Genomic DNA, 288,358 nt, shown 5'->3' on the forward strand with positions numbered 1-288,358 from the left:
CTTTCAGCTGCTTGTTGGGTCATCCAGAATGCTGTCATGCTTGGTCCCTTTTTGTGAGTGCTCCTTAGCCTCAGTAATAGTGTCAGGCCTTGGGACCTCCCCTTATGCTGAATCCCACTTTGAACCTGTTTCTGGACCTTCTATTCCTTGCCCTGAAGATCAGCAGAAAGAATGGAAAAAGGCAACCTTGGGAGATAAGAGGTTGGCGGGAACCCTCCAGAATGCACCAGAGACATGGGAAGTGATAGACTCACAGAACTAAAAGGGAGGGACCTGAAACGAAATACCTGACAGTAGGGAGCGGGAACTCATAGAGCCTAACTCCAGCAGAAAGACAGGACTTCAAATGAGGGAGATGGGGCATCCCACAGTCATAACTCCGACCCATAATTGTTCCTGTCTGAAAGTATTACAGGGATGGAGACGGAGAGGAGCCTGAGGAATAGAAGGTCCAGCAATATATCATTTTAAAGCCATATATAAATATATTTTTCATAATAAAGAAAAATTCACTTGTTAAGCAATAAAAAGTTACATTCTTTTGTCAGATTGTCACCTTCAAATAGTCCAAGAATAAAACATTTTAGCCACATGTGTCCATGGTTCTCAGTAGCTAGAATGGGCTCCTCCACAGTTATTCTGAACATTTAGCCATTTTGCTATCTATAAATTATGTTATTTCAGACTAAAATCGGATCTTAATCTGCTCTGTAATAAATTGAAGAAAAGTGACTGACACCTTCCTTTTTAAAAACAAAAACAAGGAGCTGGGGATGGAGCCAGGTGGCAGAGTCTGCCTGTGCATGTAGCCCTGGGTTTGACTCCTGACACCGCAGAAAGCCAGGCATAGTACCACAGGCCTAGGACTGACACCAGGCCAGGATCCATGATACCTTGTCTTAAAAAAATGAATGAGTGAAACAAAGAAAGTTCAAGGGAGGGAGGGAGAAAGAGAGAGAATCAGAGAATGCCCTGCAGCTTGAGACTTCATTGAGGGATTCGACCAACATTAAATTGAATCTTTTATGGCCAGAATCTTGGTTTTCATATTAAATTTAGTAGAAAATCTAGTGCAAAATAAGGGGTAATTTACATGTATGTCACTTTTATAAATAGATAATGTGCTCTTTCCAAGTTATCCACTTGACTCACTAGAAATCATCTCTTCATTAAAAGAATAGTCTATGGAAGATCTCAGGAGGCCATAAAGATTCCATGTTCTATGAATGTTTTGTTGTTTGTCTTAGTTAGGGTTTCTATTGTTGTGAAGAGACACCATGATCACCTTGACTCTTATAAAAGAATACATCCCAGGAGCTCACTTCCTCCAACATGTCAACACTTAACAATGCTACGCCCAATGGTCTTCTGGGAAACATTTTCATCTAAACCATCACATTGTTATAGTCTTACAAAATGGCAAAAAATACTTTAATCTAAAATTTATATGATTTCTTTCTAGTATATGAGCAATTGGCAGAGGGAAGCTGGGAAGAAAATCATTCATTATTCTTCTAGATGAGGATTATTTTGGTAAATGATAATCTGAGATGTTCTCTCTCCGTCCTCCCAAATAAGCCTCTGCTCTGTTTTGTAGGTGGGCCCAGGCTTTGTTGGTTTATGTCAAAAGTAGTCACTCATCTCTGTTTTATCAACCACTTATCTTCTAGTGCTACTGTGTAGCAATCCTTGATAGTTATTTTAAAAAAATACAAAAATGCACTCAATGCCATTGAAGACCTTAAATTCTTTCTGCAGATGCAGAGAACAAGCAGAAATAATACTTCTAGTGATACTTCAAGAGATAGTGAAAATCAATGCTCTCAAACTGATCTTAGATTGCCCTCATACTCTTGATATTGTGAGGGACCTGTTTTTCTTATGTGGGCTTTATCTACTGGGATGTAAGACCTGAAGCAGTACATTTCAAGACACAAGCACACATTCCATCAGCCCTGTCAGCACGTGCCATGAGATCTCTGGAACAAGGGCAATGGAACTGTCAATGAAGTCTTTAAACTGTTATGAAAATTATTTTGACTTCATAAGCTCATTAACGGATCATTGAGATGCTCATGGGTCCCCAGACCCACATTCTGAGAACTTTCAATGAAAGAACAGAAATGAACTCCTCATCAATACAGTTCTAAAAGAGCTTTGGAAGACGAGGGCGTGAGTTTCCCATATAGCGAAAGAAATCATGGGGAGCAGAGCCAGAAGTCAGAGGCATACATGCTGTTTAGAGCGATGCTTAGCAGGGTTAGTGATCTGCCATTCTCTCTCTTGTTCACACAGCTATGGAACACACTTTGTCTCCATGGCTTATATTTGATATAATAGCTCCTTGGAATGTATCCAAGAGAAGTGAAATTTCATGTCTATACAAAAACCTGTACAGAAATGTTCATGTCAGCTTTCTTTGTTATTTATCAAAAGTAGAAACCACCAAACTGTCCTCTAAGGTGTTCAATAGCCATGGGATATTACATAGAAATAACGAAGAAAGGAAAGTATCAATACATAGAAATTGCTTGGACCTGCAAATTAAAACAACACTATTCAACTTTAGAAAGTTAATGCTACATGATTCCATTTATGCAATACTCCCAAACCAAGATTATGAACAAAAGAGATTAGTGGTTGTGAGTATTCAAGGATCTTGGTGAAGGAAGGAATAGGGAGAGAAGTGTGATTATGGAGGAACAGCCAGAGGGGTACTGCTCTAGTTTGCTGTCCATTGCTGTGATAAGCACCATGACCAAAAGCATCTCGATGAAGGAAGGGTTTGTTTAGCTTACAGTTCCAGATGGAGTCCATCACTGAGGGAAGCTGGACAGGAACTAAGCTGGAGACCACAGAGGAACGTTGTTTACCACTGACCTGACCTGGTACTCTGGCATCTGCTCAGCTTTCTTTCACAGATAGCCCAAGAGCCTGCCTAGGGGTGGGTCCACAGGTAGTAGACTGCACCCTCCTATATCAATTAGGAATCAAGAAAATGCCCGACAGAAGTGCCCATGGGCCAGTCTGATCGAGGTACTTCTTCAACTGAGGCTCCCTCCACCGATATCGACACAAAGCTAATCAGAACAAATATCTTCTTTATGGGATCCTTCCTGTATCTCTAGTGTGTGGTGGTCCATGAACTAATTCATGCTAAGATGAAATTGGAGTACCAACACAACGTACTTGTGTTGGCTTCCTGATTTTTGTATTGTACTATGGCTACCTAAGGTGTCACATTCAGGTAAAGCTGGTTACATGTACATTTACCATGAGTCTGGAATTATTTTAATATTTAAAATTACATAATTATGGGTACATACACATTCCTTTGTTCTGTCCACTGAGAGTTCATAGAAGCAATGACATTTTATTAGAAACAAGCACACCTGGCAACCAAATCTTTTGTTCTTTTCTTGTTAAGGATGTCTCTCTCTCTCTCTCTCTCTCTCTCTCTCTCTCTCTCTCTCTCTGTGTGTGTGTGTGTGTGTGTGTGTGTGTGTGTGTCTTTTATGTATGTATGTGCACTGAGAAGGCCAGAAAAGGTATCAGACACCCTGGACCTGGAAACACAGTTGTAAGCCTCCTGCAGGTGCTAAGAAGTGAACCTGGGTCCTCTGCAAAAGCATCCAGTGCTCAGGGAAATATAGCTCAATGGTAGTATACTTGCTTAGCACACCAAGTTTCCTTAGCAGTGGAAAATAATAGGAGTCAGTAAAGAACCATGGCTCCATGGGATCATGGCTAAATCAGGGAGATAAACAAGAGGTCTTTGAAACTTCCTGTAGCACCACAGAGCAACGAGATGCTACACAAAAAAACAAAACAGCCCACAATGATGGGAGTCAGGTTAGGGGTGGGCGAGGAGGCGACTGAAACTGTCAGTGGCCGAAGCTGCAAGAATACGAGCAGCAAAGTAAGGTAGTATAGAATTATCCCAGGGAACAAAATATAAATCCCAGAGTCCATACCAGCATCAGCCACTGAAGGAAGAAACAAGTGGAAGAGAAGAAAATAATTCCTTTTGCAGAATTCCAAGTCTGTCCTGGAGGAAACAAAGTCCAATGTTTCCGCCCAAAGTCTGCCTTGGGATAACCAGGATTCCTTGGTCCAGAAAGGTACAGATCTGGTTGAGATGACAGACAGAACAAACCACACACACACAGAGGTGGTTTGAATCTGAATGTATTTTTCTGTTAGGTGGCACAAATCTTTAAGCACAAAGTGCTGACATTTACATAGCAAAAGATGTATTGGGGTGAGGGGGGGGAAGCAGGCCCAAGGAACAATTAGCATAACCATTAGGTACAAGGAAGCTTAAGATTAACCAGGTAAAGCATTTTTCCCTTGAAACAAATTTACGAGCATGAACACAGACAACAACAAATATTTTGATATAAACTTTTGAAGATAATTAAAGGACATTTTTGTTCAACTTCTTGAGTCTAAATAGAGTCTTCATGAGTAATAAGTATGAACTATATCTTGAATCACACCCGGATAAGCTAAGAAAGGTTGTTTTCCTCAAGATCTCCCTGCGTGAGGCCTGCAACACAAAAGGCCAATTCTTCACCCTTGCTATTCAGGTGGGCCTGAGATAGCCTGTCTATAAGCAAGATCAAGAGTTAAAGGCTGAACGGGATTAACTTGTGGGGGAAGGTAGTAGCTATGGGACTAGGTATCAACTCAAATGTAATTTCTTTCTACCTTGCCCAATACTCATCTGTATGGTAGGGACCTCATAAGATTTTTTCAGATGTAAATATCCTTAGTCTGGCCTGTTGTTTGGGAATCCACCTGCCCTAAAAGGAAATGACTGAAAAGCAGAAAAGAACCTGTGACTAGAGTTTCTGAAATGCCTTTTCTACCGCAATAACATAAGTAATTGGAGCAAAGCAAAGCAGAATTTTTTTGCTATAAGATGGATTCTTACATCTCTATATTTGCTTGGTTAAGCCATGTCTTAGCTATAAGAAATAGGAGAGTTTAAGAAATTGCCAAGTGAGATTTATCAGCTTCTAAATATACGGGGAGGTCCGTTATTCCCAGGAGACATTTTTTCTTTCGCCTCTGTCTGTAAAATATCATTTTTACAGACTTCACTGGGCTACTGCAGCAGTTCAGCTCTCTTTCCTATGGCTAGCTCTGCTCTCTGACTTTTGCCAGCAAGCATGGCTTCTTGATGTACTGACTTCCTTTCAAAGAGGCTACAGGAGTGAGGAGAGTCTGAGAACAGCAGGGAAGCCAAGGAGGGCATTTAAGATCTGCGCTTCTCTGCCCAAGATTCACAATGCAAATCTAAGCGTGAGATACACAGTGCCAATTGGGAGATAATCAACAGATGACTAACAGTATCCCTTGAAACTGTCAAGACATCAAGCAAAGGAGCCTTCACAGTCGAGAAGAGATGGGAAGTGTAGGAACTAAGGAAACATGGAGTCCTGGAAGAGAAAAGACAATAGGTTAAAACTAAATTAATACAATACTAGTAATACATGAAGTGATACAATTAATACAATAATAGTAATACATGAAGTGATACATAAAGTCATAACCTTTGTATCAGTATAATACAAGCTTTCAGTAAGGAAAACTGAGGAGCAGGACCTAGACTCTGTACAATGCTTGCCAATTCTTATGAAGCTTAAACACTGCTCTAAAATGAAAGTGCTGTTTTAAAGGAGTTGTGTCTAGGTTCTCTACTGTTGGTTGGTTGGAAACACCTCAGTACATATGGACTTTTTAATGAGCCTCAGAGAGGATTCACCCCTACTCAATGGAGACTGATTTATCTGGGCTGATTCTCTTTCTTAGGTGTTTAACTACAGGAAAAAAAAAGCATAAATGTCAGTTGTCTAGTGAGGACAGACCATCAACCAGGAAGTTATAAGTCAGCTGGAGCCATTCATAAGCAGATGCTGATAGGCAGGGCAGACATCAGTTCTGGCAGTGAAGTGCAGACACGGGCTGATTACTGGACAAGCCTGGAGCTAGCAGCATCCCCGGGGCCATGCTAACCCTCTGAGCCCTGGCATTGCATGGGACCCAGCTTAATAACTGCTGAGATCCTCTTCTCCGTTCTTTTACCTATGTCCCTCCTGTCACCCCCTCCTGCTCCCTCTCTCCTTTTCCTCCCTTCCCTTCTCCTTCCTCTTTCCCTCTCCCCTCTCTTCCCTCCTGCCCTCCCCACTCCTCCCTTTTCCTCAGTCTTTCTTTTTCCTTGTCCATCTCCCTTCCTCTGGTTTCTCTCCTACATCCTCTTTAACCTTCTTTTCTCTTTCAGCAAGCATTTCTCCTTCTTTGTGTCTTTCTCTTTAAATGGTGTTTGGTTTTAGTTTTTGTATGACACATACATCAATACATCAGGAAAAGATAGTGGGTTCTATTTAATAACATACCATGATTACAAACCTTCACTAGGATGTGAGTCAAGTCAGAAAATGTCTTCATGTTGGAAAGGAGAAAATTATGCATTAAATGCTCCTGTGTGTAGAGTGAATTGGTCTGAAAAAGATAAAAATTAGTAGAGCTAACTCAAAGAATTTTACACTGGCACAGATGAAAGTTATTCAAACGCTTACTACTTAGGAAACAGAGAGTGATGGATGCTAGTCTTAGCTTGCTCTCTTCTTTTCATTCAGTCTAAGACCCCATCCCAACACTTGGTGTCATCCACAGGTAAGGTACATCTCCTCACATCAATTAACATAATCAGAACAATCACTTACAGGCACACCAGAAGGCTAAAGTAGTCTAAATAATCCTACACAAATAGGTCATCAATCTTGTCTTCTAGGTGGCTATAGATACAGTGAAATGGGCACTATTAACCGTCCCAACACCTGTGAATTTGTATTTGTTTAATAAATTCGTCATTGTCATTAATATGTTGCCATAACACCATAGCATCTAAACTGTCTTCAATCTTTTGGTGCAGTAAATGCTAAACTACTAGGATTTATGGGCATCAGCAGTAGTGTTAGACAATAATACTCATTTAAGTTAAATGTAAGGTAAAAGAACTCTTTCTAGTGAAGATTTTCAAGATTTTCTTTTTAACTTGAGAAAAAGACAAACATGCTCTGGAGTGTTGGTGCTGCAATGCTGCGTGGGTGACTGTCACCTTGTAGGAAAACCAAACCACTGCTTTCCTCGATGTCCCTTGTTGCATTTGGTTGTGAGTTTCCAGTGGTGAAAGCTTTGTCTCTCGTGCATTTCTGACAATTTTAGCAGCCCAGAGAGCACTCGGGGGAGACAACTCAGTGCCTTGGTGCTGTTGAAGTTTTTCCGCATAGTCATCATGTTCAGGGAAGACATCCAAAGGAGTGAAACCTTGTAAAAGCAGAAACTATATAGGACACACTGAATGTCAAATGCTGGGGCCAGCTATTTTGTCTCTGCCCTGAAGAGTGGAACCTGAAATTACCAACATTTAAGGAAAACTTAGGGTGAACCAACCACCATATTATGTGCTTTACATTGTGGAATATTATCCCACTTAGTCTGCCTGGTAATGCTGTAGGTACCGGTTCTCACTATTCTCCATATTCAGATGGGGACATAGACTTCGCCAAGATAACTGTAAAATAATTATTAACATTTTATTAGGACATTCTCTCTTGTTATCATTAAGCCTACAAGTTCGACTACAACCTCTTTTCTGATAACTCCACATGCCCCAAAATATCTGTATGCGTTTTCTTAAATTACTATTATTCTTCCTTGAAAAAAAAACTAACTAATATTTTATGCTAAACTATAAGCCAGGACCAGCAGATGGCTCAGCAGAGAAAGGTTCTCACCGCTAGGTCTGACAACTTGAACTAGACCTCTGGAGTCTACACAGCAGGAAAGAGAATTGACTGTCGACACTTGTCCTAAGAGCCCCTCATGACTGTGGTAGCACATGGCCTCCCAAAGAATAAATAGGTAGACAAAATTAATAAATACATTTTTAAAAAGCAAATTACCAGTTTTCTTAATAATTCCATAATTTAACATTTAATATGCATGTAAATTTTGAATTTTTTGTGCACGCAGAATACAATTAATTTGAAATAATGGTATTATGTGACTTAGCTTGTAGGGAAGAGGATGGGGCCTGTGTGCCTGTAGAGGGAGGCTACCTAGGTAGGGGAGGTCCAAGCTTGATCCTGTGGGGCAGAGACCCAAGTACCTGCTGGGCAGGGAAGTCCTTGGTCCTTTCTGTCATCTGGGAACACTACGAGGCCCCTTCCATTACTCCAGTACTGCAGGTTTTGACAAGAAGAGACAGCCCCATGACTTTAAAGCTTAATTGTAGAGAAATAAAGTGAGAGAGGGGAAGTAGAGAAGTAAAAGCCTGTCATGACCACGTGGTAAAAGGGTGAAGAGAATAATCACATTAAAATCAGGGACTAGACAAGGCTGCCCTCTCTCTCCATATTTATTCAATATAGTACTTGAAGTCCTAGCTAGAGCAATTAGACAACACAAGGAGGTCAAAAGGATACAAATTGGAAAGGAAGAAGTCAAACTATAACTATTTGCAGATGATATGATAGTATACTTAAGTGACCCCCCCCCAAAAAAAAAAAAAAAAAAAACTCCATCAGAGAACTCCTACAGCTGATAAACAACTTCAGCAAGGTGGCTGGTTATAAAATTAACTCAAGCAACTCAGTAGCCTTCCTATGCTCAAAGGATAAACAGGTTGAGAAAGAAATTAGGGAAGTGACACCCTTCACAATAGCCACAAACAATATAAAGTATCTTGATGTAAATCTAACCAAACAAGTGAAAGATCTGTATGACAGGAACTTCAAGTCTTTGAAGAAAGAAATTGAAGAAGACCTCAGAAGATGGAAAAATCTTCCTTGCTTTTGGATTGGCAGGATTAATATAGTAAAAATGGCCATCTTGCCAAAAGCAATCTACAGATTCAATCCAATCCCCATCAAAATCCCAACTCAATTCTTCATAGACATAGAAAGAGCAATTCTCAAATTCATCTGGAATAACAAAAAACCCAGGATAGCTAAAACTATTCTCAACAGTAACAGAACTTCTGGGGGAATCAGTAACCCTGACCTCGAGCAGTACTACAGAGAAATTGTGTTAAAAACTGCATGATATTGGTACAGTGATAGGCAAGTAGATAAATGGAATAGAATTGAAGATCTGGAAATGAACCCACAGAATTATGGTCACTTGATCTTTGATAAAGGAACTACAACCATCTAGTGGAAAAAAGATAGCCTCTTCAACAAACGGTGCTGGTTCAACTGAGGTCAGCATACAAAAGAATGCAAATTGATCCATTCTTATCTCCTTGTACTAAATTCAAGTCCAAGTGGATCAAGAACCTCCACATAAGACCAGACACACTGAAACTAATAGAAAAAATACTGGGGAAGACCCTTGAGGACATGGGCACAGGGGAAAATTTCCTCAACAGATCACCAATAGCTTATGCTCTAAGATCAAGAATTGACAAGTGAGACCTCATAAAACTACAAACTTACTGTAAGGCAAAGGACACTGTCAAAAGGACAAAACATCAACCAACAAATTGGGAAAAGATCTTTACCAACACTACATCCAACAGAGGGCTTATATCTAAGATATACAAAGAACTCAAGAAGGTAGACTCCAGAGAGCCAAATATCCCCCTTAAAACTGGGGTACAGAGCTAAACAAAGAATTTTCGCCTGAGGAATATCAAATGACTGAGAAGCACCTAAAGAAATGTTCAACATCATTAGTCATCGGGGAAATGCAAATCAAAACAACCCTGAGATTTCACCTCACACCAGTCAGAATGGCTAAGATCAATAAGTCAGAAGAAAACAGGTGCTGGCGAGGATGTGGAGAAAGAGGAATACTCCTCCCACTGCTGGTGGGATTGCGAGCTGGTACTACCACTCTGGAAATCAGTCTGGCGGTTCCTCAGAAAACTGGGAATGTTACTTCTAGAGGACCCTGCTATACCACTCCTGGGCATATACCCAGAGGATTCCCCAGCATGTAATAAGGATACATGTTCTACTATGTTCATAGCAGTCCTATTTATAATAGCCAGAAGCTGCAAAGAACCCAGATGTCCCTCAACGGAGGAATGGATACAGAAAATGTGGTATATATACACAATGGAGTACTATTCAGCCATTAGAAGCAATGAATTCATGAAATTTTTAGACAAATGGATGGAATTGGAGAAAATCATCCTAAGTGAGGTAATCTCAAAAGAACACTCATGATACGCACTCACTGATAAATGGATATTAGTCTAGAAGCTTGGAATACCCAAGACACAATGCACATATCAAATGGTGCCCTAGAAGAAGGAAGAAGTGGCCTCCGGTCCTGGAAAGGCTCAGTGCAGCAGTGTAGGGGATTACTAGGACAGGGAAGTGGGAAGGGGTGGATTGGAGAACAGGGAGAGAGAAGAGGGCTTATGGGACTTTCGGGGAGGGGGGATTCAGGAAAGGGAAAATCACTTGAAACGTAAATAAAGAATATATTGATAAAAATAAATAAATTATAGCTCCCACCCCCCCAAAAGAAAGATATAGAAGAAAAGAAAAGCAAGAAGGGTGAGAGCAAAGAGAGAGGGGATGGAGGGAGAGAGAAGGGTGAGAGAGCTAGGAGGTACCAAGCAGCCCCTTTTGGGCCACCTGGTTGTTGCCAGGTAATTGTGGAAGGTGAGGGAGGGGGAACCTGGTTGTAGCCAGGTGACTGTGGGGATGGGGTCCAGCCAGAACACTAGGTGCCAAGCCCTAAGTGACTGATGACCACAGTGCTATGTCCAACCTTAGCTTACAGAAGTAGTTACTTTATCACATCTTCAACCTATTTCCCAACCAAACTGCATTTACACTGTGGATATGGATGTGAAAAATGACCTTGCCCAGATGTGCTTTGCCGTTGCTCTGGCGCTCTCCATCTCTGTCCAGATTCACTAGTCTGGAGACTGATTCAGTACTAAGAGTCTACATTTCACAAGTGTGTCCTTGAAATCTCTCCAGATGTTCTGTGATGATGGCAAAATCCTTGTGAATAGGGTTGTAAGTCACCTATGTGTGGAACTACTGGGAGGTACCGGAATTTCCTAAAGAATAAATAAAAAAGTCTCAGGACCTCTAAAACCATGAAGAGCAGAATAAGATTTATGTGATGGGGATGGGCCACACCTTTAATCCCAGCACTCTGTGGGATCTCTGTGAATTCAAGGCCAGTCTGGTCTACAGCTAGCCTGCTCTACAGAATGAGCTCCTGGACAGCCAGGGTTGGTACACAAAGAAACTTGGCTCAGAAATCCATTTGAAAGTTAGAAAATTAGTGTCAATAACAACCTTCAAGAAAACGTTTTTCAAGACTGGACAAGGCTGGAGAGTGTCATAGACCAGTCTCTGCCTCTCTCACTTGGAAGTTTTCAAAGCAAATGAGTTTTTCTGGGAACTTCTTTGTTTAAGGGAGCCACCCCTGCTGCACTTTCTCACCTTGCATGAGGAGAAAGCCTGTTAGCTTTGAGGGTTTGGTTCCTAGGTCCTCTGACCTCTGCGAACTGTTTATTTTTAATCCCCAGACAGGTAAAGCCTCTTTTCCAGACTCTAATCTCTGCTTCTCTGGTGATGCTTCATTACGCCTCCCTGTAATATCCAGAATTAAACGGTACAGCTCATTTATTCTGCTTCTGGGTTGCTTCTTTGTTTTTTAATGCAACATTGGAAATGACTTTGAAAGGACTGACCTAAAGTTTTTAACCACTTAATTTGTTTTATTCTTTTTACTTGTAGATAATTGTGGAAGAGAAAGCTGCTTAACATTAAGAAATTATAAGTCCACCCAGAGTGCTTGGGAAGCTTGGACAGGACAAGCACAGCATTCTGTAGGGAAGGAGAATGATATTTTTCTGGAATATTTTTCCAGGTAGAATCAGGACCAGACCAAAAAAAAAAAAAAAAAAAAAAAAAAAAAAAAAAAAAAAAAAAAAAACCCAAAAAACCAAAAGCCTATTTTTACCAGGGCTGTTGTAAACATGATGAGTAATTTCCTCCTGAAAGAATTTCACGTGGGGATTCCTAAAGCGAACAAGATATTTTACATAATGAGCGTATAAATCTAGATACATATAACATCTGTGAGATTTGGCTGAAGGCCAGTCAGAGCAGAACGGTAATATTGTAAACTAAGGTTCCTGGAAGGAAAGCCATACCCGAGCTGACTGATTAGAATCCATGATTACGAACAGTTGGGGTATTCCAGAGCTGTAGCCACATGATTTTGGACTAGTTTTATTCCTTTTGAAAACCATTAATTGCTAACCAGCAATGTCTGACTTAACATCATTGTGACTATCAAAACCTTTTACATGTATTATTCAAAGACCACTAGTTTCCAGTGGCACAAAACCCACTAATGTCATCACATACCATCTGCGACGTCCATTGGCATCTTGGACGCTGTTCTGTAACCCATCTATCTACCCGTCTCCCCAACTAGTGTACTTCATAAATGCTTTGATGTATGATTTTCATTTTTCTGTATTCAATAACATCTCATGTGGAATCCATGGTGACACGATACTTGGGGGAGCCTAAATCAATTTTCCTAGCCTGTGATCACAGGTCAAAACAGAGTATTTCTTATTCTTTTTAGGGTTCCATTTATGTTCTTGCATCAACAGTTTGAGAGACTAGAACAAAGACAAGGGCTGGGTGTGGCTTAGCAGTAGAACAAGGGTTTAACATATTTGAGGCCCTTGGTTTCAATGCCAACACTAAAAAGCACACAGATAGACAGGACAATGAAGATGAATAACTTCTTCAAGTGCCTACATGACTGGACGTGTGGACTTTTGGTTGGTTGCTTGAGGCTTTTGTTTTCTGGAGACAGGATCTTACATAGCCCAGGTCAGCGTTGAACTCAAAAAAAAATTATCAAATTACTTGAATTCCTCACACTTACGTTTCTGTCTCTCAAATAATGGTATAATAGGTGTATTCCACTACACTCAGCTTGGAGGTGAGTCTCAGGCTGCCCCCCCACACACACACACATTTTTACTGCTTTTCCTCAATTATAAAATGAGAATGAAACATTTTGTTAGTTCATTGAGTTCTTCTGAGATTTTAATTTTTCTTTGGAGCAGAAAATGAAAACTAATGGTGACCTAAGATTCAAGGAACTTATTCCTTCAGCTACCCACATGTGCAGACCATTTTCATAGAAATGTGAAGACCCACGGGGGTTGGGTTCTGACTTATTCCCCAGTATTTGATAAGTGTTACCCTGGAGTGTATATTCAATAAATGTGAATTGAACAAATGGGTAAAAACGTGTCTAATAGTTTAAAGAACAAATACATATGTTTAGAAAGACTGTGTAACTTAAAAATAAATTGATTCCATTTAATTGAAAATTTAGGAAGGCCTGTGTGATGGTTAATGTTGACTGTCAACTTGATAGTGTTTGGAGTTACCTGGGAGACCAGCCTTCAGGCTTATCTGTGAGGGATTGTTTAGGGGTTTTGTTTCTTTGTTTTATGGTTTGGTTTTGCAAGTCAGGCTTTCTCTGTGTAGCCCTGGCTGTGATGGCACTCACTCTGTAGACCAGGCTAGCCTGAAACACAGAGATCTATCTGTCACTTATCTCTGCCTCCCAAGAGCTGGGATTAAAGGTGTGCCTTGCCACCACCTGGCACAGGATTGTTTTGATAGGTCAGTTGATATGAAAGTCCCCACTTTGAGTCCTGGATTCACAAAAGAAGGACGCTATTGAAGAATAGAGTTTCTTGTTATCTTCCTTGTGCCTGTGGCTGCAGTATGACCAGCTGCTAGAAGCTCCTGATTTTTGTCGTTTGACTTTCCTGCCATGAGGAACTTTCCTCACAAACTCCAACCAAAACAAATCTTGTCCTTAACTCTGTCTGGTCAGGTACTTTATCAGAGCTCAGCTATAGGAAAATCAATAAGACTGATCTGTTTGTTATTACAGCCTTTAACATAATCAGCTGGTGCTGGGAGCCAAACCATAAACTTAACTTCTGTTTCCTCCTGGTGGTTGTTAGGAAGCGAAGTGTCAGGAGCAGGTTTGTAAGGTGCAAATTTGTTGGGGATTAACCTGGAAACTGGTGCTAGATGCAGGTCTTGTGGCTGGGGTAGCATGGAAACTGGTCCTAAGTACCGGCCTGATAGATAACTTGAGTTTAATCTTAGGTCAGGTTCTCTAAGACGGAGTCTGAACCCAAAAGATTTGGTCTCTCAGAGTCAGGGCAAGACACAGCATTTAACAACATGGCCCTGACCTATTTCCTCCCTCTAAGCCCCACCTCTCACGTTCACCACCTCTTCACAATGCAACCATATTATAAGTCTATCAAGGGAAGAATGCATTTATTAGTCTTAGCCTTCATGACGTAACTCTCTGGAAAACCTTCAGAGTCAAGCCTAGAGCTGTACTTCACTAATCTCTTAGATGTTTCTTAATCCAATTGATGTGACAAAATGAAGCATTTGTCCTGGCATTAGTAAAATTACTGGTTCTAGCATAAGTCACCCAGTGACGAGGAGAACCTACTGCCAGTCAAGCCCATGTATGTGTGTTGGAGAAGATCATATCAGGGAAACGGCTGCTGAATCTGTTTACTGCTCTGACTCTGCTGAACCAGGACTGCTAACACAAACCACATGTGTTCCAAAGGACACTCTACCATTCCTAATTATTTTAGGGTAATGTATTTAGTTACACACTAAATTAACGCTAATTGAAGTTGGAAGAGGTTCAGAAGGCAATTAAATATTACTTGGAATAGAGCACCAGAGTAGGATATGTCGTTTTTCTCGGTACAGAAATTGTGTTGAATGATTGCACCAAGCTAAATTGACATCATTCCCCGCCCACTCCTGAATTCCAGCAAATAATTCAATCTTCTTTGCTTCTTTTGAAATCAAATGAAAATGAGAGAAAGGATACCAGCGTATCTTCCTGCTTAGACTCATCATTTTGGCTATTTAGGCTAAAAGCTCTGAAGATCTTAAGGTAGAGCCCATAACCTCTGGTCAAGTATTGTGATTCTGTTTTGTATCTTTGCTAATATTTTCCAGGAATAAGAGAAAATATTCAGAAGCTTATTCTAACAAAGAATTGTAATATAACTTCTGAAAGGAGCTTTTGTCAACTGGAGAAATGAGTCTTGGTAAAGACAAGATGAATATTCTACCAAAGGATCTAGGCTCCATTCCCAGAATCCACTTGGGATGGCTCATGGCATCCATAACTTCAAATATAGGAGATTCAACTCCCTCTTCTGGCCTCCACATGCTGTACAAATATATACAGGCAAAATAGCCATATATACACATAAAATAAACATAAAAGCTAAGAAAAATCTTCTGTATTCTATACCTATCTTTGGTCCCATTTCCCCTAAATAAGAGCAGTGTACACTCTTAACTGCTGAGCCATCTCTACAGCCCCATGTATGTTATGTATGTTATATTTTATTCCTTATTTTTAATAAGTTAAACTGGATACCTATTTTATATATGCCTCTTATATGTCCCCAAGTAAATTTCTGGAAAATGCTTTTTCCCAGAAAACTACCTTATCTCATAGCAAATATAAAATGATATACAAAATTATGTTTAGCATGATATGTTATAGATGTGAATAAAACTAATTTTTAATTAATTTACTGTAAATTAAAGTAAGTTTGTAGCTTACAACACCAACCTGGTAATTACTTACATGATATATCCCCCTGGGTTTGGCTAGAATCAGAGGAATAATTAAGTGACTTCAGGTCTCTAGTGTGTAATGACAATTTGGAGACTCAGAAGAAGATTTGTTCCCTCTCATGAGGGAGATTTCCTATAGGGAAAAGAAGTAAGAATTAAAACTCAAAGGAAACAAATGCATCCAAAGGGAAGAGATTGTAATTCAACAGGAGGACTGAAAAAGGAAGCAGGTCTTCTGAGGCCCAAGGAAGTGGAGCACCACTGATATGTAAGAGTTCCAGCTCATTTTATAAAATGAAAGTAGTTCATCCCACAGATACATGACAATTACTGTGTTTTAGACAATACAGCTATTTCTACTCTGAGCTTGTTTTGGGAGGAGTTGAGAAACCAGTCTTAAAATGATGGTCTCAGTTTTTAAATAAAATTTGAAAATAATCCCATGAGGAGAAACCAAGTGCCCTGGGAGGGCAGAGCTGGGGTGACCTGCCAGCAAGTCTTCAAGGACAAGAAGTATCAAAGCAGAGAGAGACAGGAGGGACCACTGCAGTTGGGATGATCTGACAATGGCTTGGATTTACAAACACCTAGTCATTAATGAGGCAGGCCTTTAGGTGCGTCCAGAAGGGCCTCACTAGAAAGGACTAACTCAAGCAGGAAGACCCACTCTGAATTTGAACAGCACCGTACCAAAGCCTGGAGAGAGCTGGCTGTCTGAGCACCCACCCTCTTCTTCTCCACTTGGTGGTCCACTAAGATGGAAACAAGCTTATCTTCCACTTGACTCCATGCCTTCCCTGACACTGTCCCCTCTCAAACCATGAGCCAAAATAAAACCATGCTACTGTAAGCTGCCTTGTCAGGGAGTCATTGCAAAGACAGAAGTTAATACACACTAGCAAAGGAGGAAATCTTTTTCCAGGACCATGAGATAATCTTGAATCAGGAAAACTGCTTGTGGTTTACTGTGACTGGGAACTAAGGAAGAGGTGCTACCATGTAAGCAGAAGATTAATCCTTCTTTGGATGCTATGCTATAAAATTTACTTGTCCTCTGGGGGAGGTTGTGTGTGTGTGTGTGTGTGTGTGTGTGTGTGTGTGTGTGTGTGTGTGTATACACATGCATGTCTAGAGGTCAGAGGAAAACCTTGACCTTAGGCACTGCCCAGGATCTTGTTGGTTTTATTTTAATGATTTATTCATTTGTATTTATGTGCACTGATGTTTTGCCTGCGTGACTTGAAGCTTGACTACAGACAGTTGTGAGCTACTGTATGGGTGCTGGGGATTGAACTGAGGTCCTCCTGAAGAGCACCCCAGTGCTCTGAAACTCTGAGCCATTTCCCTGACCCTTTTCTAATTTTTAGATAGAGCTCGGAACTTGACAGTCTGACCAGCCTGGTTGTTGAGAAAACCCGAAGCCATTGGTCTCTGGCTCTCCAACAGAGAGATCACAATCACACAAACCAAGCCCAGCTATTTTTGCCTCGGTTCTGGGGTGAGGGTTAACTCTAGTTCTCCTGTTTGAATGGTGGGCGTTTTCCCAGTGCCTCTCTGCTCATCCCCACCATTAGGGATTTTAAGAAAATGACAGTTTCACTACAATTTGCTTCAAAGAATTATAGCTTAATGTGGAGGCTTTGTTTAGCTGGGGAGACTGGGACAGAAAGCAGCTTGGACAGTGATGCATGATCTTCATAAATGCGATAACTTGGACTGTTCCCCACTGCGGGACTGCTCTTAGGGAATGGCTTAAGTTTTCAGTCCTTGGGTACACCAGGCTCACGATACAAAGGAAGGCAGTGGATAGTTTGCAAGCTAGGCTTGCAATAGCAACCAAGACACATATTCTGTAAAATTAAAGGCAGGTTTAGCAAAAAAATAAAAAATAAAAATAACAAAGTCCTGAGGAGGACACAGGAATGTGAAAGGACGAGCAGTACCCAGGGTCTGGTAACAGTGTGGCTGTCACCACCACAGGCCTGGAGGAGAGGAAGAGCCATTCCTGGAAATTCAAAGATAAGCATTGTGACAAGGGCAAGAAGACTTCCTGGCGACTAGCCTTGACCTTAGGCAATGGTCACAACCAATCTAACACAAACCTGCAAGAAGAAAATGACCTACCTTTGTCCCTGTCTCCTTCCATCACTGAATGTGTCATGGGCTCCTCATTGGCCAGACCCAATAAGAGGGGACAGTCATGCAGGACTGACTCCTAAGCAAAGGAGGGTAGAAAAAGTGAAAAGTAGGCACAGGCTCAAATGGAAGAAAGACACCAAGCTCTGTGTGTGTCTTCTCCTCCATCGGACACCAGAAGCATCTGTGTCCCTATGCTGAAGTTCCCTTGAAGTCTACTCAGCTACTAAATCATAATGAAGTTCCAAGTAAACTTAAAACTGTTGCCACCGATGGCAGTTCTCAAAGAAGGTAGCAAATAGAAATGGGAGAAACAATTGATTGCACAGGAGAACCCTAACTACCCCTAGGTGCGTGTGGCCAGGGCTGGAAATCCTCAGCTTCCTTCCACCAACTGCACCAGGCTCCCCTACTCTCTGCCAGCACCTCAGTTGTAGGGGCTTTGGAAAGTGTGATTCCAAAACATCATCTCTCTAGCACGACGCTTAGCACTTAGGTCTTATTACGTTGTCTCCTCTTTATATTGGTAAAAGTCAATGAAAAATGACTGCAATACAAACAGGAGCCTCTCCTAAAAGTCCTCCGCATCCCGTGCATAAATGCATAGTCCTTCTTGCTCCATGGTATAGCAACAGCCCAGTCTGCACCATATCAATATGTCAATTGTGCAAGCAGTACAACAGCTGAGGAGTTTATCTCCAATTCCAAATCCTGTATGTGGTCTCCCAAGCTGGGCAGCACTTAGAACAAAAGGTTTTTTCTTCCATGCCCCGGGAATCGAGTAGGTAGCAATGGACCACACCTTTCCCACAGAGATTCAGAGGACAGAGAGTATACTGTAGTCTCTGGAGGAGGCTGTAAGAAAGGCAAGCCCACTGCCCCCATTAGAAGCCTCTATTGGCAGAGATCTTCAGATGCTCAGGTGTTTCCGTGAAGACCTCTTATTGGGGCCTCTGAACACTTGTGTGCAGCTGGACTCTGTGTCCTTTTGTATTCATAACCCCTCTTGTCTTCTCTTTTAGCCCCAGGAACTAGCATACCAGGAGCACAGCCTGAGATGGACCCCGCCTTAATGAATACATCTGAAATGGCCTCCCTTTGCATGGATGTCTCCCTGAATTTTGCTAGGTGACATTCCATGGAAAGAAGACTGTGACTCTGGGAGCAGCTAACTCTTCCTGTTTATCCTCTTGTTCACACTATCACAGTAAGTGAATATTCAAATGTTGTGTGTAATTTGGCTTACTGTCTTAAGTAGCTGTTGTAATATACAGTGGTGTCCTCTCTTTCTCTCTGTCTCTGTCTCTGTGTCTGTTTCTCTCTCTCCCCACTCCCTCTTTATCTCCCTCCCTCCCCCTAAATCTCATGATAAGTTCCTCCCTTGTCTGTCCAGTGACAGGAGGAAACAACAAAAATCATGAAATAACCTCTGCTTCCAGTTTATCCTTGGACTTTGCCAAAATAACAACTTTAAAAGAGTGCTACTTCCTAGGAAGATTGGGAGAAATTAGTTCTGCCATCACACTCTCAGTTAATTTATATTTATTATTATTTATATTAACTATTATTATTTATATATTTATATTAATTATATTAACCAGTCATGCCCTTCCGAAAACTGACTAGATCCAATGAGAGCAAGCTAGCAGAACCTGTGAAGGGGCAAACTCCAATCTCAGCCTCTGGTGTTAAGTGCACTGCTAAGTGCATCACTAGCCATGAGAAAGGCAAACAGAAACTGTTCAGACTTAACTCGGATAGGCAAGATTTTGTGCAATCTTGTGCTAGAGTTCTCTTGTCCTTCAATGTGACATAGCCCAGATAAGCCTGGACTGTCAGAGCATTCCAGAGCACATGACATTGGTACTGTGTTGTTGACTTCATGAATGCTGGATGGAAGGTACTCCAGATGATGGATATAAATCCTATTAAAATTTAGAGGATAAGGCCAGTGAGATGGCTTAGCAGACAAGGGTGTTTGCCACCAAGTCTGATGACTAGAATTCAATGCCTGGGACTCACATTGTGGAAAAAGAGAATCAACTGCCCAAATTGTTTCCCTTTTTGTTTTGGAAGCAATATGATTCATTTGGAAATACTGTGCCAAAGCATTCATCATGTGACACAAAAGGCAATATGGAAAGAGACTGTGTACAAGCAGAATCCAGGCTTCAGAATGAATGGCTTGGCTTCTGTGGCAAGTACAAGGCAGACCCCATAGAACTGTAGAGTATATTTTACTAGCATTTAATAGATAAACTATGGGGGACAGTTGATAAGCTTCAATATGGAGCTGAAGTGTATAATGCTACAGTTCTGGATTAAAAATGTTTTGCATCAAGTCCAGATCTACAGGGTGGAAGTAAGCTATGCAAAGCAGACTGCCTACAACCACATTTAACCCACAGCCATTGCATACAAAGAGTTGCCTTTTTTCATGTGCAACCTCATGAAAGTTCTCTATGCCTATCTGATAAAGAAAGGAAAATCCAGATTTGGTTAATAAATGAAATTACTTAATAGTTTGTTATGAAGCAAAATGGATTACAATAGACCCATTGGGAAAGAAGATAAGATACAACCATACAAAGGCAATACCATGGTAGACACAGTTTTTATGCAAAAGTGTTGTGCCAGGAAACATTTAAGAACCCCAAAAGATCACCAAAGAACCAATTCCGATGCAATCACATTAGGGCCACTTTATTCAAGCTTGAGCTGGGTTTTCCGCCAACCCTGACACAGCAGGAAGCCTAATTTTAGGCAAAAATTTATAGAGGCAAAAAGGGGGTGTCAAGCCTGGCACACATCTGATGCCGGTAGGGTCATCATAGCCTTTAACACAATTGGCTGGTGCAGGGAGCTGAACTATAAACTTCTGTTTTCCTCTTGATTGGTGGTTGTTTGGAAATAAAGTGTCAGAGTCAGGCTTGTAACCAGGAGGTCCAGGTTTCTTGGTAAATAATCTGGAAATTAGTCTTATTGGAAGATAACCAAAAATGTGGTGCTAGGTACCAGCCTGTTAGTAACTTGAGTTAAAGCTTAGGTCATGTCCTACAAGACAGAGTCTAAATCCAAAAGATTTGGTCTTTCCAAAGAAATACTCAAAATAAGAACCTATATGGTATCGTCTGGTTTCCATCTGCACTGGGAGCTGATCCTGTGCTACAGCGCTCCATACTCAAATACTACCGGGAGAAAGGAGGTCTCCCAGGAGTGCTGACACACTTGTGAGCACAGATAAGACCACTACTTATGCTCACACGGAATTACCTGGAGCCTTCAGAACACAAGAATTGAGGAGCAGCCTGGGACAGGAGCCTTCCAGTTTCCAACTGCTCTAGGAACTGATCCTGTGCCACAGTGCCTGGAGCTGATCCTCTGTCACAGCAAGACCAGCTAACACCAGAGATAACCAGATGTCTAAAGGCAAGGGCAAGATCATAAGCAACAGAAACCAAGGTTACTTGGCATCTTCAGAACCCAGTTCTCCTACCACAGTGAGCCCTGGATACACCCAACACACCAGAAAAGCAAGACTCTGATTTAAAATCACATCTAATGATGGTTTGAGAAGGGCATAAATCATTCCCTTAAAGAAATATGGGAGAACACAGGTAAACAGCTAGAAGCCCTAAAAGAGGTAGCACAAAAATCCCTTAACGAATTATAGGAAAACATAACCAAACAGGTGAAGGAACTAAACAAAACCATCCAGGATCTAAAAATGGAAATAGAAACAATAAAGAAACCACAAAGGGAGACAACCCTGAAGATAGAAAACTTAGGAAAGAGACTAGGAGTCATAGCTGTAAGCATCACCAACAGAATGCAAGAGATAAAAGAAAGAATCTCAGGTCAGAAGATACCATAGAAAACATTGTCACAATAATCAAAGTAAAGGCAAAAAGGAAAAAGCTCCTAACCCAAAACATTTAGGAAATCCAGGACACAATGAGAAAACCATACCTAAGGAAAATAGGTATAGAAGAGAGTGAAGATTCCCAACTTAAAGGGCCAGTAAATGTCTTCAACAAAATTATAAAAGAAAATTTGCCTAACCTAAAGAAAGAGATGACCATGAACATACAAGAACTATAGAACTCCAAATAGACTGGACCAGAACAGAAATTCCTCCCGGCACATAATAATCAAAACACCAAATGCACTAAACAAAGACAGAATGTTAAAAGCGGTAAGGGAAAAATGTCAAGTAACATATAAAGGCAGACCTATCAGACTTATGCCAGAGTTCTCACCAGAGACCATGAAAGCTAGAAGATCCTGGGCAGATGTCACACAGACCCTAAGAGAACATAAATGCCAGCCTAGGCTGCTATACCCAGCAAAACTCTCAATTACCATAGATGAAGAAACCAAGATATTCCATGTCAAAGACAAATTTACACAGTATTTTTCCACAAATCCAGTCCTACAAAGGATAATAGATGGAAAACTCCAACACAAGGTGGGAAACTACACCTTAGAAAAAGCAAGAAAGTAATCTTTCAATAAACCCAAAAGAAGATAGCCACACAAATATAAAAATAATATTGAAAATAACAGGAAGCAACAGTCACTATTCCTTAATATCTCATAACATCAATGGACTCAATTCTTTAATAAAAAGACAGAGAATAAAAGATGATATAGTAACAGGACCCAGAATTTTGCTGCATATAGGAAACACACCTCAGTGTCAAAGACAGCTATTACCTCAGAGTAAAGGAATGGAAAACAGTTTTCCAAGCAAATGGTCCCAAGAAACAAGCAGGAGTAGCCATTCTAATATCAAATAAAAGCAACTTTCAAGCAAAATTTAACAAAAAGGATAAAGAAGGACACTTCATACTCATCAAAGGAAAAATCTACCAAGAAGCACTCTCAGTTCTGAACATCTAATTGCATTGCTCCAAATGCAAGGGCACCCACCTTCATAATAGAAACTTTACTAAAGCTCAAAGCATACATTGCACCTCACACATTAATAGTGGGAGACTTCAACACCCCACTTTCATTAATGGACAGATCATGAAAACAAAAACTAAACAGAGACACAGTGAAACTAACAAGCAATGGACGAAATAGATTTAACAGGTATCTATAGAACATTTCATCGTAGATTAAAAGACTATACCTTCTTCTCAACACCTCATGGTACCTTCTCCAAAATTGACCATATAATCAGTCACAAAAAAGGTAAGAAGATTGAAATAATCCCATGCCTCCTATCAGATCACTACAGATTAAGACTGGTCTTCAATAGCAACAAAAACAACAGAAAACCCACATATATATGGAATCTGAACAAAACCCTACTCAATGATAACTTGATCAAGGAAGAAAGAAAGACATTAAAGACTAAATTTAAAGAAAATGAAAGCACAGCAGTCCCAAATTTATGGGACATAATGAAAGCAGTGCAAAGAGGAAAACTCATAGCTCTGAGTGTCTCCAAAAAGAAACCAGAGAGAGCATACACTAGCAGCTTAATGGCATACCTGAAAGCTCTAGAACAAAAAGAAGCCAATACACCCAAGAGGAGTAGACAGCAGGAAATCATCAAACTCAGGGCTGAAATCGACCAAGCAGAAACAAAAAGAACTATACAATGAATCAACAAAACCAGGATCTGGTTCTTTGAGAAAATCAACTAGATAAACCCTTAGCCAGACTAATCAAAGGACATAGAGACAGTATCCAAATGAACAAAATCAGAAATGAAAAGGAAGATATAACAACAGAAACTGAGAAAATTAAAAAAAAAAAACCATCAGATCCTACTACAAAAGCCTATATCCAACAAAACTGGGAAATCTGGATGAAATGGACAATTTTCTAGACAGATATCAAATACCATCAGAAAAAAACATCTAAACAGTCCTGTAACCCCTAAAGAAATAGAACCTGTCATTAAAAGTCTCCCAACCAAAAAAAGAGCCCAGGACCAGATGGCTTCAGGGCAGAATTCTATCAGGTCTTCAAAGAAGACCTAAAACCAATACTCTTCAAACTATTCCACAAAATAGAAACAAAAGGAACACTAAGCAAGTCATTCTTTGAAGCCACAATTATGCTTCATATTCTACCTTGGAAATGGAACAGCTTCTGTCTATTCAGGAACTTGTCACAATTTCCTTTCATAGAAGACTTCATAAGAGATATTTTTATATTTCTATCATGTTTAATATTCCAAATAGATTTTTAAAAGTGGTTGAATGCATATTACTTTTAGCTTCAGAATATATCGTGTATATTTAAGAGGTATTTAAGCATTATAAATTATTTCGATGATTTAAAAAATCAATAGTGAGCTGTATTTTTAAAATAAATTTTATTAGTGTAATAAAAAAAAGAAAGAAGAAAAAAAGAACATATCTGGACTACGTAGTAGTGCCCAGCTAGTTTGAGTTAGTTGTCCAGAATGCAGAGAGAGCTGGATTGAAAAACTAGAGACAGAAAGTCTGAGCAAGTGTGGCAGGACCTCAGAAGACTAAAAAAAATAAAGACTGTTATAATAATAATAATATAATATAATAATAGAATAGAATAGAATAAAAATAAGACTGGATAATAAAGACTGTTCACAAGACTTCTAATGAGAGTCAGGACTTAATTGAGGAATAAACTCGAGGCCATTTGTGTTATTCTTCAGTGCCTGTCTATATTTTGTCCTGGTTCTGAGTTTAAATATGAAAACCTAATTTATTTGGCAAAAGAAACTTCAAGACAGTGTAGCATTTAGACTATGACACAACTGTTGCTGGCTTCTTTAACCGGGTTTTCAAGTAAGAAATTAGAACAGAAAGCAGAGTGGGTAGGCCTGAAAATGTGTAGTTTGTTCAGAAGATGAGATAACTGAAAGTTTTGGATAGTGAGGGCATGATTATTTTAAAAAAGGCTAACCATTAAGATGAAGCCAAGTACTTTACATTGTAACAACAGGAAGGATCTGTTGACAGCACTTCAGGAATTGGCCAGTCATAAGACATCACAGCTTTCAGAGTATAAAGCTGCAGAGTCAGTAGAAAGACTCCTTTGACTATAGAGTGCAGCTATGGTGCCTTACATACATTGAGTTGCCAAAGAAAGTCAAGGCACTCAGAAATGACTGCTCAAGATGTCATCTTGGGAAGCCTATCTATTGTTCAAGCTGGTAGAGACCATTGGCATTGTTCATGTGGTTCTGATTTTGTAGGCATGGAGGATCCAAAAGTTATGGGGTTGTGGAAGCTTCCTTCCCTATCTTGAACCACAACCACCCCACCCAGCCCCAAGGAGGAGGAGAGAGGAGGAAGGAAGAGAAGGAGGAGGAGGTAGAGGGGGAAAGAAAGGAAGGAAGAAGGAGGATGGAGAAAGGAATAAGAGGAGGAACAAGGAGGAGAATCTATAGATTAATTATTTTTTGTGTCACTGTGTGCAAAATACCTGGCAGAAGTAATTTAAGAGAGAAAAGATATATTTTAATCTATTTTGATCACAGTTCAGAGGATCCAGTCCATCACAGCAGGGGGGATGTGGCAGAGCAGAATGGGCATGTTATGACAGGTCAGGAAACAGAAAAGAAAAGGCTGCTCCTCATTTTTAAATAACAGGAAAAAATCCCACACATCAAGTAAGGATAATAAAAGACCAAGGAGATAGCTCAATTAGTAAATTGCTTGCAACATAAGTCTAATTCACCAGAACCCACATTAAAAACTGAGAGGGGTAGGGTGTACTTGTAACAGCACTGAAGAGGATCAGTGGCTAGGCAGCACAGCCTAATTAGTGAGCTCTGGGTCTCAGACAGAGACCTTGACTCATAAAACAAGGTGGAAGACTCCTGAGAAATGAAATCTCAGACTGACTTCTGACATCCACAGGAACATGCACATATATACAAACATGTACACATATGTACACACACAGTTATACATACTCACAGAGAGGCAGAAAAAAGAAGATATGCACTCAGACCACACATACACTCCCATGCTCACAAGAACAAAGAACAGTGTTTTACACTATTTATCTGAATTCAAATAAAGTTTTATTGAAATGAAACATTACCCTATTCTTTTTACATAACTTATGGCCTCTTCTGTTTTATAGCCACAGACCTGAATGGTTGCAACAGAAACCATATGGCCCATAATGCCTAAACTCCTTACTAGCTGGCACTTGAGGGATAAAATTTCCTGACCCCTTATCCTTACTCCTCCATTTTATAATGGGATGCACTATGCACATCTAATTTTATGGTTCAGTGGATCAGAAAACACAAGTTTGGCAATGTGGATATCCCATGGTCAAGAATTCAATCTATCCCAAGACCAGTCAGGGTCTCCCTTTCTAATGACTAGTGGTTGGCGGAGCATGACCCAGCTTTATTCCAACCCCCAGGCCCTGTGTTCTGCTGTTGCTGCTGCAGATTGACAAGTGTTCCATGAAATATTTCTATCTGCTACTGATACTTGGCGGGGGACAGGGCTTGGTGACAAGGTCTGAGCTAGCTTGGCTTGCAGCTATTTTTAGCTTCAGGTCCCACTAAATACTGTCACCTTATGAAGTCACTTCTTCAATAAGCTACTATGGCCTACTTATGACATTTGTTCCCTCAACAGCCCAAAGAAAGCCATAAAGCACCGTGAGCAAAATGAGGGAAAGAAGAGAGGCATCTCCCATGTCAGGAGAGACATCCTAGTCTATTCGCTCGTCAATTCTCAGTTTCTTCCTTGCTCATTGGAAGCATAGATGGCACATGTCCACACGCTTCTCCAAGTCAGCTTCTTTGAGGACTCACTTTGTGATTCCCTGGAGATTGACTATGCCAGCATAGATAGCTACCCCTGATATGTAAATATATGCTATTTTTTTATATTTTGCTTTGAAATATTTAAAAATATTTGAAGCTTACTACTATGTATTTGCTCTAGTACAGAGCCATATATGAAGCTGGAAGTATCCTTAGTATCACTCTGTTTTTTAGACAGGAATCTACAGTGAATATGAATGTGTATGAAGTTATCTGAAATATAATCCATCCATCTTTTCACTCATTCATCTACCCATCCATCTACCCATCTACTGTCTATCCAACCATCCATCCTTCCATCCATCCATTCAACTACCCATCCATCCATCCACCCACCCATCCAATAATGAATGTGACTTACAAATACACAGGATAAATCAAATCCCAATCTTGGGAAAATGAATTCATGTCTCTTGGTCTAGCCCTTCTGTGTGTTGTGTGTTCCCTAGGCTTTGGCTTGTTACCAAGCTTGTGATCCACTCAGCATTTCCTCCTTGAAGACGCATTTCCTCTCTGTATACATGTGATCTGTTGGGATCTGGCTTAGAAGGAATGAGGAGGTATGTAGAAGAACTGGCATTTATTTGTGGATTACAAAAGGATCTTGGAGATCAACTTCTCAGGCTCAGTTATGCTTTGAACACATATTTTTCCTCTTGGGGGGGGTCTATTTCTTTCTCACTAATGCCCTTAAAGCCAATGTACCCAAGGCTTGGTCCTCAACCATATCTGCTAGGTTACAATAGGCTAGGAGAGGTTGCTTTAGCTATACCCCGGTGGATCTGGCTCTCCATGCATACACTTCATTGAGTTTTCAAAACAACCAACCTCTGTAATTCCCTCATGGAGGCTTTGTAGGGCCAGGAGAAACCAAGTGACTCACTACTGTTGCCATAGTAGCTACATACCTTAGCCAGTTCTTTCCTACAACCCTGTAACTTTCACTGCTATCTATCCTCGGGTACCATCTGTGAAAATTTAAATGTCATAATGGAACCACATCTTACTCATATCCTGTATTTCTCTGAAAATGCATTTATTCCTAGATCCTTCAAGTATGAGAGAGATCCCAGAATCTTTTTTCAGTGGTATCTTTTATTATGATAATTAGGGAGCCAATCACAGAATCAAAGTCCAAGCCAGAAACCATTGGCACAAAAAATTTCAAAATCATTCTAAGAGAACTGGGTAGAGGAGTTATTTTTTAAAATGAGGATATGATAGGTAAAAACTTTCAGGATAACTGTCACAGAACCCAAGCCTGGTAAGAAAGGAGGGTATATGACCTCATACCAATAAAGAGTCATGTAGAGATGTAGTGTCCAGTATTAACATCAGCATCCCTAGAGGATGACATTATGAGGAATAAAAATAAATAAATCCTTTCTTCCTGAGGGTATTCATTGGTTAACACAAGTACAGCCCATAGGAAAGGAGCTCATTGGAATAGAAACAACATGCTGCAGTGACCATACTTGGCCTCCAAAGGTAAACAGCAGGACAAAGAAAGATGAAGAGTACATTCTGAGGGACAAATGTAAACTGTACCACATCACCCAGACCAAACACAAGTCTGCAGATTGAATGATGGGATCTCTAAGCCTGTCCTCTAGGGCTCTAAAGATCTCCTAGCAAAGAAGTAAGTGTGTTGCCTAGTTACTCTAAGGCAAACACACATGCAGAAATCTTTGTTTACAAAGCTGAATCAGTTTCTTACTGTCTTTATTGTTAACATGAAAGCACAGTTACAAAAGCCTGCGGGGTCAGCAACAGGTCAAGAAATCATTCAATACATTTAAAATAAAAATAAAAAGAGGAAAAGGTAAAAGAAAAATAACCATGATGAAAATGATCATTCAAAATAAAAAAAGAAAGACACTGGGGTGGGCCCAGGTCAGCATACTGTGAAGACTTCATCTCAGAAGTCTCTTCTTGAGGTAGATGGGAACTAACACAGACCCACAGCTGGACAATATGCAGAGAGTGAGAGACATGGATGTACTCAGTCCGAAATGGCATTTCTCTCTCATCCCAAAGGCTCAGAAAACTATATGGAAAAGGCAGAGGGAAGATGGTAAGAGCCAGAAGTGATGAGTGATACCAAGTAAACTCAGGCACGAGGCTGACACATGTACAAGCTCACAGACACCATGGCAGCAAGCACAGGACCTGCACAAGCTCAAGCCAGACACAACTCCGAGCCCTGAGAGGAGGAAGTGGACACCTGTTCTTCCTCCTCAGCAAGAAACTATTTGCAATTCATTACTGCTAGAAAGGAAAAAAAAATGTTTCTACAACTGAGGGTCACTGGATACAGCAGCCGCACTCCAGGGCAGACCACCGGAAGTAGCTGGCCAACACAAAAAAGAATCCATGTATTTCTGTGTGGTTTTGTTGTTGTTGTGATAACTTGGAAGGTTTTCTCATTTTATTTTGTTCTCTTGGGGTTTGTTGTTTTGTTTATTTTTTTTCTATTTTGCTTTTTGAGAAAGAACAACTTGAGGAGGAAAAGAATATAATTAAGATATATTGGATAAAAGTTTTAAAATAATAAAATGTATGATTTTAAAAAAAAAATAAAGAATGTGGGGCTGGCACATCAACTCAGTGGGCGAACATGCTTGCTGTGCCAGCTGGTGGCCTCGAAGTTTGCCTCTTAACCAACATAAAGGAGGATGGAGAAGACAGACTCCATAAAGCTGTGCTCTGACCTCCCCACATGCTCTACGGAGTGCATATGCACCATACATGTACATATACAATGAGTCCTAAACTATTTTTAAATGTAGAGGATTTAGAGTCAAACAAGGATCTTTGAGAAACAACCTCTAAAAACTGTCAATATCCTCAAGGGGAATAAAAGTCATAACCATTTAACAACAAATAGCTATGAAAATACAAAAACAATGCCATTCAAAATAGTCTAGGTGTGATTCTGTAAGATAATAGCAAAGGAACATTTAGAGAATAGGACAGAGAAAATATGAGGCAAAAGAAAAGATGAGAAAATGTGAAAGAATCTAGAGTACAATACATTGCCTTCTGTAGGAAAAAATGTTAGAGAAAACTTAAAGAAAGGGGAAATTTTACAAAGACCGCAAATCTTAGCTCTCTAGAGCTTTGGAACCTCATTTTCAGGATAACAATTATAGGGGTTGGAGGAATCAGACCTAAAGAACATTTTCACAAAAATCACAAAATGTTAGGTATGTTGAGCAGAGCCGTTCACAGCAAAACATCGAAGCTTATAAGACCACAATGGAATTGAACTGCTCAGTCGCAGCACTGAAACCTAGAAGATATCTGGAACCATGTCTTCCAAAGCAGATATTGTCAGACATAAGAAGAATCCAATTCACTTTATGCCCATCCTCTCTGGAAAGTGAATGAACAGAAGATGCAAACCTAAAACTGGAGGAGAGACCGAACCAAACAATAAACTCAGCTCAGGGAACAAGATGCATCACTAGGAAGTAGCAAAGCCAGTCAGTGCAACAGCTGTCCTACAAACATACACAGCAAGTGGCCAGTGGGATCAAACCTGAGCCCAAGGCTCACAGTGAGGAAGGGATGGATGCAGGAGACAGAAATGGAACCGACAGATCATCTGCTCGCCTTGAATGAAAAGAAATTATACAGCTCCGTCTTGTAAATATGCTGGACAAGGGCTTGCAGACATCTCTGTCCTCTGGTGCCTCTTGCTGCAACCATGTTCAGCCACATCATATCCTTTGTCATTGCAGCGATGGTGAGCCCTTGGGATGCAGCTCCTTGGGCTGTTTGCAGACAAAGATCCAAAGACAGTAGGAAAGTTTTATGCTCTGAGCATTGGAGAGAAAAAAAAACTTGGATGTATGGATTCCTCCTTTCACAGAGTTATCCCAGGATTCATGTGACAGGGTGGTGACATCACACGCCATGGGGACACTGGTGGCAGGTCCATCCACAAGGAGAAGTTTGAGGAAGAATACAGGTCCTGGCATCTTGTTTGTGAGGCAGAGGCAGATGGATTTCTATGAGTTCAAGGCCAGCCTGGTCTACAGCGTGAGTTCTGGTTGCAGATTTAATCCTCAATCAGTACCTACAAACTTGGATACAGTTTGAAAAGTGACTGGGAAGAAATGAAAGAGATGGCTTTTGTCAGAGAATGGTCAGTGGCAAATGCAAGAACTAACAAATGGTTCCCAGTTCTTCATTGGCACTGCTGAGACTGAGTCACTGGAAAGGTACACAAAGGCTTGAGCATCGTGGAAGTTCTGGAGTGTTTTTAGACCAGGAATGGCAAAAACCAACAAGATCACCGTTGCCAGCTTCGGTCAGCTCTAGTGCTTCTGATGTGCCAGCATCTTACCCACCAGACCATTTCTTCTATAGCTCAGGAGATTACCCCAACCCCATATGCTCTCAATCTGTTGTGAGCCACCATGTGGTTGTTGGGAATTGAACTCAGGACCTCTGGAAGAACAGTCAGTGCTTTTAACCACTGAGTCATCTCTCCAGTGCTCCCTGAGTCATCTCTCCAGTGCTCCCTGCTCTCAGTCTGTAATCTCTGCTCTCACTGAAGCATTTTGGTTCCGTATTTTCCTCATTCCTCTCCAGCTCTAGCTAGAGTGCCGACTTAAGCTTATGATTATGAATATGAAATATATACACACACATATATATCAAAAGCTATATATAATAAAATGAGTTAATCACTTGTGGAAAAAAACCAAAAGGCTGTTCATGGAAGGAAATGCCATCATGATACCACATGTAGTTCCACTATGAACAGAACTTGCATAGTAAAATAGTGACAAATTAGATTTAAGAATATATAGAGTGTAGGGTTGTAGTGGGTTGGCCTGATGCTGCTTGTATTCTATTGCCAATATTGGGTCCCCAAGACCTGGCTTTCCCAGAGACGAGAGAATCTGCATGTAGAACTAAGTGACTTGATGTGACTTTGTCCCAAGTTATTTCTCACTGGTGAATAAAGATGCCAACAGCCAAGGACTGGGCAGAAGAGACATAAATGGGGGTTAGGATTCCTGGGCTTAGGGGCTGGAAGAGAACCAAGTGAGAAAAAGAAGGTGAAGAAGGAAGGAGAAGCCGCCATTGATCAGGTGAGCCATACAAGTAGTATTGGGCGAGCTAGCCAGGGCAGTGCTGGAGAGCTCACCTCGGTGGTATGGGTGCGGGACCAGCTAGCAGGCTGACCAACTCAGCTACCACCCAGGCTCAGATATAGGTCTTTGAGTTGGCCCAGCCCAATATCTACCCCATCTATGAATTGCTGGGTCACATGAAGGGGCCAGGCTTGCAGATCCAAAGCTTCAGGATCTCCATGACACAGGACAGCAAAAGGCTGTCTGAGAGGAGTCCCAGTATGGGTCCAGTATTGATAGTGTAGCAGAAGCCAAAGGCCTCAAAACATACCAATGACTCATTGCAATAAACATTTTAAAGGAAAGATATATGGACAAAAGGGTGTACTGTGAGACACACTGTACACACAGTATAGCTTCTGCGATCAGATGTTTGGTGGGGGGTGTTGTTTGTTTTTGTTTTGTTTTGTTTTTATTTTCTTTTGGGGGGGTTACAAGGACAGAGGGCAGATACAAAGGAAAAGGGAGCTGAGTGGGATTGGGGTACATGATGTGAACTCCACAAAGAATCAATAAAAAGTTTTAAAAAGAAGAAGAAAGAAACAACTGTAGAGTCTATTGTTTATTTCTTCCTGAGATTGCCTTCTGTCCCTTCAAATCAGCTCTGAGCTTGATCAATTACTTTCTATTTGGGGAGTAGTGGGTGGGGCTTTAGACAGATTCACATAGCACATGCTAGTGTCAAACAGGTAACCCCTCTGCCTCCACTTCCTGAACATTGGGATAATAGGTCATGTGTCATCATGGTAGACACCAGGCTAACTTCTTACACTGTTTTAGTGCTGAACCAGCATAAGGCAGTAAAATTAAACTACTGATTATTAATAAATTAATACTCTTGAGTACTAAAAATTTCTGTTCTCCATAGACACAGTATATAGCCAGCCTCTTGGATAGCAACATCTATAACAATCTGTAACCTAAAGATTACCACATTTTGAGTATAAACTGTACCACTCCCAATTTGTCATTTCCAGTTTTCCCTTTTTTTCTCTTTCTCATGGAATATCTAGCTTCTCAAAAAATGTTTCTGGCAGTACTCAAGGAATTCCATGTGTATCCCTGTGAGATGCTGATGTTCTAATTCTATTTTGTTTGTATGTATCATGGGATCAATAAAACAAATATGATCATTGGATTGTTTGGATTTATGGTGTGGGGGAAGGAAACATACAGAATAAGATGAAAGAGGTTGGCTGAAAACTTCAGTCTCGCTTCTGATGAGAAATATCAACAGGACTTTTCAAGTGCATTTTTTCCTAATCCCGTCCTAGGCAACCACTGAGAAACTATGATTACAGCACTGACAAGATCCTTGGGACTCAGACATTACCTCAGATTACTATTGACCCTGAGAAGGAATCACATCTCCTGAAGAAATGGCTGATTATACATCTGGGGAAAGAATTCCTAAAAAATTAGCCCAGAATATTCTTACCAGAAAGCAAAGAAGCTATCCAAGACTAATAAAGATGCATCAAAGAACTTAGGAGCCAATCTCGGATTGAAATTAATTACATAGCCTCATGAGCAAACTTCTTAATCACCACTGGAAGGTTCTAAAGAGCAGATTTGATATTTAAGTTGGTAAGTAAAGAAAGAAGTTCAAGTACCCTGCCTATTTAAAAACAACTAATTTATCTTAGAATAACTAATTGCTGATAGAAAGAAATCCTCTCGTTAAAGTACTATATTCCAATTAGTCAGTGAAGATGGACTTACCGTCACTGAGGGTTACTGAGTGCATGGATGAAGGTAATAATCACAACTGTCAGTCAGCATCACACAGAGACAGATACACAGTCAGTCAGTATGTGGTACATGATGGAGACACCTAGCATCATCTGTATGGGGGGGTTGTGACATGAAATCATTGAACCTGAATCTAACCAAGGCTCTTCCCCTTCAACCAAATTACAGTAGTGCAGAAGAAAGAGCGTGTTTAAAGACGCCATGTTGATGTAGTCAATCTAAACTTGGGACGAGTTTTCTTCAATAAGAAATGGGAGGCGGTTTTCAACTGAGGAAACTCCCACACCTTCTTTTAAGCCTTTTAAGTTGATAATTCTACGCTCTAAAGTTAATCTGGAGGCACTTATGCTAGTGTTGGGTAAGGGATGGAGGTTAGTTGACCCTAGTCTAAGGAATGGAATCATGTGCCTCTTTAGAACAGAGCCATCAAGGGCATCCATGGTCACAGCATGGGCTCTCCTCAGGACAAAAGTCAAGAATACTGCGGAAGAATACAGGCAATTAATGAACTTACCAGAGAAATAAAACAAAGCAAACAAAAAACAAGGCTTGGATTTCAAAAGGGAATTCTCTTCTACACCGAACAGCAATGAAAATCAGTGAGAATTAACTCTTATTTTTATCCCAGAATTCGGAGGCTCTTTTTCCCCTCTCATAGACTTACATCTTTTTTTCCTTCTTATTGTTTAAATGATGAGTTTTTTTCATTTTTTTTCACCCCTTTCCCTACAGATCCTAAGGTTTGGATGCAACCTGTGAAGTAAAAGGTTCATGGTCATGTGACTTGAAGGTTACCCTGGAAACACTTGTCTTCACTAGTCTTTTTTTTTTTTTTTCACTAGTCTTCTTGAAAGGCCTGTACCCCTGCTCATCTCTCCACTCACTAAATTTGGCCTTCATTAAGGGTTACTACATTACTGTCTGCTGGCTTCCAAAGAAACTGCTAAGTACCAAGAAAGCAAGCACTTAGCTGCTTTTAGTCGTGACCAATGGTTTGCTAATAAGACCCTAAAAGGATCCGAAGGAGCAGGGAAAGGAGGCAGAAAACCTCTAATAGCCATGGGACTGCTGTACCTGTTTATAGAAAGAGAGCCACATCAGATTTTATTACAAGTCCAGTTTAGTTTAGAGACTTGTGACTGGTGGATAATGCTCATGATGGATGGTGCAGTGATTATGGATGGGGTGGGCAGTGTATATTTAAGGCAGTGTGTGGAGAATCGCATCCTACTCTAATGCACCTATAAATGGCTGCACAAGAATAGAAGAGATAACATTGGAGTTGTCTGTAGTTTCTGTCTCAAGCATTAACATCCATGGACGGAATTCTTCCACTCATTTGCCTCTGTGTTGATGTGAGCATGGCCTGAAAACCAATATCAAGAGATATTTAACAAAGAGACAAACATAATTTGCTTATTGTGTGTGGAAACACTGCTTTCCTAGGGTGTTAATAGTGTCTTAGTTAGGATTTTATTGCTGTGAAGAGACACCATGACTATGCCAACTCTTACAAAGGGAAACATTTCATTGGGGCTGGCTTCCAGTTTCAGAGGTTAATGCATTCTTGTGGTGGCAGGAAGCATGGCAGTGTGCAGGCAGACGTGATGCTGGAGAGAGAGCCCAGAGCTCTATATCGTGGTCCACAGGCAGCAAGGAAAGACTGTGCGCCCCTCTGGGCATAGCTTGAATGTAAGAGAACTCAAACTCCGCCCATCTGTGTTGTATATCAAAAGGAACTGAAAGACATCAAGCAGCCTACCCAAGGCACTGTGCTTGTGAGCAGCTAGAGGACATGTTTAAGAACAGACATGTAGGGCTGTAAAGCCCCTCGTGAGAACGATATTCTCTATCTGCAGTATCTTCATCCACGCCATGTTTGCTATGGATCTTGAATATGCCTTGTTAGTTCACAAGCACCTAAAAGGTGAGTCTATACCTTAACTATCAAATCATGTTTTAAAGATGGACGCATCTGAAATCCCAGCACTTGGAGGTAGAGGAAGAAGGACCATAGGTTTGAGGCCAACCTTGTCTACAAAGTGAGATCATGTCTCCCTGCTGTTTGCCTCCTACCCCAGAAATAAAGAAGAGAGAAGGAAAAAATGAAGTAAGGAAGGAAGGGCCACAGTCCATTGATCACAATATAAACAAGTGTAATCCTCTTTTTTGTAGGTATTTAGATTCTGGGAGTAAAACTGTTTCCCTGCAGTGACATTGTGTAAGCATCTCGAACATTTTGAAGGAAACACATTCCATGGCTGACAATAGGGTAAACCCTGTTTCCAGTATGGTATGTTTTTAGAGGTTGGCAAAATACTCACAACATGTGTAGCCTTGCTTGCCAGCTTGGTTCGGTCCCAGGAATCAGCAGTAGTGTGGTCAGGTGGGAGGAACACGTTGGTTGGTTTGACCTTCCTGACTTTCTCAAAGTTTGGCTCAGAAGGATTAGTTTAAGTTCACTGCTACTGGTGTTATTGTATAGTAGACAGGACAATAACACATCCTTCAAAGGGTTACTGTGACGACACAAGAAAAAGTTCTTTAAATTTCCTCACAAAGCTCCTAAAACATGATAGATGGTTGATGAGAATCAACTTACTTTCCAAACATCCCAGTGGAGAGGAATGTTGATAAGTAACCTTTTTGAACTGACTTCTGAATCACTCCAAGATGTATTTAGTGAACAAATGAGTTTGAGAAAGATATATGACATTAATGGTTTGGGGAGAGGAGAAGGGGAGGGAGATGCAACCTCCGCCATTGATTGGATCATCTACGTTTTCCTATTGAGTTTTACAATATATGCATGTACTTGAATATTATTTTTATAAAACAACAGTAATTAACAAAAATAAAGACTTGCTGAACCTTTGTGGGCGCAGAATAGATTTTAAAGCTGTTAAGGAATGATTTCTCACAGTCTTCTCTGCTCTCAGACTGCATCAGAGTGCTTTCTCTATTGTGAACAGTGGTGATGCAGAAAATTACCAGTGGCCACAGTGCTAGAGGAAGTGTCATCAGCAGAATCAGTACACATGGTCCAGTGGCCACAGTGCTAGAGGAAGTGTCATCAGCAGGGTCAGTACATGTGGTCCAGTGGCCACAGTGCTAGAGGAAGTGTCATCAGCAGAATCAGTACATGTGGTCCAGTGGCCACAGTGATGAAAGGAAGTGTCATCATCTTGGTCAGTATACGTGCTCCATTTGTGATCGCTGCTCTCTTCCCACAAGGCTCAGGGAACATCACAGAAAAGGGAGCAGAAAGACTGCATGAGTCAGAGCACAGGAAGGGCCGAAGCAAAACAGTCTTCTGGACACGACAAGAGCACTGCATGAGCTCACAGTCACTGTGGTTGCCTTCAGCAGACCTATATAGGTCAAGCCAGTCAACATCCCAGCATAGAGTGGGGAGGGACTTATGAGCTCCAACTCCTAATTGAGGAGCTATTGACAGGCAAAGGTTTCTGGAGAAGGGAAAGTCAGTTTTCCTTAGGGGTGTGGCCTATGGTAGATTGACTGCACTCTACTGGAAGGCCCTAGGAGTATTCAGAAAATACAATGTAGACTTAATGGCTTATTAAAAAGAATAAAGAGGACATGGAGTTAGAGAGGGCTAGGAAAATGGAGATGGATCTGAGAGGAGTTAGCGGGAGAAGAAGTTGGAGTGAGTATGATAAAAATACACTGCACAGAATTCTCAAAGTTTAATAAAAATATGAATAAAAAGACAGTCCGCCATAAGCAAGAAGACAGACATGCAAACAGACACAACACATATGTATATAAAAGACATGCATGTGTGTGTATGTATATGTACACAGCCACCAAACATATTGTCTTAGTCAGGGTTTCTATTCCTGCACAAACATCATGACCAAGAAGCAAGTTGGGGAGGAAAGGGTTTATTGAGCTTACACTTCCACACTGCTGTTCATCACTAAAGGAAGTCAGGACTGGAACTCAAGCAGGTCAGGAAGCAGGAGCTGATGCAGAGGCCATGGAGGGATGTTTCTTACTGGCTTGCTCCCCTGGGTGCTCTCTTATAGAACCCAAGAGCACCAGCCCAAAGGTGGAACCACCCACAAGGGGCCCTCCCCACTTGATCACTAATTGAGAAAATGCCCCACAGCTGGATCTCATGGAAGCACTTCCCCCACTGAAGCTCCTTTCTCTGTGATAGCTCCAGCCTGTGCCAAGTTGACACACAAAACTAGCCAGTACACATATATACATATGAAATAATTATAAATAAAAGAGACTATAAAATTGAGAATAAGGAGCTTTGAAAGAATTCAAGGGAGATTATCTGGGAGGAGCTGAAGGGAGATAAATAATTTGAGAGGTGTAACTAGTCTACGCACTCCATGGGTTCTTTTCAGTTCCATGCTTCTCCACCCCTTTTCTTCCACTCTTTCAACCCCCTAACACTAGATAAGAGACTGAAGAGAGGACAGAGGAGAAAGGGGGCAATGCTGTCATTAGACTACTCCTGCTGATTAGGATTGTCAAGTTCCTTGCAGCAAGTTTGATCTTCACTGTCAGGATAACTAATTCCTTCTTTTTTTCTTGTTTCTTCTTTGACTACTTAACAAACCATGACCAACAGCAACCAACAGCCACCAACAGCCACCAACAGCCACCAACCAACAAATCACCCCTTCTCTCAGAGTCCTAGCTTTTACATACCCTATGACGAGTACCCAGAATTCCAAACATCACACAATTGCAGAAGCTATCTGCAGCTGGAACAATCACACCCCTGCTAGAGCATGAGGCAAATCATAGCCTGCTCCTGGGGACAGTCTGAAACAGTCCCATATCCCACACCTGAGATTAAAATGAAGAAATATTCCCATAGTATTTCTGTGTTTTTCAAAGAAACCAAAACTTCAAAATTATCCCTCCAGATAGAATTAAGAATCACCATGGAAATAAACTCTCGGAAATGTCTGTGAGGGCCATCGAGATTGTGCTAACTGAGGTAGGGAAGAGTCACCCTAATTACAGATGGCATTCTTCCATGGACTGAGTCCTGTACTAAACAAAAGTGGGGAGCTAGCTGACCTTGTCATTCTGCTTCCTCACTGCATAAGACGTGTGGCCAGCGGTCCCCGAGGTGTCCTGCCACCATGTTTTCCCCTCCCTGCTCTGCATCCCCTTGAACTGTTGCCAAAGCGAACTCTTCTCACCGTGATCAGCCTTCTGCCAAGCATTTTGTTACAGTGATAAGAAAAATAACCAATGTGGCATCCATCCATTCTTTATTCAAACATTTAAGAGCGTACTGTGCCAGGTACTTTTGTTCCAACTCTCTAGGGAGACAATATGCTACATGCTTCCATGCAGTGGTTTGCAAGGGCAGACACTTCTTTTTCTCTGTAAAAATAATTTTCACTTATCGGTTTAAAATTGTTAATGGCGTAATTGGAATTATCTATAAAAATACTTATTAAGGCCACCATCAAATCTGAAGCGAAGTGTGAGAAACCCCTGTCACCCTGTTACCCTTCAGAAATGTTCACATTATAAAGAAAAGCATCACTTTGTAAATGCACTTTTTTCTTCCATAAAATTTAAGGCTTTGGGGTCAGGCCACTCTAAACCTGCACTGTATTCGCATAAGCGAGACACACCCCTGTCAAAGACTTTACAACACAGCAACAGTATCTGTCCGCATAGATCACAGTGACATGCCTCCCCAGGGGCTTCCATCCGTGAAAACCTAGGGGGATAAGAGTGGAAAGCAAAGTGGAATTTATTAAATTGTTCTTTTATTGTACCTGCACAATCATTTCAGCCCTGATTTCCACAGGCACACAAGAAAACCAAATTAAGTCTTGGATTTATTGCCTGCTTTGGGCATCTTGACATCTACTGCATAAACTTAAGTCTGTTTCCTTGCAACTGCTGTCAGAAGCATCTTGTGTTTCTCACCGGCAAATTATATAAGAAAGAGACAAAGGAGATTACGGCCCTAGACAAATCAGGCAGCATCAGTAGACCCAACACCCCCCCAACCACGAGCAAGCTTTCCTATTTCTCAGATCAGATTGGAGGGTTTTTTTCAACTCTAGCAGTCTATTATTTCAAGAGGCAGTGTTACAACATAATGGCACAGAACCATAACAGGAAAAATAATGGAACGGATGTACTAGGCAAACAGCAGCAAAGAGATATATAAGGCAAATAAGGTGACATGAGAGGAACAGGAGCAAGCCATCAAGGAGATGTGACAATCACAAGCTTCTGTGAGCCTAAGGACAAAACATATCATCAGAAATAACAAGGCAGCTGCAAAATCAAATCGAGAGGACCAAGCCACAGCGAGCAATCTTAACATATCTCCACGAGAACAGACATGCAAAGGAACCTCGAAACTTGAGTGGGAAGGGAATGTTGCAGTTGGAAATGCAATGGCAGTGGAGTAATGCATTACTCCAGAAGGTGAACACATGCAAAATACTTACCGGGAGGTACAGTTTCAAGTATCCAGGACTCATTCACATAACTTGATCACAAACAGGTGACAAAGGAGTTCAATAAAACTCGAAGAATTAACACATTTCCCGACCACAAAACACACACACACACACACACACACACACGAAATAAAAAAATTAATAATTTAAATAAATCAATACTCCAACTTAAAAATCCAGCTGTTTAGAGGCTTTAGTATAGTGTGATAAATCATCAGTTAAAGAAGTTCTCAGACCAGAATAGAGATAGGACTCTAGTACCAAACAATAGCTAATCTGCATCAAAACATTTTTGTGCTATCAAAAAATACACAAAGGCACCACACTGATATCAGAACATGGAAGTCCATTCATTAAACGAAAGAGTTAGATATGGTGGAACAAATTTGTAATCCTAGTCCTCCTATCACAGCAGAGATCAAGGAAGGAGGACTGAGGTAAATTTGAGGCCACTCTGGCCTACAGTAAGGATAAGAGAAGAAGGAGCGGGAAGAGAGAAGAATAGGAATATGGAATATTTGGGGGCTGGAGAGATGGCTCGGTGTTAAGAGCGCAGGCTGCTCTCCCACAGGACCCAGGTTTGATTCCAAGAACTCACATGGTGGCTTGCAGTCTCCTATGATGCCAGCCACAAGGGATCAAATGCCTTCTGCGTCCTCCATGGCTTCCATGGCAACAGGAATGCATGTGATACACAGAGATGCATGCAGGTAAAACACCACACATGTCAAATACTCTTTTAAAAGAGTTTTTTTAAAAGAACATGAAAACTTTGCTGAACTAAATTTGCACACATATTCATGTAAAGCAGTATTTACCATGGATACTGATAATTGAAAGAAAATTGGATACAAGTCTTTACAACCAATAATAATGCACTGGTCAGTGATGGTGCACTCCTAAGGCAGAGGCAGGCAGATCTCTATGAGTTAGAAACCAGCCTAGTATACAGAGCTACTTCCAGGACAGCCAGGGCTACACAGGGAAACCCTGTCTCCAAAAGTAAAACAAACTAGACATCAAGAAACCAAACAATCCAATTTCAGAAATGGGATGCAGAGCTCAACAGAGAATTCTCAACAGGGGATTGTTTAACATCCTGAGCCACCAGGAAAATGCAAATCAAAATAACTCTGAGATTCCATCTTATATCTGTCAGAATGGCTAAGAAATATGAGGCTCCCAAGACCCAGGGAGATTGAATTTAACCAAATGCACAGAAAAGAGGGAGATAGAAGCTGTGGAGACCACCTCCAGTAGATAGGCACAGCCCCTGGTCAAGGGATATAGCCACCCACCCATCTCCAAGTTTTTTTTAACCCAGAATTGTTCCTTTCCAAGGGAAGAATAGGGACAAGAAATGGAACAGAGACTGAAAAAAGGGCCAACTGGGGAACGGACGCACCTGAGGATACACCATATCAGAAGCGCCTGCAGACAGGCAGTTCCTGGGGAGGTCTGATCAGTCACTGACCACAGCAGAGGCGGATGCTTGGAGCCAACCATCAGGGTGAACTTGGGGAACCTGGTTGGGGAGCTGGCAGAAGGACTGGAGGAGCAGAAGGGGCATTGCAACCCCATTGGAAGAACAGCATAGGCTGGCCTGACCACCCAGTTCTCCCAGAGTCTAGACCACCAACCAAGGAGTGTACTAAAGGGATCTTTGGCTCCAGATACGTATGTAGCAGAGGATGGCCTTGCCCGACAACAATGAGAGAGGAGGCCCTTGGTCCTGGGGAGGTTTGATGCCCCAGAGTAGGGGGATGCTGGAGCAGTGAGGCGGGAGAGTGTGGGTGTGTGGGGGAGCACTATCATACAGAAAAGGGGAGGGGGAGGGCAGATGTGGGATGGGGAACGGTAGTGGGGTAACTGGGAAGTGGGATATCATGGGATGGGGGGGTTGTGGAGGAGGTAACCGGGAAGTGGGATATCATTTGAGATGTAACGAATGGAATGATTAATAAAAATAAAATAAAAAAACACTAGTAAAAGCCCATGCTGAGGAGGTGAGGAGGCTGTGGAGCAAGAGGGACACTGCACTCACCCACTGCTGGTAAAAGTGCAAACTTGTACAGCCCCCTTGAAAATCAATTTTCTCAGAGAATTGGGAAGCAATCTACTTGAAGACCATACCATACTATTCCAAAAGACTCTTCATCCTACCACAGACACTCGCTCAACTATGTTCATAGCAGCTTTATTCATAATAGCCAGAAATTGGAAACAACCTAGATGTCCTTTAACTGATAAAGAAGAAGCGGTGCATGCACACAATGGAGTAACACTCAAATGTTAAATGTGATGTCATAATGACATTTGCAGGCAAATGGCTGGAACTAGAAAAAAGATTATCCTGAGTGAGGTAACCCAGACCCAGAAAGACAAATATGGACTATACTCACGTATAAGTGGATATTAGCTATAAAGTGAAGGATAATCATGCTACAATCTGCAAACCAAGAAAGGCTAAGTGACAGGGAGGACTCAAGGGCAATGGGGGTGGGGGGGGGGGGAGGCGATGCATTGATCTCCCTGGGAAGGGGACATAGAGTAGATATTACAGGTGGACTGGGGTAGGAGTGGAGACAAGTACAGGAAGGATCAGTTTGGGGGTGATGGAGAGAGAAAGTACCAGGATAGACAACTGGAAATGGGGGCAATTCAGGGCAAGGAAGAAACCTAGTACAATGGAAACTCCCAGGAATATATTAGGGTGACCCTAGCTAAGACTCTTAATAACAGGATATGGAACCTGAACTGGCCGTTTCTTATAACCAGGCAAGATGTCCAGTGGAGGGACTGGGACACCAAGATCAGCCAAAAACCTTTTGACCTACAATTTGTCCTGCCAGCATGATGTGTGGTGTAAAGGTAGCATAGAAATCATGGCAGTGGCCAGCCAACTACTGGTCCATCTTGAGACCCATGCCATGAGAGGAAGTCCATCCCTGAGGCCTGACAACTCAGGGATGTAGGATAGAACCAAAGAAACCCAGAAAAAAACCATAAAGGAATGATTCAAATGATACTTTGCTGAAGTATAATCAGTCATAAAGTAAGACAGTCATAAACACCACTGTCAGAGAGGCTCCACCCAGCAGCTAATGGAAACAGATGCAGAGATGCACAGCCAAACATCACGCAGAAGCCAGTGAATCCTGTGGAAGAAGGGGAGAAAGGATTGTAGGAGCCACAGGGAAACCTAAAGACCTGATTAACTTGGGCTCATAGGAGCTCACTGAGACATAACGGACAACCAGGAAGCCCGAGTGGATATAACCTAGGCCTCTGAATATGTTGTGGTTGTGTAGCTTGGTGATGTTGTGAGACTCCTCATGGCACAGGGACTCTTTCTGACACTTTTTCCAGCCTCAGGGAGCCTCATCCTCCTACTGGATTGCCTCATCCAGCCTCAGCATATTGAGGGGATGTGCCTTCCTGCATCTTGACAATGGCATGTTTGGTTGATATCCCTTTTCTGAAGGGAAACAGAGAAAGAGTGGACGGGGAGGGAGGAGTGGGGCGGAACTTGGACGAGAGGAGGAAAAGGAAGCTGAAGTCAGGATAAATAGATAATAAAATATACCAGGGGCTGGGGAGATGGGTGGGATTGGGGTGCGTGCTGCGACGTTCACAGTTGGAAAACCCTGTTTCTCTGTCCCTCTTGCCTAGGGCAGGCACAGCTCAGTCTAGTCCAGCAGGCTTCTCCCCAAAGCTCCTTCTTTGTCTCCTCTTTTTCTTCAAGGCTTTCCCTACCCTCTTTTCCTCTGTAAGTTTCCCTTCTCAGCTCCTACTCTGTCTTTAAGTTGGCCATTCACTTTAATGGGAAAGGTAACAGAGAGTACAAGTACAAGAGTAACCAGCCATCTTTGTTACTCCCTGGGAGTCTGAGATGAATTCACCCGCACAGTTTACTGTTTCCTTTTGCAGTGCTTCCTTTATACCCTGATCATATGAGTTTAGAAAACACTGCCCAAAACACTGGGCTGGTTGTACTTTTCTCTGTGTTTCTTTAATCCAGAAAGGAGAAGGGTAACTGCTGACTAGGGGGGGAGGGGCGGGGGGGCCTTCCCTAAAAATCAAAGGCACTAAATCTCGCCTGAACATCAGTGACATCCAAGAGTGCTGATTTCTAATAAAAGTAAATTAAGTGCATCAATGTGTATGTTGGCTTACAAAAGATTCACCAACAAAGAGAATGTTATTAACCCTTTTTTCTGGATCTTAATTTTACTAATGCACAAAAGTTGCATGCCTTATTAATTTCCCGCCATAACCTGGCGATGGTGGCACATGCGTGTAATCCCAGCACTTGGGAGGCAGAGGCAGGCGGATTTCTGAGTTCAAGGCCAGCCTGGTCTACAGAGTGAGTTCCAGGACAGCCAGGGCTATACAGAGAAACCTTGTCTCCAAAGGAAAAAAAAAAATTCTCGCCATCTTTCCTCCAGATGTGGTATTTGTTTTTTAACATTACACAAACTTAGAGGCAGCATTTAATTTAACAAAATTCCGAATGTTTCAAAAGGATTTCATGTTTGCATTTTAAGTAAAGCATGAAGAAGTATTCTTGTCATCTACCTCCCAGTTCCTCAGTTAAGCTCACTGACTGACTTGTTTGGGAGCAGGCAAACAGGGAACAATTGGTACAGTGCCTTCCTACCTCCTTAATAACAGTTTTATGTAATTGTGTTAAGTACAAGTAATGTCAGATAATTGAATATTAAAAATAAAACTTAAAAATCAGTTTATCAACCTGAAAGAAGTTTGAAGTTAGTAATTCTCGATTTAGAAATATAAAATATTGTAGTACTGAGTAATTTTGATAGTGATTTATTTATTACATCAAGAATTAAACACATTAATGTCAGAGTTTCACTTGTTAATAAAACTTTTTATTTTTCTTAGAATAATTTGGAAGTGGTTTCTTCAAAATTAACTGACTTGGTAGGGATGCCCAGAGTTTACCTCTCTCCCCTCAGCTGAGTTTTACACTACTAGGAAATCACCCTTAAAATGAAAACAAGAAGCAACTGAACATTCTGCTCCTTATATATAGCCAAGTATGAATCATATAACTAAGCGCCATGAAAAAGACCAGAGGAAGATGCATATTTCAATTGTCTAAGGGTAGCAATAATTTATTCTTCACAAGATAAGTTGGTAATGATGTCTTTTCCATGGTCTATGAAGTGATTTATCACACTATGGTAGAACTCCTCAAGTTTAAGAAGCAATCTTAAAATTGTATGCTATTATAAATACATTTCTGGGCTTAACTTATTTGTGCATAAAACTTCTTTTCTACAGTTAGAATGAGTTGCTTAGGACATTTTCTTAAGTATTAAATTGCTAGGTAAGCATTTAAAGCATCACTGAAAATAAGTATGGACGGAAAAAGTTAGACCTGTTTACATTTTGGGCAACATGGTTTGAGATCTCCAAGTTCATCATACCCTTGACACCCAGCCTACTCTTAATGTTAGTAGGAAGAGGAGGGGGGGGAGGAGGAGGAAGAAGAGGAGGAGGAGGCATCAGCTTTGCTTAGGTGTGATCTACCTATTGTATCTTCCTTTCTCCACATGCTTTCAATAGTAACTTCACCCTTCACCATTCAGATCTGTGGGGCCATCCAAAAGATCGAATTATTTACATTTTTGTGGGCTAAAGATGGTGTTCTAGGCTCTGTTTTAAACTGTAAAAAAAAAAAAAATGAGAACAGAATAGTACTCATTTTGTTCTTAGGACGATCTACAATAGAATAGTTTCCTATGCAGCATAAAACAAAACTCAAGTCAGATGTCTCTCTCAAATAATTTTCTATGGAGGTGGTCTAAACAATGTCTGATGTTGGTATTCTTTCAAATAATTACTTCAGTGACTATTAAGAATTTCCCTATGACAATCACTAACCAGAGAGATTCGAGAGGCATGAAGAAACAGAGGAGGCAGGATAGCAAAACGGCTTAGAGCATCAAGGTGTCAAGCCTAGCAATCCAAGTTCAATCCCTGGGGTCCACATGGTGAAAGGAGAGAATCAACTCCCATAAACTGTTCTTTGATCTCCACTTGCAAGCCATGCTATGACTGTGCCCAGGTACATACATGTATACATACATACATACATAGAGAGAGAGAGAGAAAAGAAGAAGAAGAAGAAGAAGAAGAAGAAGAAGAAGAAGAAGAAGAAGAAGAAGAAGAAGAAGAAGAAGAAGAAGAAGAGGAGGAGGAGGAGGAGGAGGAGGAGGAGGAGGAGGAGGAGGAGGAGGAGGAGGAGGAGGAGGAGGAGGAGGAGGAGGAGGAGGAGGAGGAAGAGGAGGAGGAAGAAAATAGAGAGGAGAGAAGAGAAGAGAAGAGAAGAGAAGAGAGAACAAAAAAGGATAAAGACAAACACACAGAGAACAAATGTTTCTGAAAGCATAGAAGACAGTGTGTATGACTAATGGTAGACAGAATCCCTGGATCTCTAGTAGTTCTGCGTGTCCTGTAAGCAGAAGCATTGGCAACCCTGGACCATCTTTGCCAGGCTGGAAGCAGAAGGCAGAGGCATGAAATTGATAGGCGGAAGGAACTAATGGCATTATGAAGTTTTGCCACCCACAGTGCCAAGAGAAGTCCACTGTTGTCTCCAATCCAGGTGTGCTTCGCCTTTTGACAGCCTCCATTAAAGTGTGGTAAGTAGGTTGAGTTGTGAGCTAACAGATGGATAAAATGTCAGGTCTTTATAGTGAGTAGCAGTGTCACTGAGACATGTACTACCCCACACTCCTATAACAAGGGCCTATATATTATTTCTGACCAAGAAATAGCTTCATATATATAAACAGTGTAAGGTGAACCCTGCAGAATTTTCAAGGCATAGAAATGTGTATGAAAGAGGAAGGCATAAAGGTGTCACCGATTGATTATTTCTCCGATGATTCTTTTCCACTTTGATCATAGCTAGTCTCAAGAACCAAACTGTGTTTCAATCCATTCTGACATTTTACACTTTGAAACAAAGCCTAGAACACCACAATTTTCCTACAGATTTTTCCACTACCTGAGTGGTATCTGATCATTCTTTCCCACTACCCAAGGATCCCTAAATAGTTTTTCCCATCGTTTTATCATTTGCCATGATTCTCTTTGCAATATGATCTTTTTTAGGAAACTGTATCTAGTCCTAAGATGACAAGTAGTCTGATCCTTGATGGATAATAGAGATTGTTAACTTGACAGGATCTAGAATAATGGAGGAGACAAACCTCTGGGTGTCTGGGAGAGAGTTTGAAGTTTGAGCTAATTGTGGTGGGAATAGTCTCCCTAACTCTGGGCAGCACTGGGCTGTGAACTGGAATCCAGGGTGCAATGGGGCGGGGGAAATAAGCTAAGAGCCAGATTCATATTCCCTTCCTCTCTGTATATGCAACGGGACCCGGTGCCTCACGCTCCTGCCTCTCTGCCCTTCCTACGTAGGTGGGCTATGAGCCAAAATAAACTTTTCCTTCCTTAATTTGGTTTTGTCATAGCAAAGAGAAAGCAGTAACTAATGCAGACAGATGAGGGACAGACATCTCTTCCCAAGGCACTAGGCAGGTGTTAAAGACTGTTAACAGACTAAAATCATTATAAGTCAACGATAAGTTCTTAATGGAAGCACTTCTTCCCATGTCCCATTTCCTAGAAGTACTCAAAGATACTGAGCGATGGGTGATTTGACTTTGTGATCGGCAGTTACTGGACTCTCCCTCACTGTTCTTACTGCCTTGAGCAGAAGGGCTATCAGTCAGACAGCCAGGTGACCCACTCTTATACCAGCACTGACCATTTTGATCACTTTTTAGACAGCTCAGTGAAGCTCTGTGGTTATTAGAACCACTTACTCCGCAGAGCTCATACTCACACAGTAAGGACTTTTTCAAACAATTTAGGTCTAACATTCTTGGCAACCATTTCCATCTGACCAAGAGGGGGTACACTCCCCCTGATGGCCCTACAGAGAGACTACTGTGACTGGTGCAAAGTGGGCAGTGGCATGATTGGTTCGAACAGGAACCTTCATTTGCACTAAAGATCGTTTGTTGCAAACACCCTTTCTCTGGATCAACCTAAGCAGGCTGTTGGTTCCCTTTCTGAGCCTAATAGGAATAAAAGGGGAGCCATGGACAGCACCAGACCTGCAGAAGTGGGGCAGTGGGGCGCACAGGAAGAATGTCACCTTGACTGTGGCATCAGTGGAAGGCTGGGAGCCACAGTTGTGAGCCTTGACAACTGAATGGCTAGAGCTAGGGCACGTCTTAGTGACACGGAGTGACATGGTAGGAAGGGCTGAAGCAAAGGCCACAACACTAACAATGATACCACGAGAAGCAGTGGCAATGGCCGTAAAGATCAGGGGTCCTAGATGCCACAGCTACAACTGTACTATCAGCTACTGCCAAGAGCTGAGCAATCCCAGAGCTATGGCTGCAAGTCGCAATGGCAGCCGCCGCCCGTGGCTGAGGAGCCCTGACTGTGTCATTCGTAGAGCGAGGATGTCCCAGGGTCCCAGTTTTGAGAGAGCTGTAGACACTGGATGGTACCACCTGCGGCTTCAGCTGCTGCCGCTGAGGCTTTGGCCGCTGCGGCTCCCCACCCCCCACGCCCTCCCCCGTTTGCTGCTGCTGCTCCTCGGATGCTTACTCGCAGTGACTCCTGTGACTTTGGCTACAAAATACACACTGCTCTTCTACATTTTGACTCCCACTTCTATCATGGTCTTTCCAGCTGTCTGATGTATTTCACAGGTGACTCAGATTTAAAATGTCTGCTCTCGTTCCGTTCGCTCTCTTCCCCATCACATACTCAGTAGGCTCTTCTTTCCTCCCGGCTAATGAGAGCATCAGTATCAGAGCCCCAAACAAGAAATCCATAAAGGATCCTCATTGCTCGTCAGGTATGTCACAGAATAAAGTCAATTTAATAGTACCAGGCTGTGGGGCGGTGAGCTGTGATAGGCAGCCTGGTTCCTGGTCAAGCTCAGGCTTAGAATCCCAGAGACCCAGCAGGTGACTGTCACTGTCGCTGGCTTGGAAAGGCAGGTGTTTGGCCACGCCTCCTGGGCCCCTGGCTCCTGTTACTCAGCTATAGCATCCCACAACCCACCCTCCCTCAGAGAGGTCTGTGGTCATTAGTCACAAAGGAGCAGAACCAAGCCCTCCCACATGCAAATAAGGTTTCCCTGAATTCTCAGACCAAGCCAATGAGAAGTATCCATTGTCAGATTCTCAACCACTTCAAAACTCTATATAAGAATCCTATCCTAGCTGGGCGGTGGTGGTGCACGCCTGTAATCCCGGCACTCTGGGAGGCAGAGGCAGGAGGATTTCTGAGTTCGAGGCCAGTCTGGTTACAGAGTGAGTTCCAGGACAGCCAGGGCTATACAGAGAAACCCTGTCTCAAAAAAAAAAAAAAAAAAAAAAAATCCAAAAAAAACCCAAAAAACCAAAAAACAAAAAACAAAAAAATCCTATCAGAAGGATTAAGAGTATTAAGAGTATGAGTGGATGACTGAGAGCTTCTGTCATAAGAGCTGTAACACTTGGAAAGAGGTCCGCTCTCCCGAAATGCCACCTGAAGCTCCCCTGAAGCTCCCCTGCACTCCTCCCTGGCAGTGTTGGCCTCTCATCTGGGCCAGCCAGGCCTGACTCAGTGCAGGGTAAAGTGGCGCAACCGACCTGGCTGCACCGCCAGACAGAGGTGGAGCCAACTGCAGCAGCGGAAGTGACAGAATCGTCTCCCCCTTCCTGCTCACACTGCCTCCCCTTTTCCTGGAACCCACACACCCAGCGGGGCCAGAGATCTCCGTGGAAAGTCTCCAGTACACATGCCCACACCAGGCTAAGATTAAACCAGGCTGCTTAGTAGATAAGACCCTACCAGGTGATGAGACTGTCCACAAAAGTTAATCTGTCCCTTCAAAGTCACTTTGCTTCACCTCTAGCCTGACTTATTATAGATGGATATAGTAGTTCAATGTTAATATTTTTGAATTCAGTCTTTATATGTGCTCATGTGTACTAATTACACATCTACACACATTGGATGTCTTACAGTTGGATTTGCCTGTTTCCATAAAGTCATGATCATTTTAGGAGAATCGAATCATCCATAATGGGAATGAATTAATTCTGAGGATTTCAGCTCCTAACTAAGTATCTTAGATCTGTTCCCCTGTTTACATGTCTGAGACTGTATAGTCCCTGCTAAACCCTCTGTGATCTGTCACCAGATTTTTCTCCTACCCTGACTTGTCCTCAACCTCTTCAAATCTACCTTGTGCACTCTCTCCAAAATCCAGACCTGACCTCAGTAATCCCATCACAGTAATGGTAATTCCAGTAGCCCTCGCTTTCAGTGTAGACCATCTACTTCAGGTCTTCTCTGATAAGGGTGATGTCCCCTCACAGGATGGACAAACCCCTTGCAGTCTTAATCCTGTCTAATCCTCTTACTCATCTTGATACTCCCTACCTCAGATCTCAAGATACATCAAGACCAAACTGACTGCAGCAATCCTCTCATTCAGTAGCCTGCTTTGCTGTGTTACTGGCTGCTCCAGCCTTCTTCCTCTGTCCTATCACGGTCTTGTACAGCAGTGGGATTCTCTATCGCGCCGCCTTCTCCAAGGACGTTGGATTGCTTTCCTAATTCTTAGCAAGCGGAAATCTCCCCTTTCCAGTTCCCAAGTACCATCCTTCTTACCCCTACCCTTGCCTCATGGGGTTGTAATTACAATGTTTCTGACTCTTCCTTGTATGCATTTTTCTGTCCCCACAGGCTTGGAGGGTGCCTCACATACACGAATATTATAACTACTCAGTGATAAGTAGGTAGATTGATGGATGGATAAAGAGTAGGTAATGAGCTATAGGCATTAATGTGTCGATTTAATCAAAGTATACTTTCAAATTAATCAAAGGATAAAGGCACACATTATTGTCTGTTTCCAAAATAAATACATCAACAATAGAACAAATCTGACTGCTCTTTCGACAATTTTGAACACTTTCATCTTCTCTTATTAAACACTGACAAATTAGAAATGTCACTGATAAATTGGAACATAGTAAATATTTTCTACTCAGTACAATATTTTCTACTCTTATTAACTCAAAGGTATAAATCATTTGTGATATTAGAAAACAAGGTAAAAAATCGGATTTTCTGTTAATATTTCATAAATTTGAATTGTGTTTCAAGAGTTCATTCTCATTGTACCAACTTTTTAAAAATTACTTGGGTCCTTGGGAAAGAGCCAGTAGTCCCAAGAGTAAGTGTGACTCTAAATTATTCAGTGATAATAATGAAAAAATATGGAAAGGGTAGGTGGAATTTTACATTTTTACTACCATTGAAGTAGTGAAAAATGTTAAATTTTAAGCATCTGAAGTAGTGCTTGGGAAATGTATTAAAATAGAGTTTGGCTGGGAGTCTGTGGAAGACAGTCAAAGACGGCGCTTATGTGTACGTCAGAGCCTTCAACAGGACCCAAGGAGAGTTTGCATAATCACATTAATGGCACATCTTCCAGTACATTAGCAGAACAGTTAGAGCAAAGTGAAACTCAATGGTCTCTGCCCCCATGTCTCCCCAGTGCCTGTTTAAATGCCAAGGGACTGTAAGCACCGAACGGCTCAAGCTAGATACCTCCTCATAGGTATTTATCTTCCTGTAAGATTTAATGGTAAGGATGTAGGGAAATTAAGAACATGCTTCTTACCAATGAAGTCAGGAAAGGAAAAATGTCAAGTTCCTGGCCATTTTGTGGAGAAAATACAAACACAGGTCTGGGCAGAGGTGTGAGAAATAACAGAATCCTCACAGCACTATGTAAGTATTCCCTAGGGGTTCTTGACATGTGATGGTCCTTACTATTTCCCAGTATGTTCTGTTTATAAATTATTTTTCTACTTATATCTGTTCTTTTAAAAAGTAGGGCTGGAAATAAGGCTTAGCTGTTAAAGGCTAGGCTCACACAGAACAATGTAAAATGTAGGAAGAACTTATCCAATTTTTGTTATATTGATTTCTTTATCCTGCTCCCCCTACCCCTTCTTAGTTCTCAGTTTTTGTTTCTGTTTGGATGGCTCTAAGGGGTGTGGCCTTGCTGTAGTAAGTGTGCCACTAGAGGCAGGATTTGTGATTTTAAAGATTCCTAATTCACTCTCTGCTTTGAAGTTTTAGTCCAAGATGTGAGCTTTTAGCTGCTACACCAGCAGCATGTCTGCCCCTACTGCCTTCACCCCGCTGTTATAGACTCTGACCCTTGGGGACCATAAGCCCAAATAAACCTTCCTTCTACAAGTTGTCTTGATCGTGGTATATTTATCAGCGATCGATAAGTAACGCATGCAGGGTCCCAGGAAATGAGCTCAACTTGGGGCCTTTCTCCACTGATCCATGCCCTCGGTCCTCACGAAGAACTCCTGCTCTTTAAAAAGTCACTATACTTAGTTTTTACTGCTAGTTCCCAGATGTTCACTGTGGTGAGAAGAGAGTTCTGGGACTCATGAGGCAAGGGCATGCTGAGTATACACTCACTGTGTCCCTGAGCACTGAGTATGCACTCACTGTATATATCACTGAGCACTGAGTATGCACTCACTGTGTCACTGAGCACTGAGTATGCACTTACTGTGTCCCTGAGCACTGAGTATGCACTCACTGTGTCCCTGAGCACTGAGTATGCACCCACTGTGTCACTGAGCACTGAGTATGCACTTACTGTGTCCCTGAGCACTGAGTATGCACTTACCATGTCCCTGAGCACTGAGTATGCACTTACTGTGTCCCTGAGCACTGAGTATGCACTCACTGTGTCACTGAGCACTGAGTATGCACTCACTGTGTCACAGAGCACTGAGTATGCACCCACTGTGTCACTGAGCACTGAGTATGCACTCACTGTGTCCCTGAGCACTGAGTATGCACTCACTTTGTCACTGAGCACTGAGTATGCACTCACTGTGTCACAGAGCACTGAGTATGCACCCACTGTGTCACTGAGCACTGAGTATGCACTCACTGTGTCCCTGAGCACTGAGTATGCACTCACTTTGTCACTGAGCACTGAGTATGCACTCACTGTGTCACTGAGCACTGAATATGCACTCACTGTGTCACAGAGCACTGAGTATGCACCCACTGTGTCACTGAGCACTGAGTATGCACTTACTGTGTCCCTGAGCACTGAGTATACACTCACCGTGTCCCTGAGCACTGAGTATGCACTCACTGTGTCACAGAGCACTGAGTATGCACCCACTGTGTCACTGAACACTGAGTATGCACTTACTGTGTCCCTGAGCACTGACTATGAACTCACCATGTCCCTGAACACTGAGTATGCACTTACTGTGTCCCTGAGCACTATGTACCCACTGTGTCACTGAGCACTGAGTATGCACTTACTGTTGAGCACTGAAATGAGCCCACTGTGTCACTGAGCACTGAGTATGCACTCACTGTGTCCCTGAGCACTGAGTATGCACCCACCGTGTCCCTGAGCACTGAGTATGCACTTACTGTTGAGCACTGAAATGAGCCCACTATATCATTGAGCTCTATTACAGCCCCTATTTGTCCAGCTATTTTGATAAATGCCTTTTTGCATTTTGCAAACAATGAAAAAATAATAATGTAAACTCAGTTTCAACATACTATATGTAAAGCTGTAAGACCCCCAAAAACTGAGGGCACCCCAACACCCCACGCCTCGGAAGGTGACACCCAAATCACTCGAGAGAAATGGTCTCGATGCAGTAACACGAGGATTTCTTTATTCCAGAATTCTGGGTTCCACAGCCATACACCATGCAGAGGTAGAGTTAGAGTGCAGAATTGGGACAGCTTTTATAAATTCACAACCGAAGCCCGCAAATCACCAACCAATCATTCCTTAGCACCGAGAGCCTGAGAATCACAAACAAGGCAAGGGGTGGAGGACAAATTATGCATGGAATGGGGAAGTACTGAATGAGGAAGTCAGGTAATAGTTTATGCCTCAAGGAAGGTTAGAGATTATCTGGAGCAAACGTCCTTGGGGCATTGTATAGTTAAACATTGGAACTAGAATAGGGTGGGCTATCTTTCTCTCAAGCTGAAAGCAGAAAAACAAGTTACTCTGTGCTAGGCTAGTTGTTTAGGGGTCTAAAGACATTGAGTTGGGGTCTCTCAAAGCTTTATAAATTAATAGTATAAAAAGCCTTTAAAAGAGACGGTCCCACCTGGGGATCCATCCCATATATAGTTACCAAATCCAAACACTATTTTGGATATCTACAAGTGCTTGCTGACAGGAGCCTGATATAGCTGTCTCCTAAGAGGCTCTTCCAGTGCCTGACAAATAGAGGTGGGTGCTCTCAGCCAACCATTGAACTGAGTGCAGGGTCCCCAATGGAGGAGCTAGAGAAAGGACTGAAGGAGCTAAAGGGGTTTTGACCAAGCCCGCTCAGTCAGTCATCTGGTTCTCCTGCACAGGAGCGAGGATTAAAAAGAAAGAGACAATTAGACAAAACTGCAGCATGACCCCAGTCAGTTCTGAGTTTAATAATTTCCAATTCACTTTTATACCAATTTAATTACATGCAGGTATTAAGATCAATAGTACAATGAGGAACAAGCAAGACAGTAAACACAAAATTGTCAGGGCAATAAGTCCTGTGACAGTTGTTTCCGAGGGCTTGTCAGAATAACAAAAATACCTGAGCCTACTTTCTTGTTCTAGCCCAAAATATCGCCTGAAGCCTGCTTCTCTCATTCCACCCTAAGATTAAAATTCCTACCCTAACCTACTTCCCTATTATGCCCTAATGTCAGATTCCTGCTTGAAGTCCTTGTCCTTGTGCTTGTCCTTGGTCAATGTCAAGTTCCAGCCTGGCAGTACGGCACCCCCCAATAAGGCTCTCTACTGGGTTTGCAGCTTCATAGGAGGAACAACAATATGAACCAACCAGTACCCCCAGAGCTTCCAGGGACTTAACCACCAACCAAAGAGTACATGTGGAGGGACAATGCCTGGACCAGGTGGGTTGGTGAGCAGGGGATGGGGGATGGGATAGGGGGTTTTTGGAGGGGAAAGGAGGAAAGGGGATAACATTTGAAATGTAAATAAAGAAAATATCTAATAAAAAAAAACATTTATACATTCTAATAATTCACCACTCAGAAACTTCTAGTAAGGAGGCAAAAGTCTTAACTGTATCCAAAAATTTGCCTACAGAAAAGTTACAAAGTAGCTGGGCAGTGGTGACACATGCCTTTAATCCCAGCACTTGGGAGGCAGAGGCAGGCAGATTTCTGAGTTTGCAGCCAGCCTGGTCTACAGAGTGAGTTCCAGAATAGCCAGGGCTACACAGAGAAACCCTGTCTCGAAAAACCTTGAAAAAAAGTTATAAAGTTATTATTAATAATTGAAATATAATAAATCATTAAAATGTCAGTCAGAAAGAGTAATAAATTATATATTATAAAATACTGAGAAAGCTGACATAGTCATTTTAATGGCACATTTTGAAGTATATAATAACACAGAAAATGTTCACTGTACATTGCTAAATAAGAAAGGTGAGCTTCAACTTTTTATTATGCTTTGGCCCAAATTAAGCAGAGATACACATTGTACATACATACATACATACATACATACACACACCACAAAAGTAATATATAACCAAGTCAAATGGTAGTAGATAGTAAGTTAGTGTGATAGAATTGCAGCACACATTTTTCTTTATTGAATTCTTTTATGTTTAAATATTTTATGATATCGACAAATAAAAACCACATTGGTTCACCGCACTGCAAAAATTAAACAAAATTAAAAATAGTCTGATGGGGAAAGTTTTCATTTGCTTCCTAGGTAGGAATAGGCATAAATTTTTAAGACATAGCTTTGGGAATGAGTAGAAAATCCACATAGAAAAGTTACGTGTGATCTTCTGTCATCTGAAGTAACCCTGTGAGGTCGCACCCAACACTGAGAATGGCAAAGGAAAACATGTCCGTATCACCAGTGTATGCCGGTGTATATCGGCAGAGGAAACGTCCATTTCATCAGAATATGCTGGTGTGTATCTGGCAGGGGAGTTGGGCACCACTCAGCCTCCTCTCACTGCTCACTGCGACCTTTAAGGATGCTGGTGGGATGGGCCTTTCTGAGAGGCTTGTTGTAGCAGAGGGCTAGCAGTTCACCATCTTTCTAGGGAGAGACTGAACTGGACTGGTCGCATCTGTAACTGCCATGACACAGAAATTCTCCTGAGGCCTCGAGTCAGCAGAGCTTCAGACTCACACGCCATCTGAGAAGATTTTTTTTTTTTTGACACTAGTAGTTTAATAAGAGAATCTTTTTTTTTTTTTTTTTTTAAATTTTGGTACTAATAAAAACCCTTAGCTCGTGACATTAAATAGATAAATTCAATGAGGGAAAAAAATCTAAATTATGACATCAGCTACAAACTCTTCTAAGTATGAAACAAACTAAGATAATGTATTTCATTAGAGATACAGTAGATAAACTGACCGTTTCTTTAAATATATTTAGAAAACAATTTATTGGATTGGACAGTTTGCCTTGACATGCACAAGACCCCCCAATTTGTTTCCCAGCACTGCAAAAGTAAAAATAACAACAGATCTTTTAAAAAACAACCCATTAACATGCAAAATGAATAATTTTATTCAATAATTTCGCTTCATCTTAGAGAGCAATTATTGAAGCTTTAAGACTGTACAGACCTAACTTTCACCCACTTAACTATGCCACTGGGAAGTCTTGTAGAATTCCTAAAACTACAGAGTCTTCAACTGAGTTCTTATGCTTGTTTGCAGTGAAACTGCCTTCCACAAAGACCAACTTCTTCATAAACACACTTCCAACTGAGAGGACAACTGTATGGCTTCAGGCTCTGCTTTGGGTAAATGACCTTAGAGAAGGATCCTTCTATTCAACCAACCCTCTAACACTGGTCTATACCTTGGACTACATTCTTAAAGACTCTGAACTAGAACAATCTACATGAGCTATTTTCAAAGTTTTGACTTATTACAAAGGGTGCCAGATAAACACTTAGTGGTTATGTAGCAGATAATACAATAAGCCTCTGACAAACTCAATTTCATGAGTGCAAAGGAATTTCTTAATGGTTCTCTCAGAAGAAAGAATTTCCATGCCTTCCTTCTCACATCCAAGATACCATTAGCAAGGAGCATGGTGATTTATTTTTCCACAAGTTTTGGGAGTCTAAAAACCTGGGCTCTGGTGTTGGTTTGTCCACTTGCGAGTGGCTGTGAGACTTTGGGTGTGTCAACATTTCTGAATCCCAGTTTCATTATTAGTTCAGTTAGGGAATAGTACCTAGCTCATGGGATTTGTGAGCTTTAAAAGACCCAGCTATAGTGTTATACATATACATAATCACAATACATATATGATTTTGATAAACTCCACAATTTAATCCTTGTCATTCTCCATTTTATTTCTGATTTTGTGAAGCTTCTATAACTTTCAACATAATGCTATCTGCTTTGAGAAACTGTAAATAGTAAAAAGCACACAAGAATATCTTCCCTAAAATCATGCTTTAAAAGGTAGAGAAATAGTTCAGTGGGTTAAGGCCTTTGCCACCAAGCCTAAAACCTGAGTTCTATGCTCAGGACTTAGGTGGTATAAGGAGAGAATTGACACAGGTAACATTTCCTTCGGCTTCGGTCCACATACATGCACAGCTGTTTGTGATGTTTCTCTTCATGGTCCTCCAGTGTCACTGTAACATTTGTGCTATCCAATGATCTACTTAGGAAAGTCATAGCCTGGATCAAAGTGACAAAAAGGAGATTACAAAAGTAAATTTCTTGGTGTCCATTCAGGAGATATACATTCCCTTTACACACCTACTGATCTCATCTATCTGGGGGTACCTGTACCTGGGGTACCTATACACTAGATGTTAAGAAGGCTAACAAAAGACACCCCTTGGAACAAATGGTCTTAGGTGACTTCTGGGAAAGGACCATTTGACCTCCAAAGGGGTCATGACCCACAGAGTGAGAACTGCTACTTTAAAGAGACAAAGTCATAGTAACAATAAACAATGCCAACAATTGTTACAATTGTAGTCAATAAACACCATCTCTATTTTGTGATGAGTAGAGATCTAAGTGGCAGTGGGTTCTAATTTTCAGATGAATGGCAAGGAACATTGGCCATATTGTTTGGATCTTAAAAATCTTGATACAGTCTAGACCTGATGGATTGTTTAGGATGGAGATGTGACCTCTGCAGGAACACAGAATGTGCAGAGCCAGACTATTCATTGGTCGATTCAGCAATCACTTATCACTTTCCTGTTGCAAGATATTTCCTATCCATTCAGATTGAGGCAGTGAGAAGAGAGAGGCCACTGATTGGAGGGGAGAGAGAAAGAGGAGCTAAGTGGGAGACAGAAAGAGAGAGAGAGAGAGAGAGAGAGAGAGAGAGAGGAGGTCCACATGAACAGAGAGGAGAGTTGGGAATTTCCAGATGGCATCAGATGTACTTCTGGTGTTTTGGAGAGGTTAGAAAATTGGGATAAGACCTTTATCATTGTAAATTGGCATTATGTAATTGGGAGTTTCATATTCATAAATATATTCGGTTAACTATTTAAGTTTCAGAGTCATACTTTACCAGGTATTTGCACGTAGGGCAGGAGTGCAGGAGTGCAGGATTCTGGCCATTTACAGAGTCTATGGCAGAGAGGACACACAGTTGGCATGCAGTGAGAGCTAGCGGAAAGAGACTGACTCAGTGGCCACAGCAAGAGCTGTCCTGAGCCAGGCCCACCAGGACTTGGTGCAGAGGCTTGACAGGGTGGTACTTTAAAAAATAATTCTCAAAACACTTTCCCTGTACCAAGCACGGTGATAGGAGTGGGAAAAACAGAGAGGAATCTAATAAATCTGTGCCCACAGTTACCTGGTTTCTAGTAGTGAAAGCCAACATGAGAAAGGCATGAGGAAGCAGTTAGCACAATAGACGTGGATTTTCCCGGCTACAATGATATCATAAAAAGCCGTTCCCTTTTAAAAAAGAAGATAGAACTGGAAGAGGTGTTTCCTAGAAAGGCAGTCTAGACTGAGAGGATAGTTGCAAAAGCATGTAACAGCAAGACAATTGTGGCATCCTATGACATCAGAAGGCAGCTAATAGAAATGAGTCTTGGGAGGCAGACCAACCATGCAGGAGACTATGTGATTGCACAAAGGTCTTCACACTTTATTCCTTGAGCAAGGGGGGACGCAGACGTTGTATAGGAGTTTAGCCAGGGAGTGACGTCTAGGTTATCTCTGTCAATAGCATAGGACTTAAGAGAAAGGCAAAGGGGCCCGAGGTTCCAGAGTAGCACGAGGGCCATGAACTTTGCAACGACACGTGACTGCTAGCTTGTTGTGTGCTCCAGGACACTGTGAAGAACAACATGCAATGCTGGTATCTCGCAAAGCTGATACTGTAGAAACTGAACAAGCACCTGCAAACACCTTGGGCGTCCCAAGGCCAGTTCTCCCAGGCTTGGCATAGCTCATTCATTCCACAGACTTTAGGCTCAAGGAGGAGAGCCCTCATATTAGGGTCTCCTTTTTGAGGACTGTTCCTCTACTGTGTGCTGTTTTTCCTAAATCTAAGACTGCCTTTCAATCTGAACTTGTCTCTTCTTCATCTCGCCTCTAAAACTGGTCTTCTCCAACAGTCCTTTGAATAACACAGGCTGAAACAACCCTAATTTAAAATCCTAAATCAGCAGTGTTCAAAAATTTACATTTTTGAGTACAGACAAGGGACAAGGTAAGTAAAAAATTCTATATCTGGTCTCAAATGACACTCACAGGCACACTGAAAGCAGCATGTGAAATTACATTCACAGGGCTCCAGGGTAGGGTACAACGTGGAGCCTGTGTGAAGCCTTGGATTCAAGCCCCAGCATCTACAATAAAATACTAAAACAAATGCCCATCATGCTATTTAGGTATATATGAAATAGAAATGGTATACATAAGGTACAGATGAAAAATGAATTTCCTGTGTAAACTAGGATTTCACTTCTCAGAACAGCTTATTAGCTATATGCAAATATCCTAAAATAAAAACAAAGCTGAAGTCCTTCTTGCCTCAAGTACTTCAGATAAGGAATACTCAACCGGAAATAGCAAAGGGCCTTGTCTTAGTCAGGGTTTCTATTCCTGCACAAAGATCACGACCAAGAAGCAAGTTGGGGAGGAAAGGGTTTATTCCACTTACACTTCCATACTGCTGTTCATCACTAAAGGAAGTCAGGACTGGAACCCAAGCAGGTCAGGAGGCAGGAGCTGATGCAGAGGCCATGGAGGGATGTTTCTTACTTGACTTGCTTCCCCTGGCTTGCTCAGCCTGCTTTCTTATAGAACCCAAGAATACCAGCCCAGGGATGGCACCACCCACGAGGGGCCCTCCCCCTTGATCACTGATTGAGAAAATGCCCTACAGCTGGATCTCATGGAGGCACTTTCCCAACTGAAATTCCTTTCTCTGTGATAACTCCAGCCTGTGTCAAGTTGACACACAAAACCAGCCAGTACAGGCCTCCTATGTAGACATTGTGCTAATTTCTCAGTGTGTGTTAAATACTAGATTCTCATGCAAGCTCTCTGTGATGAATATTGTTGCAAACTTACAGTTTTCAGAAGAGGAAGCCACAGTTTTCCAAGATTCTATACAGGACAAACACCACTAACTAAACTCAAGGATTGTATATATGCAATATTTGAGTATTTAAATCCGTGTATTATGTGTATAGTCATACACCTAATATGTGTCAGTTCTCTTCTTCTACCATGCAGATACCAGAGACTGAACTCAAGTTATCAAGCTTGGCAGTAAATGCCTTTATCCATTGAGTCCTCTCACTGGCAAGGTGGTATTTTTAATTATTCAAGAATATGCTACGAGCCTGGAGAGATGGCTTCACAGTTAAGAGTACTCGTATGTATCTAGAGGACCTGAGTTTGGTTCCCTCCCCCCCCTCATTAATTAAACAAATGCAACATGTTTATAACGAATCTCCTGTACACTTCACCAGCTGTGCCAATCAGACTTACTTTATTATAATAAGAACATCAGAGGAATCTGCTTACAGTTGGCTCACAGTTTTAAAATTTCTGATGTGGTCCATAACTGGTCAGACTCCTTGCTTTGGGGTCTCTATGAGGTGGAGCTGACTGTTCGCTTCATCACATCCCAAATAACCTAGAGACCTCTCATCAGTCTCAACCTTTTACAGGCTGCACCCTCTCTCAATAGCTCCCCCAGATCCCCTCATACTGTAAGGGTCCATGAGTCACTGAAGTCACTGCAATGATACGCTGGACTCACACAGTATGTAAATGCAGAGCGTTTTATTCTGCAGAATCCAGCACGCTAGGATCTCCCATTACCAATATAGAGAGACCCTGAAGTGAGCTCTCAGGCACAATTTAAAGCACATTAGGGCTCTGGGGTAGGTGGGCTTTGTCTTGCCCTATCTGTAGTCGAGTGCAGGCGTGAGAAGGGGGAATGTACGGAACAGGACTTGACTCTGTAACTGACTGTGGACAAGCAGTTGAGAAAGCTCACTGTCTTTGGGGCAGCCTGTCTCACCCCTCTCATCACATGGGTTTTAGGGAAACATTTATGATCCGAACAGTAGCACCCCACGTCCTGTTCCTGTGATTTTACATACCCTGTGTTGGTTTAATAATCCTCAAAATATATGGAATATTGGCAGTTTGGTGGATATATTATTAGTCTTACCAAAGCTCCTTCTCATACTTAATGTTTCTTAAGGATTTCTTCTGGATGAAAAACTTACCAGGAATTGGTGCATTGAAAGTCCTTCCCTAAATCACTCAGGATAGAAATGAAATCTTTTCTGCCAGGTCAGCAATATGAGCAGATTTAATGTAAGACCTTTATTGATTTAAAAACAAATCCGATTATATTAATCTTTTTTACTTTTTGTCCTGTCTTTAGTAGGTCACCAGTTCTTTTATTATTATTATTATTATTTTTTTTTTTTGGAGAGAGCTTTTCTCATCACCTAAGGATTTAGGGTCTAATTAATGGACAAATGAAGGACACCTGACCTTACCCAACCTGAGATATTTTCTGTCATCTTTTTCTGAGCATACACTTTATTTTTAGAAATGATGAAGATATTTAGAAAAAAATAGCTACTCAGCACGGTGTGGTTTTGAAACACGTGAGTGAATCTCAGAACTTTATGTATCTCTGATGTAGCTTTTTTTTTCTTCACGTTTGAAAGAAATTAACATGATGCCACAGAATGAAAAGGTTGAAGAGAAGAATTTAGAAGACAATGTAAACAATATTCTAAAGTAAGAATCCTGGCAAAGAAGCGTAAGGAAGAATCGCTTGGGTTTTTCCTCAAAAGCTCACGCCTGGGCTTGCTTATGGGAACAGACTTTTCTTAAGTCAATCTTCTAAGAGGCAATGGGATCTTTTCAGGGCCCCTGGACAATGAGCACCTAATCCTGAAAAACGTGTTGATGGAACATGTTCACCTCATCAATTTCTCTCCTGTCCTAGTTTAACTTCATCTGAAAAAAAAAATCAACACACAAGACAGATGTGTGCAGAAAAATATACTAGCACTAGAAAATAGAAGGGAACCTAGTACTCCCTTCTATTGTCTGAGCTCTGCTGTCAACAAGCAAACCCTATTTCAAAACTGTGGACATTATTATGGAAAATAACCTGTAGGTTGAATGCTAGCACTGCCTCTCAAGAGCTGTGCTGTTTTGTGACATCTAACATGTTTAGGAAAGGGGATTTATCCCTGGTTCTTAGAAGAAAACCTCTCTGACCTTTCCCACTGTGCCTCCTGGACAGTGACACTCCATGTCTTTCTGTGTCTAGGGCTCTTATGCACCCTGCCTCTCAGCCACACTTGGGCTGGTCACAGAAACTTCCAGTTAATCTGTGGGGTCGTGGGGTTGGATGGGAAGGCTGGCTCCACAGGAACCTCCAGCAGGCTCTTCCCTGCCCCAGTCACTAAAAGGTGGACAACCTGCAGTTGCCAGAGGCAACATCAGAGTTTAGCACTGCCCACCACGAAGAGAGCTGCACCTTGGGCTCTGGAAAGGACGCGCCGAGCGAGGCTGCAGGGTGCCGGAGCGGTCGGACGGGGGAGCGAGAGCCAAAGCTTGCGGAGCGCAGCCGAGCACGGGTACCGCAGTCCCGGGAGCAGCCTGGAAGGGAGGCAGAGCGCCTAGCTAGAGATCGTGCGAAAGGCGGAGCCTGTAGGGGGCGGGGCTACGAGAGGCGGGGCCTGAAGGGATGAAGCAAGGGAGGCGGGGCTAGGTGGAGAAAGGAGGAGCTAGAAGAAGGTGTGGTCATGTAGGGGTGGGACATGTGGAAAGCCGAGCATGGAAGGGAGGCGGAGCTAGTGAAGGTGGAGCCCGAGTTCCTGGGAAGCGAAGCCTGCCCACCAGAGGGGTGGAGCTAGTGTCGTGGGGGCGGAGACAGAGTCAAGGAGGCAAGGCCTCTTTGGGGAGGCGGAGCCTATGCTTCAGGGAGGCGGAGCCTCCTATGGGGGGCGGGAGCGGAGGCGGTGCCGGGGCGGGCTGCGCAGGCGTCGCTTGCACCTTGTTGATTAGTCAGTGCCGGGAGCGCTGCTATGGCGTTCCTCGGACCCGCGGCTCCTCCTCACACTGTGCTCGAGGCGGAGGCTAGGAGAGGGCCGAGGAGGAGGCGGGCGGCTGGCCGTCGCAATTGCAGAGCCGGGGCCAAGGGAGGCGGAGGCGGAGCGGGAGCCGCCGCAGCCAGCCGGGCCTCCTGCAGTGCTCCCCTGGCTTGAGGGCGCGGGGCGCCAGCCATGCCTCGTTGTGGCCACTGAAGCCGGGCGCCGGCGTCCCCGCCGCTGTGCCTCGCTGTCCGGCTGCCCGCGGCGGGAGTACGGAGCCGCCAGCCAGCCAGCGGTGGCGCGGGTGCGGGAGCGCGGGGCCGAAGGAGGCGGGGAAGATGGACCCGGCTCCCTCGTTAGGCTGCAGCCTCAAGGATGTGAAGTGGAGCCCAGTGGCCATGCCGCTGGACCTGCTGGTCAGCACCTACCGGCTGCCCCAGATCGCGCGGCTGGACAGCGGTGAGTGCCTGCGGGACGCACGGGTGCCAGGAAGGGTGGGACCGGTGGCGGGGGCGGGGGTGGCTTGGGGGGGGGTCAGTGTTCACCCCAAGCCATCTAGTTGGCCCAAGAGGCTGCCGCAGCTCTGGCGCGTTGCTCTCCACTCCCCCCAGCAGCAGCCGTCGCCGCTGGAGAGGTGCAAATCCGAACCTTTGCAGTGCAGTTAATAAGGACACCTTACATCGTGGAAACCTACAGATAGTAATCTTGGACGCAAGAATTACTCAATCTGGGAATCCTGAAGTTATCTTAGGCAACTTTCTGACGAAAATAATTGGACTCTGGGTGGTATCTTGCTTGGGGTGCTCTCTCCAACTGGCCCTCCCTGCAGATTTCAGAGGAAACGCTCCTAGGTGACCCAGTGAAAAGGATCTCGTTTCTTGGTGACCTTTTATTACAGCTGGTCTATTCTGTTTAACCCAACAACGAGTGATTTGGGGCTGTGTACAGAAAATGTCTTTACCAGAAGTGATGGTATGCTTAAGGTTAATTATTAGCTTAGCGCTCTTCCAGCTTAGAAAAAAATATTTTAAGCCACTAAAACATATTGATTTGCAATCTGAGCTTTGAACCAAGAAATGCCAGTATTTCCAGAAACTGACCTCAAGAAAACAACCAAGAACACGCCCCCCCCCCCACACACACACACTGATTATTCTGCACTGTGACATCTGCAAACAAAAATGTAGATGTGCTACTAGCAGTCAAGTGGACACCTTTGAATTTGAGAGTTGTGACTTTGGAGGGGCGTTTAAATTGTGTCTGTGTTTTTGCACTCTATGTTCACCAGGTTTAGCTTCATGGAACTGCAGAAGTCTGTTCTGCTGTAGGGTAGTGGGGCACCAGGTTGGCAGCAGACAGGCCCATAGACAGAGCTGTAGAGCCACATGCAAGACCAGATCAAAACAGGTCTGAGCAGAAGGATGTTATTTTTTTCCAAAGACAGGCACTTGCTTCACTCCTCGTTTCCTGGAATAAGAGCGCTTCACCTGAGACGTATAAATGCCCCCACGGAATTCCTAGTCTATTTCTTGTCTGTGGAGTAAAGTTAGTCATGAGGAACACTGACAAGAGAGTTGACATATACGAAAGTTTGTAAAAGCTGAAAAGCATTGGCATGCTTGCTGCCCGTGTCTGCTGGTAGCGGTGGTTGTGGTGGGCCCTGGGAATAAACTAGATTTTAAACTACGAATGAAGTATGTGAAGGTAATACTGTTGAATCCAGGGGAGGACAGATGGTACATTGAAGCATTTCTGCTTGACAAAGTGTGTTGTGCTTTAGTATGTATCTCCAGGTGCGCGCGCGCGCGCGTGTGTGTGTGTGTGTGTGTGTGTATTTGAGGTTTCATTTCCTCCTCCACTGTGCAAAATTGTATGTTTTGGCAGGTTGTGAGTCTTTACCTTTCCATTTCCAGACCTTCCCTCATCTCTGCAAACTCTGCCAAAACTTCTTAGCTAGGCAACAGAACATTGGTGCATTCCGTGTGAAAATCGCCAGGCTTCCTCCAACTCAAAGTGCAGAGAGACTGTGTGTCAGCCTCAGATGTCTCTTAAAGTCTCATCCTTCACTTCCCTTCCACATTAAAAGGATCCGAATCAGCACTGAGCTGATTTGGATGTGGGCTGTGAGTTTTAACACTGTGTCCTTTCAAGGCCTGGGATAGATTTGATCACCATGTGTAATTCTAGTTCTTTGCTGTAAATTTCTCTTATGATTGCTACTTGAGAATCACTTCAGCACACTAAATTCATATTTGTAGCCAGTACTGCCTTATACCCAATTCCTTCATTACAGGTCCCATCTCCTTTTTATTAGTATACATTTTAACATCTGCATTCTTTTCCTTGGGAATAGCTATAACACATGCTTATCTGTTCCTGTATTGATGGACATTAAGTTGCGGCTGCTGCTGCTGCTGCTGCTCCTCCTTCCTGCTCTTTGTAAGTTCTAAGATAATGAGTATTTCTGTACATAGATTTTTTTGGGGAGTGCACATGCATTCCTGGCTTGCTGAATACAGTTGCCTTTGCTCTAGAGACCAAAGGTTATACTCCTGCAAACATAGGCATTGTGCGGGTACCACTGGCCCACGTCCTTACTGTACTGTAGTAGGACTCTTTGTTTACTTCTTAAGTTTTTGCTAATCTGCTGGGGGCAGGGGACATGTTATTTTAACAATTCAATTTGGGTAGAGCCAAGTCACAGATTCCTTCCGCGAACATTGTTGACCGCTGTTGAGGACAGGCTAAGGACACTGCTGCCATACTGTGAGGGGTTGCTCCCCGGCCACCTGTTGCACACAGGTAGATTTCCACACGCTACACACATTGTCTTTGCTCCTCAGCAGCCCTGCTCTAAGGATTTGGGGATCGGGGACTCGAAGTTTGAACAAAAGACTGAAAATGAGCAGTGGGCTTTCCCACAGCCTTTGTCCCCCTTGCTGCAGGCTGCGCTGCCTCCTCCTGAGAGAAGGGAGTGGGAAGGGCCAGGTCTGACTTCTGCTCTAAATAGCCTCACTGTCTCAGAAAGCTTAAGGACCAGAAAGTCAATATTTTTAAAACGGTGTAGACACCGAATTAAGTGCTGGCGTCATCCATCATATTTAGATGACTTTCTGCTTCCCAAGGAGGGGTTGGGAAGGGGAGACAGGAGGTTACCGAGGAGGGAGAGAGACAGGGAGAGAGAAGTAAAGAAGTGCTGTGTGAGGCTCGTGCTTGTATCTGTTCAAATGCCTTCTTTGTACAGTTGATATTTAAAAAGCACTAACTCGATAGTACATGAAGAATTTTCCAGTTCTTTGCATGAGCCAGGCCAGTTAGATGCAATTAATCTGATATGTCCTATGATAAATTTTTAAATTATTCATATGTATATGTCTGTGTGTGTGTGTGTGTGTGTGTTTGCTTGCACAGGCATGCCTACCACAACGTACATGTGGTTACTAGAGGACCACTCGTGGAAGTTTGTTCTCTTTAGTTACCGTGTGGGTCTGGGGGATCGATTTCAGGTCATCAGACTTTCCAGCAAGTGTCTTTCCCCACGGAACCATCCTACCTGCTCTCCAAAGAAGACATTAATCTTTGAGAGGTAAATACAAAACTGGTGAGACTCCCTGGGTTTTGCCACCCAAGTCTTCTTGGAGAACCCGAAGGAAAAGCCTGTATGTAGTTGTTCTCCCTGGGAAGCTGCTAGGATGGCTGAGATCAGCAGAGGCCAGCCCCAGTTATTGATTCGCTGTCTGTCGGGTATTTTAAATGGTTGTAGTCTTGTAAGGTGTTTGTAGGATCGGATTCCATGAATTCATTCAGAACCAGGAAGAGGACAGAGAGTATTAACTTCTGCTCTGCTCCAGCAGTCCATGCTCAAACTGGGTCCCTGGGCCACTATCTTCTACTTCATCTTGCAAAAAGTCTTAAAAGAGCTAGCTCAGAATTTTCTTCCCTCCCCCTTCCTCCTTCTTCCCTCCCTTCTTCTCTTTCTCTCTTTTTTCCTAAAAGAATTCATGTATCATAAGCACATTCTAAACTTGTTCTTTAAAACTTTACATTCTATTTTAAATGCAAGAAATATGAAACATATTATAAATATGGATATTTTAAGATACAACCTATCATTTCAAAAGCTCTAGTAGAATCTGTATTTGACTCCCAGTGTTTCATATCATTTTTATCACATTTATTTGTGTGTGTGTGGTGTGTATATGTGGGGTGTGTGTGTGTGTATGTGTATATGGTATGTGCGTGTATGTAGTGTGTGGTGTATGTGTGTGGTGTGTGTGTGTGTATGTGTGGTGTGTGGTGTGTGTGTGTGTATGTGTGGTATGTGGGGGTGTGTGTGTGTTTGTTTATGTGTATGTGGTATGTGGTGTATGTGTGTGGTATGTGTGTGTATGTGTGGTATGTGTGTGTGTGGTGTGTATGTGTATGGTGTGTGTGTGTATGTGTGTGTGGTGTGTATGTGTGGTGTGTGGTGTATGTGAGTGTGTGTGTGTGAGTGTGTGTGTGTGTGTGTGTGTGCATGCTTGCACCACAGTGTGAGAGTGGAGGTCAGAGGACAGCTTGTAGAATTTGCTTCTCTCCTTCCACCTTTTGGGTTTAGGAGATCAAACTCAGGCCATCAGACTTGGCAGCAGGTACCTTTAGCCACAGAGCCTTCCACCAGCCTTCCATATTTATTTTAAAGAAGCATGAGTAAGTTCTGGAGCTGTTATAAACTTTGTACCATTTCCTCATATCCTTAAATCCATGCTTCTGCCTCCTCACACCCTGGATAAAGTCCTAGTTCAGTTTCCCTTAGTGTTCAAAATGGCTTTATTGATCAGTTTGTCACAAGTTCTGAAACAAACAGAGCACATTGGAATATAGCATTTTGTACTTTAAAAAAAAAAAAAAAACAGAAGACTTTTAGAATTTGAAAAGTTCCAGATTTTAAAGAAGACGGTATTATTTGTGACGGGACATGCATCGTACGTAGAGGTCAGAGGACGGTGTTAATGGTATTAGGTCTGGCCTTTCATCCTTCTTGTGTGGGTTCTGGGGCTTGGACTCAGGTTGGCAGCCTTTTGTGACAAGTCCCTTTATCCACCAAAGCTCTGACCAAACAAAGAATTAGTGGCTGGGAGTGTGGTTCAGTGATAGAGCACTTACCCAGTATGTAAGAGGCCCTGAGCTCATTCCTGAGCTGTCCCCAGAGCACACACAGAATTTCTTAAGGTACAAAAAGTGCCACTCAGATGCTGGAGACTTTAACCCCTCATCATGTGTCAACACTTTCCTTGTTCCCTTTGTTTATCCCCATGAGATCTTTGTATCCCTGCCCGGTGTGTTTTAGAAAGACTAGGTCGAAAACAATACCCATATGAGTTACTTGAATAGAGTGGGTGAAGGACCATTTAAGGCTGATAGGTCAAGAGCAGCGTCCATCTATCACAGGCATGGTCACCACGGCTGAGACCTTTGAATGTCTGCGTGTGTTTTCATGGTTTGTGCTGCTGGTGGTCCTTCTCAGTGGCTGGGTTAGTTCTGTATGCCAGGTAAGTAATGAGAAAGTCCATCTCATGTCCTCTGGCACACGGTATACTGCCGACTTTCTCCCCGTTCTGACTTATCCTGTCTGTCAGCCATGCCTAAAAATGATGAACTCAGGATTGGAGAGGATGTTGTCTTAGGCAGAGGGCAGAGATAGACACCTCCATCCATGAGGCGAGGGTAGACATGGCTACTCTAGTGTCTTTGCTTTTCAAGTACCATGGCTGTTTTGAAAGTTTTACATGAGATGCATTGCCACACAGGCACTGACAATCTGGGGAAGTGCTTTGACTCTTGTGAGCCTGCCTCATCAGTTGAAGAGGGAGTATTTTGGGTCTCTTTCTCTCATTGGCTGCCTTACTAAAATAGCCAGTTCTTGTAGACCAGCTTGTAAGCTCATTTATTTTTGTTGGCTATCCCTGAGGGATCTGTCTTTTCACTTACTAAACCACAGCTCATGGAAGACTCATAAATTCCCCTCTGGTCTTAGCAAGACCCTCTGTTTTTAGTATACCAGCTCTTGTGTACACAACGAAAAGTAACTCCCCCTCACGGTTTACATATTTTGTCATTCTTAAAGAACATCAAAGGGTTTTAAAATTCTGGAGATTAATTCCTTCACGGCATATTCTCACATGAAAAGCCTCCCCTGCTTCCCTACCCACCTCTACTCTGAAATCTATAAGAACCCTTTCTCCAACTTCAGGTAAAGATACCTAGAGCTATTTTATTAGTTCTCAGCTCCTAGCAGCGAGCCCATCATATGCAAAGCTCCAAGCACTTCATAAATGAATGAGCAAACCTCAGGGTTAGTAACTGGGTGGCCTCAGACTTGCTGTTAGTTATAGTATTTTAAATAAATTCTCTCTAGAAATTGCTATTTATTTTCAGGGTAAATAAAAAGTTACTGGATCACTAAAGTGCCTTTTATGTTAAAATGAAAAGGATTGTACACGTTGCATGGTGCCACGCCTTTGAATTTTTATTTATTTATTTATTTATTCATTCATTTATTCATTCATGCATTCATTTTTGGTTTTTCGAGACAGGGTTTCTCTGTATAGCTCTGGCTATCCTGGAACTCACTCTGTAGACCAGGCTGGCCTTGAACTCAGAAATCCACCTGCCTCTGTCTCCCAAGTGCTGGGATTAAAGGCGTGCGCCACCACTGCCAGGCTGCCTTTGAATTTTTAAACTTTGATGTCATTACATTGCTCACCCGAGGCCCATGTGCATGTGTTAGTGTGCGGGAATCTTTGAGACTAGTCATCACTTCCTTCTAGAAAGAAAGGCCCAATGAGGCGGTCATCTGTTCAGCCACCCAGGGTCTCATCTGGACACTAGCAATTTTATTTCTATGCAAAGTAAACCACTTGGTTCAAATGTGCTACAAGACTGTAATTGCTAATTTGGTACAGTTGTCTCTTCCTAGAATAGCCACAAGACTGACTGTAGTATCTTAATCCCAGACAATGAGTTTCCTTTTATGCCCTTGAAGGAGTATTCTGTTGTAGGAAAGGAAGGAAAAGCACTCCCAGTCCAGTACTGTGGATGCATTGCCTTACAACTACCAGGCAAGGCATTTTAATTGATTCTGCTAATTGTTAACCCAGATTGAAGTGATTAAACGCCACTTGGACTTTGTTGGCTTAATGTTTGTTTAATAAGTACCATATTATTGAATTTAAAATGCAATATGAATTCTTAGCACTGCAGAGATATTTGTTATTCTGGGTACTGCTGACCATGCACTGGCAGTTACTGGGCTCAAGCCTGGTGCTAGCACCGAGGAGAAGGCAGTGGTTTTGGAGCAGTGCTTGTGAATGTATCCCTGGAAAGAGTTGAGCTACGTTGTGTTTTGTGGCTCATTCTCTTTACTCACTAGGGAAAAATGTCTTCAGTCAGACACTTTTAGTTTTCTTTATTAAGATGATAGTTTCTTTAATACCAGACTTTAAGATGTTACAATTGAAACTTTCCTGTCTTTCTATCAGGGGACTGGATTTACATACTCAAAATAGCAGACAGGAGCTACCCCCTTTCTGTCGCACTGTTGTTTCTAATCATATGCACTCCTGTGTAGGCAATCCCAAACACTGGTCGTGGAGGCTGCTGTCCATTCATAAAAAGGTTAAAGACCTCCCAGAGAAAGCCTTACGGGACATGTGAGCACCTCCCTCTGATGGTTCTATTTCTTCCACAAGTGGTGCTCACTCTGAAGCACCATTCTCTGGTGGTCACAGTAGACCAGCAAGCACGGTCAGAACCACAGAGCTAACGTCTCTCCTCTCCCCTGGCACGTCTATCCTTAGTCATAGGCCCTTGTGTTTTTCATCATAGATTCTTTCGGGTGTTCACATTTAGGATATTTCAGCATTCATTTTTACCTTGGGGCTACCATTGCACAAAGTCAGTCAAGCTCCAGGCCCAAGTTAAACAACAACTTAATTAGTTGAGAGAGAGGCCCATGTGTGTATGTTATATAGAAGTGTTCTAGAAGGTTCAGATTACCTCCTTAAAAATAACAAGTCACGGGAAGCTTTATTAAGAGGCTCCCTTATTTTTTTCTGTTTATTTTCGTCCCGTGTTTTGGCCAGTTAAAACGAAGCCAGAGCAGATAGGTGCAGCAGAAATTTCAGAAGCTCACTTATTATGGTTATTGTATATCAGCCAAGGTTAATTTCAGTCATGCATTGCAAGTTGAAACTACACACACACACACACACACACACAGAGAGAGAGAGAGACAGAGAGACAGATACAGAGAGACAGAGACAGACACTGAGTCACGTAACATGGACAAACTTTTTTCTGCGTTGTCAGGACTGAGATCGAGGTCCAACGTTGAAGACTTACACTGTTGCGGCCTTTCTGCTCCGTCTCCTTCAAGCTGTTGTTTCTTTCTGTCAAGGTGACTTCATGGTTCCGAACGACTGCTGGAGCCCTTGCTGTTTTGTCTGTATCCATATAGCAAGAAGGACAAAGGGGTATTTCCTCCTAGCTCCTCACTGCATTCACTGACATCTTGTTGGCCAGAGCACTTTGATGTGGGAGTACACGAAGGCAGAGTGTCTGACCTGTGTCCCCGGGGGGGCTGTGGCAGGAGATGGAGGCACTGTATGCTAGAGACCTTCTGTTACTCAGAAAGGTTTTAAAACCGCCCAGCTCCCTGACATCTCCCTAGTATTTAAGAAGCCTGTTTTTGTTTGTTTGTTTGTTTGTTTGTTTGTTGGGGGTGGGGTGGGGGATAATTAGTGCTTATGCATGTTAGGCAAGTAATCTACCAACAGCTATATCCCCAGCAAAGGAACCTGTTATAAGAGCTAAAAGCGTTGTAGGAGAAGCCAGGAAGAGTTGTGTTTCTGTAAGGAAGGGTGGTCACACAGCTGCCACTGCTTGGCCTTGCATAATTTTCACATTTTCCCTCTGATTCTATATACTCATTGGAATATTTGTATACTTTTTGACAGATGCTTTCCCCCATTTTGGTCTTTTTTGGATAGAAAGGTGTGATAGTTGTATTTAAAGCAGTATTTCTATTTTCATCATCACAGGAAATTTGGAAAATATAGAAAAAGAAGGCATAATGAATATTGGCTTTAAACTCAAAGGGCATAGTGATTGTTACATGACAGTTGGTATTAGGCAGATATGGAATGTAAAGACCAGATAAGAATGTAGAAGTGGGACCAAACTGCCCCTCTGTCAGCCCTGCATACTGCTGCACTATACTTTGTTATTGCTGGAAAGTAAAACTACTAAGATTAATGGGCTCCTGTCCTACGAGTAATCGTTCGTTTTTGACCATTTTCCTGTTGTGAGATAATCCTTCTGAGTAAGCTGTTTTTGAGAACATTTTTTGTACTTAAGTTGGTTAGCTTCGTATCATATCATTGTTTGAGGCTCCCACCCAAAACTGTGTTGCTTTTAGATTGGTCATGAGTGTTGGTAAGTGGCATCAGGTAATGCTGAGACCACGATGAGTGAGCCTGTTACTTCATATGCCACCGACTATCATAGCCATTTCTTAGTCTTTGCTAACTTAAAAAAAGCATGCATTTTCTCATTTGTATTAATGTTTCTTTGGTTACTGTTACATTAGCTTCAATAATATATTTTTGTGTGAATTTCCTGAGATTTTTGTTCAATTTAAAACTTTTGGAAAGATCTTGTAATCAAAGCAACAAAAATCATAACTTTATATTGGTTTCTGTGGGATATTTATGGGATAATCTCAAGTTTCAAGGAGTTAGACACTTTCTAAATTTTCTTTCTGTTTTTCTTTTGTAATTGAGTACTTTTTACTTCTACTTTTGTAGCTGAATAGTCATGGCCAGTTTAGAAATACTGCATGTATTGTTTTGCGCATGTAGCCCATTATAACACAGCCAGAGTGATGTTTGAGCCAGTTAGGTGAGCCAGACTGTAGTAGCTTCAAAGTATTACAGCCACAAGTCTAAACACTGGTACTCGAGGATGAATGATAGAAATTCACAGGGCACTTCAAGTCATGGGGACAAGCAAATACAAGAGCTTGAATGTCATTTGTCTTCTGGTGAACATCTGTGCAAATATCTTCCCATGTAGTCTGTGGAGAGGGAGTTGGAAGAGTCTGTCTCAGTTCTCTCTGTATAGGCCAGTGACTGACAGGAAATAAAATATTGTCTCAGTCTGCCAACTTAATACTGAAGGACTTTATGAGCAGCTGTATCTATCAGCATGTGGAGGTGACAATTTCTGAGAGAGTATCTTTTATTGCCAGAGGAAGAGCCTCAAATTTACTACAGGGTGGAGAAGGTGGCTCATCTGAGCCTTGCTATGTTTCATCCTTTGCTCTCCCTTCCATCCCCATGCACTTTCTTTGATTCAATTGGAAGATAGTAATCTGAGTAGCTTCTGTAGAATTGAATATGGAGCCTAGAAAGCAGGGAGGAAGGAGGTGTATGCAGTAAGTACCAATGTCGTGTAGAGGCTACCTATCTTAACTCATCCTTTATATCAGGCATCCCCACCCTTGATACCTTGTCTGACCATAGGCCTTAGTTATGCTTCTGTTGCTGTGAAGAGACATCATGATCAAGGCAAAAGCATTTTGGGAGGGGGGTCTTATAGTTTCAGAGGTTTTGTTCATTATGATCATATCAGGGATCATGGCAGCAAGCAGGTGTGGTGTTGGAGAAGTAGCTGAGAATTACACCCTGAAGCAGAAAGAGACTCTACATTTGGTTTAGGCTTTTAAAACCTCAAAGGCCCAGTGCTCAGTGACACTTCCTCCGATAAGGCCATGCCTTCCAATCCTTCTAATCCTTTCAAATAGCATCACTCTTTGGCAACTAAGCATTCAGACATATCTATGGAGCATTCTTATTCAGACCACCATACTGTGATCCACTTAATCCAGTGTATGTTCTTCATACTTGTTTTGTATTCACCCTCTGTCCCCATTTACCCAGACATGTGCAGAATTCTGTCACTGTTTAATAAAAACTGAGTCCTAGGATTGAAGGTGTGCACTACCACAGCTGGCTCCATTCTCTTTTTGGTTAGCTCAAACATCCCTATATGTAGGTATCGACTTCACTGTTTTCTCAGGATCTTCCAGGTTGTGTCTGTTCCTCTCAGCCATCTCTCATACCAGATGTCTTCCTGAGTGTTGTAATGTCACAGTCAAACAGCAGAATCTGGGGGGTTGGGAATAATGAGTCTTACATCAGAATCAAAGCCCAGTGGATAGAGTGGGGTTGATTTAATGAGTGTTGAGAAAATGAAGTCCGAAAAGTCCATCTCAATCTAATTTTGTCACAGAAATATGGGAGTCCATTTCCCCAAGTCAACATAAACTTAGTATAAGATGTTCTTTTCAGCTTAATGGATGCGTGTGAAATAAGGTCTTATTGCTATTCTAATTTGTATTTTCTCTGTAAATTGTGCATGCATGCATTTTGTGTGCGCTGTTTGTATAGCGAGGTGTGTGCATGTGTAGGGCAGAGGACAACTTGTAGGCCTCTGTTTTCTCACCTTGCCATGAGGGTCCTAGGGATTGGACTGGGATCGCCAGTCGCAGCAGCCTCTCTAGCCACTACCTCATCTCGCTGCTCCTTGAGATGGACAGTATTTGTCTTCTCTGGGCGATAGTTTCATTTACATCTGTCTACTGACTTTGCATCTTTCCAGTTAACATATTTTAATTCTTACTGAGATCGGCAAATCTTTTTTCCTGTTTTTAATCCTGATTAAGAAAACCTACCTGGAAACATAGATTGTGCATGTAATCCTTTTGATTGTCTAGGAAGATTTGAAAATTTCAAATTTGTCTTCAGTCCATCTGGAATTAATTTTTGCATATGATGTAAGATTTCTATTTTCTTACAAGCTGCTGTTATGTGAGCCCAGTTATTTAAAAAAAATCTGTTTACTACTGATATGAGCTATCTTTGTTGAATTTATTTTGCTTTTTAACAATAGGAAAACACACTTGAGCCACACCTGTCTTTCAGAGATTACCCTGGGCTGTGTTCCAAGAACATAAAAGGTTAATGAAATCTGAAAACAATCTCTTTATTCAGTGAATAAAAGTCATAGAAGATCTGTCTCTCTAGTATTGATGTATTCTTCTCATGCAGTAGCCACGGGAGACCCAACAGTTGTTTGTGCAAGGAAAAATTAAATTCCTTTTGAAGCAGGGTTGCCCTGGTGAGGTTTGGAAGCGATAGGAGCTTGCGAAATGCTGTCTGGAGGCAGAGCCCGGATGCTTGGGGGAGTTGCAAGTTGTACTCGGTTTTAGATTCTATAGTTAAGGGCAGTTCTGTTATTTTTGATACAAACAAGGGGTACCACGTTCGCACACTGTTTTTAACATGGATGTGTCTACTTCCCTCGGACCCTATAGTGACCCACCCTTGTTGATTTTTAAAGACTTAAATTTCTCTTACATTTTTTTCTCTCCCCCAAAAATCATGGTTAAGATTGTCTTCTTAATTCTTTTTGATCTCATTTGTAGAAGCCAGAGTTAAACCGTTTTAGAAAAGATGTAGGGCCTCCTACCTCAGTTTCAGAGTTCATCTTGTGTGCATAAATGATTTAAGAGAACTCAGAGGGTTCACTGAAGCTTTGCCTATTGCATGTGGCTTGTGTAAAATTGGTTGCCCCTGTTCCTCTGGGGCCCACGGCAAGGCCCATCATGGCACAGGCATACAGTAAATAAAGCATTCAGTCTGTATCCAGAAGCAGAGCAGAGGGAACGGACCCTACACAAAGGCCCAGCACAGTAACCTGAAGTATTTTCATTAGGCCCTTACCTTTTACAGTTTCCATGGCCTCCTAACAGCACCAAGGGCTGGGCTCCCTGAGGAACTTTCTGTTTAGATTTGTACTTCTAAGCTGCAAGCAGAAATTCAGAGTTCTCATCCCGTCATAGGTTACACAGGGATTAGTGTTGATGGCCTATCTGATAGATTAGAAGTCCAAGTGAATGGCTCTCCCCCAGGTTTGTGGGGATTGATTATATGATATATGCACTTGTACACACACTTTATTCTTCACTTTACAATATTCTAGCAGATCTGGGCAAGAAAACCCCTCGACTTCAGAATCTCTCCTTTCCTTCTATAGCTCAAAGTATTTAGAGACTTTTAAACACTTTCCATATTCATTATATATATATATATATATATATATATGTGTATATATGTATATATATATGTATATATATGTATATATGTATATATATATGTATATATGTATACATATATATATGGTAAATGAAGTCATGCTCATACAAGTATACATTCTAGAGTTTTTCTAAAGGCACTTCCTATCTAAGAACATATTTATATGTATTAGCCTAATGGAAAGAAATTGGATTGATGAAGCCAACATAATGTTGAAATTTTGTTGGTGGATCATTGAGATTTAGCTATACTATTTCATCAAAAGCTATTTGAACGTTGCACGTGCTGTGGGAATATATCCCAAAATGGACATTAACATATTCATCAATCCTAAAGTTCCCATTTTTAATTAGAATGTGTTTTATAATTAGTGGTGTGGCATAGTTAAGTCAATGGTTTTTATTTTGTCTTGGTTGTTGTAAAATAATGATTATCTTACATCTGGGATGTTGATGTCCCAGATGGCAAACCTGTGAAACAAAGGTGTGAATGTCCCAGTAGAGAGAGGACGGCTGTAACCTAAGTTGAAGTCAAGGATTTGTCCCTGAACCATCCATCTCTAATGGGGAATGCTATGATGTAGATCTGGGATGTCTCCCAGAGGCCCTCTTAAAGGCCTAGGCCTCAGCTTGGTGCTGTCAGGAGGCCGTGGAAACTGTAAAAGGTAAGGGCCTAATGAAAATACTTCAGGTTACTGTGCTGGGCCTCTGTGTAGGATCCTTTCCCTCTACTTTGCTTCTGGATACAGACTGAGCAGTTTATTTACTGTATGCCTGTGCCATGATGGGGCCTTGCCGTGGGCCCCAGAGCAACGGGGGCAATCGATGAAGCAGACTCCCCAAAACTGTAAACAAATACTACCTTTCATTATAAGTTGATTATTTCAGGTAAGTATTTTATGGTAACAGGAAGCTAAGAAGAGGGAAACTGTTAGGTGACTTGTATGTATGTGGGTGTGTATGTGTGTGTCTACACATCTGTATGTGTATGGGGGGAGGACAGAGGACAACTTTTGGAGCTGATTCTCTCCTGCTACCTTGTAGGACCCAGGGATAAAACTCCAGTGCTCAGCCCTGCGTTCAGGTGCTCCTCCCAGCCCCACAGAGCCATCTCACCAGCCCAGGGATTCTTTTGTGGCATAACATACACACAAACATATGCACAATGTAATTGAATGGTGCTCGTCCCATCCCAAATAAAGACATGTCTAAATCTAAATCCCTTTTTATGTTCCCTGACGTAGATAAAGTCTTTGTAGAAGTAATTGACAATCATGAAATAAAGGCATCCGCTTGATTGGTTTGTAAAACCATTAATAAGTGTCCTTGTAAGAGAAAGGAGGGGAGCTGAGAGAGATTTGGAACGGAGGGGGCAGTGTGACCATGGAGGCAGAGACTGGAGAGATAGATGGCCGATCTAAGTCGGGCTCACTTGGTGCCATTAGAAGGGAGATGAGGCAGGAAACAGAGCTGGGAACTTCATAGGAATGTCCTACTCAGTAATTAAGTTTGGATTTGGCCTCCACAATGGGGAAGGAATACATTTCTGTTGCTTTAGGCAACCCAGTTCATATCAGTTTATTATAGCACTCCTAGAAAACTGCCGTGCCGACACGGACTCACAAGCACTTGGACACTCGCACACACACACTCTGTTGGCCTATAGTTAACTAAAATGCTAGGTTCTTAAAAATAGAAGTTATAAATATAGAAGCACATAGGCTTTACCCTAACATCCATCAATAGGATGTGTGAGTGGGAGTATGGTATGCGGTTTACTCAATGCTCTTCATTTACAAGCTATGGATCATGCGATTGCGATCTGATGCACACTGTACCAAGAGCTGGGAGCACGGAGATAAACACTCGTGGAGCTGGCCCGAAGGGCTAGGTGGAGTCCTAGACAGTTAACTGTTACCCTGAGATAGAGAGAAGGAAATGCTTCTTCTCAGGGTCAGTTAATTTTGCCAGGGGCTGGCGAGCAGCCTTTTCAGCGGGCATCACTTGACTAGTGAGCTAGGCATTGAAGCATGAATAGGATTTTGCCCTGTTTAGAACAAGCAGAGTTGTATTCCTGACAGAGGTTCAGGGCAACCAAAACACAGGCCTCCGAGAGAGAAACGAGGCCCCAAAGATGAGTTGGAAACAGAAGAGCCGTAGCATATTGAAGCTTGGATTTCACCTGTGGTTGCACCGGTAGCCCTTGATGCTGGGCTCCCTTCCAGGACACAGCGGTGGATACATTGGAGTTTCTGACTTCGATGAGCGTCAATGTCAGAACTGCAAATAGCGCATATTTTAAGACTAGGCAGGCCACACGGGTCAGGAACAAGTTTCAGAATGTAGTTGGAAAACATTAAAGGAGCGCCTGCAGGTGTAGGAGCTATCTACATTTATTTTTATGAGGATTGTTTTCATCATCTTGGAACATCATTTATAGCAATACAAGGCAGGGGCTCAGAAGAATATTTGGAAGCCATAGGATTGTATAGTGAAGAAAAATGTGGCCTTTAGCCCAGAGCAGCTGTGAAGAGCCAGGCAGGAGGTGAACAGTGCAGACTTGCAGGCGAGTCTTGCCATGTAAGTGACTGGATGTGCGAGTGTGGAAGAAGGAAGCTTTAACTGGACCCAAGTTTGCTGTCTTCGTGTCAGTATTGTATCAAAGATGACCACAAGACAGGCTGCTGGTGAGCCTTCGCCACAGACAACGCCAAAAGGTCAGCGTTTTCAAACAAAAGGGATCAGGCAGTGGATACAAGAGACCGGTGCCGCATGTGATCGGTCGCTCGCACCCCTCCCAGCTCAGTCCCCAGCGCTTCGAATAACTGAATAAGAATTAAAGGAAACAATAGAAGTATATGGATTTCTCACACTTTGGCTGCTCCGAGGCCTCCCCATTGCTCTTCTCACTGTAGGTCTCAGGTTTGGAGTCCCCACTGAGTTCACACTGGTGAAGCAGGGGACTGGATAGGTCTCCTTTGGCCCTTAAAGCCTCTGGCCGGAAGTGAAGTAGCTCAGATCCCTGATACATGGCATTATTCGTGGCTGGTTCTCCTGCCACACTTCCAAGAGTCAGAGCTCCATGTGTCAAGAATGACTCCAGTATCTGTGCCGGTGCAGATATAGAAGATGGCAGGATTGTCTGCTGTCAGGCACACGTGTTTTAGGGAAGCTACATTTGAATGTTGGAGCATTTGCATCCTGAGAGTCCAGGGCTAGAGAAATGGTAATCGGGGATTGAATGCAGTCGTTATAAATCAAGTGAACACAGTTAGGAATAACATGGACCAGGTGTGAATAGGGCCAGCTCAGAGGTGGGAAAAGACCAAACTTAGTAAGCTGTGGCTACAAATGCTGCGACCCTGAAACCCTATAGGTTTTGTAGCAGCTGGTTATAACTTTAAAATTTTATCTAATCGTTGCCATCGGGTTGAATGAATCACTTAAACAAAATGTGGCTTTTGTAGACTCCAAAATTGCTGCCTGGCACTTAGTGATTTAAAAGGTGCCTTTAGATCTTGCAGTAAGATCCCGGCGAGTTCTTTACCCCAGCAGGGAAGATGATGCCTTGCAAGGGTTGCTCTGTAATGTGGGACAGAAGATCGCTTATATGTTGATTCATACCAGGATTGCTGAGCACTCAGAAAATTAGAATGCCTTCTTTTTTTTTTTTTTCCTGTCTCTGTCTCAGACAGCAAGATAGGCTTATCCTTGCTGTAATGATGTTCTTTTTATAGCTTCAATTACTGGCAAAGGGAGGTAGTTAATAGCAGTTTTCCCCATTGGCTGAGGTTCAGACATAAGACTTACATTTCCTCTTCTCCATTCTCTTGGAAGGTTCTTACACGTTTGCTGTTCGCCTTCCTGACCTCCATAGGGGTCTAAACTAGAGTGTTCACTTTTAAAACGTTTTGTGTGTACATGTGTAATTAATTACTCTCACCAAATCAACTCTCTTTCCTTCAAAGTTGTGTATTTATCAGAAAAATGAAGAAATAAGCCTGGCCTTGCTGCATACTGCCATTTTTTTTCTGATACAAATTCTCACATATCATGTAGCTGAGGCTAGCCTGAAACTCGCTCACTGTGTAGCTGAGGATGACCTTGAGCTCCTGATTCTGGTTACTATGGTATTGGGGATTAAAATCAGGGCTCCCTGCCTTATAGATGAGCACTCAACCAACTGAGCTATACCCCCCTCCCCGGCCTGTCGTTATCTTCCTAATGGACAGCGTGAAGCACTGTGCCAGCAGTGAGGGTAAAATGGAGATTCCGGTTGGAACAAACGCTTTCTACTTTTTGATAGCACTGTACTGAGTGATTGAAAGAAGTTTAAGTAGGAAGCTAGCTTTTACCTTCTGTGCATGCATATATACACACATTCTTTAAAAGATGGACTAACTATACATTCATGGAAAAGAAGGACCTTCACCAAAGGACTCAGATGAACACAAAACATGAAAATCAGTGGTTAAATTCTACACAGTGAACTTTAGAGTTACCGCACTGCTCTATCAGAAAGCAAACCTGAAGCAGATTGTATATTCTAAAAATTATTTGGCTTTAGTACGGTCTTTAGAATGGGATCAACATACCTTGCCAACGAGGAAGGAGTAATAACTTCTGCTTCGTTAACCATTTATTACATATAATTTAAATTTAATCTCAATGTTAATATTTTCTTACAATTTAATTGAGATTCTTCATGAATGGGATATACACAAACAATTCGCTTTTTACTTGATGCCGGGTGTATCAGTTTACTCCAGCTTACAAAAGGAAAAGGCAGAGAATAGAGCCAGGCTCCTAACACTGCCCTGCTGGCCTGTAACCTCAGTGCTTCCCCGTGGAGCTGTTGATACATTCCCACTGACTAACAAGGTACTAATTTCCATTCTCAGGATTGACCCATAATGGCCCCTAGAATCCCTGATACTAATACTGAGATGTTAATTGAGTGCTAATTAATGTATTTACATTATTTTTAAAAGCTGCCACTAGCTTAAGAAAACAAGCTTTTTAGCTTCTTGACACCAGCACAGAAAACTGTGAAACACAACAGTTGTGTATTCTCCAAGTCAGCTAAGTCCATGGTGTTTACACCTGTGCAATAATTATAGTTCACATTTATTAAGGGCTAATTATGTGCTGGCAATTGTTCGGTTTATATATATGATCTCAGTTACTTAGAATAGACCTGACATAAGGAATCATTTACAGAAGGTCATATAGCTGAGAAGTGAAGTCCGTGGCTGGAGGCACTGTGAGAATGCGCGCGCAGCTCCAGCCTGCCTCTCCCTGCTCTCTTGCTGGCCAGGGCTCCTCCCTATACCTGTCGTGTTTGTAAAATAAGATAGTTTGTGGTCAGTTGTCTCTGTGAAAAACTGAACACCCCCCACCCCCCGGGCAAAGGTAGCAAAAATAAGTCTGGTCTCGGTAACTGCTGGAAAGTACCACGAGGATCTTATAGAACTCTCTTCAGAGGACAGAACTGAAGTGAACATTGAGGTTCCCAGTGCTTGAAATATTTGTCTTTTCCCACCCTATCCTTCCCAACAGGAAGGGCTACAAGGTAGCATCTAACAGCAAAGTAATAAAGTAGAAAGTGGCATGTAACAATAATAATAGGTTCTATTTTCCTTCTTGGCTTTTAAAACACACATTTCCAAATTGTCCTCAGTGGTCTGTGTATGTACATGTACTTGTAATATCTACACATAAGCATATATATATACAGTAATATTCTTCACTTACCAAGGGACAGGACTTGAAGAAACTCTAGCCTTCTCTCCAGTGAGCCCCTCCATCTAGTTTCATGTATCATAGCTCATATCTATAGTCGGTATGAGCTGCATACCGACTGTATTTCTCTGACTGGAGGGCAATGTGCGTCATGTCACAGAATGAAATAGCAGCACTGTGGAAATCAAGCAGAAACAGGCTGGTACCAGCAGGGGTGACAAGAACCTGTCACGAACAGACATATGATTACACTTAGCTTCTAGTTTCAATAATCAGTAGATTCCTCAAGCCCAAAACACATCAGGACCAGGCTATTTTAATGCTGTTACAACATTAGTGGTGACTCTTACCCAACTTTTTAAGGTTGTATAAAAGCAGCAGGTGGACATTAGAATTCTTCACATGATGTTAAGGTGTTCATGGATAGACCTATACTCCTGTTTAAAGCTAAGGACTCAGACTCTAGCCAGAGTGTTCTGACATTGAGGAATTTGGACACTACCTCACGGTGGGGTACATCTTCACGCAGTAGATGTTACTAAGAATGGAAAGACTTACCTCATTTATTTTCCCTTTATTTTTTTAGATTAAAATCTTTAGTGTATTAGAAAGCATTCATAGGATAGTGACCTTATTGTTGTATGTGTGTTGAGTGGTATTAGCAATGCCCTGAGTGATAATGCAGCCTTCTCAGAGTTGCAAATAGTTGGAACCAGTTGACTCCAATCTGACCTCACTTGTTTAAGTACTCTCCTACCAAACAGCATCAAGTTTGTTATAAGTTTGAAGTTGGTACCTGGGGTACCTAGGCTCGCTCTGGCCTGCGATAGATGGTCTATATAAATGGTGTTTTACTAGAAGACGACACACTTATATACATACTTTGTACAGTTGCTTTTGTACTATAGCAGATGTGAACAGATATCATATAGCCCCATGATATAGTCCACCAAGCCTAAAATCTTTGCCATCCACTCACTTGAAAGACCAAACTGACCATCCCACATCTTAAGGCATCTGTTCTCAGCTACTTCAGTGTTCGTTCATATGGATACTGCAAGGCTGACAGGATTACGTATGAGTCTCGTGTATGCTTACTTAACAGATGATAGGTGTGGAACAAAAGAGACCCTAAAATAAGCCTTTCGGAAATCCAGTGTTACAGTCCCTTGTTAGCTATGTTGCTATTATCTATTTGTGAAGTGGTATAATTTTGTAGACCAAGCTTTAATACCCTCTCATGGGATACGTAGACGAGACAGACTAAATTACTTAATATAACAGCACAGAGCATAGAACCAGAGAGCCAGAGTCACCCATGTGATGCAGCAAATCATGGAATTCCTTGGATAACCTGTGTTTTCATGAACGTGACTGAAACCCAGAAATAAACTGAGAGCATGCTTGCGATGTATAAGGCAAGTAGGAGGACAGAGAAACGCAAGGCCCCGCCTTCAAGAAATGTTGACATTCAATACTTTATAGTTACTATTAGAGAGTTACAGCTCTCTTTTTAAACTGTTGTAGTAGATTTAGAAGATCGAAGGAAACCTGTAGCCATCTTGAAAGGCAATCGTTTTTTTTTCTTTGCCATAAAACAAATAGGTTAAACTTTATAGATATCATCAGTCAATTGGTATAAGAAAGAGGTGTATTGATGTGCTACTACTCCTGTGTGGGGGTGGGGATTGCTGCTCAGTGGTGGAACTCCATTTAGGAACATACATAAGACCTCCAGGTTCAGTTCACAGCAGAGGGGAAGCAGGAGAGATGGGGGGGGGGAGGTTGTTATTTCCCAATTTAAAAGGCTTACTTTTCAATGAAGCCAAGAAAATGTACTTACATTCTGGGGTGGAGGAGCATATGCCATAGGTTATCACGCACATATTCAATGAACAGCTTTATTAATAAACTTTTAGATATACAAAAGGAAAATTCAAAAACTAGAGAATTTAGCTGAACATATGATGTGGTGTAAAAAACCGATCTCTCTTAAAGCTGTGTAGATTGAATTCCAGCCTGAAAGAAATTAAGATTTGTGAGCAGATGTTCTCATTTAGAGTCTTTGATGAAAACCATGGAGGACTAGTCTGTATAGTCTATATAAATGACCTGAAATCCATTCACTGCTTCCTACTGAGTGTAAATCGGGTGGTGGAGGTCGCACTGTGGGTGTTTGTCGGGTGGTGGAGGTCGCACTGTGGGTATTTGCCTAGGAACAGCATATGCAGTTAAAAGCAGTGAGGTTGCCTGGAACTGGAGTTCTCTGGGTTCAGGGCAGCCAGGGCTATTGATAGCTGTGACAGACACTGGAGCCCTGAGAAGATGAGTACAGTATGGGCCCTTTAACCAGCCACTGTGGCTCTCTTGGGACTGTGCTTGGGAACACTCACCAGGGCTAGACTGCTGTGTGTGTGTGTGTGTGTGTGTGTGAATGCGCACGCACTATACATGCAAACTCTTTCATTATCTCAGAGGCTCAGGGCTTTGGTCCTTACTTTTGTACCTAGACTCACTCCTCAGAGGGATTGCAGGAGGGTGGGCGATAGTGTCAATTGGAGCAATGGCCATCAGCTTAGGAAGTCTTATACAAGCCATGTTGCCTGGTCCACAGTGACAGCAGAATGGGAAACAAGAAGACCGCTGCTTTGTGCATCAACTTTTCCCATCTCTGTGGTTTGGGAGGTTGTTAGTTTGAACCAATTAGAGGTGGATTTCAACCCTCATTCTCTCTAGTCATTGTATGAACCTGAAAAGTCAAGAAACTTTTCTGAACTTACCTTCTTTCCTAGCATACTTTAGCATCTCATTTTGTCCAGAATTATCCCATTTTGTATCTCTGGTGCCAGTGGAATGATTTATTGAGTTCCCCCTCACTCTCAGAAGTGCCATGGTAGGTGACCCAGCAGATAAAACACTGGAGAATTGGGACCTGGACCCCTAGAATCTGTGTGAAAGCCAGAACAATGTGGCAGGCATATGCAATCCCAGCACTCAGGAGACAGACAAGGATTCCTGGAGTGAGATGACTACCTAGCTACCTTCCCAGAACTGGTGAGCTCCGGGCTCAGCAGGAGCCTGACTCAGTATAGTAGAGAGTGACTGAGAAAGACACTGGACAGCAAAGTCAAGTGTACGCAAACACATTCAGGCATACAGATGCATGTGCATACGATCATGCATACCACATACACTCATGCAGATAATCGTGTCCTGGATTGGGGAATACATAGGCATTCTATTTATAGTGCAGGACCTCCATCCTCATCATATTGCAGAGACGAAATTAAATACTATAAAAATACAACTGTGTTTACATTTCCTGGTGTAATATGGCTCTGCTGTTGAAATAATGTAAGTGTAATTTTATTCTATTATTACCTCAGTCAACATCTTTGATACATGAATTAAAGTTAATACCATATGGTTTGGTTCTGGGCTGTTATATGTACTAATTAAATGTCTGTGATTTGCTAGGTATTTCAAACTTCTTAGACTGTGGACATAATTTGTTACTTCTAGTAATACGATTCAGTTTAGAATCTTCCAAAACAAGGGAAGTTTTACACACACAGCTTTGGCTTTTTAGTCTGGGAGTCTAACCTTCAGTCATTCAGCTCAACTTAATCATATTTTATTAGGTCTCTGGTTTTATTCAAAGGCAAGGAATTACTAATTCATGGACTCTAGACATCACCATATACCATGATGATGAGATTTTGCAATGCATTTTCTTCTCTTGGACTGTCTCTTTCCTGCTGACACAGTGCGTGTGCTCTGAAGGAGCACACACCTCCGTTCATGTGGCTGACAGCTGATGCACATTTCCCGTGCGCCAGTGTGTGCGTAGATCATTGGTGCGCTACTTAGTGAATGGATTCTCTTCTGTTCACGAGAGGCCTGCTGGCTTCCGTATGCGGGTAATCCTGAAGGAAAGCTATGTGCCTTTGATTCATTCCTCAGTTCACTCATTAACTGCAGCTTCTCCCATCTACATCCAGTCACCTTTTGCATTGAGCTGCCCTTCTTCCCAATGAGGAATCCCAGAGAAGCTCTGTGGTGGGCTATGGAGAGGTAGGGGATGAGTAGGAAACCGTGAGCTTGAGTCACTGGTGGCAGTGCAGGTGGAAGGCCTCCAGGGGGAATTTTTTTTTTCTCATAGGCCTCTGCCCTTCCATAGGCCCCGTTCTGGTGTCTCAGACTAGCAGAAGAACCAGACAGATCCAGGGATAGGATGGAAGGCAGGATGCACATCCCCTGAGGAGGAACTGTTTGTGTCGAGTCTTGAAAGGCATATATGAGTTAGCCAGCTGACAAGGGCCTGCTGGATTTCTCCCATGCTATTAAATAAACACCTCTTTGCTATATGTAAAACTTCTCTTAATCTTTGAAAGTCAACCCTGTCAGCATTAGGGCCCCAAGACATATTTATTCAATATGGAACTTTTGGAAACAGTTCATCTAGGAAGAGAGAGGTGAGCCTTCCTCTCCAGTTCTGGGATATATGTCTGGGCTGGTTGGAAAGGTTGGGATGGGACTTGGTACTATTTATTGGATGTAGGGACTGCCAAGGATGGTGTGGTTCAGTGGGCATCACTGTGACCACTGCTGTTTTGAGTTGATTTCTTTAATGATTGTCCTCACAGAATGACTACCCAATCCTGAATGGAATGTTAAATTTCTGTCAGTTCCCAAATATGCAGTGAGATTGTTGCTGCGTTTTGCTCTATGGCATGACTGAAGAATCACTTCTAGGCCTTGTATGCCTGCACTCCAGCCAAGTGGCTGACACGGAGAAACCCAGGCCAGAGTTTCATTGACCAGTATTGATAGACATTGGGTTGTTTCTGGTCATGACTGTCATCCACACTGCTGATGTATTTGTATGCAAGCTATTATGTGAACATCTGTTTTCCTTCCTCTTGGATACACATTTAGGAATTGCTGAGTCATGGCAACTCCATGATGAGTCATTTGAAGACCTGGCAGAATGTTTCCCACAGTGTCTGCTCCCTTTTCCATTCCTGCCAATGATATATGGCGATTCCAATTTTCACGTAGTGCATATCTGTCTCTCGGTTGTTGCCACCACCCCAACAGGTGTGCTTGTCTCACAGTGGCTTGGATGCATGTCTCTCTAGTAGCCAACGGTATTGGATACCCTTGTGCCCATTGCTGTTTGTGTGTTTTCTTTGGAGAATGCATTCTTGAATTGTTTGCTCATAAATACTTTTATTTATGCAGAATGGTTGAGCGCTCTGTGTACATTCTGGATGTAAGCCTTTGTCAGCTAAATGTTGTGCAACTGTTTCTCCCCACTTATCACCATGGGTTATCCTCTCGATTTCTTGATGATAGCGTTAGGAGCACAAAAGTCACTAAGTGTTATGTATTGCCTGAGTGTTTGCTTACACGTTGGGTGTCAAGTGTGAGAAATCATTGGTACATCCTAGGTCGTGAATTTTCTTGCCTTTTAGAGTTTGTAGGTATGGCTCTTACATTTGGAACTTTGTCTATTGAGCTAATTTTCATATTGTTAAAAGTAAATTGTCTGGATTGTCCAGCTGTCTTATCTCTAAATTATTTCTGGTGTTCTAGTCCCCTTAATGTAAACGGGAAGCTTTAAGGAACACTTTCACCCCTCTGTCTTGCGTTTGCTCATTTGAGGGCAGAGCAACCTTCATAATGACACAGTTATTCATGTCAGTTTTTAAGCTCAGTGCTATTGTGAGTTGAAGAATACATTTTCTCTTCCACAGTAGTAAATGCAGTATGTCTCTGAACTCTCTTGCTCTGTTAACCTGAACAGTTGGTCTCTGTTCTAGAACAATCTCTTCATTTTCTGAGAACATTTGTTTGGGACCTTTCATGGAAAGCATCTCTCTTCCCCTCAGCTTCTTGTCTAACAATGAACAAAGCCTCTGAGCAGAGGGCAGAAGCTGAGGACCTGCAGGTGACTCGGAAACCCTAGCACTGTCTTTTCTGTAAATGGTGGAAATTAACATCCTTTCCAAAGTTGGATTTCTGTGACTTGCAGGCTTACTCTCCCAACAAGCAGACTTTTATGAAAATCACCTGTGGGCTTTTTCTAATTGTTTGCTATGCTTAGTTTAGCGTTCGGTGCGCACATCTTACTCTGTGGGCGTCGGGGTCTCTTAAAGTGTGCTGTGTATCTTGGAACAGTTCTTTCTTGGCTGAAACACTACATGGTGAATGAAAAGTCAGTATGGAAGTTTTCTGTTGATGTTGCAGGCACTGGTTCCTGTTGGTGCATTGCATTCTTTAGATATTCCTAGCTTTTTTAGGTGTTTGAAATTTATTTCGGCCCAAATAATGGAGTTGTATACTTTATAGCACCAAGTAACAGAAATTGAGAATTATTTGCTACAGGTGTCATCATGGTCCTATAAAGGGCAACAGCCATTATAGAGACCATAAATTTAATATCATTTATTTAACAGTGTTAAAAGAATAATATTTTCAATGTAATTTTTATTTTTACAAGATCAATAATAGTTTTTTTGCAAAACAGCACAGTGATTTGGTCTTGTCAAAGCTGCTCCCAGCACTTCACAGAGACTTCTGGAAAACAGAAAAGGCAATTTGCGCCTTGGATGTGCTGGAAGCAGCTCTCACAACAGGGGCTTGCACTCTGGGCCCAGTTGTGAATTGCTTCAAGTGTCTGTTGGTGACCTTCCCAGGGACTCCATCAGCTGCACCAGGGACAGGAAGTTTGCTGTATTTTGGAACGCAAGCAAAAATATCAGCACATTGTTTCTGCAGATGACTTTACCAGCACTTTTCTTTCTGTGAGGGCTGGAGAGGGTGGGCTGTGGGGGGAGACTGCTGAGTGGGTTGGCCTGTGTCCGAAGAAGGAGCTCTTTTATACAGGGCACTGAGGACCAAAGAAAACCCGGGGAATAAAACCAGAGCAGGCCGCTTTTGTTTCTGGACACAAGGGAAGGCTTCTGTGTGTTTGAAAGATGTTGTGTCTGGGTGAGCAGACATTGAGCAGAGAGCACAGCCGGGGAGGAAGCCCCAGCCGTGGGCCAGCCGCACCAGCCCGGGCTGAAGGACGTGAGCAGTTTTACCGGCCGCTGCATTCAACTGCTGTCTTCTCCATCATCAGCCACCAAGCAAGGCGCTTTCTGAAGTAGCTCTTGTAATTATCTTCCTTCTGCAGAAGAGAATGCTGGAAACAGTCTTTGGATTTAAGCTATCCATCTGCATGCAAACTTCAGTGTGTACATTCTCCAGTGAATTGTGGAAAAATAATTCTAAGTCAAACTAGATACTGTTTTCCACATCTTTACACAAATATCCTCCAAGACATTGGCTCAGCATCTCTCAGAAGCCTTCCTTAGTTACTGTAACAAAATACCTGGAAGAGGTAACCTAATGGAGTAAGGAGGTCACAAAATACAGTGGAACAATTAGTGTAGGCACCTTTAGTCCAGGGCAGATGGGCCACCTTGGCAGGCGAGGTATGTTGAGTGGAATGGACCAATCTGTCACACCAAACAGTAAATAGTGACAGAACCAGGAATAGAACCATGCTGTAGTCCTTACAGCTTACTGCTAATGGCCGGCAGCCACCAGCTGGGCCCTGTGTTCCAATGTTCCATTCCACAGGTTTCCTAAAAGTGCCTCTAGTTGGGGACCAAATGCTCAGAGACCTGGGGACAATTCACTTCGAAGCTATTATAGGGTCTTTTTTTTTTTTCCTTGAAAGAAAATACATGAACCCTGTACTCCTGGTGTCTTCTAAGTCTTAGAGATACATGCTTCTGGTTTTCAGATGAGGTTCTAGGTTTTATTATTTTTGTTTTTATTATTTTTACTAAATTGTATTAAGAAAACACTAATGTTTATGTGTGTGTGTGTGTGTGTGTATTCTCAAAGAAAATAAAAGTTGCCAAATAGACCTTAACAGTGTGCCTTTCATCTAAAATTCTACCTTATCCTTGTTAAATAGTCTCTTTGAGTTGTTTCAGACAATCTTGGGCTCTTGTACCCACGTAACTAGGAATCTGCATCTCAGATTAACTAAGGACAAGGCATCTCCACGTCTGCTTTATATTCAGGGCTGACTTTTCCACATTGCTTTTCTGCTCAGCTGTAGGGGCCATGTTTTCCCTCACATCTGGTCCTCCCTGTCGTCAAGAGCACTGTTGATAAAGCATTTCTTAGGGATGCTTGGTGTTGTCTCTGGGGCCTTCATCCCAGCTCCTGATACCCTTTCCAGTGGGCATCATACACGAGGACACATTACAGCTGCCGCCTGACCACCTGATTGTAGCATGCATCTGAATTTGAGAGATTCATTCCAGAATCAAAACTTCTTAATGTAACATTACAAGAAGAATTGAAATCCAAGGCCCAGGCTTCTTACGTCATCGCTCTCAACAGGGCTGGCCGGTGTGCTTTCTGAAAGTGGTGTGCTCATTATTGATAATGATAATGGACTATAGTGTGGCAAATAGTGTTTGCAGGTTAAGTGTCTCTTGAGGATTTGAACTAAGACATATCAGTAGCTGTGCAATCAGAAGCCACAGTGCCGTGGTAGAGAAAGGTGCCCTGCAGAAGCTGTATAAGCGGAAGTAAGGTACTAGCTTCTCAGTACTTCAAAAGGAAGCATGGTAGTTTCCATCTCAGAGATTCTTAAATTTCATAATTAATAACTGTAGTAACTTTAAGAGGCTGCTTATACAGCTAAGTGCCCCTTGTGTCCCATCAGTTAGTAAACAAATAATGGCAGGTCGCATCTCGAAGTAGAGAACAAAGCGTAAGCAGAGGCGGTCAGCCAGCAGAGCAGAGAACTGCAGAGAAGCTGCAGAGGCCACCCCCTCCCCCACCCCAGGGCCTGGACTCAGATACTGAACTGTAGAGTATTCTACACTAGAGCCTCCCTGCCTCCTGGAGGAGCCTAACCATGGGAATCCTGTGGGCCATGCCCAGGGTGCCATGGTGCTGATTGGGAGTCTCTGTAGGCGAGCAGTCACGGGTTCAGTCTCCTGGAGGAGGAAGCTGTAGTGGCTAGCTTTTGTCCACATGGCCAACATCCTCACACTGAGCAGAGGAAGGCTCTGCCACGTTGGAGCCTGCCCCACTCATTTGCCATTCGAGTGGTCCAAGGCATGGGGTCCTTGACATGGCTATGCTCATGTCAATAATACACATTATCTCAGGACCTCACACGCTTTTTACATGTACCAAGGGGCTTCCTCTGCTCTCCATAGGGGAATGTTCTAGAGTCTCCGTCCCTGCTGGAGGAGCCCAACCATGAAGGAATGAAGACTAGAAAGTGGAAGGCAGAACTTATACTTTTGTTTATCTAGAACTTTCCTCATACATGCTATCTGTGTGCATGTGTGATATTGGAGCCTGGTGGTTGGTAGAGACCAGTGGGAGGTGCTTGGGGATGGTCGATGCTAAGGCTCCACCAAGGCTCCACCACTCAGCATCCACTGCTTACCTGCGTCAGCCTCCACTCTACTGTTCTTACTCAGAATAGCCCGCCTTAAAAAGTAGGTTTCTCTCTTGGATCCTCAGCTAAAGCATTTCACTTGCTTCCTCAATATCATTTGGTCAAGAAAGGACTCAGACTAAGGATTCTAAATCCACTGACCTGGAGAGGCTTTATAGGGCTAGAGTGACTTCCAGAACCATTACCCTATCAGAAGTCTGATGACCCCAGTAATAATGAGAAGTCTCTCCCTATACAGCTGCCTGCTTGGGGCTTTTATCTGTGAGCTAACTGCAGGTTTACCTGATGTCAGCCTTGCCTAAAACCATAGTTCTTATTCTCTGGGTTTTTGTGGGCTCTTTTCCCCTCTTTTGTATTCTTCTGTAAAATAACTTTTTTCTCTAATTCTTCTTATTAGGTAACAGATACCCCCCAATGGGCTTTAGACTCTCCAGGGCCTGCCTAGCTTGTACGTCCTCAGTTTGATGACTGTCACATAGCTGGAGTGAGGCTCTTTGGCCATCACTTTTAACCGTATTTACTTGGGGAAGTTAAGACCCAGCTGCCTCTCTTTGAGCCTCACGCATCCAGCCCAGCCCTGCAGCCTTACCTCCATATGCACTGCCATGAGGGCCGATATTTATCTCATGGACCAGCCCCTTTAAATGTGGATTGGCAACGCTGATATCTTGAAAGCAATCTGTGAAGATAGTAGACATTTTTCTTTGCAGATAAACAGAGTCATCAGTAAGGTATTTGTTCAAAGTCCAAAGTAAAAGATAAATTCCTTGTAAGCTTGTGGGTAGCAAGCTTTGATTCAGTGCTGTGATTTATAAGGATGAAGATCTTGACACCGTTTCTCCTGGAAATACCTCTGCTCCAGCATTTGGAAAGACCTGAGAGCTGTCACCGCCTCTGATCACCACGACCCGGTCTTTCCCTGGGGTCGTAAGCTGGCTGAGGGAAAGGGTCAGTGTGATAGATAGTTGGATAGGTACTTCAGCTTCCTCCAACTCAGAGTGGCTTGCAGAGCATGGTGGCTGCCATGGTGAATGGCAGAGCCTGTGGACCAAAGCTTGTGACCAAAGCCATAACTCACAGGGATTCCCAGACCGCACCATGCTTGGGAGCAGAGTCTCGGGCGAGGGCAGATTGTCAGCCACAGTACCTTGAGCCTTTATTTGGTTGCATGAACATCTTCCCATTCCCTACCTACTGGCCTACCCATGACCCCCATGATGCATCTGTCTCTTCATCTGTCTATCTTATAAGTAGAAATGGCAGCGAAAATTGCTAGGTTAGGGTCATTTATTTTCAACTTTAAATGGATATCATTTGTTTCTTTTTAAGTAGTCTTTTTCCTTTTAGTATTTTAGGGTGTTCATCTGTTTCTTTTTATTTTTTATTTATGTTTATTTTATATGTATGGATGTTTTGTCTGCATGTATGTCTGTGTACTACATATATGCCCTAGTACCCATGGAAGACAAAAGAGGGGTTCCCTGGATTGGAGTTACGGATGGTTATAGGCCACCATGGTGTGGGTACAGGGAGTTGATCCTAGATCCTCTGGAAGAGCAGCCAGTGCTCTTAACCATTGACCCATCTCTGTAGTCCTAGTCTATTAAAGAGAGAAATTTAACCTTTCTAAGTGAAACCAGAGGTCATCAACTCTGCTTTGGGGTAAGCTTGAGTTGCCTCACTCAGGAGTGTGACCAGCATAGAGACCATGATTTGATTCAGTCATTCTTCAGACTGTCTACTGCCGATTTCGCCACTGAAACGTCCAGAAGGAGCATCAGAGACAAGTATCACTCTCTAACACTACCCCTCCCATTTGCTTGTGTTCAGTGCCCCCTTCATGTGCTGTTTGTGACAGTCTGTCCTCATGATCAGGGGTGGACCCACCCTGATGTTTTCCAGGATAGTCAACCTGACAGAATGGTGCTGCTTAGGGTACACTCTTCTTTGACGTTTTTAGCCCCTTTATAGCTGGTTCCGCTAGCTTCTCAGCTCAGGAAGTTGCAGACCCCAGAGCACTAGGGATAACCGCCACCCACCCAACCACCCCCCAACACACACACACACACACACACACACACACACACACACACACACACACACTATTGCAGGCCTGCAGATTGCCTTGCTCCCTTTCTACTTGACTGACTGTAGAGCTAGTATCAGTCACAGTTTCATCCCTGGGCTGGGGAATCTTGCAGCTGGAAGAAGCATCCAGACACCCCATGCTGCCCTGTTCTGTGACAGAAGGGCGGCAGGGGCAAGCCCCTCAGGCATGGTCACTACTAGGTAACTGCAGAAAGTAGCTGACACAGTGACCTGGCTGTCTGGTGTGCCTCATGACACGCACATTGGTTGATTACTCCCCTGTCACTTCTGCCACTTAATGATTACATATCACTGTACAATGGACTAAAATCCATATATGAAATGGAGATCTACACGCCGTGCTGCCATCCCTCAGTCCCGTATTCAAGAGTTGTGCTGTGTACATGCTGGGCTGGGAACTGGCCATGGGATGGTTCCGTTTATTTCACAATAGCCGGAAAAGATAAGTTTCACCTCGAGTTAGATCGACAGGTGGAGCCTGGGTGAGGATGTACAACTTATACATAATTAAGGGAGCTGGGATTTGACACTGTTTCTTGTTTTTATTGTTACGTTTTACTGTGATTTAAGTTTAGATTTGAGATTTTGGTTTGGGGCACAGAGCCTCACCCTGTAGCCCAGGCTATCCTAGAACTTACCATAAAGCCTAAACTGGCCTCAGCCGTGTGGTGATCTCTCCTTCTACATCCCCGATGCTGGGATTGATGGAGGAGCCACCTCTGAGCTTTCAAATCCTTTCTCTCTCAAACATGGCTGCAGGTGGCTTGGTAAGTTGGCTGAGAATTTTAAGTGTCTGCCACCAAACCTGCTGCCCTGAATTTGATCCCCAGAAATCCACATGATGGTCCAAGAAAATAATGGACTTCTGAAAGCTGTCCTCTGACCTCCAAGTATGCATGCACATGTGTTTGAGGGGAGTGCCTGCACACAAAAGAACATGCACTCCCCCACGCATGCACGCAGAAACACACGCACACATACAGACTCACGCACGTGCACACACACAGATTTTGTAAGTCTCTGCCCTTTTGTAGATGCATGAAGAAAAAACAGATTTCTCATGCTGGAGTTGATCAACTTCGATCTGAAATGTCAAGTCAGGCATTCTTCTTAAACTGTAATCTGACTTTTTTGTTTTCATTTAAGACTCCAATTCAGGAGAAGCTGGTGATCTAGGACTGTGCGCTCAAGTACCTCTAAGAAGGAAGCAGGTTAAAGCCACGGCACGAGAGCTGCCTCGTCCACTATGTATTTGAGTTAGAACACTGAGGTTGGGTGCAGCCAGGAGCTGTCACCTTTCACACAGAGTTTTAAGTTCCAGCTGTCATCTGAAGTTTCTTATCCTTTTGTTTTTTCTTTTTAAAATTAGGAACTATGTGTTCTTCAACTCAATTCAAGCTGTGAATATGTTAACTGTAATTATATTGAGCACAAATCAATTCTTTGCTTTTTTTCTTTTCCTTCTTCCAAAGGTTTTGATATTTTCTACATGTTTTGCTAAGTGTTGACCGAACAACCTTTTAAAGTATTATCAATGATATACTAATTGTTAATTGCTAATATATAGAAGTGTGATTGACTTTTAAGAATTCTCTTGGTATCCTTTAGCCTTTATTTACTTATTCTGGGAAAGTGTTTTTTTTTTTTTTTAATTTCATAGGATTTTGTATGTACATATTTATATTCTCTGAAAATAGGAAGACTTTTTCTTCTCCAGTCTATAAGATTTTAATTTCCTTTTCCTGTCATAATTGTAATGGTTAGGATTTCCAGTATTATATTGAATAAGAATCTAAGCATAGCCCTCCTTGCCTTACTGATGACGGAGTGAACCACGTGGGTTTCGGGGTGGAGCTCAGGTTGCCACACTGGTGGCAAGTGCTTCCCCACTCGCCTTCTTGCAGGCCCCAGTTACTTTGTCTTGGTCTTCAGTTGCCCAAGCTTCCTTCTCTCAGCAGAACCTCCTTTAGTGTCTTCTCTGGAGAGGATCTGCTCCTTGATACACTGTCTCTTACTTTTTCTTCATCTTAGAATGCCTTGATGTCTACTTCATTTATCAAGGATGGTTTTGCCCGATAGACTTGCAGGTGGGCAGGTCTGTTTTTACAGCTTGGAAAACAGTCTTTGTCTCTCTGGCCTATGATTTCTGAGGAGAACATTCTTTGAAACATGACTTCTCGGTAGGTAACTTGTCACCTTAACCAAATTGCCCTCAGGAGTGTCCTCTGTGTGCAGGTTTGGTTTTGGGATAGCATTGCCTGGGTTTCACTAAGCCTACCTTTTCTACTTAGAGTTCGGATCTTTATGCCTATATCGTTCACTGGCCTGCAAACGTTTTTAGCCTTTCCTGATTTTTTTCCCCCTACCTCACTGTTTCTCCTCTCCTCAGCTGTAGTAACATGAATATCTCTCTTATCTTTTGGTATTGTTGCACCTGGAAACTTGTTCATCATTTTTTTCTTCTATTTTTTTCTTTCATATTAGAAGTTTCCTGTTGATCCATCTTTAGGTTCATTTGCTTTTCCTTCTGCATCAGATCTGAATTATGTATTATAATACACTACAGATGCCATGGTCCTAGTTAGTGGACTATCCCCTAATTCAGTTCTTTCTCTCAGTAATTGCTTAGGGTGAGACCTATGTATTCTCAGCTTGTAGATGAACCCAAGCTGGCATGCACTTTATGGGAGCAGCTCTCTGAGCTCTACCCCTGATATTCTTGACTCCCTACAACTCTCTTTGCAGTTTTCAGGCTAAAACGTTAAAGATTTTTCATTTTCCTCTCTAATATACAGTTTCCACAATTGTATCTGCATCCACAGCCCAGAAAGTAGACCAGAGACCCTCCCCCCTGTGGGGTGGGAAATGGTACTTTGCTCTATGGTATAGGGACCAAAGTTCCCTCAGTCAGGAAGATTACCCTTTTGAAGAGTTTTGAGAGCCTGGTCATCTCTTACCACCACCGCCATCATACCAGCTTGCTTAAGGACCAGTGTGCTGCTGTGTCAAGTCCCCGCTCTGGGGTGTTCTTGGAAGACTGCCTTCTGCACTCTGTCCAGATCCTAGTAGATGCAGTGGTGTAAGAGGCAGACTCTACTGTGTCTGATACCCACTCCTGATGACTGCAGCAATGGCCATGCTTTTCCTGAGTATCTTAGACATGCTCAAGCCCTTTGGCTTTCGGGGTATTTGCATATCCCATCATCTCTAGTAAACATAGAGTTGTTGAACCAAGTATCCCTGTGAGAACAAATGTAATAATCAAAAAAACAGCAATTTTGTGTACGTCTTTCTTGTTAGCACTGCACCATCAAGTCAGAAACAAGTTTCAGAGTAGCTAACGTCAGTTCCTTTGTGTAAGCCGTTCATGTGCAAGACAAAATTTTAAAGATTGTATTCTGTCTTTGCTCCCTTTCTTGCATCTGACAGAATGCAAAGTTGTGCTTCAATGTTCGTTCTGCTCACTGACTCTCTCTTGGACTCCAGCTGAGCAGTAGCTGTTTTCTGTTCTCATGGAAGTTCTGGGGTATTAGCATATGAACAACATTCTTGGTTGTGACTGGTAATTGTGTCATGAAATTTGATATGTTATTTTCTTGATAAGTTAAAAGGACAAGCCTTTTTAAAAAAAAATCATGTGACAAGGATTGTGTTTCGGAACTCAAACGAAAACAGCAGGAACCAGATTGCTGCTCTGTTGTACTCTCTGGTTTCATGTCTTTGGATTGTCTGAGACAAACCATGATACCCATTCTTCTTTGATCCCATTAACGAAACTTGCTGTGCAGAGAGCGCTCAAGAATTTGAGCACATGCACAACGTAGACCAGAAACAGTTAAAATAAGAGAATGCCATTCTTGTGTATCAGGAAGGAATGAGCTGGAAAGAAAGGCCATTCATGTAGAATAAAGTTCACCTCAGCTGGATCACTGCTTTTCACTGGAGAAGTCAAGTGCCCTTGATCACCTTAGATTAAAATATTATCAAAGCCCTAAGCCGGAAACATAGCCCATGAACTGAAACCGGCTGGCTCTCCTCACTTCCTGCCCTCACAGCACGAATGTACTTTTAGAAGTTGAGTTACCGTGCTGTGGGATGCAAACTGTCATGGTAGCACCTGAATTCAGAATGGCCTGCGTGAGTACTGTGAAGCCAAGATGGCTGCAGTGGAGAAAGGTCGTGTTTTGTTGGAAATGGGTAGACTTCGTGGTTAATAGCACTCTGAGGGATGGCTGGACGTCGCTGACTGGAATGCTGACGTTGTTTCAGCACTCTTACATGGGTCGTCACTGATACAGGAGGTAGGCCGTCGGTTCCAAAATGATGAACGTTAGACTGTCGCTGGGAGTACAGTACATTCCCAGTAGTCAGTGTGAAGTGACATGTTCTTTTACTAAGTCCATTTATGAAAGAAGTGTGACCATGAGTCAGGACTTATATAGATGGACAGAGTGAAAGTCAGCCTGCGCCACAGACTCCACAATAAATTGGCTGGATCCCTTCTTTCTCACCCCTGAAACTAAGAACAGGAAGTATCTTCACTATCTGCACCTTAAGCTTATTTTCACTTCATTCAGTCACCATTTGTGTGCCTGTTTTAGGAGACCTGTATCCCATGGATCACCCCAGCCTCCGATCTTCATTTTAAAGAATCATTTCTTCAGAGGAGGAGGCTGTATGTAGAGACGCATAAGATATATTGTATTAAATATTTTTTAGATGCAAACTTCTTGCTAGGACCCTGCAAATTATGCAAAACAAACCTGAGCTTATCATCAGAAAAGGAAAAATACAGGAGCACCCAGGAACCCAAGGGGAAGAAAGTGACAATGGCAGGTCCAGTCGTTGACACCGTAGCAGGTGTTGTCATTTCTAAAATGTAGACTTGAGAATGAGCAATAATGTTATCAAAAAACTAGAATAAGAACAACAGTAACAAAACCAGAAAAAAAAAAAACCCTCAATGTTTTAAATAAGTTAGCAACTTTGAGTTGGCCTGGATCCTTGTCCATCTTTGGCTCCATGCATCTAGCAGATTAGACACATCTGCAAGGGATCGCAAGGCCGAGGATGCTCAGATTTCTCATATCCCATCCCATCGCCTCTGTCTGGGAGACTGGGGCACCCTGTGTTCCAGGTTGTGGTCCAAATCCCTCCTCCAGGAAGAGAAGAGAGAGAACAGCGACAGGATTAGACTTAGATAGACCACTCCAAAAGCCGTCTATCCATGTTCAAGCCCACCACCTGATTTTAATTAAAGCTTTTACTGACTAACATGCAGCCTCTGGAGCAAAAATCCATCAAAATCCATCAAACTTACAAAGTCAGGTTTTCAACAATTTCACTTGGAAGCAGCCAAACTATTTTAATGGTTTGTCAAGGTGCTTGCTCTGTGTCTTAGAGATTGCTGCATTAAAGTTACCACTTCATTCCCCACTATACAGTCTACCATCACTGTTAGAACTCTCTACTACACGCTTCATATGTGGTCATGACCTTGCACACAGTTAGACGGAGATTGCGCTAAACTTCTTTTTCCTCATTCCCTGTGTTTTGCTGGCACATTTTAGACCTAAAAGACTTTAGCTTTCAATTTTAGAAAGTATATCTTCAATATAGCCATAAATGATGTGGCATTTTTTGAAAGGTCACATTTTTTATGGTTGGAAGGAAAATTGGAAATATTTATGAGTCACTTGAATTGTCTAAGTGAATTTAAGTCCAGATTTTCTATCCACATGCAGATGCTTAAGTTTAAATGCTGAGTACCCTTATCTGCATATGTCTGATTTTAATTTGGGAAATGTGACAGAATATAATAATACAAGCCCTTGTCTCCAGGCCACAGCCACATTTCCTCATTTGAGAACTGAGCTCTGTGTGTCCGCGTCAAGTCCAATGAAGCAGGTGCTCTAGCTTTCTCTCCGGCTCAGTCTTCATTAGCAGGACGGCTTTGGACTAGTTATTTCTTCTCTTGGATCTTGAGATTTCCTGACATAAACATCTTCGTCTGGTTCATGGAAAATTATCCATGGCTGCACAGTGCATGGCTGCCGCTGTCATCTTTCGGTTGACATATGTGTGTGCTTGTCTACCATAACTTCGCCAGGGAAGAGCCCCTGCCTGACTTAATTTGCAGAGCAGTTCTACATGGTTTTCCTCTCGTGGTGCACCAGCAGCTGCACGGCCACACTGGGGCAAGGAGAGCAGGACAAATTCAGGAGTCCACACATGAAATGGATTAACAGGTTGAGAGGATGAAACTGAACACTCTAAGGAGATTTAAAGGAGTAACTGCTATAGAATAAGAATGGTAGCGATGTACTTGGAGACATGAAGTAGGGAATGGAAACTGAAGAAGAAATTTAGATACAGTAAGGTCAGGCACAGAAGAGTCCAGAATTGCCATCCTGCTGGACATAACTCTGGTAAAACACTTGCCTCTAACATGTTTAGGTTCCCGGATTCAATCCCCAGTACCACCAAAGTCAAAAACCAGAATTAACCATCTTGTGTTCCTTTTGCCTTAGATCCTGGGATTTGTATTTTAGTGATAAATTTTTTTTTAAAAAAAAAATACAGTATTTAAATAATCTTGCTTTGTCTGTTATTGGCCAGGCTTTCATTGAGCATTTTACTTTCTCCCTGGACTTTAGAATTAAAAGGGAAAAATAGAAGTGGTCCACAAAAGGCAATAGATGTATCAAAGAACATTAGCAACTACGGTCCACAAGGAGCCATAGACCTTTAGTTCAAAGAGAAGTTAAAGGGACCACTCCTGAAAAAGGACACTGAGAAAGAGAGTGCTTTCTCACTGAGAGCTCGGGAGAAACTCAGGTAAATGAAGGTCCTCCTGCAAAGGGAGTCAGCTCGCCTGCACACTGATGACCTGACTGAGGTCTGTGTCTGAGGAGGTGGCCTGTCTGCCTGCACTTAGTGTTCCTTGACTTGCACGTGGCCACAGAACCAACAGTTATTTCATCTCCCATTTCTTTTTCTTTTTGCTCTTGTTCTTGTAATGTAGGATCTTCCTAGTGGCCCTGGATGGCTGTCCTGGAACTTACTGTACAGTGGGCAGTCCCCAAGCTCGCATGAGTCCTACTGTCCCTGTCGTGAGTGCTGGCACTGCAGTTGTATGCTACCACATCGTGGTTCCTTCACGCACATTAATCTCTGCTTTTCTGTAATTCCCTACTTTCTCTTCCAAACCGAAAGGTAGTATAAAGCAGAAAATGAGTTCTTGCGGCCATCAAATGAGAAGTTCTTTGACTAACAGACTATGGAGGCGGAGTTTCCCCCTCAGTATTTATGGGTGTAGTTAGACTCACTGTTTACCCGAAGTAGTGATAAATTACCTTTGAAAACACAAACATCTTCCTTAGGAAATATGCACAGTTGTTAATTGCTAAGTCTCCAGATGAATGTGGTAAGTAATCCTGTTTCCTACTACCTGCTATAGAGGGGAGAAAATATATTTCTTAAGCAAGAGCTATTCAGTTAACAAGCGTTTAAAAGCTAACTTTATTGGGAATATATTCAGCACACTGGGGGGAAGATACAATTGAGCAGTAACTAATTAATGTATGCCAACCCACTGGGGTAAAAATAGTGGCTCAAGGAGCCAAGGGATCATGGTGCTGACCCTTCACTCAATCACAAACACTAACTTGGGAGTGGTACAGAATTTTAAGTGCCTTTTTTTCTTGGGCCTTGCTGTTGTGATCTTTCTTTAGAACTGTTCTGATATACCCTTAGGAAGGCTGGCCTCTGTAGATGTTGTCTGTGCCAAATTACAGCACAGAACAAGGGCCTGTTCTGTTTAGTTACTGAGAATAGTGCCTAGTCAGTACTATTTGACAACATGCTGAATTAAGAGAATGTTAGAAGGATGTTTGACAAAGGAAAGTGGGCAAAACGTCTGATGTTTACAAGTTCTGTTTATATGTAAGTTGATAGCGTCAGAAAGCTGTACTTAAAGCTCTCCTTTAAAGATTCTACTGAGCACATTGTAGAGAGAGAGGATGATTTCATCTGGTTCCAAATATATGCGATCTCTCAGTAGAGTCAATTCTATTTTAGAATCCAATCCTTTTCCTTTCTGGTTTGAAATGTATCAGACGATGGTAAGTTGCTTTATGTTAACCAGTCTTGTGCAGACCCCCTGGCACCCAGGGACACACCTCGGATTGTTTGCCTTCTCTTTGACAAATCTTTGACTTGTATCCTAGTATCTCATCAGGCAGGTCTAAGAATAAGCAATTCTAGGCTCCTTGACTTCACAGCCCATGAGGAAATTAAATTGTGCTCTTGTATTATGTGTCAGTGCATGTCCTGGCCTTACAAAGATCAGTGGCATTTAATGTCGAGAGGGGAAATAGCTGTGAACTCCTTCTGTACTCTATCTCAGAGTCACAAGGCAAGCATTTATCTTGCCTTTACTTCATCATAGCTCTTTAGCATATGAAAAGCCTCATGTGGGATGCTGAAAGCCGTTTCTATTTTTTTAATGAACAGTCTACAGTCCATAGTCAGGTACCGAATAGGAAACAATACGGAAGTAGAAAAATACTATAAATTGGGGGATGGGAAGAATTCCTTGAGTCAAGCATCTTTCTTATGTCTCCTTTGGATAAAAGATAAGATTTAGATGATCGTTATACTCCTTGTAACTGAAAGGCACAGAGCTTTGCCAGCACACATTCAGCTAATGTGCAACACGTTGTGTATATGAGTAGCCATCATGTCACATGACAATGATAACTTGTGATGGCATACACTGACAGTAGAGACTAAGGTAAATTAGAATTAATCCATATTCAAAACCACATACCATCCTTTGAACTGATGTAATTTTCTTGAGTAGGATAAATGCTAAAATCAGAAAAAGAGAAGGTCAGGACAGCCATTACCTAGTGGTTCATCTACTGCGGAAGTGCAAATATAGGGTAAACTCGTGTCTGCTTTAAGTTGCTTTTCATCCCCACCAGCACCTGTGTGGTGCTTGTGATTCACTGAACACACTTGCTGCCCTCTGTCTTTAATCCTCAAGGCAGATTATGAAAGAGTGCTCTCACATTTCTGATTAGGAGACACCTTTCCTGGATCTCCTGAGCAACCAGGAGCACATATTCAAGGTCAGGCTAGGACTTCCAGCAAGATCAGCGCATGTTCCCTGTGTTCACATGGGCTTTACCTGTAGCGTCTTTGAGATGTACAGTTGAGGTGAACTGTGTAGGTTCCTGTGTGAAACCCAGGCACCTCGCTACCTTTTGGAATGGACAGTTAGTTCTCAGGAGCTTAAGATTTGGACCTAAGGATCAGGAAGTTGAGTTTTGGTCTTGCTGGTGTCACAAATCAGAGAAGTTTGGGTACATTTCCTCAATTATCAAACAAAAAACACTTGAGCTCTAAAATTCTCTGAATCCACACCTAATTACTACTGTTTTTTTCTCAAAATTGTTACCTAAAGAAAAGTCACCACTATATGATTGTTCTAGATGTTTATGTTTCTTCTAACGTATCCCAAGCCAGAATCTCATCACCGTTTTGATGTGCACCAACAAAACTCTTTATAATGGCTCCTGGCAAACCTTCTCCCAAAAATTCTATCTTGTGCTACAATGGGTAACAGGAAGTTACCGTCTTGTATTGAAGGGATAGAAATCATTAAATTTTAGAATGAATTGTTCAGGAATTTAGTCCACAGACATAAAGTACAAAGTACATTTGCTGCTGAGACTTAGGCTCTCAGCCTAGTGTGACAGAGAGGCCCAGATATGAGATGCCACCACAGTTATAAGGACACTGGGGAAGCAATGCCTACCAAGAGAAGGAAGCAGTCCCATCTATAGGATGGGAGGACTTGTATCTGTAAGGCTTCTCCAATCTCCAGATCTTTTCATACTTAACCCATTCAAAAGTTTGAGTACCAGGTTACACACACACACACACAGATGATGTATATATCTATGTATGTATGTGGGGGTGTATAAAACATATATTTATAATATATATTACTCCTATTTTATTCAGTTTATGATATCATAAACTATGTTTTTATTAGACACAGAAACCAGTTACTTAGCACAGTTTCTAGGGATACAAGCCCTCTACAACCCAGGTGAGGCCATGCACTAGAGCAGTAAATGGCTCAGTGCCAAGCTTCTCTTTTCTCAGTGCTATATACTGTTGTCACCAAATAAAGCAAGGCAGGGAAGAATGTCAACCCCCCCCCCTTAGCTGTGTGACCACATGCTAGAGCTTCTCATCTCCCACGTCTAATTTTTCATCTGTGAGGAAATCTGTGTCCAGAGCAGAGCCTGCTCAGGATCATTAGGCTTTCCATCCACCCCGCTACTACCTCTCAAGTCAGACTACAACTGTGTCCAGCTTCTCTTCCTGACACCAAGCTCCTGTTTAGTCACCCTTTAGTCAGCATAATACTGACCATTCTGGTAGAAGGAAGTAGCTTGTATCTAGCTTGGGCAATAGGATTGCCATTCCTCCTGAGCTAGCAGAGCAGAGGCTCTACCAGTCTCTGCTGGTGGCTCTCCTCTGACTGGCTAGTTTATGCCTTACCATGGCTATAGGGGAGCAAAGGGAGAGTGGCGAGGTGTCGGGGAGGATCACACTGTACCTCACAGAGGTAGGACTTGTTTTCTGAGCAGAGAAGAGTCATCAAGGCTTTCTAGGCAGGATAATTAATAACAACACAGGCCAATCTGCATCTAGAAGCATCTAGAAGCATCCAGGAGCAGTGAAGTGCTTAGTGGTGGGCAAACATCCAGAGCGGAGACATGGATGAGGGAAATGCGAGATGAGAGGGACTGAGAGTAAAGCTCAGGCGGGCTGGGCCTCTATGGATACGAACAATGTCTAGCTCCCAGCAGCCTAGTAGTAGGCCCTTTATTATCATCTGCGATCAAGAGAAGTAACTAAAGCACAGTGGGGGGTATTTCTTACTAAAGTGAGAAAAGGTTTAACATGTGTGTGTAACTTTAAATACACTTGCTGACAGAACAGCTAACAGCATCATATATCTAGTCCAGGACTTGTTGATAAATAATGCTTTTGAATGACCGTGGGTACAACTGTACTGGATGTACTCACAAGTACTTGTAAGAAATTCTCTTAAATGGGTAGATAGAGGATATAGTTTGAAAAGTTTGCTTAGCATGGCTAAGGCCCTGGGTTGAGAGAGAGAGAGAGAGAGAGAGAGAGAGAGAGAGAGAGAGAGAGAGAGAGAGAGAGAGAGAGGCGGGAAAATGTTGAGAAGACTAGCTTTAGCCTCAGTGTGTGCAAATAGGAATAGTTTAAGAAGGGCCAAAGTAGTTAGACTCTAAATGGAGACAGTCAGACCACACAAAGCATTCATGTATATGAAACCATTTAAGTACTGTATAGTTCTTCTGTGTCTAGCTTTAGACCAGTGAAATGGAAATTCCGAAGGTTACACATGGATTCACGTATGTGTGAGTACACCTACCTTGGATTTTTTTTGCATATTGTATATGTGTGGTGAAACACATGTGTGTGGAAGGAATATTCCTGTTAGCCAAAGCTCACAGGAATATTCCTTGATCATTCTCTGACTTACGCACTGAGGTAGCATCTCTTTACAGAACCCAGACCTCACCAACACAGCTAGACTGGCCAGCTTGCTTCAAGGGTCCCTGTCTCTGCCCCTGAGTGCTTGAAATACAGTTGGGCCGCCAAGCCACATTGCTCTTATGTGGGTTCTAGGATGAGCCATCTCTCCAGCCCCTACCTTGTTTTTTAGACAGATATCTCGTTAGTGTAGAGCTTGCCAAGTGAACTGTGCCAGGGGTCAGCCTGTCTCTGCCTTCCCAATGCTGGAATTACAAGCAACAGCTTCAAAACTGGATTCCTGGGGTCGAACTCAACTATGCATGCTTGCCTAATCAATCAATCAATCAATATACTGCCATCTTCTCAACTGCTGGAAATGTTCATGTTCTTTCCTAACCCAGAAGGTATATGGTGATAGATGAACACCACAGAGAGAAATCTGAGCCTCTCCCTCAAGTTGGGAGGTTTAATTCTAGCCATGGCAGCCATTAAGAGTCTAGTATGCAGATTCCAAGGAATTGTTAGTTCCTCGAAGTAGGTCGGACATTAGGTACAACCAGGAGACAGAAGTATGTGAGTGCTGATAATGTTCCTTTCCACCAGTGTCAGTGCCTGCTATTTTCAGCATTTAGAACATTCTCTGAGCCTAGCACCTTCCCTTCTCCCCAGCCCTCCAGGCTACTCCTCTGTCTTCTTTCTTACTGGTTAGGGTTGAAAACTAGAGTCAAAGAGCAAAGTAAGGAAGTCTTTACAATCAAGCATATTGTGTACGGTAATAATTCTCAAACTATTTAAAACGTTAACAGTTATGCACAGCCAGCTTTTAAAAAGCCAAGTGAAATTGTTGAAAATCACTTCAGATTTTATTCTTAAACATAAACTAATTGGTTTTGGCTGCATTCATCTCTCAATTAGATTTATCTGATGTGAAGATTGTGTTTGTCTCCAGAGTCAGTGAGGCACATCCTGTTGGCCTGGCTGCAATGCTAATGAAGACATCACCCTCATCTCAGCCCTTCTCTCTACCTCAGGAAAAGGAGCAATGCTTTCACATGATCATGGCTCAAAGCATTCATTGATTTTGATTGATTTGTATGCATAGAGCCACATTGTATGAAAGATTATTTGAAAATTACCTTGTAAACATAAAGTTGAACCCATAATACTCAAGTTGAATTCTGTCTGTGCCTTATTTGAACCACTGGCTTCCCTCACGAATTAGCATCCGTGATAGGCGGCGGGACTCTGAGATGGTCCCTTGCGCTTTGTCCCTTGGTATTATCAACACTATGTTACATCTACGGCAGATGGACTCCATAGATGTCATTAATTAATCTACTTTAAAGCAAGTAGTATCTCCCAGCCTTTTGTTTTGTTTTACATTAAAGAGCATCTTAGTTTGGGCTGGTATAACAGATGCCCTAGGACTAGGTGGCTTATGTTAATGGGAATTTACATCTCATCCCTCTGAAGGCTGGGAATGTGAAGTCAGGTGGCCAGTATGGCTGGGTGGGGCAGGAAGGCCTTCTCATTGCAGATTGCTGACCTCTCCTGTGACCTCACGCGATACAAAAAGAACGAGAGCTTTCTGGGGCTCCTTTGATAAAGATGCTCATCTTATTTCTGAAGCTTTATCTTTATTGCATGGCTGTCTCCTCAGATACATCAACCTAGGAACTCCAGGAGAACACAGACAGAGCCAGTGCACTGAGGGACAATTAGCCCAAGTAGGCCGGTCTCCTCAAAACGCCCTCTAAAAGTCAGGCTGTTCTTTATGTAGCAGATCTTAGAGAGGGAGTCAGAGATATCCAGAGGGTGAGAGGGCTTTGGGGTGAGACAGTGCTGCGCTGCTGAGATGGGAAGAGGACCACAGATAAGGCCCTGAGACTAGCCTTTGACTGAGTAGCAGTCTCTGATCCACAGTCAGAAGACAAGGATGCTAGCCCTCCAGCTAACTGAGATCCCACATCCAGATGGAAATGTAACCAGCCAGCAGTGTCAGCCTCATAGATTTGTCTGTGCTTAGTGCCGACTGTCCCTCTATCGGCTGGTCTTTCAACCAGCTTTTTGTCACTTTGACAGAATTCCCAAGCAAACAGCTTAGAAGTAGAAAGGCGTGTTTGGTTTCAGTCAAGTGACATTAGAGACATATGGTGAAGAAGGCTGCTCACTGCATGGTGTTCAAGAAGCAGAGAGAAAACACAGAAAAAAGGCAGATAGCACCTTCTAATTAGTTTCCAGTTAGTCCACTGAACTATGAGCTCATCAGTTGGTAAGGTTAGCATGAAGATAGCACACCCATGGTCCTCCCACCCCTCGCCAGCAACACCGGCTGGGGACCAAGCCTTCACCTCACAATGTAATTTTAGAAGCTCATGTATTAGGCAAACCATAACACTGTCTAGGTTTTGAGCAAAACTGTAACACTCCTGATCAAGACAATGTAGGAAATTCAGTGAGCTTCAGTAGGGTAGCAGTACAGTTATTCAGTCCACCTGCGCATATTTGCTCGTGTCTGAGCACTCTCTTCAAATATTATTGAATTTGGCATATCTAAACATGGCAAGTATCAACCTGTATCCACAGTTGCTAACGACAACTATAGTCATTCAAACAGTTCCTTTTTAAAAGGCGTATGTGCACCATGGTGCGTAAGCGCCCCACAGTGTGCCTTGCTTCACCCCAAGCCAAATTAGTTTGTGTTTCAGATCAGAAGTTCAGGAACTCACCCTTTAGAACTAAGTATAAAAATTACTTTTTCCTTGATACCTTTGACCACAGAAAATTGTATTGATAATTTATAAGCAATAAAACTGGTTAGGAAATATAACTAGCCATAGTACCAACTTATTGACACTATTTAGCCAATAATGATATTTGTAAACTCTTGAAAACTCTTTTGTTTGCTATTATTGTCGTATTGTGCATGACGCATAGGGACATGCACGTCACAGCATGTGAAAGCGACAACACATGAAGGGTGACAAAACAGTGTCGTGGAGTCGATTTTCCTCATGGTTTTGCACGTGTCGTGGGCATCAAGCTGAGGTTGCCAGCCTCACACACCCTACCCCTTCCATACTGTTACCCAGCCAGCCATCTTTCCGGCTTCCTTTTCCTTAGCCTTGTTGCCTGGCTTTGGCTTTGGATATTTAGAAAGAAGTGCCCTTGATCCTGTTTCATTTTCTGGTTATGCTTTGGGAAGTGGCACTGCAGTGGAGATACTGTGTACTTCCTGTCTACCTTTATTTCCTTGTGACCTTTATCTGACTATAAAATTTGATTTGATTTTTAAAGTGTTTGCCTGTTTCCATCATTTTAATAGATGGTGCCCTTTCCGTTTCCGTTTGTCAGTTGTGTGTCTTTGGAAGCCACTGGTGTAGAACGCTGGAAAGCTGCTGTCTGCAAGAGCAGCTCACCTGGAACATGACACCCTTCTACTGCTGCATTGAAATAAAAAGCTGTTCTGTGTACAGAGTCTGTTAAAATTCATTCCATTTGTGCATTGAGACTGGAAGCATTATTTTCAACGTTGACCTATATTTCTTTAATATATGTAAGGCTTTGTTTCTTTATATTTTGCTTGGTTTTGTTTTGAAAACTGGGTTGTAGTTTTTGGAAGTTACTTAAATGTGAGCAAGGTGTTAAAGCCATCAAATATGTAATTTAAACATGTTTATAAGACTTCCTCTCGTGTAAGTTCTATGTGGTGAGTTTATTTTAAATCTGTCTCATTCACATTTCAAGTTGAAACAGAATGACACTGGAGATCTCTCAGATTTGAACTTTAGCTCGATTTATCTATTTGAAATAAAATTGTTAGGGAGCTAGGGAGGCCGCTCAGTCAGTAATGTGGCTGTCTAGAAGGCATGAGGGACTGAGTCAGATCCCTGGTACAGGTGACAGCCCAGCTGAACACAGGAATGTCTATAACCCAGGGGTGGGGCGGGGCGGGGCCCGTGGGCTCCTGGGGTGCTTCACTGGCCAGCTATCTAGTTTAGCTGGTCAGTGAGCTCTAGGTTCAGTAAGTGAGAACGAATCAAGGAAGACACCCAGTGTCAAACCTCTGTCCCCCTATACACACCCACACACACACACACACACACACACACACACTCACTCACTCACTCACTCACTTTTGGACTTTTCACTGGAAGCAAATCACACTTTTGTTAATGTGAAAGAAGATGGGGTCTTCTGCACTTAGCATGCACCTTAGCATTGGTCTTTCTCGGTGGACAAGGAATCCGCAGTATAAACTAAGCCAGTCACAGGGGAGATCGCTGACTGAGGTAGAAGACAGAGTCCCAGTAGAGCCTCCTGTCCACGCTGCTAGACTGACGTTCCCATCTTCTCTCCCATCCAGTCCTGGTGGCCTCCTTAGAACGGCTCAGAGGACACGAGGAATTGCTCCCAGTCATGTTGTTAATAACAGAGCTACCGGCTAGGGCTGGAGAGATGACTTGGCAAGGACAGCAGTCCAAGGTGAGGACCAGAGCCTGGATCCCCAGAACACACTTTCAAGCACTGTCAAGTGTGTCAGGGCCTACCTGTAGCTCCACCCCAGAAAGTTAAATGCAGGGTTTTGGTGAGCTGTGGAGGCTTTTGCCTTGCCTCAGTTATAACATGGACAACAGCGGAGGAAGACTCACTCACTCCCAGCATCAGCCTGGGACTTCCACATGCATGTGCACACAGGCATACACACCTGTACTCATGCATGTCCCCGGATGTGAACACATGCATATGTATACACACCATACTCACAGACATATACAGAGTTACCACCATTTAATCTTCAGCTGTCTGTCAAAGTCCCTGGTTATGTCTGGGATTCCTCACTACCTCCCATGTACCACGAGGAATCATCCTATCTTCATAAATCATTAGAACCTGAGAGTTGAAGGGAGAAATTCTAGGAGTGCGCCTGGTGCTTTGCTCTTTGATGCCTGGTAGAGTCCGGGATGACACCTGCCTACACTTGGGTCTCAGTGTCTGTGTACCATTTATGGTGTGAGCATCTTCTCCAACCCTGTGTTCTAGAGCAGTGGTTCTCAACCTTCCTAATGCTGCAACCCTTTAATTGGATTCTTCATGTTGTGGTGACCCCAGCCATGAAATTATTTTCATTGCTACTTCATCACTGTAATTTTCCTACTGTTATGAATCTTAATGTAAATACCTGATGTGCAGTATATCTGATGCGACCCCTATGAAAGGTTGCTAGATCTCCTAAAGGGATAGAGACCCACATGCTGAGAACCTCTGATATAGATCACTCAGACTGAAAGAGTGATTGGACTGATTTTGAGTATCCAGCACAAGGTGGCAGGGGTGACATCATGGATCTATCCGGCTTCCTGCAGCAGCTCCGACTGGGCTGTAGCTTGGTGGGTTGCCTTTATCCTGAATCTGGCACTGCACTGGGCACTACACTGGCTTATGGGTTTGAATGTTTGTAGAAATGTGAGAACCACAACTGCCCAACTGCTGTTTGCTAAAACGTCTGTAGAATTCTTATCTTTAAAATGTTAGCTACAGCTTGCTGTTTCGGAGTATAGAGTCTGGGCTTTGACTTAAATAGGTGTAGTACTATGTCATACAGAAGGACTCAGGTATCCTAACTGGTAAATGAGCTGTTAGAAAAGGACTCCTTTCTTATTGGCTTATTTAAAGAAAGGTAATAGTATATCCCTAATCTTTTTTTCTCCTTTGTTTCATGCATTCATTCCTGCTTAGACTTCACTAAGAAGTTCCCTGAACACATTACTAGTTAACGTTTGACTAAATTAATTTTTTTCATTTTTTTTCTGAGAATAAGGAATAAAATGTGAAAACATGGTGCTTTGACTTGCTTAAAATTCAAAATCTTTGGGCCTTTGAATAAAGGATTCATCTGAAAGCAGAACCCTGGATGACAGATTTCTGGGTGTTGCTGAGGTCAGGACGGATCAGTAGAAGACACTTGAACGAGTTCTCAGGTTTCCTTGAGAGGCTTAAGGGTTGAGTAAGAGCCAACTGCTTAATTTCTCTTTAGACTGTATGTGAATATTGATGACTTTATATAAAAGAGTCTTTTCATTGGAATGCATTTTTTTATATATACCCACTGTGTTGTCCAGAAATCTTGTAGAATGCAACAGAGCAGAAACAAATTACCTTGGGCCTACAGATCTGATTGACAGTGGTCTAGGTGAGAACCCAAGGGCTCTTCTGTTTCGTATATATGCCTCAAAGTAAAGGACTGTCTGTGGAGTCTGTCCGTCTGTCTTTCCCTAAACATGTGATACATTTGATCAGCAAAGCAACAAGAACTCGCCCTTTAGTTAGGCAGCATGCCATGACAGCATATGCATGCTTAATCAGAATGCCTTCCAAGAGTCGGGATATCCTGAAGCACGGGGTGAAAAGCCTTCCTGATTTGGTTAGCATATCATCACTCTACTCCAACGAATTCTCAGGAAACAGAGATCTCCCACGCTTTGCATGAAACTAGAATTTCTGCACTGCAGGTTCACTGCCAAAGTGAGATGCCGGGAGGAACGGAGCAGAGTCCTGTGTGTTTATTAAATGGAAGGTGGGCATGGAGTAGCCTTACCCCTACTTTGTGATGTCACTGTGCACCATTGTAAATGGTTACAATCCTATTAGTGCCCGTCCTAGAAAAGATATCGTATCTATTTTTCATGATTTTTTTTTCAGCCCAGGTTTCTTCTGTTTGGCCAGCCCTGGCCTCAGACTCTACTCCTGAGTTCTCCTTGGAGCCTGAGATGGATGCTACCAGGGGAGTGATCACATCCAGGATCATATCAAATTCCACCTCTTAGAAAGAATAAAGAAGCCGGGCGATGATGGCGCATGCCTGTAATCCCAGCACTTGGGAGGCAGAGGCAGGCGGATTTCTGAGTTTGAGGACAGCCTGGTCTATAGAGTGAGTTCCAGAACAGCCAGGGCTACACAGAGAAACTCTGTCTCGAAAAAAATCAAATCCCCCCCAAGAAAGAAAGAAAGAAAGAAAGAGAGAGAGAGAGAGAGAGAGAGAGAGAGAGAGAGAGAGAGAGAGAGAGAGAAAGAAAGAAAGAAAGAAAGAAAGAAAGAAAGAAAGAAAGAAAGAAAGAAAGAAAGAAAGAAAGGAGAAGAGAGAGGATAGCCTCTCCAAGAGAGTTGTGGGGGCCACTTAGCTTTAGTGTTTTATTGGAGATTCTAGCTAGGGGTTCTAAAGGAAAAAAAATAGCATCTAGATTGGAATGGGGAAATAAAACTACTTCTTTTTTCAGATAACCTGTGTTTATTAATGGGAAATCCTAAAGAATATGTAGTTTTCACCAATTGTACTAGAACCAAGAAGTTCAGCCACATTGCTGAGTATTAACAGCAGCATAAGAAAGTAACTGTGCACTGGTATGTTAGTAGTGGGTACTGCAAAATAAGGTTTCTTGCAGTGCTATCAGAAAGCATGATTACAGTCTCACATATTTAGCAAAAGCATTATAGGACTTGTATTACTGAAAAGTATATATTATTAAAATTAGATCAAAACAAATACCCATCACTAGCTCACAGATTGTAAAGATTAATAGTTCTAAAATAGCAGTCTCCAAATCAATCTGTAGATTAAACAGTTACCAAAATCACTGCTTTTTCTCTGCCGAAACTAACAGTCCTAAAATTAGCCTGGACAAAAGGAACCCAGAAACACCCAACCAGTTTTGAAAAAGAGTGAAGTTGTCAGACTCAATTTCCTATTTTCAAAACTTACCATAAAATCATACTAATTAAGACATAAAAATATGAGGTAGTTGAATGACGTGGAAAGACTGGAAATAAACCCTCCCATGTATACACAGCTGGTTTTGACAGTGAGCACAATAGTTCAGTGAAGAAAGGGTCACTTTTGCAAGAGCTGATGGTTCAGTTTTTGAATAACCACATGCACAGTGGTGCATTTGGACCCTACCTATAACATATACAAAATTTAACGTGATCTATAGACCTGAATGTAAAAGATAAAGCTATGAAAACACAGGAATGGTTCTTCTTGACCTTATGTTAGACAATAGTATTTCATGTTTGAACATCAAAGTCCAAATAAAGAAAAAAAAACATATATTTGTCTTCATCTGAACTAAAAATGTTTGCCCTTAAAAGGATAATATGAAGAAAATGAAGTCTCTACCCAATGAAACATATTTTAGTTCAAGTATGGTAAGAAACTTGTATCTCAAATGTATAAGAACTCAAGAACTGAGTCACCCAATGGGATACAGTCTCTCCTGGACCTTGCCTGTTCAAAGCCTGGGTTGTACATTAGCATGCAGGGAAGATGTCAGAGACTGCTCATCCAGATACCCACTGCCAACATTCCTGATCTCATTGGCAAGAGGTAGAAACTGATGAGGGTTCTTACTAGATTACAGTATGGCTTGGGGTCAGAATTGTCTGCCTATGGGCTGCAGGGTCTTCTCAGCACACACAAGGGACAGTTGCTTCTGAAACCATCAGATAGGTCAAGGGGTACTATTGTTGACTGTGCCTGTTATCATTTTTCCCCCAGAGACCATTGTTCACAAAATGGTAATGCTAGAAACAGGCCACAGTGCCGAAGGTCAAGACTGCTATCAGTGGGATAGAAATGCTCTCATGTCCTTGGAAGCTCATGGAGCACACAGAACATTTTTATTAGAGGATCCTAAAACCATCCCTGTGTTTGTCCAGGGTTAGGACCCTGCTTGTTTCATTGTATTTTTTCCACACGTGCTATCTGTCCCACAAGGTTCTTTTTGACTCCTCTGATGCATTCCCAGCTCTTAGCAAGCAGCTTCAGGCACGGTCCCTGTGTCTCAGTGATGCTGAACTCTGGCTTCAGCTCGGCCTTCTCACAGCTCAGCTGTGTGCCTACCATGGCCCTTTCTCTTGCTCTCTGGACTAGTACCTGGCTCTTGTGATTTCATGGGACCACATCCTTCCTAATGGCTTTATAATTTTTTCCTCTAGGTGGGTTACTTGCCAATTAGTTAATTCTTTGGGAATTCCCCTCCCTTGCTGCTGCTTCCTCTTTGGAGCCCCTTCCTATGTCTTCAACTCAGTCAGTTGTTAATTTTGTGATTGCTCTTGGGTGCCACATACACATCTTTTCATCCTTTCATCGTGTGGTTTATGTCTTTGGGACAGACATAGCACAGGTACATTCTGCAATGTCTGTCTGTCTGGAAGACAGAGAAACTGCAAAGACCCCATTCTTTGAAAATGTTCTAGATCATATTTATTATATTCCTTAATTTATAGAATAAAATCTGCAGAACAGAGGGGTTGCCTCTAAACTACCTTTTCAAAGGGCAGAGAAGTTTTCATTTGTGCAGACTGCTTTTAGAATAGCCTCTGGTAACAAGCCAAAAAGGTTACTGTGAGACTGCTGGTGTTGAAGGTTATGCTAATAGAAGCTTTGCTTCAGGAAGGCTAACTGTTGTACCAAGAAGGGGATCCTGGTCCTGGACCTGACACTGAGGTAATGCCCTGGCAGAAGGGTATTCCTCAGGCCCGTGTGTGGTCAGCCATGCAGCAGTGTGTTCTACCCTGCATCGATTAAGGAGCCCAGAGTACTGTTACTGCCCTTCCCTTGGTTTGTTCCAGGAACTCCTGGAAATCAGTATTTCTCATAGGGCTTGTGGACCGCTTCCGTGGGTATGACCTAAGCAGGAAGTAGGCGGTGTCTTTTGTGCTCACACACCATTGGCTAGGACTCGGGACTGTGACAAGGCCAACTGCTAAGACAGTAGGGCACCTTGTTCCTTTATACATGTGGAAAGAAGAGCAGGCATATTTGGTGTCCAGCCCCCGGTGTCCAGGACAAATAAAAATTCCAACGTCAGTGATTGATTCTCATTGCAAGAGCATTAACAAATCTGATTATTTCAATTGGGACTTTAGTAATCTGTCAACAAGCATGTGAGTGTCCATCACAGTCAGAGTTCTGCTAAAGGCACTGAGACGAAATTATATCATCCAGGAATGAAAGCCAACTTGGAAAAAGGGCTCTGCGTGCAAGGTCAGGCATTCTGGGAGTTGGAAGGAGTAAAAGCCGTTTCATGGTATGATAGCTCTGAGTTCCTCCAGTGTGAAATACAGCACCGGAAACACCAGGAATAAATGTGAATTTGTTAATAAACTTCAGTTTTATAGTTGCCATAGTGACTTAATTCTCACAGTTTAGGGATTTATTAAAATCAAATGTGTTTGGCCTTTTTGTTGTTGTTGTTCTGTAAACTCAGCATATGTTCTATATAATAGGAACATCCCCCAAACAAATCCAGCATGGACATATGTCTGCATTAGTCTTTGGCTTTGTCTTAACATTAATAATGAGAAAGCTTGTTAGTCATGAGCAGACAGATTTAATATTAGGACACATTGTAATAAGTTTTCTGAGTCCACTTATTACAGAATTATGGATTTTTTTTAATTTTGTGATATTTGCAGATACATCTCATGAGCTAAGTCTAATCACAGAACTCCTTTCTCTCCTGTATACACTTGGGATACACAACCTGAATGAGCTATGCAGTATTTTTAGTTGACTTACATTTCAACTACAGCTCTCATATGAGGTCATGTGTGGAATTTTCCACCTGTGACATCATGGTAGCATTAAAAAAATACTAGATTTTAGAACATTTCAAAATTTTATTAGTTTTTTTTATTAGAGATGAATTAAAATATTTAATCTATACCTCGTTTCCTATTTAAAAATAAAAGGAGCATTGACATACTTGTGTTCTAATGTGGGGAGTGCTATGTAATATTGAGTGATTCAGAACTCTACACATAATTCATGTACCCTAGAAGGTGCCTGCCTGTAACTCAGACTATTTAGCTGTACTGGTGTACAAAGCTAACGTGGTCATGAGGTACATGATAAGTTATGATCCAACTTGGAGCAGGGTATTCCAAATAGAGATAAACATATTAGAATATTTAAAAGCTCGGTGAAGCCACAGGCCATGCGTGTGGCCTGCTGTACTGTGTTCTGTGGGGTCTGGTGAGATACACTGCCACAAAGAAGACTATTTATAGTCCTGAATGTCTTCTCCTTACGCCCTGAAATCATGTTTCTCAAACCCGACAACTCCTGAGCTTGTCATTTCTGTGTTTGAAACGGTGGATGGCTATGTAGCCGGGGCTGCCTTTAAACTCACTCTGTAACCAAGGCTCACCCGCAACTTAGAATTCTTCTGCCTGAGGCTTCCAGGTGACTGGAAGAAACTGACACCATGGCCCTGGCAAGACAAGCTTTTAAATGCATTTATTTTATCTGCACATTTATGTACATACATTTCAGAGTTGACCTCATAGCTCTAAAAGATACAATTCCAACATAGATTAGAAATGAAGGTACAAGATGAGTGTGATTTAAGTCAGTGAGTTGGGCTCTATATTTAGTTAGGATTAGGCGTGACACGGAAGGACACTCATGAGGGTGCCATTTGAGAGCAGTTTTTAAGAACAGTAGAGTGAGGAGCTGGGCATATGGAGGTGAGCATATAATGAGAAGAATAGAAAGTGATTTTAGGGACCAGTTATGTAAGATTGAGCAAATATTTGAACAGAAAAGAACCCTTTGGGAGTCAAATGGAGGTCAGGGACATACGGTTACAGAAACTCTGGGCTGTGGGACCACCAGGTGAATAGAGACATTTGAAGATGTGTGAAGAGAATGATAGGATACTATACTTTTAAATGCTCTTAGATGTAGGAATATTTAAATAAGTTAGAAAAGGGAAGAGGCTCAGCTCTGTCTGTTTGGTCTATTCACTGCTGTTTGTCCAGGACCTGGAACATAATTGACTCTCCCTCAGTGTCAGGACTGTATGGTTTATGCTGTGTGCCCAGCAAGGGAACATCCCCAGAAAAAGGTGTAGAAAACAGCTTCCCCTCCACCTGGTCTCCACATAGAAATTAGCGACTGGTGGCAGGAGGGCCCTGGAGTGCCTGGGCCTAAGGGCCCTGGAGAAACATTGTAAAGGAGAGGGAGAGACGAGGAGCAGGCTAAGGCTGGTTCCTGCTTCTGTGGTAGCTGGTGAAGGAGGAACACTTGAGAGGAGATGACAGGAAGGTGATCTGGGAGAACAGTTTGTACAGTAAGCCAAAGGGCAGGCAGGAGAGTTACTCACTTATACAGATGCAGCCCATAACTACTGATTTTGGATTTTGAAATTGAGCATTAATTTGAAGCATCTTCCTTTGACATTACCTAGTGTTCATATATATAAATACATACATACATATACATACATACATACATACACAAACACACACACACACACACACACGCACGTGCACGCACTCACACACATTCATATACATATGGATATCTTAAAAGGAATGTGTGGACTATGGTAAGGAGCAAGGTCAAAGCAGTCGACGGTGGGCCCCAGAAGCGCGTTAGCTGCAGAGTACCTGGCAGGACCACGCGTGCACATTTTGCAGTATAACACCCTCTTCCTTAGACTTCTTAGTACAACACTGGGCTAAATTTTAGAACATTATATGTGGTTGTTAAGCACCAGGATAATTATATCACAAAAAGATGTTTGCTTTATGAATTCATTTAATTCCATGTCTTTATTAGTGACCTACCCTGGGATATTTTAAGTTTTTGTATTGCTTTTATTTCCTGACAAGTTTCATGAAACTTATTTTGCCTAAAGCAGGCACACAGATCAGTTGTGAAAAAATAAAATAAGACATAAGCTCCAAAATAGACATCGCTTCCTTCCCTCTTTATGACTCCGAAAGCCATTGTGAGCCTCTTCGAAGTGTTGACTCCACTAGCGAACTGCAGGGCTCAACATTATGTTTTCGGTTTGATTAACTTGACTGCAGTTGTTTTTTGGGTGCCACTTTAGAGCCCACTGTGGAATAAAATTAAAACGTTCTTTATGACACAACAATTCACTTGCAGAAAATGGCGATTTTCCTTTATCCCTGAGTGGCAGTATGTTCTCCCCGAGTTTCCCATATGGGCCCCCGGGCTCCGTTTTCTCCAGATTCATGTTCCTGGGGTGGGAGTGCTCATTCCCAGGCCCCCAGAAGGCTCCCATCTCCTCCTCCCCTCCCGTCCATCACAGGAGAAGCCAACGAAGGCTTCTTCATCTCTGCTGAAGTACCAGGCCCAGCCTCGATTGCTTATCTCTTACACACAGCATGGGCCTTGCGTTCCCTCCCACAAAATTACACAGGAGCCCACTGTGGGCTCCTGAAATGACAGAACCAGGTCTCTAGATTTCTACCAACTCTCCATTGCCTGCTCACAGAAATTTAAAAAAGAAAAAAAGCACAAAAAAAACAGCAATACAAATAAAGTGGGTACAGGCAGCATGGCAGAGGTATACCAACATACATGCACCACATATATACATACATACATACTTACATAAATGGAAAAATAAAGGTTTGGTGGACAGATGGATAAGGAATATTTTGAAACTTAAAAAGCGTGCAGCCTGCCCCCTCAGACATGCATGACCCCTCTCTAACATTTTATGTTTCCTTTAATAAGCTGCGTGTCTCACACACATAGTTCATGGATGGTGCAGTCCTTCGCCATTCTTGGTGGCATGGGCTGCCTGATGGGCGCTGAGGACTTTGTGCTGTTGTTTGCTGATGAATGAGCCCCGGGTGCTCACGCACATGCCTGCCGGACTGCTTGAGTAAAGGAGTGAAACCGGAAGCCAGGGTCAGCCTCTCCCTGCTTCCTGAGTTACTGCCGGTGGTTTTCCGGGTAAAGTGGTTTTCTTCTGTTGTGGCAGAAGATGAGGAAGAAATGCAAACTAAGTCTCCCACTTACTAGCTGTAACAACTCCAAGCAAAGTCCTTGACTTCCCTACCCTATTAAAAAAAAATTAGCATGACCTAAAGTCACAGGGTTGGATTAACATTTGCGGGGGGCGTGGGGGGGAGTATTATAAATGTAATGGCTGAAGTTCTCTGCTCACTCGTAATAGATTGGACTTGGCCAGGATACCCTCCGTTCTGAGTCACTGTGTGTTCTCTGAGAAGCAGGGGTTATGTGTGTTACACCCCTTGCCGATGAGAAGCAGAGGTCCTGCCCGGGACAGGACCACACGGTGGAGGTGACGCAGCACTGCTGGACACACCTGCTGCACGCTCGCCCTTCCAGGGGCGGCTGTGGTTTGTACTGCTTAATATCTGCCCTGGAGTAGAGCTTCTAGACCGTTCCTTCCTGTCTTAAAATGCCCGAGGAATGCAAAGGGCCGATGAGGGCAGCAGGAGATGTTGTTATTAGACTAGCCCTCCCAAAGCATGAGACACAGAGAGTCTGAGAAGCCCAGCCCCGCCTCCACATACACATCCTGACATAAATCAGACCTTCCCTTCCTGCCAGTGAACACCTCCTCCAGGCCATTCCTACCCTATACATAAAATATTTAAATCTTGTTTTCTACCCCCCCCCAAAATAAAATATTCTTTCATTAAAACTGTTTCGAAGATCACCATAATGGTTTAGAAGTCAGTTCGCTGCTTACAACTGGACCAACCAAGCGGTCTTCACCACTTTTCCTTAATGATTGGAAAAGTGCTGAGTCTTTTCATTTTAAAGAGAACTGCAAACACCATTTCAAAACATACAATTACATCACTAATAACTCTTAATTATTGTACTAAAGTTAACATAAAAAATGAGGAAAGCTGTCTTCCCTATGAAGGAATTAACCTCTCCAGATACTTTCATTGGGCATTTAAAATGACTAACCCAGAATTAATGGGCTGGATTTTGTCAGCATCTGAAAAACATCTTTTATATTTCAAGAAGTGGATTTCCCTTTTGCAATAGTTTGTCATCATTTCAGAAGGCTAAAAAGGTATTTTGGAGAGTATTAAAACAAGAAATAATTTCATCTGGATGTTATAAAGCTTCATTACGCTTAATTGATTGGAAGGGTTGGTGGCAAGCCAGCGAGAACTGGCAGAGGGGTGCACGAGACTTAAAAGGAAACATGTACATTTAGCGTCAAGCACTTCTTAACTCACTGAAGTTTACTTTTGGTAGTTTTATTGTAGTGATTAAGAGCTAAGCTTTGGCACCCTCTGGTCCGCCGCTGAATCCCACTTTGCTGCTCACTGACCCTGTGAGTTTTAGACACATCACTTCCCACTCTGGATCTTGGTTTTCTCACCTGGGAAGGAGCAATGCCTTCTTAGTGATGTGGTCATACTACAGGAAGCGACAGGAACATCATCTGAGCTGTGTCCGCTCTAGGCACTGAGCTTGTCACCTTCCACAGCCCTGTAGGCATGCTGGCGCATGTGAAAGCTAGATTGTCAAGGAAATGGAAAGTGTCTGTAGGGAACCCTGGGCATAGTTTTCAACTTAGTGAGGAAACTCTTTTTTTTTTCTTTTCTTTTTTTTTTCTCCTTTTTTTTTTTCCAACTCAAGAACTTTATACTGTGTTATAACCTGTCAATTTGTTCGTCAGTCAGTAACTGGGGCGGGGAAGCAGGGAGGTGCCAGAGGATAATGCTACCATTTTTCCTTGAGTTTGTCATTGTTGTTGTTGTTTTGAGAAATGCAGACAACTAAACCCTAAATCCTCATGGCCTAGACTACCATGGCCTCCAGTTCCAGCAGAACCAGGTATACCCACAGCACCACCATATTTTTTTTTTTTTTGAGACAAGATCTTTTACTGAGTCTGTGATTGGCTAGCCTGGCTGGTCAGCAAGCCCTAGGATCTCCTGCCTCGACCTCCCCAGTGGTGAGGCTTAACTCAGGTCCTCATGCTTGCCACCCTTTCCAGACTGGGCCATCTCTTCAACGCCATACAAGTACAATCTAAAGAAATACCACTGTAGGCTGTGGAGTAGGCAGACCTGAATCCCAACTTTCTCATATTGAATTTTATCTTCTAGGAGAATGTGTGGAAGGGCTGCGGGAGAATGACTACCTGCTGATCCATTCGTGCAGGCAGTGGACGACCATCACTGCCCATAGCCTGGAGGAAGGTCACTATGTCATTGGGCCAAAGATAGAGATCCCTGTCCATTATGCAGGTAAGACTCAGCAAGACCATGGGGCGGGGTAGGGAGCTTGAAGAGACAATTTTATCTTATCCTTGCAGCAGGAACTAGCAAGTGCCTTTCAACTAGAGTGTATGCCAACTTAAAAGACTCAAACACTTCTGTGCGGTTATTTTTTTAATCAATGATGTCTCCATTTTGCCATAAATATTTGTATGCAGTTAATGCAGCCGGGTGTTTATAAGTGGAATTTTTACAGGGAGAGTTGGAGCACTATGCATGGCCAATCCCTGAGCTTCACAGTCTTGCCTGAGTAACCCACGGACATCCCGAGTGTCACTCTCGTAAAGGACTAGGATGTCGCAACTCCACAAGGCTCCATTTCACAAGTGCACAGTGCTCCCTAGTTTTAAAAGTATCTGTTTAGAAGTTACGATACCTGGGCCTGCCACTCCTCCTAATGAGTCTTTTAGAACATAGCAGGGCGTGACCTCTTTGCTCTGGTTAAGTGCGGACGGTGCCCACCCTGCCACCTTGCTTTGAACTCCACTCAGTACTGGGATACCGTTGAACTTGGTTTTGTTGAGTGAATTCTATTTGTTGAGTGAAGTCAGAACTGAACTTGTGCTGTATTTGCCTCAGTAAACTTTCAGTAGGGGTAGCTTATAAACCAGTTTTTAAAAACGAGGCGCATCACTGTCTTCTATCTTCTGGTTTTACAGTTCATTATATAAGGTTATTAACTTTTTATCTGTTACCCAACTTTTCTGAAAGTTATAGCAGGATATTTTATCCAGCTAACTATAAACTGTGAGGACCTGGGCTACTGTTTTGATTTTACTCTTGGCAGACCTGTCTCCAATGCTTAGCAAATTATTTATTTGAAAACAGAATCTTGTGGTATTCTAGAATAGTAGCAAGTGGTTTTCATTCATCCAGAATCTAGTGAATAAAACATGCTTTGCTGGCCTTTTTGATTCTTAAGAGTTCTTCAGCTGCTCACAAAACTTAAAAAAAGAAAAGAAAAGAAAAAAATAACCTTTCAAAAGTATAGGAAAGAGAACTTTTGTGCACCAAACTCTGATTTTCCTAATTCTGCTAGCTACTTAGTTATCTGAGTGGCTTTATGGGGAAGCTTGAGTAGAAGCCCCTGTGGAAGGTGCTGGGTCTCTCAGACTAGGAAGCGGGCAGCAGGGCAGTGTTCACAGGAGTGGGAAATTTACAAGCCCTCCGCGTTGTCCAGACTCTCCTCAGAGAGGTGCCACCCTCAAGGTCCACCTTACCTTCAGCAGGCTCAAACTCTTGTTTTCTCTATGAAAAAATAAAAAATAAATTGCCGTCGTGAATGTTTTACCCAGGCTGTGTTCTATCAGTCGACTTGAGCTTTAGGAATTTTTACAAAACATGGTGACTGTTTCTGTCAACCGAGTCTTCCCAGAGGCTGTTTTCATGGGTCATTCCCTCACATTTCTATGGAGACCCTCCTGCCTTGACTTGGACCTGCAGAGCTCTGGCCTGTTTCTCCAATCTTTATCTTCTCTAAGAGGAGACAGCTCCTCTAGCTGGTCAGTCACCTCCCTGTTTCCTGACTACACTGGGTACTTTTCCACTTGCCCCACTCCTGCCATGCCGCTCCTCTCGGGGGAAAGGCCCTCTTCTGTCATAGATTGACTGGATCCGCTAACTGCATGCCACATTCAGTTGGCACTCTTCATTCCATTGCTGTTTTCCGTGCTCTCACACACACTCCTTCCCTCACTCACCAGTTGGAGTATACACTCCTTAGCAAACGAGATGTTAAAAATCTCTTTCTTGGTGGTGGTGGCACACTCCTTTAAACCCAGCAGTTGAGAGGCAGAGGCAGGTCGATCTCTGAGTTGGAGGCCATCTGGTGTACAGAGGGAGATCCAGGATACTCAGGGCTACACAGAGAAACCCCGTCTTGGAGACAAAAAGAATCTCTTCTGCATCCTTTCTGTCAGCCTACAATTGATAAACCTCTTTGTGGAAATGGGTGTTCAGTCCTGGGACCGAAGTCTTGGCCTCACAGTGGAATCAAATAGGTTGTTCTGTAGAGACTGGTTGCTGAGTCCTATCTGTACAAATTTTACTTCAGTTGGTCTCAATGATGGCTTAGGTCTAAATGGTTGTGTAAGATTGGCATCAGGATTTCCATGGCTAAAAATACAATTAAAATACAATTGGGAAAGGACATCCAGTGCCAGAGGATATTATCTACCCCTAAACAACAACAGACATTAGTATTTTGAGCTTATACTTTTGTATTAATAGCCGTCCATCTTTCTCTGGAAAGAAAGGCTTGGCGTGTTCTGACTCTTATTCTCTATGTGAGAAAGAATGTTGTTGGTAACGGGGATGGTGCCTGTAAGGCCACTTGGTGCAAAGATAAGGATTATCTTTAATGAAACAGAACTGCCGAATCTAAATGAAGAAATGGGGGCACTAAGGTTATACCGCTTTACATTAACTATAGAAAACAAAGAAGTATAGAAGACAAAGAAAGAGAAACCTGATAAGAGGCCAAGTGCCTTTACCATCAGACAAGCAGGGGCCCGTGGCTGGAGAGGAATGTCAGTCTCAGTCTTCTGAGCTGTTTTCCTCCAATTGCTTTAGCTAGAAGCTTGAGGAGAAGATGTGAGGGCCACACGGATATGATTGATTCTTTGTTTGGGGCTCCACACCTTTTGATAGCACCGATGCATCCGCATTTCAGCTTACAGGCAAACAGCCGGCTCCTTTGCTGCCTGGTAGAACATTTGCCTCAAGTGTGTTCAACCCTGACCTTAATCCCCAGTGCTACAAAGGAAAAGTTTAAAAAGGCATTTTAGTGGTTTTCTACGTTCTTTTTCCTCCAGTCTTCTAGACGAACAGGTAGACAAGAAGGCAGTTTGTTTTGGTTACGTTATAAAACTGAGATTTATTAATTTAAATATGAAACACCAGTGGTTTTGGTGGCATATTTATAAACTGTTTTCTTAGTTTTCAGGCAACGTTTCACTGTTCCCCAGGCCTATCTCAAACTTCTAGGCCCAGTCCACCCTCCTGCCTCAGCCTGCACAAATAGATGCATGCACCCCCATGCTTAGTTTACAACAGCATATAGTTTGTTTCCAAGAAGTGATTTATTACAAAGTTCAGCCCTTGGAAGAAAGAGCATTAAAGCCCCGTGTGGGAGGAAAAGCCGTCACTTCCATTGTTCTTGCTTATTTGAGCTCTGGCTGTAAACAGCAGAGGATATACTCACCTAGCATGTTTTACTGTTGTATTATTAGCTTCAGGAGTTTGTCTGAGTTGGGATTCGTCTCTCATTCCCGGAGGAAGCCTAATGAGTAGTTCCCAACCGACTCCAGCACATAGCAGTGGTAAAGCCCACCAGCCTCGGGATCATCCGTCCCTCTGTGGTTTCGGCCAATGCCTGGGTAAATCCTAGTTTCCTAGTGTATGGGTGGGCTAGAGAGCACCCTTCTGCTGAGGAAGCCAGGGGGCTGTGCAAGCAAAATGCCTTCAGACTGCTTAGAGCGTTCCCAGCACCCCCAAAGATCATTGATGGGGGTCACCACAACCATTCCAACAAAATGTTCCCCGAGTTCCGAGCTCCCGTCTTGGACTGATCAAAAGGTGAATTGTTTTTCTGGCCATTAAAGCAGGTGAGATTGACAGCCCTCTAAGTTGTTCTGGCTGCTGTGCATGGCTTCGTTTTCTGTGTGAGCATGTCATCGTCTGTTTAGTTTTGCTTTTTTAAAATAATTTTGTTTAAGAACTTCATACATGAGCCCTGCATCTACGTCACTCTGGCACCTTCCTTTCCTTCCATCTCCTCCATGTACTCCCTCCTAAATTCATGTTCCCACCTTATGTTATCAATTCATGTATATACACACACATACAATGTATGTATAGATCTATGTATATGCATGTTTAAAATATATATGTGTATATATAATGTCTGTGTACATGTGTGTACATGTGTGTGCACATGTGAATGATCAGCCTCCTGCGTCCATTTGGCATTGCGCTTATGTACATGTGTATGGAACTGACCTCTTCAGATTGCCCAGTCTCTATGGGAGCTTGTTCCTGGGAGAGATGAATTCTCCCTCTCTCAGCAGCTTTTGGCCACCTGTACCTCTTCATTTGGTGCTTAGACCATCTGGAATTTGCCCCGTCCTTATCGGCATTTAGCTGGCATTGTTGTTATTGTTCGGCAATCGTATTTTGAGAGTTCATGGATACAGCTTCTTCTAAACATTGTCTCGAGGCCTCATCCTTATACCATTCACTCACTTTGGCCCAGTTTGGTCTTGTGTCTTTATGTGTTTGTTCGTTTTTGTCATGTTCCTCTATTTGTTTTTAATCGTTCTTCCTCTGCCCAAACGTGCATTCGGACACACAGACATCTCTCTTGCCGTTGAGTATTTGGGAGTAGACAGCACCCATGCCTAGTGCTTCCCCAGGCATTCCTAAAGGACGAGGTCAAGCTCTGTCTAACACAACTGGCACAGAGTTGGAAAATTCAGGGCGTTTGACACTTTACATCCCATGTTCCATGTCGTCACTGGTCCCATGATTGTCCTTTATTACGCTTGTCCTATTCAGGATAGCATCAGACCACTTCTCAAATTTCACCATCAAGTCTCACCAGCTTGTTTTTGTCTGGCACTGTTCCTTGGCTGTCTTTGTGTTGTGTGGTGTGGACATGTTTAAGGATTATCACTTCCTAATCAGATCCTACTCTTGTACTTTGTACCAGGTTACTATGTGTGTGACCATGGCTTCTGCAGGGAGCCAATGACCTTGTGCCTGCTATTAATCAGACCAGTTCTGATCAATAAGTTAAGTTGATTTCTTTGCTGTGCCCATATTTATCAATAGATGGATAGATAGATCCATAGGTAGGTAGGTAGATTGATGATAGATAGATAGATAGATAGATAGATAGATAGATAGATAGATGATAGGTAGATAGATAGGGCCATTGCTAGGAAATTTGGAAGAGGAGACTTCCAGAGCCTTTGACAGTGCTGTTCCTCCTCTGAATCTTCCTGCTCCTCCACTTTACTCTGGGCACCAGGGCCCTTGTCCTGGTGATGCAGTGTTCACTGTGGTGTGTTGAGAATTGATGGCTTGCCCCTAAGCTGAGGCTGTGTCAGTCTTGCCCCTACTGTAAGGAAAACCTTTCCCCACCTGCCCATTGCTTTACTTGCCTGTGGTGACTAGCTTGGACTTACGGATTACTGTTCTTATGTATGTTAATGCTCAAATTGCTTGCCCATGTCTGGGCAAAATGCACCCTGTACTTTGGGTGAGTATGCCCTGCTTTCTGACTTATGTAGCAATGTGCTGCATCAGCAGCAGGAATGACAGCTCTGCTCATCACTTTGTGCTCTTTGTAAATGGAGTCCCATGGGTTTGGGCAATGCATGATCTGGGCAGCCACACATATCCAAGAAAGGGGTGAAACTCTGTCCTGCTGCTGCTGCTGCTGCTGCTGCTGCTGCTGCTTCTACTGCTTCTACTGCTACTTCTCCTCCTCCTCCTCCTCCTTTTCTCTTTCTCCTTCCCCTTCTTCTTTTGATTTTATTTTTAGACAAAGTCTAACCATAGCCCATGGTGGCCTCTGAGTTGAAATTCTCCTGCCTCAGCCTGGGATTACAGGTCATACCTGCTTCCAAACTCAACATTGTTAAGAAGTCCCAATTCTGAATCCTTACATATTCTGTGCCAGAGATTTTTATGAAATTTCTTATGTGAAAAGAAACAATTTCATATACTATTTAAAGGAGATGACTGTGTCCTGAAGGCCACACTCTGACATGGCAGCAGTAAGGCACTCCTTGTGCTGAATTCTGAGGTGATTGAACAGATAAAGACTTCTTCTAGAAGCAGAGCTCTTTTGGTAACAGTTCTGAGAGAATCTGTGCAATCAGCACAGTAGAGAAAGAACTCTGAAAGGCTGTTCTTGTTTGTGCTCAAGTACAAAGTTTGCATTCAAAATGTATCACAGATAAACTTTATCTTCACCTTCTACCTTCCCATCACTACCCAATGGGCAAAGATGCAACAGAACTCAGCATTTCCCAATTCTACACCCCAAGACCATCCAGCTCGAGGTTCAGCCCTGCCCACTCACCCCACACACCCACCCTTTGCCTCTTTCTCTCTAACTTACCCAGCTGAACACGTCTGTCCTTAAAATTCCTTAAATGCCCTCCTACAGCTTAATTCTAGCCCAGGGCTCCCAGGGATGAGTGCTGTCATTCACAGCGTACAGGGCTGTCTGTCAAATGACGTGTATCTTTGCAGCTCAGTCATTGGTCCAGCAGACTCAGTTAGTGCCTCGAAAGTACGTCTCATCTGTGTGATCCACCCCAATCAGCCTCAAATCTAATTTAGTATTCTTAATTTGACATCTGTTTCCTTTAAATTGGATACAAGCTTAGGGTCATACAAAGACCTGGCTATGACATACCATCTAAATTGTATTTATTATCTCATGTTCTGTGAAATGGAGATTTCCCTGAGACCATATTGTGGAGATTGTCATAGCTCTAATTTTATTTTGTTTTGTTTTGTTTTGTTTTGTTATTTGAGACAAGGTCTCTTCCATAGCTGCGGCTGTTCTGGAATTCACTATGTGGACCAGGCTGGTCTGATCTCACAGAAATCTCCCCGCCTGTCTCTCAAGTACTGGGCTTAAAGGTGTGTACTACCACACCTAGCCTATATGTTTAACTTTGTAAATGCCTCAGCACATGAAGGCTTTGAAGCCAGGGATTCTTCATGTTTACCTCTCAAGAGAAGCAAAAGAAAACTACAACTTGGCCTGGTAGTCCATGTCTGTAACTCTAGTACAAGGGAGGCTAAGAAGTTCATGAGTTCAAGGTCAACCTGATCATATATAGCAACTTCAAGGTCAACCTGAACTGTATACTAAGACCCTGTCTCTAAAGACCAACAACTACCAAAACAGAACAAAAGTGCACCAAGATATGGCTTTAAGAAACCAGATTGGTGAGCCTGGGTCTGATGAGCAAGGTCTATAATCCCCAGCTGCTCAGGAGAGAAGGTAGAAGTAGGACCATTACAAATTCAAGGCCAGCCTGGACTACTTGGTGAGACCCTTGGGGCTATCTCAGTGGGGAGCACTTGCTTAGCATGTGGGAGCTCATAGCTTCAATGCCAGTGTAGACAGGGAAGAAAAGCAGAAGGGAAGGAAGGAAAGGGAGAGGACAAACGGCTTGGCCGTGCGCTGCCTGTGTGCCTGTGCTCCGCCGCCTTGCCAAGTAGTGCAGTTCTCAGTGTGTTCGTGAGAATTCCAATCCTTCAGTGAACCAATTGCTGTCATTGTGGATAACAGATTGCTCCTGGGACGTAGGCATCTGAGATAAACTCCAGCCACATTGGCTTCTATTTTTAAATTCCCACCCTGCTGCTAATCCGGTCAATCTCTAACAAGCCAGGATGATCTCAGAGCCTCCCCTCTGAGCTGCTTCCTGTGTAGAAAGAAGGGATGCTTGCACGCATGTCTGGTAGACTTGCTTATGGGGTCTGCACAGCCCTTCTTCAACAAAGCACCTGGGCTTACGTGGCAGTGCCTGCTTTTAAAGATATGACATGTACAGTGTCTAGGTCATGACAAAATTATAATAGTGTGCTATCTAATATAACCTTGAATCATAATTACTGAACAAAAGGAAATGTTGAAACAAGTAATTTCATTCTCCTGTGTTACAAGTTTAATTAGCGTGAATCATCAGTTCACAGAAGTAATCGCTAGTGTTGAACCTCGTTTTGTATACTCTCTCTGTCATGAGGGAAAGCTATGATAAAAATGGAAAATAAGCAAACTTTCCTTTGAAAAGTCTTGAGAGCTGCCATACGAGGCCAAGAAACGTTTATCCCAGCCAGCCTGGCCATTAATAATTACTAAAATCAAGCAAGCAAGCAGTGTCCGTGACTGAGGTGCTTAGCCACCGTAGTTAACAGTAAACTGTAGCTAGTGCTTATCACTTTCTAGGCTGCTGACTCAGCCTGTTATTACTTCGCAGATGTTCACAGCAAACCTGCTAAGGTCTGTTCCTTACTTGCATTTTGCAAACATGCAAATGCGATCCTGGGATGTTAAGTCTCTGTGATGCTGCATAGCCAGGAAGTGCGACTCGAAGCTAAGATGTGTGGCTCCAGCCTACTCTCCCTGTGCTCTCTCGGAGTTCTAGAAGGCACTTTCTGTGTGCACAGTGCCATCTATCTATCCCAGAAAACAGAGAGCAGTTAGAAGCAGCTAGCATGTCGGCTTCCTTAGGGCTCAACCAGGATTCTGACTCCAGAAGAGCAGTAAGTGGATAATGTCATGGTCACCTTTTCACTGTCATTGGCAGTCCCAGCCCAGCTCTGCCTGACTACCCAAGGAGAGCTCCTAGGACGCCAAGGCCCAAGAAAGGGCTCTGGCTAAGCTTGGAGTCCTGCCCACTGCTGGAGGCCTGGGGAAAGATCCGCTGTCTGCCATCAAGGGACAGGTAATCCCCTCTACATGGGATTCTTGAGGTCAGAAACTGGGAAAGCCAAATGGTGAGTTAGCCGTCGGGGGGAGGGGGAAGCGATGGCAGAGAGCGAGGACCGATTGTTTTCATCAAGACTTTTGTGTTAAGGGAAACAAGAGGGCAGAGGCATGAAAGGCTTTTACTATTTCATTTTCAGAGAATAGTACAACCTGAGGACTCTGTCTAGGCTAAGTGGAGTAATTCAGGAGAGAGAAAGAAGCTAAGTAATGCAATCACCAGCAGAAGGGATCCGTCCTCACACCTCAGGGTCATGCTGACACTGACAAAAGAAACATTGGTTTGCTCTAGTTTTGTGTGGCCGGGCAGAGAAGGCTGTCTGGGCTGTCCAGTTTCATGGCTGGATGCAGGTGGATGTAACTGTCATGAAGGGTCGGAATTGGGAGGGAGACCACCCACCCCCGCAGGGTATATCTGTTTGAACGCTTCATATTTCTGGGTGGCCTATCTTCACCCCAAGAGGAGGGCAGGGCTCCTGCTAGAATGGGAGCCGTATACACCAGAGTCACCCAAGGTAGAGGTCTGTGGCCAGCTCCTCTTCAGAGAAGCAAGGGCACAGAAAGCTTGTAGTTACTTCTGCGTTGCATTGGAGACAACAGGTTTATTACCTCCCTGGGTAATACCTGGCCTGAAGAGAAAACAGGTGTGTGTGTGTGTGTGTGTGTGTGTGTGTCTGTCTGTCTGTCTGTCTGTCTGTCTGAGAGAAATGGGGAGCGAAGGTTAATAAAAGTTGTTCCGCCTCTTCTCTCACGCTTTAATTCAAATACCAGCATGCGGGAAATCCACTCCGGCATGCCTCCTGACACTGTCGCCAGCCCACTGTCCTTACATATGGTCAGAGGGGCGTTCATACTCAAAGCAAGAATGAAGCATTTCATAAATGTCTACTTTCCTGAAAGAGTATACTGAAGATTGCTACCAATCCTTGGTGCAGCTGCAGCATGGCTAATCTGCTTCTCATTGCTTCAAGTAATAAGGCAGGGTGCACTGGGCGTGGGCCCTGGGTTCAGTCCCTGCTCCTCAGTCCCAGGAATAATGGCCGAGGGAGATGTGCTGGGACAGTGTTTTACTGATTTTGTTAGTTGTGATGTTGTTGTCCTGATTGTGATAGGACTTGTCCTTAATTTTGAAGAAAGTATTATTAAAAGATAAATGTGATTTTTGATATAGATACATGAATGATTTTTAATGGGAAATATTGAAAGAGACTATGAATTGATACATTTGTAGTTATTTAGCACCATACAATGTGACTTTTCTCAATGGCTCTATAAATACTAATAAAATACCTTTAATAAAAACTATAAGATCTCTTAGTGGTGGTTTCCTTGTTTGAGCTTGTTTACTCTTGTACACCCTGTAAGTTGTCTACTGTGTCTACAAACAAAAACTATAGGAGCTAAAGAAATTCACTTCTAACACAAAGCAGGAGTGGCATGTGGGGTTCAGGACAGGGGTAGCATGGGGGGTTCAGGACAGGGGTGGTATGTGTGGTTCAGGACGGGGTGACGTGGGGGGCTCAGGACAGGGGTGGCATGGGGGGCTCAGGACAGGGGTGGCATGGGAGGCTCAGGACAGGGGTAGCATGGGGGGTTCAGGACAGGGGTGGTATGTGTGGTTCAGGACAGGAGTGGCATGGGGGGTTCAGGACAGGGGTGATATGTGGGGTTCAGGACAGGGGAGGCATGTGGGGTCCAGGACAGGGCTGCTATGTGGGGTCCAGGGCAGGGGTGGCATGGGGGGCTCAGGACAGGGATGGTGTGGGAAGCTCAGGACAGGGGTGTCATGGGGGGCTCAGGACAGGGGTGGCATGGGGGGCTCAGAACTTCCAGGCTGCTGTTCTCAGTCTCTTCTACTTGTGTCCAGGTACTCAGTGGAAAGTTGGTGCTGGAAGAGGCTGAGTCCAGTTGCAGTCTAATGTAACCTATGATGTAATGAGCGTGGGTGGAGAGCTTGGGAAGCCGCCTGTGACCACGCTGTTAATGGCGTGTTTATAGCCCGGGTGGGAACATGCGCATCTCACTTCATAATTTGATTTCCTTGTTGGATTTGTACCTCTCATCTTCTCAAAGGTTTCCTTTTAGCCCCTCGGAGTGAATTTGAGCTTTTTCTCTTTTGTAGAAAACAGAGCTTCCAAACCAAGTTCACTGCTAGTAAAACATCCTGCAGTCACTGCAGTCACTGGGTGCCGTCCCCTCCTAGGATTAGCATCACTGCCTTTATGACTCAGTACCCAGGGAAGTTGAGAACTGGCTTTCTCTAAAGGCTGGCCCTCCTCGTAGTCATCAGTAGACTCAGATCAACAACAAGCCAAGCGTAGCGTGCTCGCTTCTGCTGCGTGATGCAAGAGGAGGGATGACTCAGACCCTCCCGCGTTAGTCTGCAGTAGGGTGGGTGTGACACAGTGCCCCCAGCTCGTCAGATCTCATTTACACAACGTCCTGGGGTCCAACCCTCAGAGTGACTCAGGCCAATGAGCGAGCGTAAGGCAGTCAAAACAGAGTTTTTGTCGACGGACATTAAAAGTCCTTGTTAAGAAACACAACGCAGTAGGTCATAGCCGTGAAGGGTCCAGTCCTTCAGCTGAGGGTTTCCCTACATGGCGAGTGTTGCTTCTAGGAGTCCGTCACACGTCACACACACGCCATTTCAGCATCTCGGACTCTCTCTCTCTCTCTCTCTCTCTCTCTCTCTCTCTCTCTCTCTCTCTCTCTCTCTCTCATTGTAACCAGACACCAGGCCCAGCCTCCATCCACCCAGGCCTTCCTCCTGGCCCCCAAAGTTCCCAAGACCTAGTCTTCTTGGTGACTCTTCCTCAGGCCTGCCACAAGCCGCTGTCACCTGCTCGGTCACCTCCTTCCTTTCTTTCTCTTCGGGTGTTCTATGTGAAGGTTGGGTTACTTTAACCCTGCTTATCCTAACTGCTGGCCAAACGCTTCCAGCATTGTCTCCCGTGTGAATACAAACTTCATCTAGTGCTGACCCTCAAGTCCCGCACGAAGCTGGCATTGCTCAGACAGGTTTGTCATGTCTCCCTGTCTTCTGTTTCTTGTGTAGAGGACTCCCACGTCCCAGCCACCATCTGACTGCAGTCCTCCCTCCAATGCTGTCGCCCTCAAGTCCCCTCCCCCACTTCCTCCTGATGGGGGACTGTCTATCTTCCTTCTTCCATCCACTTAAGAATCTCTGCAGCAATTTGGACCCAGGACTTCTGGCTCTTACTCTCCCGTTTTGGGATCTTTGTTTGCTTTGCTTTTGTTCTTTTGAGACAGAGTCTCACTACATAGCTCTGGCTGTTCTGGAACTTACTATATAGACCAGCCTGGCCTTGAACTCACAGAGATCCACCTACCTCTGCCTCCCAGAAGTTAAAATGTGTACAACACTCTGCCCACCCAGCTTACTGTCTCAATTCTAAAGGCTCCTTGAGGCCACGGCTGTATATGCTGGATGATCTTATAAGCACCTAGCACAGACATGGCAGGTAGAAGAGCTCAGGGAATTAGTTTAACCACATGGAGCTGATTCAGCTTTCAGAGACAAGCCTTCTTTCAGCCACTCTCCAAAGAGGCCCTGAAACAGACAGAGGCAGCTCCCACTGACACCGACAGGCGGGCTACTCAGCAGTGCCGCACTGGGGCTGCGAGCCAACTTCTGTTTAACCATTGAATAAGGAGCAGTGCTTCGTTCTAGGTGTGGTAGAGGAGGGCCTTCAACCACAAGCAGGAGATGCGCCTTCCAGACCTGGTTTGAACAAAGCTTTGGACCGTGACAGCAGTGAGGCTAATGTCTGTGGTTTGTAAGTCCGAGGGGAAGGGGTGTTTGTAGATAAGGTTAGGAGGCTAGTCGGAGCACGTGCAAGGGTTTGGACTCCAGGAACACAGATCAATAGGGGGTGTGGTTTCTATACCCCAGGCAGAGTTACCCTCTTGAGAAGACAGTGGAAGGAAGTTCCCACGGGTCGGGAATGGGCAGTAGGCAACAACTGTGGTAGGTAGGAACACCAGTTAGGAAGTTATTGAAATAAACCCAAAGAAAGATAGTCAAGCCCTAGACCGGGTGGGGTGGGGATGGAGGTGAGGGTTCATATCCAGGTATGAGGAATAAGGGCGAGGGAGAGAAATGTAAGAAACTATTTACCTGAATTTTAAGACCAGTCAGCCTCTCTTCCTTTCTCTTTCCGGCCTACCAAGCACACATGCTCATATGACTATGTCTTCAAAACTTGTTAGTTTATGCCTTTGTCATGGCTATGTCTATGTTCATTTAGGTCTATGTCATTATCTTTGTTGCCTAAAGCTTTTCAGCTTAAAGTAAGTGATGCTAGGCCAGCGGTATAGCTCAGCGAATCAAAGTGCTTATACCAAGCCAGACAAGCTGTGTTTGGTCCCTGGGACCCACAAGGAGGCCTTTGACCTCCACACACATGCCATGGTATATGCACACCCACACATGCATATACATATGTGTGTGCGAATAAATACATATAACAAATGTCAAGAACTTCTAGCAACGACGAAATCTTTCATAACGTCATTAAGCATGATTAAAATCATTTAATGGGATTGTTCTAGTAATAGTAAATGTTAAGTCTTTTAGTCATACAGTGAAACTTTGCTATAAAACACTGTGATCTCTAAGAAGCCAGAGGCCTCTTAGTCCAAGTTTCTCATGATCTCAGACACTAGCGTCTGGATTGGAAAGTGCACACGCGCCTTTTCATTCTTGTGTGTGGTAGCTAAGACTGCTTCACCGAAAGGTTTGTGTTGGGTGAAGGGCCCGATGATAAAGGGGTGTGGGTGTGTGTAACACACTCTCATCCTCTAAAATCTGGCTTTACCTCTATTTGGGGCTTATACTTCTTAACTGCATCCTATAGGGATTCTTCATTCTACATGTCAAAATCTAGGACAATTAATGAGTTATTATGGTCACATATCTTTCAATACGAAGATTAAACAAGCTTCCTTACGGTGGAGAAGATATAATGTAGGTCAACTTACTACAATCAAAATACCTGTCAGGGGTCTGAAGGGGCAGTTAGAGTGCTCAATGCACATGCATGGGGAGCCCAGCCAGATCCCCAGGGCCCAGGTTAGAGGTGAAACTAAACAGATATGGTGGTTCACGTCTGTAATCCTAGTGCTGAAGGGACAGGGTCTCCGGAACCTGGGAGCTCCATAGTGACCCAGTAACCTTGTCAAGTACTGCGCCAGTGACAGATCCTGTTTCAAAGTCTAGTATGTGGGTGGCACCTGAGGACTGAGCCACAGCCAGGATTTTCCTCTGGCCTACACACACACACACACACACACACACACACACACACACACACACACACACACACAAGGATGCACACATGATGTATGCACACGTACAAAGACACACCTGAACATACACACACAGCAAAAATGTGTTAATGAATTTGTCAGAGTTCTTAATGACACTATTATTCCTTATTTAAGGTAAGAACGATTGTTTTCTTTGTTTAACATACACTATAGCAGTTCTTGACCAGATTTTTATAAAGTCGCATCTTTACTTTCCCACCCTGGGAACATCTGCTGATGTCTAGACACTTTTTTGGTTATTGTCACTAGAGGAAGGGCAGCTACCATAATGTGACAGAAGCCAAAGATGCTGCTGACATTCTATAGTCCTGCTGTGCATGGGCAACTGCTACAGACGAGGATGCCCTCACCATCAGCATGCACAGTGCTGCAGGAGAAACATCCAGACCATCCTCCTCGGCATGCCCCTCCTCCTCAGCATCCCCCTCCTCCTCGGCATCCCCCTCCTCCTCAGCATCCCCCTCCTCCTCGGCATCCCCCTCCTCCTCGGCATCCCCCTCCTCCTCAGCATCCCCCTCCTCCTCGGCATCCCCCTCCTCCTCAGCATCCCCCTCCTCCTCGGCATCCCCCTTCTCCTCAGCATCCCCATCCTCCTCAGCACTGCCATTTCATATTCTGCCACATACCACACGTTCCTCACTCTTCAGATGCCGGCTGTCAAGTAGACATTGTCTGGAAAATCAATGTCAGGGTTGTTTCTAAAACAACCAGTGGTTGCCCAGACTGGGGGTGAGAGTGGGGTTGGGAGGGACTTGTTCGACAGATTGTAAATTCATGTTACTTTCCATACGCTCCACCGAGGCTGACAACAGCTATGCACGTCATAGCGAAAAAATTCAGGGGGCTGTGGTGGGGACTCTTCCGCTGCTAAGCTTTGTTTACCATCCAGCAATCTGTCCTTACCTTTTACCCTTCTTCTTCCTTTGTTTACCAAAGGGGGTGTGTGTGCCTATAAATGCCTAACTTTTAAGAGAACGAAAACATAGCGAACCAGGGCTACCTGCTTTGAAGTGTGAGAGCCGTCCACCTGACTTGAGTCTTTAAATGCTATGCGAGGGATTTACCATGTCCATAAGGAGAGAAAGCACGGTTTGAGACCCCACCCTCCCTGCTTCCCATACTCCTCCCGAATGTATCTCTACATTCCTATTGCTGGTTCTTCATCTTTTTCAAGCCACCTCAACAAGTGTTTCATTTTGCTTTTAAGTTCAGGCAGCTGCATCAAGAGTCTAATCTAGGAAAGCAGGATGACACAGAACAGGATTCCTGCAGGTCTGTAACTCTATCCAGACATTCATCGACGATTGGACACCTACCGGATGCTAGGCAACGTGTATAGGGAGTGGAGCAACTGTGGGCTGTGTGAGACTTGAGTCCCCTATTGAGGAAGATTCTACCGTGTGGCGGCTGGATCATCTCATGTAATATAGAAGCTGTGCTTTGCTAGGTATGGAAACTCAGCTTTTGGTCCTTCCAAGAATAGAAGGAAAATTGAGATTCAAACTCAAAACTAATTAGTGATGCAGCCTCTACACCCAAGCTGAATCCGGCCAGATTCAGGCAGAAATCTTAGCGTTCTCATGAACCTCCTGGCTTGGTCCCTGTCCTGTAAGGGTGAGCTCATCCTCACCATGTTGGTTTTGTGCAACAGGTGAGGACAGCCTTTGATTAGCAAACTGTGCAAGTGGAAGTTACAGATAATACACCTCTTTGTTCCTTGGCCCAGGAGTTTGGAGAGGCTGCCCCGGTCCCTTCCCAGCAGGCTGGGTTATATGAATCACGGAGAAGGCTCAGAGGATACTGACAGAGGCTCTAAGTCTTCCTTCTGTTTTTCCCAGCTCACCCTGAGCTCTCGGCAGCCAGTGTTCACAGGGAGTGTTCTCAGTGAGAGCTCTTCCACCAGGGAAGGCTCACAGGGGCTGGGGGTCTGTTCTTCTCAGGTCAAAGCCTCTGACATAAAGGCCAGCGAGATGGCTCCGTAAGTAAAGGCGCCTGCCACCAAGCCTGAAAACCTGACTGTAGTTTCCTGGGCACACATGATGTAAAGACATAGCAAATCCCACAAGTTGGCCTCTAACTTCCACACATGTGCCATGGTGTGTGCACCATACACAAGTGTATGCCCATGTATGCATGTGTGTTTGCGTGCACGCACGTGTGCACACACACACACACACAGAGAGAGAAATAAAAATTAACAAATTAATCAAAAATGCCCTCATAATATATTGTTTATAATTTTGTGTTTGTCTTAATTCATATTCATTGCAGGCCACATGTGGCCTACAGGTCACAGGTTTGGCATGTCTGAGAGAGACACTGACACTCAGGTGCCCTGGAAACTGTTTGCGCACTTGACATCTACATAGTGTCACCCTGGCCAGTGCCACTACAGAATCATTAACTGTGTTCAGGGGCCACTCTCCTAGTTGTAATGAGATTGTCCAGTTAAGAACAACTTGAAAAAGACAGCCACTCCTGCTGGCACCTTTAAAGTGACTCTGACCACAGTGTCCAGGTGGCAGGAACCATGTGAGTCAGTTCAGTGATTCCTGCCGGAGACTCTGGGGCAGTGCATACACCTTCCTTAAGGCTCGAAGCACTCTCACGGTACTGATGCCTTAAGAAGCAGGAATAAAAGAAGTGTCCCTCCCATGGTCACCTTGTCCTTCTGTGGCCCAACAACAGCCTTCTTTCCGGCTGCTGTAACAATTCTGTGACAAGAGCAGGAGCAGGGAGCTCCGCAGCCTGCCAGCAGCGCTTCCACGTGTGCCTCACTGTCATCATCTATAAAATGAGTGGGACAGCACGGAGCTCATCCCTTGTCATGGAGATCAGGCGACACTTAGGATCATAGCTGTCTACACTGGGCACTGAATGGGTGACCTCAGATGCTTTTTCATTTGCAGCTGGTCCAGAGGAATTGTTCTTAGTTAACAGAGCTCAGTGTGACGTTTCAGTACAAACAACTCCCCAGCCCCGCGGGTCTTCTCACCAGCTCCTGAGAGGCTCTGGGACCTCCATGTCTTGCTCATTTAGATTGATGAAGCCGGGCTCAGGAGTGTCTCTCCTGCTTGTTATGATCTTAGTGAGTCAAGAATGACTTGAAAAACCAGTCTCTGTGGCTGGCAGTGGATTCACGGTTCCACAGTGGTTAGCGCTGTTTGGGGACGGTGTTCAGGGTGGGTGTGGGGAGAATTATCCATTCTCCTCTTAGCCACTGCAGTTCACATTCACAACTCTACTGCTTCAAATATACATTTTTTTTTCTTTCCTTAATCTTCATTATAATGAACCTTTGATTGTCAGGTACTTGGAATAGCAAATGTATTGGTAGTAGGAGCTTTGTGAATTATAAAGGGTGATTCTTTTATAAAGCTTTGCTTCTGGTCGGTCTACATTTCCGTGGTTCTGCATACATTTGACACACCTTTTGGAAGAGGTGAGTCTCTTTAGTGCTTAAAACAAATGACATCTGATCTTTGTCATCATAAATGTCCTCAGTGCCCTCCTCCCCCCAGTTTGAAGAATTTACTTCTTAATCACACAGCACTTTTTTGGAGCTGAGTCTGGCACACTAGGGTGTAAAGTGACCACCACAAGTGTCTGCCACTTCCTTGTGAGCTCATAGGCATATTTCATTTAACTTAGCGTTCCTTTCTACACGACTTTCCGTGTACAGGGCACATAGCAGTTTCCTTCATAGCTGAGCATATGAGGAATCATTAAATCATAATAATGTTACCCACCAAGCCAAGCTCTCCTCAAGAGCATAGGCTCCTTGGAACAGCTTTTATTTTTATTATCATCCGAACATTTTCCTCTTACCCTTCACATTGTTCTTTTTCCCCTTCTTCCTTAGTGAGCATGTGTCTACTAGAGTGCAGCTTAAAGCACGTGCTGTGAGCAGTTGTTTGTGTTGGAGCTGAATTGCTCTGTGCAAATCCAAGAAAGGATCTCGCGTGATCGCAAACACACGATTGCTGTCAGTGTGCTAAGCTAGTGTACTCAAACATGATCCCAGGAACCTGTGTCAACCAGGAGAAGATCACTAGCAAGGGTCGTAGGGCTCCCTCACTGATCCAAGGACACAGACGTAATCTAGAAAACCAACATGCAAATTAGAGACAATACTCTGGTCATTATTATCCTGACCAAGACATGGCTGGCACTGGGAAAATGAAGGGACCCAGTCTGTGTCTGCCCAGAGAAGGCATTTATGACCCCATGTCCTCAGGTTACCTCTACAAAGTGTCACTCTCCCTGGGTGTTCCCCGTGTCATTGGACCACACCTGAAACACTTGATAAGAAGTATGCAGTGGAATGGGAATTTGTGGTCTTCCTTGGATGCTCAATCACTTCACGCCCAAGAACCCAGCATGTCATAAACCTCTGTTGTTTAGAAAAGCTGTTGAAATCACGCCAGGCTTCAAGGACCCCATCAGTGCACTGGAAAAGAAAAATCTAGATGTGGGCTGTCAGCACCAACACCGCGTTGACAGGTTCTTATATGGAATGCTGTATGTTGGTTTCACCAAAAAATTAAAAAAAAAAAAATTCTAATAGAGTCTTACCATGTAGCTCAGGCTAGCCTCATACTCAGAAATCTTTCTACTTCACCCTCCCCAGTGCTAAGGTTTTAAGTGAACTACCATGTTTGGCTTACCAGAAATATTTATCCATAGCTTTGTAAGGTCTCCTGACTGGAGAGATGGTCAGTTGGTAAAGAGTTTGCCATACAAGCATCATGACCCATTGGATCCCCAGAACTCATGTAAAATGCCAGATGTGATAGCACCATCTGTGACCCCAGTGCTAAGGAAGTGGAATTGAGTGGATTCCTGGGGGTCACTGTCACCAGCCCAGACAAATTGGCAAGCTCCAGGTCAGTGAAGAAACTTAAAAAAATAACTGGCAACGTGAGTGGCAGCAGGGGAGCTCCCAGAAATTTGATCTCTGACCTCCATACACATGCACACATATATACATGCATGCACTCGAACACGCACTTCTACATACAGGACCCCATTGGCTCAAGACCGATTTACCAAAATGACCGTAAGAGACGTTCTATGACTGACACCACTGGCTGTAAATCTAGTGTGCAGTGAAGGCGGTGATGGGGGTTTCCTCTGTCTGGAGGCAGAGAAATCTGGATGGCATACAGCACCAACCTTAGTAATTTCCTCATGACAACAGTTACAAGCAACTGAAGTGTATAATGTGAGAGCTGTTCTTAGGACCTTCCAGATTCTTGTTTTCAAATGGCTTTGCTTGTGAAGGTGTCCTTGAAAACATGAGTAAGTCACCATGCCACTGTCATTGGTCAGAGTCTTTGGAAAACATGAAGAAGAGAAAATTCATATTTTCAAAAATAATTTACTGAGAATAAACATTAGCTTTAAATAGGTTATTACCTTTAAAAAAAAATCATGTGGAACAGGAGAGGAAATACTGCTCCACTCAGTCTGTAATTGTGACTAGAAGGAGTCATGACCACTAAGGGAGGGAGGGTTCTGCTGTTTCTTGGAAAAGCCCAGCCAAGCAGGAAATACTCTTACCCATAAACGCTATCAGTCCATCCCTCTGAAAACCACTGAGAAGTTTTGAATGGTGTGTTTTTCAGAGCCTTGTCCATGTTATCCAGGGCTTCAGTCAACTGCAGGCCATCGTTGGTCCTTAGTGGTTCTCAGTCCGTGCGAGCTGCTATATTGAAAACAGAAAGAAAACCAAACATTGGCTGGGTGGCCTCGAAATAGAAGTTTGAGTTCAGGGTACTGGGAAGTCCTAGATCAAGGAAAAGGCAGGCTGAGGGCAGTACAGGTTCAAAACACAGTACCTTCTTCCTGTGTCCTCTCATAGTGGAATGGTGGAGTTCTCTCTGGGGTCTCTTTAAAAAGCACTAGTCACATTTACAAGGGCTGCACCATCATAACCTTAGCCACCACATAAGGCTACTGGAGTTTAGCCTGTCAGTGTTGGGGAGGCCACATGGGCACTTACGGTGGTAGGCTGAAATCCCTCTTGCTGCATGGGACCGGTTCTGCCCCTGAGCAGGACTCACATTACAATCAGGAAACAGTTGCCTCCCAGGTAGCTTTCTTAACGTCTTCCTGGTGAGCATGTTTACCATTTGGCATATTGCACTGTAGTTAAAAAACAAAAGCAGATTTATTTGAGGCAGCAGAGGAGTCACAGTAATCTTTTAAATCTTTTAAATCTGTAATCTCTCTGTACAGAGAGATGGGAGTGTAGGGTAGGACCACTTTATCACCGTGCTCGCTCCCTCTGGCCTCTGCTGTAATAACTTCTATGGAATGGAAAGTAGCGAAGAAGGGTCAGATAAAGAGGAAGACGCAAGAAGCTATGGCCAAAGTGAAGCTGTCCAGTATTCCTCTGTTGGAAAACACAACTAAGATAGGTGAAGCCCTACTCTCTGAGCACTCGGGAAGTTCAGGCAAGTTCAAGGCCAGTCTAGACTGAGTGAGATCCTGAGTAAATAGGTAAATAAGTAAATAAATAAATGACTAGGTGCCAAGCATGCAGTTTTCTACAGTAGCAATCCCTGGGCCAGCTCCTCTACACCACAGCTCTGACCTCTCGCCCTATTTCCTGGGAAAGCGAACCCAAGCCAGGTGTGGTGGCCATTGAGCTGACAGGCCAGTCTAACCAGTCTTCCCAGCTCCTTTAACTCTGGAGTGCCATGTTGCTGCCTTTGTGGTGGTGAGATGGAAGGCGGGCATGAGTACTGTGCCAGGTAGGACTCCCTCTCCCGTGACTCACTGGGTGTCACTCCTTTGGGTGTGTTAGCACCTTCTCTCTCAGATGTCCTTTGCCTTCTGGGTGTAGCAGCTAGAGCTCCCCCCTAACTTCTGGAAGCATTCCCAGTGGGCAATTGCTTTCTCTCTTCTGAAATTCAGTGGCCCAGGTGTGCCTTTCTCCTAGGCTGAATGTTGTACCTTGTACCTCTCAGAAGAAAGAAACACTCCAGTTTGTTAAGGTGTGGGGATAGAGTTTTGATGATAAGAAATAGTATTTCCTTTTTGTATATGGTTGTGATACTGGTAACCTAAAGGGAGATTGAGATATAGAGATATAATTCCCTGTATTAGAACATGACAAGACACTCTTGCTCACAATAAATGCCTTTTGTCTCTATCATATGCGTGTGCACACATAAACCCACTCAACAATGAACAGAAGATGGGCACCACAATATTAGGTTGGTTATGTCTAGAAAGTAAGTTGTCAAGTCATTTAAAAAGTAAAACTTAATATCTATAATCCCACTTTTTCACTATGCACTTGTTTACCAATTATTTGATTGGGCATCCATCTCTCCCTTACCCCACAGATCCCTCCCCTTACCTCCCTTACCTCATTCCCTCATCCTCATCGCTCTCATCCCTTCCCTCTAGGAGCTTTCTAAGGTCTAGCCCCATCCTAGCCCATCCTAGCCCATGCTAGCCCATCCTAGTGTAGGTGGTTTCTTCAGCTCTTCTTTCCTTCATAGCTCTCTTCTTGACCTTTGTGGGCCTCTTGGGTTGCCAGAACATCACCTGATGCTCTCTCTTCCCCCCTCCAAGCTCCCTCACCCAGAGAGCCACCACCTTTGTGGCTTGGTGTCATCTGGAATGCATCTTGGGCTCCATCCTTTTCCCTCTCAAGCTGTATCTGAAGAATGTCCAATGTCAGGTCAGGTCACTTCCTGCCTATCCTAAACTGCCCTTCTTCCTGTTTGGTGGCATCACCATCCAGGCCAGAAAACTGGGAGTCTTCCCACAGCTTCGTCCTCCACATCCTGTGATGAAAGGTCCTTGGGAGTCTATCTTCCCTGCATATCAAATGTGCTTTCTCATTCAAATCCTTTGCGTCTTTCACTTACCACAGCCTTTGAACTGCCTCCAGCTTTGGTCCACTAAACTTTGCCACCCGCAGAGCAGAGTAGCTCAGTATTTAAAACCTTCCTGGCCAGCGTGTTCACCTTAAGCAGTCTCCATGTCTGAGCCAGTACCAGGCATACCAAGCAGTGTGTCCCCCTCTCCGTCTGCCTGTGTATCTGTGGCACTCTGTGGACTCCTGTGTGGACTGTGGACTGTGTTAGCATCACAGCCTCCCGTTGGTCATGTGACTTCCCCACCTGGGCTTACTGAAGCCTCTTCTCATCTTCCCTACCATTCATGGTCTCGTTATGATGGCCCCCTTCTCCAGCAGCGCCTGAGCTGTCTGTGAACGGGGGTGCATGAGATATGGTAAGAATCGCTCCCGTTCATCTGATGTCCGTCGGTGGACCTGGCTCTAATAAGACAGTACATTTTAAACTCAGTGCTCTTATTTAGGACATTTGAATTTTGGATAAAGCCTTTGATATGTTGCTACTGTAAGCAGCTCAGGCTTCGACACACTCTGCAAAGCCAGCTTCCACCTCTGCTCAGAACTCTAGGGAACAATATTTTCCAGGTAAACGCAGTCATTTGGATTCCCATCTAGATTCTTGGTGTGGGACCCTGCACAAAGAAGTAGCTTCGTTCCGCTCTCCCGACCCTTGTCGTTGTGATGCCAATATCTTGGGCTGTCCCAGAAAGTGATCCTCTGTATCACTGGGAAAGCTGTCTTTGTTTCCTTTCCCATTGTGACAGACTACCCCTGCAGAAGCAGCCTGTGTGTGAAAGGGGGTATTCGGCCTCACAGTTCAAGGGCAGGGCCATCAAGTGAGAAAAGTCAAAGGGCAGGAGTTTGATGAGCTGCTCTACATGGCGTTCACATTGGAGAGGCAAAGACCTGTAAGAGCTAGCGCTCAGCTCGCCAGGGTGGTCTCCAGCCGTCCAATATCCCTGCCCAAGGAGTGGTTCTGCCTACCATTGAGATGGAATTTACCGCACCAATTAGCTTCTCGAGATAATCTTTGACAGACATTCTCAAAGGCTAACCTTAATCTGTGCAGTTCCTCTCAGGTGTGCCTGGAGCTTTACAAGCTATGATTCCGGCTTGTGCCTAATAGGTGCATAGCACTAACTATCACAGCAATAAAAGTGACAGTCGGATTCTGAGGCCTTGGAGGCAGAGCCTTTGCTGGGGCCAGTAAAACAGGTTTGCTGTTCAGATCAAATGCAGACTAATCATCCACCTTCTAAATGACAGTGAGCACTTGCTGTTTAACTCACTAAGTGGAGTTTCTTCTTAGATGTGTTAACATAAATATTGGGCTTTTTACTTTACAGAGAACTGGGTTTTGCAGGTTCTTGGTTCTTTGTGGGGGGAGCATGGTTTCCCCACACACAAGGCTTCTCTGTATAACCCTGGCTGTCCAAGAATTCACTCTAGACCAGGCTGGCCTGGAACTCAGAGATCTACCTGCCTTTTCCTCCCGAGTTCTGGGAATAGCAGCATGGGCCACCGCCACCTGACCCAGATTCTTATCGGAATCCAGATCCCATTACACAGCCACGTCCATGGTGTTTGTATGTAAGAAAGTAGATCACATTAAACAGCCACGGTCTTGTTGTTTGTCTGTGAGAAAATGAAAAGAGTGTGTGAAAGAGAGCAGGACCCATCAGGGAAGCTCAGGTCATAAAGATACTGAGTGCCAAGCCTGACACCTCTGAACTTAAGTCCCAAAACCATGAACATGGTGGAAGGAGAAAACGGACTCCTGTAACTTGTCCCCTTGGTCTCCATGGGGACAGTGGAGCAATAACAAACAAACAAAAAAAATTGAAAAAAGAAACTTACCAAAGGAGTATATCCCCTGTAAATTTATGGAACTTGTGTTGTTAGACCTAAATGTCTTTAAGTATAAGGATAATATAAGACTTAGTTTGATTTTTTGGCTTCATGTATCAACTTGTTTGTTACCTGTGAGTTTATACTAAAGACTATGACACTTATGTTAGCTGTTAAGGAACATAATTTACATTATATACATTCATTATGCAAACTAGTATGAGAAGGGCCCTCTCACTGCATCAGCCTGGCTAACCTGGGACTCACTGTGTACCATAGACTAGCCTTGTACTTAAAATAACCTCTTGACTCTGCCCCCAGTCATAAAGGAAGTGGTATAAAGCAAACATGTATACCATGCCTTGCCTTTAAGCAGTATTTTTAAAATGCTGTTTAGAATCAGTAGTTTATCAGTTCTCAGTAGAAAACCTCAGAAGCTTTGCAAAAAAATTGAAGGACTCATAGATGTATCTTGGAGCATTAACCCGTCCATCTTACTTTGTGAGGGTCTGTGTTTGACATGAAGTAGGAGCACAATTAGACTCACACGATTAAAACCTGGAGTCCTGAGTGCTGCTAGATGGCTCTGGTTGTTGAGCGGGACTTAGTCGATATTAAATGTTTGTGTTTGTATCCTGCCTTTGGTCATGTTGCCTGCCATCAGTCTGTCCTCATTAAATTATCTCCATTTCAAGTATTTTTTTTGATTTGCCCAGCATTCCACATGAAGCCGTGGCTTTACTGGTTTATGGCCCTGGTGTTTCACCTATTGACAACAGAGGCATTGTTGGTGAGAACCTACATTCCACCACTGGTTTTATTCAGGGTATTTGTAGCACTTTCTCAACAGCTGCAAGATTGCCAACCCAGTTTTGGTATGTGGACCTCCCAGCTAGCCGGAAACCAAGCGTAATTTAAAATCACTCCTGTGTTGCATAACCATGTATAACTCTGGCACTAAATTATAGTTAATGATTTTCGCCTGAGTTAATCTCATATTATTATGTGGTGGTCAGATTTTCTTTCCTGAAAAGAAGGAAAATGATCCCAAGTTCAACGCTGTAGCCTACTGGTCTACCAACTCCTTGGGTTTTCAGTGACTGAATCTCAGAACAGGGAAGTCTATTATATATAAGTATTCCCCAATGTAAGGTCTTTTTCTTGCATGCCCTCTCTTGGAGTTGCCCAGCTATAGAATTAGTTGAGGGAGCACTCACTTGCTGAGGGAGGATGTAGCAAGCCCTACAGCAGTCCTGGGACAAAAGGAAATCACAAGCCTTCCTGGAAGGAACTGGCATTCTCTGACAGTATAAGCCAATGTGAAGCCTTGTGGAGGCTGAGAAATAACAACCAGACCAGGCAGACCTGGAGGACCTATGGGGTGATGCTCCTACCAGCTCCTAGATAGAATTCTGTGGCCAGGGAAGAAGGATGGCCTAGGTGGGAAAGGGGAGAGGCGGTAGAGGAGCAGAGACTTTGTCAAAGGAATGAAATTATGCATTTAAAACTCTACAGTTGGCAATTCCCCTTTCTGGAAAGAGGCAAGCACACTCCAGCCTCAAAAGGTGTGCACCTTCCTCCCATCTGTTTGAGAGTCAGTCTGAACAGTCCTCTCTCATGTGCCCACTGTCCGGCAACCTCAGCCATCTACCATGCGTGCCAAGCTTGATTCAGAATTTGCTTTGTTGGTGTTTCCTTCTACCAGAGCTGGACTTATCCCAGTCCCAGGTCTCCATTGCAGCCTGGTGGTGCTGGTGCTGGAGCTGGTGCTGGTGCTGGTGCTGGTGTTAGAGCTGGTGCTGATGCTGGTGCTGGTGCTGGTGCTGGTGCTGGAGCTGGAGCTGGTGCTGGTGCTGGTGCTGGTACTAGAGCTGGTGCTGGTGCTGATGCTGGTGCTGGAGCTGGTGCTGGTGCTGATGCTGGTGCTGGAGCTGGTGCTGGTGCTGGTGCTGGTGTTGGTGCTGGAGCTGGTGCTGGTGCTGGAGCTGGTGCTGGTGCTGGTGCTAGAGCTGGTGCTGGTGCTGATGCTGGTGCTGGAGCTGGAGCTGGAGCTGGTGTTGGTGCTGATGCTGGTGCTGGAGCTGGAGCTGGTGCTGGTGCTGGTGCTGGTGCTGGTGCTGGTGCTGGAGCTGGAGCTGGAGCTGGTGTTGGTGCTGGTGCTGGTGCTAGAGCTGGTGCTGGTGCTGATGCTGGTGCTGGAGCTGGTGCTGGTGCTGGAGCTGGTGCTGGAGCTGGTGTTGGTGCTGGTGCTGGTGCTAGAGCTGGTGCTGGTGCTGGTGCTAGAGCTGGTGCTGGTGCTGATGCTGGTGCTGGTGCTGGAGCTGGAGCTGGTGCTGGAGCTGGTGCTGGAGCTGGTGTTGGTGTTGGTGCTGGTGCTGGAGCTGGTGCTGGTGCTGGTGCTGGTGCTGATGCTGGTGATGGAGCTGGTGCTGGAGCTGGAGCTGGAGCTGGTGCTGGTGCTGGTGCTGGATGTTTCTCCTAGACTCTCCTAGTACCTGCTCCAATTGCTGAACAAGCTAGAGAGATACCTTTTTTCTTTCCCCAGCCTGCCCCCCTTCCCCCCCTCACACTCACTGTAAGATGCTGGAAAGTAAGAAATTAAAAGTCATGGTAATCAATCCTACAGAACAACTGTTGGGACCAAAGTTTGAACAGAGAAAGTAGAGAAATATAACTGAATAGGTGATCTACAGTGGGGTCTGACCCTCGTAGGACCTACCTAAAGCACGAAGCAACTTCTAAGGATATTTGTTCTGGATGGAAACAGCAGGTTGTCAGGTCAGGTCAGAAGGAACCCTTGACTACATACATACATTCATACATACATACATTCATACATACATACATACATACATACATTCATACATATATACATTCATATATACATACATTCATACATACATACTGTGATAGAGTCAGGAAACTGCTAAGGAAATGTTATCTGTTGCAGCTTTACCTACTCTCAGGAATGTTCAGATGGCCATAAGTACTCTGACTTAACTGTGTAGGTATGTAGTAGACTGTGAATCTAGATTCATTGTATAAAGAAGTCACAAGCTGAGACCAAATGCAGCACAGCCTTGCTAAGAGAGTAGAGGCACGGACTATAGCTGCCTAGGCAATTATTTTTAAATTTCCTTAAAATAATTAATGTGTTAAAAGTATATAATATATCTCATTAATTCCCCCTTGGAGAGGAAATCACTTTTATCACTGAAAAAACTGTGGTAGACTTCAGTTTTTCAAGAATAATTCTGCTTTTGTTAAAACAGGAATCAATATTATTCTCAACCTACTGGCAAAACTACTTACCAGCTGCAATTACAGTTTATCTAATTAAGTAAACTTGATAAATGAACACAAACAGGAAAGAATAAGAATTAAATCATTATGTAAATGACATGATTGTCATAAGATTCCTTTGAAGAGACATCTTATCTAGCCAGTACAAACTCCTCTGTTGTAGAAGTGAATTTCTAGTTTTACAATGAGGTATGCAAGTGTATAAGTATAGGAATATTACTATTTCTAAAGTATATGCATATCTAACAAACATCCCATTTTCTCACTTATTTTCATGCTTGTTTTAATAATTAAAATATTGTGAAATTTACTTTTTTGAAACCCAAACTGGAAGAGCAGATAGAAGTGTGACTATCTGGTTATGTTGTCACCAAGGCCTTGCACAGTGTCAGGGATCATGTCTCAGTAAACACCCCTTAGTTATCATTTGGTTAAATCTATATAGATGTGTCTCTTTCCTTCACTTATTTTTTCATTGATGTTTCATGGATCCTGGTAATCTCTACTTTTCTCATCTATAATCTTCCCTTCCTGGTATATAGTAAGTGAAAAGTTTACATTGTAGCTGTTATATGTAACAATCAAAAGAAAATACAACTTAAAATGTATTTAATTTATAAATTTGGTAGATTAGCATGATAAAATTATTAGAAGTTCTTTACCAAGACATATAAAGGACTTATTCTAGGAAATTACTTATTCTAGGCCAAGCATGGTGGTCCATGCTTACAGTCCCAAAATTCAGAATTTGAAGCTTGTCTAGGCTATATAAGAAGTTTAAGACTACCCTGAGTAAGACTATCTCAATCGAAAAGCAACCGTGAAAGGAGATAATTTGTTCCAGACAACACTTTTAGGTGCCTTTGTTCGTTAGTTTTATTATTGTGGTGACCAAATAACACAAACAACTTAAGGGAGGAAGCATTTTAGGTTTGCTTGATTGAATAAACCATAATTGTGGCTTGTAAGTAACTTGCTAGTAAGTGTCACTGTTTCAGGGATGTCTACTTAGTATAAAGGGAAGGGTGTGAAAGAAGCAGAGGCCAGGGAGAAAACAGAGCAAGATACAGCACCCAAGAGCATCTCTCAGTGATGAGCAGCTCCTTCCATGGAGGCCCATCTCCAGCCTTTCTCTCTTCCCAGTAGTAACATCATATCACAAATCCATCAAGAGATAAATCCATCCATTGGATCAAAGCCCTTGTGATTGAATTGTCTCTAAGAAACATTGCAGAAACACCAGAGTGTTTCTTCAGTAAACCCCTAGACACACACTAATCCAATCAAGCTGGCAATGAAGATTGGCCATCATTAGCTTGTATATACAAGGAGGTGCTGTATAGGCTGCTATGGAGAAATGCCATCAATGTTCTTACCCATCTGCCTACCACAATAATGACCAGAGTGACAAGATATACTCATGGGTGCAGTGCTGCACAGATGTGAGAGGAGTAACCACCTGCTTTCTGATTGTATTTAAGGCCCTCTCCACAGGAAGAAACATGCCTGGCACTGTAAATCTGACCATATAGCCGTGCTTGGGTAGTGCACAGGCCTACTATTACTATCCTACTAAATGGACATAGATCAAATGACTCTCTATATTGGTATCTCTGGACTCATAGATTTCAGAAAGCTCTCAGACCTCATCGGTGAACTTTTCTTTGTATACTCCCAACTGATCAATGTGCAAACAGCTTCAAAGGAGTGCTCAGCCCAAGCTGGGATCTCTCCAGCATATGTTCTCACCCCAAGGCTCAGGGGACATCTTGGAAGAGAGTGGAGAGGTTGTGAGACTCAGAGATCAGGGAAGACCTGAGTGACACAGTGCCCTTTGGACATGACAGGACCTCTGTACTTGTGAACTTGTAGCAGCTAGGGTTGCCTACCCAAGACCTGCACAAGATCAAACCAGTCAGCATCATAACACGAGCCTTTACCCCTAACATTGATGATGGATGGCTTCTGGTGAAGGGAGAGTCAATTTCCATTAAGGGCATGAGTATATGGGCAACACAGATCTGGCTTGGAGAATTATTTTAAAAAGAATAAAAAGACACAAAGTAAGGAGGCGTGGGGAGCTGGGGGGTTGGTTCTGAGCAGGTTGCAGGAAGGAGCGCTGGTACAGAGATTGACCATGTTAGTAATCACAGGAGCGGGAATGGGTATGGGTATGGAATCCGCTGAAGAGATGAACCACCGAGGCACTGTCCTGCAGGCACCAGAACCACTGGTGGGGGAGACCCGAAGAACAGGCCGCGTGGTCCTGTATTGGCATTCCTCTGTGTCTGACCAGGGTTTCTGTGCCACTCTTCATGCTAAACCCACCATCATAGTTTCTAGTAGTTTTGAAGGTGGCAAAGGGTTTTGTGTATATGTGATTGAAACATAATCTGTTTTAGATATTACACATATAGGACCACATCTAGAAATGGAGTACTACAAAGATATAAAGATAAATTGATATTTTAATTATTGGCTTGGATCTATTAGAAGTAAACAGAATACACTCAATTTGTTCCTATTTAACCTCTTGGTGTTAATTTTATATGAACTCAACAGTACACTCTATAAACTTGTCTGGAAGATAGAAACACTTTATAGTCTTTTCTAAAATAATTGGCTAGGATATCAAGAAATTACAAAATACTGATGTAAAAATCTGTCTTGTAATAGTATGTTTTAATTCCACTTCCTATTAGCTTGCCAGTACTAAAAATAGTAACACTGTGGAAGTCAAATGGTTAGCTTTGGAATGTTTATTGACCAGCCAAAACTACTCTAGGCAGAGGGCATCTTTTATTAGGGGTTTGGGGTGGAAGAGACAGCCTCTGCCTTAAAAGGACCTGTAGACAGTTATTTGGGTCCACTAATGAAACAGTAGGATGCTGGCTACTACACTGAAGTCAGCCAACCGTCCAGTCCCTTTGTGTTCTCAAACCTCTTAAATGTGAGCATGAACAGTGTGAGACCTTGGAGCAAGGTCTGTAGTACAACTGTTAAGAGCAAGTCGCACACCTGGGAAATACAACCTGAGAAGCAGCAACATACAGGAGAGAGGCAGGAACCTCCAATCCCTGAACTCTTTCAGAGAATAGAAAATACTTATTAAACAAAATTAAAACTCTTTTTTTTAAAGCTTTTGGAATATAAAAATACTTTTAAAAACTAAAAACATTGCAGAAATCTTTTTTTAAAAAATTGTCAATTGATTGTTTCATTAAACTTTCCCAGCAAGTAAGATTTTCAAAAAGATGTGTAGAAAATGGGGGTAGGAATCAAATCTGCACTTGCATTTCGGTAATATGTATTCCAGAAAAGAAAATGAGATTGGGGGGGGAGGGAGAGACACAGGAAGACAGGGAGATTACACGGTGTGCTGAACTACTTAGAGAGGCTTTAGTGCTTCAGAGGAACAGGAATTAGTAATAGTTAACTTGTGAAAGCTGCAGTTGTTCACCTACAGGGACTGGGCAGCACACAGGGAAGGACCCGTGACCCATTTGGCTCCTGGGAATTGTTTAGTATAAACACCTAGCACTACTCACTATCCACGAACTGTGTTTGTTACTTATTCTTAATCATCACCGCGACCTGATAGAAACAACAGAAGAGAGGGCCGATTTGGCCAGGCTCTCCCTGTCAGTAGTTTCTGTCCCTGTGCATGGTTTATTGGTCCCCTGCCGAGGACATCATGTCTGTGGGATGTGTCATAGAACTTCCTCACCTTATGAAACCCAGGAAGCAGGGACAGAGTGTAAGGGAGGGACCTCAGAGATCAGGTATATCCTTCAATGGCACTCTTCCTGACTAATTCATCCAGTTAGGCCCATCCTGAGTTTCCACAACGCCTCAACTTGGGACCATCTTGGGACCAGGTAACAGTACAGATGACTTAGGCACATTCATTTCAGCCATTAGTCTGCCTCTGGCCCCAAAGGCCATTGTGTCCAAATTCAGCTTACTCAAGGTCTCAGAACACGGACATAATAATATAGGCACATTCTTTGTCACAGTGTGACATAACTGGCCTCTGTGGCATCCCTAGCCTACTTGAAACCTCACAAGTCTGCCCTTCCCTGTCTGTATTCCTGCAGTGTCTGGTCTGCAGAGCTCCCACCAAAGTCAGCGATGAGGCAAGCTCCGCTGGCGGTATCCCAGACTTCGTCTAGCCCGCATCTCCGGATGCTTCCCAATTCCTCCCACTAGTCATTTCCAGCAGCTTGTGAGACAAATAGCAGCATCCCAGTAACAGTTTTCTGGGTTAGACCTTACATAACTGCGGCCAGAGTTTACGGGAAGAAATGGTAATTTTCCCCAAGGTGTCATAGGTTTCTTTGGGGGGGGGGGTTGTTTGTTTGTTTGTTTGTTTTTTGGTTGGTTGGTTTTTGATGGGGATGATGTAGTGAAGTAGAACTGCTCAACTCTGAGCAGCCAGGATGCCCAGAACAAGAGACCAGGACCAAGTATTACTTTCAATAATACTCCCTCCAGACCCCGCCTCCTCCAGTCTGTCCCACCGCCCAATGTCTCCACAGTCTCCCAAAATAGCACCACCAGGTGGGGACCAGATGTTAACACATGAGCCAGTGGGACGGTTAGTATCCTAACTACAGTACTCACAGAATCAGGGAGGATTATGGGAGGAGAGAGGAGGGCACATGTGAGAGACAGAGTAAGCCATCTGTGGGACAGAGAATCAAGAGTATCTGGTTTTGTCTAAGACGGGATCTTACTTTGTCACGCTGGCCAGTCTGGCGCTCTGTATGTAAACCAGACTGGTCTCAGAAAGATCTGCTTGCTTTTACCCCCCTGAGTTCTGGGATTAATGGTTTGCATCATCATGCCCAGCCTTAAGTGTGTGTGTGTGTGTGTGTGTGTGTGTGTGTGTGTGTGATTTCAGAAACATGAAAAAAATTACAGATGAAACCACTCAAAGTAAAAAACTACTTGTCTCTTGGAGCGAGAACCAGGTTGGGAGGTGTGGAATGGCTGCTGTTTCGCCACTGAAGTTATAAGCCTTAAACCCCTACTGTTGGAGGCAGGGTCCTAGGGTAGCATTGTGGTGTGTTGGTGGTACCTTTAAGAGGTAGTGCCTACAGGGAGGCCTTTGGGTCATTGGGAAACCGCCCTTGAAGAAGATTGTAGAACTCAGTTTCTTCCCTGACCACAGGGCTCTGGGCTTCACTGCGTCACTCTCCCACCATCATGCACTGCCTGGCCAAGGCTCAGTCAGAGCAGCAAGAAGCAGCTAGTGATGGACTGGATCTACTTTCTCACTTTAACTGGGAAAGCCAAAAGTAAACCTTTTCTCCTTATAAGTTCATGAGCTAAGGTATTTGTTATAGTAACAGAAAACTGACTAACACAAACACCCTCTAATTACTACAGCTGTGAGAACGTTTGATTAAGCAGAAGGCAAGCTTTTGTTTTGTTTTAATAAGGCACCATGCACAGTTTTGTCACCGCCCATGAGTGTCACAGTGGTGGGTGGGGGAGTAAAGCACCCTTTGCAGAAGTTTTAAAGCTATGCTCTAGCTGCTACCAAACTCACAGTATTTTACAGACAAGGGCGGGAATGGGCCTCTGGCCCTGCTACAGACACGAGGTCTGGAATCTGGCCTGAGTCTGCCCCTCCTTCCCTGACCCTGTTCCTCTCATGGCCTGTAGTTTCTACACTGATAAGACCACAATGGCTGGAGCAGGCTGACATCCCTGAGGTAATTTGGAAGAAGCACAAAAAAAGTGTGGAACACCCAGGACAGTTGCTCCAATATTTTCTGTGGGATAATGCTGTCTTCTTTTAAAGAAGAAATTTGGCATGGAAAGTGGTTGTTTTCAACTATGAACTACATTCTTAATGAAATTATGCTCCTGGAGTGGGGGAGGGGAGCGTACCTGGAAAGCTCAACTTGCTGCACCCTTCAGGGAAAAGAGGAAGCTTCGATGGGGTGTCGAGATTAGAAACAGGCTGTGATGCACCTGCCTCCAAACAAGGATCTAGGACTGAGATGCTGCGCCTCCGAGAACCCAGCCTCCTTTGACTTCCCTTGGTGAGCAGTGCCTGCTGCTCACCCTGGTTGTACGCTATAAGGTGTCCTGACAAAACAGCCCGCCAGCCTGAAGTGCTACTCAGAAAGGACCTCCCTTCACTCTCTCTTGCTGCATGGGCAGAATGAATGTTGGCCTTTTCTATGTAAGTCTTGGCATTCCACAGCCAGACTGTCAAAGGTCTCCATGAAGAGCTGGGGTAACATTCTATCTCTGTGGTCAGGGCTCAGTTGAATGAGTCCTGGAGGCCTCGGAGGAGTCAGACGGCAGCAGCTAGAAAGGATGGCCTGAAGAGAGGAGGGGGATTCTGAAGAGGATAGTTAATTCATTTTAAAGGTATTTGTCAAAGAGATCCTTAAAAATGTTAGAGCGTCAATGGTAACCCAGAGAGCATTGCCGCCCACAGAGCATTGTGTCTAAACGGTGCTCCTCACTTGGACACGTGCTCCACTGTCTCTCCTGTTATTTTATTTATAGCTCTGACTTACTCCCTGAAATTGCTTAAGGTTGCAGCATACTGAAGATAGCTCTGTTTTGCAGGCTTAGATGAGGACTTTTTTTTTCCTCAGAGTTTTTGAGAAAACCATTTTATAGAAGATGAAAACAACACAGTCACATTGATGGGGCAATGCAGGCTCCTCCCTTCTGGCTGTAATGGCTCTTGATAGCCATTCAGATCACATGCCCTTTACATTCTCTGAGCAAGACACAGAGATCCAGGGTAGAGCAAGATAATGTGGGTCTCTGTCATCGCAAGGGTCACAGTTTGGGCAGCAGGGATGCGCTTACACTCTGAGATTAAGGCTGTAAGGGCAGAGGTCAAGGTCTTGCAAGGGTTCAGAAGTTGGAGGAAATAGATGTTGTGTTCAGGACGGATCTGTTCATGGGAGTCACTTGTAAGCTTCCTGATGTGGAAGGAGAAGGAGAATCGCAAGCAAGGGAATTAAGATTGGTTAAACTATGGAACAGGTCCCCCGAAGGCCCAGGTCCACCCTCAGAATAGAAAGATTCCAGCGGGGCCACACCGGACTGTGCTGCCAGGAGCAAAAACACCTTTAGAAATTTTGTCCTAGAATTATCCTCTTAATGCTTACAGATGGGTTATGTATGTGTTGGTGTGGTTGTAGGTCATGTAACTAGAAAGGCAAGCGTGACAGAACACATGTGACATTAAAGCCCCGCATTAAATGCATTAAAGCAGTTTCAGCAACTGGCTGAAAGGCACAGAGATGAGAAAGAACCAAGGAGAATCAACAAAATAAATTATATTCGACAATGCCAAAGTGAAGCCTAATGCTTCGTATGCTATTTTTAAAAAATAGTTCAGATGTTTTAAAGTACAGACCGATTTCTCAATGAGCACAGATACAAAAATATCCTATGTACAATCATTGATAGAGCAGAGAGCTTAGATTTAGACAACAAAAGTAGAAATATTGGATCTTCAATTCATTACAAAAGTGGTTCTCTTAGGAAGTACATGTCACAACTTTGTAGATTTAAATCCTTCTTCCGCTTATTACTCATTGTGTGACTTGAGCAAAAACCTTCAGGCCAGCGCATCTCAGTTGGCTTGACAGTGCCCTGTCAGACCAACAGGGAAGACCCTCCCAGAGTTCCTAATGGGCAGTGAGTTCTCTGTGTGGGAGGGGTAGATGCCGCCATAGTTATATGAGGACTGTAACCGGGCAATAGTAGACAGAGGAGGATACTGAGCTGCTCAGTAAGGAAAAGTAGAAAACTTTGTTCCAAGAATCAGAAGTGTGTGTTCATGAATTATTTTGTGATTTAACAAAAAAAAGTCCTCTAAAACCATAGTGGTAAAACTTGGATGATCCCAGCCCTTTATTCTGGGTGTTTTTGCATTGAGGACTTCTAAGACTGAACACTCGTGAGACTTCAGAAGGCAAACTGGAGCTTGCGTGTGAATGGGCATCAGACACGGTCAAAGATCCCCATGTACAATTACCGAAAATAGGGGGAAAATTGCTAACCTGACCTGTTTCATGCTGATTTGTCCTCTTCCTATTTTGCTTCTTGAAACAAACCAAGAAGCCAGATGCTCAGCTGCCTGAGATGAAAGCGATTTCCTTTGAAATCCTGAATGAAACGGCAAGTGCCTCCCCAGAATGGCGAGGTCCCCTGAGAAGGTAATGGTGACCCGATTCCAGCTTTAAGTGTGTTTGCAGGAGTGTTGCTCATGGCAACAAGGAGCACTTGGAGACGTTAATGCCCCCCTCCCCGAAAAAGGCTTCTGAGATGAGTGGATGTGGAATTTTCCTGGTCTACTGTACCAAATGTTCTTTAGTTTTCAGTGATTATATTGACCATCCTCCTAGACTTCAAGGTCACATGTTTGCTTAAAATCCCCCATTTTCATAGAATACTTTCCACCCAGTATATTCTTTCATTTTTTTCCTGTGGCTTGTAATCCAGTTTTTAAATGTGAAGACAGTGGAGGAAAGGGTGCTTCCTTCTCCCGGTTTACAGGATGAACTCAGTAACTGTTATTTTCAATTTCAAAAGACGAGAGCTGAGTAAAGGGCTGACAGTGTGGCTCCATAGGCCTTGGGTTCTGTTCCCTCACGAGGGAGGAAGGGAGAAAAGGAAGGAACGGTCTGTTGTGCTTGTTAGATCCCGTTAGCCATATTGTTAGTAACTGAAATACGAATGTGAAGCGATGACACCCGAGCACAAAGCCGCCGCCGCCGCCGCCGCCGCCGCCGCCGCCGCTGCCACCACCGACTTCACCTTCGATTCTCGACTCCTTCAAGTAAAGCTCCTGAGTGGTTGTCATAAATGGAGAGCCACACAGAAGAGCCGTCCTTATGGAATATTGGCACAAAAGAAAATTTCATTTACTTATCCAGAGTTGAGATTCTAGGTGGCACTGGGTTGTCAGGGATTTTTAAAAGAATTGCACACTTGAACAATTGTTCATCCACTAAGTAGGTTTTGGTAGAAAGAATACTGGAATTAGACATGAGGTCTTCATTGCTAAAAGTGATCACAAGACAGACTTCTATTAAATTTCTTCGTCAGTATCTCACACCCAATTTTTATCATTGTAAAGACAATTTCTCATGTGTAACTTTCTAAAACCGAGTCCGTGGCACAGTGGTGTCCTCCCTGACCACTGCGCAGGTGCCACGGGTCACCTCTGTCCTCCCTCGCTGTGCTCGCCAGTGTCATTACTAGTCTGATTCCTCACAAAACATCCAAACATTCACTGATGAAAACCGGGGGGTGGGGGGGGGTGGGGGGGGTGGGGGGGGTGGGGGGGTGGGGGGGTGGGGGGGGGTGGGGGGTGGGGGGGTGGAAGGGCTGGGCTCTCTGTGCAGGAGCTCCTGTCTCTCCCCTCCTCATTCTCCCTACCCCTCCTTCCTCACTCCCCTCTCATAGCTGTCGCATCTCCCATTCTGTGTGACAAGATGCCCAATCCTTCAGGACTGGGGACATGGCTCAGCCATTAAGAGCATATCCTGCTCCTCCCAAGTTTGGGTCCCAGTAGCTGGTAACTGCCTAGAACTCCAGATCCAGGGAAATCCAGTGCCTCCTTCTGGCCTTCATAGACACCCACACATAGAGCATACACTCACAAAGACATAAACACACACACACACATACACACGCGCGCACACACATACATGCATGTACACACATGCACATAATTCACACAATGCACACAAATACACACATTCATACATGTAAATAAAAGTAAATGTAAATCTTTAAAAATAATACCCTTCTCTAATTATGTCTGTCTTGTAGTGTTGACTGGTCTCTCCGCCTTTCGTATGTAATTTCTACACAGGCAATAGGAGACAAATGCAGACAGACTACAAATTCTGGAACTAAATTCCTTTTTTCACTTTTGCCACAACCTTGTACTGCTAACAAATGTGTCTACTTCGATTACCAGAATGATTTATACATTTATCTGTTGTTCTTTGGCTTACCAAATATTCATAAATTTAGCTTACTAACGTCAGCCAAGTGGGCATCTTTTATTAGTAATCCTTTGTTCTAGTTAAGCAAATTACTCATAAAAGATGTCCAGATCCTTCCAGTGTGTAGCTTTTGTTTTCTTGGCTTTGAGAACCTAGTCCTTCCTTCCCTTCTCCTATTCGCTGTGTCACTTTCTGTCCCCTTGAAGTGTTCTCCAGCCTCCTATCAATCCTGAGTCGTAATGTATCATATTCCTTGCTGGCAATTCCACACATAGGGTTGTTCCCGTGCAGAACTGTAGAAGCCACTCAGCACAGGGGCTGTGATTTAGGGCTTTAAAGTCTGGTTCCCTTCCTGACTCATCTTGTATCTTCACTCTTTATCTAGGGGCAAATGTCCTTTACTATTTTCAATATACTTTTTGTGCTGCAACTCAGAAGTCAAAGCCTGTCATCGGAAAATCAAATCGAGAAATGCTTTGTGTGAGTGACTCAAGGACTTGCACTTGGGCTTAGAGCAGAGAAATTGGCTGTGAAGCTGGAATAATAGAGTGCTTACTGAGCAAGCATGGGAACCTGAGTTCAAATCCCCAGCACCCATGTAGAAAGCATGGTGCAGTAGTGCACAGCTGGTCCTCTCCACTGGGGACGCAAAGGCAGGAGGAGCCTGGAGCTCAGTGGCCCAAGCACAGAGCACTGAGCAGGGAGCAGGAAGCACAGAGCACTGAGCAGGAAGCACAGAACACAGAGCACTGAGCAGGGAGCACAGAGCACTGAGCAGGGAGCACGAAACACAGAGCACTGAGCAGGAAGCACAGAACACAGAGCACTGAGCAGGGAGCACAGAGCACTGAGCAGGGAGCACGAAGCACAGAGCACTGAGCAGGAAGCACAGAACACAGAGCACTGAGCAGGGAGCACAGAGCACTGAGCAGGGAGCACGAAGCACAGAGCACTGAGCAGGAAGCACAGAACACAGAGCACTGAGCAGGGAGCACAGAGCTCCGGGCTCAGCGAGAGACTCTACCGTGAAAAGTGAGGTGGAACATGAGAGCATCTGTCTCTGGCTTCCATGTGCATACTTCACACTCACATGTTCATGCATGTACTGCACATAAACACACTCAGCAGAAGAGCTATCACATCAGTAAATAGTAATCACAAGGCCACACACGTCTTTTCCATGGAGGAATTGCCACTAAAGGGTAAGCTTGTGAAGCACTGTCACCAAGGCTCAGTCTGCAGTGAGCCCTCAGAAGATAGACAAATCATCATCTGATCAAGTTTTTGGCACGTTTCTTACTCCAGGAACATTTAAGTATACTAATGTAACAAGTAGAATAAATGTCAACAATAACAGATTGTACCTCCAGGTTCTCACTGTCTTGTTAAAATACTGACACCTGACCTTTGTGAGAAACTAGTGGGGCAGGGGGTGAGGAAGATGGCTACAACCCGCAAGATACACTTGTATGAAATGTTACTGTGAGGCACATTAGTGTATATGGTTAGTAGGCATCAATAATTGTAATTAAAATTCTATTCTCCAGCCATGTAGTTGAGATGAGGATATTTATCACTGGACAATGTATGTACTGGTCCCTGTCTATTAAAACCCTGTCTCTTTAGGTTTAAGTACCTCCGTGTTCTGTCAGTTACCTGCATCTTAGCAACTGCAGAAGTGCAGAGAACTGCCATCTCCAAGACCACAGACAGGATGCTCCTCCCCTGCAGACCCCAGAAGGCCTGGAGTGCTCTCCTGAGGCACTTCCTCTGTTGACATTCTCAATGGTGCTTAGAACTGGATGCATCCGGTCAGAGGTGATGTCTGGTTAGTCCCCTTACCCAGCACACCTCATTCTACCCTATTTTTAGCTGTGCCTCGTGTTTTTACCCCCCACCAACTCCCCCAGGGTCCCTAATCCACTTTTCAGCCCCTGACCTCCTGAAACTATGTCCCTTACAGAGGTCACCTTCAGTCTCCCCTGTGGTCCGTGCGAGACACTAAGGGAGAAGAGATTCCTCTCAGGGCACATGAGTCCTTCGTACCCCCATTAGACTTAGGCGTGGGTTCCCAGTGCTTCCACTGTGACTCTGGCTACTGTGCACTGTGCTTCCAATCACATTCTTTGTGCTGATCTTGCAACTTAATCCTCCATTGTAATTCTGTGCCCCTGGGAAAGTGTTACAGCTTTGAGCAGCTGGCTAAGAAGTGAACTGTGAGAACACTGTAGTCCGCATGGGTGTCTGCCCACCTCTGATAAGGCTGCGCCCTGCAGCTGCTGAGCAGGAGCCGATGGCTTTGTTTGGACTTGAGGGGGCAGGGGAGGAGGACTTGAGAATTTGAAACTTTAAAAGCACTTTGTAATCATTTTAATGTATGTGTGTCTTCCATTTAAGTTTGGGCATAGTGAATTTTTGTAGAAAGCACTCGTTTCACATATGTAATTCCTTAAGTCTCCGTATGAGCAGCTGTGTGCCTCCGTGGAGGAAAACAGTCTTTCCACAGTTTCTTCATGGTATGGAAGCTAATACTTTAATCCACCTTTTCAGAGAATCTAGTTAAGTCATGAACAGCAAAATTTTGACTTTTCACTTTTCTGTTTTTAATGTTTTCTGTCTGAGCAGGGGGATGAAGGGAGGAGATGGAGAGGGCTGGAGAGGCAGACTGTGGTGCAGGAAGCGCCTGTCTTCATTATCAGAGTGTCACTTTGATGTGTGTCAGGGCCTTTGGTACTTACCACTGTCCTCAAGACATTTGCTGCGTACTTCTCTGGGTTCCGCTGACTGGATTCAGCATGTGCTGGGCAGGCAACTCGGTTGAGCTGCGTGAAACCAGGTCACGTGGGCCCTTGAAGGGACCCTTCGTTGCCTTTTGGGGAAATAGCATTATTCCTGGGTTACTCAGGAGCCGAGAATGTCCCATTGTTGCTCTGCTTACATCAGTAATTTTACATCAGCCTCTTCCACTGGTAAATTTGACTCAGATTAATGAGTAATAAATCTAAAGCTAACCTTTTAAAAGTATTGGAGAACCAAGAAAGCGAATATATAATTACGACTTAAAAGAACACATGACTAAGACCCTGGAACACATTCCATGTGGAACGGAGTCGTTTCTAGTTTAATGCAACTGGATGGAAACTGCTGCCTACTTCAACATGCATCATTAATTACTTTACTCTTTTAAAACCTGACGTCAGGATCAGAACATTAGCCAGAACGCTAAAATTAGTTTAAGGTACAGGTTTCCTAGAGAAATAACCGAAGCCTCCCTGGTATTTGCCTTATTTACTAGTTCTAACCATGGTTCACTACTACAGAAAAACATGGCATCCTTCAAAAGGTAGCAACGTGTTCGTTAGAGCGCCATTCCTTGCATTCCTGCTGGGTCATAAAATGTCATGTGGAGCAGAGATGAGAAGGGAGGCATTTGGCCCTCATGTGCACTCTGCGGTCGGAAAGCTGCTGCTGGCCCCTGTCTGCAGTCTGCGCTTTGATGTCTCTACAACTCCTGCCTCTTTATCACATGAAGTAGAAATGAAACTCCCATTTATCATCCAAGTAAGAACTCTTTCAAACAATTTTCAGTCAAGAGGAGTTTCACATGGCTACTTTTTTTTTTTTTGAGCATGTAAAAGAACCCAATCTTGGTTTGTTTTGTTTATCATCATCATCATCAACAACAACATTTTATGTATTTACATTTCAGCCGTTGCCTTCCCCTTCCAGTCCCCCCCCCCCCCACAGTTCCTCATCCCACTCAACTTGGCTGCTTTTTAAACTGTACCTAAATGCACTTTCCATATAGCCCAGGGAGAAAGCATCTCTTCTTCAGTTGGAATACTGTGCTTGCGTGTAGAAACGATGAGTTTAAGTCGAGATGCTTGTACTTATTTCTACCTAATAAAAGTATCTTTGGGACACATTAATATGTTAAAAGGCTCTCAAATATATTTATAAAGTATGCTAATGTTAGCCAAAATTCCTAATTGGTATAATAGTACTTCTGTTAAGGTTGTATTCTTAAGTACAATTTTAATTTCTTACTTTCCCAACTATAAAGTAGTCCTGTTGCTTTTCATAAATAAAATCTCTCTCTCTCTCTCTCTCTCTCTCTCTCTCTCTCTCTCTCTCTCTCTCTCTCTCTCTCTCGTATGTGTGTGTGTGTGTGTGTGTGTGTAGAGGTAGAGGCTAGAGAGATTCCAATCACCCACTCTGGGTTTGCAGGGAGAGCAGCTTTTCACTTTTTGATTGGTCATCTTTCCTCCTGCTCTCATGCCCAACACACACACACACACACACACACACGTTCACACACGTTCACACACGTTCACACACCTGCAGTATCTATCTGCACATAAAAAGTGTCTCTTCCAAACATCTGCTCTTGCCAAGGTGTAAATCAGAAAACCCAGGCTTCTTTCTTCCACTTCAAAAACAAGACTGTCCCCCCACCCCAGGGGCCCACCCCCACCCCAGTGCTGCTTTGGCCCCCTGGAGCCCTGCCAGCGTTGTCCTGATGATGTCAGCTGACCAGGAATGTTCCCATTTCTCACGCTGTGCTCCACACTCTGGGACTTGAGCAAATGTCCTTTCTGAGCTCACTGCAGACCCAAGGTTGAATCAGAAAAACACAGCTTGTTCGTACCGATGCCCTTTCTGCACTGCCTTCCAAAATCAGGAATCCATCTTTAGAACAGCTCGATGGTTTACAAACCCACCTGACACAAATGTAGCATTTGCTGATCAAGAAACCAGTCACCAGCAGTCAATCGAGCTTTGAAGCCAGCAAGGCTTTATTAGAATACTAAATTGAAGTATTTTTAAGTTCAGCGAGTATTTACATTATGCATCTACATTGATAATAGTTTTTCACCGACTTTAACTTTTTCATCAGAAATAGCAGTGCCACATACTTGATGGGGGACAGTAATTTGTGTCCTAGGACACCGACCTTGGTCTAGCGGCTCACCCAGCTCTCAGCATCTCCCGCTTCCTGCCCAGCTCATTGAGAACCACTAGGCAATTATTTCTACAGTTAGCAGTTCTGACCTGTAAGCCCGAAATAGTTTTTTAAACCTGGAGTAACTGAAAACTGTTTCTAGAGATGGCCGTGCTTGGAGGGGGTCGTTGAACTCTGTTATCGTACCTAATTCTTCCCAACAGATGCCTCAGACGTGTTGTAAGACCAGTGAGGAGTTCAGTCCACCCACCACCCTAAATGTGTGTAAACTCAATTTTACGGGCTTTTAGAGAACAAAGCCTTAAGATAAAAACCTGCTCTTTTTCACACCTGTTACATTTAAACTAATTATCCCATATAATTGGAAGCACTGTGTGTAATTCTAGTCAAACCTGACCCTAGTAGAACATGAAATCAGACTAAAATTTTAAAGGTAACTTTTAGGTCTCTGGGTGATCATGGGTAGTATAAATGTTAAGCTGAGCTGAATATTGCAAATTCTGTGAACTGGGTTGGTTAGTCCTCAGAATTGTTTGTAAATGCCCAATAAATATTGAATGCTTATACTTGTAAATGCACATGACCTGATTAACCTTTATAGTGAAATACCAGTATATACTTATACTGTAAGTATACTTAATTTTTCTGTTCTCTCATTTGAATAAGAAAATTAAATACTTATAAAGAAGGAAGAGAAGCTAGATTTTTTTTTTTTTTTTGACCGTTACTTTTTAAATTGGGCCTTTCTTGGCAGAGACTCACTCTGGGTACTGCCTACTTTCCAATCCTCCTAGGATAGGAGGATTATGAGTAGCTTTCCTTTAATCATTAAGTTTTGATTCATTTAAAATAATGAAACTTCTTGAAGCAAAAACTAAGCCATACACTAAGCGGCATAATGTCAGCCAGACAGAACCCCTGTCCTCTGTCCTGTCTTCTCATTGAACAGTGTAATGGCTTTTGACAAGATTCCAATTCATAAATTTAAACCATTGTGAACTTAATGTTTAAGCCTCCTCTTACTGCTCATGGTAAATGTATCCTTTTGGTAAGTTTTAGAGTGTTCCTTTGTGGCTTTTTATAGAAATTTCAAAACAAGTTAAACTAGGCAAATTAAAGTCTAGTTGAAGACAGAGATTTTTTTAAACCCTATTTTAAGAAATAATTGCAGATTCTAGAAGCAGTTTCCAAATTAGCAGGGAGGACTCGATCAGCATTCCGTCTCTGAGAACACCTACCCACATTGTCTAGAATTCCAGTGAAGGTGCCAAAGCTAGAGAGGTGCCGAGGTCCAAGAAGTGTCGGAGTCTGAATCAGAACTACCCTCCTTAGCAGTTCTTAAGGTTTCTGAGGTTAGTGAGTTGCTTAGGGTGCACTCTAGCCAGACACCAGGAAGCTTTAAATTAGTTACTTGGAGGGAAAGGCTAACAGGCGTGTCTACGTCTACCTGCTGGTGTGCTATGGGAGAGACAGCTGTTGTCTTTGCAAAGGCAGTGCTCATAAACCCCATTAGTCTCTCTTCTCTCCCACGTACTGGGTGTAAAATACAGGTTTTGTTTTCATTGGTGTGGGTCCTGCACTTCTATCATTGATGTTGGTATTGCGTACCTTACAACGTTTTCTAAGGGAAGACTACATTCCTGTCGCAGAGGAATAGCTTCATGGACCTGAGTTGTTCCCTCTCACACATCTTTAACACACTTCTCATCAATCTGTCTTAAGAGGCCACTCCTAGGGCTCCCGTGCCGCAGCTTCCCATTTCCAGTGTGGGCTCCAGTGTGTGCCTTTGTTCCCAAGCAGCCAACTAGAATCCTTGTTCAGGAAGGACTTGAGGTTGATTCCCCCGGCTGCAGAACATTGCTTTGCCTGACCAGTGATTTTCTTTTTCTTTGCTTTAATGATCTTGTTACTAAGCCATTAATCTTCTGTTCTGTAAACTCACTCCCTCTGTCATTAACTATCTTAAGAATCACTTGCTCTTTTGCCGTTGTGTGTGCAGAACTGGCATGTGACATCACAGTGTGCACGCGCTTCTGGGACGCAGGAGCTCTGCAGTGGCCTTATGTTCAGATGCCTAGACTCGTTTTCAAGTAAAAATGCAGTGTGAACAAAGCAAAGACTGGAGGCTAAATTGAACTGGGCAGCTTGCCTCTCCTTTCTTCTTAGCCCTGGAGATCCATGCTTTTGTTTGTAGAAAGTTCTTTGCAGGTCTGTAACTTTTAACACTACATTTGCTTTTTGAGAAGCTTGTTAGGAGTTTTAAAACACATTCTTTAAAATTCTCCGAAATCCAAGATTCTGCACCCTTCACTTTTCATTTATCAAGGAGTTATAAGTTTACTTTTTTAAATTCCCAAATCATTAATATATTTTAAAAATTAATAGAGCAATGAGCCCTTCATTCTCTTCCCACCCAAACAGAGACCAAATCCCTTGGGTTGTATTGTAGTTTTACATTTACATGTATTCTGAAATGGAAGAACCATTAGGAATGCTTTTCACATTTTAATTCACCTCTGATAATCTCTATCAGTTTTTAAGAAAAAAAATTACTTTATAGTGATGAGACATTTATCAAACATATAAGGAAATTGCTATTTAAGTTTCCAGTTTGGCTCCTTTGTATTGGTAGAGCTAAACCAGGAAAGACCAATGATTTCATCTGAAGTTCTACCGAAATGTCTGTGAAATTAGGGTTCTTCTCCAACCATCTTCAACTGAGCAGGATGGTGACGCAAAGGATGTTGCTGTCAGCAAACCTGGCAGTGTCTGTGGGAACTTGCATACGCTCATGTCAGAGTTAGCAAAACCAGCCCAGAGTGTGGACTGTATTCTGAAAGGACAGCAACTCCAGTCATAGACAACGGCGATGGTCAGATGCTGCACCGATGACCCCTGCGCTGGCCACAGGGCCCTGTCCTACCCCAGCAGTGAGATCAGCCTTCAGAACTCAGTCCTGGGTCAAGTTGTCCCCAGTGTCATTTTTATCAACTTAGTGATGCAATTCTCAGCCATCAATTCATCACCTGCTTTCATCCCGAGAGCCAAATCAACGCTTGTTTGGACAGAATTAGCCGGGAGCAGGCATTTCCTATGCTGGTTGCTAATAGGCCCACATTAATTTCACCTTATCGTGAGTGTAGCTGGAAGACTCCCTTCTCCAGCTTCCCTGTCTCGCAGTCTACATGCAGATGCCGTGGAATACATGTTCTCTTTTCACTTCTTCTATTTCATCAATTTTATATCCTGTGACATTTTCATTGAATGACTATCTGGTTATCAGTTTAATTTTTTTTTTTTTCAAAATGACACTCTGGCTTGGATCTCAGCAGTGGCAGCATGTGATTGATAAAGACTGGGCATGCTCAGGAGTGACACTGATTGCTGATATAGATTTCCTAGTGCATAGACACCCCGTTCTTTGTAGTCTTTGGTTAATTTGTCCCCTGGAAGGTCCAGAACTTAGTGCCCTCTATGAGGATTTGCTCTGCGGAGGCATTGCACTTGTTATGGACTGTTTTATTGTGGGCTAGTCATTAGCAAATGTATGGATCAGTATGTGCATATGTCTTATCATCTGTCAGTGTTTTGTTTTGAGAAGTTTTTTTAAACTAGAAATCTTTAAGCTTAACATTTTACCCGTATGATTTAATTCCACTGGATTATTCAAATAATTAAGCACTTCTGGATATATAAGATCGCTATATACTCAACATGGTAAGCTGTTAACTTTGCAATATTGGATATGACTATTCATAATTCCTTGTGTATAATCTATTCTGTTTTATAAAAAAAATCTGGATTATCAGGGCATTACCTAGATCTCTGCAAGCTCTGGTTGACAACACAGGATCCCAGCAGGTCAGTAGATATTTTTGCCAAGCCTAAGCAGAAATGATATCATTCATTGGTCAGCATTAGCCCTCATTTTGAGAAGCTTTCAAATATGCTCAATTTTTAGGTGTTACAGACCATGGGTCTGCTGTGGGATAACCAGGATTCTTTGGTCCAGGAAGACACAGGTCCAGCGGAAATTACAAACTGACATGACCACAGAGGTGGTTTAAAATCTGAATGTATTTTTGGGTATCTCCCAAAGTCCAGTCAAGTTAACATCTCAAATTAAGCATCATATACATCTGTAAAAGGCTAGCTAGGCTTTCTCGGGCAATACAGGGTGTTTAACCAAAGTCCAGGACCCATGCGGCTAAACTGCTTCTTGGTCTCAATGTCATGCTGGCCCAGGAGCTGAAGAAGGATGATTCTCGTGCCTAGCTTCCTGGTGAAAATGGCAGCATTGTAGAGCTTGGGAAGCTGCCTGGCTCCCGCTGTCTTTCAAGAGTCCTTTTGCCTTGTCTGTTGGTTGCATTCTTCTCTGTGCCATGCCTAGGGCCATTGTAGGCCTTCTGAGGCCCCTGGTGATCAGTTCCTTGTAGTCCCTAGCCTCAGCCCAGGGCCGCCCTAAGCCCTGGGTGATTAGCTGGATCTGCTCCAACCTCTAGCCCTTAGCTTGATGAATTAACTAACTCATTCCTCCTCTGAGTCTCTAACTACTGTCTCTCTCTCTCTTTCTCTCTCTTTCTCTCTCTTTCTCTCTCTTTCTCTCTCTTTCTCTCTCTTTCTCACTCTCTCTCTCTCTCTCTCTCTCTCTCTCAGACTCAATTCAGTCTTCCTGAGTATTAAGTATAAACTGTAAACTGAATCATACCTGGATAAGCTAAGAAGGGTTGTTTTTCTCAAGGGCTCCCTGTGTGAGGCCTGCAACACAAAAGGCCAGTTCCTCATAAACTTTCCTTGCTATTCAGGTAGACCTGAGATAGCCTGTCTGCAAGCAAAATCAAGAGTTAAAGGCGGAACTAGATTAACTTGTGGGGGAAGGTAGTAGCTATGGGACTAGGTATCAACTCAAATGTAAATTCTCTCTATCTTGCCCAATATCCATCAGTATTGAGAGGTAAATCTCCTTAGTCTGGCCTATTGCTTGGAATCCACCTGCCCTGAAAGGAAATCACTAAAAAGCAGAAAAGAACATTTGATTAGAGTTTCTGGAATGCCTTTTCTACCGGAATAACATAAGTGGTTGGAGCAAAGCAAAGCAGAATTTTTTGCTATAAGATGGAATCTTACATATCTATATTTGCTTGGTTATAGTATGTCTTGGCTATAAGGAAATAGGAGAGTTTAGGAAATTGCTAAGTGAGAGTTTCAGCTTCTAAATATACAGAGAGGTCCGTTATTCCCAAGAGACATCTTTTCTTTCGCCTCTGTCTGTAAAATATGGTGTTTACAGACTTCACTGGGCCACCATGGCATTTAGGGATGAGGCCATTAAGACCTAGTTTTAACAGGTATGCAAACAGTTCTAAGTATCTGGTTCTAAAATTATGTCAGATCCAAAATGCACAGTCTTCGTGTTAAAGGCTGGGGTAGGATGACAAAGCAGCACAGGCTGTGACTACAGTGCAGGGTGGTTTGAATGCCTGTTCAGGTGGGTGTGTCCATGTCCTTCCAAATTGGATGTGAACAGGATGCTTGCAGGTAGCTGGACATCTGAACCTTGGCAGAAACAAATGAAGGAACAACCCTGATTGCCAGTGATCTGGGGAGGGGACAGGAAAAGCCTACAGTGGGAGGAACACAGGTACTGTGATAGGGACAGAGGCTGAGGGTAGCAGGTGCTTACAGATACCTTGACTGCTGCCCTTGTACCAGGCCTGCCTAGTATGGGCAGCTCATTGACCTTACTTGTGCATGTGGTGACTCAGAGAGACCAAGACAGTGCTCAAAGTGGCCTTACTACTTCCTGCGAAGTTGCTGTACATGTGTGCTAGGCAAATGTTGACGAGTTTCACCAAATACGATGTGGGACCTATGTTAAGTAAGAAGCACAGGATCTCGTCCTCCGCAAACTGTCTGGCTTTGAAACTACTCTGTGGCTTTTTCAGAAATCACTGGCACAGACCGTCGGAAGTGGTGCCTCGCCCCTGCCTTCTGTGTGTCTCACTTTTTGCTATCTTAGGGTATTTTCTAGGTAGCATGCCATCATCACCCTGATCCTTCTGCCTACCTCTGAGTTACAGGGTTGTACCACCACACACATTTACACATGCCAAGGAAGCTCTGTACCAACTGAGTTACATGCCCAGTCGGAGACAGTGCATCTTGTACAATGTTTCATAATTTGCGTGTTACAAAAATAGAAAGTAGAAAAGTAAGCAGTACGCATCAGAGCTTGGGCCACGTGATCTGGAGGTGTAGACACTGATGAAGTAAGTTAGCAGTATTTGCAGGGAAGACTGCCTCAGAGGTTAGGAGATTCAGTGCTAAACCCTGCACTATGTTCCTGTTGCTTCAAGGCTTTGAATAAACACTCTCCTGGCTGAGCTTGAGTTATGAGTTCTATAGGTAACAATATATGCCAAATAGTTTAGGGCAGAGGAAGCGTGTAATAACAGTACAGTGATGGGCACAGTTAACTGCCTGCGGGATGGGCTGGTGGTCATGGCATGATTGATAGTATGTGTCCCTCCTCACCACAGTAACAGAAGCTTTTGTTCACACAGCACTTGTTCCATCTCCAAGTAGATAGTATTCAATTATTTATTCTTCACTTCAATTAGTGTGTATTAAGAGATCGGGGATTCCAAAGAGACTGCCCTCAGGGAGTCTGCTGCAGAGACAAAGACAACCAGGCAAACAATTCTGCTAGAACAGGGAGTTTGAATGATATCCCAACTGCTGAGGAGCCCAGCAAGGATTTCAGCTAGGGCCATGCTTACAGAAATAAGTTACATTTTAGAGTTGTTATGTTAGCACTAGTGTTGTGGATGGGTGGAAAATAGAGCCAAATCATAATTAAGTGGAGTGATAAAAACTGTTTCAGATCAGAACTTAGACAACAGAAACAGAGCAATTGGAACAGCTTCAGGGAATATGCAGACTGCAGAGGCAACAGGATCCTGAGTTGGAGCCCAGCCTGGGCTAGGCTACATAGGAAGTTGTAGGCCACGTTGACTGCATAGTGAGACAAAGATTGAGGCACAAGAAGAGAGAGTGGGATGGTTTAGATTAAAATCCATTCCTGTCTAGGTCTGTGTATCCAGTGACTGCTGCAGATGAGTAAGTCTGGAAACTACATAAACCACCTACTGAATTCTCTAGGTCACCCTGCCTCCACCCCATGACCTTTAAGACTGTTTTCAGTCATTCTGTCTGCCAGCTTTGAGTCTGTGGTGTGCTTCTTCTAGCTTGTGTGGTTAGTTAGCTAATGTGTTTTGCATTCAACCAAGGAAATTCAAAAGACTGTCTCTGAAAGCCAGCAAAGGTAGACATGCTGTCCGAGTTACAAGTGGCAGGCTCGTTGGGATTTTAGAACAATAATTGAACAAACCACCCACTAATTTTAGGCTGGGAGAGCTTACAGCACAAATTGAGTTTTCCATAGTACATACTGCCCTTCCTAGACATTCTATAGCCTTTGGAACCGTCTTCTAGCTCTCCAGCACTTGGCCATCTTAAAGGCTCATATCCTCAGTCATTATCATATTAAGTGTGGTCAAGAGTTTTGTTTTGAATATTTTAACTTTGTGCACTGGATCATCTGGACCTCCAAGGTCATGGGAGCTTAGCATGTCCTTTTATGTCCCTAATGGAGCTGGGTAGCAGTGAGACTGGCAGCCTTCTCATACATGAGTTCATAAGCTGGATAGTGGCACACAGGACCTCAGAGGTCTCATGAGTTACCACAAGTAGTGTTCCAAACTGCATCTTCACGGCTCCCACTTGTATGGATACATATCCCAAAGAGGACTAGTGTACGTCAGACACATCCTGATCTGCTCCTGCTCATATGGGTGAAGTCTATAACTAAAGTTCTGTCTGGTCTTTGACAGGAAATTTTCAGAGGGTTTTTTTGAACCCCACTTCTGGTACTTTTTCAAATTTCATAGAACTATGAACAAGTCATCAAGTGTATGCCTATTTCACAGTGACTGATGTCCCTGGCACAGTATCCACGTACAGTGCATATTTTGCTTAAATATAGATGTGCCCAGTCATACCTGCTACTTTGTAGACTGGCCCTTACTCCTACATTTCTCCATTGGATTTCCATGCAAACCTTCTCTACATGAAAAACTGATGGTATTACTGTTTTATAAAATAAATGAGAAACAAAAACAAAAACAAAAACAGCACATTCCCCTAGAGACCCTATCCTACAGAATTTTGAGCAGTTACAATTTTTAATTACTTGCTCTGAGTCTGGGATTTAGCTAGCTGCCATATATATATATATATATATATATATATTTACTAACATTAATTAATCATAGCCTAGGAAATCAATAAAACAGATCTCATTTCACAGATGAAGACGATATTTTCTGTGTTTACCCTGAGTGCTGGAATCCACCTGGCCAAGGCCTATGATTCTGGCAGTTTGAATGGTTTGTATCCACTTGACAGCATGGAGAATTACCTGAATAGACACACGTCTGGTCAAACCTGTGGGGGATTTTCTTGATGGCCTTAATGGTTGTGGGAAGACTCATCTTAATTGCGGATGGGCCATTTCCTGTCTGTGGTCCTAGGAAATGACCTCTAGCACGCCATTCAAGGTGCCGTGCTCCCTGACTGTGGATGCAGTATGGCCAGTTCCTGTCATGGTGACTGCCCTACCTATCATCTGGGTTGGTACTGCCAACTGTGAACCCTTTCTCCTTTAAGTGGCCCTTGCCAGGGCATGTTACCACAGCAATAAAAAGAGTAACTGGGTCAGTGGTCCACAAACATGCTTGATTCCTATGCTCAGTTCCTGGACTATCTATGATCCATTTTCTGCTGCCAGCCCACTGTAACACTGTAATGGAAAACAGGTCGTAGCTGATGTGGATTTGACTTGCTGGCACCTGTAACCACTATAAGTCTACTTTAATAATAAATAACATAGACACTTGTATTTTATAGGAATTGTGATGTTTCACTCAGAACAAAACCATAATTAACAAACTTAAACTCAATGCATAGTTACGGCACACCACATTGTAGTGCCTTCATACATGCTATTCATTTCGTTTTAATGACTACATCCCAACGAGCCTTCATTATTGCTCATTTACAGATAAAGGAACAGTGTCTCTCAGGCTGGGGAGATGACTCAGTCGCTAAGAGTTTGTGCTGCCCAAGCCTTAGAACCTGAGTTCAAGTGCCCAAGGCCACGTGAATCAGGCATGGTTACACATACATCTGTAACCCTAGCACTGTAGGAGGGGAGATCGGTGGGGCTTGCTCCCTGTCAACTCAGGATCCAGTGAGAGTCACCGTCTCCTCCAGGAAATGAGGCAGAGAGTGATAGAAAACATACATCGTCTTCTGACCTCAGCACCAGGTTGCACATGCACACATATGAAACCCGTGTGCACATATTCAGAAAGAGCCAGGTACTTAGGGAGGAGCACTCAGCTGCTGGGGAGAGCTGGACCTACAGGAAAAGCTGTTAGCCATTGTTCTGTCCACTGCCTGCAGAACACCCTGCTGCTTGTGGGAGCAGCTGCCTGCCTCTCCAACCTGAGGCTTGTCATTAGCATAGTACTGTACTTGTGAATTTTAGATCACTTAGGCATCAACACAGAAAGCATTTCCTGAGTTGTAGCTGGAATTGTCTAGGGGAAGTCATGCATCTAAAGAAGGTATTCTATTATGCAGTCATTAGCATCTCATTTAGGAACCTCTGTTTTTCAGAATTAATTTCACAGGGAGCAGCGGAGTTACTTATTTATCAGGCATTTCTGAGAAATAAATACAAGAGATGGATACGTGTAGTTCAAATCAAGACAGTTCATTACATCTGCTCCGGGTATTTAAGGAGTCCGGAGGTAATTGGACATAGTAATTGTGTTGTGGTATCTGAAGGTTTTCCCTGACGCTTGTTTTCGGTTGTGTTTTGCCTGAGCCTGTAATTGTGAAAACATTCTGCCACGGTGATTAGTCCCCAGTTTAAAATTGACTGTTTCATTAAAGGTAACGCCATAATGAGCCCAGTGAGGGACACACGCTGTGTCCTTAGCAGCTGTACTTCCGTCTTCACCGGACCATGTGCCTACAGAGTGGTGTAGTCACAGCCCTCAGTCCCCCTCAGTCCCGTCTGAATTGCAAGAAGAGAGGAGGCTCAATTACACTGCCCTTAAGGTTCCTTCCACATTTAGCATTCAGTGATTCTTTGGAATATGCACCAAATGGAGGTTCGAAAATTGATTCTGCTTTCACACTGAGAGAGAAGAATGCCCACGATTGAATGAAAGATTAGAAGCTGTGGAGAGGAAATAGTTGTGTTGAGTGAGTTCTTTTATTTGAAATCAGCCTTGGACTACTGGACAGGAAATTAAGTTCTTGCCTGGGTCATTAATCATTGTGCCAGTCTGAAGATTGGCAAGGGAGGGAGGTGCTATATTTGAGGAGGAAGGAAGGAGTGGGCAGAGGAGGCCTGCTACAGCTCCGGGTCTGAGTGGGCATTCACGGGCAATGGTAGGATGGTCCAGACACCCACTCTGGCACGGATGTCCGTGATATTTTTGTCCAGACCTCCTGATAGTTCCCATGCTTCTGCTGCCCAAACCTGTTTCCCACGTTCACCAAGAGGAGAGAAATGGATGGAACTATGGGATTTTTCACTGAACACTGGCAGAGAGGTGACAGGGCCATGGGGATCGCATTCCCTGTTCAGCTCCAGAGAAGTCCTAAGGAGGAAGATAGAGGGAGGAGGATATCACCCAGTTCTATCCAAATCAGCATCAGTAAGAAACCTAAACAGCAACAGAAGCAAAGGGGCCTGTTGCGCCATTTCAGAGCAGCTGTTCCTCTCAAGACTCCCACCTTCTGCCATCTCTGACCTATGTCTTGTCCTCTTTGTGAGTGGAACACTAATTTAGAGAGAATCTCTCCTATGATTATAAATTTGGATTTTCCTCCGTCTCTCTTCCTTGTGATAGAAAACTATCCTGGCTCTTGCTCCCGGCCCCACCCTGGCTCTTGTCCCCACCTCCCCCCCCCCTCCGGCTCTTGCCCCCCCCTTGTCCCAGCCCACCCTGGTTCTTACCCCCAGCCCCACCCTGACTCTTGCCCCCTAGCCCCACCCTGGCTCTTGCACCCCCCAGCCCCCACCCTGGCTCTTAGCCCCAGCCCCACCCTGGCTCTTGCCCCCCCCCCCCGCCCCACCCACCCTGGCTCTTGCCCCCCAGCCCCCACCCTGGCTCTTGCCCCCCAGCCCCCACCCTGGCTCTTGCCCCCCCCATCCCCCACCCTGGCTCTTGCCCCCCGGCTCCACCCTGGCTCTTGCCTCCCAGGCCCCACCCTGGCTCTTGCCCCCCCCAGCCCCCATCCTGGCTCTTGCCCCCCAGCCCCCATCCTGGCTCTTGCCCCCCCAGCCCCCACCCTGGCTCTTGCCCCCCAGCCCCCACCCTGGTCCTTGCTCCCCAATCTCCCACAACTCCCCAGTGTGGGACTGTGTCAGAGCTCTTGTGCTTCTCTGTTTATTTTTTCCTGTGAGGTGAGAAGTCTTGGTAAATAAAAAACTTGACAGTAGATCTTATTTCCACAAGAATAATAGCTTTGACATCTCCAGGTGTCATGTGTCTCAAAGCTGTTCCCAGTAGACTCTAAATATACCCCTGAGCTTCTTCATCACCCGTCAGAGCCACCTGGGACATGTGTCCCTCCTGGGCTGTGACTGACTAAGCCTCTATAAGCCCCAGCTTACAGACTTTGTGATGAGGATGTGACTAACTTGGGTTGGGAATCAAAAGCATTTGACGTAGTTAGGCTTGTGTGGGTCCTGCTCTGTCTCCCTCTCTCCAGACACCTGCTTCTCTCCAGCTGGATCCCACAGTGGTCTTACTTGCTCTTCCCAGCGGGTCTCAGCGTCTCGGTTGAGTCCTGCCCTGGCACATCCTCTGTACACTCCATGGGGCCCCGGAGGTGGTGGTGGTGGTGGTGGTGGTGGTGGTGGCGGCCGCTTTCAGTAGGAGCCATGTAGGTAGCCTTTGCTGCTCTCTCTGCAGATCCAACCTGGGTAGTGATCTGAGAACTAGTCATAGCTGCCTCTGTCTTGTTATTTACACCAGAGATGAGATCCAAGAGTTTCCCAGCCCAGGGAGAAAGAAAGCAGCATCAAAACACAAAAATCATTGTCAGGCTAGGAAGTGTGGCTCCCCTCCTCTTCTGTGATTGTCGCTGTCACTGCTCTCTGTGTGCTAGACCACCACTAATCATTCATACTGCCCCCACTGCGGTGGCATCACTGGGAGACAAGAGCCAGGAGGACCTTGGAAGCAGGCCGGGGCACTAGGGATTCTCAGCGAGACCTAGGTAAAGGCTGTGTGTGCAGCATCCTGTTGAGAGACTTTGGGGAGGAATTGTATGGAGAACGTAACTCCCAGGAAGGGAAATCTGAAGGTGCCTTTAACTCTGTTCCTTGTTTAGCCTTGGACTTGGCACCCTGCATGTATTTTCTTCTTATTTTCTTGTTTATCACTGTCCTAGACATTTTTAATTGTGCAGATCTGGACTTAGTTATTATCGGGAAAGGAATACATTTTTACAAAAGTCATTTATACAGATCAAGTTTGTCATTAATCAATAAAATTATTGTTGGTAAGAACAGGGTGCAGAGGATAATAAGTCCCACCCATGAAGAACTCAGTGTTGAACCCCACTATAGGCTGACCCTGTGCTGCACCCCACTACAGGCTTACCCTGTGCTGTACCCCACTATAGACTTACCCTATGTGATCATCACAGACTCCTATCATGATGCTGTCTTAGGGAAACATCGTGACCAAAAGCAACTTGGCGAGGAAAGGTGTAAGCCACAACTCAAACCTGGCAAACTTGGAGGCAGGCATTGATGCAGAAGCCGTAGAACAGTTCTCTATGCTGGCCTGCTTCTCGTGGCTTGCTCAGCCTTCTCTCTTACGGAACCCAGGACCACCAGCCCACTGATGTCCTCACCCACAATGGGCCAGGCTCTCCCCCGTCCATCACTAATTAAGAAAATGCCCTACGGCTTGCCTACAGCCCAGTCATATGGAGGCATTCTCTGTAGAGGTCCCCCTCCTCTCAGATGACTCAGGTTGTGTCAGGTCGACATAAAACTAGGCAGCACAGACGGCAGCAGGAGGGTCCACGCTTCTGTGCAGGACCTGGGATCTGTGCAGACATCTGAAGACTGAACGGAATGGCAGTAATCTAGGTTGCCTGGCGGGATGAATCCCTTGGAGTTTGTGCTTGTGATCTTGAGTCATGTCTTCTTTATTTTCAGAGACGTGGTTCCTTTTGGCATTCACCTTTGGCTCAGCCTAGGGGAGGAGTGAGAATTTTAAGGCTCAGTCAGCTTTGCCACTAGGTTTTCAAAGGGTGAAAGAAGGCCCCAGGGTTCGCTGCACTCGACCACCTTGGCTCTAAAGTCTTGCGTGGTGGCACTGCCTAGCAAATATTTGTGGTGCACAGGTTCCCTGGGTGGTGTTAACGATCCAGTCCAGCTATAGTTCCCATGTACAACCTGGAGAGACACTGTGCACAACTGGCCTCTGTCCACGGACCTGTGACAGGTTTTCTAAAACCATGATAGGCAGATGCCCTCATCATATTGCAAGCACAGAGTGGCACCTAGGTGGCGAGCAGATCAAACTGTTGGGACAGCAGTCTGCAGCATTTGGTAGATGTCATCCAGGCCGTTCTGTTCTTCAGATGGCCCCGTCATCAAGCCCTGTAAACAGACCGCTGTTTGTCCTTCCCACTCATGGGCCTCTGCTTGTTCTCACCTCTCTCCTCTTCCTGTTCCTCTTCCTGATCTTCTTCCTCTTCCTGTTCCTCTTCCTCTTCCTGTTCCTCTTCCTGTTCCTCCTCCTCCTTTCCCATATGTTTCCAGTTTGTTATTTCATCATCTGAGCTTTAAGACATCTAAAGAAAAAAAAAAATAACTCCCCTAAAATTGACCTTCCACTTTCTCTAGTTCTGCAGAGCCAGCCCGCCACCAGCCTTTGTTGGATTTCTTAGTCTCCCGTCTCCTCTGTCGGTGCCCTTGCAATGTGTCCCTCCTCTATCTATGACAGAGGTTCTGGAGGGTGGATGGTCTGGGTGTGTAGTACCAGCATCACTTGGTATGAGTGCCAAGGGTCTCCTGAATCAAGCTTGGGTGGCTAGATGGAGCCCTAGACACCCACTTTAACAAGGTATCCCGGGATTTTGGTAACTTAACATTTAACAACTGCAAGTTTCTATAACTCCTTAAAATTTACCTGTTCCTTATTTTCTTACTTCATATATAGCTTGCTCATCTATCCATTATTGTTTGAGCCACGCTCATGAGTTTGCATTGCTCTACCTAACAGTTGAACATACATAAAGCCATTTCCATTTTCATCAATTCTCTGAAACTAATGATTTCATCTTGATCTGCTTAGGAACTCACAGTCTATAAAGAAAAATGTCAGGTTCTTCACAACCCCTGACCCAGCTGAGAGTCTCCACTGGAAGACTGGGCTTTTAAAGAAGAGGGAGAAACAGAATTCTGTGTGCCACAGTGTCTGCTTACGCTCTGCAATCTGGGGACAGTCTTTTCAGAAGCTGCCCCTGGGCCTGTGTGGAGTTTTGCTTAATTATGAGCAATAGAGCAATTCCCAAACGGCCATTTTCATTTGTCCTCAAACCCGGTGCTCTAAGACACTGAAGCAGTCCCTCTTCCCTCTACCCTCTTTCCTTCTATAGCAAATGCTGATTTTGAAAGACACCCTTAAGTTTTCTTTCTACAACTAAAAGAACGAGGTAGGGGAGTATCTTATGCCATTTGATGGTGGTCACTTTCTTTCTCCCACTCAGCCACGTGCAGCCGGTTAAATGTCTATTAAGCCTTCTCTCTGCGAGTGCTTTTGAGGAGGTGATTTCTGTGCACACATTTGTAGGTATGGTATAGGCATGTGCTGCATATGATATGTGTGTGCATGTGTATGTGAGCACAGACGTGGGAGCCAGAGGAGGGCTTTGGGCCCCTCCCCAGTCACCCTCCCTCTACCTTGTTCCCTGGAGACAGGATCTCTCCGTAAACCTGGGGTTAGGATTTCAGGTAGGCCGCCTGGCCAGGCCACTGCACTAACCCTCCTCTCTACATGCAATGCCCCTCCACGCCCAGTGATGAGGTAGGGCCTTCCAGTCATACCCAGCCTTCTCCGTGGGCCCTGGGATCCAAACTCAGGCTCTTGTCAAGTACTCCAGCGCACCGAGCAACCTCCCCAACCCGCAATATCTTTAATTTATGTAAATTGGATAGTGTTTCAAATCTCGTATTTCTTTTATCATTCAGCAAAATCCAGCCTTGCTTCAGATCCATTTTTTGTGGTGTGTTTGTACCCTGCAGTCACCCAAGGATGAGCAACATCACGCTGCAGTGACAGACCCCGTAGTGCTGTCCCCTACGGTCCTATGTAAATGTCTCTGACCCTTACACATAGCAGTAGAGTTGCTGGGTGTTAGAAATATGGACTGTTAACCTGACTACACAGTGCCAGATCGTTCTTGGAGTTGCTGCCTCCCTCTGTTCTCTCCATAAGTTGGTGGGATACTTTACCTGCTGGGCTGGGGACTTGGTTCTGTTGGTAGAGCTCTTGCCTAGCATTCCTTGGTTTGAGCCCTTGAATTGCATAAAACTAGTCATGATACTCAGGAGATAGAGGATCAGAGGTCCAGGTGCATCTTCAGCAAAGTAGCAGGCGTGAAGCCAGCCTGGGCTACTTAAGATTCCATCTTAAGTAAAAAGGAAGAAAGGGAGGAAAGAAGGAAGGCAGGGAAGGAGGGAGGGAGGGAGGAAGAAAAGGGAAGGGAAACAATCCTCCCTACATTAAGACATTACAGCTGTGCAGCCCTACTAGGCGGGAACGAGTTGTTCCTCATTTGTACTTACAGAACTGTTGTTCAACCCTGCTTCAAATGCCTGTCAGTGATCTGAGTGACAGCCTTCTTAAGTAACTGTTGATAGTCGTTGGACACCGTGATATAGGCGGTGGTACCATCTAGATGATTTCCCAGTTTTCGTCTCCTTTCCAAAGTTTTGTCTTTTCTCTCACCTGCCCATCAACTTTTCCCACAGTGTAAAAACTAACTTTGATAAAATCGTTGTTTTGATGTATAGTTTCTTTGGAAGTCCAATTTTATTTCTCCCCTTAGAATGAGCCCATCTTACCAACCAAAATCTAGTCTTTTCTAGTTGGTTATGAAAACATTTTTATCATATAATATTAAGATTTTTTCTCCCTAACTATAAATTCATTTATTCCACAGAAATATTCATGAACATGGAAATGACCAGAAGTCTAGCAAAATAAAACTCTGTCCCATAATTAGTAAGAATAATACATGAAAAAAATGTGTGTGCATGCACGCGCCTCCTTATGTCTATGTGCATCTTGTGAATGCAGGTGTCACAGAAGTCAGAAAGAGGGCTCGGAATCCGAGCTGGAGTTCACAGGTGCATGTTAGCTGTCCGGAGTGGATGCTGAGAGACATATCACATCCTCCGTGAGAGCAGCAAGCACCCCTAGCTCTCTCCACACCCCTTTTCAGTTTCTTAATCAACACTCATTTTCTTGGTTATGAACTGTCATCACCACAGAGTAACACTTTCTACACACATTTTTCCTTGCCCTAGTACACTGCTGTATGAGTAATGAACATGTGTACCAACCACCAATTGCCTGATGGCCATCTGTCTCATTTGATTGATACACCATGAACCATAATTTCCATTTACAGTCACATCACTTTCTGCATATTCTGAAACTTTGAGGCTATCATTGCCATCAAAATAACAAATGACTTAGTCTGAGGGCTGAGTCTTTGCAGTCTACCCCCAGAGGGACACTGTGTACACATTGTGTCATGTGGACCAATAATTGACATTTTCTTTTTGTTGTTGTTGGGTTTTTTGGGGTTTTGTTGTTGTTGTTGTTGTTGTTGTTGTTGTTTTTAAGACAGGGTTTCTCTGTGTGGTCCTAGCTGTCCTGGAACTCACTCTGTAGACCAGGCTGAACTCAAACTCAGAAATCCTCCTGCCTCTGCCTCCAAAGTGCTGGGATTATAGGTGTTTGCCACCATGCCCGGCCCGATAATTGACATTTTCTATGGTACGATGTAAACAGAACCATACTACTTTATGTGTTAATTTGTACTTGACTTTTTGTTATAGCTTTTTAAATATTATGAATTCTGAAGGTAGTCTTTTGAACCATCCCAGACACTTTAAATGGTTTTTATATTTTTCTTTTTAAAGAAAATTTGAAAGTTCAAAATGAAAAAAAGAAGTTGATTCCTTTTGATGATATCAGAAATTACAATGCTAAGTATATCACTATTAATCTTTTAAAAAGTTTTCCTAGTAATTTCTATTTATTAAAAGACTGATCTTACATTAGAAACAAGAGATTACTTTTTATTTTCAGGTGTGGTGATGCTCTGCTATAGTCTGAGCGCTCAGGAGACTGGGCCAGCCTGGACTACACAGTCAAACAGGGTCGGGAAGCTGGGGGAGGAGGGAAGGGGAGCAGAAGGAACAGGAGACTTCTTGTGTAGGGTCTCTCTGAAAGCATCTCCCACACACACACACCGCCTTGTTGATCCCATTAGCCAGCCTGCCAGCAGCCCAGTTTGCATAATTGCCCTCCTTGGACAGAATGTTTTAAGGAGTCCTGTCCTCCACACAGACAGACTACAGCCTGTTTAACATGGAACAGGGTCAACCTGAAAGGCACCAGAGAATGCCCAGTGAGCTAGTTCTCTGCAGAACAAAAGTGGAGGCATCTGGAGGAAAATGAAATATTGGAGCAAGAACAGGGGCAGTTCATGAGCAAAGACCAAAGCAGAAGAGGGGGGGGGGGGTTCTTTGGTGAGGAGGTAGATGGGGAAACTACTTACTGCTGTGGGGGAAGGAGGAGGAGGAAGAGAAGGAGGAGGAGGAGGAGGAGAGGGAGGAGGGGGGAGGAGGAGAAGGGGAAGAAGAGGAGGGGGGGAGGAAGGAGAGGAGGAGGAGGGGGGAGGAGGAGAAGGAGGAAGAAGGGGAGGAGGAGGGGGGGAGGAGAAGGGGGAGGAGGAGGAGGGGAGGGGGTGAGGAAAGGTGTTTGCAGAAGCGTTTGCGTTAACTAAGCACTCTCAAGAAAGTGAAATTGCAAGCCATCAGAGCTGTTCATGTCTCCAATTCTCTTTCTCTCCTTTCTTTATTTCTTAAATTTTTTTTCAGTAATTTATTTATTCATTCTTTATCCTGATGGAAGCCCCCTCTCTCCTCTCCTCCTAGCCCCATCCTTACAACCCTCCCTTCTCTTCAGAGAAGGGGAAGCCCCTCCCCCTTGGTAAAAGAAAAGCATTTAGCAAGAATGAAGCGGCCTTCCATAATCTAGGGCCTTTTCGTCTTACTGGTTTTTAAGGTTTCTTTCTATAGCTAAGATTGATTCTTTATCAGAGTAGGACCCTAGTCCACCGCCATTGGGTCCCAAATATATTTTAAACATGAGACCCTTGGATTTGAATTGCTCTTCTTGGGTGAACAGAGAGTTTAGTTGGCAGCTGGTCATCAAAACAGATTATACTTGGTATGGTTTCCCCCATCTGTGTCTTCCAGAACCAATACCTCCTACGGCTCCTTCTCTCAGCTCCCCTCCTTCCATCTAACCTCCAGCTGTGTCATTTCTTTGCTGTGTCACAATCACAGAACCTTTGGATATCTTGTATTCTTCAGGAACTTCTCCAGGATCAATGTGGAGAGTTAAGACCTTCCTTGCATCCTAAGAAAGGCTACAAGATGTTACATCATGGTTACTCCTGTTTCCATGGATAACACACATGCCTTCATCCCACACTTTGACCCCACACTGAAGAATGCATTCACTCACCGAGCTCTTGTGTCACCCTGATGAGCTCTGTCTACATAACTAGTCAGCCTAATAAGTCTAACGTCAGTACTTCCGACCTGTATTATGCAACTAGGGAGCAAATGTGTCTATAAAGTTATGACTTAACCACAATCCAACTGTGGGCGAAGAGGCCAGGATTTGGCTACAGCAGTCCACACACACTCTGCTGTGCAGAAATAGATGTCACAGTGATAGCCAGAAGCCGGTCCTCTGCTGAGCCTAGAGAACAGAGCATGCCTGGCTGACGGTGACCTTCTGTATCTCTGCCTTAGCAAATGAAGCACTTGAAGGACCTGCCTTGCCAATTCGGGGAGATTTCCCATACTCTCCTACCCCGATGTGTCGATGCCCTCCCACATAACATCGGAGTGGTTGTCCTGATTGATGAACCTACCTTGGCACATCGTCATCCAAACTCCGTAGTTCACCTTAGGGTTTCTCTTGGTGGTGGGTGCCCTCTGTCCTTGGACAGACCATACAGATCAGTACCACCATTCTGTTGTGCCGAGTCTTTCGCTGCCTGGCCCTGTATTCCCTCCCTCACCCCTGTCACCAGGTCATTATGCCCTGTGTACAGTACGGCCTTTTCAGAATGTCACGTGGTTGGAAGCATATACCACATACCTTTTCACATTGGCATCTCTCACACAGCAGCATGGATTTAATGTTCTTCTATGTCTGTTAGAGCTTGAGCACGTTATTATTCCTACCTAAGGAATTTGGTGGGGATGTATCCTCTCTCTCCAGAAACACAACACAGGGCCTATACAATATTGTTATTGCTATATTTGAGTGGACGGAGCCCATGAAGTGTCTGCTTTGCAGTGTGTTTTTGAGACCCACCTTGTGTCTGTCCATGGAGTTTTAATCACTCCAGTTTTGGCATAAAGTTTGAAAACTAGATCGTCTCTAACGGAGGCATTTCTCCTCTAATGAGAACCACAGCGCGGGCAGCTGTTTGTCTCTCTGCCTCTCCTCTGTGGTCCCACCGGTGTGTGGGAGTTCACTGTTGGCCAGGGAAAGAGAGCACACCAGCAAGAAGCCAAGAGTGGGGTCAGGTTTCAGCAGAAGGGAAAAAAAATTGAATACTGAAATCCTGTGTGTTCCTCCCCACCCACCCGTGCTCTCCAGCCGTGATGCCGGCTTTCTGCTCCCCTTCTAAACACTTTCCTAAGGCTGGGGGGGGGGGGCAGGGGAGCCTGTGTCACACAGACCGGAGACGGCCACGCAGATCCACCTCATGCATTCATTCTTGCCTATCAGTGTAAGGGGCCGGTGTAGCTTGAACACCTGCCGTGTGGCACACACCCACGTTTTGTCTGTCTGTGTCTGTGTGGTCCCTTCACTTGGGTAGAAATTGTGTATATTTGTCGTACTATCTTTTTCTTGTGTTGATTTGTATGTCCTGTTTTCATTTTTTAATGTCTCTCTGTCTTTCCCACTCCCCGTCTCTTCTCCTAATTTTCTGAATACCTTTGTTCTCCCCTTCACTTTTCATACAATCCAACTAAAATTAACAACAAAAAATGCTTTACATTGGGTACTCTTGGTTTTTATGTAGATAATAGGTCATTTTGTTATATTTCTCTCTTTTTTTAAGAACCCAGCTCAAGTAAACTTGATTTTGATATATTGGAACCGGCTTTTTTAATGTATGGTTTCGCTTTTTAGTAGCAGCAGCTGCTCCATTCAGGCTGCACCACCCACTGTGCCAGACATTATAGACGGGCGGCTAGTTCTACTTTCACAGAAGGGGTCAGTACCAGTCACACCGTGGGCCTCCCGTGGCCTCAGTTGCCCTGTAGCGTACTTACATGAAGCCCGGCCTAGGCCTTTACCCAACTTAGGTCACTTTGGGGATTAAATGAGACAATCCGAGTAGACTTCCAAATTTCATCAAAGACGCTTCGTTGACTGATGAACGGCAGTGACCCCCCTGGCTGCCAGCTTTCTTTATATCCTTCCAGCCAGAGGTGAGGCGCCTTCCTCCGCCCATGCTGCATCCTCAGGAGCATCGCTAGCAACAGCAGAGTGGGGTCAGAACACAGCTACAATCCTGGATTTACGCTTGACTCACCCAGACCAAAGCAAATTCTTTAATCTCTACAGGCTCCATGTCCCTGCCAGTCCAACATATCCCTCCTGTCCCAGGCCTGTGGAAGAGGACGTGTGCCCAGGCTCACTGTAAGGCAGTGTCCTGAGATAGCTCAGATGCAGAAGTCAGGCTTTTCCTTTCCCTTGTGTCTTCCCAAAGCTGATGGAGTCTCTTCTCGTATGGGATGTGATTCTCTCATTCTTTGTCTGGCTTAGCACCGGCACATTATGACTTCAGAGTAGAGTCAGGTCATGAAAGACACTAGAGATTAGGGAATGTTTATATTCGCTCTGTTCTTTATTGTACAGGCGTTTATGGAATGCTCTGTTTCTCAAGGGACGTGGGTTTAGGTTGGTGTGCATGTTAAGGTGTTAAATGTAGGGGCGGAAGGGGAAGGATGTGGTGGTATTAATAGCGGAAGCCTTCATATCCTTATAAAATGATGTAGGAGACCAAATAGATGCTGGGAGTGCTGAGGGCAGAAAGATGCCAGGGAAAGAACGCGAGAGTTAGAGTGAACCGGAACTCAGTACAAGACAGATGAAGACAGTGTTGAGATTCCCATTTTGAAGGGTTAGCAACCACATTCACCTATAAGATCATATTAGGCCCAGCCTTTTACTGGAACATTTTCCCTAGACATTTTCTAGTAATACTGAAGAAACAAAAGACCAATAACATACTATGAAGAATACAAGTTTTCCCTTATATTCTTTTCCTCTGAAAAGCTAGGGAAGCCATTTTCAGAATGATAGACTAGCATGACTCGTTGAAACACCTATCCCAAAATTATGCTCTAGCTATAAATTCAGGTAGCTCTAGATTCACTCAAAGCTGGAGTATCACGGCGGAAAGTGATTATCTGACATGTTCTATATAAGGCCCAATGGAAGATGCACAAGTAGAAATATGTACAAATTATTTACAATAATCTATTTTTGCCTCATGTCTTTTTTGAGGGATAGTTGGTTTTTTGACTAGTGATTTCTTTCTGCACTGTTTCTTTTTTTTCTTAACATGTGATGGCCTAATCGATTTTTTTTAATTGAAAAAGGAAGTAGGAACATTTTATGATCAAATTGAAGATTTATATGGAAAATATTTCTGTCTGCATTGTTTTAATCCTGTTACTGGCAGAGATGTGGGCCTTTGTATTAAGATCCCTCCTTTTCTTTGATTGTAAGGATATTTGTCCTTGTAACCCCAAACCACAGACTACAGCCTTAGGAACTAACTAAACTTAATACAGAGAATCCAAGTTAGAATAGGAAATGCTATCTTGTAACATTTCAAGCTTGTTTTTAGTGTGTGTGTGTGTGTGTGTGTGTGTGTGTGTGTGTGTGTGTGTGTGTGTTAGTGCATGCTTATGTCCATGTATGAGTGTGTAGATGCGTACAGGTACACAAACATGTGTGGGCATGTGGAGACCAGAGGTCAACACTGAGTGTCTCCCTCAATCTCTCTCTACCTTATTGTGGAGACAAGGTCTCACAGTATCTCCGGAGCTTTCTGGTTCACCTAGATTGGATGGTCAGTGAGCCAGGGACACTCCTGCCTGTCCTTCCACAGCATGTAGACGACAGGCCCACTGGCACGCTACTCATTTTTATAGACTCTGGGGTACAGGCTAGATCTTCCTGCTTGTGCAGCAAGCACTTCATAGCCTGAGCCATCTCCCTAGCCCATTTTTATTTTTAAAATCATGTTTAAGATCAGCACAAAGTTTGAAATTGAAAGTAAGAAAGTTGATTTTTAAATCTCCAAGATATGAAATAGTCATTACTTTGAAAATAATTGTGTTATCTCTTGTAATAAAAATACAGTTAAAATCCCAGAGAGAGAGTTAATTGGTGAGTTTTAATGGTTTTTCCAGTAAACTACTAGGCAAAACATGAGGTTAGCAAAAGTGTGAGTGGGCACAAATCTGTACTTTGACAGGGGGAAGAATTAAATTGCACTTGCCCTTTGGCCCAGTAAGCTCTCCTTTAGGTATACTCCTACCAGTGTCCTTGGACCAAACACTCAGAGCCTTTAGTAAGAGAACACTGACTGACATCGCTGTGGCTACAAAATACTGGAAGAAGCCTGACTCCCGTCAGGAGGGTGCTGTTAAGTTGGAATGGCATATCTTGGAGTCAGATTCTGTGTAGCTCTTCCAAAGAATGAGGCAGCTTGTACACTGCAGATGTGTCTGTACAGAGTGCTGTCCGGTGGTGGGGAGGAGTGGCACTGGGCTCATGGCTGGACTGTGTCGGGCACTCTTGGACTTGGTGAAGGATATAAGTAAGTAAATGAACTTCCACCATTGGTAGACGCACACGTGCGCACACACACACACGGGCATGCAAACAGTTAGCTGCTGGTTGTGACAGTGACAAGGGTGGATCTCTTCTGGCTGTCCAGCTCTTCATTCCAGCCTAAGAAGGCTCTAACCTGCATCTACATGAAGATAAAAGCAGGCGGTCTCCACTAGGAGAGCTTGATTATCATTACAGATTCCCACCCTGCCTTATTTGTTTATTGGAAAGTGGCTTTGGGTTGTTGTTTTATTCATTGAGAATGGCTTATTTCTTCACCTAGGGAAATGCCCCAGTGGCTCAAAGGTTCAGATATTTGAGCCACTTAAAATACACCGTTGAACTAGTTGTAATTTTATGCCTGAATCCCACTCTGGGGGAAACAGAGGCAGGAAGAGCAAGAGGCCAAGGTCATCTTCTGTATAGCAGGTTGGTAGCCAGTCTAGTAAGCATGAGATCTGCTCTCACAACTGAATCTGTTAGCCAACTAGAAAGCATTTCTGCACAGTGATCTCAAGCCCATCCAACATAATGCTGGTCGTCTGTGAGAGAAGAAAAGTTGGCCCATTCCCTGCCCCAGGGCGCCTACTGCTTCACGCCAGTGTGGCAGCCTTCACTGAAGAACACAGGCCTGTTCCTTCCTAGCAGTGGAGACACACGGGCTGTCTTTGCTGAGCCTTCTTGGACTGCTCTTGTGCTCCAGTGCATTCCTGACTCCCCTCCACTCTCCTCCATTCCTGACTCCCCTCCACTCTCCTCCATTCCTGACTCCCCTCCACTCTCCTCCATTCCTGACTCCCCTCCACTCTCCTCCATTCCTGACTCCCCTCCACTCTCCTCCATTCCTGGCGCCCCTCCACTCTCCTCCATTCCTGGCGCCCCTCCACTCTCCTCCATTCCTGGCGCCCCTCCACTCTCCTCTGCTTTATCCTCCTGGATGCTTTCTGCTCATTAACTCTTCCTGCAGCAGGGCAGGGACATCAGTAGGATCTTGTTCACATGAGTTATGGTCCCAGGATGCATACTGCAAGTCTCTGGCCTTACCCTGCGTTTTATTTATACACATTAAGTGTAGCTCTGTCCCTACAGAATGGCACGCAGCTTTTTTGTTTGTTTGTTTGTTTGTTTGTTTGTTTTGGGATTTGGTTTTTTCGAGACAGGGTTTCTCTGTGTAGCCCTGGCTGTCCTGGAACTCATTCTGTAGACCGTGATGGCCTCGAACTCAGAAATCCACCTGCCTCTGCCTCCCAAGTGCTGTGATTACAGGTGTGCGCCACCACCGCCCAGAAGGGCAAGCAGCTTTTTAAAAGTGCTGTGAAAATAAAATATTTGCCCCTGGCCATGCTCAGTGCACAGTGATGGGGACCCGTGCATGGAGTCTGGTCCTCATGGCCGTGAATGAACTTGGCTGATAGTTTCCCTATAACTTCCAGCCAGTGGCCAGCTGGACTAGCACTCCTGCCCCTCAGTCTCCCTGCTTCAGCTCGCACCGTTCCTCCCTCCCCGTAAGGAACAAGTTTTGCTTCTCTTTTACATGTCTGGCACAACCTTCCCCTGTAAGGAAAGGACAGTTATAGGGTAGCCCCTTGGTATTATGAAGGTGTTAGAACTTCGCCGTCAAGGGGAGGACTTGGGGCCTTTCAGTTATGCTTGATACAGTATGCATTGTGAAGTCCATCCACAGTGTCTGCCTTGAGGGACATGTGAAAAATGACTCTTAACTCCTAGTTAACATGTTAATTAGGAAATGGAGTTCTAGAAACAACACATGGGAAAAAAGCTTGAGTCTTTGTCTCCAAACACCATGTTAGAATCATTTAAACTCTTGTCAATGAGCGTGTCGTTGGTGTTGGATTAGTTTCTGGGAGTTTCAGGGTACCACAGATGGACCGGGTCTCACAATGGAGAAGTTTTATGAGATCATCAAAGCTGTTGAAAGACAATGCAGTTTCCTCTGTCTCTAAGAATGGAGCTCGACAGTAACATCTCGGAACAGATGTTTCCACAGCCTCCACATGTTTTTATTTGGTGGCACAAAAGACTGTGTTATTCATGAAATGGTCTGTTAGAGAATTAGTTCCCCTGGGTGGGGGTCATGGGAATATGTGTTGTATAAATTGATTTTACTTTTGGCGGGAGACCAGCTCTTAACTTAGCCAGTCCGCAAGGTTGGGCTTCAATGAGATCTGATTTTCAGGCCACAGACTCACAGAGGATGTAGCAGTGGCATGGCCTAGCATTTTCCTCAGAGTGTGTCAACTTAACTAGTCAGGGACCATCATACATTCATAAAGAAGAAGAAGCTGAGGAAAACCACAGGATTTGGGTCTTGTAAAGCGCAGGCAGAAGCCGAGGTGCTCCTGTGGGTGGCCACTTACATCACCACCCCAGTATGAGCCTGCCTTTGCAGCTCGCAGATGTTGATTTTAGGTAGTCACGTAAAAGGAAAGCTGCCATTCTGAGATGCTGACAGCGTAGGATGTGGTTTCAGGATCTCCCAGGAGATCTCTGTGTGACTGTTCAGTCATGTAGACTAAGAGAGATGGTCATTTTCACTTCTGATGTCTTATTTTGTGACTGTCCTGGTCTGCACTTTCTACACTGTCCAGCAGGACAGACGTCAATAGACTGTGTCCCAAGGGCCACCTCTGACCTGCTGCCCGCTTTTGTAAGCGCGCTCTGAGGGGTCCCAGCAGCTCTAGTTCAGTGTACATTTTCTGTGGCTGCTTTTACATTTTGTCACCAGAAACTACTTAGTGAAATCTAAAATATTTACAGAAAAGTATGCCAACCCCTGCAGTGGGGAGTTGCATACACACCATGACTCAGCCCATGAAGAAGACATTGACTGTGACACACAGGTGACAGGCAAAATGATCACAGGGACAGCCTAGCCTACACAGCAAGACCCTGTCTCAAAAAAATAACACCGAAGAAGAAAAGGAGGCATATGTAAGGTTTTAGTAATTTAGATTTTGAAGTCATTTGGAGAATATAAGAACCATAACTAAATGGTGTTAGGTATCCTATCACAGGAGAGTAGTTAAGATATACACAGACAAACATGAAAACCAAAGTCTTACAGAATGATCTGAAAGGCATTCTAAGATGAAAACCATCCTTTCCTGATGTGAGTATGTTCTGTTGTTAAGAGCTGTGCTGTATTTAGCTGTTGCTGTATCTGTTTCTCTCTCATCTGTATTCAGTTCCCAAAGCCATGAGGAAGGAAAAAAAGGACTGAGAATAGTGTCATACTATAGAGCACTTGCCTAACACACAAGACGCCCTGGGCTCAATTCCCAGAAAAGCATGGACACAGCCCTTATCAAAACCATGATAAGCTGGAGAGAGGACCCAAGGAGCTGAAGGGGTTTGCAGCCCCATAGGAGGAACAATAATATGAACCAACCAGTACCCCCAGAGCTCCCAGGGACTAAACCATCAACCAAAGAGTGCACATGGCTCCAGCTGCATATGTAGCAGAGGATGGCCTTGTCAGACATCATTGAGAGGAGAGGCCATTGGTCCTGTGAAGGCTCGATGCCCCAGTGTAGGGGGAATGCCAGGTCAGGAAAGTGGGAGGGGGAGTTGGTGAGCAAGGGGAGGGAGAGGGGGGAAGATGGTTTCGGAGGGGAAATGAGGGAAGGGGATAACATTTGAAATGTAAATAAAGCAAATATCTAATAAAAAAAGAAAAAAGAAATAAAAAATGCAATATTAGATATAATGACAAGTTGGGGGGGAGAGAAAGGAGGAGAGGGAGGGAGGAAGGAAGGAAGGAAGGAAGGAAGGAAGGAAGGAAGGAAGGAAGGAAGGAAGGAAGGAAGGAAGGAAGAAAGAAAGAAAGGAAAGAAAGAAGGAAGGAAGGAAGGAAGGAAGGAAGGAAGGAAGGAAGGAAGGAAGGAAAGAAAGAAAGAAAGAAAGAAAGAAAGAAAGAAAGAAAGAAAGAAAGAAAGAAAGAAAGAAAGAAAGAAATTATGTTGTAACCCTCCTTATTTCGTGAGCCAAGTAGCGTACTGTGCCGAGATATAAGATGTGCATTGGCTTTAAGAGATTTAATGCGACGGCTAGGGAGATGGCTTAGTTGGTGCAGTGCTTGGAGGACCTGAATGCATCCCACCTAGAAGCAATGGATAAATGGGGCATGCTTCTGACCCCAGTGCTGAGAAGCGGAGACAGAGGCTGCTGACCAGGCTGCCAGACCTGGTTGGTGAACCCCAGGTTGCAGTAATAGATCCTGTCTCAAACAAGGTGGATGGTATCAGAACACACCAAGGACACACACACACACACACACACACACACACCTACAAAATGAACATGCAATAACTTTGCGATGGTTTTTTTTTTTTTTTCAGTTTAGGACTATAGCCTTAAATCTGTTGCTAAAACTAATTTCACCTTGTATTTTTGCCTTTTATTAGTATGGCTACTAGAAAATGTACATAACTCAGTTTGAGCAGCTGCTAGCCACTTATGAGTGTTCGAGCTATACACAGGTCCTACCTCACCTTACAAAAGTTTCCCAGAACAGTGATCACAGATTCTAATCAACTCTAATGATATACCTGAGCAGAGGACATTTGCAGATTTTCATCAAACTGTTTCCTGATAGCTTGATTCACATTTGGCTTCCAAGTCTATAACTTCTTATCCGTATAATTCATTACAAAATATAAATCACCATTACAGGTAGTTGAGAGTATTGGCAGATATCTGAAGTCTCTGTCAGATAATCTGTCACCACATTCAAGTAAATATAAATTTTAACTCCCACGAGCAAGTGCCTCGGGCCCTCGCTCATCTGCTAACACAGAGAGACTGCCCTGTCTCAGCTTGAGAGAGATATTTTAGGTTGTATCTAATCTGTTCCTTAGCTGGGCTGGCTCCTGAAAAGTAATTTTGAGCTTGTCTAGAGCATCCAAGCGATACTTTTTAAGTAGGTCACTCTCCTTTGTAGGTTTTGACCTAATTCCCTCCAGAGTTGCAGAAACGTGAATGTCCCTGCATCCCCACTGCCTCTCTGCTTTCCCACCCAAGATCTTTATTATCTTTCCTAACAAAAGGGTCCAAGAAGAGGTGTGGGTTCACTCCCTTGCATATGCCCTGACTCCTTCCTCCTGCCTCACTTCCCATACTCACGGGCAACGTCATAGCCCTGGCAGAATCCAATTCTAAATGTCTGTCTGCTCCGAGCCAGCCCCTGTGCGCTCTCTGGCTTCGGTTCTGATTCTCAGCCAGGCTTGGCCAGGGCTGACTTAATGTCGCTCAGCAGTCCAATTGTAGTTCTCTGTGGGCACCTGAAAATCTTCCCTCTGGCCTCCCATGCTTCCGCTTTCCACCTTGAGTCAGGAAGAGAGAGCCAAGTCCAGCTCGCACTGCTGCCCCTGCTGCAGCGGAGGGTGGGCCGCCCAGGGCTCGCCTGGAGTGGCCCCTCCTTTTGATGCCTCTGAGCTTCACCCAGCCCCTGTTCTATTCTTGTTTAAATACCAGCTTCAAAAAATTAGTTCTGCCATTGTACAGGGCCTTGGTTTTAGAAAGTGATGGGTGTGTTGTTATAACTAAAACAAAATAAGCAGCTGTTTCTATGTTTCCCCTCGGAGGTCTAATGGCACGCAGGCCCTGATAATAAGCTCAGAATCTGAGCAGAAAAAGACAAAATGCAGTTTGTTTCCATTTTCACACTGAATTTTGTATAGATTCTAGCTGAATGAAACCTTCGGGTGATCACCCTCTGTAACACACTGATGACCAGCAACCTACGACGGAGAAGGGCTGGCGTGGAGGAAGGTGATGTCGTCTCCGTGGTGACAGCTGTCCAGCATAAGCTTCTCACATCTCTGCTTACCCTGTGTTTTAGGACAATTCAAGCTGCTGGAACAAGACCGGGATATAAAGGAGCCGGTGCAATATTTCAACAGCGTGGAGGAAGTGGCCAAGGCATTTCCTGAGCGTGTGTACGTCATGGAGGAAATTACATTCAACGTGAAGGTAGCTCTGAAGACTCAGATATTTGCCCCTCACTGAGACACTGTGGTGTATGACACACTAGGTGTACACATGCGTGCCTCCTAGGAACATTGCCTCCATCTAAGACACTATAGGTAGTAGAACCAACCTGACTCCATGATCTTTATTAGAACTTGAAACTGTTAATTTCAGAAATAGGATTCCTGTGTTATTTATTTTTCTCATGGCTGACACAAATACTAACAAAAGCAATTTAAGAAACAAGGGGTAAATTTCTCTCAGTTCGAGGGGACAGCTCTGTCAGTGTGGGGAGCTCACAGCAGCAGGCGCTCAAGGCAGCCGGCCGCATTACATCACAGTTAGGAGGCTGCAAGAGCTCAGTGCACTTTCTTCTTTTCTCTTCAATCTGGGATCCCAGCCCATGGGTTAGCTTCAGTTAATCCAATCTAGAAACTCCCTCGCAGACAAGGCCAGCATCTTGTCCCCTAGCTGATTTTATCCTGTCATGTTCATGTCATGATTCCTAAGCAAATAAAAGATAGTTTTAACTTGAACGTCATCCTCTAGTTGGTAGCAGCTATTTCTCCAGGGCCTCTGGTAAGCTGTGTTATAGAAGCAGAAGACCTATAATGAACTAAATGTCAACATTTTGTTTTTAAAAAATAAATCAAAGAGGGAGGAGAGCTTGCCTCTGGCACCCACACTGAGATAGCACACATTCGATCTTCTGTGAACTCTTTCAGTGTGCAGAGAAATCTGATTTTGGAGTCAATGTGCTTCCACAGGTGAGCCTGCTCTCCTGGCCAGACTTGCTAGGGGAGCAGGGCCATGCCTGTGGGATCCAGGTGGACTGTTCTCGCGCCTGCTCCATCTTGTTATCAATACCACAGTCACACCACACTTATGAAGTGTCCACATTGAAAGGATTTCCTGTTTACCCTCTTTTACATAGGAAGTCCAACTAAGTCAGATTCTATGAACTGGTAAAAAGTCAGGAGTCAGCATACGATGTTTCTTAGAAATACATTCTCTCTGAACAGCATACTACACGAATTGTTGGCTCAAGACAGCCTCAGTGTCTTTCTGTAGTTTTATTATTAGAGTTAGTGAGACTCTATACTGTGTAAACTCTTCTCCTGAATATGTCTGACTTATATATAAAAGTCTGGATTTTTTAATTCCTCCAGTGTCCTAGTTATAAGGCCTCAAGATAGCAAGCCTTCATTTCCACCTTCATGAGAATAGACACGCTGTTTTTAACTTACTAACATTCATTCATTCATAGAATATTAAATCTAGGGGGGATTGTTGTTTGGTTTTGAAGTTTTGAGAGGTTGGAGATAAACTTGGGGCTCTGAGCACGCCAGTTGACTGCATCCGCCGAACTGCTCCGGGAAGCTGAACTAGATCTCCTGAGTGGTTTAACAAGTCTTAACTTTCCCCTTACAACTTTTATTTAATGTTAGCTAAATGAAAAAAGTAAAAGTGAAGCTAATACTTTTAGATTCTTTTCTAAAAGTATTTTATCTCCTAAGCTGTGGCAGATCAGGCATAAGAGTGGCCGGTGGCTGTTAAGGTGAACATTCTTGTTTCAGTCACATGTTGTTCGTGTAAAATGTTTTAAGACAGGGACTTGCTGTGTAAGGCCAGAATTTTGTCCCCTAGCTGATTTTTGTCCTGTCATGTTCATGGTCAATAGTAAACATCACAATTCCTAAGCAAATAAAAGGTGGTCTTACTGTGTAGCCCCAGTTACCCTGGAACTCACAATATGGTTCAAGCTGGCCTCAAACTCGCAGAGAGCCCCCTGCCTGGGATTAAAGGCATGCACCACCATACCCTGCTCGGTGTCCAATATTTTCAAAGATGTCTCTCTAGAAGCCTTTTGAATATTTGTGGTAAATCATTAGATGCAGACTGGGGAGTTGGCTTCTTCGGAAATATGCTTCCTGTGTGAGCGTAAGGACGTGAGCTTCATCCCCAGCATCAGTAGAAGCCGGAGAGGACCGTTCACGCCAGTAATGCCAGAGCTGAGGCCAGCAGGAGGGCCTCAGGCCAGCCAGCCCAGCCAGTGAGGGACTTCCAGTCCAGTTAGAGACCCTGGCTCAAAAACATAAGGTTGGGAATGGTAGAGGAAGATAATCAGCATGGACCTCTTATACACACACATACACACACACACACACACACACACACACACACACTCACACACTCATATGAGCATACATAAACATACAAAGCAACACAAAAAAAAATAATAATCTGTGTGTAATAGAGATGCTGATTACAAGTCCGAGGCCCTAGGTTAGTGTATGAAACGTGAGCTCAGAATATCCAGAGATCAGTGGATTTGGATTGAGTTTCATGCTTGCAAGCATCAATATTTCATACCAGGTTATTTTTTGTTTATGGAGCCATCCCATCCAGTTTGCATCAATCACTAAAATATTCACTTTGCTTCAAAGAACCATTGATAGAGCGAGCTTGGGAAATTTGTATAATGACATATCCAGGACCTGGTGCGCGTAGCCAATACACCCCAGGTGAGTGACCTGGGGGCAGGCACAGTGGCCGGGGTGTGGGCTGGGGTTCAGTGCTGGGCATCATGGTCTTTAACTAAAAGTAAAATGATATTGGTGTTCTCTGCAGACTGGAAAGGTTGGAGAAAGACAAACTGAACTTAGCACTATCTAGACTTAGACACAGCTGTTTTCCAAGAGACAGATTTTGAGGTGGAGGGTTCTTTTTCTAAAAATGTAAACCTACAGAGAAAAAATTCACCAACATAGAAAAGTTTACTTCCCAACTAAAAAAATGGCATAGGTCCTGGGGAGATGGCTCCATGGCTAAGGCACTTACCAGAGTTCCCTAGAACCTCCATAATGCTGGGTGGGTATTGCAGCCCAACTGTGATTCCAACCTCAGAGGCAGAGGAAGCTGATTAACAGGATGAGCCATTGTCATGGAGACAGCCTCCTCTCCTCGTAGGAGAGAAAGACAATAAATAAACGAATGTTTATCCTAATTCCAAGTAGAAACGTGGTGTATGTAGTTGGCCGCACAATCTTGGAGCTTGGAGAAAGATTGAAGTTGTAGTGTATGTGTATGGCCTCTCACCTTTGGACAGTATTTGAAACCCTGGGTCTAGTTACATTAACCTGCAACAGTCATTCTTGGTAGTAGGTGAATTTGTTCCTGGGCACCCTGGCTATGTCTATGTGTAATTTTGTCAAGATTATGGGATGGAGGAAAGTTCCTAGCACCTAGTGTTCAATTCTAAGCAACAACATCCGAAGCCCCTATAATCCAGCTCGAGGAGACTGAACATCCTCTCCTGGCCCCTGTAGGCACTGGCCGTCATGCACAGGCACACAGACACCTAAAAACTAAAAATAAATCTTTTTTTTTAATTTTTTTTCTTTATTGATACATTTTTTTATATACATTTCAAATGATTTCCCCTTTTCTGGGTCCCCACTCCCCACAAGTCCCATAAGCCCTCTTCCCTCCCCCTGTTCCTCCATCTACCCCTTCCCGCTTCCCTGTTCTGGAATTCCCCTATACTGTTGTACTGAGTCTTTCCAGAACAAGGGGCCACTCCTCCATTCTTTTTGGACATCATTTAATATATGGATTATGTCTTGGGTATTCAAAGTTTCTAGGCTAATATCCACTTATCAGTGAGTGCATACCATGATTGATCTTTTGAGACTGTGTTACCTCACTTAGTATGATGTTCTCCAGTTCCATCCATTTGTCTAAGAATTTCATGAATTCATTGTTTCTAATGGCTGAATAGTACTCCATTGTGTAAATATACCACATTTTTTGTATCCATTCCTCCGTTGAGGGACACCTGGGTTCTTTCCAGCTTCTGGCTACTACAAATAGGGCTGCTATGAACATAGTGGAGCATGTGTCCCTACTGCATGCTGAAGAATCCTCTGGGTATATGCCCAGGAGAGGTATAGCAGGGTCCTCAGGAAGTGTCATGCCCAGTTTTCTGAGGAACCGCCAGACTGATTTCCAAAGTGGTTGTACCATCTTGCAATCCCACCAGCAGTGGAGGAGTGTTCTTTCTCCACATCCTCGCCAACACCTGCTGTCTCCTGAGTTTTTGACCTTAGCCATTCTGACTGGTGTGAGGTGAAATCTCAGGGTTGTTTTGATTTGCATTTCCCTAATGATTAATGATGTTGAACATTTCTTAAGGTGTTTCTCAGCCCTCCGAAGTTCTTCATGTGAAAATTCTTTGTTTAGCTCCGTACCCCACTTTTTAATGGGGTTATTTGGTTCTTTGGGTTCTACCTTCTTGAGTTCTTTGTATATATTAGATATTAGCCCTCTGATAGATTTAGGGTTGGTGAAGATCCTTTCCCAATCTGTTGGTTGACATTTTGTCCTTTTGACGGTGTCCTTTGCCTTACAGAAACTTTGTAGTTTTATGAGGTCCCATTTGTCAATTCTTGATCTTAGAGCATAAGCTATTGGTGTTCTATTCAGGAACTTTTCCTCTATGCCCATGTCCTCAAGGGTCTTCCCCAGTTTCTTTTCTATTAGTTTCAGTGTGTCAGGTTTTATGTGGAGGTCCTTGATCCATTTGGAGTTGAGCTTAGTACAAGGAGATAAGAATGGATCGATTCTCATTCTTCTGCATGCTGACCTCCAATTGAACCAGCACCATTTGTTGAAAAGACTATCTTTTTTCCACTGGATGCTTTCAGCTCCTTTGTCGAAGATCAAGTGACCATAGGTGTGTTGGTTCATTTCTGGGTCTTCAATCCTATTCCATTGATCTGCTTGCCTGACATTGTACCAATACCATGCAGTTTTTTTAATCACTATTGCTCTGTAGTAAAGTTTGAGGTCTGGGATACTGAATCCCCCTGAAGTTCTTTTACTGTTGAGAATAGTTTTAGCTATCCTGGGTTTTTTGTTATTCCAGATGAATTTGAGAATTGCTCTTTCTAACGCTATGAAGAAATGGGTTGGGATTTTTATGGGGATAGCATTGAATCTGTAGATTGCCTTTGGCAAGATAACCATTTTAACTATATTAATCCTGCCAATCCATGAGCATGGAAGATTTTTCCATTTTCTGAGATCTTCTTCAATTTCCTTCTTCAGAGATCTGAAGTTCTTGTCATATAGGTCTTTCACTTGTTTGGTTAGAGTCACCCCAAGATACTTTATGCTGTTTATGGCTATTGTGAACGGTGTCATTTCCCTAATTTCTTTCTCAGTCTGCTTATCCTTTGAGTATAGGAAGGCAACTGAGTTCCTTGAGTTGATTTTATAACCAGCCACTTTGCTGAAGTTGTTTATCAGCTGTAGGAGTTCTCTGGTGGAGGTTTTCGGGTCACTTAATTATACTATCATATCATCTGCAAATAGTGATAGTTTGACTTCTTCCCTTCCGATTTGTATCCCTTTGACCTCCTTATGTTGTCTAATTGCTCCAGCTAGGACTTCAAGAACTATATTGAAAAGATATGGAGAGAGGGGGCAGCCTTGTCTAGTCCCTGATTTTAGTAGGATTGCTTCAAGTTTCTCTCCATTTAGTTTGATGTTGGCTACCGGTTTGCTGTATTTCGCTTTTACTATGTTTAGATATGGGCCTTGAATTCCTGTCCTTTCCAAAACTTTTAGCATGAAAGGATGCTGAATTTTGTCAAATGCTTTTTCAGCATCTAATGAAATGATCATGTGGTTTTTTTCTTTGAGTTTGTTTATGTAGTGGATAGCATTGATGGATTTCCTTACATTGAACCAACCCTGCACCCCTGGGATGAAGCCTACTTGATCATGGTGGATGATCATTTTGATGTGTTCTTGGATTCGGTGGGCAAGAATTTTATTGAGTATTTTTGCATCGATATTCATAAGGGAAATTGGCCTGAAATTCTCTTTCTTAGTTGGATCTTTGTGTGGTTTTGGTATCAGCGTAATAGTGGCTTCGTAGAAGGAGTTGGGTAGTGTTCCTTCTGTTTCTATTTGGTGGAATAGTTTAAAGAGTATTGGCGTTAAGTCTTCTTTGAAGGCCTGATAGAATTCTGCACTGAAACCATCTGGTCCTGTGCTTTTTTTTTGGTCGGAAGGCTATCTATGACCCTTCTATTTCTTTAGGGGTTTTGGGTCTGTTTAGATGGTCTATTTGATCCTGGTTTAATTTTGGTATTTGGTATCTATCTAAGAAAATGTCCATTTCCTCCAGATTCTCCAGTTGTGTTGAGTACAGGCTTTTGTAGTAGGATCTGATGATTTTTTGAATTTCCTCAGTTTCTGTTGTAATATCTCCCTTTTCATTTCTAATTTTGTTAATTTGGATACTTTCTCTGTGCCCTTTGGTTAGTCTGGCTAAGGGTCTATCTATCTTGCTGATTTTACACAACTATGTTCAGACTCTTTATCTTTTTAAATAAAGCCGCCATGATCAGAAGACCTATGAGGCTGTGGATTTAGAGCTGAGTTCAGCCTCACCCACGGACAGTAAGTGTAACCACAGACGTATTGCATCCCCCCCCCCCACCCTAGCTCCCAGTATCTTCCCCTGCGCAGTTGGGAGTGAGACTGCCACCCTGGGCACATGTGAGAGTTAGGTGACACCAAGCGCGGTCCAGCCTTGTTCAGGTGTCTGGTGTGGGAGTTAGTAAGCCGTGGTTAGCCATGGGCTGTGGGAAGCCGCCTGTTTCCATACTGCTGTGTGGAGCACACCCTGTCTATCTGTGTGATGGCCGTGATGTTCGTGCCTTCTTTCACCCTGGCAACAGAGCAGCAAAGACCACAGCTCCCAGCGTCCTCTAGGAGACAGCCGTCAGCTAGTACCTGCCTAGGAATTGCATGCCCATTGTCCTCATTAAGCATGCCACATAGAGAAGCTAGAGTTTGTCACTAAGTCAGAATCACCCCTTTATTCCAGTATCTTTAGGGGACATTACGCTAATAGCAAGTGAATTATTTGAAAAGTCTTCAGCCTTTCAAACTCAGCCCAGTGCTGATGAGAAATTTTCCCACGCATGCTTTCTTGCCATCAAAATAATGACTAACCAATTATGTTTTAATTCACGTCCTGTCCTTGTTGCAGCAAGTGAGGGTGGGGGCGGCTTTGATTTAGCTTTGGATTTGAGCTTTCCTGTCTTCAGTGCTGCCCCAAAAGCTGGGAAGTCACTGCCTTCAGGTTGGGGGAAGGGCACTGCTGCTCTAGACTGGACGCTGTCGTACCACGGTCTCCAGTCAGTCAGGTCCAGCTTTCAACTCTCACCAGAAAAAAAAATAACAAGTTCCCATTGTCTCAAGAAACGAAAGTGAAATTTTAGTCAGATAAGGACAGTTATCCCCTCTCCTTGCCCAGACATCACAGGACCTTCGATTACTGTGTTTAGGACTTGCTATATCAAAAGTGTCTTAGGTAGGGTTTCTACTGCTGTGATAAAACACCATGACCAAAACCAACTTGAGCTACGCCAGCTGCCAAGCAGATAAATAATCAATAGTCATATAAGCTGAAAGCCTGTGAATCATAGCAGTGACTAACACAGCAAGATATCCACAGCAGTGTGATAGTGGCATGTGTGTCTCCGTGGTGACTGACAGTTGTCTAAATAAACTAAAGACCCACTCAGTGGGATGGAGGGAATGTATGCTTGGTTCTGTAAACTCAGCCAAGTGCCATTGGATAGAGAGGTCTTAGACCTTAAAGGTGAAACCTAGACTGCATTTCTCCAAAATCAGTACAGTTTTGAACTGTATTTTTATACTTATCCTTATGTCTACAGATAAATAGGACTCTCATCCCTCATTAAAGAAAAATTTTTTTAATTCCTTTGAGTAGACAGAGGCTACTACAGATCTACAACTGGTCAAAACACAGAGAATCAAGTGGTCAAGGGTATGTCTAGCACCAATTGGTACATCTACAACACAGTCCCTACACCTGAACCCCGGGGAACATCAAGGAAGAAGAAGCAGAAAGACTGTAAGAGCTGGAAGACTAGGGTGGTTGCTATGAGATAGTTTAAAGGAAGGGGGTGTGTTTATTTCTTCTTACAGTTTGTAAGGGATGCAGTACAAGGACTCAAGGCGGAAACCTAGAGGCAGGAGCTGACACAGAAGCCATGAAGGAGTGATGTTATGGCTGGTTCTCCACAGCTTGCTCAGACCACTAGGACCACCAGCCCAGGGTTGGTACTATCCACAGTAAGGCAAGATGGGCCCTTCCACGTCTGCCATCAGTCAAGAAAATGCACCTCAGACTTGCCTACAGGCGTATCTTATGAAGACATTTCTCAATTCAGAATCCCTCCCTAACCTGTGTCAAGTTGACAAACGAGTCAGGTCAGGTCATTGCCAAGCAACAGAGGAGAAGGATCTCAGGACTGCTGGTTTTCATAAAGGAGCAGATAATGATGATTAGAAAGTGCACGTGGTGCTAGATGCCGTTGTAGTGTGTGAAGTGATCAGGTGATCAGATCCAGTGGAGTGGTGTCCAGCACTTCACATGTGTAGTCCTTCCTCCTGTCCAGCTGCAATGGTGTATGTGTGACCAACAGCTCAGCAATCCCCACCGTCACTAAAATGACCCCTCTGGGAAGTCCCCATTCCCTCCCTAAAACAGAGAATGGCTCAACCACACCAGCTATCAGGACAACGGAGAGTACGCTCAGATTTCCGTGGGAATGACCCGTTCTGCCCCCAATACTGTGTTCAACTCTGTCTTCCACATAGGAGTGGGAACGTGCACTACTTCTCCCTCTGCGCCCAGCTTATCTGACTTAGCATAGTGCCCTGAATTGTCTGCATTGTCAAAGATGACATTCTTCCCTTTTCTCTCAATTCTGAGATAAGGCATCCAGGGGTGCCTTTTCTAAGTAGGTAAATAATCGTGTAAGACTCACAGGAATTAACATAATTCCTCAGTACTGAGAAATGTGTTCAAGAATTCAATATTAAAATGTTATCAACAATCCTACAGGACAAGAGTTTGAGTTTTTGTAACCATCGATTTTAGATCTAGAGGGGCCTCTAGACATGACCTAGTCCTGTTTCATTTAGCAAATAAAACAAAACAAACAAAAAGAGGCCAGTGCCTTCAGAGAGTCACACAGTCGGGGCAGTCTAGAATAGAGTGCAGGTCCCCTGGCCTAGCTCAGCCTCCCTCTGCTCTGCCACATTCCATCTGTGTGCTTGAGGTAAGACAAGATTGTAATCTGAGCACACTTTCCATTGTCCCAGTAGCCTGTACAGCTGATCTGTTTTCTTTTTTAAAATGTAAATAGGCTATGGCAGGACATACCTGTAATCCCAGCCAATTTAGGTAGAGACAGCCAGCTGGTGTACCTAGTGAGGCAGGCCAAGTTTCGGTCACCCTTAGCTACCTAGCAAGTATGAGGGAGACCCTGGTTGTCACTTGATTTTGTTTTTTGAGCATAAAGTTCAGTGCTAGCCACTGTTCCGAATTTAAAATGACACTCTAGGTTTCTGGCTTGATCATCCAGAGACAAATAAGGTCAGTGAGAGGATTCTTCCTGGGATTCTTCAGAATAGACTGGGGCTGGTTTGCTCCAGAGTTTTTCTCTAGAATCTCTGAGTCTAGGTAATGTAGACACCCAACATTCAGGGTAGCTGTAAATTTTAACAAAGTACTTTCCGTTCAGTCTCTTGTATTAGCCATTTTCTGCCATTTAAAGAGAGTACTGGCAGATAGTAAGCCCACCTTTGTCTCCTGCTTGAAAATCCATTGATCCTCTCCTGATATGTATGTGACTGTTGCCTTAGGGAGCCACTCTCTTCTGATAACTCGGTATCTCATGGTCCCATCTCAGTCCTGTGGGGCCCTGTGGCTGTTAGAAGGCGTGCCTCAATACTCCCTCTCCTGGTTTTCTTTTCCATGTCTGATCTGCTGGGCTGGGAATTGGGAGCCACATCGGACAGTGTTCTGATTAGCACAGAAGACCACCTGGCTTTTCAACCAAACCACGGCGTGCCAGGCCTTCCTAGGGATCACTGAGAGCCTCCTCGGCACACAGATGGTAGAAAGGATCAGTGTGCAAAGTTTTGCCAGATAGAGCAAAGAACTTTTAAGATAGCTAGTAAATTTTTTTTTTCCCGAAACAGGGTTTCTCTGTGTAGCCCTGGCTGTCCTGGAACTCACTCTGGCTGAGCCTAGGCTGGCCTCGAACTCAGAAATCTGCCTGCCTCTGCCTCCCAGAGTGCTGGGATTACAGGTGTGCACCACCACCGCCCGGCTGCTAGTAAATCTTAAACACAGCCAATTTTTGTTTGCTGGTTTTAAAAATGACGTGGTTTCCTTAGAATGTGTCAGATGCCATATTGTCAGGACTCATGGAGGATGAGAAGCGGGCATAGTGTGGTATGATCATCTCAGTGTTTGAGGACCACTCGATGCTTCGTTTAGTTTGCTGAGGTCTTACGAACTTCTCTGAGAAACTACCAGGTGGCAAATTGTCTGCCAAGCCATGCCGTCACCACTAAGTCAGTGCCATTGTGCCTGCCATCCCCAGCCTATTTCTTGTTTTAAACATACACACACACTACATACTACACATTACACATTACACAGATACACAGGATTAACACTTAACTCTTAAAGTGCTATTTTCCATTTTTCCAGAAGACAATTATATTTGTAATTTGGGATATCAAACATTGTGTAGTTAGCAGGTATGTTGAATACATATCTATGTACATAATATCTATGAGATTGTTGCTCTTGAGAACAGTAATTTCTTTTTTTATTTTACAATAACAATAACTGTATTGAAGCAAAAAGTTAACTTCAAAGGACCCCATCTCCATTGTTATTAGCAGACCTTGTAAAAGCTACAAGTTAAGCTGACAGTCTTCTAGTGTTGCTATTTGGGTATTACATTGTTACATTGTTGATTACTAGAGACACATTACCTACTGCCCAGAGAGGAGGGGGGCAGAGAATGCATATGTATCTGCCTGGGTGCACACACATCCAAAGTTTTATATCAGTAGCTTAGAGTGACTTGGGGTATTAATTCTGAGCAGCATTATGAGCAGTAAAAGCCTGATCGTTTCCTGGATTAGACCTATTAGAGTTGTTTAGATAACACACTTTGAATTACTTCCTCTCAGGAAACATTGAAGCTGGAAATGTTAACCAGGCTCACATACCAAAGCACTTAGACAGAGCACGTTGTTTCTTTTGCAGTTTAAAAAAAAAAAAGAAGAAGAAGAACTTTTTTTTTTTTAAGGAAAGAAATTAGACAAATAAATCACATGCATGGAAACCTAAGAAGTCTGTCAGACTCAGTGGCCAGAGGAAGAGCATTTCTCTGTAAGATTCCTCATCTGTCCCTGACAGCAACCACAGGATTGGTCGGTCTGTTGGAATCATAACTTATGCAGGGCTAATTGCCAGCATTAATGGTGACATCAGATCTGGAGGCCCAGAACTGCAGTCTGTATTCACATACGCTATGCATTTTATACGTGGAGGAAAACTGGCTTACTGAGCATGCAGACACCGCGTATGCCCAGATAGTGACATTTACTAAGGAAAGCGTACTCTGATTAACTGTGCACATCCTGGCTGCCCTGGTCTCGGAAGCTGCCTCACATCCTCTTTCAGTGCATTTCATGGATGGCATTTCGATTGACCTATAATCTCTTCCCTCTAGAAAGTGTGTGGTCAGAAAGGTAGGTTAGAAAAAGGTAGAAGAAACAACATCTTAATTGCGTAGGAAAGAGCATATGCGTTACAAATTTGGGGTTTGGTTCCATGGTAGAGTGCCTGCCTCACAGGCACAAAATACTGGCTTCAGACTTGGGAGGGGAGATTAGACGGAAGGGGTTTTAATCTCTTCATGACTGAGGAGCGTTACTGATTCTCTGAATACTAACTGAAGGTGGTTTGTTACACAAGTGGAAGAGAAACAGACATTGAGACTCAAAACCAAGAGCCCCGCATTGTCAGAACCCACAGGATGACAGTAAGAAGGAAGTATGTCCATGAAGCCGAGAGCTTCACAGACCAGTCTGTCCTAAATCAGGACTGTGAACTCATTTCCTTAGATATTTGCCCAAGCTGATGTATAGGCTCTGTTCTGATACTGTTTTATTCCAAGTTAACACATTCAATAAAATCTTGAGGTCTATTCAATATGGGGTAGAGGATAATGCTTATAGACAGGGGTTTGGGCTTGAAAACAGTAGTGGATGAAGACTTCCCAGTATGGAAACAGGGATATAAACAGTACACGTGGTAGAGAATAAGTCGGGTGTTCTTGAAAAAAAAGGAATGGCCGTGTCGCCTTTGTTGACTGAGTATGTCCCCATGCCAAAAGCTGTTCTTCATGAGTGTTCATTTATCCAGCAGAATAAATACAGATGAGAGGGCACTAAAAAGTTAAATGCTTTGTCTAGAGTCGCTTACTGTTTCAGACAGGATTCAGGCTCAGCTTATCTAGTAGTAGTACTGTAGCAATCACATTCCAAACGTCGTGCTCCCTTCCATGACTGGCAGTATTTCTGTGAAAAAGAACATGATGCATATTGTAGAGTTGATGAATTATTTAGTTGCACACACTTGATGCTGCCTTTGTCAGGTGAAAGCAGCCTGGACTAGACATAAATGATGGGTGTGACAATGTCCCCATAAAATGAGAAGGTGGGCTGGATTTCCAACATGAACTGTAGTTTGCTGACCTTTGACCTGAATACATGGTTGTGAGTTTAACTAAATGCTAGTTGAAATTAAAAGTCGTGTGTGTGTGTGTGTGTGTGTGTGTGTGTGTGTGTGTTAAAAGTCAAATGAATAATAGTTCCTGAGACCAATAGGGCGACTGGAGCCCCCAAGGTACAGATCCTATAGAAAGAAAGTTGAGGCTGGAGATAAGACTCGGCAAGCCGTGTGTGCTGTGCAAGCATGGGAACTGAGCTTCATCCTTAGCGTGCATGTACAAAGCCAAATGTGGTGGTGCATGCTGTACACCAAGCTCTGCAGAGACAGACACACAAGGACCCCTGGGGCTTGCTGGCCAGCCTGCCTGTGGTCTGCTGGTGAGCCTCGGGTACCAATGAGAGTCCCTGTCTACACAGCGAGGGACCTCCTAAGGAACAACACCTGACGCTGACCTCAGGTCAGGAAATGCATGACCACACATACATGTACACCATTGGCATACACACATATCCTCTACCTGAGCACAGGCATGGCCCAATCACATCGGTCATTAGCAGAAGCTTAATGCTGGGCTCACAGGAACTCTGTTGTGTGCAGCTCCTTGAATAAATGTTTCTACCCTACTCTGTGGTAGAAGCTGGGAATCCACTTAGAGCAGGTGAATGTGAAGGAAACAGTTAGATACAAATCTTTAAAACATAATAATCCTCCTTCGAGCCACCCAAAGTGGACTTTAACCCCCCATGAAGCACCATTAGAATAAGCTTGCTGGTATCAGGAATTTACAAATGGCTCCCCAGGGAAACTCTGCTTCACCATGGAAACCCCAGAGCTGTTTGTTTTTTATGGTACTAATGTTGATTGACAGATTGCTGACTCCAGAGATTAAAATTTCGTAGAGACAACTTGTAATGATGACAGGTTATTTACAGGGATGTCTCTGCCTAGTCTTTCTAAATGCACACTGGCACTTTCTACTTGGGAAGCAGTGTGAGCTCCAGCCATCACTTCCGCCAGACACTTTTTATTGCCAAAGAAAAAGTTCAGTTTCGATAAACATTAAACCTGATATCCAGACCTGATAGAGACAGACTAATAAAACTGTAGGCCATTCTCCCTGGGACTGAGTTATACACCCTAAGACAAACACTATCTAAGAGACCTGTGCAGTATTATCATAGATGTAGAAACTATCTCAAGCTTGTAGTCATCTTAAAATTTGGAAATCTATTGCTGGAATCATAAAGCAGGGCATTGAAATAAAAAAAAATGATATTACTGGGTGCTGAATAGAAGTTGATCTAAAAATTAGTTTCACTGTAGAAATTTTTAGAAAACCAAAAGTTGAAAGTTAATTGCTCCTGTGGTAGGAAAAACAACAACAACAACAACAAAAACCCTCAGGTCAGTGTATTTCTCATAGTTTAAACTGAAATGCTGAGAGCAGTCATGTAAAATCCCAGCATGGTGAAAATACTCACCCCTCCAACCACCGTGTCATTAGAAACAACAGGTGACAAATGAAAAGGTGGAAATGTTTTTGTTTTTTTTTTTAGTCATTTGTGTAAGCTATAATCTCAAAACTCTGAGAGAATCACCTGGGGAGCTTAATGTTGGGGCTGCAGATGGCTCCGCTGTCAGGAGCACTGGCTGCTCTTCCAGAGGCCCCAGTTTCCCAGGATCTTAGCATATGGGGGGCTGGCAGCCACCTGTAACTCCTGCAACACCCTCTTCTGGCCTCTGCAGACACACCCATGTATGTGTGTGTACATCCCTACATAGACACACATAAATAAAAACGGAAGTCTTTCTAAACAGTAAGTTAATTCTGTCAGGTTTTCTTAGTACCAACACAGTCTCTGCCAGCAACCATTATCAACGGTGGCACTTCCGCTGTTTCACTTGGAAAGGCCTTTCTCGGTGTTTCAAGGCAGTGACTGAGGTGGAATTTAGTGGAGGAGCACTTGCCAGGAATGATAGCCTGGGTTAGACACCCACACAACTCCTCCTCCTCCTCCTCCTCCTCCTCCTCCTCCTCCTCCTCCTCCTCTTCTTCCTCCTCCTCCTCTTCCTTCTCTTCCCCCTCCTCCTCTTCCTCCTCCTCCTCTTCCTTCTCTTCCCCTCCTCCTCTTCCTCCTCCTCCTCTTCCTTCTCTTCCCCCTCCTCCTCTTCCTCTTCCTCCTCTTCCTTCTCTTCCCCCTCCTCCTCTTCCTCCTCCTCTTCCTTCTCTTCCCCCTCCTCCTCTTCCTCTTCCTCCTCTTCCTTCTCTTCCCCCTCCTCCTCTTCCTCTTCCTCCTCTTCCTTCTCTTCTTCCTTCTCCTCTTCCTCCTTTTCCTCCTCCTCCTCTTCCTCCCCTTCCCCCTTCTCCTCCTCTCCCTCCTCCCCCTTTTCTTCCCACTCCTACTCTTCCTCCCCCTCCCCTCCCCCACCCCCACCCCTCCCTCACCCTCAGCTGGCAGCAACTCCCTCAATGACTTGCTCTTCTTCAGACTTCTCTAAGTTTAGTGCCCACAAATGGCTGAGGTGGCCGTGACAAAGTCAGGGCTTTCCCATGCTTCCACACTGGCTGACTTTCCCCCCATTCCCTTGTTTTCATTTGTTTGTGGGTTCTGCTGTCAGTATAAACTTGTATTCAGTAGTCTGTAGATTGTAATTTATTATAGTTATTGTATTCTCAAACCGTTGCAGATTTTGTCAGTGGGAACTAAGTCAGGCCATCTCCTGTGTTCCCATGGCACATCCTCATCATTGTATGAGCACTCTGTTTCCCGGCAACCAGTGTCCCCTGCTCTCCTGCACCTCTCCTGCTCCACTGTAGACCGTTTCTTCAAAGAGCTCTGGTTCCTACTGAGTGCTTGGTTTGCTATATAGGAGTATGTCTGTGTGTATCTGTTTATGCATGTATATCTGTGTGTGTGTGTGTGTGTGTCTGTATGTTTGCCTGTTGTGTCTGTATGTGTGTGTGTCTATGTGTGTGTGTCTATGTGTGTATTTGTGTATGTGTATCTGTATCTGTGTGTCTGTGTGTGACTATGTGTCTGTGTGTATCTGTATCTATGTCTGTGTTCTTTTGTTAGCATGTGTATAGCTGTATGTCTTCTGATAGCCCCAATTCTAAACCAGCCTACAAGGTGTTCTGTTTTACTCTTCCTGCTTCTCACCATTCATTTCTGCCTTTTCTTCCATAGCTCAACTCTGTAGCTTTCCATGTTTTTATCACATTAAGTTATTTGTAAGTATACAGGCATGCTATCCACAGTGCACGCGTGGGGGTTGAAGGTAATGCAGGAGTCTTCTCTCCTTCTACCACATGGGTCTCCGGGATCAAACTCCGCTCATCAAGCCTACTAGCAAGTGCACACTGAGCCATCTCACTGACTCAGATCTGTAACTCCTAACACCCACGTGCTTATTCCTTCCTGCTGTGCACATAAAGCCAACTCCCTCAGATTCTGTTCACATCTCTACTATAAGGAACAAAATCTTGTGAAGGAAATGGTATTCCTTAACTTGTTTGAATGTGTGGGGTCTAAAGGTCAAAGCTCAGCAAGGCCCAGGCCAAGGCCTCACTTTCCACAACTTCCCACCGCCCTGTCCTCTGCACACATCCTGAAAATCAACTCATTTCACTGTTTTCTGTTTTTTCTTTGTGTGTCTTTTCTTAAAAACAATAAATAAATGAATAAGCAGAGGATATATACACCATTTGCTTTAAGCACAAAGAGTATTCTATATAGTCCTTTGCTGAATGCATCCTCTAAGCCAATGCATTTAACCTTAGAGGACTCTTGCTACCAGTCAGTAGAGGGTTCTTTGGCTCTGTTTAGGTAGACATCACCGAGAGGCAGCTTGGATCTCCCTTGGTGTGAGTTTTGATTAACAGCAGACCAGCAGTTAGCTCATGCGAGGAGCTCAGCCTGGGCAGCCACCCCTGCGGCTCTGCCTACAGCTGCCCCCTCAGTGTTCCCAGCTGTCTCCTGCGTCTCTACCTTTCTAATGCTCACCGTCCTCAACTTCTTGCCATCTTGGCCCTTTCCTCGACCTGTTTCAGGTCTTTCCAATCTCTGCTTCCTATCTGTTCTCTGGGATGACAGTCCCGGCGAGTTGTCCGTGTGTCCTGTCACAAGCTTACTCTTATCCGCCTATGATAAAGGACCACAGTAAGCAATGAAACCCCCCCAAAAACAATTCTCAAGATCTGGACCTAAACACAAGGCCAGTGTGGGGCGGGGAGGCAGTGTAGACGAGAGAGGTCTCCTTAACTGACCCGGGGAGATTGAGAGGAGGGCTGTTTATAGATCCAGTCACATATGTACACAGCCCTCTTGTTTGCTAACCACAACATTTCTGCACTGTCATACTGGTATCCTCAAGCATCCTCTGTGAGCAGTCGTGGGTGTGGGCATCTGGAATGGCTATCACAGTAGAAGTCCTATCTTCTGGGATCATAGGTGTGTGAAGTGACAATAGAAACGGCCTCCTGACTTTTCCCCTAGAAGGCCACACTGCGGTGGCCAGAGCCGCTGGGCCTGGGTGATATTCTCCTCTGGTGGCCGTGGCTGTATTGAACCTCCCTGAGTAGTCATGGTCCATTTTCTCCTTTCATTAATAATTTTACACATATATGAATATGCTCTGATGATAGCTCTGCATTACCCCTTCTTGACTCCCTCCCACTGTGCTCTCTCGTTGTATTGAGTCTCCTTTATACTTCTGGTGGGTTTGATCTACTGCATTTAATTAATGGTGCCCACGTGAGCACAGGTGATGTATTTACTTGAGCAAAGGCCAATGGCTTCACCACTGAGGATTGTAATTCCCTCTCCCCCTGCAATCTTTTCTCCACTCGCAGAGAAGGACAAGGCCAACTGTACCCCTCCCTCACCCCTGATGGAAGGGTGATGGGCCTCATCCTGAACAGTTCTTGTGCAGGTAGCCACTGTTGTTATATGTTCATGAATGTACGAGGCAGATCGCGGTCTCCCCACCCTCTGGTTCTCACAGTCTTTCCAGTGTTTGGAGCATTGGGTGAATATATAAAGTGATTGAGTATAAAGATATAGAAATTAAACAGTATAGCTATGGTGGGTCAGAGAACTATGATATATGTCCTTAAAATAGGAATGTACGCATAGATCTTTAAATACTTGTTTTGTGAATGTTATTACATAAGAAAGAAGGCATTTCAAATCAACTACAAATGGTAGTACTTAGGAAGGATCCTAGACACTACATTGACTTTAAAAATAGGATCGGCCTCTGTGTTGCATAATCCACCAAAGAGAATTCAGCTAAATAAATTTAATAAATTAATGAATGAAACCGTCCACGTGCTGGACTGCAGTGTTGGTAATTATACCAGCAACTCCCAACTTCTGAATGCGATTGAAATTTTAACCTGGATGCAGGTGAATTTTTTCTAAGTGCAGCACAACGGGCTTCCCTGTGTAGTGTTCATACTTAGCAGTACCCTGGACTGTACCCAGAGAGATAAAAAGCAGCTCCCTCATTGTGGCAACCAAAATATTTCCAGAAATTGCCACACATCTATAGGAAGGTTGTAAAATCTCCCTGATTTGAAACCAACCGTTTTCTCAGCTAAGAGCATAGCAGAGTAAGTCACAAAAGATAATTCTGGAAATACTATCTGTAGTTTTTTTTTAATTAAGAAAATTATTTAGAGAAGCTGCAAAATAAAAGCCAAATAATAAGTCCAAAACTATATAACATGAAAAATACCATTCACTTTACATTAAAAAAGAACAGCTAAGCAGAGACGCAGATATTTAAGTTAATACCTAAGCATCAGTTTACTAATAGCGAAAGAAAGTGTTTGGCACAGAACACAGCAGATAGATTAGGGATACAGGCCTTTCCTTCAGCCCAGTGATGGGTAGTAGCGTGAGCAGGGGGCAAAGGCCCTGTCTCAGGTGCACATAGCTGAGTCCCTCTCTTCCGTTTCTGTTGCTTCTTCCCATGGAAATCACTGAACTGTCAAAAATGTCATTGCAGTTCTACTTATAATTGATAAATGTCAGGAAAACTCATTTTTCTAACAAAGAAAAGCCAGTCTTTGTGTAATAAACACGCCAGAAGATGTCATTAAGGATGTATATACACAGGAAATTGGAGAGATTATGGTTGAAAACTCAGGTAAGAATGTGGAGTTGCACATCCCTGAGATGACTAGTACATATTGCTTCTTTTCTTTCCTATTTATATGAGATTTTTGACAGGTTATACACAGTAGGGAAGTGGGCTTGTGTTATTTTTATTTTATGTTCTTCTTCCAATGAGCATGAATACTTTGCGTGATAATTTTTAAGTAGAGAAATAAAGCATCTTGGGGACCTGGTGGGAAACTTAGTGTAAACCACTTGTCTGGCTCGCTCCGAGCCTGGGTTCAGTGTCTAGCAACACACACAGATATCTTTAACCCTTTGTCTCAGTTCCACATTTTAAAAATCTGTTCATTAAAAAAAATTTAAAGACAAAGCTTTAGTAAAATTTCAAATAACAAAAAGAACTTTTTTTCTTCGGTGTTTATGAAAATGTTTTTTATAATTACAAAAAGATAATGTTAATATTCCAGAATAATTATCCATCAAGTAGACCTCTTTGTGTTTATAGAAGGTAAAGCTGTTTTAATAATTCATTGTAAAACTAGGAGTGGTGACACACGCCTTTAATCCTGGCATTTGGAAGGTACAGGCTGGAGGTGGATTCAGCTGCCTCATGAGTTTAAGGCCAGCCCTAGCTATATGAGGCCATATCTCAGAAAGACCAAGATAATAATAATAATGATGATGATGATGATGATGATGATGATGATAAATTAGATTAAAATTAAATTAATATTGACTTATATAAAAAGGTTGTTTTCTTAGCTGAGGAGCTATTGGTAGGTAGTGACTGCTGGAGGAGAGGAGTCATCTTTCTTTAGAGTTATGGCCACTGGCAGGTAAGTCCTCCATGATCCTGTGAATAACCCCACCCCCATTCACATGCAGGCAAGCCCAAGTAACTCACTGAGTTATTTAAAAAAAAAAAAAAAAAACTAAAAAGATAAGGAAGCAGAGCATACTGGGAAAGAAGGAGTTAGAGAGGGAGAGGGCTGAGAGGAGAGTGGAGGCCACTCTGATAAAATGCCTTATAGGCATGTGTGAAACTGTCAAAGAGTAAAAAGTTACTTTAAAACAAGACATCTTTCAGCAGCGTTCACCCAAGTTCCTCTCTAATGTTAAATGTATGTGCCAGATTGAAGAATGCAGCCATTGTTAACCACATACATAAAAATGAATGGTTGGCAGGAAACACAGCAGTGGTGTGGTGTGTTTGCTCAGCTAACGTGGAATTCGGTTTATCATGTCGTAGGTTGCATCGGGTGAATGCAATGAAGACACTGAAGTTTACAACATCACCCTGTGTACTGGGGACGAGCTCACCCTAATGGGGCAGGCAGAAATCCTTTATGCAAAGACCTTCAAGGAGAAGTCACGTCTCAACACCATCTTCAAAAAGATCGGGAAGCTCAACTCCATCAGCAAGCTGGGGAAAGGCAAAATGCCGTGCCTCATTTGTATGAACCACCGGACCAACGAAAGCATCAGCCTCCCGTTCCAGTGCAAGGGCAGGTTTAGCACTCGAAGTCCCTTGGAACTTCAGATGCAGGAAGGGGAGCACACCATCCGAAACATCGTCGAGAAGACCCGGCTCCCCGTGAATGTGACGGTGCCCAGCCCCCCGCCCAGAAATCCCTACGACCTCCACTTCATCCGAGAGGGGCACCGCTACAAGTTTGTGAACATCCAGACCAAGACAGTGGTGGTTTGCTGTGTGCTGCGCAACAACAAGGTCCTCCCCGTGCACTTCCCTTTGCACTTGACTGTCCCCAAGTTCAGCGTCCCGGAACACCTGGTGAAGGGAGACATGTGGCCGGAAACCCTAGTCCACCACTGGCTCGGCATCTGCCAAGAGCAGTTTGACATCGATGAGTATTCACGGGCTGTTCGCGATGTGAAAACGGACTGGACCGAAGACTGCAAGAGCCCCAAAAAGGGCCGCTGCTCTGGCCACAACCATTTACCCAATTCCCTCAGCTATGCCCGCGACGAGCTTACCCAGTCCTTCCACCGGCTCTCCGTCTGTGTGTATGGCAACAATCTCCACGGCAATAGTGAGGTCAATCTCCACGGATGCAGGGACCTGGGGGGAGAGTGGGCCCCCTTTCCTCATGATATCCTTCCCTATCAAGACTCTGGTGACAGTGGGAGCGACTACCTTTTCCCGGAGGCTAACGAGGAGTCAGCGGGCATCCCCGGGAAACCAGAAGTTCCCTATGAGGAGCTGTGGCTGGAGGAAGGCAAGCCGGGCCGCCAGCCTCTCGCTCGCTCACTCAGCGAGAAGAGCCGCTGTGATGCCCTGAGAGGCTCCACACGGTCCACATGCGCCCCCTCTTCTCCTCCCGCCCCCGTGACCCTGGCAGCCACAGTGAAGTCTTCGGAAATCGCCCTACCTCCGCCTCCAGTGCCTCCCAAATCTGAAGCCGTAAGTCAATTCTGTGTGTAAACGGTGTGCCAGTCTTTCATTTATTTTCCTAAAAAAACAAAAACACTTCCTAGTTAAAGACCATCAGAATGATGAATAAATGTATTTAATTTGGAACGAATTACGGGCGCTAGCCCAGTTACTTCAGTCAGGCAACTGAGAGATGTACTACGTTGGGTGAGAAACTCTGAGGGTGTCTAGTGGGATATTTAAGCTTGATTTGCTGTTGCCTAGAAAACACATTACAGGGGAGAGACAACAGACGCTAGGTGGTCAGGAAAGGGGCAGACCTGTCAGAGGGCTGAGTGACCGCGTCTAAACTGTAGCCCCCCTCAGAGGTGGGTGGCCAGAAGGAAAGAGCTTCAGGAAATGGCCTGAGGGTAGACCAGCACTATTCACTGAAGTGGAAGTGGAGAGAGGAGGAAAGAGAGAAACTGGATGGCTCACCTGTAAAACAAGGTAGAAACCAGTGCTGCATCTGAAGGATTAACCCTCTGTGCCTAAGACAAGGAGCAGGGGCAGCAAGAGGCCGCAGTGTCCCCAGTAACTCTCCTATGTCCCTCAAGTTATATTGAGACAGAATAAGGGGGTGGTCTCACGTACACACATACCGCAGAACCAGGTCCTGTGTAATTTGTTCTCCCTTTCGCTCTCTCTCTCTCCTCTCTCTCTCTCTCTCTCTCTCTCTCTCTCTCTCTCTCTCTCTCTCTCCTGTAGCCTGTATCTCAGAGCTTGATGACAGGTCTGTCAGGTTTTAGTGTGCAAAGATGATACAGGGTCTGAGTTAGAACGTCAGTATTGGAATCCATTCTTAGCATGCATATGGCCCAGGGTTTTAATCCCCGGCAACCCCCAAAAAATAAAACTACAAACAGGAGGAGGGACCTTTCTTCTGACCGCCATCTTTGAGAGCCATCCTGTACCTTTGCTGCTTGGTTGACCTTTGTATCCCTTTCCCTCTGGAGGGACAAAAGCCACAGAGGCACCAATAATGACTCCATGGATCTGACAATGTCTGTACAGTGGTGTTTTTTGGGAGTGTTTGTTTTATTTTATCTCTAGAAGAATTTGTTTTTTACAAGAGAGAAGACATAGAGGTTAAGAGGCACACTCTTAAGCCGGGCAGTGGTAATGCACGCCTGTGATCCCAGCACTCTGGGAGGCAGAGGCAGGTGGATTTCTGAGTTCGAGGCCAGCCTGGTCTACAGAGTGAGTTCCAGGACAGCCGGGGCTATACAAAGAAACCCTGTCTCGGAAAAAAAAAAAAAATCAAAAAAATAAAAAAATAAAAAAGAGGCGCACTCTTCTTGCAGAGTACCCAAGTTCAGTTCCCAGCACCAATGTCAGACAGCTCACAAGTGTTTGTAACTCCAGCTACAGGGAATCCAATACCCTTCCTTTTTGGCCTGCATGGGTGTGTGTGTGTGTGTGTGTGTGTGTGCCAAAAATACACTTGCAAACCTATGAAGTTATGGGACAGCTGCTGGAAATACAAACATCAGGAAGAGCAGGACTGTGGACCGGTACCACTCAGTTTTCTACAGAAGGTAACATGAAAAGAGATGCCCGAGTTAAGGATGAGGAACAGCAGAAGAGACAGATGCAGCCTGAACTTAGAGCACACAGAGAAACTTGTAGTGGACGGCACATGACAGACTGAGAGATGCTTTAATGGAGGTAACGGCATCTAAATGACATCAGAGAATATGCATGAATTAGAGGAGGGCGGGTGGGGCTGATCCCAGAGAAAGCAAGGAAAGGATGTGGGTTCTGGCATGGCCTTGGCACACAGGTTTTGTGGCGTTGCTTGGAGAGGTTGGGGAGGGTATATTAAGGACAATCCAAAAGGCTGGAGCCAGGAAGTGGGCAGGCTGGGAATTGACAGTGGATCACTCCAAACATCTGATTGGCTATCCACAAAGGGCTTTTGATGCACAAATGTTTCCCAAGGTAGGACCCACCCACCCCACCCACTCCCATTTGGTTTCCCAGATGCTGCAGGATTGGATTGTGCTTTGCTTCCTAGAGAACTTTCCAAAGACTTCAGGCTCACGTGCAGAGAAATGCCTCCACTCAGTAAGAGATCCGAGACTTTGCAGAATTCTCAATGACTTGAGATCCTCAGACCTTATACTCATATCAGAGGGTCCTAGGGATTTTCAAAACGTAAATAACAAGTACAGAGCACCCTTCCTGGCAAGCACTAGACCCCGTTAGTGATGTCAGAACTCAGCAGTGTTTGATGTGACGTCATGATAGACCTTGATCTTTATCAGGTACACTGCCTGAGTCTCTCCTGTTGAACTTCGATCTGCCCTGTTTGCAGTGGCTCTCGTGTTCATTGACTGACCCATGTGCTTGTCAAGGTGATCACACCTAGGTCACTTATGCAACCAATCTAGAGGCTGGAAATGTTGCTTGATTTTTATTATTGTTGCTGTTGTGTGGATGGTAAGAGGTGAGCAGGCTTGCCCATATTAGGAGTCTCCATGAGTATGACTGGAGCCTTGCCTACTAAGAAAGACTAAGAGGTTGGGGTGGGGAGTAATATTTTGTTTTATGTTTCAGTGTATTGCCCAAATCATTTAGATTTTGTGATCAACTGGTTATCTCAAAATCTCTTCATACATGATCTATGTACTCTTCTCACAAATATTCATGAAGAGGAGCCTGGAGGCCACTGGCACATCCATGGCGTTCAGTGGCATCCTGGGGTCTTTTGACAAGAATATGAGTTTGTAAGATTGCAGTGTGACGCTGATAGGCACTGCAGCTGGTTTTTCTCAAAATTCCTTGTAATGTGACTGATCTGAGCTCAACTCAGAATTTGTAAACAGGATAGGATAACTAACAAGATAGTTTTTGTTGATGTACACATTCTTTTAAAGATTTATTTATTTATTTATTTATTTAATGTGCGTGAGTACACTGTCACTATCTTCAGACACGCCAGAAGAAAGCATCTGATCCCATTACAGATGGTTGTAAGCCACCATGTGGTTGCTGGGAATTGAACTCAGGACCTCTGGAAGAGCAGTCAGTGCTCCTAACTGCTGAGTCATTTCTCCAGCCCAATGTACACAATTTTTAAACTGCAATTTTTGTTTCATCAATCTGTGTTAAATCATTTGCATAAGACTTTGCACTGTTTTTATAATGACATAAACATTTTAATATAAATGATGCTTGCAATAGTTTTTAAAAGAAAATGACTATGCTATCTTCCTATCTTGACCTTGGTTCTAAAAGAAAAACATTAGACTTAAATTGAAACCAAAAGCAAATATAGTGAAGACCTAGGCCTCCAGTCCACACAGCGATTTCTCACACCACAAGAGACTCTTCCCAGCATGCTCCGTGTTTATAAAATCCTATAAACATAAAGGTTGTGTTATAAACACCTGAAAATCATTTACTTTTAAAGCAAAAGCTCGATATTTTAAACGAAGCCATTTTTATTGGTTCTGTGACCATGACATGAATTTTCCATTTTGAGCGTGTGGGGGTGGGGGAACCAGAGAATGGCGTGACTGTTAGATGTGGCTTCAGCTTGTGGCTTTTCAGACAGGAGCCTTAACAGGCCATAGATGCAAGTGCTCCCATAGAATTAACCACGGTCCTGCCTCGGGTAGCTAGAGTGCTGGGAGAGCAGTCATCCCACCCAGTCACTAACTGGTGAAGAGACAGGAAGGACCCACCTCCGTTATCAGCATCTTCCAGCTAAGCCCTGCCTCCTAAAGGTTCAGTCACATCCTGCAACAGCTCCGCCAGCTGGGGACCAAATGTTCAAACACATGCTCCTCCGGGAGATGTGTCTCATGCAAACCATACCCAAACCAGCAGAACACGTATCTGAAAAGTTGACTGTCCCCACCAGGAACTTCTAAGACAACAAACAGTCAAAGGAAGTGTGTGCGCCACAGGAAGGAAGCAAGTTGGCTTCTGAATGTAGCTATGGTGAGGTTTCATGGTACGGTTCGGCACCGTGGTGCCTGTCTGGTCACCTGTTCCAGAGGTCTCATGGTACAGTGTGGCACCATGGTGCCTGTCTGGTCACCTGTTCCAGACTTCTACCCATGGCTACTAAGTTGTGACACTGTTGTGCTAAGGATTCTGATGGTCTTTCTTTGCACTTTCTTTGAGTAAGTGCAAAAACAATTCTTTCTACTTCAGTAGTCATGGCCACTTTAAAATAGGCCACAATTATATTGCCAATGTGAAGATGGCTCCTCAGGGAGTTTTGACAACTTTCACCTCTCTAGGGTAGGAGAGCACTCCTCTTGACAGGAGTATCTCAGGGAAAAGCAAGCAGGAGATGTCTGGGGAAGAAGGGATTTTCCTCTTTTATCCCTTAGAACAAGTGCATCGCGGCCCAAGCTAAGAAATACGCCAAGATCACTGGCAGGCCCTTGTCACTTTCAGAGTTTGTCAGAGGGGCAGGCAAGATGTGCTTGTCACCAAGCCAGACAACTTGATCTCCACAGCTGAGTCCCACCGACATGGTGGGAGGAAACAGTCGACACCTGTGAATGTCTGACCCCACACTCAAGTCATGGCACGTGTATATGCAATTTTTGATAACTCTTCAAAGATCCCTGTACCATGATTACTGACAGTTCCTCTTAGATTGATCATTCTTTGTAATGAACACATTCTTCATTTTAGAATATTACAGGCCTCTATTTTTCATCTTAATTCCCAGCTGCTAGCTAATATTTCTTTTTTTAATAATTTACTTAATTTTATTTTATGTGTGTCGATATTTTGCCTTCGTTCATGTCTCTGTGCGGGTATCAGATCCCCTGCAACTGGAGCTACAGACGGTTGTAAAGCTGCCCTGGACCTGCTTGGACTTGAACCCTGGTCCTGTGGAGGAACAGCCAGAGCTCGCAAACACTGAGCTGCTATTGCTCCGCCCCCCAGTATTTCTAAAGCATTTACTCAGACACTCGGCAAGCAAGCGCAGTTTCCAAGGACTCTTCTGTCTTTCTGTCTCCGTGTCTGTAGCCTACTCCTTCCTTCCCCCTCCCCATCTCAAATGGCCGACAGAAGTGTGGAACTGTTTGCCAGAAAATTGATATAACTGGAAATGAAGGGGGCACATGGTTTCTGTCATTTGAGGTTCCCAGGTTTTATATAAATCATATAAGTGTGTGTGTGTGTGTGTGTGTGTGTGTGTGTGTGTGTGTATGAGAGAGTGGGAGGAGAGTAAAAGTGGAACTGTTCAGGGGGTCCAAGAAGACTACCAAGGGTAGGGAGAGCAGAATGAGAGAGATACAGTGTGCAGTGTGCACTTATGACAGTGATCTTATGTAGCACAGTACTGGGTATGGAGAATATATAGTATGAATTTTTTTAGAAGAAAATAGTAAAATCTCAAGTGGAAAAATATATGGATAAAGTACAGGGTCTGCCTGGACATGTGAAGCCAGTTGCAGAGGTTACCCAGGACGTGCAAAGCCTCAGTTCAATCCTCACACACAGACAACCAACAGCATCACCAGGTCCCAACCTTCTGAAGCCATTTGGGCAGCAGCATCCCGTCTGGGACCGCAATCTCCTGTCTGTACACACCCTTGGCTGGAGGTTGGCACTACACGCTGTGTAACGCTGGTGAAAGGAAACCCCAGGGAGAGCTCTAGACGGAAGCTCACCCAGTTTTACTGCGTTGTTCGTGAGTTTGCTAGGCTTTCTGGCCAGTTGCTGAGAGGCAGGGTACAAGGCCCAAGCTATAGGATGAAGACTGAAGTCACTCATCATGAAGGCAGGCAGCCCCTCATTAATAAGCCCCACAGAGGCACACCACCACGAGACACAACAGATGCACCGAAAGCTGGGCCCTAACCCTAGCCCTTCAAGAGAGCGATTTCAGCTGTAGGTTAGGGTCTGAGTTGTCGTCAGCCAGATGAACGAACAGTCAGCGGGAAGATGGACTCTGTCTAGGTCCTTGGAGTCATCCTCCTGTAGTGGAGCTCAGGGCAGCACTGATGTCCACCCCACAGGATAGTCAGGAGGGTACCACCCTCTACACCACAGGATAGTCAAGAGGGCACCGATGTCCACCCCACAGGATAGTCAGGAGGGCACTGATGTCCACCCTACAGGACAGTCAGGAGGGTACCACCCTCTACACCACAGGATAGTCAAGAGGGCACCGATGTCCACCCTACAGGACAGTCAGGAGGGCACTGATGTCCACCCTACAGGACAGTCAGGAGAGTACCACCCTCTACACCACAGGATAGTCAAGAGGGCACCGATGTCCACCCCACAGGACAGTCAGGAGGGCACTGATGTCCACCCCACAGGACAGTCAGGAGGGTACCGATGTCCACCCCACAGGATAGTCAGGAGGGCACTGATGTCCACCCTACAGGACAGTCAGGAGGGTACCGATGTCCACCCCACAGGACAGTCAGGAGGGCACCGATGTCCACCCCACAGGACAGTCAGGAGGGCACCAATGTCCACCCCACAGGACAGTCAGGAGGGCACCGATGTCCACCCCACAGGACAGTCAGGAGGGCACCGATGTCCACCCCACAGGACAGTCAGGAGGGCACCGATCTCCACATAACTGGATAAGTCATCAGAAGTAGTCGTGCCACATGGGCCTGGATCCTCGCTCGACTTAGCAGTTTCATGCTTGGGAAGACTGTGGAGCCCTCCTGAGTCAGCTCCTGTGGGGATGGTAAGTTCTTCACTGTGTTATTGAGTTATGCAAAGGACTTGGCACAGCTTCTTAGCACTTAGGGAGCATTCAAAATAAAGAGTAGCAATAATTGAATACAGGATAGATTCCAACTTGTAGCCAGATAGGAAGCGATGTTAATCTTTCAGAGGGCCGGATGCCCTTGCGGCTGCTGAGGAACGGGGTATGAGAACCCAGCTATGGGATGGAGGATGACGTCACTCAGTCACTCATCGTTAGAGGGTGGGATTAAGGGCGGAAGCACACCACAGTGAGGCCTAGAGGGTGAGTCGAAAGCTACAGCTTTATCCCTCATCCCATCCTCCCTCACCAATGGATGAAGAGAGGAAGTAAGGCCCTCCAAAGGGCCAGGCGGTGCGCATGGACATCCGCGTCTGCACAGCCGAATCCAGAGGCAGTTCAGCATCCCGAGGAGTGCTCCCCCTCATACGATAGCACATTGGATTTTTGAAAATAGAACAGTATTTTAACCTGCCTCTAAAAGTACCTACTTGACAGGGTGTGTGTCGTAATTACCTGGCAGTGGAGTCGCCGTAAACAATGCAATATATTAAACCAAGCAGTAAGAACCTGCACTGTCTCCCAGCAGTGAGATGTCATTTCAAGGGGGACTCTTTGGGGGTGGGGGGGATGAAGAACTCGCAGGTGCCTGTAAAAGGGTGCCTGTGAACAAGTCTCAAGGAGGTGCTCTCCCCATCCCCGCCTGCAGGCCTGTCTCAAGGCCAAGGTGTTAGGTGTTATTTCCCTTTCACCAAGCTCTAATAACTCTGAGCACCACCAACCCCACACCCCAATAGAATTAGGCTTTATTCCTAACTACTCGGGTTAAGAAAGCCTTTTAAAGGCTGGGTGGTGGTGGCGCACACCTGTAATCCCAGCACTTGGGAGGCAGAGGCAGGTGGATTTCTGAGTTGAAGGCTAGCCTGGTCTACAGAGTGAGTTCCAGGATAGCCAGGGCTACACAGAGAAACACTGTCTTGAAAAACCAAAAAAAAAAAAAAAAAAAAAAAAAAAAAAAAAAAAAAAAAAGCATTATAAAAAGGTTGGTCTGTAAACTAAAGGAAGTGATCATGAGAAGTGATTCAAGCTCAATTTTTTTTTTTATCTTTGTCCTTTTTCCCTTTCTTGAATATTGAGGCCAGTGCTGTGGCTAACAGCGCTTCACACTTAAGGCTGACAGCCTGAGTTCTATCCCCAGAGCTCATGGTAGAAAGACACAACTGATGCTCTCACAAAGTGGCCCTGTGATGTGCATACACCCACACTCACACTCCACACACACACGAATGATAATACATTTTTTAATTTTTAAGGAAAAATATGTTAGTGCTAGATAAACCATTAAATGGCAGGTTTTCTTAAAGACACCAGATGCGTTATATTCAAGATGAAATGTTGAAAATCGTTAAAATGATGCTGGGGCCTGGGGATTGAATAGCTTGGGGCTGAAATGCTTTCTTAGTGTGCAGGAGGCCCTGGTTTTCAGTATCCAGCCAGGAAACAAGATAGTGCATGGAAGAGATAATTTGCATCAAGCTAACTGCTCCACAATAGCCTCCATTCGAGATCCCACTGATTAGTGAGGTCTCCTAGAACATTTGGCATTTAATTCATTTTAATTACAACTTTTGAGGAATACTTTGTAAGCAAGCCCTACCTGGGCTTTCATTCATTAATTGAAATGATGAGTAAATTAGTATGTTGTGCTGGTAATTCTGAAGCTAATTTGCCTTCCATCTCAGGTAGGTTGTTTTTACATGAAATTTTCTAAGCCAAGACATTTTTTTTTCTATGTCCATTGGAACTTTTAATGGCTGGCATGCTGATAAAGATAATTATAAACCCTAGTGGAGTAAGTCTTGTCTCAGACATGCGCTCTGCCATTTGTGTACAGTCACGTTGACAAGAAGGTTGTATGTTATGCAGTGATATATATCATGTTGTGCTCCTTTCTCAGTAAAATCTTTATTCGAGGCCCCAGTGGCACCCAGGTCTTAAACAATGGCTTCTTTTCAGAAGCGCTTGCCCTGCCTGTCTCCAGCTGGGCGACCGAAGCACCCTCTTATTCGTCCTGCCTGGGGCTTGAATATTGGAGACCTTCTCCCAGGAGGATCTGTCTTAGACCTTATTATCAATATACAATGAGATGAAGAAAGTAATAAGACACAACATTTAAGAATGGGGATTCGGACTGTAAGTTGGCCTTCGGTAGCTAATCCAGTAGAGATTCATTCTTTACATTTCGATTCGATAAAACTCACATTTCTGTCTGGCTGAAAATACCCGCTTATGGCTGTGTGGCAGGGTTATGAACTCTTTGTATAAAAGACTCTTTATAAATAAGATTTCTTAAGGCCGTAATGATTTTGTTATCTGGGAGGGGGAGTGTGGGAAGAAATGTAGAATGTGGGGCAGAGAGCATGCAGGGAAGGCAGGGTTGCAAAGTTCAAGGCAGCGCTGTCACAAAACTCCTTTCTTTAGATTGCCGCCGCTGTCCAGAATTTGGCTCCCTCGGAGCAGAGCACTCCTATCCTAACGAAGGTGAGCCCAGCTAAGAGCAAGCGCACCACTGGCCTACTTATGTTCTGAATCGTTGTCAATATAGACACAAAAGACTCAAAGCCAGAGGAATCAAATGTCTCCTTAGTGATCGTTCACAGTTCCAGGCAGTATAATCTTTCCCAGAGGCTCTGACCCCATCACCATCACCACCACCAAGTGTGTGACGCAGATCTAGACAGTAAAGTTCCAGGAGGCGTGGCCTTCAGCAGCTGTCTCCATATCCACCCTCTTCTAGGGGCTGAGCAGCCGCTGCTGTGAAATTGAGTTTTCCTCAGAAGGATATCTAAAGGATGTTAAGCCGAGAATACGACCTGATGACATGATTTGCTTTCTTTTCTTAAGCCCTCTCATTGGTCAGCTAGCGGAGCTGTATTATCTCATTGGTCAGCTAGCAGAGCTGTATTATCTCATTGGTCAGCTAGCGGAGCTGTATTATCTCACTGGTCAGCTAGCAGAGCTGTATTATCTCATTGGTCAGCTAACGGAGCTCTATTATCTCATTGGTCAGCTAGCAGAGCTCTATTATCTCATTGGTCAGCTAGCAGAGCTGTATTATCTCATTGATCAGTTAGCAGAGCTCTATTATCTCATTGGTCAGCTAGCGGAGCTGTATTATCTCACTGGTCAGCTAGCAGAGCTGTATTATCTCATTGGTCAGCTAGCAGAGCTGTATTATCTCACTGGTCAGCTAGCAGAGCTGTATTATCTCATTGGTCAGCTAACGGAGCTCTATTATCTCATTGGTCAGCTAGCAGAGCTGTATTATCTCATTGGTCAGCTAGCAGAGCTGTATTATCTCATTGGTCAGTTAGCAGAGCTCTATTATCTCATTGGTCAGCTAGCGGAGCTGTATTATCTCATTGGTCAGCTAGCGGAGCTGTATTATCTCATTGGTCAGCTAGCGGAGCTGTATTATCTCATTGGTCAGCTAGCGGAGCTCTATTATCTCATTGGTCAGCTAGTAGAGCTCTATTATCTCATTGGTCAGCTAGCGGAGCTGTATTATCTCATTGGTCAGCTAGCAGAGCTGTATTATCTCATTGGTCAGCTAGCAGAGCTGTATTATCTCATTGGTCAGCTAGTAGAGCTGTATTATCTCATTGGTCAGCTAGCAGAGCTGTATTATCTCATTGGTCAGCTAGCGGAGCTGTATCATCTCATTGGTCAGCTAGCGGAGCTGTATTATGTCCAACCCAAGTAAGAGCAGGGAGTGACAGAGGGTCAAAAAACAGGCTTCCTTAGAAATGTCATCTAGCCAAAGTCTCACATCCCATCACAGACACTTGGGGGTGACTTTTACTCTTTGTAATTCTTTCTGGTTTTTCAAGACAGTTTCTCTATATTGCCCTGGCTGTTCTGGAAATCACTCTGTAGACCACCCTGGCCTCGAACTCACAGAGATCCACTTGCCTCTGCTTCCCAAGTGCTGGGATTAAAGGCATGTGCCACCACCAAGTTGTTTTGTTGCTTTTCGGGTTTTTTTGTTTTTGTTTTTTGTCTATGTGTGTGTGTGTGTATTCTTTTACTCCCTGGAATATGAATAGAAGAAAACTTCATAATATGTATAAAATACCACAACCGTATGTAAGACTTAAATTTTTGCTGTGCAGACATCCGTATTTCCAGCCTGTTTTCCAACCATGCAGGAACCCACTGTGTACAGTCAGATCCTCACAAATCATTTTTAACATGTAGGCACTTCAAGAAAACAGCGTCCCGCATTTTCCCCAAATGCTTGGTCCTCCGTCTTGTTCTCTGGGGATATTCTCAGGACTAACAGTCGCTGCAGCAGCGGCAGTTTTGAAGGGCTGGGAGGGTTAAGTACCTGTCCCAAGGAGGCAGGGGAGCAAATTTAACCTTGCAGGCCATCTTCGACATCAGAGAAGTAGTCCTATCCCATGACGACGCATTTGACTTCAACCCAGTGATGGAAGTTGTGATTGGCCATGCTTTCTTAAGACGCGAAGCCCTGCACTCAGTTAGATACAGTGTATCCTCTTGCTAGCTGACTGACATTAAGTTAGTGTGCACTGGTTTTCTGTGAGCAGTGGCCAGCAGGGGCAGGGCTGGCAGAGGCTGGCAGAGGCAGACAACAGGGGGCGTGTGTGCTCATTCTCCCTCTGTCCTCATCAGAGAGTTCCGCATACAGTGCTGAGGGGAGTCGGGATGTGTGACATGGCCCGGAGAAAGGCCATTCCTTCCGAGCCCCTTCTAACCAGTGCCCCCTTCTCCTCCCTTCCTGGCCATTACCAGAAGTGAGTGGAGTATCGTGTTGACTCCATCCTCTCCTCTTCTACCGGCTTCCACTCGCTGGACTCTGCCTTCTGTGCCTTGCAAGCCCATTCGCCAGGCTTGCCAGTGACCCCCTGACTGCCCCATATGGTGTCCCCGCTTCTTCTGGCTTTCTGATGCCGTCATCTGCTCGCTGCGGTACGACTGCGCCTTCCGTCTCTTGGCGCGTTGCCCTGTTCCACGACTGCTCCGTGGACAGCATGATGCAGTCATCCTTGTTTTTCTGCTCTTCGGTCTTCCCTTGGGGGCCCAGTCTTCTTCAGACTCCACCAATAAGTGCAAAGTCCAATCCAAGCAGTGTTTTCAGCCTTGAGCGCCACAGTCTCTCCCAGCCTGTGTTTCTGACTCTAGCACAAGGTATTGATGTCTGTCTCATCATCCGCCCTCCGAGACCACAGCAGCACTGTGGGTAGATGGTAGGTGTACCAGATATCTAACAGCATGCCATCTAAGCCTTTATTTATTACACTCTTTTAAAGATTCATTTATGTACTTATTATATGTAAGTGCACTGTAGCTGTCTTCAGACACACCAGAAGAGGGCGTCAGATCTCATTACAGATGGTTGTGAACCACCATGTGGTTGCTAGGATTTGAACTCAGGACCTTCAGAAGAGCAGTCAATGCTCTTAACCGCTGAGCCATCTCTCCAGCACCCTTTTATACTCTCAATCCTGCTTCTCTAAGACTTTCTCACTAAAGTGTCCTATGAATTTATTCTCCTGCTATCTCGAATAAATTCATGGTGTTCCCACAAACCTCTGCACATTCTTCTGTTAATACCCTTACCGATTTTTATTTTGATTGTATTTGTTTCCCTTCCTCATAACCCACTCGGGGAGTGATATATGTTTGTTACTCAGCCCTACCTCAATCATAGACCCTTAACATGCATTTGAATTTCTAAGTAGAAAAGTGAAGCTAACAGAGTCCTCAGACTCTTAGAAACAGTGAGAATAGCCAGTGGCTATGTCCTACCTGTTAACACCCACGATAGACACCTAGTTCAGTTTTCTTCACATCCTCACTATTAGGCGTTTTCCATGGGTTAGGTCACAGGATCGTGAGTTGGCCTCCTACACCACCTAGGTTGTGAAAGAACAGCTCGATATCTCTCCCTTTCCTTAAGATAACTTTATACGTAAGCCCAGTGTCATCTGTGCAAAAGCCAACCACTAATGACACCCCACTATTCGTGACAGATACTTGACAAGATTTAAGATGCTGAGATCTCAGAGAAGGAAATGGAGGTGGCCCGGCTCTGGGCACGGACAGGAACCAGCTTTCCTCCGGTAGCTGGATCCGTGTGGTGCCTTCTGACTCTTTCATAAACAGTAGGAGGCTGGTGCTGGGAGCCTCTCTGAACACATCAGTACAGACAGGCCCGAGGTCAGCCAGAATCGGACGGATGGCGCCAGAGGAAGCTCAGCTTTGAATACTGAGGATCAGGCGGACTGCACCCACCCACCAGGCACAGGGCAGTGTTGCATGCTTGCGTGGGAAGAACTACTGAGAGGTGGGAATGCTGACAACTGGAGAATGCCATCATTGTATTTTCACCGCGTGACCATGTCAAAGTACGACGGTGAAAATGTGGTGCTCCGAATGCCAAGTGCCGCAGAAACTTACTCCTACCCCACACAGCTCAACATAGGTATTTCCACATTAGATATAAAAGATGTGTATGGTTTAAATTTAAAGATAGAAATGCATTTTTGTTTTGTTTTGTTACTTTAAAAAAATCAGCTTGCTACTCAGTTAAGTTCCACCTGAAGCCCTATGTGATGTGTTCCTGCCAGGAGGCAGGTGCCTACGCTCGCTACCCACTAGAGAGTTCTAACAGTGATGTCGGTCCGTTCCATTTTGGCTCCGGGTCTAATTAAATATACATGGAGGGTAAATAACTGTAATGGCATGCTAGCCTAGTCCAGAAGCAGGAATCTATCCCGGTGGCAAGACAGAACACGTTACCTTTAGGACTCGGCAGTAGGCATAGTCAATTAAGTGGGAAGAGCCGAAGAAACTGAAACAGAGGCGATGCGGGGAAGCACAGGTGCCTCCAGTGGTGGTGGTCTGCCAAGCAGACCCACTGTCGGGAAGAAAGAGGAGGAAGCGGAGCAGGGGGAGGGCACAGCCAGAGGAAGAGGAGTCTGAGAAACAACCCACAAGCTAGGTCAGAGCTAGTCTGCAAAGGCCCACGGAAGACCAGCCGAGGCCGGCCCTCACCCGCTGGGCAAGGACGCGGTGGAAGGCACATGAAGGGGTGCGCTGGGCACGACACCCCTAAAAGTGAAATTGAACAAGAGAGGAAGCAGCAAACAGGCTGCTTGACCCAGCGTGTCGCTCACCTCTATTGCCAAACGGAATTCATTTACAGAACAGCTACCGTCTCCTCATGTTGAATCAAGTCAAGAAGCAAAGAAGAATAGGATCACAGCTGACGAGAAAGGCCAGAGAGGAAAATAAGAGAAGCATGAGGCTTGGCCAGCCTCACTATTTATAACTGACAAGGACCAGAATGTGTCCGTCCCACCACAGTGTGTAATCCTTCCCATAATACGCCGTGAACTAAGATCACCAGAGATGCCACATCGGCAGCCCACATGGAAAGCGCCCATCCACAGGGCTGTGGGGCTGTGGCTAGCCAACCACCTCACCCGCTGAGGGCTGCCCTGCCTGCCCGCCTGGGACAACAAGCCCCTCATTCTGGGCCTCTGCAGAAAGATGCTTAGAATCCCCGTCGAGGATAAGTTGTAGCTGTAATACTACCATTTTCCCAAAGAATATTTTGTGGGAGCTTGGTCTTCCCATGCTGAACTGAGTTAGACCCAGACTCTCCTGTGGAAGGCCCCACACTGCCTGTTTCTCACTCAGATTTCATTTGGAAGCTTAGCTTTAAACACTTGTGAACCACAGTTTCCCTCACACCAGTCAGGCCCTGACATCTACAAGAGCTTTTCACTGTCTGCCTCCACGCAGCCCTGGGAAGCCCCTCTGGATTGCCCAGCTGTGAAGGTGCCGTCCGGACAGCCCCAGGTGCCTTTGTCCATAAGAACAGGAAGAGGAGACACCCTCAGGCCACATCCAGTCGCACAGGGCTGCTTTTTTTGAGTTCCAATATTAAGGTCAGCCAGTTAATTTTAATTGAAATATACATCATAATGGACGTCTTGGCACATTGCTGCTGACATGTGAGGCAAGCTATTCCTAATGAAGTATCACACCTAATGACTGATTCTGAAATGCAGAGTTGAATTGAACTCAGCACTAATCTTTTTTCTTCACATTCTACTTAATTTTGATATTGAGAAGAACTCATTTATTTTAAAGAAGCCCCCAGTTCAGGTGAACGGCCCCCAGTTGTCCAGACTCCACTGTTTGAGTTTTCTTTCTGAAGTTGCTCTCCACTGCCGCCTGTTGTACTGGAGAGATCGGTGAGACGGGGCCTCACTATGTGTCCCTAGCTGGCCCGGCAATCACTTTATAATCACACTTGCAGAGATCCACCTGCTTTGCCTCCAAATGCTAGAATCAAAATGTATACCACCACACCTGGCCCCACCTTTTAATTTTTTAATTAATTTTCATTAAAATTATGAGGCTGAAGAGAAGTATCCAAGGTTAAGAGCACTCGCTGCTCTTGCAGAAGACCCAGGTTCAATTCCCAGCATCCACATGGTGTTTCATAACCATCCATAACTCCCATTGGATACAATGCCCTATTCATACTTTCTTGGGTACCAAGCATGTATGTGTACAGATACATACATGCAAACAGAACATTTACATGTAAAATAAAATGAAATCTAATAAAAAGTAAAAAAAATAATAATAATAATAATTGTTTTCCTTCATTCCTTTTCCCTCCTCCAACCTTCCCATTGCCCCTCAAAATCATGGCCTCTGTCTATAATTGTCATTGTTGCAAATATGTGTGTGTGTGTGTGTGTGTATAATATATACATACATATATAAATACATACATAAATACAACCCACTGATTTCTTTTTGTGTTGCGTGCATGTACGTGACTTCTGAGCTGACTGACTGATATGGGATAATCGATTAGGGGACCCCTCCCTGGGGAACAAGAACTCCTACCCTTAGCTGCTATAGCTCTTTGTATGAAGGCAGGACCCGTAATACTTCCTCTTCTACGTTAGCCTGTCTATTGGGGTTGCCCTTGTTCAGGTCTTGTTTAGACAGGCATATTGTTGAGGTATCATAACTGTAGCTTCCCTGACATTTCTAGGAGACAGTCTCACAGCAGATCTCCAGGTCCTCTCCCTCTTACAATCTTTCCACCTCTTCCGACATATTTCATGAGCCTTCCGTGTAGGAGTTGCATATCCCTTGGGCTGCATCCCCTACATGATCAAGGTTATTCTCTGCATCAGGACCAGTGGTGGTTTTCTGTGATGATCCTGTATCTGCTGCAAAGAGGACTTGTTTGATAAGAGCTGCATTTTGCAGCATACCCTGTTTCAAAGATTACAAACCAAAAACCTTGCTCTAGCCATTGAGGAGGAACTCTCCTGCCAAACTTTAACTTTAACTTGAATGAAGAGCTCTCCTCTTCCCAGCCCAATGCCAGGGCTGAGGGTTCTCTGGGTGAGAGCAGAAACCCCTGGGCTTGTGCTGAAATACAATGTATGATGTTCTTTAAATCACTCCCAGTGGGTGCTGTACGATATACTTGTGACTCCAACATTTGGGAGGTGCAGGTAGAAAGATGGGTTCAAGATCATCCCCCACTTCATACCAAGTTCTAGATCAGCCTGGGCTATATAATGATTCTGTCTGAAAAAATGTAAAATAAAAAACAAGCCTGCTTCCATCTCACTTAAATCGAGGCACCTCTATGATAATATGGCTTCCTTTTCTGGCTTATTTTCTTTGGCAAACGAGTCAGACCTGGGACCCCAGCTAGAGCCCAGTGTGCAGTCAGCGAAGGAAGTGTGTGCGTCACCGGAAGTGTGTGCGTCACCGGAAGTGTGTGCGTCACCGGAAGCTGTTCACTCCACTTTCAGCATCTTCGTCACCTCAGCTGTCACTTGCTGTTTTCATGTCCCTAAGAAAAGTTGTTGAAAGACAGACTGAAAGAGATGCTGGGATCGCAGCCTGAAAGCAGGTGAAATATCTCAGAAGTCAGCTTGTTTAACAGAGTCCGGAATAGGTCATGGTTCAGGGTGGCCTAGCACAACCGGGCCTGGGGTGCCCTCTGCTGCCCAGCATGGAGAAGGGCGTGCCGAGTCAGCACTTCTCAAGGAAGCACACACTGGGGAGAACTCCTGGGGCTGGAGAGGCTGTAAGGACTTGCTGAAGTCCCAGGCTATCCTGGATCGCCTAGATCATCCCCGGTGTAAAGGTGAGGGGAGTCATCTGACTGCAGTAGGTTTTTATCTGGAATGGAAGTGCTTTCCCATTGCTACCTCTGCATCTGTGTGGTCCCTGGACCCATAGCATGGCGTTCACCTGGAGTTTGTTAGAAATGCAGACTCACCCAGACACAGTAACTTCTGTCTGTAATCCCAGCTACTTAAAAAGAAAGGAAAGAAAAAGAAAAAAATAGTGGGGAGCTTTCCCAAGAAAGTATCTTACTATGTAGCCCTGGCTAGCCTCAAACTCGTGGCAATCCTTCTGCTCTAGTCTGAATGCTGGGATTACAGACATGCAGCACCCTGTCTGACTTCAAAAGACAGTTGTTAAAAGGGCTGGTCATTTGCTCAGCCACTAGAATATTGCCTAGCATATACAGTGTCCACTAAAACATACACATAGTCCATTCACACACACGCACACACACACATACATACATACATACAGAGAGAGAGAGAGAGAGAGAGAGAGAGAGAGAAGGGAAATGCTAACTCTCAGGCCGCAGCCTGGATCTCCTAAATTCAAGTACACATCTAAACAAGGTCACTGTGCTATTTACAAGGCAGTGGGCATAGCTGTCAGCGGAGCTTTAACCGTACAGAAGGCCCAACGAGGAAAGGCCAGCAAGCCTAAGGACCTAAATTTAACCTCCTGGACCCACGTGGTAGAAGCAGAGAACTGACCTCTGACCTCCACATAGCTGCCATGGAACAGTTCACACATACGTGTGCATGTGCACATCTGGGTATGTGTGCACACACAAAAGCAATGGACAAAAATAAAATCCACATTTCCAAAGGTCTGGGTCAGATTGTGTTGCAGATGGGAAATGACCAGGACTCCAGCAGGGCCCGGTCCTCTCTCATTGTCATGGCTGACGCGGTCACTGCCTCCACGTCCACGTCTGTCCCACACATCCTGGCGTCTCTCAAGCCTGAGCTTCCCATCTCTTACTGTATTTCCACAGAAGCTAACATTAACCAAACAGTTTCCTTCCAGTTCAGTCTGTTCCCAGCAGTTTGTAGCAGGCTTCCTGTATGGTGTGTGTGTGTGTGTGTGTGTGTGTGTGTGTGTGTGTGTGTACTGCTTACCTTTACTGCTTAAAGCCCCCTGACCCTGCACATTGGAGCTGTGCTCCCCAATCCTCCACCCCATCCCTACCCCTGCCTTAGTCCTGCCACTGCTAACCTGGAGTGTTCTTTTCCCACACCAGGTCAGGGAAGAATGCCGGCTCCTGAACGCCCCGCCCGTGCCACCCCGAAGTGCAAAGCCTTTGTCCACAAGTCCCTCCATCCCTCCTCGCACGGTCAAGCCAGTTCGGCCACAGACTCGATCTCCAAGCCCCACCCTGTCGTACTATTCTTCAGGGCTGCATAACATGTGAGTGCCCCCACCCCCAGCAGAGCCCACGGCAGCCAGTTCACGGGCCTGGGGAATATCACCCAGCAGCAGGGTGGAAAAGGAAAAGCTCTTGGCCTTTCAAAAATAATTTTATAAGATCAAAATTGGGCCTTTACTTATTTTAACCTTGGGTGGAAGACCTGGTATCTTGATTTAAAAAAAAAAAAAAAAAAAAAAAAGATGCCACAAGGGTCTGCTGTGGCCCGGAGCCCAGCAGGAATCCCTTCTTGGCTATGGCTACAAAAAAACAAAACAGATCAGAAAACATTTAAAGGCTTCTGTGAGATGAAGTACCCATTTCACCTGAGATGTGACCATCTGGTCACCTGCCTCTCAACACATTCTGGTCTCACTGTCAATCTTAGGACATGAAAATATGGCCCCTGGGATGTGGGCAGCCCTAACCTGTGTTCTTCCTGATAAATATCTAAGTGGGTTTTTGGTTTGGTTTTGCTTTTTTTGTCCTCCGGACATTAAAATCCTTAGCTATGTATATAAATCTGCTATTCAGAAGCCAAGCAAAGATGCGTGCTATATTGGAAACATTTCTTCCTGTCAGCCACTGGGGAGGACCCAGAGTTCTGGACAGTGCTGCTAAGGCTGCATCCTTGTCTCGGGCACGCAGGCATGAGGCAGCTGTCACCACTGTGTCCCCCTCCTGTGCCCACTGCACACATTGTTCATAGGTTTGCCCAAAGATTGCTGTGAAAACTTTTCTCAGTGTAAAGGCCCAGGCACTTACTAATGCCGCTTTCTTATTAGCTAAAACATATGTATGTGCATATATTAAATTTTTATCTCAACTGCAACATTTTAAATTGTTATATACAAAGTCACAAGTACAAAGAACTTTACTGATCCTTTTTTTTTTAAAGCAGGTAATTTATTGAATTTAAGGAAAAGATATACAAACACACACACACATACACACATACACATACATATTCCTAACTTCCTTATCACCTTAGAGATAACATCTATGAATAATTATAAGGAAAAGCTTGGGCTTTGACTTTTTATTTTAGATGGGGTCTCACTGTGTAGACCAGGCTGGCCTGGAACTCACAAAGCTACCTGTACTGACCTCCCAAGGGCGAGGGTTAAGTTACTTTTTTACTAATTTCCTTTTCTGTGTTTGTTTGCTTCATAAGCAGCATCACTCAGAGTGATACAAGTCCTCCCAACAGTGCTCCTGTTTCCTGCTACCCCTGCACCCGAGCGAAGAGTGACTCTGTGGACCCCAAGTCCCCATTTGGAAGTCCTTCTGCCGAAGCTCTGTCCTCCCGGCTCTCCTGGCCCAACCATTACTCAGGAGCGTCAGAGACCCAGACAAGGAGTGACTTTCTGCTCGATCCGAGCAGGAGCTACAGCTACCCCAGACAGAAGACGCCTGGCACACCAAAGAGAAGCTGCCCAGCCCCTTTTGAATTTGATGGTTGCGAGCGCCTAGGCAGCCCGCCCAGCACGACCTCTGCAGACTTCAGTAGCAGTGGCATCTCCAGTTGCCCCAAGTCAGCCAGCTACTGTCTGGAGAGCTCCGAGGACAACTCCCCTGCCGCTGGCATGACCAAGCAGAGTGTCTCCTGCCCTGCCTTACCCCCAAGGGCCCCAAAGCCAATGGAACAGAAAGCCACCCCTGAAACATCTCCTTTGCCTCTGAAAATTGACGGTGCTGAGGAGGAACCCACAGCGGGCTCGCTGGACCTCTCCGAGGACCAATATTTTGTCAGAAAGGGCACGCAGGACATCTTCTCTGTCTCTTACCCTTTCTCCTCTCCGCTCCACCTCCAGCTGGCCCCCAGGTCCTGTGGGGACGGTTCCCCATGGCAGCCACCCGCTGACCTGTCTGGACTCTCCATAGAGGAAGTGTCCAAATCTTTGCGGTTCATTGGTTTGTCTGAAGACGTCATAGCTTTCTTTGTCACTGAAAAGATCGATGGGAATTTGCTTGTTCAATTAACAGAAGAGATCCTCTCAGAGGATTTCAGACTAAGCAAACTACAGGTAAAGAAAATACTGCAGTTTATCAATGGCTGGAGGCCCAAGATATAGCCTGACGCCCCGTCAGTCCTGAGGCAGGGCTAAGAAGCACGTGCTGGAAGGGGTGGGCTAGGACACAGACCCATGTTTTTGCACTTAAAAAACAAAACAAAACCTTCTCTGTAAATAGAGATAAGAGAAAGTCTTACTATGCAGATTCCGTTTCTGAATGGTGAACAGGCTATTTTGTAAATCAGTTAAGATGCAGAACACCTAGAGGTGTGCCTTGTACGTCACTCAACATTCAACAGCTGCTAAAAGAACTAAAGTCATATCCAGAGAACTCATTTTGCCCCAGTAGGTCTTGGAGAAGGCATGGTATTTATTACAGAACAGCCAAAGCTGAAACATGTAAACACTTGAGAGCAGTCCGCTTCATGGGGCGGCAGCGGTGGACAGTTCACTGTATTCTGCGGGGTCAGCGGTGGACAGTTCACTGTATTCCGAGGCTCGCTTTGCTTTGTGCCAGCTGTTTTCCTCCTGTGCCTGGCGATGTTAGTGTGAAATGACACTTTAGTGTTCTGTGCTTGGTGGAGATCTTTTTATCAAAAGGCATTTTCCAAAAATCATGTTTTGATAGAAGATATCTGGTGTCCTTAGGAATGGCATAAATCAAGGTCGTTGCGTTTGGTCTGTGACTGCTGCTTATTTCACTGTGCAGAGGAAAAGAAAATAGAAAAATAAAGTGTGTGTATGTGTGTGTGTGTGTGTGTGTGTGTGTGTGTGCAGTACACACGAATGTGTTTTAATGTAGTTTTTTAATCTTATATTTTAGATAACATCTTTTTACTTTATAATATCCATTGAGGTTTCCAGGCTTCTAACCGAGTGGATTCTCTCGAGAACAGTTGGCAGCGTAGCGATCCCAAAGAGTCACAGAGCCTGAGCTCTGAAGCTCGGCCTCCTAACCTCCAGCCCTGAAAACGCAGACGCAATCAGGAAAGATTCTGTGAAGAATTTAATGTGCTTTGTAAGCCCGTGGGAGGGCTGATTCTTATATATCTGTGCTGACATTTGGGGAAATGACAGCTACTTTGGAACCTCCATCCTGTCCTCCTGTGTGCCCCAGTGAGAGGTCTGAAAAAAACTTTCTCCACAAATGTGAGGTCTGCTCAGCATACCTCTTGTGTTAGGAAACCTCGTGATTCAGACAGACCACCTCTCTATTATATATGCCATATCTCTGCACTGATTCCTAAGATACCAATAAGAGGAATTGCTAATTCCATAGTCAATCTCTGTCTCCTCTTCTAAAAAAACAATAATGTCTAAGGATTTTGCTAAATGTGATTAAATACCCCCAATATACCATCACTTTCTTTCTCTTGACTCTTTGAATGCATATAACCTCAAAGAGTTCCATTCTTTTCTGAGAAACATATCCTCCAAATAGTCCCTGAGTCCGTCCCCAGACTCTCACTAGGCAGACATCCTGGTAGTGAGATACACACCTGAGCTGCCCAGGTGAGATGGCTTGACCACCAGGAGTCAGTGTATCCTGAATGGATGACCATATTTTATCATATCTTCCTGTTCACCAAAAAAGAAACAAACTATTAAGGGGAAGACCTACCAGTCAGGGTTTGCAGCCATGTGAAGTATGTCATTCTTTCTTGCCATTAGAGATCTACTTCATTCCATCTTGTGATCTAGAGTTGAGATGAATTGATACTTAGTCTCATTTCTCATCTCTGATCTCATTACTGAGAAATAAGTTTTATCCCTTGCTAACATACAATCCAAATGTAAATACTACCCTGCGAATAAAAAGGATCGTTCATAAATCAGGCAGCTGGAATGTGTCCGAAGTCAGTAATAAATCTGTGAAGTTTCCATACTGCCCTTTCACACCCAAGACTCCTGGAGAGTCTGTCTCAGAAAGCAGCCCTCTACGAGGGGAACTAACTCCTTAGCAAGTTAACCTATCCTGAGAAAATTAACTTCCCTCGAGAATAAAGACAGACAGCTTGCCATGGAGACACTGCAGGTCTCCACTGTGTCCGTCCCAGCGCCCAGCCTTTGGCCACAATTCTCACACTCAGAAGCAAGCCCTCAGTTTGGTTTGCATTTGCTGTAAGGTTGTGTCATGTAAACAACTGACTCCTTTTGTCTTTGCAAGGACCTTACACAAAACAAGCTTGTCAGTCTTCTTTTAGTTCATTTGCTTTGGTCCTGGCATACTTATGCCAAGTCTGTTTCGACTGGATCCTGGGGCCTCCCCTAGAGCAAGGCTTGGCCCTGGGGTCATACATTCAGTATGCACCCTCTGAGTGCCAGACCCAGGGCTGAGAAAAGTCCTAACCCCTGCCCTCTTGGAACTCCTTGATGTTTCACAGTCACAGTTGCTGACAAACAGCGTATATGTGCACTAGGAACGATTCCTGGAAGCTGATGACATGGAGAGTGACAATGTGTCCCGTCTTTAAGGAACCCACAGAGGGAAACAATGGCAGGCGCTTCTAAGACATACAATAACCGCCCCCCCCCCACGTTAGTGCACACTCCCTGACACTTGGAATGTGTTAAAGAAGAAATGCATCTGTCTCCCCTGCTCCTCCTTTCTTTCCTGACTTGGAATTTTTTAATGATAATCAGTACTGGCATTTCTAAAAGCCACAAATAAGTATAATTACCACTTCTGAGCTGAGCACCTGTCTGAGAAGGAGCCTGACCAGACAAGGAATTCACAAGCCAGAGAGAATCAGACAGGCTGCGCAGAGCGGAAGGTAAAAACAACCCTCACCTGCGTATCCTACAGTGGAACCTCTTCCAAAACCAGCCAGGTCAAGACAATACCTCATTAGTGGCAGATTCCCCACAGTCCAGTGAGGGACCGTGGTACTTGAGGGGAAGTGCTATCTAAACAGGATCTTTGGGGGAACCTTTAAACTCATGGGTAAAATCCTCTTCCTGCCCCTCCCCTTTCAGAAGAGAACATGTCAGCAATAAGCCAAGCCAAGCAGCTAAAATGTAAAATACAAAGTCAATCCAGAGAGAAAACTGAAGTGTTCACCCACCGCTTCCTCCACAGAATCTTCCAGACGCCTGCAAGTTCTGTCTTTAAGTTGAACCGCTCAAGTTTATGAACTGTGAAATGTCCACATCCCTCTCTCTCAGCCCACATAGACCATTCAAATTTATGAAGTTGTATCAAACTGCCCATTCAGCTAAATTGCAGTGTTTATTCCTGTCCTGCAGAAATGCCACAACCTTATGGGAAATGTGACAGCCCATTCTGCTGATCAGATACATGCATAAACAACGTCCGTTCACACTGCTGAGCCGTCTGCACATCATCCATGTGCCCCCTATGGAGTTCAGGGGCGTGGGAGTGGATGGGTGGGGAGCCCATCGGTTTCCTAGTGCTTTGTGTAATGGAGCCTCGGTCTCTCTTCTGTAAGTACATCCCTGAATGACAAACTGGAGACAGAAGGTTCTCCAAGGAGCCCAGGAAATTTGAGTTGCAGTCTACCAGAAAGAGTTTCATCTGTTGGTGGACACACAGGGCTTTGAGGATCATGTCTGTTCTAGGAATTCCCAATGTTTTTCTCAAAACCTGAAAGCTGCTAAAGCAAAAGAATCAAAGGCCCAGAGGACAAATAGTGGAAACGGAACTTTCCTTATACTGTAGGTTTGTAATGTAGGATTCTGTGGTTGTATCATGCCAGGTCATATTTCTGGGTGTTCAAGAAGTCTTGTTTTACACTTTTGCTCATCGTGATAGCCAGAGACAAGTAACCGTGGAGTGTGTGTCAGGCCAGGAGCCAGTTGTCTCCCTCCGCCCCCCTCCGAGGCTACAGGCTTTGTAATAGAGTAGCAGATGGTGAGCTCCTTTGCTTTACAATCTCCTGTAGGACAGGGCTTCCATAGTTCCCTAGCCATAAACCTGTCCCCTGTTTTCATATGTTCCATTTGGAATAGTGTTTCAGCTAAAACTAGAAAGAGAAAGAAAGAAAGAAAGAAAGAAAGAAAGAAAAAAGAAAGAAAGAAAGAAAGAAAGAAAGAAAGAAAGAAAGAAAGAAAGAAAGAAAGAAAGAAAGAAAGAAAGAAAGAAAGAAAGAAAGAAAGAAAGAACCTTAAGAACTTGGGGCACTTTCCTTCACTTAATGGAAATTGTATTTTCTAAGAATTTGGAAGTCTGTGTACAGTTTCTGGGCTGGGAGAACTGGGTTGCTACCCACACATCAGCCATCATTGTCTTGGTCTCTGGAGCACTATTTAATGGGCCCAATGTGTACCTCAAGATAAATGCAGTATATTGTGTCTAAAAAAGAAAAATCCATTGTTGATTTAAATGGTTCTGAAATGTCTATAAATAAAGAAATTTTCAAGGTTGCTCTTGCAGTCTTTCCTGAGTGAGTCAGACCCAGTACCGACTTTTCAAAGGCCTCAGTCCCCAGGACCTCCGGCATAGCGATCTAGAACAGGATTCGTAATGCTGCAAACTCCATTCTGAATTGAGATCCAAGACAAAAGCTGCAGTCCATAAGGCTCAAAGCCGGACAACCCCACGACACTCCAAGAGCCCCCCCCCCAACCTGTGTGGCCAGAGGGCAGAGAAGACACACGCAGATGTCATTTTAATTTGAAAGGAAGTGTGCTGTTGCAGTGAGAGGGATGCTGATGCAAACTCCTATCTTTGGCTTCCTTGTTTTCAAGAGACACAGTCCTAACCTAGCAGAAGTACTCCAGGGTGCTGGAGAAGACGGCTCACCCTGCTGCGGCAGGTAAGTGTCCCAAGGAGGCTAGGGAGTGGCTGGTGGACGTTTTGTTCTCCACTTAGGAAATGGCTTCCCAGCATCTTATCTGCCAATCAGAAGCATGCCCAAGTCATCCATCCCACCAGCTCCTACGCCTTCAGTCCCCACTCTCCCATTCTACAAGGATAGTATCTGCTGCCCTGATTGCAGAGTCAGAACCATATACATGACTAAACTGACAGTTCTCAAGGTGCATGTAGCTAAGAAATTGGAAACTAGAAATAAGTTGTTAGGATCACAGGTCCTTTGATAACTGGTGATAGAAGAGGCATTATCTGCTGAAAATATTAAGTGGAAGACACATTGATTTTGCAACGTTGTCCAGATGACTCCCCCTTGTGATACCTGCTCACCTCAGTCCCTTCTTGCTTGGATAATTATTCTATATGCTTTGGGAATTTAGGCATCATCTCCAGGCTGTGTAGGGGCTGCTCTGTGGATAGCCCTGGGCTTGTGTTTTGATGCTAATTCCTCTCAGAGAGAAGTTGCCTTGTGAACCTTCTCCCCACCTTAACTTTTCAAATAAAGGCTTGAGCCAATGATTGGGCAGGAGGAAGGGGGAGGAGCCGAGAAAAGGGGGAAGGAGGAGGAGCTTCAGAGGATCAATGCGAAAGGGGAGGAGCTATGAGGGAGTCTACGAGAGAGAAGTGGTCTAGAGAAACCGCAAGTTATATGGGTAATATAGATGGGAATAGAGTAGTGTAGTGGGAGATCTGCCCAGTCTAGGCTTCTAGCTTGTTTTGTTACTGATTGAATTGAGATTTCTTTTACCGGGTAATTGGGTTGGAAACAAAGTAGCAACAGTTCTGCTCCTTGGTGAGAGAGCAGCCTGTGCCCATCCACCCCTTGTGAGCTGACCGTTCTTTGGCCTCCAGAGTCCTCAAAGTTGGAGGACTCTTGAACAGACATGCCATGACATTTCTGATGGTGGCGGTCACTGTGACATGAAGGCATTAGCCACGGAGTAACTGGATGAAGTTGAGTCAGATGAGGTCCAGAGAATGAATCTCACTGGGAAAGCACAGGCTCAGCATGCTTGAAGCCCTCGGCTCGGTCTCTGGCACCCAAAACCCAAGTCCAATGAATGGCGCCCATGGCGTCCACTGTCAAATACAGAGCAGACGAAGAGAGTGGGACACAAACTCGCTCGGTGATTCCAGCTTGACTTCTGTGATTGCTGACAAAGGCAGCAAGAATTTCTTATGAGAACATCCTTTTTTTCCTTACAATTTATGCCAGTGACTTCCCTGTAGTGATGGATATAAAAATGAGCTACAAACAGCATGTCCCACAGAGGGCCGCAAACATCAGCTTCAAGAGATGGGGGCCACCGAGAGAGAGTACATGTGGTGGGGTGTTCAAGCTGTGGGCGTTCTCACGCCCAAATTGGGGAGAAGATAATACAGGTCTGCCCCCCAAAACTCAGTCAGCCAGGAGATGTATCACAACACGGCTTCGAAATGAAGGGGAACTTTGGAAACCCACACTCTTTTTTTTTTAATTTATTTTTTTTATGAATATCGTCTTCATTTACATTGCCAATGGTAAAACCTTTCCCTATATTCCCCCTCCTCTAAGACCCCCAACCCCTCCCCCTCCTCCTTCCCCCTGCCTCCACGTATTTGCCTCTCCACCCAACACACTCCCCCACCCACATCCCCCCACCCCCGGTTTCCCTTTGTTGGGGCCTCTGTTGAGCCTTTACCTGACCAAGGACCATTCCTCCCACTGATGCCCAACAAGGCCTTCCTCTGCCACATTTTTGGCTGGAACCATGTGTGCCCTTGGTTGATGGTTCAGTCCCTGGGAGTCTTGGGGCGTCTGGGTGGCCGAAATCATTGTTCTTCCCATGGGGCTGTAAACCCCTTCAGCTCCTCTGGACTATCCTCCAGCTCCTCCATTGGGGACCCCATGCCCAGTCCAATAGTTGGTTGCTAGCATCTGCCTCTGTATTTGTAAGGCTCTGGCAGGGCCCCTCTAGAGACAACCATGGCATGCTCCTTTTATATACACTTTGTGTCGTCCATAGTAGTGTCAGGGAACCCACACTCTTAGCTTCATAGAAATAAAAGTCATACCGTCGATCCCTCCAGAGCATACGTGGGCTGTAATCAAATAAAGGAGAGAACTTGGAGCTCCATCTTGTACTCAGTCCATTGCAGCATCCCAGTTTCCCCAACTCTTCACTTCCGTAATTGACTGGACAGCCCGTGGTGTGTGGGTGGACGCCCTGTCCTGATCCGCTATTTCTGTCCTATGGCTGAAAAGTCCGTGAGGGGCAATCCTCAGCTGATCCTCCCCAGCCGATGATACAGCCGAGGAAACCAGCTGAGCGTGGTGGTACACACCCGTAATCCCAGCACTCGAGCAGCTGAGGCAGAGGTATTTCTGTAGGTTCAAGAGCAACCTGTACTGCACACCCTTTGTTCAAAAAAGAAAGGAAGGAAGAAAGAGTGGAGAAGGAAAGGAAAGGAAAAACTCCTGTTTATAAAACAAACAGTACTGAAGAGGTGGCTAAGCAATAAAATTCCAGACAATTCGGTGCCCGATGCCCACACCAGGCAGCTCACATCACCTCTAACACTAGCTAGCTCCAGAGATAGTGTTCTCTTCCTCGGGCACCGGCAAATGCATGTCAAATAATATATATAATACTTATAAGTCAAATACTACAATAATACAATACTTAGAATACAAATAATATTTGTAAGTCAAAAATCTTTTTTCTTTAAAGAGGCTCTGAGCACATTAGCTCCCTCATTCAAAACAATGACCCAGTGAAGATACTAAATAAGACGGGTATGACTTTAAAATGTAAACGGTTTTCAGATAACCTGTACACACACTTCATTTGGCTGTATCCAAGCTATCAGCGGAGAGAAGCTGTAATACCAAATATTGCCACTAGGTGCCAGGCTCTTCCATCCATGACTTCCATCCAGGACCGCACCAGTCAGTTCCTGATCGGCAACAGTGACAAGCAAGCCAAGGATCAGAACGGGTTTTCAGTCCTCCTCTGCCAACCATGTTTTTATACTCGTCAACCAACAGCACCGGGATCCTGGGGTTATGGAAATTAGTAAACAGATGTGGCTCAAGAGATTAGGAAGCAGGGCCCTGTGTGGTTTTTCAAAAGAGATGTCCGCATGAAGGGTCCTGGAGCACAATGCTCAAAGCACAAAGCTCTTTAGTTCGAGGCCGGCTACTTCTGACACCAGGGACCTGACAGCCTCTTCTGACCTCAGCTAGCTGCACTCACAGGTAAAACCCACAGGACACGACGCAAACATGGTTAGTGATTCATGGTTTTGTATAGTCGTGCTTACCTAATATTTTCAAACATTGTTGATTTGGGAATGAGGGTCATGGAGAAAGCCAACTGCTCTGAGAAAACCACCTCCCACTCAGTGGGCTGCCGACTTCACGTTTCTTCCTCACGTTATCCCCACTACCATAGTTTGCTTTGTGTTGCCAGGATAAATGCTGACCAAGACCAAACTGGGGAGAAAGGTGTTTGACTTATAGGTGACATATTTGAGTCCATTGGGGACTCAAGCCAAGACAGAAAACTGGTGCAGAGACGTGAAGCAGCACTGTTGACTGGTTTGCCCCCTCTGGCTTCCTCAATTACCTTCCTTATATAGTGAGTGGGCTGGGCCTTCCTTCATCAATTAACAATTAAACACTCCCACAGGCAAGTCTGGGAATGGTGAGGTGGGCAGGTCCTCGGTTGAGGCTCCCTGTTCCCAGGTGTGTCAGGTTGACAAAAGCTAACTCAACAGGTGCTGGGCATACTACGGTTCTTTCTGTCCCATGTCTGTGGGACAACAGGACTCCCTTAGCCTGGAGACGTACCCTGTTTTCCTTCTGAATTTGAAAATGTCCAGTCATGCAGGTAATTTTTTGGTTTGGTTTGGTTTGGTTTGGTTTGGTTTTTCAAGACAGGGTTTCTCTGTGTAGTCCTGGCTGTCCTGGAACTCACTCTGTAGACTAGGTTCATCTCAAACTCAGAAATCTACCTGTCTCTGCCTCCCAAGTGCTTGGATTAAATGCATTCTTTACAGTCTTCATGAGTCATGAGACTTATCAGCTCGAAGCAGGACCTCTTAAGAACCTTTATCCAACAGTCACCAAACCCCAACACTATTGTGGACGACAAGAAGTGCATACCGAAAGGAGCCTGTTATGGTTGTCTCTGGAGGGGCCCTGTCAGAGCCTTACAGATACAGAGGCAGATGCTAGCAGTCAACCACTGGACTCCCAGTGGAGGAGCTGGAGGTCAGAATGGAGGATCTCTTCTGAAGGGTTTGCAGCCCCATGGGAAGAACAATCATGTTGGCCACCCAGACGCCCCAGGACTCCCAGGGGCCAAACCATCAACCAAGGGGTTGGTTCCAGCCAAAAGTGTGGCAGAGGAAGGCCTTGTCGGGCATCAGTGGGAGGAGAGGTCCCTGTGAAGGCTCAATAGATGCCCCAGCGTGGGGAAATTAAGGGGGGGGGGGCGGGGTAGGTGGGAGTGGGTCAGGTGGAGGGGCATATACTTAGAGGTGGGGAGGGGGGAGAAGGGGATTGGGGTTTTTTTGGGGAGGACTGGGAAATGTTTTAGCATTTGAAATGTAAATGAAGAATATATTCAATAAAAAATTTTATTAAAAAAAAAAAGGATCCTTTATCCAAAATCTGAGCCCCAGAGGACTGTTAGCTTCACAGCTTGGGATCTCGCTGTACTTGACCTCCAGAGCAGCAGGTCCCATCTCTACATGGACAGTTCTAGGTCCTGCCTGCTCACTACCCACTACTCACACAGTGCTATAGCATGCACGTTGTCGCGCTCAAGGAGACAGTCCAGGAAGCAGGTCACTCACTCCTTACTATGTCCTTTCTTGGGCCCAGGCACTTCATCTTAGTTCCTCATTTTCCTTAGATGAGAACGGCATTTGAGTTCCTGTTTCCATGCTCGGGTCTGAATATACCAGCTCCCTGGAGCACATTGTTCAGAAGGAAGATCCCCTGTATTCACATCCTGGGTCGCGGAAAGCTGCGGCTGTTATCTGTTCTGCATGAGGAAAGGCAGTGTGTTGTGTGTTGACACCACTATGATGGCCACATGTAAAGCCCTGTGACCCACGTGTGACTCAGCTAACCACTGAGAAGTCATAATCTGGAAGACAGAAATAACTAATTTCTCTTTCCCAGATAAGATAAGAGGTAAGAAAACGAAGGTCTTGCTGTTCAGTGAGCTCTCTGGAATGTCATCAATAAAAGCTTGAGGGACAGGCATTGAAAGTAGCCCTGGCAGCTTGGCAGGCATGTGCACTGTTTGTTTATTGCCTCCGCATGTTGCCAGTGCCACCACATTTACAGACCCCACCTTCCACGCACAGGCATCATCCCTGCTGATGGTGACTTATTGTCAGTGAGTGAATTGGTCTGGATTTCTGTCTATTTGTTTCTGTGACAAATCCCGGAGGGGAAAACCATTTAAAAGGGAAAAGGCTTCATCTCCATTTCTGAGCCTCAGTCTGCGCTTGGCTGACGCCATTGCTGTCTATGCTATTACAGTGGCAGGCTCTGTGAGCATGGCCACTCCCCTCAGGACAGCCACACAGCAGAGACATCTCATACCACCGACCTTCCTCCAACTGAAGAGAACAGAGCACAGCTTCAAAACCCATCCAGCAGGAGAAGAGTAGGAAAGGACACTGAAAAATTATCCAAGTCAAATCGAGCCCTGAACCTATGAAAGAGCAGTCAGTCCTCTTAACTGCTGAGCCATCGCTCCAGCTCTAGAACAATATTTTTAAAGTATGTCATCTACATAAAAATCAGGGGAGGAAGTGCCCGGAGCTGATCCTGTATGGAGCCACAGGACTCCATACCCAAAGAGTGCCAGGAGAAAGCTAGCCTCCCAGGAATGCAGACAAGCCTGTGAGCACAGGTAAGACCACCACTTCTCTTCAAATTCATAGCCAAAGAAGGACCCTCCCAGAGCCATCAGGACACAGAAACCAAGGAAAAATTGGGGACAGGATCCTTCTGGTTTCTGTCTGCACCCCAGAGCGGACCCTATACCACAGCTCTCCATACCTAAATTCCTCCCAGAAAGAACTGGTCTCCCAGGAGTATTAACACAGAGGCTTGCAGGAGGGACAAACCACAGTCAGAGACAGCAAGACCAGCTAACACCAGTGATAACCAGATGTCCAGAGGCAAGGGCAAGAACATAAGCACAAGCAACAGAAACCAAGGCTTCTTGGCATTGTCAGAACTCAATTCTCCCACCACAGTGAGCCCTGGTTACCCCCAACACACCAGAAAAGCAATACTCTGATTTAAAATCACACCTCATATTGATGATAGAGTACTTTAAGAAAGACATAAATAACTCCCTTAAAGAAATACAAGAGAGCTAGCTGGGCAGTGGTGGCGCACGCCTGTAATCCCAGCACTCTGGGAGGCAGAGGCAGGCGGATTTCTGAGTTCGAGGCCAGCCTGGTCTACAGAGTGAGTTCCAGGATAGCCAGGGCTACACAGAGAAACCCTGTCTCGAAAAAACCAAATCCAAAAAACAAAAAAAACAACAACAACAACAACAAAAAAGAAATACAAGAGAGCTGATGGGACTTTTCGGGGAGTGGGGGTCTAGAAAAGGGAATCATTTGAAATGTAAATAAAAAATATATCAAATAAAATAAATAAATAAATAAATAAATAAATAAATAGAAAAAATACAAGAGAACACAGGTAAACAGCTAGAAGCCCTTAAAGAGGAAACCCAAAACTCCCTTAAAGAATTATAGGAAAACACAACCAAACAGGTGAAAGAACTGAACAAAATCATCCAGGACCTAAAAATGGAAAGCAATAAAGAAATCACAAAGGGAGACAACCCTGGAGATAGAAAACCTAGGAAAGAGACCAGGAGTCCTAGATGTAAGCATCACCAACAGAATGCAAGAGATAGAAGAGAGAATCTCAGGTGCAGAAAAATATTGAAACAACAGTCAAAGAAAATGCAAAAAGCTCCTAACCCAAAGCATCCAGGAAATCCAGGATACAATGAGAAGACTAAGGATAGTAAGTATAGAAGAGAGTGAAGATTCCCAATTTAAAGGGCCAGTAAATATCTTCAACAAAATTATAGAAATATCTTCCCTAAACTAAAGAAAGAGATGTCCATAAACATACAAGAAGTCTACATAACTCCAAATAGATTGGACCAGAAAAGAAATTCCTCCCATCACATAATAGTCAAAACACCAAATGCACAAAACAAAGAAAGAATATTAAAAGCAGTAAGGGAAAAAGGTCAAGTAACATATAAATACAAACCTATCAGAATTACACCAGACTTCTCACAAGAGACTGTGAAACCTAGAAGATCCTAGGAAGACCTCATATAGATCCTAAAAGAACACAAATGTCAGTATATAATACTATATTATATACCCAGCAACACTCTCAATTACCATAGATGAAGAAACCAGGATATTCCGTGACAAAACCAAATTTACACAATATCTTTTTACAAATCCTGCCCTACAAAGAATAATAGATGAAAAACTCCAACACAAGGAAGGAAACTATAACCTAGAAAAGGCAAGAAAGTAATAGTTCAACAAATCCAAAGGAAGATAGCCACACAAACATAAAAATAACATCAAAAATAAAGGAAGCAACAATCACTATTCCTTAATATCTCTTAACATCAATTGACTTAATTCCACAATAAAAAGACATAGAATAACAGACTGGATATCTAAGCAGGACCCAGTATTTCATTGCATACAGGAAATGCACCTCAGTGTCAAAGATAGACACTACTTCCGAGTAAAGGGCTGGAAAACAATTTTCCAAGCAAATGGTCCCAAGAAACAAGCTGGAGTAGCCATTCTAATATCAAATAAAGCAACTTTCAACCAAAAGTTATCAAAAAGGATAAGGAAAGACACTTCATACTCATCAAATGAAAAATTTACCAAGAAGAACTCTCAATTCTGAACATCTATGCTCCAAATCCAAGGGTGCCCATATTCATAAAAGAAACTTTACTAAATCTCAAAGCACACATTGCACCTTACATAATGATAGTAGGAGACTTCAACATCCCACTCTCATCAATGAACAGATCATGGAAACACAAACTAAACAGAGACACAGTGAAACTAACACAAGTTACGGGCCAAATGTATTTAACAGATATCTATATCACATTTCATCCTAGATCAAAATACCTCTCAATACCTCATGGTACCTTCTCCAAAACTGAACATATAACTGGTTACAAAACAGATCTCAACAGATATAAGAAGATTGAATTAATCCCATGCCTCCCATCAGGTCACTATCAGATTAAGGCTGGTCTTCAATAACAACAAAAACAACAGAAAGCCTACATACACATGGAAGCTGAACAACACTCTACTCAATGATAACTTGGTCAAGGAAGAAATAAAGAAAGAAATTAAAGACTTTTTAGAATTTAATAAAAATGAAGGTACAACATACCCAAATTTATGGGACACAATGAAAGCAGTACTAATAGAGAACTCATAGCTCTGGGTGCTCCAAAAAGAAACTGGAGAGAGAATACACTAACAGCTTAATGGCACACCTGAAACCTCTAAAACAAAAATAAGCAAATGCACCCAAGAGGAGTAGATGGCAGGAACTCATCAAACTCAGGGCTGAAATCAACCAAGTAGAAACAAAAAAAACACTATACAAAATATCAATAAAACCAGGAGCTGGTTCTTTGAGAAAATCAATAAGATAGATAAACCCTTAGCCAGACTAACCAGAGGGCACAGAGACAGTATCCAAATTAACAAAATCAGAAATGAAAAGGGAGATATAACAACAGAAATTAAGGAAATTAAAAAAAATCATCAGATCCTACTACAAAAGCCTATACTCAACACAACTGGAAAATCTGGATGAAATGGACAACTTTCTAGACAGATACTAAATACCAAAATTAAATCAGGATCAGATAAACCATCTAAACAGTCACATAACCCCTAAAGAAATAGAAGCAGTCATTAAAAGTCTCCCAACCAAAAAACGCCCAGGACCACATGGGTTTAGTGCAGAGTTCTATCAGACCTTCAAAGAAGACCTAATACCAATACTCCTCAAACTATTCCACAGAATAGAAACAGAAGGAAAACTACCCAATTTGTTCTATGAAGCCACAGTTATGCTAATACCAAAACCTTACAAAGACCCAATAAAGAGAACTTCAGATCATTTTATCTTATGAATATTGATGAAAAATACTCAATAAAATTCTCACAAACTCTGAGAGCACATCAAAACCATTATTCAACATGATCAAGTAGGCTTCATCCCAGGAATGCAGGGATGGTTCAATATATGGAAATCCACCAATGTAATCCACTACATAAACAAAGTCAAAGGAAAAAAACCACATGATCACTTCCTTAGATGCTGAAAACTCATTTGACAAAATTCAACATTCCTTCATGTTAAAAGTCTTGGATAGATCAGAATTTCAAGGCCCATACCTAAACATAATAAAAGCAATATACAGTAAACCAGTAGTCAACGTCAAAATAAATGGAGAGAAACTTGAAGCAATCCCACTAAAATCAGGCACTAGACAGGGCTGCCCTCTCTCTCTCCATACCCAATATAGTGCTTGAAGTTCTAGCTAGAGCAATTAGACAACAAAAGGAGGTCAAAAGGATACAGTTTGGAAAGGAAGAAGTCAAACTATCAATATTTACTGATGATATGATAGTATACTTAAGTGACCCAAAAAACTCCACCAGAGAACTCCTACAACTGATAAACATTAGCAAAGTAGCAGGATATAAAATTAACTCAAATCACTACTCTTCCTGTACTCAAAGGTTAAACAGGCTGGAAAAAAATTAGGGAAATGACATCCTTCACAATAGTCACAAACAATATAAAGTATCTTGGTGTGACTCTAACCAAACAAGTGAAAGATCTGTATGAGAAGAACTTCAGGTCTCTGAAGAAGGAAATCGAAGAAGACCTCGGATAATGGAAAAATCTTCCATGCTCATGGATTGGCAGGATTAATATAGTAAAAATGGCCATCTTGCCAAAAGCAATCTACAGATTCAATTCAATCCCCTTCAAAATTCCAAATCAATACTTCATAGAGTTAGAAAGAACAATTCTCAAATTCATTTGGAATAACAAAAAACCCAAGATACTGAAAACTATTCTCAACAATAAAAGAACTTCTGGGGGAATCAGCATTCCTGACCTCAAGTAACAGTGATTTTAAAACTGCATGGTATTGGTACAGTGACAGGCAGGTGGATCAATGGAATAGAATTGAAGACCCAGAAATGAACCCACACACCTATGGTCACTTGATCTTTAACAAAGGAGCTAAAACCATCCAGTGGGAAAAAGACAGCATTTTCAACAAATGGTGCTGGTTCAACTGGCAGTCAACATGTACAAGGATGCAAATTGATCCATTCTTATCTCCCTGTACAAAGCTCAAGTCCAAGTGGATCAAGGACCTCCACATAAAACCAGACACACTGAATCAAATAGAAGAGAAAGTGGGAAAGAACCTGTAGCACATGGGCACAGGGGGACATTTCCTGAACAGAACACCAATAGCTGATGCTCTAAGACCAAGAATTGACAAATGGGACCTCATTACAAAGCTTCTGTAAGGCAAAGCACACTGTCAATAGGACAAAACGACCACCAACAGATTGGAAAAAGATTTTTACCAATCCTACAGCAATAGAGGGCTAATATCCAATATATGCAAAGAACTCAAGAAGTTAGACTCCAGCGAACCAAATAACCTTATTTAAAAAAAAATGGGGAACAAAGCTAAACAGAGAATTCTCAACTGAGGAAACTCGACAGGCTGAGAAACATCTAAAGAAATGCTCAACATCCTTAGCCATCAGGGAAATACAAATCAAAACAATCCTGAGATTTCACCTCACACCAGTCAGAATGGCTAAGATGAAAAACTCAGGTGACAGCAGATGCTCGTAAGGATGTGGAGAGAGAAGAATGCTCCTCCATTGCTGGTGAGATTGCAAGCTGGTACAACCACTCTGGAAATCAGTTTGGTGGTTCCTCGGGAAATTGGACATAGTACTACCTAAGGACCCAGCTATACCACTCCTGGGCATATACCCAGAAGACACTCCAATATTTATTTTTTTATTTTTATATTTTTATTTTTATTTTGTTTTTTTTTTTAATTTGGACTTGGGTTTTTTTGAGACAGGGTTTCTCTGTATAGCCCTGGCTGTTCTGGAACTCACTATGTACACCAGGCTGGCCTCGTACTCAGAAATCCGCCTGCCTCTGCCTCCCAGAGTGCTGGGATTACAGGCGTGAGCTACCACCACCGCCCGGCTCCAACATTAATAAGGACACATGCTCCACCGTGTTCACAGCAGCAATATTTATCATCGCCAGAAGCTGGAAACAACCCAGATGTCTCTCAACAGAGGAATGGATACAAAAAATGTGGTACATTTACACAATGGAATACTACTCAGATATTAAAAACAATGACTTCATGAAATTTGCAGGCAAATGGACGGAACTTCAGAATATCATCCTGAGCAACGCGACTCAGTCACAAAGGAACAAACATGGTATTTGCTCACTGATAAGTGAATATTATAGCCCAAAAGTTCAGAATACCCAAGATTCAATTCACAAACCATATGAAGCCTAAGGAGAAGAAAGACCAAAATGTGGATGCTTCAGTGCTTTTTAGAAGGATGAACAAAATGCTCACAGGAGGAAATATGGAGACAAAGTGTGGAGCAGAGACTGAAGGAAAGGCCATCCAGAGACTGCCCCACCTAGGAATCCATCCCATATACAGTTACCAAACCTGGATGCTATTGTGAATGCCAGGAAGAGCTTGCTGATGTCAGCCTGATATAGCCATCTCCTGAGAGGCTCTGTCAGAGCCTGACAAATACAGAGGTAGAAGCATTAGACTGAGCTTGGGGGTCTCTGATGGAGGAGTTGGAGAAGGAACTGAAGGAGCTGAGGGGTTTTTCAGTCCCATGGAGGGAGCAACAATGTCAACAGGACAGACCCCCTAGAGCTCCCGGGGACTGGACCACCAACCAAAGAGTACACATGAAGAGACCCGTGGAGCTGGCCACATATGTGGCAGAGAATGGAATTGTTGGATATCAGTGGGAGGAGAGGCCCTTGGGCCTGAGGTTTTTTGTTGCCCCGGTGTAGGGGAATGCAGGAAGATGTGAGTGGGTGGAGGAGCACCCTCATAAAGGCAGGGGGAGAGGGGATGAGATAGGGGGTTTCTGAAGGGGAGACCTGGAAAGGGGAAAACATTTGAAATGTAAATAAAGAAAATATCCACAAAAAAAGAAAAAGAATGACAAAGGAAAATAAAAGATCCAAGAGGTGCTTGCAGGCAGGAGCCTAACTTAACTGTCCTCTGACAGACTCCATCCATCAGCTGATGAAACAGAAGCAGAGGCTCACTGCCAAACACTAGATGGAGCTCAGGGACTCTTATGGAAGTTAGGGGAACAACTGAGGGCCCTTAAGGGGATAGGAACTCCCCAGGAAGACCAACAGAGTCGACTAACCTGGACCCTTGGGGCTCTCAGAGGGAATCCATCAAAGAACATACACAGGCTGGACCTAGGCCTCCCCGCACATGTATGTAGCAGATGTGCAGCTGGTCTTCATGTGGGTCCGGAACAACTGGAGGGGGAGCTGTTGCGAAAGCTATTCCTGTCTATGGAATCCATTCCCCTGGCTGGGCTGCCTTGTCTGGCCTCAGTGGGAGAGGAAGTGCCTAGCCCTGAAGAGACTTGAGTACCAGGGAGCGGGGGTTCCCAGGGAAGGTCTCCACCCTGTCAGAGGAGAAGGGGAGGGAGGGTGGGAGGAGGGACTGTGGGGACTAGGAGGGACTAGGAAGAGGGGGGACAAGCTGTGGCTGGGAGGTAAAGTGAATAAATAAATTAATGGAGGGGGAGAAAGGATCCAGTGGAGACCTTCCATGATGGTCACTGCATAGCTTGCGTGAGCATGAAGAATCACCACGAATGGGGAGTGGAAAATTAACTGAAAGTAGGCTCACCTGAAAGCAGAGGAACCGATTGAAAGGAAGTTACTCGTGCAAGAAATGATCGGAACTGGCTGGGGGGATGCAAAGGAATTCACCAACTCTGACACTATTGGGGTCTCAGCGCCTGAGCTGCGTTTCCCACCATGGCAGCTCATGTTTGAATCCATGTGTCCGATCCTCCCCAAGCCTCGTGTGCCTGTGAGTCTTGTGAGCTTTTGACCTCCTTCTTCTGTTACGACATGGGAGAAGTAAAAATTAACTTCACGATGGTTCCTGGGCACTAGATGGCAAAAAGAATATGAGTTGTGTGATATATGAGAGGTGACAGTTCACACCTGTGTTATTGCCCCCCCCCATCACAACTACCCCAGGTCATATGGCAAGCTTCCCCTCCAACACCATGCTGTTAGCAGGTAGGCTTTGGGGAAGTGTTTAGACCATGGGGATGGAGCCCCTGTGAACAGGAGTTAAACAAGGATATCCTGGGGTGGAGAGGTGGCTCGCTCAGCAGTTAAGATGTCATAGCACTCTTTTACAGAACCAAAATTCAGCTCCTAGAACCCAGGGCAGGCTGCTTACAGCTTCACAGAGCTCCAGCCCAGAAGCTGCAGTGTCCTCCTCTGCCCCCACTAGCACCTGCGCTCACAGGCATGACTTCCCACCACATCCATCCATCCACACAACTGAAAATAAAATCTCCTTTTAAAAAGAAACAAAGGACATCAGAATGCTAACTGGCCTTTTTCTCCATGTGAAGACATGATATAAGGTAACATCTGTGCGAATGCAGGCCTTCACCAGACAGCTAATCTGCCAAGTGTGGACTCCCAGCTCCCAAAACCACCATACAGCAGCCTCTGCTGCTCTAAAGACACCCAGTCTAGGGCATTTTCTTCTAGCCGCTCAATGAGACCTTTCTCAGGCCAGTATCCCTCCCTGCTGGGTCCTGAACTCCTGAGTACAGAAATGAAATGGGACTTTTATCAACATATACTCCTCTCTCTCTCTCTCTCTCTCTCTCTCTCTCTCTCTCTCTCTCTCTCTCTCTCTCTCTCTGTGTGTGTGTGTGTGTGTGTGTGTGTATGTGTGTGTGTGTGTGTGTGAATGTGTGTCTACCTCTGTCTCTGTCTGTTTCTCTGTGTGTCTGTCTGTCTCTCTCTCTGTCTCTGTCTGTTTCTCTTTCTCTCTCTCTTTCTCTCTCCCTCCCTCCTCCGTGTGTGTGTCTGTCTGTCTGTCTGTCTCTGTCTCTCTCTGTGTCCCTGTCTCTTTCTGTCTCTGTTTCTCTCTCTCTCCCCCCTCCCATGTGTGTGTCTATCTCTCTGGTGCTATCTCTGAACAGGATAGTGTGTGTTAGAGATGGTAGTAAAAAATGAAATTAGCCTCATTTGTTATCATAAGTGGGTAGGAAAAGAATTTGATTATCCTTAGCAGTATATTCAGAGTATCTTAAAGAATCCTGTTTACTGCTTTATATATATTGAACAAATAGCACAAGATCTTTTCTAAAGTAAGTGCCCAGTTGCCAGACTGAAATTTGACACAATCTCCCCAAAGATTAGTGAAAGCTTCCAGATGTCACACAGCCAAGAACTGTGTTCAAAATTCTCACCAATCCCTTCAGGAAATTTAGTTGGGGTCTTGGCATTTGAACCCATGCCCACAACTGGGAGATAATCTGTGCCTACAAAGGACTCCCCACCCATAGTCTCTGTATCCATTAGGTTAACATCACTGTGCTGATACTGCCAGCAACACGTGAAGGAGGAAAGGCTTGTCTTGGCTCAGTTTCAGAAGGTTTCAGTCCATTGTGATTGAGATGGCACAGCAGAGCAGTTCCATCCATGGTGGCCAAAGTGTGTGACAAAGACTGTATACACATGCAAATGCACATACACACACACACACACACACATACCTGCATGTATGCCGGCATATACAAATATGCATGCATGTGCACATGCAAATACATGCACATACATGCATACATAACACAAGCACATTCACACACACATGCATACCGAGTGAGCATGTGTACACAACACATACACACACACACACACACACACACCTTTCTTTTTCCACCATGAGCAGCATAAGACCCTCACTAGAAACCAAAAAGATTCTGCAGCCATGCTCTTGGATACCTTAGTCTCAGAATCATAAACTAAAACAAACTTCTATCCTTTATATATTGCCCAGTCTCAGGTATTCTGTTACAGCAGCAGCAGCAGCCACAACAGCAACAACAACAACGATGATGATAACTACAACAAACAAAAGAAGACACATACTTCCCACAAGACTAACACAGGAACATCACGAACAAGGTCTGATTCCTTACTTAGAGCTCTGGGGACATAGTGTGCAGAGTCTTACATTTCTTCCTTCACTGATCTGTCACTTTTACCATAAACTATATTTTTACTGTTGACCCTTATTGCCAATACTAGGTGACTTTGTTGTTTGTCGCTTGTTGGCTGGTTTTCTTGTCAACTTGACACAAACTAGAATCATCTGGGAAGAGAGCCCTCCAGCTTCAGAACTGCCTCCGTCAGGCTGGCCTGTAGGGACATCTGTGGGGAGGCTGGTCTTTATTAATGACATATGAGAAAGGTCCAGCCTACGATCAGTGGCGACACCCTGGACAAGTAGTCATGAATTGTACATGAAAGCAGGCCAAGTCCCTAAGCGTGTCTCTCCGTGGTCTCTGCTTCAGTGCCTGCCTCTAGGGTTCTGTCAGCAATAGTGTGTCCTGATTAGGTTTTCTTTTTCCAACTTGAAACGTTCCAGGATCATCAGGGAAGAGAGAAGTTCCATGAGAAAACCCCTCCGCTCCACTGACCGATAAGCAAGCTCGTGGAGTTTTTTGATTAACGATCGATGAAGGCAGGGTGAGACCACTGTGGGCAGTACCCCTCTGGGTTGTGTAAGAAGGCAGGCTGAGTAAGCCATGAGGAGCGAGCCAGACGCAAGCCTCCTCCTGCAAGGTCTCCATTTCAGTTCCTTCCTCCAGGCGGCTGCTCTGCTTCAGTTCCTGTCTTGGCTTCCCTCAATGGACCGTGATCTAGATGTGTAAGCCAAGTCAACCCTCTCCTCCCCCAGGTTGCCTTTGGTCAGAATGTTTTATCACGGCAATAGAAAAGAAAAGAAAAGAAAAGAAAAGAAAAGAAAAGAAAAGAAAAGAAAAGAAAAGAACTAGAACATTCCCATAACCCCATGAAAGGACACAAAGTATCCCAGACCTTCCTTGTTAACGATAAAGCAAACAACTGGGATACATTGTACCCTCCACAGAGAACCTCTCAACCTGGAATAATTCATCCTCCTTTTCTCTAGCTTTGACGAGCTTACAGTCTTGGGAGCAGTAGGGAATAAAAAAGCCTTCAGGAAGCAAAAGCAAGACTTCATTTCCTTGCAAAGAAAAATGGAATCCCAAGCGGGGCGGAGGCCAACGGGAAGCGGGTCCTCTTACTGTCCTGAAGCTGGCAGGGGAATAACTTATCAGCATTGACCTTTGCCCTGGCAGGCTTGTGCTGGCCTTTGGCTTCTCTTCCTGAGGTCGGAGATTGCTCTAATTGCTCTTTATGTCTCCATAAACCAACACCTCACTCTGTTCAAGGTGAACAATGTGGCAGGTTTTGGTTGTTTAGTGGGTGGGCTGATACGTGGGTGAATGACTGCGCTGGTGTAGTTTTAAAACACACTCATTTTATACTTTTACACACAGAGGTAGACAAAAACATAGTAACTTCCTAAGAAAACGATAGCCCTCTCTTAAAATTAATAGACAATCAATGATCAAATCCTGCAGGTTGAAAAAAACAGACGTGATAAACTAAAATGGGCCTAGAGAAACTTAACAGTTGAATAAAGAAATCCAAATTAATGACTGCGCTGGTGTAGTTTTAAAACACACTCATTTTATACTTTTAGCTATATATGTATGGGGGCAGTATGGTCATGTGAGAATGTGCAGAGCCATTGGACCCCTGTTTCGTGGAACTGGAACCGGAAGATTGTGAACCAACTAAGGAAGCCGCTGGAATCAAAACGCAAGCCCGGGAGCAGAGCAGCAAGTTTCCTTAACTCTGGGCAATCTCTGTGGCCATGGTGGATTCAAATGTAGCAAGTTCTTCCTTTCTTCTCCACCTTATACCGGCCTTTTCCTCCTGACCCCCTCCACAGGGTGCCTTGCCAGGTTGCTGTCAGTAACACACACCTAGCTTCCACACCACAGGGCCATCCCGTCCACAAACAGTCGCTCTAAGCAGGTGTCCCATCTTCCCACAGAAGGCCAGCCACCTTTCCATTGTCCTGGGTGTCCCCGTCCTGTCCCCCCAGGCAATCGCCGCAGATATATTTGCCATTAAGTTAATGAATTTAGGTATATTTTAAATTCTGCTCTTGAAAGTAGATTCTTCTATAGTGGTTTTTGTTATTGTTGTTTGTTTTTTTATTTTGTATGTTCTTTGGTAAGGAAGATTAAAGTTTATTAAACACTAAGTCTGCTGAAATACCTGTACTGACTTACTTTAAAATTTTCCTTTGTGACCAAAATTGAAGCCTACCATTAGTTTTCAATCCAATGAAATAATGTCAGCTTTCAGAAGACACAAGACAGCCGCTTCTATCTCTTTCAGTTTTTATGTCTTTTCTCATTCAAAATGATACAAAAAAGTTTTCAATTTAATGAATATATAATTCTCTCTAAATTATAATGTGAATTACTTTTGATGGCTTGAAAGATTTGCCTCTATTAGGTTTTCTTCTCTCCATGTGTGAACAAGCAGATGTATTCTGCTGGTGCTAGATCCGCCTCAAAGCAGAAAGAACGTGGTACTGGTGGATGCATCTTTAATTCCCAAGGGCCACTTCTGAGTTTCTCTTTCTAGTTTTTTCTCTTTGAAAACATTTAAGAGAACTCAAGTCTAAAAAACAATCCATTGTAGAGTATTCTGCCTGTGACTGAAAGCAGACAGGCAAAGGTTAACAAAAACACAAAGAAAAAAGTTTAACTCTTTCCACTTTATGGAAGGCAATTTCCAAGTAGCTTATCTGTTATGAAGATAACGTCACCCACGCATTTATTTAATGGTTAATTAGAAGCACCTCTTAAAAGTCTTCCCCAGCCATAATCCTGGCTAATAATATCAAGCTGATGAGCAAAGGCATCACACCTACGTGTTCAGCTGCTGATGTGGCAAAGATCATGAAATTCTGCAAAACTCAATCTACAGCGAGTTGTAAATCGCACAAATACCAGCTAATGGATAATGAGTTTCTATTCTAATGTTGATAATGTGCAATGTAAGTGTTTCCTGTTTCTTAAATAGGATATCTTTGACCATTTAAGCAAGTCTTTAGCACCAGGCATCCACAGACATGAGTATATTAAAAAAGCCATTTTGTGTATGCCGCTTGGAGGTAATGAGAAAGCACTTCTCAATGGGACACGCTTAAGAGGAGACATCAATGTCTTATTAATAGGTGAGAGCACGCTGAGTTAATAGTGCATTGATAACTTATTTTTATTGTCCCCTCCTCATCACGCTTATGTGATTCCATGATGTAATATTAGCAAGAAAATAAAAGGCCAACCTAGCACAATTACTGTGTCATCATTTTCTAATATAAAGGCATGCTTGCTTTTTTTTTAATGGAGATGTCTTTTAGCTGTGAGGACATCATTTGACCTTTTGCACAAATATATTACATCCAATACATCAGCCAGGTACCCCAAATTCCTCCGCTTGGTTCCTTGCTCCCACAATTATCTCGCACCAAACCTATTGATCTACTGAAAATTCTAACGACCTGAATTATGGTCAGAATCTTTTCCTCGTGGGTTGTTGCCCGTCTTCTTCTTGCCCTTGAGCCAAGCAGAGCTTCCGCAAAGCCTTTCGCCTCAGAACTTGTGACTGTTGAATCTCTACCTGCCATTAAGTCAGCCCTCAGTGACGGGTCCTCCGGTGGGTTGGGGGAAGGATATGAAAACACATGTGGTTTACTCCGCTTAATTGTAGAAACAAATCAAATATACTGACCAAAGATGTAGGAATGAATCTTTACTGCACGCACCCACACTGACAGGAGAAGTGGGAAGCATTGGGACTGAAGTTACCTGGGGGAGGGGGCCACATCTGCACAAGGCAATCTACAAGCTGATTGACAGGTTAAAACCTGGGACTAGACATCTGGATTGTTACAGGTTAAGAGCCAATTTTTTCTTCCCAGCTTTCTGCTGCCCCCTAAACAGCCATTCCTCACCCTCTTGTGTGTGACCCAACATCCTCATGACTATTAGATAAATCCTCTAGACCAGAGGCTAATGTCACCTGATGCCATCTGAGACCCAGAGAAGAGCCCACCCAGCCTTGCTATGACCCACTCACCTGCCTGATATTTCCTGCCAGCGTCCTTGAAAGATGTTTTGGTTTATGGCTCCCCGAGTTCTGTTGTTGCAAACACTTTCCTAATCTGTTACCAGGTTGGAGTGTGGAATCTGGAGTCTGTATCTGTGTTCTGGGCCAAGGTCACTCTGGAAGAAGCTGTCTCTTCTCTTTGAGGTGTGGTTTTGTATTGACCTCAAGGGGCTCTCAGAAGAGAAAGGAGAGACAGGTACAGAAGTCTGTGCACCAGAATGACTCATAACAGAAGGCAGGGCAGGACAGAACGTGCCAAGAAAGTAGTGGTTCTTTTTTCTTTTTTTTAAGTTTTCTTTGTTCTTTTTTTACATTAAAAACAAATTCTTTGTGTGAATGGAGTTATGTGGTGGGTGTGACCATGGATGAGGTGCTGGTGCCTGCCAGGCTTCCACAGTGTGCATATAGAAGATAACCTGGGGAAGTCTGGTCATTCCCTCCCTCAGGTGGGTCCCAAGGACTAAACTCAGGTCCCCAGGTTTGACAGCAGTCTTTCCCTGCTGAGCCACGTTCCTGGCTCTTCCTTGAATATTACTTATGTCAACAACCTGATAGTTATAATTAGGAGTTCAGATGAGGTTCTTCTTTAAATCTTCTTTCTAAAAAGTCTTTCCTTGCAACATGATTTTTATTTTTACCATGCCTTCTGTTACATATCATTCAGTTCAGTCAGCACAGATCACCCCAGGCACTTGGGCACCCTGGGTGGTGCTGGGAAGAGGGGTGGCGGTGTTGTGGATATTATGAATGGAAATATGAATTTAAAAAAAAACCTAAAACCTGGCATCTTTCCGTGTGTTCTTGATTTATTTTTGGCTTCTTGGCTTTGTGAGACACGTCTTGCTGTGTTCCTGACTGACTAGGTTTTTTTGTGGTAATCTGAATGAGAAAGGCTCCCAGGGACTCATAGGTATTTGAATGCTTGGTCACCAGGAAGTAGCACTATTTGAAAGAAGAAGGAAGTGTGGTCTTCTTGGAGAAAGCACGTCACTAGGTGTGGGCTTTGAGATTTCAAATGCCCAAGGCGGGCCCAGGGTCCCTCTCTCTTCCCAATTCCTGTGGGTCTGGTTGTAGGACTCTGAGCTACTTCTCAAACCACACCTGTCTGGGTGCCTCCATGCGCTCTGCAACTGTAAACAAAACCCAGGTCAACGCTTTCTTTTCTTCCTTCCTTTCTTTCTTCCCTTCTTTCTTTTCTTCTTTCTTCCTTCCTTTCTTTTTTCATTTATTTACTTATATTTCTTTGTTCATTTGAAACAGAGTTTCTCTGTGACACCCTGCCTGTCCCAGAATTTGATCTATAAACCAGGCTGGCCTCAAACTAAGAGATTTGCCTGCCTGTTTCCCAGGTGTTGGAATTAAAGGTGTATGCCACCCCCATCCAGCTAAATGCTTTCTTTGATAAGAGTTGCTGTAATCATGGTGTCTCTTCACAGCGATAGAACACTGACCAAGACACGTTTTAGAGCCCAGTCTGGCCTCAGACTTTCAGCAATCCTCCTGCCTCATCTTTCCCAGGTGCTGGTATTTCAGGCATGCACCATCATGCTGGGCTTCGTACATTTTTACTCAGGTGCTGGGGATGAGAGCCAGGGCCTTGTACGTGCTGGGCCAGTGCACAACCACTGAGCCATACCCCTGCCCCAGGACATGTAAAGGCAACATGTCTCTCTTCGATGAGTTTTCCATTAGTTCAAGTGAAACTGAGATCAGAGAAACTGCATTTGGGTTCAAGAGCACTGGCCCCAGTTGCTGCCCATGGAACCTTAGCTAACCTCCTAGGTTGCCCTCAGCTGGGCTGATCCCTGCTTCCTTCTTTATGGGAAAACCTAGAGGATCATCTGCTGCTCTGAGCCCCCACACAGGAAAGTCCTCTGTTATTGCTGGGATAAATCCACAGAACATTGGAAATGAAAGCCAGAGGCTTCAGATGCTCACATTGGGCCACACAGAAGCCAGAGGAATGGCCAGCCACTTCACCATTGACTAGAATTCTGTGTAGCTGACTAGAGGAGCAGAAGACTGAATGGCAAGGATTCACAAGGCGGGAAGGGTAAAGTGAGCCTCTGGAAGCAGGAATGCAAACCTGGTGGGCACTCGGGTTGGAACAGAAGAAAGAAGTTTTAGGCAGAATTTCATTTCTAAGGACACTGATAACTTGTATTTTTACAGATTCTTTTTAAATAATATCTAAGTTCTTCTTTCTGTTGTTGTGTTTTTTACATTTATTCATTTGTGTGTCTAGTGTGTCTGTGTATGTGTCTGTTTGCATCTCTGTCTGTGTGTGTGTGTGTGTCTATGGGTATATCTGTTTATGCCTCTGTGTGTGTGTCTGTATGTTTGTGTCTCTGTGTGTGTGTCTGTCTGTGGACCTGTTTATATAAGTGTGTGTGTGTGTGTGTGTCTACGCACATGTGTAGAGTCAGAGGGCCACGTTCAGGAGTCGGTTCTCTCCTATCACCACGTGGGTCCTGGGTAGGTCCTGGTGGCCTGGGCTTTTACCACTGAGCCTTGTCCCTGGCCTTGAGTCCGAGGCTCTCACAGTAGATTAGGCTTCTGATAGAGATAAGAAACGCCTGGGTGAAGTAAGGGCTGGGGAGATGACTCAGTTGATAAAGTGCTGGCCGTGCAATCACAAAGACCATAAAGCATAAAGTTCAGTCCAACACCCCAACACTGAAAACAAACAGAACCAGGGACGACAGTCTGTGTTTCTGATCCAAATGCTGAGGAGGCTGAGCCAGGCCTCCTGAGGTTTGCTGGTCAGCCAACCTCGCCTAATCTGGATCCTAGGGTGAAATGATCTCAATGAACAAAGTGACCTGCACAGCATACCCTCCCTACGACTCCTCATGGAGAAGGGAAGGGTAATGAGTGCACGCCATCCATTCCCTGGGGCTTTAGACAGCCATGGCTACTGGCCGGGTGTAGGACCGTGAAAGGCAGCCTGGTTCCTGGTTGAGCTAAGGCTAGAAACCCCAGTGACCCTAAAGGGATGGCAGGCATTTTGCCTGGTTCCTGAACACTAGCTGACACAAGGCAGCAGCCCTCCATAGATGTTTGGCCATCAGCCCCGTAAGGGCAAAGCCCCAAGCCCCTCCACAGGTAGAGGATGTGATCACATGTAGGCTCATCTTAATGAGGAGCATGAGGCCTGAAGGGCTTAGCCAATTAAACTCTCCTTCCCAGGCACTCCTCCCGGCAGAAGGTATTTAACCTCAGGCCTGCCCTGAGAAGTGGGGTGCGGGTTTTATTCATCTACTTTCCGCCATGACGATAAATGCCTTGAAACTTCTTTTCACTGGGATCCGCCCTGGCGAGCCATGGAGGCCTTTGTCTATAGAGCCACCGTCTAGTCTCCCATAGGTCTCTCTGCACTCCCAGGCACAACCACCACCAAGCCAAACACAAGCCAAGCCAACTTGAGTACCAGCCAAGGACTCTATCCCCCAGGGACCAGCCAGAGCTCCCCTTTCTGCCCCAGGACTAGATCCCGCCCACTCATGGCCCCCACTCAGTTCTCAGTTCTCAGTTCTTCCGAGGCTCCCCAGGAGCCTGAGAGCCAGAAGGTCCCAGTGTCTTTGCGAGGGGGGAAGGGAGGGGGGCCCAGGAAACCCCTGAGGCAGCTCCAGCTGTCCCAAGACCTCAGACTATGCTTCCCCACCCCCAGAGTGGTGTCCTGGCTTCCTATAGCCTGACACCTGCAGGGTGACAGCAGGGGGTAAGCACAGTCAAAACTTCTAAGTTCTACCTCCCCTTCCCCCACCCCACCCCACTGCTGAGCCCTGTGGCAGAGCAGATGTGGGACCCCATTAACTCTGCAGTGGGGTGGCCTCACTTTCTTCAGTGGTGTAGCCATCGATAAATTGCCCATAAGCAGGTAAATAGCCTACTATCCACACTCATACAAGCAACTCTAATTAGACTAAAGAACATTTAAAAAGACACGAAAGCAGCAGGAAGGTTGGCAAAGGAGAGGGTCAGATGAAGCAGGGGCATTAAGAGGATAATGGGGGGAGAAATTGATTATCTATGTATGAAATTGCCAAATATTACATTTTAAAGATCAATAGTGCCTGTGGCCACATTCTGCTCTGTCTACCTGAGACTCACAAAGAGTTTAAAACAAATAGAAGATAAGAAAATGCCTCTTTGTGGGAGAGGAAGTGGCTCCGTTGGTAACGTGCTTGCCTGGTGTGTGTCCAGTCCGGTCCCAGCACCACATAAGCATTTGGCAGGCAGAGGCAGAAGGATCAAGAGTTCAAAGTCATTGGGCTAGAGCATACAGCTTGGGCCTAGACCTTGGGCTGAAGAGATGGCTCGTATGTAAAGGACTTACTAAATGAGCATGGATCTGCATCCCCAGAACCCAAGAAGAACAACAACGTGCACTGCAATCACTCAGGGCACTTAGGGCAAGGTGGAAGACAGAGACGGTGGGGTCCCCAGGAGCTAGAGTAGGGCGAGGTGGAGATACATCCAGCTAGCCTGGTGTATATAACTGAAAACACAAAGAGCCTGTCTCACACAAGGTGCAAGGCGAGAACCAACACCTGAGCATGTCCTCTGGCCTCCACACACACTCTGTGGTATGTGCATATGTGTGTGAGGGGGTGACGTTTGTAAAGTTCCAGACCTTCAGGAGGGAATGGGGGTTACAGTCCCTTCAGCCCCTATATGACCAAAATCTATACCCAAATCCTGAGCTAATGCCATTTTTTTTAGCCCAATGTTTTATGAAATAATAATCTACGCCTTAGATGTGTGTACAGGCAGAAAAGACGCCTGGAGAGTTTGGAGGTACACCCAAGCACCTGAAGAAGTTCAGGCCAGCAGCAGAGGCCACCAACACACAACAGCTCCCATCACCTCCTTCCCCAAGTGACAGAACACTTCTGCTTTGCCTCCTCCTCATCCATAACGTGTAAGCAAGGAGCTGACCCCCAAGCCAAGGAACTGACCCCCAAGCCAAGGAGCTGACCCCCAAGCCAAGGAGCTGACCCCCAAGCCAAGGAACTGACCCCCAAGCCAAGGAGCTGACCCCCAAGCCAAGGAACTGACCCCCAAGCCAAGGAACTGACCAGCCAAGCCAAGGAGCTGACCCCCAAGCCAAGGAACTGACCCCCAAACCAAGGAACTGACCAGCCAAGCCAAGGAGCTGACCCCCAAGCCAAGGAACTGACCCCCAAGCCAAGGAGCTGACCCCCAAGCCAAGGAACTGACCAGCCAAGCCAAGGAGCTGACCCCCAAGCCAAGGAGCTGACCCCCAAGCCAAGGAACTGACCCCCAAGCCAAGGAACTGATCAGCCAAGCCAAGGAGCTGACCCCCAAGCCAAGGAACTGACCCCCAAGCTAAGGAACTGACCCCCAAGCCAAGGAACTGACCAGCCAAGCCAAGGAGCTGACCCCCAAGCCAAGGAGATGACCCCCAAGCCAAGGAACTGACCCCCAAGCCAAGGAACTGACCAGCCAAGCCAAGGAGCTGACCCCCAAGCCAAGGAACTGACCAGCCAAGCCAAGGAACTGACCAGCCAAGCCAAGGAGCTGACCCCCAAGCCAAGGAGCTGACCCCCAAGCCAAGGAACTGACCCCCAAGCCAAGGAGCTGACCCCTAAGCCAAGGAACTGACCCCCAAGCCAAGGAACTGACCCCCAAGCCAAGGAGCTGACCCCCAAGCCAAGGAGCTGACCCCCAAGCCAAGGAACTGACCCCTAAGCCAAGGAGCTGACCCCCAAGCCAAGGAACTGACCCCCAAGCCACACTTTTTTAACTCAGATCAGTTTCTTGGTTTTCTAAAATAGTTCAGCTACAACCAAGAAAAGTTCAGTGTAAACATATATGTATGGGTTGGAGAGATGGCTCAGCGGTTAAGAGCACTGACTGCTCTTCCAAAGGTCCTGAGTTCAAATCCCAACAACCATATGGTGGCTCAAAACCATCCATAATGAGATCTGACTCTCTCTTCTGGAGTTTCTGAAGACAGCTACAGTGTACTTATATATACTAAATAAATAAATTTTTTAAAAATATATACGTATGATTTATGATTTCATATCTGGTGCTTGAGGGCTCTAGGTAACTGTAAGTCAAGCTCTACTTGAGTTATGCTATGAGTGCAACTGATAGCTCATCAGCAAGGTGAGAATCTGCATTGTGTGGTTGGATGATAATTGCTGTCCTTGGAGGCCAGCTGCAGTTGGAGGCAATTGGAAGCTGCTGGACTTGGGTGCTGGGAACCGAACCCAGGTCCTCTGGAAGAACTGTAAGAGTTCTTAGACACTGAGCCATCTCTCAACCTCTTGTAGCTTTTAAACAAATGAGCTAGGGGTCAAACCGGGTCCTTGCACACGCACAATAAGCATTTAGTTTGGGACTGAGCTAGCCCCTAACATATCATTTAAAAATCATCCCAATATCAGTTTTTGCAACACACACACACAACAGTATGTCCATGGTGATTTTCCAAGGACACGGTCTCCAGTCCCCTTCTTGACCACTGGGGTTTTTATGTGAGCCAAACTGTACCAATCACAATGCCACACCCTTTTCACAAGCACACTCAACCAAAGCCAAGACAACCAAATCTTTCAAACTGGATCTGGGAAGAAGGACAAGGTCCTATCTGTGGCAGAGCTGTTGGAATCTCAGTCCAGTCTCACCAGTCCCGTCACAAGCCTGCCTCGGAAATGGAGCTGGTCTGACAGAGGGGAGCAAAATGGGGAGAGCCAAGGGAGGACCCAAGAGGACCCAATGCCGAGGCTGTTTCTGCCACCTGTCATCACCCACAGAACCCAGCCTTCCCAAAGTTCAGATCTGCAGTCAATAAAGCGTCCTCCTCCTATGCGAACCTGTAAGTTCTTCATCTGTAGTCCAAAGGACTTTTTCAAGCAAGAATCCACCTTTGACTGCACCGTTCTGCATTCTCTTCTCCTTTATCTGGATTCTGTCAGAACACCAGTGACTAACCAGGAGCGATGGCACCTTCCTTAAAGTCAGCTCCACTTTCTCTCTCAGTTCTCAGGGCTTGGCCAGGCAGCAATGGCTAAATGAACAGACTGAGTCTAAAAAGCCCCTGTCAAATCCCAGGACCTGCTGTCACTAGATGGGCAATAAAAAAAATAAATAAATAAATAAAATAAACCTTCCTGTGACACCTGGGGAAAGTGGCCTGTGCAGATGAATCCTACAGAGCCATGTTCCTTTCTCTCATGGGCTGCGTGCGGGTTGGCACAGATCACAGTTTATAAACATCACCAGTCATGGGATTTGAAGAATTTGAAGAGGCTTAGTTCATGAAAACCTTCCTGCTGTCTGGGCCTCCGGTCTTTTAGTGTGCCCTTCCTTCCCCATACCCGCTCATACTGTCACTACAAAATGATCCAAGAGACTGAAGCCAAGAGGAGAGAAAAACACAGAGGCAGAAGCAACCAAAGGAAGCTCAGAGGGAGCCAAAGAGAAGAGCTAGGCTGGATGCCTGTGGGAGAGCACTTGCCTAGAAGGCTTCTTCAATAACCAGGAAAGGGTGGGGCCACAGAAGGAGAAACCAAGACAGGAAGTTTACAGTGTTGACACAAGTGTATAAGCCCACAATTCAGGAAGCTTAGCTGGGGAAAATCCCAAGTGCAAGGCTTACATAGAGCTGAGCAAGTCCTTGCCTAGGAGGAGAGGAGAGGAGGGGCTGAAAGCTGTCAGTCAAAGGCCAGCCTGGGTAAGAGCCCAAACAGCAGCAATTAGAAAACAGCTGATCTAGGACTCTGAAGTGATGGCTCAGTGGTTAAGGGCACCAAATGCTTTTTCAGAGGATCCTGGTTCGACTCCCAGCACCCACTTGGAAGCTCATAACCATCCATAACTCCAGCCCTAGGGGATCCAACACCCTCTTCCAACCTCTGTGAACTCATACATAGAAATAGCTGATCTTGGAGGATCTGAGCAGAGACAGTTGCTTTACAACTCAATATCAAGCTGGGCGGTGGTGGCGCACGCCTGTAATCCCAGCACTCTGGGAGGCAAAGGCAGGCAGATTTCTGAGTTCGAGGCCAGCCTGGTCTACAGAGTAAGTTCCAGGACAGCCAGGGCTATACAAAGAAACCCTGTCTCGAAAAATTCAAATCCAAAAACAACTCAATATCAGCCCTTCCTCTCCTCCTAGAACCCCTCATGCTGAAATGGGTCTTATGGAGATAAAATTGAAGTGTCTGCAGAACTGGATTCCTTCCAATCCATGGAATAGTTGCCAACGGTCTATATACTTCTGCTCTTTATGCATTTCCTTAATCCAAATTCTAACTCGTTCTTGTTTCTTGCCCATGTTTCTTTTTAAAAAACATTCCAATGTGTTTTTTAAAAAGAAAAGCTTCACAGTTCCCTGGTATTTACCAAGTCACTGTCCTTCAGGTTGAGGACCCCCTGAGTCACTTTCAGGGAGGGGTCGCCTGGGACCTAAAAAGAAAGTCCCTCCTGGAAGACCTGGAATGAGTTTAATATGGTTGACATACAATTATCAGAAAATGGTCAGATATTAAATATTTTGCACAATCACTAGAAAATTTCCCAAAAAGAACACACCATATTACGAATACCAAAAATAGAAAGTATTTGTTTTTAAGACAGAAGCCAGTCATGGTAGAAGAACTTGTAATACCAGTTCTTGGGAATCAGAGACAGGAAGATGGTGACTTTGAGGCCAGCCTGGGTTATAGAGCAAGAACCATTTTTAAACAAACAGGTAGCTAGCTCTATGCTTTATTTGATAAGTACACACTTGAAATATAGATGTGGTAAAGGCTATAACTCATGAGCAAAATACCACCCCATTCTCGCTCTCTCTTCTCTGCCTGTGTGGGATCTAGAAGTCCTGTGCCCACAGAGTACTGTGTGTACAAATGTATGAATGGGCAGGACACCAGAAGGGCCTCAAGATGTCCTGTTTGAAGTGTCACCAGAGTGGGGACAGAGGCTTGCTGATTTTATAGCACTAGTGTTCAATTTAGGACTTCGGGAACTCAAGGACTTTTCCAGGAGAGACAATGCAAATTTCTATCCCTTCTTTATAGGGCACCAATGACAAACCAAAGTCCAAGTCTACCAAAGCCCTGCCGGGGAAACCAATGAGCTTAACAGGTATACTCACAGAGCACGAACAGGAGTTATCTTATCACCAAACTGTGGAGAACCCTACAGAGTCCACACTACTAGTAAGTCTCGTCCCCATAGCTGGAGTCCCCACTTCTGCTAACCTTCCTAACTCCATGGACTCTAGCACTTCCTGACACCACAAGGCCATGTAGAAATAGGGCAAGAGGGGCAGTGGTGGCGCACGCCTTTAATCCCAGCACTTGGGAAGCAGAGGCAGGCGGATTTCTGAGTTCGAGGCCAGCCTGGTCTACAGAGTGAGTTCCAGGACAGCCAGGGCTACACAGAGAAACCCTGTCTCAAAAAACCAAAAAAACAAAAAAAACAAAAAAAAAAAAAATAGGGCAAGAGTATATGCAGATGGCTGGCAGGTGCAGGAGGGAACTTGTGAGTAAGGGTCAATGTCCCTGTCCACCCACTTCTTTGAAGGACGGGCTAGTAGGTGCTGCTACTATGATGAAGATGGTGGCTACTGAATGCCATTCTACAACAGCAGTTAAAGGCAGAAACAAAGAAAGTCCAAGGTCCAAGGCCTAGTCCTTCAGTTAGCAGTTGGCACAAGTCCCTTAGCAAACCAAATGCCTTTCAGAGCCATCCTTGCCGTCTTCACCAGAAAACCAGGCAGGTGCTTCACCTCTCCTCCTATATGCAGATCAATCACGCCATCGCTTCCCATTATCCTGGCATGGCTCTGCTTCACAATTGACCATCTCAAAGACCTTCGTGTGAGTTCCACACAAGTTATACTGAACAACCCCTCAGGGCTGGTGCTCAGTAGGGTAGCCTGCCCTGCCTGGGACACTACACACATGGTAGGTGAAAGTTAAGACGTGTGGTATGACCTACCACAACAAAAAATCAAAGACTGTAGAATTCCTCAAACAGAGCATCGGAGAGCACAGTGGGCCCTCTTCCCAACAAAGCCATCGGCTCCTTAGGGATGCTCCCTAGATCCCCACAATCAATGCATTATCCATCATGTGTGTTCTACTTCCACCTCCCAGGGTTCTGAGGAATAATTATCATGGCTGTTTAGATGGCCAGTAGTCAGTTGGATCTTTAAAATAGGTTTTGCTGCCAAAAGAATTTGAGAATTCTAAGGGCAACTTCCTGTCATCTGTAGCTCCCCTGGCAGCAAGTCCTGCCTGTCCCATGACAGATACATGAGTTCATGTCCCCGGTACATACACACATACACACACACTCACACACACAGACAGGCACACACACTCACACACACACACAGGCACACACATAGTGTTAACCTTTGAGCCTGGCAATCCAACTTGATTTAGACGGTAAAATTTACTTTTATGTTAAAATTCAAGATTTAGCACCTATTTCTCCTCAGTCCATGCTCCATATTCTTATTTGAACATGGCTTTGAAAGCAAGTCCTCTGGGTGAACCCCATTCTTTGCAGAGCGCCTGAGGTGGTGATATTATCAGAACAGACACAAGAATTTTAAGATCATCTTGAGCATTGGGTTAAATAATTTTCAACCTCTTCCTAGTACTTACAAAGGCAGGTTAATTTGGTTTCTGCAGGCATGGAGAGACTTAGAAGATCGAGTGAAAGTGTGTGTAATTCCCATGAATTATCTTACTGTAACAGAAGGATTTTTGCCTGGGAAATATGATGTGGTTAAATCTTATGCAAAATGTGACCATTTTAATTTGAAATAGCTTACTAATGAGTTTATTCATGAATTGTCTATGAGCAAAGTTTTAAATAATATGAAATATATGACATTTAAAATCTTTCAAAAATCTCAACACTTTAAAGCTAGTCATCCATACCAGTTGAAAACCAAGATTGTATTCACAAGCCAGTGTCACTTTTCCTGATATTGGTTACATGTTTCGTTGCTATGACCAAATATCTGTTGAAAAGCAACATGCAGGAAGAAGGATTTTTTCCCCATGTGAACTTTGAAGGGATACTGTTCCACATGGTGGGAAAAGCATGGCAGGGGGGCGGGGCATGAGGTGGCAGGCCACCCTGCATCTGCAGTCAGAAACTGAAAGGAAACAGGAAATGGGCCAAGGCTGTAGACCATTGCCCAATTCCCACCAGCAGTGATACATCTCCTAAAGTTTGCATACCTTCCGAACCAGTGCCACCAGCTGGGGACCAGGTATTTAAACACTTGAACCTATGGGAGGATGTGCTGGCTCCTTTAATGTCAGCTTGACATAAGCTAGAGTCACTGGAGAGGAGGGAACCGCAACTGAGAAAAATGCCCCCATGAGATCAGGCTGTAGGAAAGCCTGTAGGGCCAATTTCTTAATTACTGATTGCCATTGGAAGGCCCAGTCCATTTGCGGGAGGGGCCACCCTGGGCTGGTATCCCATGGTTCTATAAAGCAGGTTGAGCAAGCAGAGCAAGTCAGTCAGCAGCACCCTGCATCGCCTCGGCATCAGCTCTAGGTTCCTGCCCCGTGTCCTGACTTCCTTCAGTGATGAATACTAATGTGGAAGCGTGAGCCAAATAAACCCTTTGCTTCCCCCACTTGCTTTTGGTGACAGTGTGTCATGGCAGCAATAGTCACACCAAGAGGAAGACATTTCCTATTTAAACCACAACTGGTTGTGAGAAATAACCTCTGTCAAATATCCTCTTGTGAGTCAAAACTGATAGACATGAATGGCACCACACTTGTACAAGCATAGGCAGATATCACAGTCAGAGGTTGCCAGAATCCTGTGGTAATCAGATACTTGGATAACACACACTTCCATTCCCTCTTCTGAGTCACTCGGTGCTCACAGAAATTATGATAGGGCTGCTTCCTTAGATTGCCAAGACCACTGCCTACACTTACCAGGGTCAAAACATCCCATTGAAAGGACTTGGTTGATGCTCTGAAATTCTCCAATTCTACCGACTAGGAAAGCACTCAGACAACCATCACCCAGGTGTGTGCTGTGAATAATCACAGGGAGCGTGGGGAAAACAGTCAGAGGAGAGTGCACCACTGTGGTGAGCAGTGCTGGGTCACAAGCTGAGATAGCTCCCTTCCCCCTCATTTCCATGATAATCGATGTGGAATAGGAGATTTCATATCATAGACCCATGCACAAATCATTGGAAACAACTACAAAGCAAAAATGCACAGACTACTAAAAATCTAAACGATCCAACAGATAATGAAAATGTGGACCCCACTGTAGCTGTGTGACATGCCATCCTAGGAGTGTGTGTACTTCATTCCTGTGTCCTGTGTGCAGCTGCTGGAAGAAATCATTTGATCGCCCCGCAAAGGTTAGATAATCCAGCAATTCTGGTCCTAGACATTTATCCCAAACACTGTGAAAAAGGACACACACACACACACACACACACACAGCTGGGCATAGTGCATATTTGTAATTCAGTACTTAAGCAGTGGAAGGAGGAAGAATGGGAACTCAGGGTCATCCTCAGTTACATAGCAATTTTAAGGCCCATGTGTGTGTGTGTGTGTGTGTGTGTGTGTGTGTGTGTGTGTGTGTGTGTGAGAGAGAGAGAGAGAGAGAGAGAGAGAGAGACCCAAAGACAAACAGACTAAAAAGAATCTCCCAGACAACATGAATGCAAATTTATAGCTTAGAGAAAATTCACCAATTCCTTGAAAACCTTGTGAAATAGATCATCTGCCTCTCTAACTTGAGAAAATTAAATGTACAAGATTGAGCCTTCCCATGCACTCTCACAGGAAACCCTTCTGTTTTTAAAGCTAGGTGAGAAGCAAGAGGTGCAGGGGCACTGGAACAAGAAAGAAGAAGTCCAAAGACAAAATCCTTTGGGTCATACAGACCAATGCAGTAAAAGATTTTTGACAAGAATCTATTTTATGGTTGTGAGCCTAGCCTTTAACGGCTGAGCCATCTCTCCAGCCCAAATTCATCTGGAATAACAAAAACCCAGGATAGCTAAAACTATTCTCAACAGCAAAAGAACTTCTGGGGGAATCAGTATCCTAGACCTCAAGCAATACTACAGAGCAATAGTGTTTAAAAAAAAAAAAAAACCGCAAGGTATTGGCACAGTGACAGGAAGGTGGATCAATTGAATAGGATTGAAGATCCAGAAATGAATCCACATACCTATGGTCACTTGATCTCTGACAAAGGAGGTCAAAACATCCAGTGGAAAAAAGATAGCCTATTCAACAAATGGGGCTAGTTCAATTGGAGGTCAGCATGCAGAAGAATGCGAATTCATCCATTCTTATCTCCTTGTACTAAGCTCAACTCCAAGTGGATCAAGGACCTCCACATAAAGCCAGACACACTAAAACTAATAGAAAAGAAACTGGAGAGGACCCTTGAGGACATTGGTACAGGGGGAAAGTTCCTGAACAGAACACCAATAGCTTGTGCTCTAAGATCAAGAATTAACAAACGGGATCTCATAAAATTACAAAGTTTCTGTAAGGCAAAGGACACTGTCAAAAGGACAAAAGGGCAACCAACAAATTGGGGAAAAAATCTTCACCAACCCTATATCTGACAGAGGGCTAATATCCAATATATACAAAGAACTCAAAAAGTTAAACCACAGAAAACCAAATAACCCTATTAAAAAATGAGGTAGAGATAAACAAATAATTTTCACCTGAAGAACTTCAGATGGCTGAGAAGCACCTTAAGAAATGTTCAACATCATTAGTGATTAGGGAAATGCAAATCAAAACAACCCTGAGATTTCACCTCACACCAGTCAGAATGGCTAAGATTAAAAACTCAGGAGACAGCAGGTGTTGGCGAGGATGTGGAGAAAGAGGAACACTCCTCCACTGCTGGTGGGGTTGCAAATTGGTACAACCAATCTGGAAATCAGTCTGGCGGTTCCTCAGAAAACGGGGCATAAAACTACAGGAAGATCCTGCTATACCACTCCTGGACATATACCCAGAGGATTCCCCAGCATGTAATAAGGATACATGCTCCACTATGTTCATAGCAGCCCTATTTATAAAAGCCAAAAGCTAGAAAGAACCCAGATGTACCTCAACGGAGGAATGGATACAAAAAATGTGGTATATATACACAATGGAGTACTATTCAGCCATTAGAAACAATGAATTCATGAAATTCTTAGAAAAATGGATGGAGCTGGAGAATATCATACTAAGTGAGATAACCCAGTCTCAAAAGAACACTCACTCATGGTATACACTCACTGATAAGTGGATATTAGCCTAGAAAACTGGAATACCCAAAACATAATCCACACATCAAATGAGGTACAAGAAGAAGAAAGGAGTAGCCCCTGGTCCTGAAAAAGCTCAATACAGCAGTGTAGGGGAATACCAGAACAGGGAAGTGAGAAGGGTTGGATTGGGGAACAGGGGGAGGGAAGAGAGCTTATGGGACTTTCAGGGAGGGGGAATCCAGGAAAGGGGAAATCATTTGAAATGTAAATAAAGAATACATCAAATTAAAAAAAAAAGAATCTATATCCATTTGAGATTTTTAAACGAACGTTCAGGGGCTCCAGAAATGGAATTGCTCTTCCAGAGGACCACGATTCAGTTCCCTGCACCCACATCAGGTGCCTCACAACTGCCTGTAACTTAAGCTCCAGAGGATCCAGTGCCCTCTTCTGGCCACTGAAGGCCCCTGCACCCACACAGTGTGCATAAACTCACACAGGCGTGTACACATACACAAATTTAAGAAAAAAAATCAAAAAAGATAAATGTGGAGATGATTTTTCTCAACTTGTTGAAGAGAAGTTTCAGAAATGGATGACATCACAGTGAATAATGAAAGACTGAAGGTCTTCCTAACACAAGAGCAAGGCAACAGTGTCCACTTCCATCGCTGTATTCAGAAAGACAGAGGGGTTCTAGTCAGTCCAATCAGGGAGGAAAGGTAAGGGAAAGGTACTATGCAGACAGATAACAATGTAGCAGCCTTCTTGCAGATGGCATGATTATATAGCGAGGTCACTGCATACAGGCTCAACATACAAAAGTCAGTGGTCTCTCTGTCTTACTCAGGGTTTCTATTCCTGCACAAACATCATGACCAAAAAGCAAGTTGGGGAGGAAAGGGTTTATTCAGCTTACACTTCTGCATTGCTGTTCATCACAAAAGGAAGTCAGGACTGGAACTCAAGCAGGGTTGGAAGCAGGAGCTGATGCAGAGGCCATGGAGAGATGTTCCTTACTGGCTTGCTTCCCCTGGCTTGCTCAGCCTGCTCTCTTATAGAACCCAAGAACACATGCCCAAAGGTGGTACCACCCACAAGGGGCCCTCACCACTTGATCACTAATTGAGAAAATGCTCCACAGCTGGATCTCACTGAGGCACTTCCCCAATTGAAGCTCCTTTCTCTGTAATAACTCCAGCCTGTGTCAAGTTGACACACAAAACCAGCCAGTACAGTCATCCTCTTCAAAATTGATATAATAATTATAAATATTAAGCAAAACATTCAGTCTCACTCTTTGTTGTTCTCTTACAAGCCACCTCCCAAATTAATTGTCTAAGTTTCTTTTAGCTTTGTAAATAATTTTAAAATATCTAAGCTGTTCTGAAAATCATAGTATAGTGTAAAAACATTAAATAAACAATCCTGCTAATAGAGAGGCTGAGATAGGAAAAGCATGATTTCAAGACCATTATGTGATACACAGCAAGACACTGTCATGCACAAACAAGCAGAAAGTGTATATGGATTGTACAATATTGGACATATAACCCCAATTACCAAATTAGAGAGACCACTGGGTGACAGCCAACAAATTTCTAATTCCTCGTATTTTAAATTTTCAATCTATTAGGATATGTTGATAATATTAATTTTTATATTAAGAGATATTAAGGAAAAGTGATTGTTACTTCCTATTATTTTTTATTTTATTTTTATGTTTGTGGCTATCTTATATTGGGTTTGTTAAAAGAAGAATACTTTCTTGCTTTTTCTAATGTGTAGTTTCCTTCCTTGTGTTGGTGTTTTCCATCTATTATTCTTTGTAGGGCTGGATTTGCAGAAAGATATTGTGTAAATTTGGTTTTATCATGGAATATTTTGTTTCTCCATCTATGGTAATTGAAAGTTTTGCTGGGTATAGTAGCCTGGGCTGGTATTTGTGTTCTCTTAGGTTCTGTATGACATCTTCCCAGGACCTTCTAGCTTTCATAGTCTGGTGAGAAGTCTGGAGAAATTCTGATATGTCTGCCTTTATATGTTACTTGACCTTTTTCCCTTACTGCTTTTAATAATCTTTCTTTGTTTTGTGCATTTGGTGTTTTGACTATTATGTGATGAGAGGAATTTCGGGTTTTTAAAATTTCTTTATTCTTATTAGATATATTCTTTATTTACATTTTTCTTTTTTCTTTTCTTTTTAAAATTTTTCTATATTCTTTGTTTATATTCCAAATGATTTTCCCTTTCCCGGTTACCCCCTCCTCATAAGTCCCATAAGCCCTCTTCCCTCTGCCCATTCCCCAATCCAAGCCTTCCCACTTCCCTGTTCTGGTATTCCCCTACACTGCTGCACTGAGCTTTTTCAGGACCAGGGGCTACTCCTTTCTTCTTTCCCAATTTGTTGGTTGCCCTTTTGTCCTTTTGACAGTGTCCTTTGCCTTACAGAAACTTTGTAATTTTATGAGATCCCGTTTGTCAATTCTTGATATTAGAGCACAAGCTATTGGTGTTCTGTTCAGGAACTTTCCCCCTGTGCCCATGTCGTCAAGGGTCTTCTGCGGTTTCTTTTCTATTAGTTTTAGTGTGTCTGGTTTTATGTGAAGGTCCTTGATCCACTTGAAGTTGAGCTTAGTACAGGGAGATAAGAATGGATCAATTTGCATTCTTCCGCATGCTGACCTCCAGCTGAGTCAGCACCATTTGTTGAAAAGGCTATCTTTTTTCCACTGGATGGTTTTAGTTCCTTTGTCAAAGATCAAGTGACCATAGGTGTGTGGATCTTCATTTCTGGGTCTTCAATTCTATTCCACTGGTCCACTTGCCTGTCCCTGTGCCAATACCATGCAGTTTTTAACACTATTGCTCTGTAGTACTAGTTGAGGTCCAGGATACTGATTCCCCCTGAAGTTCTTTTGCTGTTGAGAATAGTTTTAGCTATCCTGGGTTTTTTGTTATGCCAGATGAATTTGAGAATTGCTCTTTCTAACTCTGTGAAGAACTGAGTTGGGATTTTGATGTGGGTTGCACTGAATCTGTATATTGCTTTAGGCAAGATGGACATTTTTACTATATTAATCCTGCCAATCCACGAGCATGGAAGATTTTTCCATTTTCTGAAGGAATATACAGCAAACCGGTAGCTAACATCAAACTAAATGGAGAGAAACTTGAAGCAATCCCACTAAAATCAGGGACTAGACAAGGCTGCCTGCCCCCTCTCTCCATATCTTTTTAATATAGTACTTAAAGTTCTAGCTAGAGCAATTAGACAACATAAGGAGATCAAAGGGATACAATTTGAAAAGGAAGAAGTCAAACTATCACTATTTGCAGATGATATGATAGTATACTTAAGCGACCCAAAAAACTCCACCAGAGAACTCCTACAGCTGATAAACAACTTCAGCAAAGTGGCCGGATATAAAATCAAATCAAGCAAATCAGTAGCCTTCCTATACTCAAAGGATAAACAGGCTGAGAGAGAAATTAGGGAAATGACACTTTTCACAATAGCCACAAACAATATAAAGTACCTTGGTGTGACTCTAACCAAACAAGTGAAAGATCTGTATGACAAGAACTTCAGGTCTCTAAAGAAGGGAATCGAAGAAGACCTCAGAAAAAGGAATTTCTTTTCTGGTTCAGTCTGTTTGGAGTTCTGTAGGCTTCTTGTATGTTCAAGGGCATCTCTTTCTTTAGGTTATGGAGGTTTTCTTCTATAATTTTTGAAGATATTTATTGGCCCTTTAAGTTGGAAATCTTCACTTTCTTCTATACCTATTATCCTTAGGTTTGGTCTTCTCATTGTGTCCTGGACTTCCTGGATGTTTTGGGTTATAAGCTTTTTGCTTTTTGTGGGGTTTTTTTTTTTTTTGACCATATGTCAATGTTTTCTATGGTATCTTCTGCACCATAGAAGATTCTTTCTTATATCTTTTGTATTCTATTGGTGATGTTTGAATCTATGACTCCTGATCTCTTTCCTAGGTTTTCTATCTCCAGGGTTGTCTGCCTTTGTGATTTCTTTATTGTTTTTATTTCCATTTTTAGATCCTGGATAGTTTTGTTCATTTCCTTCACCTGTTTGGTTGTGTTTTCCTGTAATTCTTTAAGGGATTTTTGTGTTTCCTCTTTAAAAGCATCTAGCTTTTTACCTGTGTTCTCCTGTGTACTGACTGGTTTTGTGTGTCAACTTGACACAGACTGGAGTTATCACAGAGAAAGGAGCTTCAGTTGGGGAGGTGCCTCCATGAGATCCAGCTGTGGAGCATTTTCTCAATTAGTGATCAAGTGAGGAAGGCCCCTTGTGGGTGGTACCATCTCTGGGCTGGTGCTCTTGGGTTCTATAAGAAAGCAGGCTGAGCAAGCCAGGGGAAGCAAGCCAGTAAGAAACATCCCTCCATGGCCTCTGCATCAGCTCCTGCTTCCTGACCTGCTTGAGTTCCAGTCCTGACTTCCGTTAGTGATGAACTGCAACGTGGATGTGTAAGCTCAATAAACCCTTTTCTCCCCAACTTGCTTCTTGGTCATGATATTTGTGCAGGAATAGAAACCCTGACTAAGATATCCTGTATTTCTTTAAGGGGATTATTTATGTCCTTAAAGTCCTCTATCATCAGCATGAGAAGTGATTTTAGATCCTCATCTTGCTTTTCTGGTGTGATGGTGTATCAGGGACTTGCTATGGTGGAAGAATTGGGTTCTGATGATGCCAAGTAGCCTTGGTTTCTATTGCTTACATCTTATGCTTGCCTCCTGCCATCTGGTTATCTCTAGTGCTTCCTGCCCTCACTATATCTGACTGGAGCCTGTCCTTCCTGTGGTCCTGGTTGTGTCAGAACTCCTCAGAGTCAAGCTGTCTCTGTGGTGCTGTGATTCTGGGATCCTGTGATCCTGAGATCCTGGGTGTGTCTGAGCTCCTGGGAATCTAGTTGTCTCTGGGACCCTGAGTTCCTAGTATGACCAAACTCCTGGAATCTTGGGTGTGTAAGAGCACCTGGGAGTGGAGCTTCCTCTGGGTGTTGTAGGATTGGCTGCAGAGTTTGAGCCCAAGGTCTGCTCAGAGCACTAACCCAGACAGACTGGTTCCTTTTCTTTATATAAAACACAACACCAGTATTGAACACATGAAAACTTAAAAGCTCATAATTTATGATCACCCCGCCAAAAAGAAGCACAGAAGTGTAAATCTAATAAGATATACTCAGAACCTCTATGCCAGGACATAGTGAGAATGACAGAAGTATTTAAAAAAAAAAAAACCTAAGAATAAAAAGGTATGCTGTGATCATAGATTAGAAGACAAAAGAAGAAAAATGTCATTGTCCCCAACCATGATAATATTTCACACAATTATTGTCAAAGTCCAGGCAAGATTTTTTTCAGCTGTAGACCTCATTACTCTGAAATGTATCTGGAAAGGAAAATGAGCTAAAATAATCCAAACTGTTTTTAAAAACTAAAATGAGAAAAATTCACGTGCCCTGTTTTAAAGCCCACTCTATCAGCCACTATACAAATACTGTCGTCAAGACTATACACAGATATTGACAAGGTATACAGTAGTTACTGCTATGCAGTAATCAAGACTGTGAATCTTGTATTGCAGAGGACCAGACACATACATCAGCAAAGCAGAACAGAGAATTCACATGCAAATGAACATACTCAGCCTTGTGCAAGCGAGGCTAGAATAGAGAACTCAGAGGCAGATGCAGAAGGACACACTCAGCCATTTGCAAGCGAGGCTGGCTTTCATTAGCCGGTGCTGGAAACCTGATGCGGTGAAAAAATCTTCCCAAACCTAACTCCTTAAAACCAACAGACAACAAATCATTGCTCAAACACAGAGCATTAAAAAGCTGAGTGTGTGTGTGTGTTGTGTTGTGTGTGTGTTTTAAATAGAAACTGTTCTCAGCTTAGAGACAGACAGAGATCTTAAAACCCCCAGTCCAAAGCATGACCTATATTCAGTGGTGGGAGGACCAGGATGGGCGGGATAATAAACGGGGCTTTATCTAAAGTTTTGATTTTAAATACCTGTCTGGGGTTTTTGTTGTTGTTTGTTTGTTTGTTTGTTGAATCAAGGTATCACTGCGTGTTCCCAGCTGGTCTAGAATTCACTGTGTAAAGCACATCTCCCTGCCTCTGCTTCTAGAGTGCTGGGATTTAAGCCTTCCATGCCCCACCCCATGGACAAGCCTTCCATGTCCACATAAATCTATACAGCAACAGAAAGGAAGGACTGAGAAGCAGAGGAGGAACTCGTCTGTAGAACACTGGCCTGCCATTCTTGAGCCCTGGCTCTGATCCCGGGGGTGCAGGGAGGCCACCACGTCTGGCTTAGGGAAAATACCTTCCTAAAGCAATACCCGACTACAGTGTCATATCTAGACTCTGTAAAGACCTCCTATGACAGAGCAACAACAACAACCACACAACTGGAGCCTGAGCAGGACGTTGAGAGAGTTCAGTGCAGGTGGCGAGAAGGAAAACAGGAACAGAAGGAGACTGCATACCGGTGTGACAGCAAGCGTCTCACATGCGTCAGCGATGCTGACATTAAGAACAGAACAAGCTGCCTGACAGTGGCCCAGGTTTGTCGCGATGAGAAGGGAGGCAAGGGTGAAGAGGTGGCTGACAAAGGGTGTTAGAGCGTTGAAAACATTTTGCAGGTGGGCAGCCATTCACCATGCCTTTCTCACAGGCCAGGGGTTGTGAAACACCAGATGAGAACGCAGCGAAAGGAGTGGGCTCCCAGTGACTGTGAGCTGCTAATGTGGCTTTGTCACAAGAGACCCCTCTGATTCGAGTGATAGGTAGTGGGGGTGGCCATGTGTGTCTGGGAAATAAGTGAGAGCTCTCCCCATCATCCACTTAATTTTGTTATAAATCTAAAACTGCTATATAAAATGAAGTCTGTAAGCAAGGTGTGGTGAGATGTACCTATAATTCCAGCCCTTGAAAGGCAAAGGCAGGATTGAAAGTTGAGACCATCTCAGATTGCATAATGAGATTGTCAATAATAATAATGATGATGATGATGATAAACAAAAGTACATTAAAATGTCAATAACTTTGTTATTTTTGTTCAGAGAACATTGTTCAGAGAAACTCATTCATTTTTGCACTGCAGATGGTAATGTGAACTGTACTGAACTTACTGATATTTTTGAGATCAGCAGTGATATTCTCTGCTGTCGTGATGTTGTAAAATGAAATATTTCAAGATTTTTAAGCAAATTTTCTAAATTTCTAAATGAGTGATATAGCATGTCACAAGTCATACACAGTTGAAACCCATTTAAAATATATACGGAGCCAGGCAGAGGGGACAAACACCTTTAATCCCAATACTTGGGATGAAAGAGGAAGGCAGATCTTGGTGAGTTCGAGGCCAGCCTTGGCTACATAATGAGTTCCAGGACAGCCAGAGCTACATAATGAGACCCTCCCTGAGAAAACAAAAGGAAGGAAGGAAGGAAGGAAGGAAGGAAGGAAGGAAGGAAGGAAGGAAGGAAGGAAGGAAGGAAGGAAGGAAGGAAAGAAAGAAAGAAGGCAGGTAACATGCAGACAGGCAAAGTGGAGAGGAGATGAGGGGAGAGGAAGGGAGAGGAGGGGAAGGGAGGGGAGGGTAAGGGAGGGAAGGGGAGCAAAGGACAGCAGAAGTGAGAAGAGGGGACAGTAAATGCATGTGAAGTTTACAGACAGAGCCCCCTTTGTACTACATTCCTACAACGTTAGTCCTTCTGGTCCTTCTACAAGGCAGCATACACCAATGGACTGCTTGTAGAAATGCAGGAAAGAAATCAGCTGTCTTCTATTAAACTAGACCTCAGAGATTTGCAAAACTAAATGTAAACTGGCATCCGTATTTTGACAGATGTGTTATTGTTCACTAAAAACATGATCTTAACTTCTAATGGGCTCATTTTTTTTTGTAGTAGTACTGAGGTTTGAACCAGGGGCCTCACATGTGTATTAGGCAAGCACACCCCAGAAGGACGTATTCTTTCTGTTTGTTTTGTATTTTGAGATAGGCTCTCACTGTGTAGACCAGTCTGGCCTGAAACTCACAGAGATCTGCCTGCTTCTGCCTCTCAATTGCTGATATTAAAGGTGTGCACCACCACACCTGGCCCTAGAACAACTTCTTCTTCTTCTTCTTCTTCTTCTTCTTCTTCTTCTTCTTCTTCTTCTTCTTCTTCTTCTTCTTCTTCTTCTTCTTCTTCTTCCTCTCCTCGTCCTCCTCCTCCTTTAATTTATTTGTGTGTGTGTGTGTTGTGTGTGTGTATGTGTGTGTTGTCTGTTTGTTCCACATGTGTAGGTACCCATGAAGTTCAGAAGAGGCATCAGATCTCCTAGAGTCGAGGTTATAAGATGCATGCCTCCAGTGTGGGTGCTGGGAACCCAACTCAAGCCCTCGAGCAGAACAGCAAGTGGTCAACCTGAGCACCTCCCAGCCTCTGTCTTGATAATTAACAAAATCATAGTTTAAACTGGTCTCACTGTGAGTTCCTCTAAATGCCAGTATTGACCAGTGGAACACTTGTAAGCACATGTTCTTTGGGATCCTTGGTAATGTTTAAAACTACCAAAGCCCCCAGGATTCCTCTGCCCACATGCTGAGTTGGAACTTTTCTGGTGGCTGCAGTTTTACATTAAGGCAGGCTCAAGTTCCCCCAAGACCACAGGAAAAAGTAAGAAAGGAGAGGTTTGGAAGAGTATGTGAGGTTGTCCTGGAAGGGCATCCCCCTGTCCTCCCCTACCTTGGGACAGGCCCACACTGAAAAGCCTGAGATTCTAGCCCAGGCTACTTCCCACAGTATATTTTCTGTGGTGATTCTGGGTAATTGCTGTGAGGTCTAATATTTTGTCCTTAAATGGAAGGAGCAATAACTTGGAAAGCTGTCTCTCTTCTTCTCCCTTTCCCTGACAGTTTTACGCATGCAGTATGGAGAGTCCTGAACTGTGGAGAGAAGCAGGGGAGGGAGAGAGATCACCAATTTGACTTTATCAAAATAATGATTTATTACGCATTCAGCTATTTACAAAGATGATCTGGTTTGGAATGCCATGAATGTCACATAGCTTAGGTGAAATATTCTTCTATGACGGAAGGTCGCTGTTCGTTTCACCTGCTGGCGTGGGTTAATATTCAAAACGCATGTCGCTGCAAGGAGAAAGGACAATTGATGACATAATTCCTCAATATAAAAGATGGGTCACAATGCAACAGTCTGGTTTTCAAATGAAGTCCCCAATACAGATTCCTGACATCTCTCCCAGCTGACACGCAGCACCTGCTCTGTCCTTGGGAAGATGTCCCAACCCTTGTGACTTGAGATTCTCACGTGCAAATGGTGAGGAGGGTTCAGAAGGGTGAGCCTCCCAGTTCAACATCTACACTGGATCTGCAAGCTCTATTCTTGCTGAACACACTGAGGAAATGCAAAGGTGAAGGGATGAGGCGGACTTCTCACACCTGACAATATGCCACTGCGACATCATGGTGGTGTGTTTATCCACTCAGCCCCTGCCATGTCCCCTGTGACATCATGGTGGCATATGTGTCCACTCAGAGTCCCTGCCTTCTCCCTGGTATGATGGTTCTGTTCCTTTCTATTGACTTAGCCTCATCTCTGTTTTTCTCATTTCCTTCATTCCTTCTGACATGTGCTGAGCCCTTCCGACCTCTCCCGCACTGCCCAGTTTCTAGGGAAGGGCTCTTGACGGTCACGGACACCCACATGCCTGGTTCTCCCACCTCAGCACTGTCTGCCATTCCTGATCTTGTGTCTGGCACATCCTTCCCGACTGTGGGGACCTGCCCATGGACACAGGTTCAGACAGGCAGTGCAGCAGGGTCTCACATGATTGCTCTATCACTGTTATTTACTCAAAAAATAAGCTGAGAAAAGGGTTTTCAAATGAAAAGCAACTTGTATACATTTCATTTACTTTTGTTGTTGTTTTTGTTTTTTGAGACAGGATCTCTTTTTGTCCTGGCACTGCTGTGCAATTGCCTTGTATTGCCTATGTAATTGCTATGTAGATAGTGCCTTCTAAGTGCTGGGATAAAAGGTGTGCAACACCATACCCAGCTTATATACTTTTAAAATATGTGATGTGGGGCTGGAAAGATGGCTCAGCAGTTAAGAGAACTGGCTGCTCTTCCAGAGGACCCAAGTTCAGTCCCCAGCACTCACGTGGCAGTTCACATTTGTAACTCCAGTTCCAGGGATTCTGATGCTCATACAGACATACATTCAGGCAAGACACCAATGTACATGAAATAAAACTAAATTATATATATAAAAACTGTGATGGGATCTATAGCTAGGTGAGCATTAGAAATCTTCCTGAGGCTGAAGAAATAGACTAATACACAAAGAGAATAGAACTGTTTGCTTTCAGCATCGCTGTCCATCTCCCAGCTGATTTTGCAAAAATAAAAGTCATAAATAACCGTGGAATCATAGTGTCTGGATACCAGAGGATCCACATAACCCCTTAAAACATGGTAGTCACTCTTCTTATGAAACTACGCTCTTGCTGTAGCTCACTGAAATGGTCTATTTTGAGCTCTTTCTCCATGCATCTCACTACTGTCTTCCAGGTACTTTGGCTGTTACTGGAAAGTTCGCTGTGACACACTTTGTTTGAGCTTTTGTGTAAGATGGCACACTGGGCTGTGCTCTCGCTCTGGGGTCACTAGTGAATCCCAGACATGTTCAACCCTGCCATCCAGCATGAAAACCTTCCTTCCAGAAGTGTCCTCCTCCCAAGGCTGCTGTCTAGGCAGTTTTGTGGAAATGCTTAGTGTCTGCCCTCATGCACTGACCAGTCGCATACTGAGTGCAAAGGCCCGGCCCCTTTCCTTCAAGTTAAAATGTGGGTGGGGGTCTGTCCCGGCCCCCGTGCTCTTTGGAGGACAGCTGGAACCCAAGAGCACCTACACCAAAGCCCAGACTCACGTACTTCCAGTCCAGCCGACCTGTTCCCAAATACGCTCCTCAGAGCCTATTGTCTAGGACCCATGCTGTCATTTAGAATTTCATCTGAATTTAAACCTTTCACATGAAAAAAAAAAAAATCACCTTGGTGATTGTTACTCCAGAAGAAGCCAGAATTCACTGGAACCTTTTTTAAGGGAAGCACTTCCTCAGACCCATCGCCTGAGCCCAGCCGCCCCAAGACCCTCAGAACAAAGACGTTTATTTATAAGCCAGGGCCCCCTTGCTAGGGAGATGGAGACTTGCAGGAAATGTCAGCTGTGTGGTCACCCCTAAGAAGCATGAACAACCAGATACAAACCCCAGAGTCTAACGGCTACCCCTCTAAGAAGCCTCTGCAGAGGCCGAGTGAAGACTCGCCGATTTACAGGGGTGACAATGGGCATGTGAAGAGACTCAACCCAGTTTACCTAGCTTAAGACCAAAAAATAAAAAAAAGTGTGTAAAAACTGCCCAGCGCCTCTTCCTCTGGTTCCACAACCAAACGGTACCCTCAACTTACATTTTCTAGACTCATGGCTGCCGTATTCGCAGCGGCCTTCTTACGATATTTCCTCCGCGTGCAGTAGACGCTGACAAGAGTGATGATCAGCATCACAGCAAACACGGTGACCGTGGACGAGACGGCGATGACAACAGTGTCTCGGGCAGATCCTCTCTTCTCACACCTTTTGCCCATGTACCACCAATCTTCTCCTGCGGGGCACCTGCAGGAAGAGAAGCTGCCTTCAGGGTGGCATTTAGGGGTGACATCTGTGAACATCATTTTAAGGGGCCCGGTCACCTCTTGTATATGCGAACACTGATACTCACTGACGTACATAACTATTTAAGCCACGACCACCGGGAGATAGGAGACTAGCATCAGGAGAGGCAGGAAAGAAGGGAGGGGCGTATTACAATTAATCTGACACTGGAACAGCAGCTGGGGGAACAGGGACAAAGCCAGCCAGGGGGATCAGGTCCACCACTGTGAGCGCCACACCTTGGCTAAGGACTCAGCATGTCAACATATTCTACCAAAAAATGGGGAACAGCAGAGTCAAGGGACAAGACTGCTGTGAGGATTTAATGAAAAGTAATGTAATGAGATATATAACTCAGGCAATTAGACTGTAGTGCACTGTTTTTTCATGAGCCATTGTTCTGGTAGCTAGCCAAAGTCCTAAATGGAGTTCAAAAGAGTAATTGCTGGATAGTCTTATGTCAGCTTGACAGAAGCTGGAGTCATTGGAGAGGAAAGAAATCTCGATTGAGAAAATGCCTTCATAAGATTGAGCTGCAGGCAAGCCTGTAGGGCATCTTCTTAATTAGTTATTGATGGGGGAGGGTCCAGCCCTTTGTGGGTGGTACCATCCTTGGCCTGGTGGTCCTGGGTTCTATAAGAAAGCAGGCTGAGCCGACCTTAGGGAGCAAGCCAGTAAGCAGCACTCCTCCATGGCCTCTGCATCAGCTCCTGCCTCAAAGCGCCTGCCCTGTTTGAGTTTGCTGTCCTGATTTCCTTCAGTGTTGGGCTACGATGTGGACATATAAGCCATATAGACCCTCTCCTCTGCAAGCTGCATTCGGCCATGGTGCTTCATCACAGCAACAGAAGCTTGACACTGGATGAATATGATGCATGTGAATTAATCAGCATCTAGTTCCCAGAGGATAAAAGCCGATCTCGTGAGAGGCTGAGGTGGCGGAGCCTCTCGCGCGAGCCCTCACTTGCACTCAGCTGTGCCCTCGTGGACAGCGCAGATGCCACCGTTCTGACATTCGACCTCAGAGCAGGCATCACGGACAGTCGCGGTGGGGACTGGGTCTGGGACAGCTGATGTAGAATTGAGGTGAGATATGTCTGCAGAGGGAAGGAGAGAGCATGGTGGAAGTCAGCTTTTGCATTGTCATTGGACGCAGATACTACTCAAGAGTTAAGGTCTGTGAAAAGGTATGTAATCTTGATTCATGATCCGGCAACATTTATGGTCGGTCAAATAAGGATCAGGCAAAGGCAGACAGACGGCTGTTAGCTGAGGACTTGTCTTCACTCTCCAGAACCCGTGGTTTGTTTGTTTGTTTGTTTGTTTGTTTGTTTGTTTGTTTTTTAAAAGCCACCTGAGGTGGTATATGTTTACATTCTGGAAAGGTAGAGACAGGCGGATAACGGGCTGAGAGGACAGCCCACCTAGCATTGTCTCAAAGGGGGCTGGAGAGAAGGCTAAGCTTTAGAGAGCACTGACTGCTCTTCCAGAGGACCTGGGTTCAATTCCCAGCACCCACATGGTGGCTCACAACTGTCTATGACTCCAGTTCCCTCCCACAGACACACATGCAGTGAAAACCAATGTGCATTTATAAAAAATAAATAAATTCCAGGAAAGGAGATAACATTTGAAATGTAAATAAAGAAACTGACCAATAAAAAAAAAATCTAGCCAGGCAGTGGTCGTGCACGCCTGTAATCCCAGCACTCGGAGGCAGAGGCAGGTGGACTTCTGAGTTCGAGGCCAGCCTGGTCTACAGAGTGAGTTCCAGGACAGCCAGGGCTACACAGAGAAACCCTGTCTCAAAAAAAACAAAAATAAAATAAAATAAAATAATTAATGAATTAATTAAAAACTGAGCCAATGGTGCCTAAGGCAAAGTTGTCCAATGGCTTACACACACACACACACACACACACACACAGAAGAGGGCTAGAGTGACAAGCACCATGCTCATCTGGCAGAAGGAGCTCTGAGGGTCAACCTCTTGCCCCGGGGGCATGTGTTTCCTGTGTTAGGAAGTAAAGCTACCAGAGGGTGTCAGCCTAAAGATTTCACTATTATTCTATAATGTATTAAATAAATGATTGACTCTGGAACTTTTGATATATCAAATTAAATTTTTTCATATTTCTAATCATTCATATAAAAAAATTCCCACTCTTGCCCATTTCCTCTCACAATCTATCACACAGCTAAAAACACAAGCCAAAAGAAGCCGGTGACCAGCCAACCACTGCGACAAGAAGCGAGCTCACATAAAACCATTATTTCGATACCTTCAACGGTCAGTAAGATGTAAACGTCATCTCCTTTGATGAACTCTCTGCTCTTCAGCCTCTGGTAGGTTATGAAGGCAGAAGTTCCGTAGCCTCTGCCTCTGCTAAACTGAGTTCCATTAGGGAAAGAAGCCACCACTCCCACCTTGGAAGGCCTGTCCCAAAAATAGCTTCCATTATCTGGAAAAAAAAAAGCAATTTATATTAACGGGCTGGGTTAGCATCATCACGGCTTTCCACAGGAATGATCGACAGACATCGAGACGCAAGGCCGCTACCGCTGAGGGGATCCATTGAAGCCATTGGCCTGCGGGCATTCCCAGGCAAGCCGCAGGGCCTTGCTGGCTCGCACGGCCCCACAGAAACGAGACTGCTGGCCAGCGGGGCCCTACCTCCAGACAACAAGCGGAGGACATCACATATGCATACTGCCTGTCACGAAACCCCTTCTGTCTGGTGGGATCGTGCCTCGACGGCCTTCTGAGTTGCAGTTGGACCTTGTTTAACCGAGTCAACGCAGTAAGTTGCTGAGGCTTTTTAATATTAGCAAAGAGCAATTTATTTCATTAGCGTACTGAAGTGGCATTTCATCCAGAGGAACGTGTTGGAAAAGAATGAAAACTTCCATTTTCTGTTTTGTTTTGTTTTGTTTTTTATCAGATTCAGTCGCTATTTTTCCTATGTCATTTTGACTTATAAAATATATTTGGTGCCATTCCACTTCCCATAATTCTACTTTCCTCTCTATTCAGTTTCCAGGGACAAAAGATTATTGTACTTCCAAGGGCGATCATGTTGCTCTGGGTGATGACTCGTTTTGAGACTTGGAATGCTGTCACCATCACTAAATCCTGTCAGAAGCACTGGTGGGCCATTCCCATCCCCTTCTATCCACTTCTACACTGCCCCCAGTGTCCCAGCATCTCCATTCTGACCGTAAGTTATCACCTTAAGAACTGACTTGTTTTCTACCATGCCACCATGTGACCAAGTCAGCACGGGTGAGACAC

General features: G+C 44.0%; 2 protein-coding genes across 3 annotated transcripts in view; one reads left to right on the top strand and one right to left on the bottom strand.

The window, feature by feature from the left end:
• The first annotated feature begins 63,718 nt into the window (after positions 1 to 63,718).
• On the top strand, positions 63,719 to 239,081 carry Garem1 (GRB2 associated regulator of MAPK1 subtype 1). Of its 2 annotated transcripts, none has more exons than XM_052155378.1 (6): positions 63,719 to 64,209; positions 121,800 to 121,940; positions 193,034 to 193,164; positions 213,188 to 214,360; positions 232,519 to 232,685; positions 233,858 to 239,081. In XM_052155378.1, exons 1-6 carry the CDS (start codon positions 64,089 to 64,091, stop codon positions 234,756 to 234,758), a joined length of 2,634 nt encoding a protein of 877 aa, XP_052011338.1. In that variant the 5' UTR covers positions 63,719 to 64,088; the 3' UTR covers positions 234,759 to 239,081. The 2 variants fall into 2 exon arrangements, with proteins under 2 accessions (XP_052011338.1, XP_052011339.1); XM_052155379.1 differs by having other exon boundaries at positions 233,861 to 239,081.
• A 43,801-nt stretch (positions 239,082 to 282,882) lies between these two features.
• Positions 282,883 to 288,358, bottom strand: part of Mep1b (meprin A subunit beta) — a 25,961-nt gene continuing 20,485 nt past the window's right edge. Inside the window, exons 12-15 of the mRNA XM_052155313.1 lie at positions 287,349 to 287,528; positions 286,031 to 286,163; positions 284,823 to 285,027; positions 282,883 to 283,131 (exon numbers count right to left, since the gene is read on the bottom strand). Coding sequence (XP_052011273.1) covers positions 282,883 to 283,131; positions 284,823 to 285,027; positions 286,031 to 286,163; positions 287,349 to 287,528 — 767 coding nt within the window. The remainder of the gene's footprint in view (positions 283,132 to 284,822; positions 285,028 to 286,030; positions 286,164 to 287,348; positions 287,529 to 288,358) is intronic.

Source organism: Apodemus sylvaticus, chromosome 13 (genome assembly GCF_947179515.1).
Source record: "Apodemus sylvaticus chromosome 13, mApoSyl1.1, whole genome shotgun sequence".
NCBI lineage: Eukaryota > Metazoa > Chordata > Mammalia > Rodentia > Muridae > Apodemus > Apodemus sylvaticus.

Bases quoted from the DNA above. Each gene is read 5' to 3' on its own strand.
- Garem1 (XM_052155378.1), top strand. From the start codon at position 64,089: ATGGACCCGGCTCCCTCGTTAGGCTGCAGCCTCAAGGATGTGAAGTGG. The intron at 121,941-193,033 runs GTAAGACTCAGC...CCTGTGTTTTAG, and splicing joins GATCCCTGTCCATTATGCAG to GACAATTCAAGCTGCTGGAA. The intron at 214,361-232,518 runs GTAAGTCAATTC...TTCCCACACCAG, and splicing joins TGCCTCCCAAATCTGAAGCC to GTCAGGGAAGAATGCCGGCT.